Raw genomic sequence first — 270,645 nt, forward strand, 5'->3', positions numbered from 1 at the left:
CCCCCAACTGAGGTGGGTACCAGAACCAAGTCTTTGGCAGATATGTTTACTTTGGAAGAAGAATGCCAAGGGACACGATTCCTGCCCTCAGAAAACTTAGTCTAGTTTATACGCAAAGATCATGTCCTCAAATTGTCGACAAATGTGTGGTGTGCTCAGGGATTGTAATACATGTGCACATACACATCACTGTGTGTAGTAGATGTAATAGTCATGTAAATGCATGTGTATATGGAGAGCACTGTAGATTCTCTAGAAAAAAAGTCCTAGTAGTGCCACTCTACTTATTAATAATGTAATACCTCATAGAGCTGAGCTAAATGTACTTTCATCCTAGCTATGAGAAAAAAAATGTTTACTAAGTGTGAGCACAACCTAGACTTTAAGGATTATTGGTTAAACTATTAAGGAATCTTTCAAAGTAGGCTCAAGCACTTAGAAGTATCCATTTACATGCAAAACCAAGGCTCAGGTAATTGCAGATTCCTTAAGGAGCATGCTAGGTAACACGTGATTTAAGTTATATATATATGTAAATAAATAAATAAATATAAACACACACACACACAAATGATAATATAACATTCCTTCAAAAATACTGTATTTAAGATTATAAGCTAATTTAAACTGGAATTCCCTCTACTTCCTGAAATATTCCAAGCTAGTATGGCTTTATTACACTTGAAGAAATAAAGTAATGAAAATTCTAAGAGCTAAGCAAACCAGTTATGAAAAGGTGAGAGATCAGTGTAATGAAGAAAATTAGTTGTCACAGCTCAAATTCTAAGATCATATACTGCAATTTAAAATGGAAGTGAGGAAGTAATCCAAAATAAATAATAAAAACAAATATCCATTTTAATCAATGTCTTATTTTCTTCCATTAATTATTTCCATCCCGTTTTAGCTAGAAGGATTTCATGAGGGAGACAAAGTGAAGAAAAGGGAAACACTCTTTAAAAATTATAAATTTCCTAGGACCACAGTAGAAAATATAAAAATTGGATCTGTAGGGGTTCAGAACAAGCCTCCCCCAAATGGGCTACTTTTGCATGAGGCTCATTTTGAACTAAATGCAATCGAGACCCTGCGGGTCCAGGAGAAACTCACTGCCCCTCTCTTAACTACCTAGAAGAATTTAAATTGGGGATTTTTCCTAGAAAAGGTAATTACCAGAGATAAAATTTATCTTAGGGGCCCCATCTACATGGCAGAACAAACATCTAATTATCAGGCATCTGCTCTCCTTAATGTCCTGTGAATGACCCTCCTGTCCTTGGAAGACCCAGACCCCGGCCCCATTCCGTAGCTCATGATGGTGTATATACCTCATTTTACCTTTCTGTCTCTGAACCTCTTGTGTATGTGGGGCCTTTGACCCTCTTATGTGTGTGGATTCCCATACAAAGTTAAATTTGATTTTCTCCTGTTTATCTGTCTCATGTCGACTTAATACTTAGAGCAGCAAGAAGAACCTAGAAGGACAGAAGAGAGTTTTCCTCCTTCCTGACAAGGGCTCAGTCTTGAAGGGAGAGATCTCGTCTTAATCTCCCACAATAATGCAGATTCTCCATTTGGTTGGAGGACGGGATAAAAGAAATGAGAAGGTACATTTCTGTGATCTTTAAAGTTCCACACCCTCAAGTAACCATTCAAGGCACTGCCCATTAAGGAGGGGACTAAGACACTCCCCTCATACCTCACAAATCAAAAAGGGGGAAGGGGTCCAAGATTACACTAATGATTGCTCTTCTGCATTATAAAACCCAGTATGAAGTTTCAGTAAGGAGTGTTCTAGATTAGGAATTGGGCGTGTTCTCTGCTCACGCCCCTCACTGGCCTTGTGCCCCGTCTACTTGAAAGCTCAATGGATCTGAAATGTAAGGGACTCTGATGACTGTTATTATAAATGACACTGTTCCTACCAACACTAATTACCTTCAATGAACCAGGAACCCAAGAGTTCAACAAATGAGTGAAGAGGACACCAAAAAAACCCCAAAGTTTTGCCCGAAATAATCAGAAGCTGTCTCAAATCTAGTTTTCATCACATAACTCACATGTTTAAGGACTTAGAGGGGGAGATCCTTATCATTTATCTCATAAATACATCCTACAGGTGACTGTTTTCAAGCCTCTGGAAAATTTTCAGTCACATGCATACCCCATAACCATCATTTTTAATGGTGTCTTCAGGTCAGTTTCAGTCACACTCACCTTACTCAGTCCCATCCGAACACGCCCACACTGAAGCCTCCCACTGTTATCCCAAGAAGACCCCTCTCTTTTCTATGATTTAGCACATGTCATACACTGCGATGTTGGGATCCCCTTCCTCAAGCGAAGGTCTCTTACTTCCCCCTCACATCTGGCACGGGCGGGCCTCAATGTTGCAGAACAGTGAATAAGCATTGTGTCCCCACCTCTGAAACACTGATTCACGTCCATCACTCTTTTCGCAAACTTGGCGGCAGATTCACGTTGTCTCTGCAGCCTTCTCTGATGGAGGTGTTCTACACCAACCCTTCTGCTACTACCATCACCATCAAGCAGTCCTTCCTGCAACAGATACTCACTGAGCCTCTATCACAAGCCAGGCACTGCTCTCAGGCTGGAAATGAAGCAATGAACCAAACAGATAAAGCTCCCTGCCCGCCTGGAGCATACATTCTAATAGGGGAGAAGCGGGGTGCCCTGGAAATCTCACATTCAATTTGAACTTCATTATAATTTAGTTGTTTTGAGTCTATATCGAGTCAAGTGACTGTCTAGACTCCCGTCGGAGATATTCTGCAAAGATGGGTACCAACAACTCCTCCTAAACCTGCAGACATAGGACTACTCTTCCTGTCAAGAGGTAGACTCTTATTTCCTCTCTACCTGAACCTGAGCTGCCCTGTGACTTGACCAGCAGAACCATCAGAAGTGACTGCTGTGCCAGCTCTGGGCCTGGGCCCTAAGAGGCCTGACAGCTCCCGCTGCCTGGGAAACCAGGTACCATGTAAAGAAGCTCAGCCTATCCTGCCAGAGAGAAGGCCGTGCGGAGAGAAGGCCCCGAGGATGAGAACCGTGGCACTCCGGGTGACAGCCAGCATGAGGCCGCAGACACCTGAGTGAGGCCACCTCAGACCTTCCAGCCACCAAGTGAACGCAGCCCCGTGAGTGAGCCGAACAAACATCACTGGAGCAGAGATCACCACCCATGATAAATTCCTGAACTTCGCATCACGACCAATAAAATGGTGGTTGTTTTAAGCCACTAAATTTGGAGGGCCGGGAGGGGGAGTTGTTGTTAGGCAGCAACAACTTAGCCTTAACAAGACAGTGCTCTTAACCAGAGCCAGGGGTGGCATCTTCTGCGTGTTTCTAAGCCTTCATTATGTCCATTATGGTTAGGCAAAAAGGAAACATCCAGTCAAAATCTGACGAGGGAATATTTATAAAACTAAATGGGGGAGGGGATTCCGGGAAGATGCCGCAGTATGAAGCACCAGGAATCTATCTCCCACCTAGACAACAACTGCATTGGTAGAATCTGTCTCATCCAACCATTTTGGAACTTGGAAGGCTTGCAACTTCCACGGGAAGACTTAGATGGTAAATTGTGGTGAATGTCAGTCAATTTTGGCTCTTAGCACAGTAGGAGCTACCCATCCTCCATCCCCAACCCCTTGGCAGACAACTGTGCATGTTTTCCTGGAACCACTGCCCACAGCTTGTGGGAGCTAGGGTGGGCAAAAAGGACCCTGTCCTCCCAATATCGGCATCTCTGCTCTGAGTGCTGATGGCTGCTTCTGACCACAGAGCGCAGACAAGAAGGTGGGCGGCCACTGTCACTGTGCCTCCCTGACCCTATTGCAGCCCCTTCCCTCTGGCTGAAATGACTTCCAGGGGGATTAAAAGGCCACACCCCTTCTCCTCCCCTCCCTTCCACCCCCTGGTCGTTTTTCTTTTTTTCTTTTTTGGCCATGCCACGCAGCTTGTGGGATTTTAGTTCCCTGACCAGGGATTGAACCTGCAGCCTCAGCAGTGAAAGAGTGGAGTCGTAACCACTGGACTGATAGGGAATTCCCACCCCCTGGTCAGTTTTTACATTTCCCACTTTCTGGAGCCAGACATTAAGGACTGGGACATTCAAAAACAACTGCATGTATGGAGAAAATTAGAAAGTGACTGTGTGTGCTCAGGGAAAGGCTCAGAAAAGACTGGGAAGACCTTCAGTTTACACTTTGGCTGATCCTCAGCAAAGAGACTGCGTACCACAGTTAAAAACAAAAACAAACAATAAGGAAGACAAGCAAACCCTGAGAAAGGGGAAAATCTGGTTTCCAGAGTTATCACATTATTAAATTCAAAAGTCCAGTGTTCTTAAAAAAAAAAATCACAAGGCATACAAAGGAACAGCAAAGTATGGCCCACTCAAAGGAATAAAACAAATCAGTAGAAACTGTCCCTGAAAAAAACCTAATGTCTGATATACTAGACAAAGATTTCAAAGTAACTGTCTTAAAGATGCCCAAAAGACTAAAGGGAGATATGGAGAAAGTCAAGAAAACAATGTGTAAACAAAATGGAAATATCAATAAAGAGAAAACTTATAAAGAACCAAAAAGAAATTCTGGAGCTGGAAAGTATAATTGAAATGAAAAATTTATTAGAGAGATTCAAAGGAGATTTAAGCAGACAAAAGACTCAGTGAACTTGAAGATAGGACAATGGATAGACCCTGATTGCTTGGTTTGCAAAAGGGATTCACTGAGGTGAGTTGTCATGGACTGAACGTATTTCAAACAAGTTCTGGTGGTATATTAGTTTTCTATTGTGTGTAACAACATTACCACAAATGTAGTGGTTTAAAACAACACATATTTATTATCTTATTATTTCTGTGGTCAAGAATCCAAGAACAGCTTTTCTGAGCCATGTACTTAGAGTCTCAGAAGGCTGCAATCAAGGTGTGGGCCAGCTTCTCATCTGGAGGCTCGATAGGGGAAGGATCTGCTTCTCCACTTGCCTGGTTGTTAGTAGCAATCAGTTCCTTTTGGTTGTTTGACTGAGAGCCTCATTTTTTTGCTGGCTGTCAGCTGGAGCTCAGCCCTCAGTGACTAGATCACACTTGTAGCTCCTTGCCACATGGAGTTGTCCAATATGGCCACTTGCTTCCTCACAGCTAGAAAGGGAGAGACTCCAGCAAGATGAGCCTTACAGTCTTATGTAATGTAATTACATAATCACTTACATATAATCACATATCTCCCATCACCTACGCATATACTATTGGTTAGAAGCAAGTCACATGTCCCACCTACAAGTAAGAGAGGTGGAATACACAAAGGCGTGAACACCAGGAGATAGGAATCATGGAAGCCAGCTGTCAGTCGCCAATCTGTCTACTACAGGTGGCTACTTGTTACCATGGCTCTCCCATGGCTCAACCTTTTCCTAAGTTTATGGGTGTACAGCAACTGGAGTCTCTTACACTGCTGTTCGGAATGCAGTGGTAAACTTTGAGAAATGGTTTGGCAGCTTCTTGAAAAGTTAAAGACTTACCATATGACCCAGCCATTCCACTGCTAGATATTACTCAAGATAAATGTAAACAAACTCACATAAAGACTTGTATATGAATGTTCATAGCAGCTTTATTCATAAAACCCCCAAATGGAAACAACCCAAATGTTCATCAAAAGGTGAGTGGATTGACAAAATGAGATATAGCCATACAATGGACTATTTCTCAGCAATAAAAAAGGAACATACAAGTGATATACACAACTAAGTGAATGACTCTCAGAATGTTATGCTGAGAGAAAGAAGCCAGACCAAAAAATGTACTTCCTGTATGATTCCATTTATATAAAATTCTAGAAACCCAAATTAATCAATAGTGCTACAAAGCAGATCCGTTGTTGCCTGGAGTGAGGGATAGATGGTCTACAAAGGGGCACTTGGAAACTTGTGGGGGTGATGAAAATGTTCTGTATCTTAATAGTGGTGGTAATTCACAGGTGTACACATCCATCACACTCATCAAATTGTATGCTTTAAAAGAATGTAGTTATTGAACATAAATTATACCTCAATAAATTTGATTAAGAATAAGAATTAAATGAAAGAATCAGAGACATGAAACTAGACACTTGGAAGAGAAAGTAATGTTGATACTGAGTATAGGTGATTTTAAACATAATTCGCCAATTTACCATTGTCATCTCTCTCGTGCATTAGCTAAAAAAAAAAAAAAAATAGAGCTACATGAAACACTTCAGATACTAATTCTTTTCAAGGTGATAATCAGTTTGCTTTAAATACAACAAAGGGGTCATTTATCACTAAAAATTACTAGAGATGTAAAACATTTGTCATACCTGTTGACTATCTTATTTACTTTTTTAACTGCCTGTTTGTGAACTTTGCCAATTTTTCTGTTAGCTTGTTCTTCCCGGTTCTTCTGTTTGTTTACATGCCTCCTCAGCCTGGGAGCTCACTGGTGACAAGGACTGCATCTCTTCTGCATACCAATGCCAGCAGTGTTTGCTATTTCGTTCATGAAATGTTTGCTAACATTGAATTGATCTTAATTCATTCTCATACACTTTGGAGAATTTAACTTTATTACTTCTGTTTTACAGATGAGGAACACAAGATGCTGCAGAGGCTGAATAATTTGCAGTCACACAACTAAACGGCAGAATTGGGACTGTAATCCAGGCCTTCTGATGTTAAACCATGGGTTTATTGAAATTGTATTCCATCCCCTCCATTGATGTTTGCCTGGGCCCTGTCTTCTTCAGGATATCAACTGAGTATTTTAAATGAATTTAAAGTTAGCAAAGCTCACCCTCCGCTACGCGCATGCGTCCCTTCCTTTTCCCGTGGTAGGAAAAAAAAGACACCACCTCCTTTCGCTTTGCTCATCTTTTGGCCCCTGCGACTCGCCATCGCCCGTGGGGAGGCGTTCACTGGTTGAAGTGATGGCGACTGGGGCCCCGGATTCGCAAGCGCGATTCGGTCAGTCTGTGAAGGGGCTTCTCACGGAGAAGGTGAACACCTGTGGTACTGACGTGATCGCGCTCACCAAGCAGGTGCTGAAGGGCTCCCGGAGCTCCGAGGTGAGCTGGGAGTGGACTCTCCGGGGTTAATAGCGGGAGAGTCGACTTCCATAGCCGTGGGAAGAGGGTCGTGTTGCATCCTGGGAATTGTAGTCCGCGAACTAGTGGCGAAGGGAGAAGACCTCGTTCCAGAGGGTGCGTGTTGCATTCTGGGGTGTGTAGTCTCTGGGTAGGACTAGCGGTCCTGTGAGCCGCGGGGGAATGGAGGCGGTGGGGGAAGAAACAAAATGATGGGAATCGGTGCTTCAAAGCAGAGATCGCCGCAGACGACGGATTAGATAGTGGTCCTAAGGAGTTCCTTATTTGTTTCTCAGAGTTGTCTCTAGTGAAGATCTGTCTCTTTCGGCCCCTAAATTCTGCGTGGTTTTGCCCTCAACATTCCAGATTCCTTCCACACTTCTATGCATCGTCTGTCCGCAGATTTATTCTTTTCTGACTTGTCTTTCTGGCCACATTCTTGGTTTTCTGTTTCTTAGATTAGCTTTCTCCTTTGCCGTGATTTTCCCCTCATCATCCTCTGGCTGATTCCGTGTACGGGATTATTTGATAGCTTGTCACACCAGCAAGCTTTATATGTGTACACTGTCTCTCTCCAAAAAAGGACCTATCCATTGTATCCTGAGGTATTCACCCAAGTGAAATGAAAATATATGTCCACACAAAGATTTGAACATGTTCAGAGCACATTTATGCATAATAGTACCAAACTGGAGACAATCCAAATGCCCACGAGGCAGGTGATTGGACAAACAAAATGGGTCTAATGACCCAGGCTTTCAACTTCTAGGTTTTAACCAGGAGAAAAGAAAACATATACATCATTTTGTTACATAAGTCATCTATGCACATAATGTGTCATCTAAGATGTCCAGGTTTGGAGTCTTTAAAGTGGAAAACATCTTGAATACACTTGTAAAACAATCTGGGGACAGAGTCTTTAGATTTCTGTGACTTTCTCCTGTAGGCCATTGTCTTGCTCATAATTAACTCAGTAGCAGTGTATCTTAGCTACTTATTTTCAGGAAGTATTTTTGATTTTCAAGTTAGTTTTCATAACAGTAGCACCTCTTTTACTCCCGCTCTTTTTTTACTCATGTTTCATCACTTATTATTTCATTGTTAGGTAGTTGCATTAGCAAACATAATGTGTTTGCAAGCCTTCACATTTGTATATGAATGTTCAAAGCAGCTTTATTTATATTAGTTTAAGGTCCAGTAGAATTATCCTTACAAAATAAGCTTTCATGTTATGTCCTTAGCTTCTATTGATAGTGGCTGCAAGAAACAGCTGAATGAAAAAAGTGTTTGCGGGACTTCCCTGGTGGCGCAGTGGGTAAGAATCTGCCTGCCAATGCAGGGCACACGGGTTTGAGCCCTGGTCCGGGAAGATCCCACATGCCACGGAGCAACTAAGCCCATGTGCCACAACTACTGAGCCTGTGCTCTAGAGCCTGCGAGCCATAATTACTGGGCCCACGTGCCACAACTACTGAAGCCTGTGCGCCTAGAGCCCGTGCTCCGCAACAAGAGAAGCCACCACAATGAGAAGCCCACACACCACAACGAAGAGTAGCCCCCGCTCGCTGCAACTAGAGAAAGCCCGTGCGCAGCAACGAACACCCAACGCAGCCAAAAATAAATAAATTAATTTAAAAAAACCAAAAAGTGTTTGCGTTTACCATAATACTATTGTTGAAGTCACTGATCTGATGATCCCAGATATGCTTTGTATGAGGTCCACATGGTATACTCATTTTAGGATTCAGTAACAGAGGAAAGTTTATCTTTTTTGAAGAATTGTTGTGTTGCCTTTTACCAAATAAGAATTATGCAACTTACTGTGTTTCACTTTTTGCCTTGGTTGCACAGAAGTTGCTTTGTCAGTTTTAGTGGTAGACATATCTGCTTCCTTCTCCTTTTCATGATTTTTAGATTCTATTTCAGCTTTTCAAAAAAAAAATGTGTGTGTGTTTTATGTCGTTTAATTCATTAAGTCTTCACAATCACTAATAAAGGAGGTACTTCTCTTACAGAGAGGAATTTCGCTTGTCCAGGGTGCCACAGTAGCTAGGAAGGGGTAGAGCTAGGATTCAAACCTAGGCAGACAGGTTCTAAGCCCATACTCTTTGACGTCACTTCTCACGGCCGCTAGCTGGATTAAGTGGCCAAAAAGCCACAGTGCCACCATTGACTGCCCTGATATGGCTTGCTGCTTCCCGTTCCTGCTCCTCGTGTATTTTTCATGAGGGCTTCTTCTGTAGTAGATTTAGACAGGGTGCTCAGTAAGCGGTGTGGATTGAGTTAAGCTGAAGCCAGTCCAACTTTCTGGGACAGAGTTGACACATATCTCAAGTCTAAAATTTTTCTTTTTTACTGGATCTCTTACATGACACTTACCACATACCATATTGTATTTTTCTGTAGGTATGTATTTTTGCCATTTCCTTTACTAGGCTCTGAGGTTATGGGAGTGTCTTACTGATTTTCAATCCTTCTTAGCCCACAGAGCATTGCTTCCCTCTTCAGCAGTCTCCAGATAGCTATTTTGTTTGAGAAACTGACAATTTCCATGTGTAAAACACTCATTTCACAGCATCCACTTAACACATATTTACAGAGTGTCTGCTATGTGCCAGGAACTGTTCTAGGTACAAGGGAGACGTTGGTACACAAAACTAAGTCCCTGTACTTAGAAAACTTCCATTTTATTGAAGAGACAGACAAAAAAATGAAACACAAAAAAGGTGGTAGTAAATGCTATGAAGAAAAATAAAGCTGGGAATAGAGAGTGCTGAAAGGGTTTTCCCTAAATAGGGTGGTCAGGGAAGGGCTCTCTGAGGAGGTAGCATTCGAGCAGATGCTTGAATGAAGTGAGGGAGCAAACCATATGGACATCTGGAGGCAGAGAGTTCCACGTCGAGGACATGGCAAATGCAGAGGCCTTGAGATGGGAATGTACGTAAGGAATGCAGGGAGGCCGGTGTGACTGGAGCACAAAGTGAGGAAATCATACCAACTTATGTCCATGGCACAAAGAATGCTTGTGCCTAATACGCTCCTCTCGTGCACACCTGCGCTTCTGCTCCTCCAGGTGAATTGTGTGCTTGGTAAGGGTTCACTGTGGTTTTTTCCTAAGCCTGTGTAAGGCACTTGTGCTTGCTATTGCAACTACATTGTTTCATGGAATGATGTGGGAAATGATGAAATATGAGTGCAGAAAAAAAGAGGGTTGCTGTTGCTATGAAAACTAAGTTGAAAATTAGCAATACTTGTTGAAGAGAAGTACCAAGACAAACTGGTATTGAGTTAATTATGAGCAAGACAGTGGTCCAAGCCTGGGAGGAAGTTCACTGAAATCTAAAAAGATTCTGTACTCAGGTGGTTTTACAGGTGTATTTAAGATGTTCCACTTTAAGGAAACTGAAACTGGAAATCTTAGGTGATAATGTTACGTGTGTGGTTGGTTTATGTAAGAAAATGATGCACAATGTCAATGACTACATCTGTCATCACAGAAAAGGCCTTGGCCCTACATTCCAACAGCCCCTGCATTCCAGGCCATCACAAGTCCCATCAAGCCTATCTTCTAAATACCTCTCAAGCCCCCCGTGCCCCCTTTTTTAACTGCCACTTCTGTGGTTCAGGTCACTCTCATTGCTCGCCTGGAATACTACAGTGTTCTCCTAACCTGTCTCTCTGCCTTTAGTCCCCTGTCTAGTCCGTCCTGTTTACCACATTCTAAAACAGTAAATCTGATCATGCCACTTTTTTGTAACATTATATTACTTCGGAATTCTAAACAGCAGCCGTTAGGTCTCAGAAGTCACTTCTTTTAGGGAGCCTTCCCTGAGCACCTAGCCAGTAATGGGTTAATCACTCCTGCCCCCCGAACTCCCAGGGCATTCAGTGCTTCCCCCTCAGCACTTACCACAGGGTATTGTAGTACCTTTGTCTTCTTTGTCATCCCAGCCTGTGAGCCCTGTAAGGATGGGGGCTATGTCTCTTACTGGCTCATAAGCACTTAGTAACTATTTGTTGACTGAATGAGGAAGATTCTGTTAGAACTCTTTCTTTTCTGCCATCGGTTTGTCAGTCACCATACATAGGAGTTTGGAGTTTGTCACTTAAAAGTGGCCACAAGGAGGGAACAGGAACTCTCATACCTGGTGGGTGGGAATGCAAAATGGTATAACCTTAATGGGGGGTGGGTGGCAATATGTAGCAAAATTAAAACCCTCTGATCCAGCAGTCACAATCAAGATTCTGAGTCTATCCAAAGACATGATGGCAAAAAGATACAAAGAACTATGAGGTATTTTTTGTAGCACTACTTACAATAGCAAAAGACTGGAAACAGCCCCAAAGTCTATAGCGGAGGACTGGTTGAATAACCTTATGAGACATCTATTCAGTGGAGTGCTCAGCAGCCCTGAAAGAACAAGGTGGAGATTCAGTATATACTGCTGCAGATCCATCTCAGTAGATATTATCAGGTGAAAAGAGCAGGGTGCAGAAGAGCGCATATGGTAGGTTACATTTTATGTAAAGGGGGCAGAATATATACATATGTCCATTGTTTGTAAAGGAACAATGGAAAGATAAACCAAAAACTAATTTAAAAAATATTTATGCATAGGGGAGAGATACCGGGGAGGGGAAGAGGCTGGATAGGTCTTATTTTATTGTTTTGCCTTTAGAAGCATGTAAAGTTTTATTTTGTACATTTATTTATTTTTGGCTGCGTTGGGTCTTTGTTGCCGTGCGCGGGCTTTCTCTACTTGTGGCGAGCGGGGGCTACTCTTGGTTGCGGTGTGCGTGCTTCTCTTTGTGGTGGCTACTCTTGTTGCAGAGCACGGGCTCTAGGCACGTGGGCTTCCGTAGTTGTGGCATGAGGGCTCAGTAGTTGTGGTGCACGGGCTTAGTTGCTCCACAGCATGTGGGATCTTCCCAGACCAGGGCTCGAACCCATGTCCCCTCCATTGTCAGGTGGATTCTTGCTTTTGTTTTTTGTTTTTGGTTTTGCGGTACGCGGGCCTCTTACTGTTGTGGCCTCTCCCGTTGCGGAGCACAGGCTCAGCGGCCATGGTTCACGGGCCCGGCCGCTCCACGGCATGTGGGATCTTCCCGGACCGGGGCACGAACCCGTGTCCCCTGCATCGGCAGGCGGACTCTCAACCACTGCGCCACTAGGGAAGCCCTGTCAGGTGGATTCTTAACCACTGCGCCACCAGGGAAGTCCCAAGTTGTGTTAATTTTTAAAGTTAAAAAGAAAAATAAATAAAAGTTGCTGTGAGGGAAGGAATCTGGAGGCTGGAACAGTGCTGGTGTCCTGGTTAATTTGAAGTCATCTGTCCCCCTTTCACCAGAATCTCTCTGACCCAAGGGAACAGGGAGGGTTGGTAGGACACACATAACAGTAGCTCCCTTTACATGGTTGGACTGCATGTCTGCCAGGAACAGGGTGCCACAGGAGGCCAGAAACCCTGTTGATCTCTTCTTGCCTCTCTGTGAGGAGGCAGATCTGCTGAGCGCAGGCCACCCAGCTGAAACAGAGCTCACTCAGCCTTTCTCTCTTGGCCTCAGGGCCCAGCTATCAGGGAACTCATCAAAGTCTGCTGCCGCACTTCTTTCTTTCTCTTCCCCAGCTCCATCTGGCCATCCTTTACACAGTGGTTTCCCACTTGAAAGCCCAAGCTTCTCCCCAGGCCTTTTTACCCCCTCTGTGTCTCTCATTCCATTTCTCAACAGCTGCCTTCCTTCTGTCCTTTAAAGCCCTATCCTAACTCCTGCCCTCTCACTCCTCTCAAACCACCCCAAATCTCAAGTTTGCCTTTAAAGAATCAGAAGTTAGGTTCTCACCGGGCTTGTGGAGCCAGAGTTTGTTTTCGCAGACTTTGCCTCTCAGCACTTGATTAATAAACTCAGCAGTTATGGAGGACTTGATTTCTCAGGCTGTGGCCTTCAGAACAGATGTCGAGCCCATGCCAGAACTGCCGTAGTGACAATGAAATGGATTTTCAACATGACCAAATGGGAGATTATCCTCCTTTACATTTGGAGGGTTTATATTTGTATGGGGTGGGGGGGTGGGCACGGAGAAAGGGTGGTGGTATAACAGCTGCAGAGAGATTACAGGAAGTTTGGAAGTTTTGATTATTACCATTTTATTTTTGTCTTCCAGCTGCTAGGTCAGGCCGCTCGAAACATGGTACTACAGGAAGATGCCATCTTACACTCAGAAGATGTAAGAAACAATTTCTGTTATGATTTGGGTTTTATATGCACAGTTTGGCTTCAGGGAAGTGGAATGTTCTATTTCTCTGTTTTTCTTTTTTTTTTAATGCAGAGTTTAAGAAAAATGGCAATAATCACAACACATCTTCAATACCAGTGAGTATTCCCTCTCCAGTACCTACTGTACTTATTAAGCAATCGTTTTCTGCAGGCTGTTTCTTGTGGCCTTTGTGTTTCAGCACATTTTCCTGTGGAGGCAGGAGCTGGGAGTAAAGGAGGGGTTATTCAAGGATGTGTTCCCTCTGGAAGAGATGCTTGAGACTGCAGAAGAATTTGGGGTATGGAGTGTGATCAGAGTGGGCACCACCTTTGTGAACCTCTCTGATAATTTGAGGGCTTCTCAGAAGGAGAGACTGCAAACCCCATAAGGGCAGGGCCCATCCAGGACCACACACATGCACAGCGCTTGGCACCCAGTAGGCACTTAACCAGTATCTGTCCACTGTCTGTGCCTGAGGTCTTTCCTGGAGCATCTGCACCTTCCCTGGAGAATCAAGTATAACTATGTTCTTTATCTTACATTCCCATATATAACCCAACCCTAACTACATATAAATCATCCAGGAGATTTTGAAATATAGAGACCCCTTTTGGACAAAATTATAATTTAATTAACTTTTCATCTTATTTCATTTTGCTTTTTATTTTATGTAGTTGACATTATACTTATGTATCTATTAGAAATATCTGACTGGGAATTTAACTCTTGATATCTAAATAGCTAAATACTCATTTTTTGGGGTGTGTACATATCAGGTATGTGACCGTTTGGCTCCACATACCCAGACTGAATTTGAGCCATACTTGTAGTTTGTTAGACCACGTCCCTCACTCTGATAGAATATTATTACATCTTTAGGTTTAGAATCATCTTTTCAGCAACTCTGCACTCAGATGTTGAACCTCTGTTCAATAGCACAATCTTAGGATAGGATGGACAGAAATATAAAATGTGACAAGCTGGAAATTTGTTCTGCCTATATATACATATCTGACCAAAAATAACTTTTACTAGTTCGCTGCATTTTCTTATGTTTATTTTCCTCTTTCCTTTTCTGATTTAGGCAAGAAGCTATTCAGAAGAAGTAAGTAACCCCAAAGGTAGAGGAGTGGGGGGCCAACTAACTGTAGCAGGCTGGGGGGAATTATGCTGCTGGGCCTAGGATCAGTACAAAACTCTGGTTCACAGAGGCCTTTAAGTTGCCATGTGTTCTAGGATAGCTCATTGGGAATATAAAGAATATTTCAAAGGCATGCAGTAAGTCAATTCACTGCTAGCAAAGGCTTTCTAAAAGTTATAGTGTAGAGACCAACTTTGAGGGTAGGAAACCTTTTACATTGGTAATATTCATTAAGTAAAGTAAATGTGCTAAAGTCATTGAACAGCCTTGTTTTTGTTTTAAGTGGATTAAATCTGTCCCTTGCAATGTTGTTTACACTACTAGTTGGCTTTACAGATCTTTTCTTCATAGTTTAAACATGTCTGGGACCCTAGTGGACCAATAGAAATTTTGATTTAGTGCAACAGAACTATGCATATAATATACTTTGTGCAAATTATTTGCACAATGAGATGTCTTTTTTTTTTTTAACATTGATCGCATTTTTTTATTTTTTCAGTATGTAGTCCTCCATTTTTTCTAGGGAGAACATATGAAATTGGACTTGCAGGGACAGGAAACCATTGCATACAAAGAATGTAGAGGAATACCCCTATCTCTGCATCCAACCATGGATCTGACCCCATCAATAGCCCCCACATTTAAAGCCAAAAGAAAGTACTATTGCACAGAGAGGGTTGCTATGACAATGAGATGCTCATTCTAGATAAACCTTTTTCTATTCTAATTTGTAGTGTTGAGCAGTCATCAAATCTACAGGACCAGTTAAATCATCTGTTGAAGTAGAACGTGTTATGAGAGGGCAAAAGCACTTTGCCTGACACTGAGGAGGAAATATCTTACATAACCACTGTGCTATGGGTTTGATTTTCCATTTTCTTCTCCAAAAGTTAAGTTAGAATAAGATCCGTGATGATGAACAGTTTCTCCTGAAAGGAAGTTAAGTGATTAAATTTTTTTTTTGCGGTACGCGGGCCTCTCACTGTTGTGGCCTCTCCTGTTGCGGAGCACAGGCTCCAGTTGCGCAGGCTCAGCGGCCATGGCTCACGGGCCTAGCTGCTCCGCGGCATGTGGGATCTTCCTGGTCCGGGGCACGAACCCGTGTCCCCTGAATCGGCAGGCGGACTCTCAACCACTGCGCCACCAGGGAAGCCCCTAAGTGATTGAATTTTGAAAGCACTTATTGAATCAAACCAACCCATGCTCTTATTGAATTTTTAAGTTGCTCTGTTAATTTGATATTAAAGCAAAATTAAAAGATGTCTTAGTTTTTCTCATAGAACTTTAATATGTCAAAAGCCATATTGTCTAAATGTGTTTCTTAAGCAAATACTGAGTAGTGTTTTAAATTCAGACTTGAGAGCTTCTATTGTGAATGTATAAGAATGATTAATATTGTTTTTAAAGACTTTTTTCTTTTAATCATACATTCAGGAAATATTTTAATTTCATGGTCACAGAATGGTGATTAGGTAATACCTGTTGTTTTCTTTCCTTTTCTAGTAACTAAGAGGAGATAGTTATTTTATTTGTTGTAGCAAATTCCTACATGAAAATTAGGCAAATGGTATCATATCTGGCCAGCTGCAACCTCCTGCCTTGACCTTCATTCCTAGGGTTTCTTTGTTGTTGTGACTCTTGATTAACTGGCCTTGGGTTCATTTTGTAATTTTGCTAGTCATCAGCAAATTCACTTGTATGACATTATTGTCAAGTGAGAATGCAGTTGAGTTACTGTGATTCCGGTATAGGGTTGTGCCATGTAGAAAACCTTACGTTTATTGACATTTACCTATGTTCATTGAATTTATCTCATTAAATGTCATTACCGTTGTCTGTTGTCAAGTCTGAATGTGTATGCTTTATTTGAATTTAAAATGGGACTTCCAACCTGTTTTAGCTCAGTTCTTAATTCACTAAGGTATTGGGAGAAAGCTGACATAAGAAAATGGTGTTTTTACCGAAAGAAAAAAAGCAGATATGAGTCCAATTTAATTCATATTCTATATCATCAAGTTGACTAATCATATCAGATTACACTTGTTCCTCATTTTATATATATATACATTAACTTAAAGTAAAAAAACAGTATGAAGGAATTCACTTATACATTCATTCTATAAATGTTTATTACAATTATTAAATATAAACAGGCTCAATTTACCTTAAAAAGAAGGCTTGCAAACTTACAGCAATTGTCATATTAGTAGTAAAACATTTGATGTTACTATCACAGATTCTATTCAACATTTTGCTGGAAGCCACACCTGGTGCAGAAATTAAAATTAAATGTAACTATTAGCAAGGAAGAGACAAAATTGTTATCATACAGTAGGATTATCTACTTAGAAAATCCAAGGACTGATTTTTTTAAAAAGTCACCAGTTTAGAAAACAAAACAAAGTTTAACCATCCAAGTATACACAAAGCAAAGAAATATTTAAGATGAAAAACAATTAAACTATGGTCTATGTTTTCTTCCTCATGCTGGAACAAATATTAAAGAAGCAGTGACTGCTTATGTTATATCTGATAAAATAAATTTCACAATCAAAATTTGAATGGTAAATAAAGATGAAATTTACATTAAATAATGAAAACCTAGTAGTACTGATTTAGTCATTTTAAAGAACATAATGCCAAAATACATGAAAGAAAAGTAGACAGAAATGTGAGAGCAGGCAGAAATGTATACATACTTTGATAGTTTGTTTCTTATAGAAATAGGTTAATATGGAGACAAAAGATACTTCTCTAAAATAACATCTGTGTTGTAGAGGATATGTTGGAGGATAATTTCAAAATAATGAAAATTCAAATCTATGCAAGCAAATTTATGTGATGATACCCAAGCAGTACTATAAAGAAAAAAATCATGCTTTAAATATCTGTATTAGGGATAAGGCGTAAGTAAATGTTTTCTTTTTTTTTTTTTAAGGAGTTTGTGGTTAGAATTTAGAAAAAGAACAAAAGAAATCAAAGTGGAATAAGAAAACCAAGCATGAATGACAAAAATTAGAAAAATATATGAAACCATTAATTGGTTCTTACAGATTAAATTCGTAAAATGTCAGCTCAATCGTAAAAGTACAAATTAGTACATTTATAATTGAATAGGAGATATATAAAATAAATCAATTAGATTTGAAAAGAGAGATCTGTCAGCTTGATGCTAAAAATTTAATTACTAGTATCAAAATATCTGGCTCCTTATAATGATATAATATGATGAAACTGACATTTAAAAGAGAATATGTCCAGACTGGTTATGAGAAATAATCCATAAATTGTCAGAAATAACCAATTAAAATGTCATCTGCTTGTGATGGCTGTCCTGAGACTTTTCCAAAGTATCAAATAACAAATCATTTCCATATACTCCCAAAGTATAGAAAATGATAGCAAGATACCCAGTTCCTTTGCTGAAGTAAATGTAATTTTCATTAAAAAAAATAAAAAGCAAGATAATATAAAGACATTTAGGAGATTCTTATTTATGAACATAGATGCAAAAATCCTAATAAAATCTCAGAAAATTGAATAGAGAAATATTTGGAAGAACTGCTAAAATAATTCTAGAGTTACAAAGTTCATATAACAGATGCAGAACACATTACATTAATAAAAAACAATAAAATCATACATCACTGTAATATACACCAAAAAAGCATCTGAAAAAGTTCAATGTCTATTTCTAATTAAACTTAAAAAAAAAATCTCTCTAAAAGTATGTTTTAGAAGAAAGAATAATAGAACCCCAGAATATTAGAGCTGTATGGGGCCTCACAAGTGATTAAATTCTAGCCTCATGTTTTATAGATGAAAAACATAGCCAGGGAGATTAAATGACTTACCCAAGGTCACTGAACTTGATGGTAGGTCTTCTGACTACTAGTCTAGCTTGCTATTATCTGTTACTTTTCTTATAAATAGAAACAAGGGTGCTTCCTGTCATTTCTAGTATTTAGCATCATAAAAAAGAAAAGGAAGTAATTGAATCCAATCCATTTACCCCTGCTGCTTCATCTCCGGTAAGTAACCAGTTGGTCATCTAGCTTCTGCTTGAATACTTCTAATGTTTGGAGAATCCTTTACTTAGTGGTGGTGGCCATTTTGGAAAGCTCTACTTGAAAGATGGTTTTGTGTACTGAACCAAAAATCTGCCTTTCTGGACCATCCTGGAATTGTCAGACCAGTAGCTTCCAAGGTGGGATGTGTGGAGGTATGCACAAGGCCATCCTTTGAGGTAAGGGAAGAAAATATCTGTGTATATTTATTTTTTATCTTAAAAAGAGAAAATTAGCTTTTTGCTAATATTTAAAATATGGCTTGATATGAGATATCTGACTTGGCCTACATAGCATACCTATCATTTAGCAGGGGTGATATTAAAAACAAAAAATTCTGTGGCTGAAGCACTGACCAATCAGAATGAATGATGGTCACAAGCAGTCTGGTCCAAAATCAGCCCTGCACACTAGATACTTGAGGGAAAACTGGGAATAACTAAATGTAAGTTGATGGTGGTTTGTTTTATTGCAGTTTATCTGTGTGTGGTTAAGTGGATTTAAGGCTTATCAAATGATTCTTGTGAATAACCACAAATTGAAGATAATACAATAAAACAAGCACAAGTGAACAAGTGGAAAATGATAGAGCCCTTTCCTTAACCTCCCACTAATCTGTCCTTTCAAGATAAAGTTACCATTTTAACAATGAGTGAGAAAGTGACAACTTTTCTAAAGGAACTAATTTTATGGAGAGAGTGTTTTGAAAACTAATATCTTGGAGTGTTTTCACCATTAAACAATTGCCAAAAACCAGATATCTATAAAAACTTATTTTTACACACTTAATAGAGATATTCTAACCTATAAAATATTCCAGAAAGGATCATTTCCATGGGTTTAATTTGTTAAAAATATAACACCTTCCTCTTAACATTTAACAACAACTAATTGACATCTGGGAAGATTATTATCGTCAGATGAGTCTGAAAAATGAGTATACTTTAGTAAATCTTCCATTCAGATATCCTTTCAGTTGGAACCCCATATCGCCTTACTATCCTAATGAATAGAAATTCTTGTTATAACCACAAAAGGAAATAAGGTATACCAGTGTAGGAGTGTAGAAATTAATTAAATTAAAATTTTTTTTCTGCAAGATGAAATGACAATACTTAGAAAACAAGTGAATTGACCAAAAAAATACTAGAGGTTAAAAATGAACTTAGCAAAGTTGCTTTCCTAAATACAATCCAAAATAGACTGAGATTGATTGATATGGAATCATTGATATGATTCCATCACTATGACATTCTGGGAAAGGAGGGAGAACAGATCTATGGTTGTTTAGAAGCTGGGGTGGGGAGATTTACTATGCAAAGGGGCAGGAAGAAACATTTTGGGTGAGAGTCTTGATTGCGGTGATGTATATACCTTGTTAGAATTCATAGAACTGTACACTTTATAAAGAAAGGTGAATTTTACTGAATGTAAATTCTCTCTCAATACACTTGACTTTAAAAAGTAGACTGAGAAAAGGTGATTTCATTCCCAAAGGGGGCAAAAATCAGTATATACGTGGGTGTTCATACGAGCATTATAAAATGAAAAAGCACAGTGGAGCAATAAAGGAAGATCCTTAATAGTAAGAGCCTCTTCCTGGTTGGAAAGACCAAAGACAGCCAAGCTGACTTTGGGCACACTAGGGCCGGAGCGCGAGGGAGGACTCCTGGTCGGACTGCGCAGGTGGGTTCCTGCCCGGGGGCGGGGCCTCGGGAGCGCTGGGCCTCCGGAGCGCTGGGCCTCGAGAGGCGGCTGCTGGGGACCCAAGTTCCAAAGTCCGGAGGCCGAGGAGACAGTGAGTGTGGGCCCTCGCCTCCCCGCCCGCCCCCAGGGCAGGCTCTCTGCCCCTAACCCTGCTCCCCCCACCGCCCACCATCACCACCCCCTGCGCTCCCGCCTGCCGCCCGCCCCTAGACCACCCTTCAGTCCCGGGGCTCCCTTCCCCCATGCGGGCTCAGCGCCCTCGCCTTTAAGCTGCCTTTTCTCCCTCTTGGCAGTGGCCACCACCCGCGACGCTGAGATCCGGAAGGACGTGCAGGTGTTCGCAGTAGGGCCTATGGCTGCGGTGGAGCCTCAGCTGAGTGGGAACTTTAGGCCTTTGGAAGCCCGACCTGGCCCGCCAGGATCCCTGGGGTGGGGCAGGGCCAAGTCCGGGCTTAGAGCTTTGTAGCGAGCAAAGGCTGGCCAGGCCTGAGGGGGCTGGAGGGGGGTTGGTGGGGCGTATGGGCGCCTCCACCCTGAGGACACCAGCTCCAACTCTTCTTTTCTCACCCCTCACCCCACCCTTGGCCCCTGGGTCAGACCTACTACGGGCAGGTGCTGAAGAAATCAGCAGACCTCCAGACCAATGCGTGTGTCACTGCGGCCAGGCCAGTCCCTAAGCATATCCGGGAAGCCCTGCAGAATGTAAATGAGGAAGTATCCTTGAGGTAAAGTGCCCTGTGCTGCCTCCACGCAGACCCCAGACAGCATCTTTCTCAAAATATAGTGATGCCAGGTCGCTAGGGAATTAACCCATCTCCTCCAATCCATGGGGCTTGCCTTATCTATTATAAAACTGGTAAAGCACAGCACTGATCGATCGTCTTACTGCTCTGTTGAAGAACTTCCAGTGACCCACACATATGCCCCTTTACTCACAGGATACATTCACACTCCTTGGACCTGACATTCAAGCCTGTCCAGGTTGGCCCTCCCTTCCTAACCAACCTTGGCTCCCTCTGATGCACTATACTACTGTAGCCAGACCTTTCCCTTCCTCCTGCCATCAACACTGCCAAGATGATTTCTGCCTGCCCGGCATGAAGTTATCAATCTGGAATGCCTTCCCCCTGCTTTCTTTCTTCCTTTTTTAAAAAATAATTTATTTACTTATTTTTGACTGCATTGGGTCTTCATCCCTACGCGAGGGCTTTCTCTAGTTGTGGCCAGCGGGGGCTACTCTTCGTTGCGGTGCGAGGGTTTCTCACTGCGGTGGCTTCTCTTGTTGCGGAGCATGGGCTCTAGGTGTGCGAGCTTCAGTAGTTGTGGCACGCGGGCTCAGTTGCTCCGCGGCATGTGGGATCTTCCCAGACCAGGGCTTGAACCCATGTCCCCTGCATTGGCAGGTGGATTCTTAACCACTGTGCCACTAGGGAAGCCCCCCCCGCCCTTTCTACCTTCCAAATCCTACCTATCCAACGCTTCACTGATGTCCTACCTACTTTGTGAAGCCTTCTTTAATCCTTGGGCACCACTTTCCCAAACCACTATAACACTTACTTCCTGTGCCACTCAGTTTGTAAATAAATCATGGAAAATGTTTTCTGTGTTTGCGTTTTATCTCCCTCGTTAAATACACTTAAGGGACAGAATTTTTGTCTTACCTTTCTTCTTCAATAACTAGGAAGTCCTGGACCTGCATAAGATACTCAGTTAACGCCTAACAAATATTTTAGTTGGTTTATTTGTCTTAGTACCTGGTACAGTGCCCATCAATTCAATGGTAAACAAAGCAGATAGAGTCCCAGCCTTCATGGAGCTTCCGGTGTAGTGAGGGAGACTAAACATCTAAAGAGAAATTGAATGGATGATGGAAGGAAGGAAAGGAGGGAGGGAAGGAGGAAGGATTTATAAGATTTAATGGTTCCACATCTTATGGTCTCTAGAGGGAAAAAATGTGTATATATTTTCTATTTCCCAGATATTATGGCTGTGGTCTGGTCATCCCTGAGTGTCTGGAAAACTGCTGGATTTTGGACCTGGGGAGTGGAAGTGGCCGAGACTGCTATGCACTTAGTCAGCTGGTTGGTGAGAAGGGACATGTCACCGGAATAGACATGACAGAAGGTCAGGTGAGGCAATTATTTCAAGGACAAGGAGGAAAAAATTCTGAAAAGCATTCTTTTAGAGATAAAGTTGTTTCCTTGTGACTCTTCAAGGATAATTTAAGAAGGGTGCTAAATGCAGTGCTCGCTTGTGCCATTACTGCTTCCTGACCTGGAAACCGAGAACCTTGACAGTTAGGGGCTTTTCTGGGAGAACAGAGTCAAAGGTTTGATCTGATTTATGAATATCATGATGACTGAATGGAGTTTGATCTTCTCCTTCTTTCTGCCATCTATCCTGAAAGATTTTCTTATTGCGTGAAGAGTTTATTCAAATAAAACCCATGTATCAAACAGGGGGTTTATGCCCCATTGAGTTGTCCCACTCTGTAGTATATCCTGCATGCCCAGATGAACCTCGTTTATGTACCTAAAACATTCTGGGGGCAGTACATTCCATTAGTAATAGGAAACTTTAGGAAAAAATTAGTGCATTAAAAAATGTTGATTATCAAATCTATTTTTTTTTCTTCCTTTAGGTAGAAGTGGCTAACAAGTACATTGAATATCACATGGAAAAATATGGCTTCCAGGCACCCAATGTGACTTTTATTCATGGCTACATAGAGAAGTTAGGAGAGGCTGGAATCAAGAATGAGAGTTATGATATTGTTATGTAGGTCTGTGTCCTTACTGTTGTGAAGATAGCCCATTTCCTATTGAACACACAAATGTCACCACTTTTTGCTGAATGGATTCTTATTTGGGGGGTTAAACTAAACTTAGCATAACTTAATAAAGGGATGGAGATGGTCTGGGGCCCTTGTAGTCCACCAGCCACAGAACACACTAGCCTGAGAGAGAACGTATTTTAATTTTTTTTTTTTTGGGGGTGCATTGGGTGTTCGTCGCTGTGCACGGGCTTTCTATAGTTGTGTCGAGCAGAGGCTACTCTTCATTGTGGTGCGTTGGCTTCTCACTGCGGTGGCTTCGGTTGTTGCAGAGCATGGGCTCTAGGGGCTCGGGCTTCAGTAGTTGTGGCATATAGGCTCTAGAGCACAGGCTCAGTATTTGTGGCACACAGTTGCTCCATGGCATGTGGGATCTTCCCAGACCAGGGATCGAACCTGTGTCCCCTGCATTGGCAGGCGGATTCTTAACCACTGCACCACCAGGGAAGTCCCGAGAATGTATTTTAAACTTAACCGTGGTTTACGAATGAGACCAAAAGACCAGCAAGACCAATGAGTCTGCTTATACAATATGTTATCTTCAGTATTATTTTCATGGCAAATTATAGGATTCTGTTTTGCTGTTTTTCCTCTGAGTTGTCAAATCATGCCTTAATAAAGCTGCCTTTGAGGAACTTAGCCTATTTACATGTGGCATAAGAAATGCCTTGTGCAGTAGGCATCAGGTCCCAGGTCATTGTGTTGCACAGTCAACATCAGGGCAGAAACAAATAAGAAGCATGCCTCAAAATTTTTTCTGCACACTCAAACTTGCTAACAGTTTATTGAGATTTCAAACACTCTGTCCATCTCCCTTATCTTGGGACAAAGTTGAGTGTGGGGAAGAGAGGAGGGAGGTGGGAAGAATAGTGTAGCTTTGAGAAAATGGTGGGAACCACCTTTAGGTAATCTCCAAAGGATTTGAAGGTGTCTAAGTAGTCTGCAGATGTGCTTGACATTCTGTCTCTTCTTTTTTAGATCCAATTGTGTCATTAACCTTGTACCTGATAAACAGCAAGTGCTGCAGGAGGTATATCGAGTGTTAAAGGTGAGGGGAAGAGGGAGACCAGTGGTCTTTGAACATCAGTGAGAGCACATGGGATATGTCCTGTTCTTGTCCCCTTGAGCTGAGAGCTCAAACTCTCAATTTCTCCATTACATTAGAAAGAGTGGCAAAATGTGGGAGTGACAGGAATACCCTAGATATGAATTTGTTTTCCTCTAGGTTGCAAAAGGTGATAAATCTGAGAGTCACGATTGTGATTGAATATGTTAAAATTTGCTTTCTTGGCTGTTTTTCCTCCCGCTTGCTGCTGTACATAATCCTAGAATAGCATCTGCAGAGCTGTGGGGACCTTTGGACTGACTACTAAGGTTATTTTGAATATACTTTCCTAGCATGGACAGTGTTTCTCAGGGATCCTTATTTTGTATCCATCAGGGCTCCAGATCTTTGGGAAGTTAAGGAAGATGGATCTTTTCCATTAACTAGTCTCTTAAAGGAAAACTTGCAGGAGCTCCACACCCTCTATATGTATCATGAGATGTATCTCTTCATGACAGAAGATAGAAGATTATGAGATTCTTGGTTTATAGGGCTGTTTTAGAGATCAAATAAGAATATCTATGTAGAAACGATTTAACAATGTCTCAATGAGTAGGCCATTGTATAGACCAGCTCACTGTTTTCACCAGGGTGTATGTGTAGAAGGTAGAGACATTACTATAGAATCTAGATGTCCGTGCTCTTGAAATTAGTTGAATAAAATCTTAAAATCTGATCACTCATATGCCTGAGATTTTAAGGACAATGTTTTAAAAAGATAATGTGTTATTATAAAAATAAATAACATTACAAAAGTTATATAATTTTTAAGGGAGAAGAGTTTATGAATACCGTTTACTTCTGTTAGTTCTGTAACAACCTGAGGTTACTTTCGCTTCAGATTGGTTAAGCTTGGAAAGTTATTTTATTACCTGTTGAGTGAGGCACTGAAAACAGATCTTGGCAGTTGGCTATGAGCATAACTAGGGAGGCAGCTAGTAGTTATTTGTCCAAGAAGGGTCACAGCTCAGGAACTTCGGTGGTTTTTTTAAAACTTGATTTTAGCCCCTCATTCCTTTGCTATCTGGGACTAATGTAATCTTTAACCTTGTTTGGATTAATTCTGCTGTTTCAGCACGGTGGGGAGCTATATTTCAGTGACGTCTATGCTAGCCTTGAATTGCCAGAAGAAGTCAGGACACACAAAGTTTTAAGGGGTAGGTTTTTGTTTTTTATTTTGTTTTGAGGCAGATACTCGTCCAAGTACAGAGTTCCATCCTGCTAATATCCAGGATGAGGCTTTGTGATGTGGGAACATGGGATTAGTTCAGGAGGCTTAGGTTCTGTTCCTCCTCTGACACTCAAATCTGGTATGACCTTGGACAATTTAATTAATCTCTTTGAGCCGTGTGTTCTGTACTGTAAAATGTAGGTAATAATTCAATCTGCCTTAGAGGGCTGTTATGAAGATTAAATGGGATAATGAATGTGAAAACTTCTTAAAAGCTCTAGTGTGGAAATGACGGCAACTGCTCCAGAGTTGATGCCTCCTTAATTCCCCGTGTTCTCATCATTATTGTGTTGTCGATTCCTTTACTGTCATTTTCATGGAGTCTCTGGACGTTGAGGAGGTAAATGCATGTGTTTGGTCAGTCTGGTTATGAAATCAAAAGTTCTTAACTTTTAAAATAAATTATGTTAACTTTTTTCTTATTATACAAGAAGAAATGGATATTGTTAAAAAGTTGGAAAATAGGGAATTCCCTGGTGTCCAGTGGTTAGGACTCCGCAGGGGGCCCAGGTTCAATTTCTGGTCGGGGAACTAAGATCCCGACAGCCGTGTGGCGCAGCCAAAAAAGAAAAAAAAAAAGTTGGAAAATACAAAAAAAAAAGTTACTACTAAGCACATAACCCAGTAATAACCTCTTTTAATAGCTTAGTATACACACTTTTAGGGTTTTTTTTTTCCTGTGGGTGTGTATAATAATATTGGGAGCATGCTGCATATAGAATTTAGTATTCTAATTTTATTTAGCATATTTCCTAAGCCTAAAACTTTAAAAAAAGTTTTTAAATGTTTGTATTATACAACTGTATTGTACAGCTGCACCATAATTTATTTGACCATTTCTCTATTGGTGATGATTTAGATTATTTCTAATTTGTTGATGTAATAAATTTAAAAACTGTAAAATGCCTTATGAACATTAATAGTAATTACTGTTCTAGTAGCAGATCATTATGAGATTAATCTGGAACTAAGAGGCAGTTTTGGAATTTTTCTTGTATGTTTTTTTACATAGAGTGCTTTTCAGAATGTGACCTAATACATACATGAATATTATGATTGATAGAACCAATATATTAGTGACTGTCCTGAACAATGGTTCCCAGAGACCATTAGCTAGCATATCTGGTTTCAACCATGACTTTCTATACCTTGGGGGACACTCAGGTCCTTCTTCTATTTTTCTAGAACCTATGCTTTAAGTAATACCATAGCCTAATCAATTATACAGTAGAATAATTCCCTTAATACCTAGTTGTATTGGTTGATCTGTGATTTTTCTTGTTTTTAGGTGAGTGCCTGGGTGGTGCTTTGTACTGGAAGGACCTTGCTATCCTTGCCCAAAAAATTGGGTTCTGCCCTCCACGTTTGGTCACTGCCAATTTTATTACAGTTCAAAACAAGGAACTAGAAAACATGATCGGTAAGAAACAGCAGTAGGGACTGTTATAACTGCACCCTGAATGGTTCAAATTTGGTGATTATCAAGTGTCTCCTGAGTGAGTCTCATTGAAGGAGACTTTTGTCGTCTGGAAATCTCCATCTTGTCTCCTGTTTAATGGCAATCTCCCAAAGTTTGGCATTTAATAAAGCACTTTGAAGTTACTCAGTAAATAGAGTGATGGGCCCATAAAGATAATTGATGGCACGCAAAGAAGAAATCGTCTTTATAATATTAAGCCTTCATCTGCTGAGCAAACCAATAGCCGTTGGAGTGCTGGAGATGAACCATGAGTATATTCTGTTTTTAGGTGACTGCCGTTTTGTTTCTGCTACATTTCGCCTTTTCAAACTCCCTAAGACAGGACCAACCAAAAGATGCCAAGTTATTTACAATGGAGGAATCACAGGACACGAAAAAGAACTAATATTTGATGCAAATTTCACATTTAAGGTAAATAAAGATTTCCGTGACTTGCAGCATTCTTCCTATTCTTCCCTTTGCTCCAGGAACCTTTTCTTAACCTTCCATTGCTTCTCACTTTTCTGGTCTTGGTGTATGTGCGTTTGTCTATATATATACACACACATATACATATACGTATATACATATTTGCTGAACCATTGAAAAGTAAGTTGCAGATATCATGACATTTTACCTTTAAAGAGTTCAGCATGCATCTCCTAAGAGTAAAATATTCTCCTACATAACCAAATACCATTGTGACATCTAAAAAACTTTTCTATGAGAAACGTCATTCAGACATCAGATTAATGGAATTATAGGGAAAGGATGGAAAAATAGGAGAGGACTGCATAACAGTATTTCAGTTGTTTAATTGTATTGTGGAATTAAGGATTGTTAGTGTTTAATGATGACATTGACATTTCCACTACTCTTTTTAGAGTAGGTTTTGTTTTCTCAAAACAGAGACGTACAGGCTTTGGAATTAGATACCTGGTTTCAAATTCTGGCTCTGTTATTTATTTATTACTCAGGTAAACTTGAATGTGCCACCAAAATTGTTTGAGATACAATTTGCTCCACTGTAAAAGTAGGGATAATAACACCTACATGGCAGAATTTCTATAAAGATTAGCAATAATATAGCAAAACATTGGTACTGGGAACTCAGTAAATAGAAGATGCAGTCATTATTTGCTCCAAAGGTGGAAGAACTTTACTGTTTCCTTCATCTGATTTTTTTGTCTAGATAGCATTTTCAAATTTCTAAAATACGCCCTGGTACAGCAGAGCCATTAATGCTTTTTCACTGATACACTGCCACTTGCCTGCTTCATTAGGTTCACAGGATCAGAGTGGGAAGGGCCTTTGAAATCGTTACTCTGGTCTACTGGGTTTCAAAACATTTCTAATAGCAGAATTATTTTTTATTGAGATATAATTGACATGTGACATTATATTAGTTTCAGGTATACAACATAATGATTTAATACTTGTATGTATTGTAAAATGATCACCACAGTAAGTCTAGTTAATGTCCATTACCATACATATTTACAAATTTTTTCTTGTGATGAGAACTTTTAAGGTTTACTTTCTCAGCAACTTTCAAATATATAATACACTATTATTAACTAAAGTCACTATGCTGTACATTATATCCTCATGCGTTATTTATTTTATAACTGAGAGTTTGTATCTTTTGATCCACTTTAGCCATTTCGCCCACTCTCTAACCCCCCCAGAATTATTTCTTTCAGCACAATTTTAGTTAAAAGACCAATACTTACTATGTGTCCTTCATTGCTTTATATAACCCCAGTATCTGAAGGGATACAAGCAGAGTTTATCTGATAGGAGCAGGGATTGGACAGCTCAGAATCTCCTGTGTTCGCTCCTGGTTCCCAAGGCGTAGACCCTTTACACCCCTCCCAGGCACCCTGGGACTCAAGGAAATACACTTTAAAAGCCACTAGTCCAAAGCCCTCATTTTAGCAATGAATAAGGTGAAACTCAGAGAGCAGTGGTTTTCTACATTTGCCTCTGAGCAGAGACTAGACACCGGAGCCACGAGTGCCCTTTTCTTTGCACTGTCACCAAAGGAAAACTGATAACGACACTGGTCAGTTCCATGTGGAAATAAGCATGAAGCTAGCAGCAGGGTCTGAACATGAGAAAATACTTATGTCAAAAGGTGTAGTCTCTTTATCTTGAGATATTGCTCATTAGTAGAACTTCAGGGTGTTTTTCTTCTATTGAGACAAAAGAGGCATCTCTAAGAATGTGTTTTTCATGCTACCCTTCAGAAAGATGAAACTGTTGAAGTGGACGAAGAAACAGCAGCTATCCTGAAGAATTCACGATTTGCCCAAGATTTTCTGATCAGGCCAATTGGAGAGAAGTTGCCGACATGTGGAGGCTATACTGCTCTTGAAGCAAAGGTTTGCTCGGCTTTCAATTCCCTAACCTCAAACAGAGAACCATTTAAAAAATCGTTATGGTCACCACAGACTGCTAAAGCAAAAAACAAAGCATTGTTCTTTTAGTTGGCCACCATAACTTATTTCTAGCATTTTTGTACCTATAAAATGATTTACCTTCATAACTTCATTTTCCTGGACTTCCCTGGTGGCACAGTGGTTAAGAATACGCCTGCCAATGCAGGGGACACGGGTTCGAGCCCTGGTCCGGGGAGATCCCACATGCTGCCGAGCAGCTAAGCCTGTGCGCCACAACTACTGAGCCTGTGCTCTAGAGCCCGCGAGCCACAACTACTGAAGCCCGTGCGCCTAGAGCCCATGCTCCGCAGCAAGAGAAGCCACCGCAATGAAAAGCCTGAGCACCGCAAAGAAGAGTAGCCCCCGCTCACTTTTTTTTCTTTTAATAAATTAAAAGAAAAGAAAGGAGAAATAAACCATAAAGGAAACGACTACATAGAAATTAAAAACATCTATTCAGGAAAAAAAAGCAAATGAAAAGATAAATGAGAGAAAATATTTGCAAGATATAATAGTCTCCTATAGAGCGATCAAAAATGAATATCACTCTAATAGAAAATGGTTAAAGGAATTATTATAGGACGTTCACAATGCTCTATGTGAACATTATAAATTTACTTATGTTTTCTTTTAGTACTTTTTAAAAATGAGATAAAATTCATGCAACATAAAATTCATTATTTTAACCATTTTAACATTTAGCAGCTTTTAGTATATTTATAAGGTTGTGCAACTATTACCACTATCTAGTGCCAGAAAACTTTCATCACCTGCAAAAGAAATCCCATGCCCATTAAGCCGTAATTCCCCAATCTCCCCCTCTCCCACCCCTGGCAATAACTAATCTGCTTTCTGTCTTTGGATTTGCTTATTCTGGACATTTCATGTAAGTGGAATCATACACTACGTGGCCTTTTTTGTCTGGCTTCTTTTACTTAATATAATGTTTTAAAGGTTTATCCATATAGCGGTATTTCATTCCTTTTTATGGCTGAACAGCAGTCCCTTGTATTAGGGACTAAAAATGAGGATAGACCTCATTTTTTTTTTTTTATCCATTCATCAGTTGATAGACATTTAGGTTGTTTCCACTTTTTGGCTATTGTGAGTAGTGTTGCTGTGAACATGCCTGTGTATGTGTTTCATGTACTTGTTTGAGTAGTTATTTTCAATTCTTTTGGGTCTATATCTAGGAGTGGAATTGTTGGGTCATATGGTAATTCTCCATTTAACTTTTTGGAAAGCCACCAAACAGTGTTCTACAGTGGCTGCACCATTTTACATTCCTACCAGCAGTGTACAAGGGTTCCAGTTTCTCTACATCCTTGCCAACACTTGTTATTTTCTGTTCTGATTGTAGCCATCTTAGTGTGAAGTGGTACCTCACTGTGGTTTTGATTTGCATTTCCCTAATGACAAATGATGTTAAGTATCTTCTCATGTGCTTGTTGACTGTATAATTTCTTGACCATTTGTATATTTTCTCTGAAGAACTGTCTTGTCCTTTGCCTGTTTTTAAATTGGGTAGTTTGTCTTTTTATTGCAGAGTTGTAAGAGTTCTTTATATATTCTGGATACTAGACCCTTATCACGTACATGATTTGCAAAAACGTCTCCCATTCTGTGTGTTATCTTTTTATTCTCTTGATAGTGTCTTTTGATACATAAAAGGTTTTATTTCGATGAAGTCCAGTTAGTTTTTCTTTGCTCGTGCTTTGGGTATCATCGCTAAGAATCTATTACTTAATCCAAGGTCATGAAGATTCTTTTAGTACTTCCATGGTTTGTTTTTCACATTTAAATTTTTACTCCATCTGGAATTTATTTTTTTTTAATGCTAAATTCCTCTTTTCCTTTCCTTTTTTTAAATTAATTTATTCATTTACTTTTTATTTTTGGCTGTCTCAGGTCTTAGTTGCAGCATGCAGGATATTCCTTGCAGCACCTGGGCTCCTCGTTATGGCGTGCTGGCTCCTCTGTAGTTGTGGCGTTTGGGTTTTTTCTCTCTAGTTGTGACGTGTGGGTTTTCTCTCTCTTGTTGTGGCGCACAGGCTCGAGAGCACATGGGCTCTGTAGTTTGCAGCACGCAGGCTCTCTAGTTGAGGTACGTGGGCTTAGTTGCCCCACGGCATGTGGAATCTTAGTTCCCTGACCAGGGATCGAACCTGTATCCCCTGCATTGGAAGGTGGATTCTTTACCACTGGACCACCAGGGAAGTCCTTGGAATTTATTTTAACATAAATATTCAGGTAGAGTGTCGCTATTTTTCTGAATATTAGCTAGTCAATTTTTCCTATTTATTAATTCATTTCTCTGCTGTTTTGGAATGATAATTTCTATCATATCTAATTTCTTAAATGTATATTTGAGCCAGTATTCCAGCATATTCAAAAATGAATATTTTCTAAAATGTCTTAGATTCCTATTTAGAATTATTCTAGTAACTGAAATACTGGTGTAGCAATTTTTTTTGTTTTGGCGGTACGCGGGCCTCTCACTGTTGTGGCCTCTCCTGTTGCGGAGCACAGGCTCCGGACGCGCAGGCTCAGTGGCCATGGCTCACGGGCCTAGCCGCTCCGCGGCATGTGGGATCTTCCCAGACTGGGGCACGAACCCATGTCCCCTGCATTGGCAGGCGGACTCTCAACCACTGCGCCACCAGGGAAGCCCTGGTGTAGCATTTTTTAAAGCATTTTATCACAATTTATCTCAGGTCATCTCTCACAACTTCCCTGTGAGGAAGGCAGATAGGTAGTTTTAACAGATATTAGCATCTCTCTTCCTCTTATTTATTTTTACCTTTTCCCCATTCATGCTATCATAATTATTTTATTAATCCGTTCATTATTTTATAGTATTTTATTATTTAGAACGGGCTTAGTGATGGATTTCAAGTCTCTTTTGTCTGATAGAACTTCCTTTTTTAAAAAATTTTTTTTATTTATTTTTGGTTCTGTTGGGTCTTCGTTGCTGCACCCGTGCTTTCTCTAGTTGCGGTGAGTGGGGGCTACTCTTCATTGCGGTGCGCGGGCTTCTCATTGCGGTGGCTTCTCTTGTTGCGGAGTGTGGGCTCTAGGCACGTGGGCTTCAGTAGTTGTGGCTTGCAGGCTCTAGAGCGCAGGCTCAGTAGTTGTGGCACACGGGCTTAGTTGCTCCGTGGCATGTGGGGTCTTCCTGGACCAGGGCTTGAATCCGTGTCCCCTGCATTGGCAAGTGGATTCTTAACCACTGCACCACCAGGGAAGCTCCTCTGACAGAACTTCTAACATTCACCAAAGTCATTACAGTGATGCACCTCAAGGCACTGGATGTTGGAAGCCCAGGGAAATAAGTTACTGATCTTGCTGGGGCAGGGTGGTGGCACAGCATGGGGTTTAAGTACACAGGTCTTGGAGTCAGATAGACTAGGTTCAGATCTTGGCTCTGCCAATTATGTGTGATCTCGGATACCTTACCTAACCTCCCTAAACCCTCAGTTTCCTCATGTGTAATGGGGAGGTAATAATCCCTTTTTTCCTCAGGTTGTGAGAATCAAATGGAATGATACATGTAAATGTTGGCCAATGCCTGGCAAATAATACATACTTAAGAAATAGAGGTGGTTATGGTTATGGACTTGTATTTGTTAATATTCTCGGTCTCTTGGAACCGTGTTCTACGTATTTGAGTTCTGACCATCTTTGCAGGATGCTTTTATCATTCTCTCATAAACCCTTTCTCCTGAGCTCAGAATTTCTGTAATCTTTTCTCCATGAATTTTACTTTCTGTTGTTTATATTTCATAGAAATTTTGGATACATGGGGCACACATTGATACACAAGTAACTCTTGTGCCTTTTCCTCCCTCCCCTTTTGTTACCTCACAAGCAGTCTTTTTTTTTTTTTTTTTGGCCACACTGGGCAGCTTGTGGGATCTTAAGTTCCCCAACCAGGGACTGAAGCCGGGGCCCTGGCAGTGAAAGTGCCGAGTCCTAACCAGTGGACCTCCAGGGAATTCCCAAGTAGTCTTTTTTTTTTTTTTTTAACATCTTTATTGGAGTATAATTGCTTTACAATGGTGTGTTAGTTTCTGCTTTATAACAAAGTGAATCAGTTATACATATACATATATCCCCACATCTCTTCCCTCTTGCGTCTCCCTCCCTCCCACCCCCCCATCCCACCCCTCTAGGTGGTCACAAAGCACGGAGCTGATCTCCCTGTGCTATGCGGCTGCTTCCCACTAGCTATCTGTTTTACGTTTGGTAGTGTGAATATGTCCATGCCACTCTCTCACTTTAAGAGTAAAGCTTATTGGGAATTCCCTAGAGGCCTAGTGGTTAGGATTCCAGGCTTTCACTGCCATGGCCCACGTTCAATCCCTGGTTGGGGAACTGAGATCCTGCAAGCCAGATCACTCTCCAAAATGGTAAATTTGTGGTTGAGGAAGTTCAGTTGGAGACAAGAATCCTGGGGCCAAAAAAACCTGGTATGTTCTTGTTTGGCCACTATTACCAGCATGAATCAAGTCTAAGCTAAGTGTAGAAGCCACCTCTAGAGGTAAAGAGTGATTTTCTTTCTTTGCTTTATTCAGTTCTTGAGCACTCTGCTATTGTCAACTCTTCTGTGTTTCTAAGGAGGTAACTTTTGGGGGGAAAGTAGAAAAAACTTGAATTCTGACTTTTCAGTCCATTACATTTCATGAATGTGTTATTGGTCTTTTGAAATTCTTGGTATTTCACTGATAACAAAATCTTGCTGGTCAGGATCAATGTTTATCTTGAAATATTTTCATCATTCTAATTCTCCTGTACCTGGTTTCCTGAATCCTGGCTCTGAAAGCTGTCAGAAAATTAGTTACACGTAAAGGGAGTCTTTTCCCCAGCCAAAGCACTTCCACTGCACTCCGGCTGGGAAACTGCAGTTAAATGAGTTTGCGTCTGCGGGAGATGATTTTCTACTAGCATAGCTCTCCTAGCTAGCAGCACCTCACGTGCAGGAGGGTTCTTGACCTCAGGCTGGAATGCAACATTCTACGTGTTTGAACTGGTTTATCATAACAATCTCCCATCTGTCCTAGCTTATTTCTTTCAGCCTATGGTTGTGCCATTGTCTTGCCATCAGCTCCACGTTTCTGAAATGGGAATAATTGACACTGAAGGAAGATTTAGAGAATGAAACAACTGTGTGTCCTAGAAATATAACCTTGTGCTCTCGGGGGAGGACATTCTTATCTTTTTTATGGAGGACCTTAATGATAGATTCCTGAGTACCGTAAGCAGGCGGCATGTAGGGAATTGCTTGTATTTCTGTTTTACTATCAGTTACTGCAATAGAGGAATGAAAGTACTGCTTTTTACTGAGGGTTGACTCGATAATGACTGTTTTTGAGAGCCCTTCTTTTTTTCTTCTCCTCCTCCTCCTTTTTTAATCCTGAGAAGGAAAATGTATTTTGCTATTTAAAAGAATTATGTTATTAAAACACTGCAGCATCTGAAATGATGCAAATAGGAGGTGTGCTATGTACTGTCTTGCTCCAGTTAACAGTCGTGGTAGTAATCACATGACAACAGTAGTAATAGTTTAGAGGACCTAGCCTTTATCGAACAGTTAATATGTTGAAGGCACCACATCATTTACTCTTCACAATACCCCTTATCTTCATTTTACAGATGAAGAAACAGGCTCAGAGAGATTAATTTGCTAATCCAAGGTCACGCAGCTAGAAAGCAGTGAATCTGAACCCACATCTGATTCTAGAGCTGACATTCTTAACCAGTATGCTGCACTACCTCTCCGTATCTATACTGTTCATAGAAGCACAAGATGTTGGTGCTGGAAAGGACTGCTTGTCAAGGTGTCCCACCTTTTATTTCTTTCAGGTCTTGAGAGCTTTTGGGGCTGAAAGCATGCATTTGGAAGTGATATTGATATCACTTGTACACCCTTCTATTTGCAGTGACCACCAATAAATAATGAGTGTAAATTCATGTTTAATGAATTCACCTTCATTATTTAAGGTGGCTTGTTCATATTCTTGACTTCCAACCTTTTTGCCTGGTTTTTCTCTGACCCCCTTGGCACTGCTGGTGGAGGTATCTCATTTGAAGATGAAAGGAGGAAAAATAAAGAGTGCCGTCTTATCTTTTGAAAATTCCACTTACTCTGCCCTGAAATCTTGCTGGTTTTGGTTGGCAATCTCAACATCTGAACATCAGCAACTGCTAATGAGGGTCCTGGTATCTGGGTCTTACCTCCTTCTCTTGCACACATTTCTAGAGATTAGAGTAAGAGAAGGGGAGAAGTTTCAGCATTTCAGTAGCTCAGTTCCAAAAAGGTAAAAGGCACAAACAAATGGGAATCCCACAAAACGAAACAAAGCAGAATCAACTCTCTTGGCCCCAAAGGGAACACCTTTCCAAAGCTGTAAATGAAGTTTACCTTGAAAGTAGTGATAACTTGATTAGAAACTTCAGGAAAAGACAGCTACCTTTATAAGTTAGTGACTGATGCTACTCCCAGGACCTCACAGAATTGTAAAATTTTATCCTCCTTCTAGGTAAATCAACCTAAGTCCAACTGAAATGTTCGTGTTTGGGTCTGTTGAAACACCTTTAACTTGTCGTTTCATTTTGGTTTGTCTTTTGACAGGATATAATCAAAGATCCATTCAAGCTTGCAGAAGGCTCTGACAGTGCGAAGTCCAGAAGTCCCCCTGAAGCTGCCAGTGGCTGCTGAGCCACAGAGAAGTGCTGCTAAAACAACAGCTGACCAGAAGGCAGTGGGCAGGAGGTGCAAGAATGAGTTACACGTCTTAACCTGCTCTTCCCCACAGCCCATACCACAAGAAAGAATAAAAGGCAAAAGTCCACCGTATTTTAGATAAAAATTAATGAATTATTTTTACAAATTATTAATTAAAGGTTCACAGCAAAATCATCTAAAGACTAGTTAAGCAGTTTTTCCTCTTAACTGAGTCTGGTGCCACCTAGTGGCAAGAAATGGAACTGAGAAGCAGTCTGAAAGCTTGGCTGATGGGCAAGAAAGGCTTCAGAAATAACAGTTGGCCAAGGGCCTCAGGGAGAACATCTTCCTTCTGACCTGCATAGCACCTTTTGGACTTTTCACCATGTTTTTTCATTAAACAGGGCTCCTACTGAACTCATGCTAATCATGCCAAAAGATTGCCAAATCAAATTTGGTAGGAGTGCTCTTGAGGTAATTGGTCTTTTAAATCAAACAATTTTTTTTCTTCTTTTTAATGTGCAGTTGAATGAAGAAAACAAACAGGTAATCATTTTTTGACCTCAGTTTACCCTAATGTGTGACAAAATAATGACCATCTGCAGTAAATCTTAACCGGATCAGGAAAAGAGTTTGATAATTTTTTTTTTTTTGCAGTACGCGGGCCTCTCACCTTTGTGGCCTCTCCCGCCGCAGAGCACAGGCTCCGGACGCGCAGGCTCAGCGGCCATGGCTCACGGGCCTAGCCGCTCCGCGGCACGTGGGATCTTCCCGGACCAGGGCACGAACCCGCGTCCCCTGCATCGGCAGGCGGACTCTCAACCACTGCGCCACCAGGGAAGCCCAAGTTTGATAATTTTTAAAAGACAAGCTAGGAGATGTAAAAATGGTAGGTTTTCTTTTCCTTTATAAGCTGCCCTGGTTAAACTTTTAGGAAAGTATTAAATTTAGTTCTAGTTTCCATAGTTAAAGAAGAAGATTGAGGAATATTTCAAGGATGGTTATATCATTAGAAATTAAGAGCATTAAGGGAAGGTTCAAGAGTGAGTAAATATATTGAAGACCAGTTGTACCTGAAGACTTTGTCAGGGGCACAGAAAGTGTAAGTCATATATAAGCCATGGTCCTTGTCATCGGGAGCTGATAGTTCAGTTTTTAAATAACAGCCTTTAAGCAATGAAGAATTTTAATAAGAAAATCTCAACTAGTCGCTCAGAGCTCAGTGCAAAAAGAATAAGAGGGGAGGGACTTCCCTGGCGGTCCAGTGGTTAAGACTCCGCTCTTCCAATGCAGGGGGCGTGGGTTCCACCCCTGGTTGGGGAACTAAGATCCCACGTGCCACATGGCACAGCCAAAAAAAAAAAAAAAAAAAAAAAGGGGGGAAATTGGCATGACCCAAGAAATTTTTTCATTAGAGGTATGGGAATACAAGAGGTCTTGTAAAACATTGGAATGAATTTTACAGGACAGACCCCTCTTTTAACAAAGCTGTTCAAAATGGAGAAATTCTCAGATTTCTGAGTGGGTTCAGCTATAGACCCTAACTTATTACTACAAAGTGAGGAAAGGGCAGATGGTATCTTTTAAGCCCGATTCATCTGTGTGACCTTGATTCTAAACAGTGCTTTCTTGGTTCTAGAGTTCAATATCTACCCAATCATAACCTACTTCAGTGACAGCATTAGTTAGAATGGTACAGCTGGGATTAGGCATACTTTACTATTCATGAATGCTCGATGGTCCTGCGAGGGGAAAAGATGAAAAGAAAGAGTGTTCTGGTTATTTGGTTTATTAGGCTTTTCAAAATTTATGAGGAAGAGGTATTTGCCTTAGCTTGTCATTCTCAACTTCTCAGTTCCCCCAAAAGATGTTGAGTGATGATATTGGTCTAGAAATTCACATTGTTCTTTTCCTAAGAATAACATACTTTAGGGCTTCCCTGGTGGCTCAGTGGTTAAGAATCCGCCTGCCAATGCAGGGGACACGGGTTCGAGCCCTGGTCCGGGAAGATCCCACATGCCGCGGAGCAACTAAGCCCATGCGCCATAACCACTGAGCCTGGGCTCTACAGCCCACAAGCCACAACTACTGAGCCCGCGTGCCACAACTACTGAAGCAGGTGTACCTAGAGCCCGTGCTGCACAACAAGAGAAGCCACCACAATGAGAAGCCCGTGCAGCACAATGAAGAGTAGCCCCCACTCACCACAGCTAGAGAAAGCCTGCGCCCAGCAATGAAGACCCAATGCAGTCAAAAATAAATAAATAAAATAAATAAAAATTAAAAAAAAGAATAACATACTTTATACATTATTTTCATTTATTAAAAATGTACATTTTGGGCTTCCCTGGTGGCGCAGTGGTTGAGAGTCCGCCTGCCGATGCAGGGGACACGGGTTCGTGCCCCGGTCCAGGAAGATCCCACATGCTGCGGAGCGGCTGGGCCCGTGAGCCATGGCCGCTGAGCCTGCGCGTCCGGAGCCTGTGCTCCGCAATGGGAGAGGCCACAACAGTGAGAGGCCCGTGTACCGCAAAAAAACAAAAAACAAACAACAACAACAAAATATATATATACATTTTAAGAATTGTATTTGATCTGGAATCTAGAAAAGATATATATTAGACAATATAAAATTAAAGTAGATATGTTTTACCCAGAGAAATGCCATAAACAGTTACTTAAATATTCAAAAATAGGTGAAATAGACAACTAGGAATATTTGATCCTTGTGAGAGTGAGAGGCAGTATGGAATGACGATTAAGAGCAAAAAGCTGATGCCAAACATTTTAGTTTTTTCCCTCTTAACTCTGCCATTTAGCATTTTGGCCTTGAGAAAATAATTTAACATCTCTGTGCCTTCGTTTCATCTGTATGAAGTTCTCTGAAAGAGCGCGTGGCACATGGTTTAGATTATTATTAGTTTAGATCTACTGATACATGGTTGCTGCGAGCATGTGATGTCAGGACCAGCTAAAGACCAATGCTTCTTTTTCTGCCAGGACGTGGTTTATGAAGCTGCCTGTAGGTCTTTTGACAGCGGGCAGCTTTACCTCCAACATTTTATTAGAACCATTTTCAAATATACAGAAAAGTTTAAAGAATTATAGTGATGACCCATTTACCCACCACCTAGATTATATACTTGTCAACCTTCTGCAATCATTTAATACGTTTTAACATATTTACTAACAGCAGTGCCATAGAAACAGGGGCCTAATTCTTCCCTCGCCACAAACCTTTTTCAAAAGATATTGGACTTAAAGAGTTAAAGGAGCAGATTTTCTCTTAATTGATTATTGTATCAAATACAGTATTTTCAGTGCTTCATTATCGCAGGGGGAGGATTTATTAAAAATCACGGAAGCCTTCAGAGGCTTTTCAGCTTTTACCTGCTGGGGGAGGCACAGCAGTAGCCTAAACAGGACCCCTACCCCCACACCCCTTAAGGCACACATGGCTTTAAAGGTCATGCCAAGACAGCAGCAGAACCCTCTCCTCTTAACTGATTCTTGGCCTTTCTTCTGATGGCTCCCAACCTTATTAGGTTGGAAGACCTATTACATGAGTTCAGCAAGAAATATGAGCCTATCTATCTGTTTCTTTGTGAAACAAAGAATGTTGCTCGCTGTCAGGCTCTGCAAAGATTAAGTCTTTAGCTACTGCTGCCACTGAGGGCAGTACACCCTGAAAGGAATTCAGGACGAAGAACAGGATGAAGCACTCTGTGCTTTGGAAAAACAGGTCCCTTAGATGGTTAGATATATCTCAAGAAAAATTTTTATGAACCCAGATTCTTACATCTTTACATACATAGAAAAGCACTAAAATGATTAACTGAGATACCTGTTCCTCGTGACTAGCAGTAACCTTTCACTGAGATGTATGCTTGATTACACATATTCCCCAGAGAAAATCATCTTTACACTGGATTCTCCCCCTAGCTCTTTAGAGCAGTCCCCCCAGAGCTACCAAGAGGCTGATTCCCAGGCTAGAGTCCTCAGTAAGACCCTGAATAAAACTCAACTCACAACTCTTACATTGTGTATTTCTCTTTCAGTCGACATTTTCATTAAGTCACTAAATATTAACTATGTATCTACTGTGTACCAGGCACCATCCTAGGCCTGGATTGCTAACAATGGAATATTATGCACCCCAGGGGCCAACAGGATAAAAACAGCCAGGCATATTTTCTGAACTTTGTTGGTACCTGTCCTCACTTCTGTGCTTTGCCAAGTTTCTTCAGTTGTACACATGCCACAATTTGGATCTAAACAGGGTTTCTTTTGTAGACCCTGCCCTAAGAGTCAGCAGAGGGAGGTCTCACTAGACAGTCAGAATGAACTCTTTTGTAAATATGAAGCTGGAAGTAGACAATCCTAATAATAACCCATGACTTGAGCTTTACTGCTTCATTCCAGTCTCTGTTCAACTGCTGATCCTGCAGTTCCCGTAAGCACAGCTCCCACTGAGGTTAATGGGAGTGTTCTGCGAATGTAAGTTTTGTACTTCATCTTCTGCCGAGTGAGCCTTGCTTGTCTTGGACGGTTGACCGTCGTCCCGATCCCCTTCCCCAACAGGCCACACTAGTCCCTCCTTTCATGTAGCAGAGCCGTACAGCAGTGACAGGCTCCAGGTGAAGGGAAAATCAATTGAGGACAGAAGTGTTCTGTCCGTTGCCTCATATAATAGCAGAGTGCCTCCTATATACTGTCCAGAAGCCAGAGAGAGTAAAAAAGTAGAATGGTGAATTGATGATGTTCTGGGTGCTCTGTAAGCCAGACTTGTGTCCTCTCACTTTGCAAACTAGGCTGAAAGCCGTTAACCTTCTTCTCATTCATGGAAGGAAAAGTGATGCAGGAGACAGAAAGCAGGTGTTCTTTCTAGATCTGACTCTACTGCTGAATTAGCTACTTGCCCCTCGGAAAATCATTTGTCCACTTTGGGGTTCGCTTTCTCCAGCTGTAAAATGAGGTTTTGAACTTGGCATACTCTAAGTTCCCTTCCAACTCAGAAACAGACTTATAGGTCTAGATTCTGGAGAGGTTACAGAATTTTAAAAAATTGTTTGAACTAGTTGCCCACATTTATAAATCAGAAGGTTTTCCATAACATGAATTTCTGGCTTCTCTTGAAAAATTGGCAACATGAGCCCTGCATTTTGCACAGCTGCCATGGCCCCAGTGAGTATTGGCTCCCCTGTTACACAGGGCGTGTCCCTTTAGACACCGTCCCTACCCAGTCAATGTTGCCGACCCCTGTAGGCTTTTTGAGTTTGTGGCCCCATTTTAGGACTAGAATTAGCACAGTGTCATCAAAATTAAAAGTGAGGGTATTTTCCCCATTATAGTTCAAATGATGGCAGGCCTATGGCTTAATCTATGACTCTGACTTACATGTTTAATTCATTACAAGCAGAAGCCAAGAAGGGCACGTGGAGCTTGGCAGGGATGCTCACAGGAGGGAACCAAAGAGCACTGGAGCTGCTTATGGTAATTTGACATATAACTCAGAGCCTGTTTGTGTTAGGTGAGGCGTCCTGGACGGTTTATTCTCTGTTCTGAGTTAACAAGCTTCCGTCACATCACTTTCTTTGTGAATAGGAGATGAGCATCCTCAGGAAAGCAGAGCCTCAAAATGTCAAGTTGCTCGGGAGGAAAGGTTTGCACAGCAAGCGCAGAAGGATTGGTGTGGCTTCTAGGCTTAGTAGTTAATCTTGTATTAACTGTCCTTATTTTCTTTTTCGTATTAACCTTATTCCTTTCAAGGGACCTAACTAGGGAAATGTTGTGAAGGAGGTGTTTTTATTTTTGCTTTTCAATCATGGAACAGGAGCCCATGAGGCAACCCTTTACAAATGGTGATTTCTCATGGTAAAGAGGAAAATTCATTGCTTCGTGTGCTATTTATAAACCATGCCAAATATCCCCAGTTGTTTCTTTTCTGAAAAGAGCTCCCCTATGCCTCCCTCATAATGCTGATTTTTCTAATTTTTGAGAGGAGAACACTGAGGCTGATTTTAAATGACTTGCACGGTGGGAGTACAGTCTAAGACGGGTTAGAACCAAGACTACACCTAGCTCTTCTGACTCCTGGCGTACCCCTGCATCAGAGGGTTTGTCCTTGCTCTCCTTTCGGGGATTCCCAAAATTTAAAATACAGAATTAAAAAGGGAAATAATTACTATAAAAGTAAAGATAATGGTTACATCTAGGGTAGAGAACATGTGTGTGATCTGGAAGGGCTATATAGGGGTTTTCTCAACTAGGGGGTGGCTCCCGTTACCATTATAAACAATTACAAAGTGAACATAAGGGGCTTCCCTGGTGGCACAGTGGTTGGGAATCCACCTACCAATGCAGGGGACACAGGTTCGAGCCCTGGTCCGGGAAGATCCCACATGCTGTGGAGCAACTAAGCCCATGCACCACAACTACTGAGCCTGAGCTCTAGAGCCCACGAGCCACAACTACTGAGCCTACGTGCCACAACTACTGAAGCCTGCGCACCTAGGGCCTGTGCTCCGCAACAAGAGAAGCCACTGCAGTGAGAATCCCACGCACTGCAACAAAGAGTAGCCCCCGCTCGCTGCAACTAGAGGAAGCCAGTGCACAGCAGCGAAGACCCAATGCAGCCAAAAATAAATAAATTAAAAAACAACAACAACAAAGTGAACATAATCTTTGCCTGGGACTGTCCTAGTTAGCTTCAAACTAGGTTAATTGTTGATAGTACCTTTTTTTCCACTCTCAAACAGGTTCTGTTTTAAATGATAAATTATGTGGTCAGCTACTATACATTTATGCTTTATGAACCTTTATATATGTTTATTATATGTCAAAAACTTTTTTAAAGTTAAAAAATATATATCCAGAAATCTGACCTATGTTCAGGAGGCCAAGGCCCACCTGGGAAACCTTGTGTTTGCTCTCAGAGGCATGATCACTGCACAGACCACCGTGGCCACAGCTGTGATTCAGGTGTGGACTTCCAGAGTTGGGGGTTGTGGTGTTCCATCTTGGTTTTCTGGGGGCTTCTGTGGCATGAGATAGTTGTCTCTGTTTGTTTGTCCTATATGTTGCTGGAGAAGTGGTGTATCCCTTAGTCATAGTTGTGAAAGTCAGTCAAGATAATATGTGAGAAAGTGCTTTGTAAACTGCGAAGATTTTTTTCTACATGGAGTGGTAGGAGTTCCCTAAATCCAATTGGCAGGCAGGGCCTCAGCATCGCTGCACTGGCACCTGTCAGTTAATCTTCTTGTAATACAGCTCTTCTACTTAGAACATTCTATAGCTCCTGAAGAATGAAATCTAAACTCCTAAACTTGGCATTCAACCCACCCCAACCAACTTTCCAACATTATTCTTGCTGTTCCTCTTCAAGGGCCATAGAACCAAATTCAAGCATATGGTGTTCTAAAAATGCTGCTCCCTTTCCAACCTCATCTCACACTTTTCTCTCCAGTAGAATGCCTTTTTCCTCTTTCTTCTCTCTCAATCCCTTTTTCTTGGACTGAATATTTGTCCCTCCTCCTTGCATTCATATATTGAAGCCCTAACCCCCAGAGTGCTTGTATTTGGAGATGAAGCCTCTAAGGAAGTAATTAAGGTTACATGAGGCCGTAAGGATGGGGCCCTGATCCAACAGGATTAGTGTCCTTATAAGAGATACCAGTGAGCTCTTGCTCTCTCTCCATGTATGCACTCAGAGGAAAGGCCGCTTGAGGACAAAGGGGTCATCTGCAAGTCAGGAAGAGAGCTCTCACCAACAACCGACCTCACAGGACCTTGATCTGGGACTTCAGCCTCCAGAACTGTGAGAAAATAAATTTCTGTTGTTTAAGCCACCCAGTCTATGGTATTTTGTTAGGATAGAGCAGACTAAAACACCGGTTCTTTGAATAGCTTTTTCATCTGCATATCTAAAAACGTCTCTATTCTAACCTATTTTTAGTTCCTCTGGGATACCTATTTGTTTATTTTAAATATCTCAAAGACCAACTCAAAGACCATGGAGCTTCCCTCGATTCCCGCATTTTATTTTGTATTTCTTTTTAAGACATTCGATGTTCTATCCAGCACTATGTAGTTATTTAGTACATGTTTGCTGACCTCCTTACTAGTAAGTTTTTGGGGTAACCTCTGATTCAATATTATAGCTCCACAATGCCTAGTACAGCGCCTGGAGCTTATTAGATACACAATCTATATAAGTTGAATGAGGGAACAAATGAATGAAAAAGAAAAAAAGAAATGGGGTGAGAAATAAGTCACAAACTTAAAGTTTAAAGAGGAAGCAGAGGGACTTCCCTGGTGGTCCAATGGTTAAGAATCTGCCTTCCAATGCAGGGGACTTGGGTTCGATCCCTGATCAGGGAACTAAGATCCCACATGTCGCGGGGCAACTAAGCCCACGTGCCGCAACTACTGAGCCCACACGCTGCAACTCCTGAGCCCACGCACCTCAACTAGAAAGCCCGCATGCAGCAAACTACAGAGCCCACGTGCTCTGGAGCCAGCGTGCCACAACTAAGACCCGATGCAGCCAAATAAATAAATAAAATAAATATTAAAAAAAAATAAAGAGGAAGCAGAGAATTGAGATGTGGTATTAATAAGTGGGAAGCAATAAGTTAAATCTTCAGTGTAGTGGTGTTTCAAATAAAACAAATAGGTATCTCAGAGGTACTAAAAATAGGAGAAGAATTCTTTCCCACTGAGGTCTGGCATGTTATTTGTCTATACATGGAGATCTGACTAATTATTATAGTAGAATTTTTGCTCCAGCTCCAAACGATTTGGAAAAAAGACCATAGGAATGAATTCAGCTGATATGGGAAAACTGGCATTTTATGACTAGAGCCATAATCACAAATTAGAGCTCTGGTATCAGACCCAGGGCTCAGAATTGGACATTTAGGATCTGTTCTTTTCCCTGCAGTCTCATCCCTAGTTACTATCCTCCTGTCAGAGTCTGCCTTATCTCCCACCTCTTCCTCACTCCCCAAATGTAGTTTTTAAACTTAGATTGTTGGATGGGCAATATTCACATGGATCAACATTTTAAAACCTAAAATCGCAACCTGGGTTGAGTGTTTTAGTCGCAATGATAAGGATAATGGAGCTCAGAACATTTCTTTGTCCAAGACTGAGCTGGAGACTGCAACTGGGGTGGCACAGCAGTCAGAAAGAACACCCTAAAAGATCCTAGAAAGTCCCGCAGTCGCAGGGCCTGGCAGTCAGGAGGATAGGGGGCCTGGAGCAGGGCAAACAGTGGACTTGGAGCAGCAGAAGGATACTTCTTGGGGCTGCCCCATGGAGGTTTAGGAGGGGCCGGCTCCCTGGGAGAAGGATAGTGGGTGTGGGGTGCAGTCCAGTGCACCGTGAAGGGAGGGGGGAGGGACCAGGATGGAGGGCGGAGAGGGAGGGAAGAGTTGGCAGAATGGGAAGTGGCAGGGGGCCACCCACCATCGGCAGGGATTCGCTGTCAAGGAGCTTGCACCCTTCTCAAAGGAGGAAGCTTTTGTCACAACTCTGTAAAAAAGCCATGTTTTTCCCTTCTCTTTCTCCACGGTGACTATGTCCAGAAAATATCTAGCAAAGGAGGGAAATAGGAAAGCCCAAAACAAAAAGCCTGAAAAAGAGAAGGCAAACTGCATTGCTGACTGTATTTTGTTTTGTTTGCCCTCTGTTGTGAAAAGTTCTCATTTGAGCTAAAAGAGTTCTATGTCTTTAAACAAGTGGACAGTGTTGTTTCAGGGGGAGCAGGTTTGGTTGGAGGGAAAGTTTGGGCAACTGGAGCATCACCCAGTTCCTGTTTTTCCTCAAAAGATCCGGTGCTTTGGTGAGATTAAAATGTCACTGTTGAAGCAATAACTTTGAATATTTTTCTACAACTCGGCATTTTTTTTCCGGGGGGAAAAGCTTTCTGTATAAAATTAGAGCTTTATGTTGAGAAACCAGATGCGTAGAGAGCCATTGGTTGTTACTTGCTATCTTTAAAGTCAAACTCTAAAAGTCTTTTAGGTCTGGATGCAGCGCCTTCCCAAATCTCTGAACCTGCAGACATGGGAGCATATTCCATGCAGATGAGAAAACTGAACAGGTACCCTTCCCCTTGAGGATCCAGTAAAGGATTCTAGCAAGAGAGGGTTGGTTAGGGAAGGTATTTGCTAGGAGGTTCTGCTTTACCTAAATGATGTGCTGAAGGTCAAGGTCAGAACCTACCTAGGATTAGACATCCACAGCAACCAGTTAGCAGTCTTGAGGTTTTTGTAGCCCTTTCTGGAGGTGAAACCTCCTAATCACTGGACGCCCAGGAAATTCCCTACATGGAGACTATGATTCCCCCCTTCCTACCACCACTGCCACTCAGGATGAACGTCAAATTCACACAGGGGACTGCTGAGCTTGTGTGTGAATGTGAACTTGGCTGGCTTGATATTGTAAATTGTCTTGATGGGTGTTTTCTGACATTTTGCTATGAACTTCTAACTTGCTTCTAAATTGCTGAATGCCACACTTTCCTGACTGTTCTAGCTTTTTCTGAAATGCACAGGAAATGTCTGTAGGTTTGGCAAGCTTCTCCCCACCCCCATCTCCACACTCTTATTCCGAAAGTGTACATTCAGCATTTAAGAGCCTTTAATCATCTTCCCTCTTAGCTCCCTTACACACACTTGTACTCACACTTTTTATGAAGTTAAAACAGTTTTATTTTCAATCAGTTGACTTAGAAAAGGACTGTATCTATCCTTTGTCACATACCCCTAAAAAGCTCAACTTTTCTTCCAAACTTTGATAATGTTATTTTTATAAATGCATGCCGAGTGTGTGAATCAGGGTTTTTAAAATATAAACTTGTTTCTCAGATACAGCAGTATGAGAATTGTGGGTGGGAGAAGCAGCATCAGAAGCTGAAGGGCTGGAAACTAGATTGCGGGCATTATTTGAAATAATCAGAATAAAAATTCTTTCACTTCTTTAACATTCTACAAGTACTGTTTCGAGCATCTACCATTGTTCTAGGCCCTGATGATACAGCAGTGAACAAAACAGACAAAATCCTTGCCCTCAGGAAGCTTAAGTTCTAGTAGAAGGAGACAGATGTAAACTAAATTAAGGAAAATACAGTAGAGATGGAGTATAGGGAGTGCTTGTTCACAAGTTTATAAAGGTGGCCTTTGGGACTTCCCTGGTGGTCCTGTGGGTAAGACGCTGTGCTCCCAGTGCAGGGGGCCCAGGTTCGATCCCTGGTAGGGAAGCTAGGTCCCACATGCATGCTGCAACTAAGAACTCTGCGTGCTACAACTAAGAGTCTGCATGCCACAAATAAGAATCCACATGCCGCAACTAAACATGCCGCAATGAAGATCCTGCATGCTGCAACTAAGACCCAGCACAGCCAAAATAAATAGGTAAATGAATGAATAAATAGATAAATATTAAAGGTGGCCTTTGAACAATCTTGAAGGAGGTGGACTAACATTCTATGCTGACATCTGGGGGAAGAGAGTCACAGGCACAGGAAACAGCTGCAAGCGCACAGGCTCCCTGAAGGAGCATCCCTGGAGAGAAGGAACAACAGCCAGAAGAAATCTGGCTGGAGCAGCAGGTGATGAGGTTATAGACGAAAGTGGGTGGGCAGAGCCTTGTCAGATATTGTAGCTACCAGTGGCTTTTACTGTGATGAGTTGGGAAGCCAGAGTAGGGTTTCAAACAAGGAAGGGACAGCGTCTTATTTAACAAGACCACTCTGGCTGCTGGGTTGAGAAGGGAAGGGGGCAGGTGTAGAAGAGCAGAGACCAGTGAGGAGGCCACTGCAATCATCTCTACTAGAAATTAATAAAAAATGTTTGATTGGTTTACATAAAGGGAAGAAAATGTGCTTGCAGAATACAAAAAAAAAAAAAAAAAGGAAACAATTCTTTTTCAGATGTTTAAGTTGCAAGAAAAAAAACCACTTTGGCAACAACTTTGCTACTGCATCTCCTCCAGATACAGAATGGGCTTGGGAGTCCTAGGTCTTCAGGGTGTTTTTCTCCTGAGTGACCGATGAACCTAGCTGGGTTTGGTCAGTGTGTTTAAGGATGAGCCTTTATGGATCTGCTTAGTATGTCTGCTCCTTCCCATTTCCCAAATTTGCCCGAGTCCCAGTTAGAAATACAGATTCCTGGGTCCTACCCATTCAGTAAATATGGAATGGGGCCAGGGACTTTCAGTAAGAAAATGAAGGGATTCTTAGGACTTGGAAGATGGGGTACTACTTTAATTTCCGCACCTCCCGCTCACCGTATGGGGCTTGCGACGGACCTGGAAAGCGTTGCAGGGCGCCCGTGATACCGGCAGATGGCGCCACCTGACCATGAGCTGCAGAGGGCGCTTGTCTCTTAGGGATAGGCGAGAGGCTCCAGCAGAGCGGGTCTGTGCCGTGCTGGGGCCCACCGGCCACCGCTTATCCCGAGTGGAGAGGCGCGCACGAATAAATAAGGGGGGCGCGACCTGTGGCTCGGCCTCATTTTAGGCTACTGTGCATCTTAAGCCTCCCTAGTCGGCTTCTCGGGCTCCTGGGGCAGGAAGGCGCAGCCTCGCGGCACGGGCATTGAGCACGCGGAAGCCGACAGCGTGGCGCAGCGAGAACCAGCTGCCTCGGGCCGCCTCGGGACTTTAGTCCAGCGGGGCAACCCCAGGGCCGGGATGTACTACCGAGGTCCCTCCGGGCTGTCGCACTCGCGAATGGCCCCTTTTCATTGGCAGCCGGAAGTAGGGCCCCGCCCCCTCTCGTACAGCTCTCATCTGTGACTGGCCCTCGGGCACCGGCTGGCCACACCTCCTCCCCTCGCACATACACAAGAGTCACGCGCCTTTCAGCTGGAAACTTGGCGTGCTGAGGAGGACGGTGGCCCTCGTCTCCCCACCCATTTATCTTGCCATTGGTTCGCGGCGCCGCTCACGGCCACGCCCCCATTCCAGCCCCCTGGCTGGGAGGGCGGACGCCCGCTCGTGATTAGCTAGTTGGTCTGCCTGCCTCTCGCAGGAGCGGCTGGCATTTCTCCCCCCTCTCCCCCCTCCCGCCAGCCTCGAGGTTCCTGAGCTGGCCCAGGCCGAGTCAGTGTCAGTCAGGGAGGCGGACTGCTGAGCAGTGGGTGCGAACACTGCGTTGCAGTCTCGCCCAGGGGCCGGTGCCTGCGCTCGCGCCGCCGGGTGGGAAGGATGAAGCTGCAGCTGGAGCAGCCACCTTATGATTGGCTGGGGCACTTGTGAACCCGAAGTAAAGATGGCGGGCGGGCAGGCAGCCGCCGCACTGCCCACTTGGAAGATGGCGGCGCGCCGCAGTCTCAGCTCTCGCGGCCGGGGGGTCCTGCAGGCGGCGGCTGGACGGCTGTTGCCGCTGCTTCTGCTGAGCTGCTGCTGCGGCGCGGGCGGCTGCGCAGCGGCGGGCGAGAACGAGGAGACTGTGATCATCGGGTTGCGGCTGGAGGACACGAACGACGTGTCGTTCATGGAAGGGGGGGCGCTGCGGGTGAGCGAGCGGACCCGGGTCAAGCTGCGGGTGTACGGGCAGAACATCAACAACGAGACATGGTCCCGCATTGCTTTCACAGAGCATGAGCGGCGGCGCCACAGCCCGGGTGAGCGCGGGCTGGGGGGCCCTGCGCCGCCGGAGCCGGACAGCGGCCCCCAGCGCTGCGGCATCCGCACATCAGATATCATCATCTTGCCCCATATCATTCTCAATCGCCGTACATCAGGCATCATTGAGATCGAGATCAAACCGCTGCGCAAGATGGAGAAGAGTAAGTCCTATTACCTGTGCACGTCGCTCTCCACGCCAGCCATGGGCGCCGGCGGCCCGGGGTCTGCGGGTGGCGCCGTCGGGGGCAAGGGCGGCTCCGGGGTGGCCGGGCTCCCGCCGCCCCCGTGGGCCGAGACCACCTGGATTTATCACGACGGCGAGGACACCAAGATGATCGTGGGGGAGGAGAAGAAGTTCCTGCTGCCTTTCTGGCTGCAGGTGATCTTCATTTCGCTGCTTCTGTGCCTATCGGGCATGTTCAGCGGCCTCAACCTGGGACTCATGGCCCTGGACCCGATGGAGCTGCGCATCGTGCAGAACTGCGGCACGGAGAAGGAGAAGAATTACGCCAAGCGCATCGAGCCCGTGCGCAGGCAGGGCAACTACCTGCTGTGCTCGCTGCTGCTGGGCAACGTGCTGGTCAACACCACGCTCACCATCCTGCTCGACGACATAGCTGGCTCAGGCCTCGTGGCGGTGGTGGTCTCCACCATCGGCATCGTCATCTTCGGGGAGATCGTGCCCCAGGCCATCTGCTCCCGGCACGGCCTGGCTGTGGGGGCCAACACCATCTTCCTCACCAAGTTTTTCATGATGATGACCTTCCCCGCCTCTTACCCCGTAAGCAAGCTGCTGGACTGCGTCCTGGGCCAGGAGATAGGCACCGTCTATAACCGGGAAAAACTGCTGGAGATGCTCCGGGTCACAGACCCCTACAACGACCTCGTAAAGGAGGAGCTGAACATCATCCAAGGGGCGCTGGAGCTCCGCACGAAGACCGTGGAGGACGTGATGACTCCCCTCCGGGACTGTTTCATGATCACCGGCGAAGCCATTCTGGACTTCAACACCATGTCGGAGATCATGGAGAGCGGCTACACTCGGATTCCAGTATTTGAGGGGGAGCGCTCCAACATCGTGGACCTCCTCTTTGTCAAAGACTTGGCCTTCGTGGATCCAGATGACTGTACTCCCCTGAAAACCATCACTAAATTTTATAACCACCCCTTACACTTTGTTTTCAATGACACCAAGTTGGACGCTATGCTGGAAGAATTTAAGAAAGGTGGGAAATTTTGCTGTCTTTCATTGGCTTGCTCTTTCTCTCTCCATCCTCCTCCCTACTTGAGTCTTCTACCCTCAGAACAACCCCCCAAGGCGAATTGACCGGAATTTCTCTTCTCTTTTAATTGCAAAGTTGAAAGGATGGCATGGATTTGGGGATGGATTGAACTAGTAAGCGCTTCTAGGTTCTTTAAAAGCACAAGACTGCCATCACTTGCTTTTTCCCATATCAAAAAGCAGGGTTCCTATTTTCTGTGCATGGTACTCTTCCCCCCTGCAGTCTGGTCTTGAGAGGTCTGCTGCATTCATTGCCCGGATTCTGAGTGGGTAGATGAAAGTAGGGACCCGCTCATGCCGTGCTATGCCATTTGGTTGACCTGTACTAATTGCAGGCATTTGGAAAACGTTTAAACAGCTTTTCTAAACCCTATACAATCACTGACGTTTCAGAGATTGGAAGTGCATTTTCAGTAGTTTCTGTTCTTGGTTGTCTGGTGACCTGTGGGAGAGATTAGGGTCCGCTTTGGAGAATATGGTATGGGATAAGCCAGGTATCACCAAAAAAATTCACTCATTTGGATGACTTGCCTTAGCTAGAAAAGAGGGTTTTTTTTAAAACTAAAGCTATTCGTTAATATATAACTTGGAAAGACTAGAGGTAAGTTAACCTTTTATGAGGCTCTGTCTTACCTAGCTTTCTTCACTATTTGTTTATGTTTATCTGACAACAAATAAAATTTCCCAAACCAAGTGTGGTTTTGGCAGAAAGCTTGGACCTTTAACAATGGGATGAATTCCTCTATTATGGTTTATTTATTTCTTGAGACTTTCTGGTTTAAAAGCGTTCTTTTTAACCTTGATCACCTGGTACATTAAATTGAAGCATGTCTCCAAGTCACTGTTCACTGTTCCAGGGAGTTTTGCCAGGGAAGAGAAGTGCAGAGTGTGGTGTGCTCACCTTTCTTGCATCGTGGTATTTTTGGTTTGTTTTACCATGTAATGAACAGGTAAATAGCAACTCATACTATTATCACTGAAATTCTAGCTTTAAAAACGTTTCCAGTAAATAGCTAGTTTTGTTATTTGAAAGCCAAGGGATACTGAGTTTTTAAATTGTTATGATGCTGGTGCATGTTCATATATTATGTTAGAATGTGTGTGTGACCTTTAATGAACTGATAGTCCTCACAGCTAACTCTTCCTTCTTCAAATAGGATTTTGATCACTGACAGTGGTCTCTCCACTGAAAAAGGTCATGTGTAAGTGGTGACAGCTCACTGGATGTGATGATTTGAACATAGAGTGTGTAGTTGTCCTAATTCCATTTTCTTGCCTGAATGGTGTCCTCTCTGGAACAGAATCACATTGCGGTAATTTTCAGATAAAGGAATAGAGCAGAATGTGCTTCAGAGATTGGTAATTTGCATTTAAAAGCAGAAGGAGATCCTTCTGGATTCTTAAACAGTAAAAAGGAAATGTCCATTATCTCTAGGTGACAAAGCTTCTTTTGGGACGTCATTATTCTTTCACTACTAAATTGTTAATTAGAGCATCTAACCAGTCTCTTCTTTCATTTTGCTGCAGTATCTGTAATATAGAAAAATATCTTGAAATGCTTGAAAATGGCTTTGAAATACTTTATTTTCTTTCTGTTGCTAAATTTCCCAATATTGATACAGATAATATAGTCTATGTTTTTTTTATTATTATTCAGAATTTTTGCATATCTACTGATGGATTGGTAGCACTGGTGTGTACTCCCTGCTGAAGTCTTTTCTTCACTTCTGTATCTTTTTTCACTTTGAGAATTTAGTTCTGCACCTTGCAACTCATTAATCCTTCCCCTAACTCAAAATTTCAAAATTTGCATTATTTTGAAATTTGTTTTTGATTGTCCTTGAACAGTTTTCCTATGACTGATTTATTTTTACTAGGAACTTTTTCCTCTCCCCAAATTACTTCTCACAGTATTTTCTTTGAAATGGATCCTTTAAAGATTGAATTGCTAATATTTTCCCATGAATTTACAAAAAAATTATTTTATTTTTGGCTGCGTTGCATCTTCGTTGCTGCACGCGGGCTTTCTCTAGTTGCGGCGAGTGTGGGCTACTCTTTGTTGTGGTGCGCAAGGCTTCTCATTGCAGTGGCTTCTCTCTGTTGTGGAGCATGGGCTCTAGGTGCACAGGCTTTAGTAGTTGTGGCACACGGGCTCAGTAGTTGTGGCTTGCGGGCTCTAGAGCACAGGCTCAGTAGTTGAGGCACACGGGCTCAGTTGCTCCGTGGCATGTGGGATCTCCCCAGACCAGGGCTCAAACCTGTGTCCCCTGTATTGGGAGGCGGACTCTTAACCACTGCACCACCAGGGAAGCCCTCCCCTGAATTATACTAAAAAAAAAAATGCACAAGATGTTATTTTTGTCTGTAACCAGAATGATGTATTCAGTTAAGAAGACAGTACAGATTAAAGGTACATTCAAGCTAGTAGCATATTAGGGAGAGTGGGCAAAGAAAGTTGGTTGCAAATGGGAAATTTAAGCCATGATCTTAAAAGGATAGAGTGGGTGCTTGTTACTGAAACTGTAGGAATAACTAATTTTTCACCTTCCCTTCATTGATCTTTTTTTGATGAGTTTGGTCACTTTCACCTTACTAATAACTGTGTTATTTCTTTCTTTTGTGTTAGTTAAAATATTTCACCTGATTTTTTTTCTTTTTCATTTTCTAATTCAATTATGAAGTTATGTGAACAGTCAACCTGCTATTGTTTTTCTCTGTTGAGTAATGGTGTGTGGGATGGTTTGAAGGCTTTTTCTTCTTTTTCGTCTTTCTTCTAACAACACCAACTGTAACTCTACCAAACTGGTTAGATCCTTAATCCAGATCTCATTGAAAATTATCCTTTCTAATTAAAATGTCTGCATTGAAGCCTTTCCTGGATAGAGCTCTACATCATTAGTCTGAATTATTCTTTACTAAGGAGGGGGAAATTTTCTGTAGTGTGGAAAGAAATGAAAAGCTACCTTTATGTAGTGTATGTAAATGTTTTCTTTCTAATGATTAGAATTTTTTCCTGGCTGCCAGGAAACTTATAGCTTTACTTGAGGTTGGAAGACAGTAATTATGCTAATTTTTACAGTTAGCTTACTATTATTATTACCTATTTATTTATTCTCTACCAGGTACAGGGCTTAGTGCTTTACATGAATCACCTTGTTTAAATCTGATAGCTGAGCAAAGCATCATCTCCATCTTACAAATGAGGAAATTGAGGCATAGGTGAAATGATGTGTTCAAGGTCATTCAGTAGTTTGTTGATTTGGGATTTTAACTTGGTCTGTGTCACAGCCAAACCTGCCCTCTTAACCATTCTATTATGCTGATCCCCTTGATCCTGATTTTACATTTCTGTTTTAATTGAATGTGAGGTTTGGTCAAAGCATTGCCTCAGGGCTTGTTGAGAGCAACAAACACAGAAATGTATTTAGACATATATATGGCCTTAAACCCAGTGCTTCTGTGATGTTGTACCTAACGGCTGGTGTCCCCACTTTCACTGTTAAATCAATTTTTGGCCTGTATGACCCTAAATCTAAACAATTCCATTTCCACTATTTGCAGGTCAAGCATCACGATTCACTTTGACAGTGTTTTATGCTAACACTGTGGTGTTTGACTAAGAGCTAAAGTATGTAGTCATGTTTCACGCTTGGCCTCATACCTGTTTGTGTTGCAAGGCTGACCCAAACGCAGTTTTGTGTTTCAATCTTGATTTTATTTACATCTTTTGTAGCCACTTATGTGACAAACGGTTGCCCCGTGAGCATCCTGTACAGCCCTGCCCCCCTGTGGTCCATGCCATCAGTCTTTTTCTTTTGTGAGTTTTATAGTTATTTATAAATCTAAAACAGAGAGTAAAAGTAAATCCCACTAGTGGATTATGAGAATTTTGGAAAAACCGTCTAAAGCAACGTAGTGTAGAGGAAGGAAGAGTTAAATAAGGTTGCTACCTTTGTGTGCAGAAAGTGCCCTGGACGCTCTCCCTATACCTGACAAAACCTTCCTAACAAAAGGTAGTGGGCTCTGAGCCACCCAGTTGTTTGTTTGTTTGTTTGTTTTGCTTTGTTTTGTTTCTTTTAGCTTTGTAACAATTGCATTCCAGTATTGCAGAGCTTGCTGTTTCATAGCTGCTAGAGACAGGCTGTTTTTTAGCTTTTTTTAAAACTAGGAACAGGTAAGCTCATCAGATAATGTTCTTTAAGAGAAGAATGCAATGTGTAGTTTTCACTTAAAACATTTGGTGTACAATTCTCTCTTCCTATAACACAAGTCTTTCCATATTAATGTGCTGAGAGTTTAATATTTAAAACTTTTTTCCTCACCAAATAAAGTGTTCCACTTGCCTAGAATCTAGGAGGATGTCTTTATTGATGTTTAAAAGTATGAATGGTGTTGAGGGTGAAGGGATGGATGTATTTGTTTCTTTGATCTTGTATGTTTATTAACTTTTTGCAATAACACATGTGATACTATTATAATTTTGCATATTTTTAGAACATCATTTTGAAACATCCAGATAGTATAGAATCAGAGCTGGAAGGCAGGCAGCTCATGGCTCATCCAGTCCAGTGTTTGTGAAGGTTACCAGATGATAAAACTTACTTGGATCACTTATTAAGAACTAGTTCCTAAGCCTCACTCAGAGACGTCCTCAACCAGAATCTCTTAGGGAAGGGGGTTTGGAATCCATACTGTTAACAGTTACCCTGAGGTAATTCTTGTGATTAGGTGAGTTTAGGAAACATTGGTCTAGTCAACCTCTTAACTAAGGAAAGTAAACCCTGAGGAGAGAAAGCTAAGTGACTTGCTTAGGGCTACCCACCTAGCTAGTAGCATCAACAGGACTAGAACCTATGTCCCTGACTCTAGCATGGAGTTCTAGCATGGAGTTCTCTCCATTCCAACAAGCAGGACTTCTGGTTCCAAGTTCAAGGTACCTTTAAACTCTTGTTAAAGGCAGCCGCATACTGAAAAAGCAAATATATAGGTTTGCCGTTGGTTTTATTTGCCTTGTGATTTTGATGTCAATATTTTTGATATCCAGCATTCAAACCATCTTTGACAGGCATTTTGTTACATGGAAAATAAGTCTGAATGTGTGACCTCATTTTATTTTAGTTTACTTTGAGTTTTTTTACTCTGCTAAGGTTAGACTACGAGTGTGTTTTAAGAAATGGGTATTGATATCTAGATTGAAGCCTCAGGTAGTTCAGTGTAAGCTATTTCTTCTTATTTTGAGTTAACTTGTTTTAGATATCCTCGAATGATTTTGTTGTTGTTATTTCTTCTGTGAGAGTAATGAAGATTGGATTTGGGACTATGGGGTGAAACTTCTTTGGCGCTTTTAATTTTTGTTCAAGGTACAGGTCTGTGACGTTTCCATTGAAATAGTCATCAAAGCATTTGAAGCATGTGTTCCATTCATACATCTATGGGCCCCTTTTTTCAGGTTTTTTATAATGTAAGCTAAATTCTTTCAGATGATGCAGTCTGACTTGGGGGTTATTTGTGTTAGAATCACCGAAGCCTTTTAGGTCAGTAGACACCACAGTTGAATATCAGCTCTGACTTAGTATGATCTGGACAAAACAGGAAAGGATCTTGTTTTGCTTCTTCTCTTGGTTTTTATGGGGATTACGTAGCACCTGCCCCTTCCGCTCAAAAGGGCCTCAGAATTATTTAAATTCTGAAACATTCCAAACTACTGTGACGTACCCGTGAATTTTAATTATTAGCAAAACCTAAACAAGTTTAAAATATTTTTAACCAGGAAAATGCACAAAATACACTGAGCCAACATAATATTTTATGGTTTTATTTGCTTTTGAACTACTTAAACTTTTAAGAACAAACCTCTGGACTCGAATTAGATGTTTACAAAACTTTAGTTACATATAAAGTAGTATGTTTCTTTCTAAAGGGCCCTTTTCTCTAAATGCATGTATTTTAATTGGTAGTCAGCATCAATTCCAGTAAGATTTGCTTGGCGTATGAAGAACATTTATTAAACTAAAGACATGGAAATGGATGACTGGGATTGAATACAATTTTAGTATTGTCTTTTCATCATCTTTTTCTCAGAACACAAATGCGAAACCCCAAATCCTACCAACACTGCAAAGGAGAGACAATAAGAAGCATTCTTTCTTTCAGATCACATCACTGGCACCTCCAGAATGTCTACATAGAGAGATGTTAGGGGTGGCAGGCTGTGGAAGGGGAAGAAAGGGGACTAAGAACAAGCGTCTTCTGTAGATGATGTTTATTAGACTGGCTTAGGGCTTGATGAAGGTAATGGGGGTGCTGACCCTCCCCCACGTTTACATCTGTGCAACCGTTGATCATAAATACTGCTGTAATGATGGTGAGATCCTCATGTCTTCATACTTAACCCCCTCTTGCTGTCAGACCTAGGTGGGATTTTTTTTTTTTTTTTTAAATTCACGTCCTGTGGGGAGGATACCACCTGCTAGCATAAAGGTTAAGAAAAATGTGCTCTTCCTGGATCTACTTTGGACAAGTAACTTAACCTCTTTAAGCCTCAGTTTTTTCCATAGTAAAATGGGATATTTTGTAACTCATAAGGTGCTTAGTAAGGATTCATGTGATAATGAATATGAAAATGCTTCTAGTAGTACTTGGCACTTAGTGTTCAGTTCACCATTATCTTTTTTTTTTTTTTATTTTTTGCGGAACGCGGGCCTCTCACTGTTGCGGCCTCTCCCGTTGCGGAGCACAGGCTCCGGACGCGCAGGCTCAGCGGCCATGGCTCACGGGCCCAGCCACTCAGCGGCATGTGGGATCCTCCTGGACCAGGGCACGAACCCGTGTCCCCTGCATCGGCAGGTGGGCTCTCAACCACTGCACCACCAGGGAAGCCCCACCATTATCTTTATGTAATGGCTCTGTAGACGCTTCCACGTTGTTCTTGGTCTTTCTCTAGACTAAAGATTGCAAGTCAAGAGAGATGCCTTGGGCCATGTGTGCTGACCGTTGTTATGAATGTTGAAATCTTTTTTTTTTGGCCGCTGCGGTTGGCGGGATATTAGTTCCCCAACCAGGGATTGAACACGGGCCACGGCAGTGAAAGCGCCGAGTCCTAACCGCTGGACCGCCAGGGAGTTACCCTGGATGTTGAAATCTTGAAAGTGGCTAATTGTTAGGTTTTTCTTTTTTTTGTGATTGAATTCTAGGCTTTTTTTAGCGGTTGCTGTTACTTATGAGATGGCCACATGTGTATATATTTTTAAGGAAAACAAGGCAATTGATTACGTGTTCTACCCTCCTTAGAGTAAGAATGCTGAATTTAAAAAAATTCTTCGTTCTCCTTAACTGTAAGTGACTGAAAAAAACAACAAAGTTTAAAAGAAATAGAACAAGTGCTCATGGATTTTGGAAACCTTTGAAGAACTAGAGTTTGAAGACTAAAGGAAGATCTCAGATTACTCAGATAAAATCTTTTAACATTGATTACATCAAAAGCATAAAAAATGGCAATGTCTAATATAGCAAGTTTTTGTTGCTTATAGCAATGTAACTTTTTAATACTTTTAGAAGGCAACCAGGAGTCATAAAAATGTCCTACAAAGAGTTTAGTAATTTCCCCTGGAAATCTTAATTCAGTGATATAATTCAGGAGAAGAAAAGAGTTACGTTGGCTTTTCATGTTGTATGTATATTGCAAAAAATATCTAGAAATAGTGAAAAATTCGAGATAAATGTATCTAACACTTCAAGATGGACATGGAGGGGAAGGAGTTAAGAAAATTGTAGGTGTCAACTAATCACAACCATTTAATGATCATTTTGAAAGCCATGTAGCAGTACGGGAAAATTTTTGCTGATTATTTTGCATAGATTATCGATATGTAAAAATATACATGTATACAGACTGAAAGGAAACATGGAAGAAGTGTTAATAGTTGATGTGTTAGGATAGGGTAATCATAGCCAGTCTTTGCAAAAATCCCTTTGTTAACTTTGTAGAATAACATACCTGGAAAATATTCAAATCTGCTGAGAACATTATGAGTCCTGGTCTTAGGGAAAACTAACCTTTACTAACAGAGAACTCATTCCATTTCTCCTTAGGAACATTTTACTGCTGAAACAAATGGTTACTTTAAAATTTTAAAAAATTGAAATCTAATTCACATACCACAAAATTCACCCTTTTAAAGTGTACAACTTGGCGGCTTTTAGTGTATTCACAAGGTGTACAGCCATCACTACTGTCTACTTCCAGAACATTTTCTACTCCAGAAAGAAACCCATCAGTAGTCACTCTCCATTCTCCTCTCCCCACAGTCCCTGGAAACTGTTAATCCGCTTTCTGTCTCTATGGATTTGCCTGTTCTGGACATTTCATATAAATGAAAGCATACACACTGTGGCCTTTTCTGTCTGGCTTCTTTTACTTCGTGTAGCGTTTTCAGGGTTCATCCATGTACATCCATATGGCATGTATTAGTACATCCAAGTACATACATGTAGCATGTATCATTATTTCATTCATTCATTTTTTATGGTCAAATAATATTCTATTTTATGGATATACCACTTTTTGTTTATCCACCTATCAGTAGATGGACATTTAGGCTGTTTCAGCCTAGTTTTTGGTCATTATAAATAATGCTGCTGTGACTACTGGTATACGTGTTTTTGTGTGGACATAAGTTTTCAATTCTCTTGTGGGATAACTAGAAGTAGGATGGCTGGGTCATATGGTAACTCTATTTTTAACTCTTTGAGAAGCTGCCAAACTGTTTTCCAAAGTGGCTGCACCACTTTACATTCCCCCCAATAAGGTATGAGAGTTCCAATTTCTCCATATCCTTGCCAACTCTTGTTATTGTGATTTGTTTGTTTGTTTGTTTAATTATAGCCATCCTAGTAAGTGTGAAGTGGTATCTTACTGTTTTTTTTTTTTTTTTTTCTGGCTGGGCTGGGTCTTAGTTGCGGCACATGGGATCTTTAGTTGTGGCATGCATGTGGGATCTAGTTCCCTGACCAGGGATTGAACCCAGGCCCCCTGCATTGGGAGCGCAGAGTCTTTAGCCACTTGACCACCAGGGAAGTCCCATCTCATTGTGGTTTTGATTTGTATTTGCCTAATGGCTAATGATGTTGAGCATCACTTCACGTGCTTATTGGCCATTTGTTTATCTTCTTTGGAGAAAAGTCTCTTCAGATATTTTGCCCATTTTTAATTGTGTCTTTTTATTATTGAATTGTAATGGTTCTTTATGTATTCTACATACTAGTTTCTTACCAGGTATATAATTTGCAAATATTTTCTCATATTCTGTGGGTTGTCTTTTCACTTTCTTGGTAGTAACCTTTGAAGCAGAAAAGTTTTAATTTTGATGAAGTCCAACTTCTTTTTTTTTTTCTTTTGTTGCTTTGTTTTTATTGTCATATCTAAGAAACCATTGTCCAGTCCCAGGCCACAAAGGTTTATGCCTGTGTTATCTTCTAAGACTTTCATAGGTTATCTTTTACATTTAGGCCTTTAATCCATTTTGAGTTAAGTTTTGTATGTGCTGTGAAATAGGGGTCTAACTTCATCCTTTTGCATGTGAATATCATGTTGTTCCAGCACCATCTGTTGAAAAAACTACTCTTTCCCCATTGAATTATCTTGGCATCCTTGTCACAAGTCAATTGACCGTAAATGTGAGGGTTTATTTCTGAACTCTAAATTCTTTTCCACTGATCTATGTCTTCATATGTCTTCATATGACAGTACCACACTCTTTTGGTTCTTGTAGCTTTGTACTAAGTTTTTTTTTTTTTTTTTAAGTATTTTTTTTTTTAATAAATAAATTCATTTATTTTTTAATTTTATTTTTTAAATAATTTTTTTAATGTATTTACTTATTTATTTTTGGCTGTATTGGGTCTTCGTTGCTGCGCACGGGCTTTCTCTAGTTGTTGCGAGCAGGGGCCGCTCTTCCTGCAGTGCACTGAGCTCTCATTGCAGTGGTCTCTCCTGTTGTGGAGCATGGGCTCCAGGTGTGTGGGCCTCAGCAGTTGCAGCATGCGGGCTCAGTAGTTGTGGCGCATGGGCTCAGTTGCTCCGTGGCATGTGGGATCCTCCTGGACCAAGGATCGAACCCATGTTCCCGGCATTGGCAGGCAGATTCTCAACCACTGCGCCACCAGGGAAGTCCCTTGTACTAAGTTTTGAAATCGGAAGTATGAATTCTCCAACTTTGTTCTTCTTTTTCATGATGATTTTGATTGTCAGGATTGCTTGCATTTCTGTATGAATTTTTCATGGATCTTCTTGTCCATTTCTGCAAAGGCAGTTGGAATTTTGATAGAGATTGCATTGAATCTGTAGATCAATTTGGGGAGTATTGCAGTGTTAACAATATTAAATCTTTCATCCATGAATATGGGATATCTTTCCATTTATTTAGGTCTTCTTTAATTTCCTTCAACAATGTTTTGTATTTTTCAGTGTATTTGCAATCTTTTTGTTAAATAAAATACTTGGAATAAAATTTTTTTTGATGCTATTGTAAATGGAATTGTTTTATTACTTTTATTTTTAGATTGTTCATAGGTAGTATATAGAAATATAATCTATCTTTGTATATTGATCTTGTAGCCTGCAACCTTGCTGAACTCATTTATTAGGTAACACATGGTTCTTAAAATAGGAAAGTGCTTTTCAAAAATATGTGAATTTTGGGGGGGTTACCTTATGTTTCATCTGATTGTAGTGGACTTTATTTTTTCCTTAAAAAAAGTTAGGCATTTTAACTTAACACTTTCATATGTATAGAGTGAAGCTCTATTGACGACTGACATTGTCATTCTTTGGGAAATTTGTTAGGAAAGAGTAACATTTCTATTTCAGATTCAGATTAGATATACAAAAAAAGAAATAGGCTATATGAAATGTGTCAAAGAGACCAAAAATATAGCTGGCTGGAGCTTGGGAGTTTAAAAGTTAATTTGTTTCTGTCTAATGTTTAGAGTGGTTTTGTATCAGACTTGGGATTTGGGCTAGAAGATGAGCACAGAAAAGGCTGCATTTGCTTAGTATCTAAGTGGTTCTGTAGTGCCTTTCTTCTCCAGGCCCCATTTTACCAAGGGTTTTTCTTTGGGTCGTTTTTACAGAGACTAGGAAAAACCCTGACTTTTAGTCACTCTGCATTTCATACTGTCATTGTCAGTATGATTCTTGAGGTTTTGGGGTACCAGGTAACCAGAAGAGACAAAATGAAACTATGCTCTTTTTTTTTTTTTTTTTTTTTTTTTTTTGTGCGGGGAGTGCGGTGGTGGTGGTGGGGCTGGTAATCTGAGAGAGAGAATGTTTTCCCATGCTAGCAAAGACAGACTGAGGGCATCATCTGATCTTTATGGGAGTGTGCAAAGCCTCAGTTTTTCCATTTGCCCATCTGCAATCATAAAAACAATGTGCTGACTCAACTTGGAGCCTCTGCAGAATGGCATTCGGAGCTTAGGCAGTACTGAGAAACATGCAAGAGATGGAAATATTTGAGCAGGTTTTTAGAGGTAACATTAAAAACAGCTAGAATGAGACAACATGCTCTCTCATCTCTTTCAAGATTTGTTTCCTTTAGTCACTAGTGTACCACCTTGATTTAAGGCATGGCAGGAATAATTTGGTTTCTATAGAGTTGATTACCAAGCAGAGAGATTTTTCGTGCTCCAGTGGTTATACTTTAGGGTCATGAGATTGTTTGGGGTGGGGGTGAGATTCTGCTGCAAGCAAATCAATTGGGTAAAATACTATTACCATCATATCGTGTGGGCCATCTGCTAACTTTTTTCTTTGAAATTTTTACTTCCTTGTTCCTACTTCCTTGTTCCTGTGTACATACGTTTACCTGCAAAGGCTAGAAGAACATTTACTAAAATATTAATTGAAAATGACTACCTCTTGATGGTGGGTTTTAGGGGAGGAAGTATGTTTTTCTATGTTGCTTCAAGTTTTTTTAAAAAAATTTTTTATTGGAGTGTAGTTGATTTACAATATTGTGTAAGTTTCGGGTGTACAGCCCAGTGATTCAGTTATATTCTTTTTCAGATTCTTTTCCCTTATAGGTTATTAGTTCCCTGTGCTATATAGTAGGTCCTTGTTAATTCTTTTTTTTTTTTATAATTTTATTTAATTTTGGCTGCACTGGGTCTTAGTTGCTGCGCGTGGGCTTTCTCTAGTTGTGGTGAGTGGGAGCTACTCTTCATTGCGGTGTGTGGGCTTCTCATTGATGACTTCTTTTGTTGTGGAGCATGGGCTCTAGGCGTGCGGGCTCAGTAGTTGCAGCACACAGGCTCAGTAGTTGCGGCACATGGGTTCTAGAGCGCGGGCTCAGTAGTTGTGGCACACGGGCTCAGTTGCTCCACGGCATGTGGGATCCTCGCGGACCAGGGATTGAACCTGTGTCCCCTGCATTGGCAGGCAGATTCTTAACCACTGTGCCAGCAGGGAAGTTCTGATTATCTATTTTATACATATGTTAATCCCATCAAGTTGTTTTTTTAAGCACGTGTTTTGTAATGTTTGGGGAAAAATGAAATCCATTAAAATTTTATTAAAAGTGTAAATTTTGGGGCTTCCCTGGTGGCACAGTGGTTGAGAGTCCGCCTGCCTATGCAGGGGACGTGGGTTCGTGCCCCGGTCCAGGAAGATCCCACATGCCGTGGAGCGGCTGGGCCCGTGAGCCATGGCCGCTGAGCCTGCGCGTGCGGAGCCTGTGCTCCGCAACGGGAGAGGCCACAACAGTGAGAGGCCTGCGTACCGCAAAAAAAAAAAAAAAAAAAAAAGTGTAAATTTTGTAACTTGAACTACTGATTTAGGTATTTAAGTGAAATTCAGTGTACTTAGGTGAAACTTATCCTTTTTTTCCCTAGGAAATATGGGATATTTTGTCATAGTGCAACCATGCTGTCATTTGTGCCATTTTATCCTCCTCACTGGAATCCTTCGTGTTTGGAATGAAAAACGAATAGCATTTTAAAACCCATAAGGTGTGTGTGTTTATGCGTACATGTGTGTGAGTGCACGTGTGCATGTACAACAGCTTAGCAAAATTAATATTGTATTTGAAAAAAAGGAATTTAGGTTTTTGTGTTGCATTTGTGTTCAAAACATGTTAGCATTTGACAAAATCCATTTTAGATTTGTATCTGGACTGCCTGGAATGAAGCTGTTTGATACTTACTTGATTGCCCTTATTAAATAAAAGATTGGTGAAGTAGCTGAGTTTCACCTACATTTGTACTTTTAGCATAAAGTAATCCCGAGATACCTCTCACTTGGGGACATTGAGTTTCTGGAAACTGATGTTTCCTTTTATCTATAGAAATCATCCTATAAAGGACAGGGAATCCTGCTCAGTGCTCTGTGGTGACCTAAGTGGGAAGGAAATCCAAAAAGGAGGGGATATATGTATACATATAGCTGATTCACTTTGCTGTACAGCAGAAACTAACACAACATTGTAAACCAACTATACCCCAGTTAAAAAAAAAAAAAGAAATAATCACTGTAAAACCAGTAATAATTATTAAAAGGGGACAAAAGAGTAAAAGGAATGTACTGGAACCACACATGCTTGAAGCTCAGTAGTTTCCAGACTACCTTATACATTTGCTACAATAAAAAGACTTTTTAACTTTGATGAGATCAGGTATTTCTTTGATTATATTCCTATGAAATTACGTACTTGTTATACATCATTTATCTCAGATAGATAAAAATATGTGACTTTCTTTCTTTTTCTGAATGTATACAGAAACTTTATATTTATTTGTAGGATAAGTTAGCTGTCATTTAGGCATCTTTCCTAAAGTGTGTTTTCAAATGAGATAAAATAATGACAGTGAATTTTGCCGCTATTCCTTTTATCTAACTTCCCAAGAAAATGAAGCATTTTAGGAAGTGAAATTGATGTTTGCTTTCTTACAAACAGTAGTGTTCTTAAATAGTCCCATGCATATTAGGCAGTCAAATAAATTTATTATTACTCAGTTCCTTGATATTTAAAAATATACAGAAGTTTTGGCATGGTTACTCTACAGTGAAGCTCATCAATTGACACAGAACCTTTGCCAGCATTTAAGCATAACCCTCTCAAATATGAATGGACAGCCAAACATCTACGGGTGTTTGAGGAGAGCCTCTAACAGTCTCATAGTGAGACTAAACAAACAGAAAAAAGAATGTTAATTGACGTAAGCTGGTTGAGCACACGTTAGCTAAAATCCAACAAACCAAGTTCTCACTACAGGTATTACTTTCTCTGACCTCTTAAGGCCACTTACCAAACCAGCTGTTAGTAGCAACTGTGAAGACTTGCTGCCTCTTCATACATGGTACAGATAGAATCCTTCCTGTATTCATTCAACCTGCCTGGTTGTCTGAGGCTCCCAACTAGGGCGAATGTTGTAAATACTTCCTTAAAGCTTCCTTAGCCTCACTGCATGTGCAGAGGCCAATGTAGGCATTTCTGGCAGAGTTATGCGTGTTCAGGAATCGTTACCTGTCTAGTTTTCCTTTATCCTTTTACTACAAGATTTCCTAAGGAACAGGTAGTTACTTCCTTTTCCTTGCCCCTGGCTTCATCTTTAATCCTCTGCAGTCTGGCTTCAAACTGTCATGACCAGTGACTCCTTTTATTCTCAAATCCACATCTTGGTTGTCATCCTTCCTCACTTCCTTGACTCCTTTGCTGCTTTTCACATTCAGGTTAGCTCTTCAGCACAGTCTTGTTTCTCTTCCTGTTTCTCTGACTCCTTCCTTTTCCTTTTTAGATTCCTGATTTCTTCCTTCCATTTCTAATTGAGCATTCCCCAAGATTTTGTCTTTATCTTCCATGGTCTTTTTCCATCTTTAGAATGTTTTCTTTGACTCACTTTTAATCCTTAAGCATTTATTCAGTGTCATAATTTAAAAAAACTGTGTGGGACGCAAAGATGACTTAGATATTTTTCCTGTTCTCAAGTAACTTTTAATACATAGGAACTTTATACTCTCTTTGCCCCCTGTATCTTGTTACCAAATTTAATTGACATTTTTTGAAAATACCTCTTACACTTTTTGTTTTCTTTCCATTCCAGCTTCTACTACTGCAGCCCTTAGTCGCTTTTATTTGTGCCTCATTCAGTGCGTACTCTGTCTTAGGTGCTCCATAAATGCATTTTCAATGAATGAATGAATCAATCTCTTCATCTTGATTATTGTAAAACTTCCAAGATTGCTTCCCTTATTTTGTCTGTTTCATCAAGTATGCCTCTACTAAGTTGATCTTCCTTAAACATAATTTTCATCTTACTAGTTTATTAGAAACCTCCTGTAATCAAAATAGTACGATATCATCTTCCGTGGACTGAACTGTCACCCCCACACCCCCAATCATATGTTGAAGTCCCCGGTATGATGGTATTTGGAGATGGAGCCTTTGGGAGGTAATTAGGGTTAGATGAGGTCATGAGGGTAGGGCCCTCATGATGGGGTTAGAGGAAGAAGGAGACAGAGATTACCCTCTCTCTGCCATGTGAAGACACAGGAAGAGGGCTCTCACCAGGAACTGCTGGCTCTCTGCCAGCACCTTGATCGTGGACATCCCAGCCTCCGGAAGTGTGAGAAATAAATGTCGGTTGTTTTTGCCATTCTCTATGGTATTTTGTTATAGTAGCTCAAGCAGACTAATACATTGTCTTTTTACCTATCAAAATAGCCAGGATAGAAAAAAATGATAAAAGTAAGATGAATGAGTTCCAGATGTCTGCTATACAACATTGTATCCATAGTTAACAATACTGTATTGTACACTTAAAATTTTAAGAGGGTAGATCTCATATTAAGCATTCTTACCATAATGAATATCTGTTCAAGTCCCTGCTTTCAGTTCTTTTGAGTATATACCCAGAAGTAGAATTGCTGGATCATATGGTTATTCTATTTTCAATACTTTGAGGAGCTAAATTTTTTTTTTTTTTTTTGCGGTACGCGGGCCTCTCACTGTTGTGGCCTCTCCTGTTGCAGAGCACAGGCTCCGGACGTGCAGGCTCAGCGGCCATGGCTCACGGACCCAGCCGCTCCGCGGCATGTGGGATCTTCCCGGACCGGGGCACGAACCCGTGTCCCCTGCATCGGCAGGCGGACTCTCAACCACTGCGCCACCAGGGAAGCCCTAAATATTTTTTTTAAATAGAAAAAATGTATAAACAATCTAAAAATCTAGTATTTAGGAATGGTGAAGCAAATCTGGATATGTACATTTGATGCAACCATTTAGAGTAATGTAAGGTTTTTAATAACATAGGGAAATGATTATTTTAAGTAAAAAAAAGCAACATGGGCTCAGCTATGATTCTAAAACTACATAAAAAGATGGTAGGGGGACTTCCCTGGTGGTGCAGTGGTTGGGAATCCGCCTGTCAATGCAGGGGACACGGGTTCCATCCCTGGTCTGGGAAGATCCCACATGCCGTGGAGCAACTAAGCGCGTGCACCACAACTACTGAGCCTGCGCCCTAGAGCCCGTGAGCCACAACTACTGAGCCACGTGCCACAACTACTGAAGCCCGTGCACCTGGAGCCCGTGCTCCGCAACAAGAGAAGCCACCGCTTACTGCAACTAGAGAAAGCCTGCATGCAACAACGAAGACCCAATGCAGCCAAAAAAAAAAAAAAGATGGTAGGAAATACACTAAAATATTACTAATAAAGATAGGATGATTTTTATATTTATTGTATTACTTTTCTATATTTTCTAAATTAAGCAGGCATTACTTTTTCTATATATAGTCATCTTTATTATCATTTATGAATACATTAGAAACTGACATGGATCTCTTTAATAAGACACCTATGTTCTCATGGGCATCTGCTTTCAATTCATTGTTATGTAGTTAGAAAATCCACTTGAGAGTGGTAAAAAAGGCCAAGTAGTATGTTAGTGTCATTATGACAGGTTTTCACCTCATAGGCACACTGAAAGGGCCTCTGGGCCTCCCAGGTCAAAAGACTATACTGTCTTCACAGACCTGCCCACACACAAGTGTCTTTTGGAATCTCTTATAAATTTCAGTGGGCACCTGGCCAAAAGAACATCCTATTACTGTACTGGTTTTTAAGGTGCAGTTCCAGGGTTAAACATTGTGTCCAAACTTAACATTTTCAAACTGTCCAGGCTTATCTTCCAAAAATAGTGTATTACTCACTTTACCAACTCTCCCTGCCAAATAAAGACCCCAAAGCCTTAAGTGTTAACTGCAGAGAAGTTAGGTGAGGCTCGTTTTCTCTCCCCAGGTCATTTGGAATCCCAAGTGAATGCAAGCACCACAAACACAGGGCAATAGTCTTCCCCCAAAGCAAGCAGGCATTACTTTATTATTCTTTTTTAATTAAAAAAATTTTATTAATTTAATTTAATTTAATTTATTTTTGGCTACTTTGGGTCTTTGTTGCTGCATGTGGGCTTTTCTCTAGTTGCAGAGAGCGGGGGCTACTCTTTGTTGCGGTGCTCAGGCTTCTCATTGCGGTGGCTTCTCTTGTTGCAGAGCATGAGCTGTAGGAGCAAGGGCTTCAGTAGCTGTGGCACGCGGGCTCAGTAGTTGTGGCTCAGGGACTCTCGAGCACAGGCTCAGTAGTTGCAGCGCATGGTCTTAGTTGCTCCACAGAATGTGGGATCTTCCCAGACCAGGGCTCGAACTCGTGTCCCCTGCATTGGCAGGTAGATTCTTAACCAGTGTGCCACCAGGGAAGCCCTTTATTATTTAGGGGGAAAATACAAGAAAACTTCCAAGAGTTCCCTTTATCTCCTGTATGGAATCCAGACCCTTCCAGAGTTTGCAGAGCTCTTCATATTCTGGCTCTAACCCATATTTGTACCTTTTGTCCAAAAGGGCAGTCTCATAACTTCATATATGTAATATGTGTATGTCTGTATGTCTATATTTACATGTGTATAAGTGTTTCTATATAAACATACTGTGGCTGGCACCCTTCTGCTCATGTTCCTTTTCCTAAAAGACACTTAGTTCTGCCCACCGAAGACTCTGCTGTGCCTTTAATACCTTGTTAGAATGCCATTTTTTTCTTGAAATCTCTGCTGATTTCTAACTCTTACACCACTTATAATTATATCCTATATATTTAACACCTCTATTTCTTAATTCTTTTTGGTCTTTAAATTACTACTTTTGTATCTCTTATACTGCCTCTTTCAAGATTGACCTTGTTCTTTTCTGCCTAATTTTCACTCATCCTCCCCTCATGCAACTTTTTATTTTGAAAAAAATTCCAACACAGAAAAGTTAAAATAATGGTGTAATGAATTCCTGTATACCTCTCATCTAGATTTAATTGTTAATATCTTGCCACTTTTGTCTCTCTTTCCATATATACATATGTACATATATGTGTGTTTCTTTTTCCCTGAACCATTGATCATTTGAAAGTAGGTTGCAGATATCATGATACTTCACTTCTAAATACTTCAGCGTGGATCTCTTAAATATAAGGATGTTCTCCCAAATAATCGCAGTAACATTATCACACTCAAGAAATTTGATATCAATACAAATATATTGTCTAATATTCAACCATATTCATTTAATTGTCTGATCTCTTTGGTGTCCTTTTAAAAATTTTTTTGATATATATATATTTTATTATTTTTTTTACACAATTTTTAAAGGTTACTTTCCATTTACAGTTATTACAAAATATTGGCTATATTCCCTGTGTTGTACAATACATCCTTGAGACTATCTTACACCCAGTAGTTTGTACCTCTCACTACCCCACCCCTATATTGCCCCTTCCCCCCCACCACTGGCAACCACTAGTTCGTTCTCAATATCTGTGAGTCTGCTTCTTTTTTGTTATATTCATTAGTTTGTTGTATTTTTTAGATTCCACGTATAAGTGATATCATACAGTATTTGTCTTTCTCTGTCTAGATTATTTCATTTAGCATAATGCCCTCCAAATCCATTCGTGTTGCTGCAAACGGCAAAATTTTGTTCTTTTTTATGGCTGACTAGTATTCCATTGTGTGTGTGTGTGTGTGTGTGTGTGTGTGTGTGTGTGTGTGTGTGTATACACATACATATACTACATCTTCTTTATCCACTCATCTGTTGATAGACGCTTAGGTCATTTCTGTGTCTTGGCAATTGTAAATAATGCCTCTGTGAGCATTGGGGTGCATTCATCTTTTCTAATTAGTGTTTTTGTTTTGAATATATTCCCAGCAGTGGAACTGCTGGGTCATTTGGTAGTTCTATTTTTACTTTTTTGAGAAACCTCCATACTGTTTTCCATGGGGGCTGCACCAATTTACATCCCCACCAACAGTGCACAGGGTTCCCTTTTCTCCACATCCTTGCCAACATTTGTTATTTGTGTTCTTTTTGATGATGGCCATTCTGACAGGTGTGAGGTGATACCTCATTGTGGTTTTGATTTGCATTTCCCTGATGATTAGTAATGTTGAGCATCTTTTCACGTGTGATGTCCTTTAATCTGGCATAGTTCCCTTTCCTTTTTTTCTTTCATGACATTGACATTTTTGGAGTCCAGGCTAGTTGTTTTGTAGAGTGTTCCACAATCTGGATTTGTCTGACTTTTTTTCCCTCATAGTTAGAATCAGTTAATTTATTATTTTTTTTTTCTGGCAAGAATACTACATTGAAAAGTACCTTCCTCCCTTGATAATTAATGAGTAAGCTGTGGGGTGATATTTTGAGATTGTGTTTTCCCTGAACCCCTCCCACACTTTCATCCAATGGTTTTGTCATCTTACTCCTTTTAAAAAGTTTCATTCTGCAAAGTCTCTCTTGTCCATCTTTGTCGATATTAAACCGTTCCTTCTTCCATTCTAGCGTGAAAATAGATGTTTGAGATAGGAAGACATAGTAGTGAATCTGTTTCAAACATCTTATTTTCTAGATGAGCACTAAGTGTTTTCCCAAGAGCAGGTGTGTAGTTAGTGGCAAAGTTAGGACCATAACCTGGATTTCCTGGTTCTTAATCCAGTGCTACTTCCAACTGCCTCCTATTGACCCTTAACCAATAATACAAGACACAAAGCAAGTATGTATTACCTCAAATAGAGTATATATATTTTTGCAAGTAGAAAGCACATATTAGTTTTCCTTTTGCATGCATTCCTTTATTCACTTATTCAAAAGAGGCACATCAGGCTCTTCTCCTACCTGCCCCTCCCATATCCTTCAAGCTGCAGCCGTGCTCAAGTCGAGCTCCCTGCTCTCCACCTCTCTGTCTTCCTAGGTGCTGTTGCTTTGGCTTGTTACATTTGTCTTTCCTTTCTCTTTTTTAATTGATTTTTATTTTATTTTTAAAATGAAAAATTTTAATTATTTTTTGATGAATAAAAATTGTGTATATTTAAGGTGTTATCTTTTGACTTTTTGATAATAGCCATTCCAACAGGTGTAAGGTGATATTGTGGTTTTTATTTGCATTTCCCTGATGATTAGTGGTGTTGAGCATCTTTTCCTATACCTATTGGCCATTTGTATGTCTTCTTGGAAAAATGTCTATTCAGGTCCTTTGTCTATTTTTAAAGTCCAGTTATTTGGGTTTTGTTTTTTGTGTTTTTTGCTATTGAGTTATATTAGTTTCTTATATATTTTAGATATTAACCCCTCATTAGATATATGGTTTGCAAATTTTTTTTCCTATTCCATAGGTTGCCTTTTCATTCTGTTGATTGTTTGCTGTGCAGAAACTTTTTAGTTTGCTGTAGTCCTATTTGTTTATTTTTTCTTTTGATGCCTGTGTCAATGCCAGAAAATCATTGCCAAGACCAATGTCAGGGAACCTTTCACCTACTTCCCTTCTCTTTTTAACTATTATATGAGCTGAGTTGAGTTCTGCAGAGGAGGCCTTTAACTACCCACCTTGCAGCTGAATTAGGTGCCCTCTTCTGTTATTATAGGACCTTGTTCATACCTCATATATCACTGTGTGGATTTTTTTTTTCCTTTTGGTAATTGTTGTTTACAATTCTCTTCTCCTTTATTGGACTGTGAGCTCCTTGAGGTCAGGAATTTTTGTTTAGTTCATCTCTGGGCTTGCCACTTAGAGTGCTCAATCAATGTGTACTTTAGCAGTGAAGCCATTTCAACTCTGCGGTCATTGATTGCTTTACCATAAAGACATGGTTGAGACTCAGAATTCCAAGTCCCTCCAGTTCTGATAACTTCCATAAATATTTGATCTAGAATGTATGAGGCAGTATGGAAAATGGAAAGCTATTTTATATGTTATGTAAGTCCTCAAGGAACATGGTGGGGAAAGTCCTGACTGTAGTTATAAAAAAGACAGAATGAGTTAATTGGTGCTATAGGGAGTGTCCTGCGGTGCTCTAGCACTGAGAAGATAGAGGCGTACTTAGGGCAGTCTCGAAGAAGGCCAAAAGCTGAGGGGAGGGTCAGAGCATTTCAGTTGGAGGGAACAAGTTGGGAAAGGCATAGGATCAGAAAAGTTGTGTTTGGGAGAATTTGAGCAGTTGATTTGACTGGTTTTTAGGATTCTTTGCCTTATAAATAGTGTACATGTAAATGGTTCCTTGTACATATTGATTGCTATCCTGAGTCTTTTCCATTTTGCTTTTAGGGAAAAGTAGGGTATATTTACTGGTACTAACTGAACACCTGTATTGCCAGAAAAATCTCTTTGTTGGGGTAATTTCTACCTTGGAGGACTTTTTAAAGCAAGGGCTTGAGGTAGCCCATTCTTCCAACCCAAGTATTTTTTAAAGGTCTTTTCTCCACTTCTTGTGCAACACCTAAAAGCCCAAATTCTTCACTCCTGGGTTAGATACGTGAAGCGTCAGGGGAAGTTCGTTAGTGATTGACAACCTATGAGCCATTACTGCTTCAATTCTGAACTTGTTTTCTGTAGCCTGAAAGCTTTACTTAATTATTTTGATATACATCCAGAATAGGACTTTAAGCACATTGAGAAAGGGCTGGGGACTTCACTGTGGTACTTAATTTTCTAGCTGTTTACTTTTCAAATGAGGAGAAGACCTTGAAACATACTAATATCAGGTACCAACTTGGAGAACACAGTATTTGTTTTCTGAGAAAGTACTAAACACGTGCCTTTTTAATACATTCGTGTCCGGTTTTTTCTCTCTAAAATATACTTCTGCTTATATTTTGAATAACTCTTCACCAAATGCCAGAATTTTTTGCTCACAGTAAATGTTGGTAAGATGGAAAGTGTGAACCACGAAAGAACTGATTTTTTTTTTTCTTATAAGTACTGGCTTACTCTGAGCAAGTTTTTAGTTACTAACCTCATTGTCATAAATTCCCCAGTCATGTGTTTTTAATCTCTTCTCTGGCATACATTTTAATTGTTTTCTTACTGCTTCATAGGTGCTATAATCCTTTTATAGTTTCCTGGGTTTTGAAATAAACCTATGAAAGGTTCAGGTTTATATTTAATAGCCATGTTTCACAGTGTTCTGAAGCTGTGAATAAGTTCAAGAAGGCAAAAGCTTTTGATGTGGAATGCCTTCGTTTCTATGTTTTAAAAAAATGTATTAGTCCTCCAGTGTTTCACATCGTGATGATTTTAGATATTGGCTGGGATTTTTAAAATGCTTAGAAATACTTATAAAGAAGAAATGTAGAAAAACACTGAAAATCCACAGGTTAAAAACACTGGTCTCGTAATTTTGTGTTACCGAGTTTCGAAAGATCATTTCGTTTTTGAAACATACTGTGTTTCTGTTGATGAGTAAGACTGTCACTGTCCTCTTGGAGCTTGCAGTTAAGTGCGGGAGATAGACATGGATCAGATAATTGCACAAATAGACTTGCCATCGTGGGTCGTGCTGGGGAGGAAAAGTGCTTGGTGCCATGAGAGAATGTCAGCAGGTGGGAAGTGAGGGAAGGAAGTGACTTTTGAGTGACTTGAGATCTGACAGTTAAGTCAGAGTCAACTAGGGGAAATTTGGGTGTGAAAAGAGAACATTACAGGGAGATAAGGTGAGGAGGTGGGACGGTAACATTGTGTATTCAAGGAACTGAAAGAAGATTAGTATGGTTATTAGTGTGGTTATTTAAGTCTAAACTTTTTAGATACTGATTTTAGTACTCTTTTAAAAAAGTGTTAAATAAGTACTGTTTCAAATATAGGCCTGTTGGGATTTATTAGCGGGGTACTGGGGAACAATATTTCAAAACCCAGTATTAGGGCAGCACTGGTCGAAGCCCATGGGACATGTTCTATATGTCTCTGAAATATATCAATGCAGCTGTAACTGCAAAGTAGTTCTCCCTCAATACTTGAACAGAAGGCCTTGATGGTTCTGTGCTGGAAACATATAGGATGTGCTAGTGGGGTTAGTTGGTGATAATCATTGTAGGATCAGTGGGTATATTACAGGGGAACTTGGAATTATTTTCTACTGTTGAGTGTACAGGAGAAGAAAATATGACTTTGGTATGTGTTGAATTAACAATTGAGTCACTTTACACAGCTTTAATAAGTCAGTATCCCACCAGTTATATAGTATGGAACTTTATGGACAGTGATTTGTGATTTCTCAGGGAAGACTTATGCGAAATAAAGTTCTAAAAAGTAAAAATTGCTGGCTTCAGGTTTTATTTAGATTGCTACTTAAAACTTGCCTAGCAAAAAGGAAGAGTTTTCATGTAATAGTGACCGTAGCTCCATTTACTGAGTATTTACTATAGGCCAGGTACCGTGCTATTTAATTTTACCTGCCAACAGCCCAATGAAATAGATATTATTATTCCTAACTTACAAGTCAGGAAACTGAAGCTCAGAAAGGCCAAGGAACTGTTTAAGCTTTCTCCGGGAGAAAGTGGCCGAGCGAGGGTGAATCTCAAACTGCTCAGAAACACTTAACCACTGTGCTATTCTGTATGTAAAATTGTTTTGTTTTTTAACAGTTTAGTTTTTGTAAGTTCATAAATCAATTAATAAATACTTATAAGACAGTGAGGGCCCTGGTATAGATCAACCTTTAACATCTCCTCTTACATCTGTTAAGAAGTATTTATTGACCTGACTGTGTGCAGGGCACAAAGCTGCTAGGCTAATGCAGACAACCCAGAGATGAGGAAGTCTTAGCCCCCCATTTGGTTCAGGGCTTTGCAGCAGTGTCTCAGCAGAGGAGAAAGACGTTGCCGGGAGTTACTGGATAAGCCGGTGCTTTGAGACAGATGTTGTCTAAGAGCCACTTGGGGGAGGGGCAGACTTCAAGGAGAAGTGGGCTTTTGAAGAAGACCTTGAAAGATGAGTAGGATTTCCACTGGTAGAGACAGGGAATGGAGAGGCTATTTCCTCTTGAGGATGAGTGTTAAAGGAAGGCAAGGAAGAGAGAGTAGTGGGGGATTGGGCTGGAAAGGAAAACTGCCCTAGAAGGGAAAGTGTGTGAGTGCCAGGTTGAGTGACTTGAACTTTTTGCACTAGGTAATTATATGTTCATTAGCATTTATCAAGCATCTCTTATGCTCAGTCGCTGTTTTTATATTAGGAAATCAATAAACTATTGTTTTTAGGGTTGTATAGCTTTTCTTCTCACTAAGGAAGGCTCTTCAATAGCCTTTATTTAGGTCAGGACTTCTTTCATTTCTAAGGTCTTGACTTTTGTCCTTGGAATTAAACACTAATGGAAGAAAACCATCTTTTAAAGACAGGGACTAATTTCTGTGTTTAATTTTGATACAGTTTCAGGTGCCATATAGTAATTAATCTGGCATTTTGAGCTATATTAGCCTGGAGAACTGCTCACTTGGATATTACTTTTTGCTTCTCTAATAAATCCCTACACCTACCACAATCTAGAATACTACAATACTAAACAGCAATTGCTCTGGGAGAGAAAATTGAATTGTGTGATATTTTGGAAGGTCCACTTTTCATTTTTTCTTACTGTGTTGAATAATTTGAGACTCTTCTATATACTTAGTCTCAAAAAGTAATATTGTATGGAAAACAAAGGAATTAAAGTGAATATAATTTGAAATTGGATAGTTTTTGGCATGGCCTCATCTTAAAGCTATTCCCTTTTCCTATATAGACTGTTGAGTCTGAATTGACTTGTTCTAGATCCCAGCAGCTTGTGTTTGTTTTTTACAACTTGGTCTTTGTGCTTTGGCTTGTGATGGCTATTTCAGACTGGTGCTTTTAAAAACCCCTTTTAGACGATAGCCAGAATTCAGTGTGCGCTTTCAGAGGCAGAGATGGTAATCCTGGTTTTGGAAGTTTTGAGTGAGATCATTTTATTGTTACACATTTGCCAGTAATAACTACACGTGAAAAAATGAATCAAATATGTTACTTCTGTTCAGGAGGGATTCTCAAGCTTTCTGTGGAAGAGTAAATGGAGTTGTGATTGTAACCCAGAAAGCTACAATCTGTATCTGGAATGTACATCTGGAATGTTGGATGTAGCTTACGCACTCGGTGTGGTTATTAACGAAGAAATGCCAGTGTCTCATTCTCAATAAAAGCATGAGCTTTGGCATTAAACATCTGACTTTGAACCCTGGCTTCTCCACTTCATAGCTGTATGACACTGGGCCAGTTACTTCAGCTTATCTGTAAGCCTCAGCATCCTCATCTTTAAAATGAGAATAGTGATAATATCATCTAGATTTGTGAGAGGGTTGAATGAGCTAATCCATGTGAAAGCTCAGCACAGTGCCTGACACGTTAGGTTCTCAGGAAAAGTCGTTTTTAGAAATCACTGTGATCTTTTACTTGCATTTCATTTAAAACTTGGTGGATACTTTGTATACTGAGAGTTGCGGTACCACTTTCCTGTCTTAATGGTCATATTGTGTACAGGTATGTATACACTCTGCAGATCATGACTGAAGGGTTATTGGAGGGACAGTTACTAAAGAATTACAGAATCTTTTGTTGTTGTTACAAGAATGCATAATATTATTGCAATAAAACAACCAATATTTAACTATTGAAAGCAATGTCAGTTGTTTTTCTTCATCATTTTGACATCTTTTTTCTTCCCAGTGCATATTTATCTTTATTTTTAACATAATTATAGTGAGATTATGTGCTACGATTCTAACATAATTATAGGGGTTATAGTGTTGTATCTTCCCATTTAATGTTATGTCTTAAACGCAACACAATTTTGAATGGCTACACAGAAACATCCCACCAGATGGAGCAGACCATTCTTACCTCCCTATTGTTCTTTCTCCATCAAATAATGTAAGAAGAGGCAACGCCAGGCTCTTGAAATAGATTACTGAGTAATTTGATTCTGCTGTTTCAATTGATTTTTTTTTTTTTTTGGCGGTACACGGGCCTCTCACTGCTGTGGCTTCTCCCGCTACGGAGCACAGGCTCCGGACGCGCAGGCTCAGCGGCCGTGGCTCACGGGCCCAGCCGCTCCGCGGCATGTGGGATCCTCCCTCACCGGAGCATGAACCCGTGTCCCCTGCATCGGCAGGCGGACTCCCAACCACTGCGCCACCAGGGAAGCCCCTTAATTGATATTTAAATGTTCTTGATGAGCCAAGAAATCTCTCTCATTTATAAGAAGCTGAAACTATGAAAAGAAAGAACATTTACTTAGACCCAAGGATTAATGATATTTTTTTGCAATGCTGAGGCTATTTCTCTAGTAACTCATTTTGAGCGTGTCTTATAAAAAAGAAATATTTACACTTTAACAAAAGAAACATTAATGAAATGTTTTTCTTCCTGTAAAATGGGGAATTTTATATTGTTTTTAGCTCCTGGATTTAATGCAGTATAACTACCTTAGCATTTTAATTGTAAAATTTTAAAATTAAGTTAACTTAGATGATATGAAATTCTGTTTTAAAGATATTACTTTTTTTTTTTTTTTTTGCAGTGGTTTATCTGTCTTAAGAATAGCCAGATCTGTTGTGGTATAGAATAAAGGCTTTTAGAACCAGTTGCAATTTTACAAAGTTTTAAAGAAGCCTGTGTAATCATGCTAATGAAAAACAGACTTCTGACTTAAAGTAAGCCACTTAAATTTTAAAAAGTGAAGATAATTTCCACCTTGGTAATAAAAGAAACTTAAAGCAGCAAGATACCGGTTTTTGCCTAATTAGCAAAAAAAAAAAATCTTTAATGGTAAAATTCAGTGTTGACCTGGGTATGAGGAGATGGGCACTCTCACTGCTGGTGAGAACTGACACACCCTTTCTGGTGAACATTTTTGTTTGGGATTCCTGTGATTATTCTTCTAGTCATCTTTCCTGAGGACATGGTCTAACTCAGACATAGAAGTGTGCACAGAGATGTTTATCAAAGTATTATTCAACCAGAAAAATATTGGAAACAATTCAAATGACCAACAAGATATATCCAAATGATGAAATATTATGTAGCTATTAAAATGATGTACTTAAGCATAATTAATAACATGGGAGAATTGTCACAGTGTGATGTACATTATATATTACAGTATTATACCAATTTTGTGATAGTCAATTTATTTGCACAGAAAAAAATTTATAGACTTTACAGAAACAAAATAAAATGTTAAAATGTCCTCAGTTTTTTTCATGAGCTTTTTATTCTATAAGCAGAAAGAAGTGAATAAACATTAGTATAAAATAATGATTTTGAACAAATGGCCCTAAGTGGGTTCACTTTAGATGGCCAGAGTTTTACTATATAGATCACAATACATTATCCTTAATGGAAGAACTATTTGGTAGCATTTAATAATTAATGTTTACCTTTATCTAGAAGCCATTCTTTAAAAAAATGAAAGATTTCACATTTAGATGGCCCAAACAAAGTCCTGAGAGCTTGCATCAGCAATCAAGTGGCAAATCAGTGTAAGTGAACCCTAAACTTTGATGAGAACTTTGGCAAAATTTCATCAGTTCTATGAAAATACTTCTGCATTGCTGAGTAAATGATATGAGGAAGTAAAATGGGAAGAGGACTAAGTAAGTAGCTCCAAAAGGGGAAAACTTTTTAAAATAGAAAAAAAAAAAAAGTCCCTGTCTTTAATTTTTTTCCCCCGTTACAACCACCCCCTTTCCTTGGCCTAGCTGGAATGCACAGTAACATTAAGGGATCCCTTTCCCTTGGACCAGCTCTCTTGGTTAAAGTTCAGATAGCCATCTAGTGGAAAGAAGACTCTTGAAGAATGACTTTCCTCTAGACATCCAATATCATGTTTGTTCAGTTGGCTTGTCCAAACAATTTTTCTGTGTTTTCACCAGAGAAGGATCAACTTAGCATGAAGATTAAAGCTGTTCTCCATCTGCTTTATCTGCCGTTCTTAATTAGAACCTGATGACAGAAATCGACTTGGATTCAAGGCTGATTGTTCCCGAAGAATCTCATTATTATTGTAGAAATCTTTTTTATTTTTTATTAACCACATTGATTCTGAGCATCTGTATGACAGAAGTGTCGGGGAGAAAAGAGAAATAATTTTCTTCATTTAAACATTCAGCATCTTCTATTCGAGATGCTGTGGGGCATATTAAAGTTGCTTACAGTGTGGTAGAGAAGGTAAAGCAGGCACGGAAATAATCTTAATCCACAAAGAAGATAGTAAGTGTTTAAAGAGACAAACACAAAGTGTGTGGAAACTCAAAGAAGGCAGTTATTTCTGGTCACAGAATCATATTTTTTAAGTTTTCTTTTGGAAATTAAGCAAATAAACCATTGTTTATTGCTTTCCTTTACTTTAGGATAAATGAAGGAAAGATGCAAATGTTTGGATGCCAGTCTTTTAGGTAAGGAAGCTCAGAGAGGCTTAATGGATTTTTAAAAATATTCTACAAATATTTATTGAGTCACTTCTCAAGGAATTTGTAGTCTACCAACAGTAATGAAATGTAATTTTATGCATAAAGTAATACTGAAAGTTACTTATAGAAAATGTTCACTTAATTGGCTAATTAGATGTTCTTAATGGAGAAATCAAGAGAGTAGTATTGGTGTCAGGTGTCCTGTAATTAATTAACTGGCAGTGAGAGCTAGTTAACCGCACAAACTGTTCAGCTTAGGGAGGTGGTGTGAGATGGTAGGAAAGACAGAAACTTCGGCTCTGCTACTTACCAGCTTTGGGCCTTGTTAAATTTTACTTTGCCTTTCTGTTCCTCAGTCTTCCCCTCTTTAAAACACCTCATAGGAGTCTGGTTAGGATTACATGAGATATTATATGTAAAACACCTGACACATAGTGAGTTCTCAATAATTGTGGTTCCTCCCCACCCTGTCTGGGCTTGTTTGGAGCATCAGCCATTAAAGGATGAAAAGTTAAAAATGCTTTCAATATTTTTCCCCCTTACTCCCATATTGGGATGGCTTATGTTTATTTAATAAAATCACAGATAGTACTAGAGGGTTTACACTTATTACAATCACAGATGTTTAAAATAGGTGTCTGATTATTAGCAGGTCTGAGTGAAAAGGCAAGTGGCACTAGCTACTGTAGCTACTTTTTCACTAGCTGTAGTTGTGTGCCTCTTTCCCAGTGGTGTGTAATCACTTCAGACTATCTTCACAGTTAATATTTGCTGTTTGACTGGAGATTGAACATCTTAAAATCTCAGATTTCTTTCTTGAAGATCACCAGTAGATGGTTTTTAGTCCCTCATAGCGTCTGCTTCACTGTTTTAAAGCTTGTTTTTCTAAAATCTTGAGTCAGCTTTTTTATCCTTATCAGTGTTTGGCCTTTATGTACTCTATCTCAGTGCATCATTTTTGGGAGAGTTAAATTCCATCTGACGCAAGTTGTGACTTTAAAAAGAAATTGCCTTGTCTTACCTTCTTTGAAAATAAGAGCAAATAATTTTCAGAAGTCACTTATATATGAAGTTAAATAACCAAAGGCCAGCGTTTGAGAAGTCGTAGAGTTGCTAGAACATTTCTAAACTTCAAGGTCTCTGTGTTGTCTGTTTCAGGCAACAGTGACCAGTGAAACCGAGTCCCCCTAAAACCGAGTTCCCCTGCCGAGTTTATGATTAACCTCTCTGTTCAAAACTTTATTCTCTTTCTTTTCCCTCCCCCTATTCTCCTCAGGATTGAAGAGTATCAAAGAAAAGGGGGGATTGAAACAAAGCAGGACCCTGCAGGGCCCTCCTGGGTACAGAAGCCCCTCTGGGTCCCCATTTCTTGTTTGTAGAAAAAGACTTTGCTCTCTTAGGCCTTCCCTGAGTTCCAAAGAGCAGACTTAAGCAGTTACTAATTAGGGAAGTGAGGGATGCAAAAACAAAGGAAAAGCAGTGGAGAAACAGTAGTAGTGCAGTGATAAAACAGAGTCCTAACTCTCTCCTCAAGGGATGTGCATAGCAATCTGACACTTATCTTTGAGTTGTTCTGCTGGAACTAAGACCTCCCCAGCCCCACCCAGGTGAAGGATGGTAACTACATGCTGAGCACAAGCACATAGACCCCAGACTGGTTGAAACCAGTTTAGGTCGATTCCTAAAACACCACGTGTTACCTCTAACCAGTCAGAAGAAAGTCATGCGCCCTGCGGCTCTCACCCCGACGTTGCCTTTAAAAACCCTTCCCTGAAAGCCGTCAGGGAGTTCGAGTCTTTTGAACATGAGCTGACAGTTCTCTTTGCTGGACCCTGCAATAAACATTGTACTTCCTTCACCACAACCCGATGTCAGTAAATTGGCTTTGCTGCGAGGCAGACGAGCGGACCCAAGTTCGGTTTGTAACACCAGTACTAACACTTCTTAAGATAAAAGGTAGCCTCTGTCACAGCTGAGGATCTTCGTTTCAACCAGGATTTTGCCAGAAAGGCTTCTAAAGATGATATTTTTTCTAGTTTGGGAATTTTATATGGGTTGAAATTTGTATTTGGTTGAGGTATATGGAGCCATATTTCCTTGTGTCTCATTAAGTTTTCACTGACTTGCAGATTTCATGCCTGGCTGTCAAGTTTGTTTGTGCTCAGCATTGAAATGTGATTCGTGATTCCTGTATTTGCTTGATTAAAATGGAAAAGTCTGGAATGAGCCTGCTAGAAATGTTTTCTGAACGATTGGAAGGGATATAGATAATGGTTTGTTGGAGGAGGGTGGGGGAGGTAGAGTATGAGTGAGTTTTAAAGGTTTAGATTTTTGCCACTTTTCATGCTAACGTACAGGAGGGTTTTGTTTAGCACCTAATCCCATAGATTTTGTGACTCAATATTACAAATATTCATTGAGTGCCTGCTCTGTGTAGGGTGTAATGAAGAATAGATAGATGAATGACACACAGTTCTTTCCTCAAGGAATTTATCACAGAATAAGAGGTTAGGACTAAAGGTGACTAAGATAAAAGGTCTGAGCACAAAGTGCTGGGAAGATTCAAAGAAGCAGCCACCTCCTTGCGAGTGAAGTGGGGGTGGGTTAGAGTTTCCCGGAGGACTCGGTTAAGGAGGCCTTCCAGCTCCCAGAGCAAAGGCACAGAATCAGGGAAGTGCCTGGGACATGCTGAGAGCTGTGAGCCACCTGGTGGGTCCACTGGGCTATCTTCGGTCTCTCTCCCCCATTTATTATTCTACTTACTTACTTTTTCTTATTTTTGCGGTACGCGGGCCTCTCACTGTTGTGGACTCTCCCGTTGCGGAGCACAGGCTCCAGACGCGCAGGCTCAGCGGCCATGGCTCACGGGCCTAGCTGCTCCGCGGCATGTGGGCTCTTCCCAGACCGGGGCACGAACCCGTGTCCCCTGCATCGGCAGGCGGACTCTCAACCACTGCGCCACCAGGGAAGCCCTATTTATTTATTTTTTAGGTGCAAAAGTCACATTGACTCTATAGAAGTGAATTTGTAGAGCTGTGCGGCCATCATCCCAATCTAGCTTTGGAACATTTGCTTTCTTCAAAACCCCGAAGTTCCTTCCTGCTGGTTTACACTTAATCTCTGCTTTTGCCTCCACAAGGCAATCACTGATCTGCTTTCTGTCTGGATAGATTTGCCTTTTCTAGAAATTTCATATAAGTGGGAGTCATATAATGTGATACTGTGATGTATAGTAAGAAATAAATAGTTGGTCTTCATCCCCCGTTTCTGGCTTAGAGCTCCTAAAACTCTTGGAATTTCCCAAGTGATAAGAGTGTTAAAGATGTCTGGATATTCATAACTGATCCCTCTCAAACACACCTGCGTTTATGTTAATGAGGTGACTTCTGGAAAGCACTTAAGGATGGGGGCTGGTTGCCGGGGGACCAACCTTGTGATTGGAGGGTTGAAACTTTCAGTTCCACCCCCCTCCCCGTACCTCCCTCTAGAGGTTGAATTGAATTGGCTGGAGATGGAATTCAATCGCCAGCTGCCAATGATTTAATCAATCATGAAGCCTCCATAAAAACCCAAAAGGATTGCGTTTGGAGAGTTCTCGGGTTGGTGAACCAGGACGCGCGCAACCTTATGCTGGGCCCTGAACGCCTCCGGTACAGAAGCTCCTTTGTGTCTTTTATGTATCTCTTTATCAAGCTGTTGTTGATTTGTGTCTTTTAATATCCTTTGTAATAAACTGGTAATCTAGTGAGTAAACTACTTTCCAGAGTTCTCTGAGCCACTCTAGCAAATTAATCGAACCCACGGAGGGGGTGATGGGAACCTCTGATTTATAGCCAGTTGGTCAGAAGCACAGGTAACAATCTGGACTTGTGATTGGCATCTGAAGTGGGGCACAGTGGAACTGAGCCCTAAACCTGTGGAATCTGCTACTCTCTCTGGGTAGTGTCAGAATTGAGTTGAATTGTAGGACACCCAGCTGGTGTCAAAGAATAGCTGGGTGTAGGGGTAAAAAACTGACATGTTGGAATTGGGTACTGAATACTATATATTACATAGTCTTTTATGTCTGGCTTCTTTCACTTAGCATAATGTTTTGTTCAGCCATGTTGTTGCACGTGTCGGTAGCTTGTTCCTTTATATTGATTAATTGTATTATACTGTGTGGGTAAACTCCATTTATTATTTGCTAGTTGATTGCAATTGTATAGCTTCTAGGTTTGGGGCTATCATGAGAATAACACTCCTATGGACATTTGCATGAGTGTCTTTGTGTGGACGTATGTTTTCGTTTCTCTTGAGTAGATGCTTAGGAGTGAAGTTGCTGGATCATATAGTAAGTATATATTTAACTTTCTAAGAAACCACCAAGCTGTTCTCCAAAGTGGCTGTACTATTTTACAAACCAGCAATATTTGAGGGTTCTGGTTTTTCCACATCTTCAACATTTGGTATTGCTAGTCTTTTGTATTATAATCGTTCTAATGGAAGAGTAATGATACCTTATTGGGGCTTTAATTTGCATTTCTCTAGTGACTAGGAATCGCTTTTAATATAAATTCTGTCAGCCATTTGAGAGGAAGCTCCTTTTATAATAGTGGTAATTGGTACTGTGGTTCACTATATGTATTTAAAGCTCTTGAAAAAAATTTTCTATGTAAAAAATCCAGACAGTATTTTACTAGAGACTTGTTTGCTTGTTTTTACTCTTTTTGAGATTTGTAAAATTACTTTCTAATGCAAACTACTGCCTGTGGCCTACCACCTGCTTTTGTATGTCTGCAGAGTAATGATTTTTTTTTCACTTTTAAATGGTTGAAAATCAAAAGAATAGTATTTCATGACATATGAAAACTATGAAACTAAGATTTCAGTGTCACATTCTGATGGGAACATAACCAAGCCTATTGAGTTAGGTATGATCTCTGATTGCTTTGGTACTATAATGGCAAGAGTTAAGTTGTGATGACAGAAACTATGGCCTGTAAAGCCTAAGATATTTACTCTCTGGTCCTTACAGAAGATGTTTGCCAACTTCTCGCTCACCTGTTCCATCTCTTGCTTGGTCTCAGAAAAGAGTTTACTACTGACTGTCCTTCTTGTTCAGTTCTTGTGTTGGTTCTGCAGTTTGTTACTGAAAAACCCAAGTCCATTTGCAGACTGTTGCCCTGGAAGGGAAAAGAGACTGAAATATTGAAAGACTCATTTGTTAATGAGCTCTTTCCTGGCAGGTGGCTCTAGTTAGAAGGGTTAAGTTAGAAAAAGCACCCAGAAAACAAAGGGGGAAGGGAACTTTTGTAGATGAAGGTATCGTCTTAACTGTTTGTATTAAGTTTGGAAAGTGATGATGTGCAGCTGATACTTTTTCATTAATTGGAAAATTTTAAAAAATTGCTTATTGTAAAAATTGAAACAATAGAGAAGTACAATATATAAAGCAAGAGTTAAGTCTATCACCCACCCCCTCACCTTACTCTTTCTTATTGGTCATTACTGTTAAGAATTAGGTCTGTTTACTTTTAGACCTTTTTCTGTATGGATATAAACATACCCAGTTGGATTTTGTGGTTTTTACAAAAATGAAATTGTAGTATACATATTTTAACTTCAAAGGTTTTTTTTTAACTTGGCACAGTCTATGGTGGCCATTTTTTCCACATGCATACAGGTTTGCCTAATTTAGCAACTGCAGAGCTTTGTATGATTCTATAATTAACCATTGATGAATTTTTGATTCTTCTATAGATAATGCCCATATGCTTCAGGTAGCCTTACCAAGCACTGGCTGTTATTATCTTTTAAAATTTTTGCCTATTTGATAAGTGAAAAATAGCTCATTGTTACAATTTGCACTTCTTTAGTGAAACTGACCGTCTTTTCTTGTATTTATTAGCCATTTGTACTTCGAATTGCCTATTGCTTTGCTTATTTTTCTTCTGGGTTTTTTCTAATTAATAGGTCTTTATATATTTTGGCATTAACTCAATCTGCAAGTATTTTCTCACAACTTATTTTTCTTTATGGTGGGTTTTTTTTTTTAATCTTTATTTTTGGCTGCACTGGGTCTTCGTTACTGTGTGTGGGCTTTCTCTAGTTGTGGCAGGTGGGGCTACTCTTCCTCGGGGTGCACTGCTTCTCATTGCAGTGGCTTCTCTTTGTTGTGGAGCACGGGCTCTAGGTGCATAGGCTTCAGTAGTTGTGGCACACAGGCTCAGTAGTTGTGGCTTGTGGGCTCTAGAGCGCAGGCTCAGTGGTTGTGACGCGCAAGCTTAGTTGCTATGGTGGAGTTTTTCCTTACAGAAGTTTTATATTTTTATGTTGTCAAATTTGCCAACCATTTATCACTTTTAGGTTTGGAGTTAAGCTTAGAAAGAGTTTACATGCTTGAATATTTTAAGTGTATCTTTTAATTTAGTGGTTCCTAAACAGAGCAGCAGCAGAATAACTTAAGGGAGTTTTTCCAGTACACATGCTGTGATTTCCTACTAAGATACTCTTACTTGGTAGATCAGGTGTGGGGTACAATTCTGTGTTATGTTTTGAAGGGAGAGGAAGAAGCTGCCTCATGATTGATGTCAAACCCTGGTTAAAAATCACAGTACGTAAAGCAGACGTCTTTTCTTAGAATGAAGGGAGTGATGCTGGTTGGTTACTTTCACCTAAATCCGTTGAATTCCTGTGACATCTGGAGATTTAGTAAGGAGAGACTTTATGTGCTTGTTAAAAAGAAAAACTGCTGTATATTATATCCTGAAAATAAGCAAGTTTCTTGATCTCGAGCCAATTGTGTTAAATCCAAAACTGTAGGCTGTATTTCATTGTAAATGTCCATTTTTTTTCAGATTTTAACATCTATGAAATTGGGAGGATAGCATGTCATAGTTTACTTGGCAACATTTTTTTAGTTGCACGTAAAGTAATGGTGCATTTTAAAATCATCTTAGATTAAATGAAATATGGATAATTTTCTATTTTCACTTTTGGATCTATCGTACATCAATACAATTTTTTTGTCTGTTGGTCTTCATGTTCCCGAGTGGTTTGTTCTCTAGTATTTCTTTCCCTCTAGTAGGTTCTATACACTGCTTTCAGATCAATCTGCTCAAACTGTGATTCTGATGAAGCCACTACTTTATGCAGTAACTTTCAATGGCAAACAACTCTAGCAAAGTCTGGCCTTCGTAGTGTGGCGTTTCAGACCTTTTGAATGAAATATTCTTTTACTGTTCCTCTGTGTACTCCAGTTTTTAGTCACTAAGCGAACAGTATCTTTCATATGTACTAGTTTTCGTCCTCTCTGTACTTACTTATTGAATCCTTATGTGGAATTGCTCCCTACAGCCTTCCAAAATTGCTGCGTTTTAAAATTCTACCCATCCTTTACAGCTCAGCTTCTCTGTCACCCATGTCCTTCTTGCAGTTGTTGCTGATACATTATTGGGGGTGAAAGATAACTATTGAAAAAGAATGAGGAAACTTTAAAAAAAATTTATTTTCAAAAATTTTATTAATTTTTTTGGCCACATCACTATGTGGTTTGCAGGATCTCAGTTCCCTGACTAGGGATTGAACCTGGGCCATGGCTGTGAAAGCCCGGGATCCTAACCACTAGGCCACCAGGGAACTCCTGGGGAAACTTTTTAGGAGCCTTGCAGTTAGAAAGACATTGAAGGGACCAGGTAATACCATTTCCTCGCCTTTTCCTCTTGCTGATTGCGGTTTTGAAGAAGAGCTGAATTCCAGGTGAAAATGTTTGAAATGATTTGTTTTTGGCTTGAAATGGAGGGGTTGGAAGGGATGTTTAGGTTAGTATGTGTGAGCCTGAAGCTAGGTCATCTGATCAGTCCTTTACTTTGAATGGAAAGGGAGAGAGAAAAGCACAAAAAACAGATCTAAGATCTAGAGGAAATGTACATGTCCAAAGCGGAATTGTCATGTTTTTGTCAAAATAAGTTGATGGAGTGGTTAAAATCAGATGAAACTTAACTTTTTGGCCCATAAAGCCAATTGTATAAGTAAGCACAGGAGGGGGCTTCCCTGGTGGTGCAGTGGTTAAGAATCTGCCTGCCAATGCAGAGGACACGGGTTTGAGCCCTGGTCCGGGAAGATCCCACATGCTGGAGAAAAACTGAGCCCGTGTGCCACAACTACTGAGCCCACGTGCCACAACTACTGAAGCCTGCACACCTAGAGCCCATGCTCTGCAACAAGAGAAGCCGCCTAATTGAGAAGCCTGTGCACCACAAGGAAGGGTAGCCCCCGCTCGCCGTAACTAGAGAAAGCCCACGTGCAGCAACGAAGACTCAATGCAGTCAAAAATAAATTTATTTTTAAAAAAAAGTAAGCACAGGAAGATGTTGAGGGATGCGTGGATGATAGTAGCACTTTGGGGCATCGGTCAACAGCTGAGTGCTAGTCAGTAGTAAGGTGTGGCAACAAAAAAGTCAACCTCAGGTGCATTATTAAAAAAGGAATATCTAGAATTGGGGGAGATAATTGTATTTTATTCTGTACTAGAGTGGATACAACTATTGAGTCCAGGTCCATTTTGGAATACAGATTCTGGACTGTGTTCAGAGGTGATAGACAAGATGGCGAAGGGACTGCAAGCCACATACAGAAGAATGATTGAAAGAATATTTGGTTCGGAGATGAGAGAACTTGGGGCATGGGGGAGGCCACAATCAAACATTTGTAAAGGAAGAGGGTTTGTACCTTGTGCTTCCAGGGGATAGAACTAAGGCCAATGGATGGAAGCTACGGGAAGAAAGACATAGCTCAATTTAAGGAATAATCAGTGAAAGCTGTCTAACGATTGAGTGGAAGATAAATTTCTGTTGCTAGAGGTGTGAGGGCGTTGGTTGACCAAACACTTGGCAGCCATGTTTTAGGAGCATTTAAGTCAAATTGCTAACAGCTGCTCACTCTTAAAATTGAAAAGACAATAAACATCCAAAGTTTATCATACTCAGATTTTAATAGGCTATCATGACATAAGGTTATCAAGTTCACTGATTATTTTGCAACTGCTGGCAACGCCTTTAGAGAGCATGAGCCAGCAGATGCACTTCAGTTTTCTTTGCCGCTCTGCTCAGTTCAGTGTCAATGAGTGAATGGATAGCAGGTTTACCTAAGTGGATTGTGTGGGCTGGAATCTTTACAAAGGCCCTCCACAGAGTTACAGCCTTTTCTCATCACTGACACAATTATAAGAACCTGCAAGTATATGTGCATTGAGGAGGCAGGAGGAGCTTTATGCCAAGGTCTTCATAAAACTGAATGAGTGAATTCTTCACATTAAAATTTGAGTGTCTGTGTCCGCAGGGCCTGTGAAGCACTCCTCTGGAACAATCTGCAAACTACGGCAATAACTGATCTCTAAGGACTCCTTCCAGTTGTAAAATTCTTTGGTAAATGATCTTGTAATGTTAGGCAGTAGTTTAGGGTTACAGAGTAATAGAAGCATAGCCAGTTAAAATTGAGGAAAATGTAGGTGGGTTGTAATTGGCTCCTCTGGAGTTTGGCGACAGCTCTGGGAATCACAGTTACAATGAAGTCAGCAGTTTGAAACATGGCCTCACCATAGGGGAGAAGGGGATCTCCTTGCGGTAAACGCCTCTCTTGGTTCTGTGAGCCACTTCCAGCCTGAAGTGAAATTCTGCTCCCTTCTTGGGAAAGAACCTTACTGGGTATTTTCAGCTGAGAAACCTCGACGTTCTTAAGAGAAGGGGAGAGAAATTTGGATGATTAATGAAAATAACATTTGGTGAATATGAGCTCATTGGGCAGATCGAAGGGTTTAGAAGCTGAAAGATCTTGAAGCAGTCTCAGCCCCAAATAGACTAAAACATACCTCCTTATGCTAATTTTCTTTCAAGTTCACAAACTCTTTGGAGGGATAGTGGATTTAAAAGGAGAAAAAGCACAGTGCGTGGAATCTTATGACTAGTGAAAGAAGAATGTAGTAAAGAGTGACGCAGAATTGCTGCCCTCAGCAAATTCCTGCTCATCCTTCCTGTTTTAGCCTTCTCCTAGCCTTCGAGTCTGGGTTAGGTGCTCACCTGATACTTTACTTAGCCTGTTATAACATGTCTTACACTACTTTGTAATTGGCTGGTGGTTTTCAAACCCCCTAGACTGAAAGCTTCAAGAAGACAGGGACCACGCTTGTGTCTTTGGACTCTAAGGGTTGGTTGGGTGTATGGGAAGCTTTGATAAATGTTTGTTGACCGAATAAATAGGAGCCCGTTTACCTTTTCTTTCACTGTGCTTACTTACTTGTCTTGGCACTTCACTGAGATGTCGCTGGTATCCTCATCATGCAACTTGGCCGTTAAAACTTAACCTTTGCAGGCCAATACTTGGCCAGGTGGAGTGTTGGGTACAGGGGGGCTCATTGTATTATTCTCTCCCTAATAAGATTTTAAAAAGACATTGACCCCTGTGAAAGTAATTTTCTGAAGAGCTATTCTCATCTGACTACAGGGTGGAAAGCATCTGATAGCTAAATTATAAGAAGTTCTTATTAATTACTCTCTCATGGCTATTATTTTCAACTGGGAATAGTTTGTTTCTCAAGCTAGAGTTCTCTGATGGTTTGGGAACTTACTCTCAGGATCCTTGTCATCTAAAAAAAAAAAAAAGTGTTAATTTCAAGAATCTTTCAAAATTAACATAAATGTAATGTGGATCTTCTGGACGATCACATTATCATTGAGCCCTGGCACTTCATTTTGGGTCTGTACCAGATTATGCTGCCATTATTATTGTGTGTTAATGAGAAAAGGTCGTAATGGAATGCTGTCTTCCTGCCTAATGGCTGTAAAGACACACTGTACAAATGAGGATTTTACAATGGTTTGACTAGAGGAAAGTGGCAGGACTCTGTGCTGTGTAAGCTGGTACCATATTCACATTGTGAATGGTGGTTTAGTTTTAGGAGGACATTCCTTATCTCACTAAGTTTATATCATTAATTTGGATATTTTTATTTTTTATATTTGTAAAGAGTTTTTTTTATATCTAGTTTATATTGAACACTTGGAATCATCTTTCCTTGTTTAAAAAAAAAATTCATATTTGAGAAATCTCTCCTTGAATTCACAGGCATCAATCTCTTAGTGATCTTTGAGGCCTAAGTTAACAGGCAGATCAGTGAGGGAGGTCGTTTGGACCAGGAGGCTTAGGTCCTTTTCCAGTTTTACTGTGTAGGTACAGAGAGATAGGAACCAAGGCCAAGTCCAATCTGACTTCAGATGTTGGTTTTTTCTATTTTTTTATTGAAGTATAATTGACTTATTAGTTTCAGGTGTACAACATAGTGATTTGATATATTTTTTTGATATTTTTATACATTACAAAATAATCACCAGAATAAGTCTAGTTATTGTCTGTCACCAGTTACTACACTATTACTGACTATATTCCCTATGCTGTATATTACATTCCCATGACTTATTTTACCCCAGATATTTTTTTATTGGAGTATAATTGCTTTACAGTGTTGTTAGTTTCTGCTGTACAACAAAGTGAATCAGCTGCATGTATATACATATCGCCTCCCTCTTGGACCTCCCAGATGTTGTTTAAAGTGGTTCTAGGGCCAAGATAATCACGGAAAGTCAGAAGTATCATGGCTTATAAAGGGTAAAGGGTCAGGAAAAGAAAGGATCAAATAAGAGACCCTGAACTCAGATCTGTGCTGTCCAAATAGTAACCAGTAGCCATGTATGCCTATTTAAATTTAATTAACATTACATAAAACTAAAAATTCAGTTACTCAGTCACAATAGACACATGGCAAGTGCTCAGTAGCCACATGGGCCTTGGGGCTACTGTATTAGTCAGCCCAGGTGTAGAGTATTTCTTTTCATCCTCACTTAAACTTCTGTTGGACAGTGCTGCCCTAGAGGGAGCCGACTGAGTGGAAGCAAGGTCAGAGGCAGTGTGACGGTAAGAAGGAAGAAGTGAGAAAATAGGTGATGGGAGGAATGAAGCTAATAGGCAGAATCCCCAGTCCTCAGTGTCTCACATTTTCCTTGGTTTTGAGGATCTTGACAGTTTTAAGGACCAGTTTTACTGGTCAGGTATTTTGTAGAAGGGTTTGTCGGGAGTTGAGGGTTTGGGGAGGAAGCCACAAAGTGTCATTCTCATCACCTCGTATCATCACTTCATATCAAGGGTACATACCGTCAACATGACTTATACTGAGTGTTGATGTTAACCTTGATCACTTGGCCGAGGTAGGCAGTCCCTTGGTTTTAAAACTATGTGCTTGGCTAACAACTCCCAAATTTATTTTCCAGCCCAGATTTTCTTGATCTCTAGATTTATACATTTATACATCCAATTACAGGTTTAACAGCTCTACTTGGACCCTTCACAAAAATAAGATGCTCACAAATAGACACCCCCTCCCCCCGCCATGCTCTTCAGATCTATACTTTCTGTAGTCTTCTCCACTTCGGTTAAGACACTTCTATTTTCCAGTTGTCAAGGTAAAAAAAATCTTAGTGTTGTCCTTGCTGCTTTCACTGTTCTGTAGAGTCTGTCAGGAAATCACGTTGACTTAAGCTTCAGAGTATTCCAGGATGTGGCCACTCGACACCATCTCTACCTCTCCCACCTGAGCCACTATCATGTTATACTGGAGCACTACCCTAGCTTCCTAACTGCTCTCCCTGTTATTTCTTCTTTGCCTCCTTAGAATCCATTTTCCACACAGCAGTCGGATTCATCTTTTAAAAAGAACTTTACTGACATTTATATACACACAGAAAAGTGCACACGTTATGGGTTTGCAGTGAGTTTTCACAAGCTGATCACACCTCTAAGTCCAGCACCCAGAGCAAGAAGCAGCACATGACCAGCAGCTCCTCACATTCCCTTGCAGTCAGTGATCCCCCAAGGATGACCCCTGTCTTGACTACTAAGAGCATAGGTTAGTCTTATCTGTTGTTTATGTAAATGACATCATACGATGTACAATTTTTGAGTCTGGCTTCTTTTATGCAACATTATGTGTGTGAGAGTCATCCACGATGGTGCATGAAATTTGGTTTCTTCATTGCTGTGAACTATTCCGTTGTGTTAATATACCTCAATTTATCCATTCTACTGTTGATGGGCATTCAGGTAGTTCCCAGTGTTTGGCTATTATGAATCACGCTGCTATGAATGTTCTAGTATGTGGCTTTGGGGAAATATATGTATATATTTATGTTGGGTGTATACCCTGGAGTGGGATTTCTGGTTCAATATGTACTAGCCTCGGCCTTAGTATATGTCGCCAGTTTTTTTGCTAGTGATTGTACATCAGCAAGTGATCTTTTTTTTTTTTTAATTTATTTATTTTATTTTTGGCTGCATTGGGTCTTCGTTGCTGCGCCTGGGCTTTTCTGTAGTTGCGGTGAGTGGGGGCTAGTCTTCATTGCAGTGCGCAGGCTTGTCATTGCAGTGGCTTCTCTTGTTGCCGAGCACGGGCTCTAGGCACGCGTGCTTCAGTAGTTGTGATGCACAGGCTTAGTTGCTCCGCGGCATGTGAGATCTTCCCGGACCAGGGCTCGAACCCGTGCCCCTTGCATTGGCAGGCAGATTCTCAACCACTGCGCCATCAGGGAAGCCCAGCAAGTGATCTTTTAAAAAACAAAAGTTAACTCCTATTACTTCTCATTTGAAAACCCACCAATGGTTTATTAGCTCACTCAGGATAATAGCTAACGTACTTACAATGGCACATAAGGCCCTATATAGCTGGTTTACCAACTTGTCCTTGAACATGCTGAGGACAGTTACATCTTAGGGCCATTGCATTAGCTACTATCTCCACCTCCTTTGTCCTTCTGACACATCTGCATGGCCTGCTCCCTTATTAACTTCAGATGTCTGCTTAAATAGCACCAACGTATATAAATAACCCTTCCTACCCATTTGTTTACGTTGCATTACTTTTCCTCTTACCACTTCCTGGCCTATCTATATTTATATATTTTTTGATGTGGACCATTTTTAAAGTCTTTATTGAATTTGTTACAGTATTGCTTCTGTTTTATGTTTTTTGGATTTTTTGGCCACGAGGCATGTGGGATCTTAGCTCCCCAACTGGGAATTGAACCCACAACACCTGCATTGGAAGGCAAATTCTTAACCACTGGACCACCAGGGAAGTCCCTATCTATATGTTTAATATATCTAAAATATTATGTGTGTCCCCACTAGAGACTTAGTTTTTTTGTTAATTGCTTATCAAAAACAGTGGATATTAGTAGCTGTCCAATAAATAGTTGAATGAATAAACGAATTCAGGAAATAATTCTAGTTGTAATAGACATAAGGTGTCTAGAAATAGAAATTTGGGGAGAATGGAAGTAAGGCAAATGAGGTTAAAAATTGATTAAAAATTTAATTTTTATTAATATAAGAGCTTTAAAAGACACTGGGCTTATGATTAAAAATAGCAGCCCTCTGTCTCCTCCCAGTTCCCACTCCCCAAAGTTGACTACTTTCAACTTTTTTTTTTAAATAAAATTTTTTTAAATCATTGTGTTCTGAACTCACAGCATTTAAAAAAAATTAGTTTTTATCTTATTTATTTTTGGCTGTGTTGGGTCTTCGTTGCTGCACGTGGGCTTTCTCTAGTTGTGGCGAGTGGGGGCTACTCTTCCTTGCAGTGCACGGGCTTCTCATTTTGGTGGCTTCTCTTGTTGCGGAGCACGGACTCCAGAGCACAGGCTCAGTAGTTGTGGTGCATGGGGTTAGTTGCTCCGCAGCGTGTGGGATCTTCCCAGACCAGGGCTCGAACCCGTATCCCCTGCATTGGCAGGCGGATTCTTAACCACTGCGCCACCAGGGAAGTCCCAAAAGTTGAGTACTTTCAATGCTTAGCTGTTTCTTATGCTATTAAATTTGATATTTTAAAATTTTGTTGTTAAATTGCTTTTTTTTTTTTAAATTTCAGTTTTAGATCTTATTTAAGGGCTTCCTACACTGGAAGATAAGGATCTGCTTTTCCTAAACTTCCTTCCTCCTTCTAATACACAAACATCTTTCTCGCTATCCTCCTAGTATAATTATCCAAAATTTAAAGATATGCTTTCAGTTGGCTTCAGATGCCACTTTCTCAGGGAAAAATTCCCTAACTTCTCATATCAAACTAATGTTTAGTGTGTACATTATTATGAACATGTGAAAATTGTTCACTGTGAGCCAGATAATGTATTATCACATCTTATAGTTTTTTCCCTGGAATTTTCCATAATTCTTATTTTTTTGTTTGCTTACTCTTCTTCACATCACTAACTTATTAGCCCATGCTCGTTGCCAGAATTCTAAAACACATGGGGTTATGTATCAGTTCTTTAGGTTGTTCTGGAGGCATCTGTCCTAGAATTGCCAACAGGAACTATAGAACTGTACAGCCTGTTGCTCTGAATCTTACCTTCACAAACTAACCTAAAAATTATCTTTTTTCCTATGCTTAAATCCTTCACTTCTGGATCCCAACTCAGAGTCTTTCTTAGTAGGAAGAGTAATTTTTTAAGATCTTGTATATCAGTTATCTATTGGCATAGTAATGCTGCCTAGCAGATAACTGAGAAGGCTTAGTTGCTCACAATAAGTATTCTTCACATTTCTGGGGTGCTCTGCTGACTTTGGGAGTTGTCTGGCTTTCAGCTGGTCTTCGGTGGTCTTGGCTGGGATGACTGGGGTGACCGAGCTCTGTTTCAGGTATCTCATCCTCCTTGGGGACCGCCAGTCTAGCTAAGGTGTGATCTTCACATGGTGATGGCAGAGGGCAAACAGAAATGCTTACGTGCTTTTCTTGTATTTTAAATATACCTGCTGACCGTTTTTTTTTTTTTTCTGATTTACCAACATATACTTTATTATAGTTTTAAAATGTAAACAACTATTTGAAGAAACAAGGAAACAGTATACATTGAAAGCAAAACCTGAAATTACAACACTAGGGAAATTTAAAGGTCATCTGTCAGTAGCTGTCTTTCTGGTTGCAACTGCAGAGACCTCTCCTTGCCCTGAGAAATCACTGATATGTGGGGCTTTTGCTAGGAGTATGACAATTTCACTTTATCCCTTGTCTGCCTTGATTGTCCCAGGAATGAGGCAGAAGCCAAGAGGAGTTATTAAGAAGGAGAGTTTTACAAGCAGTGGTGTGCTGGTGAATGGGTTTTCCAAAAAGAAAAGCCCTGATTTGTAGCATTTGCCAGTTCCCATGGTATAAATAGTCCCACCATGGCCAATTTCAAGGGTGACTGTATTTAATAAACAAATTGTGCAATTTGTGAAAATTTAACAATCAGTTCTTAGGAGCTAGTACTGGCCCACTCCAGCACACTGCTGCTTAGTTCTAAAATGAGGTGTTTTTAAATATGCAACTTATTTGACCAAAAACAAATATCTGTGCAAATGTGCAGAGAAAAAAATTAAGATGAGCAACTTCCTTCAGCTGTCTGATTAAATGTCACTTTCTCTGGGGGGGGGGGTGTTTTTTCCCTTTCTGTATTATGTAAGATTCTCCTCTAAGTCTTTTAACATTGTTATTGTTCTTTCACAGTATTTATCACACTGATTATTTGTTTCATATTGGTCTATCCCACTAGACGTTAACCTTCAGGGAAGATGGGGACCATATCTATCATAGGGTTAGCCTGGATCCTGCAATAGTGAAGTGTATAGTAAATGTCAGATAAATGAATGATTAAATCTCAGGAATATGAAATATTTTTTAGGGTTCTTTTTATTGAATTGTATGTGAAGTGTGTTCCTCCTTCAAGGATTTGGCAGAAAAGAGAGGAAAAACATTACTAATTTGCGGGAGAGATAAGCTGGCTTCCCTTTGGGCTTTTTGCTGGCCTCACCACATTCCCCTGTGTAATCAAGGTTGTAAAGCTTTGATTAGTAGTATGTTGTTTGTGGCTTTAGGGCCTTCGGATACTAGTAATTGTTTTCATCAGTGTATTAGTTATGACTCTGGGACTTGTAAGCAGCTGGAAACAAGAGTGTTCCTACTGGTAAATATGAATGTTTATTGTTCTGAATTAGATGACAGTACTTTCACTGTTATTTCAGACGCGTGTTTGAAGAACATGTTTTTAAACTTGGTGACTGAGTTGCAGTACAGTTTTGTGATGGGTATTGCATTCAGTAAACTTCTGCAGCATGAAGTTTTGAAAGAATGAAAAATTAACATTAATTAAACTAACCTAAGTTATAGAAAGCCTTCTATAAATGAACTATAAAAAACTGTTTCTAAACATGAGCTTATGTAGGTTTAAATTGCCGATCTATAATGTTCTATTCATTTCAGCCTTTTCATAATTTGGAAAGAGATTCACATATTTGTGACCCATTGTTTGGTCATTACAGGCATTGACTTTGTTTGGACAGGAACTTGTGATAGAGCTAGAAATTTGCTCCCCAGATTGAAGCAGACCTTGCTTGTGTGTGGTCTAAAAAAAATATTTATTGGCTGTGCTGGGTCTTGGTTGCGGCATGCGGGATCTTTTTAGTTGCGGCATGCAAACTCTTAGTTGTGGCATGTGGGATCTAGTTCCCTGACCAGGGATTGAACCCGGACCCCCTGCATTGGGAGTGCAGAGTCTTAGCCACTGGACCACTAGGGAAGTCCCTGTCTTCTGCTTTTTTGATCCAATTAAGTGGTAAATATAGGTGATCTTTTATATCATGAAATTTTAGGTCTCAAAGGGACAATAACATCTTAGTCTAGCCTTTTCATTTTATATAGCACTTAGATTGTAAGTTTTATGAGACTGCCGTTGGCTGGCAGTAGTTGTCAGTAAATATTTGTTGAATGAGTGAATAAATGACTGTACCTTGTGGATAAAGAATGAAGACCAGAGAGATTAGAAAACTTTCATGCATATACCATTAGTGGAATAGCCAAGGCTATTTAATGGCCATTTTAAGAAAGCTGAAGAGTAGGATGACTATAGAAGGTGTTATAAATGAATAGATTTCAGAGAAACAGTAATAAAAATAATTTCTACTATCATAGTTCCCAGTAACTATTAAGGGAATTCCAATATTTTAAGCTACAGCAATGGCTCCAAGTCTCTCTGTGTACGAGGTTGTTGCAGGAAAAAAATTTTGATGCGATTAGTGATTTTAAAGAAGTATGTGTAAAAAGCTTAGGAAATATTCTCTCTAGAACAAGATATTTCATTGACAGTCCAAGCTCAGAATATAACTTAAATATAATTGTGTGATTACATTTTAGTCGCTGTTAAGGACTGAAAGACTGAATTTTACTACTATTTTCTAACATGTAAGAAATATGAAAGAGAAAGATCTTTCTTTTATGCAGCAAGTGGACAAAATTCTTGCTTTGTGCAGGAAACCTTGGCAGACCTTGAGAATTCTAAATTGCCGTTTTGTCTTGTTTTCCTCAGAAGAATTTGAATAGTTTTTTTTTCTTCTATCTGAAACATGTTTTTCTTCTCCTCACCCTCATGTTTAACTTAATTAGGACTCCTCTTCTGTATCTACATATTTTGTCTGATACAGCCAAGTCTTTTTAAAACATCATTGAGAGCTCTCAAAGCTTTTTTAAAAAATTTTATTTATTTAATTAATTTATTTTTGGCTGTGTTGGGTCTCCGTTGCTGCGTGCGGGCTTTCTCTAGTTGCGGTGAGCAGGGGCTACTCTTTGTTGCGGTGCGCGGGCTTCTCATTGCAGTGGCTTCTCTCGTTGCAGAGCATGGGCTCTAGGCACACAGGCTTCAGTAGTTGTGGCACACGGGCTCAGTAGTTGTGGCTCGCAGGCTCTAGCGCGCAGACTCAGTAGTTGTGGTGCGTGGGCTTAGTTGCTCTGCGGCATGTGGGATCTTTCTGGACCAGGGCTCAAACCCTTGTCCCCTGCATTGGCAGGCTGATTCTTAACCACTGCACCACCAGGGAAGCCTTAGAGCTCTCAAAGCTTCTTTTACTACCAAGTTCCTCATCCTCAGAGCTAGATATGGGAAGTCTTTCTGGTGCCTTGCTTCCAAGTGAATGGCCCTAAACAGACCAGAAGGCCACAGTCTCATTTGTGTTCTCTTTGGTATTCTGTAGGTATATTCCTGGCAGACGTGTCACCCTGCACTATTTCGGATTCTTCCTTGGGTTCTTACTGTCAGCTCTTAGTCATATTCCTTCTAGCCATCAACTCGTCCAACATCATGACCATGAGCACCCAGAAACTCCTCGTGTTTAAGTAAGCCCTTGATGGCTTATTCTACAACAGAGAGTATGTTTTTGTTTTACTTTTAAATCGCTAGATCAGGTTGATGGAAAAGCTTTCTTTCTTTTTTTAATATCTTTATTGGACTGTAGATGGAATAGCTTTTTAAGCTAGCGTGTATTCAGTTCACAACATGTCATCAAGGGACCATCGTAAAAGTAGGATTGGGAGCATGGAGGACTTGCCTAGTTCCCTAAACAGAGAATGAACATGCCCCATCAACTGAAGAGAGACCTCAGACTTGGTATCATCCATAGTTTCTTATACTATGTCTTAGTCCTGGACATTGTGCTTGCCCTGATTTACCTGTAGTATTCATTGCCTGTTTTGGTTTATAGGGTGCAAATTAGCTTTGATATTCACCTGCCCTATTTTACTTGGAGAAGGTCGTTATGTCTTGCCACTGAAACTCAAAGATTACAAAGATAGTGCATTTGATTTAGATTTGAGTGTGGGTAGTGAGACCTCAGAAGCCAAAACTAGAACCAATATGGAAATTACAGGGAAGTCAGTTTCAGCTTAATATTAGTAGAATTTCTAATAAGTAGAGCTGTTAGAAAATGCTCTGTATTGTTCCTAGATGTGTAGTTACTTTACTAGGGGTGATTCAGCAGAAGCTAGATAAACAGTTGGAGGGTTTTGTGTGGGCACTGACAGTGTGGGTGGGGTGGGCTAGATGATACACCAGTGGTGAGATTTTTGACTCCGATGTAAATTTTCAGTGGTTATAGACTAATGCAGAGAGAGAACAAGCTGAGAAGACTTCTGGCAGTGGTTAGTCACTGAGCAAGATGAAATTGCCAAGGGAGGATGTACTTGGAAGAGCAGAAGGCCATACCTCAAAGCCCATATTTAAAAGGTGGAAGCAGGAAGTGGAACTACTGAAGGAAAACACTGAGAGGAAGAAAACTGGAATAGTTTAGAGTACAGAGGCCAAGGGGAGAGAGATGGAAGGAGGAAGGAGGAGTTCGAGAATAACATAGAAACTGGTTTACTCTAAGGCAGTCGTCCCCAAGGTAAGTTGCATGCACAGCCAACCACTAGGATGTAGTAGGACTCGCGTGTCTATTCAAACATAAGTAGCTCGCAAAAAAACCCACAAAAACATAAATAGCTTTATAGAAACACATTTATACTGATTATTCTTGAATTTATTTTTGAAGGTATTTCATGATGTACATAATGTATTAATATAGTAATATTTGTGTATAACTTATAAAGAGATACAGTATATTGGAGGAGGTGTGGCCAACATTTAACTAATAGAATACACAGTCAAAAAATGATTTGGGTCCTCTGCCCAAGAAAGAAAATGCTCTAGGTCTCTTCTATGCTTATAGGTATCCCATTTAGGTTTTTTAAAAAAATTTTTATTGTGTTAAAACACATAAAATTTACCATCTTAACTATCTTTAAGTGCACAGTTCAGTGGTATTAGATATATTCACATTGTTGTGTAACCATGACCTTCTTCTATCTCCATAATTCTTTTCATCTTATAAAACTGCAACTCTATACCCATTAAACAGTAACTCCCATTTCCCCCTACCCACAGCCCCTGGCAGCCACCATTCTACCTTCTTTCTTCATGATTTTTTTGACTACCCTAAGTACCTCATATAAGTGGAATCAGACAGTTTTTGCCTTTTTGTGGTTGGCTTAATTAGCATAACGTCCTCAAGATTTATCCATGTTGCAGCATATTACAGAATTTCCTTCCCTTTTAAGACTTAATATTCCATTATGTGTATATACCACATTTTGTTTATTTTTCAGTCCATGGACACATGGGTTGCCTCTATGTTTTAGCTATTGTGAATGATGCCGCTATAAACATGGGAGTACAGATAGTTCCCCCACACCTCCTTTCAGCTTTTCTTTTTAGAATAGACCCAGAAGTAGAATTGCTGGATCATATGGTGATTCTATTTTTAATTTTTGGAGGAACTACCATACTGTTTTCTACAGTGGCTGTACCATTTTACATTTCCACCAACAGTTCACAAGGGTTCCACATCCTCGTCAACACTTATCATTTTCTGTTTTTTTGATAGCAGCCATCCTAATGGGTATGAGGTGGTATCTCATGGTAGTTTTGATTTGCTTTTACCTAATGACTAGTGATGTTGTGCATCTTTTCGTGTACTTCATGGCCATTTGTATATCTTCTTTGGAGAAATATCCATTTAAGTTCTTTGCCCATTTTTAAATGGGTTGTTTTATTGTTTGAGTTTTGGGAGTTATATGCTGGATACTATTCCTTTATTAGATAAACTACTTGTAAATATTTTCTCCCATACTGTGGGTTGCCTTTTTACTCTGTTGATTATTATCTTCTGATGTACATCAGTTTTAGTTTTCTTGAAGTCCTATTTGTCTTTTTTCTCGTTTCCTATGCCTCTGGTGTCATATCTAAGAAATTATTGCCAAATCTAATGTTGTGAAGCTTTTGTCCTATATTTTCTTCTACGAGTTTTATACTTGTAGGGCTTATATTTAGGTTCTAGATCCATTTTTTGAGTTAATTTTTGTATGTGGTGTTAGATAAGGATCCAACTTCATTCTCTTGCATGTGGATATCCAGTTTTCCCAGGACTGTTTGTTGAAAATAATATCCTTTCCCCATTGAAGGTTTGGCACCCTTGTAAAAAATCATTTGTCCATATTGCAAGGGTTCATTTCTGGGCTCTCTAGTGGATTGCATTTGTGTATATGTCTGTCCACTAATACCACACTGGTTTTATTACTGTAGCTTTGTGGTAAGTTTTGAACTCAGGAAGTATATCCTCAAGTTTTGTTCTTTTTAAAGATTGCTTTGGCTACTTGGGGACGTTTTGAGATTCCATATGAATTTTAGGATTTTTTTTTTCTATATCTGCCAAAAACATGATTGGGATTTTGGTGGGAATTGCATTGAATCTGTAGTAGCTTTGGGTGGTATGGACATCTTAACAGTATTAAGATTTCCAATTAATGAACATGGGATGTTTCTATTTATGTCCTTAATTTCTCTTGTCAGTGTTTGTAATTGTACGATCTTTTTCCTTCGTGGTTAAATTAATTCCTTATTCTTTTTGATACTATTGTGAATAGAATTGTTTTTGTGAACAGAATTGTTTTTGTAGTTTCCTTTTCAAATTGTTCATTGTTTGTATATAGAAATGCAACTGATTTTTATGCATTGGCTTTATATTTTGCTACTTTACTGAATTTGTTTTAAGTTTTTTTGGTGTGTGGAATCTCTAGGGTTTTCTTACATATAAGATCATATCATCTGCAAATAGAGAATTTTACTTCTTCCTTTCCAATTTGGTTGCCTTTCTTTTTCTATCCTAATTGCTCTGGGTAGAACTTCCAGTACTGTATTGAGTAGAAATGCTGAAAGTGGGTATCCTTGCCTTGGTCCTGATCTTAGAGGAAATGCTCTTTCAGTCTTGGACCATTGGGTATGATGTTTCTTGTGAGTTTTTCACATATGGCTTTTATTATGTTGAGGTAGTTTCCTTCTATTCCTAGTTTGAGTGTTCTTATCATAAAAGGGTGTTATTCTATCAGATTCTTTTTCTACATCTATTGAGGGATCGTGTGGAATTTTTTCCTTCATTCTGTTGATAATGGCATATTACTTTTTTTTTTTTTGTTAAGTCTGTTGAACCATGCTTGCATTTCCCACTTGGTTATGGTATTTAATCCTTTTAATATGCTGCTGACTTCTGTTTGCTGCATTTTGTTGAAGGTTTTGGCATCACTGTTCACAAGGGATATTGGTCTGTAGTTTTCTTGTTGTGTCTCTGACCAGATTTGGTATCGAGGTAATGCTGGCCTCACAGAATGAGTTTGGAAGTATCCCCTCCTCTTCAGTCTTCTGGAAAAATTAGAGAAGAATTGGTGTTAGTTCTTTAAATGTTTGGTAGAATTCATCAGTCAAGCCATCAGGTCCAGGGCTTTTCTTTGTTGGAAGACTTTTGATTACTGATTCAATCTCCTTATTAATTATAGGAATAGTCAGATTTTCTAGTTCTTCATGATTTAATCTCGGTAGATTTTGTGACTCTAGGAATTTGTCCATTTCATCTAGTTATGATTTGTTGGCATCCAATTGTTCACAGTACTCCTTTTTTTTTTTTTTTTTTTTCCGGTACGCTGGCCTCTCACTGCTGTGGCGCACAGGCTCCGGACGCGCAGGCCCAGCGGCCACGGCTCACGGGCCCAGCCGCTCCACGGCATGTGGGATCCTCCCGGACCGGGGCACAAAATCGTGCCCCCTGCATCGGCAGGCGGACTCTCAACCGCTGCGCCACCAGGGAAGCCCTACTCCTATCCTTTTTATATCTGTAGAACCAGTGCTAATGTCCCCACTTTCATTTCTGATTTCAGTAATGTGAGTCTTTACAGCTTTGTTCCCCACCCCTTTTGGTTGGTGATGTCAGATAATTAACATCTTTATACATAGTACACTCAAAAACAAAGTTATGATTCTTTAAAATTATAAATTCAAAGTTATGATTCTTTCTCAAATTATGTAGAAAACAAGATTTGGAGTGAGAAACCTAAGTTACAGTAATACTAGCTTTTACACTGATAGTTTATTTTTTCTTTAAATGTATTAGTCTCTTAAGTCATGGAGAAAAAGTGTAGTTACAAACCACTGTTACAATAATACTAGCTTCTGCAATTGCCAATGTACTCACCTTTACTGAGACCTGTATTTCTCTATAGGCTTCAAAATACTGTCTAGTGTCCTTTCATTTCACCCTGCAGGACCCCCTTGAGCATTTTTTTCTAGGGCAGGTCCAGTGGTCACATACTCCCTCAACTTTTATCTGGGAAAGTCTTGATTTCTCCCTCACTCTTAACAGTTTTGCCAGATATAGGATTCTCGTTTGACAGTTTTTTCTTCTAGCATTTGACTATATCGACCTATTGTCTTATGACCTCTGAAGTTGCTGACAAGAAGTCTGATAATCTTACTGAGGATCCCTTGTATGTGATGAGTCACTTCTGTTGTGCTTTCAAGATTCTCTTTGTCTTTGGAAAGTTTGATTATAATGTGTATTGGTGTGGGTCTCTGAGTTCTTACTTGGAGTTTACTGAGCTCCTTGGATGTTTATATTCATGTATTTCATTAAATTTGGGACATTTTCAGCCATTATTTCTTCAAATATTCTCTCTGCCCTTTTCTCTCTTTTCCTTCTGTGACTCCCACTATGCTTATGTTGGTCTTCTAAATCATGTCCCATGGGTCCCTTAGTCTCTATTGGCTTTTCTTCCATTCTTTTTTTCTTCAGGCTCAGTAATTTCCATTGTCCTATCTTCAAGTTCACTGAGTCTTCTGTCTGCTGAAATCCGCCTTTGAATCCTTCTAATGAATTTTTCATTTCAGCTATGTATCAATACTCTTCAGCTTCAGAATTTCCTTTTGGTTCTTTCTAAGTTTTCTATCTCTTTATTGATATTTCCATTTTGTTCACACATTGTTTTCTTGACGTTTTCCATATGTCCCTTTAGTCTGTTGGGCGTCTTTAGGACAGTTACTTTGAAGTCTTTGTCTAGTGTATCAGCCGTTATGTGTTTTTCAGAGACAGCATCTGTTGATTTTTTTCTTTTATTTGGCTGTGTGGGACCTTTCCTTGTGGCGTGTGGGACCTTTCGTTGCGGCGCGTGGGACCTTTCGTTGTGGTGCGTGGGCTTCTCTCTAATTGTGACATGTAGGTTTTCTCTAATCTAGTTGTGGCACGTGGGCTCCAGAGCACGTGGGCTCTGTAGTTTGTGGCACATGGGCTCTAGTTGAGGCCTGTGAGCTCAGTAGTTGTGGTGCGCGGGCATAGTTGCCCCGCAGCATGTGGGATCTTAGTTCCCCGGCCAGGGATTGCACCTGTGTCCCCTGCGTTGAAAGGCGGATTCTTTACCACTGGACCACCAGGGAAGTTCTGATATTTTTCTTTATCTTTGAGTGAGCCATACTTTGCTGTTCCTTTGTATGCCTTGTGATTTATTTTATTTTACTGGACTTTTGAACTTAGTAATGTGGTAACTCTGGAAATCAGATTTCCCCCTTCCCTAAGGTTTGCTTGTTTTTCTTATTGTTTGTTTTTTGGTTTTGATTGTTGTAGACGGTCTCTTTGCTGAGGATCACTCTGAGATGTAAGCTGAGGGTCTTCCCAGGTCTTTTCTGAGCCTTTCCCTGGGCGTACACAGTCACTTTCTAATTTTCTCCACATATGCAGTTGTTTTTAAATGTCCTAGTCTTTAAAGTCTGGCTCCAAAAGGGGAAAAAGTGAAAAATGAAGGGGGAGAAGGGGTCTGGCCTTTTAATCCCCCTGGAAGTCATTTCAGCCAGAGGGAAGGGGCTGCAATAGGGTCAGGGAGGCACAGTGACAGTGGCCGCCCACCTTCTTGTCTGCGCTCTGTGGTCAGAAGCAGCCATCAGCACTCAGAGCAGAGATGCCGATATTGGGAGGACAGGGTCCTTTTTGCCCACCCTAGCTCCCACAAGCTGTGGGCAGTGGTTCCAGGAAAACATGCACAGTTGTCTGCCAAGGGGTTGGGGATGGAGGATGGGTAGCTCCTACTGTGCTAAGAGCCAAAATTGACTGACATTCACCACAATTTACCATCTAAGTCTTCCCGTGGAAGTTGCAAGCCTTCCAAGTTCCAAAATGGTTGGATGAGACAGATTCTACCAATGCAGTTGTTGTCTAGGTGGGAGATAGATTCCTGGTGCTTCATACTGCGGCATCTTCCCGGAATCCCCTCCCCCATTTAGTTTTATAAATATTCCCTCGTCAGATTTTGACTGGATGTTTCCTTTTTGCCTAACCATAATGGACATAATGAAGGCTTAGAAACACGCAGAAGATGCCACCCCTGGCTCTGGTTAAGAGCACTGTCTTGTTAAGGCTAAGTTGTTGCTGCCTAACAACAACTCCCCCTCCCGGCCCTCCAAATTTAGCGGCTTAAAACAACCACCATTTTATTGGTCGTGATGCGAAGTTCAGGAATTTATCATGGGTGGTGATCTCTGCTCCAGTGATGTTTGTTCGGCTCACTCACGGGGCTGCGTTCACTTGGTGGCTGGAAGGTCTGAGGTGGCCTCACTCAGGTGTCTGCGGCCTCATGCTGGCTGTCACCCGGAGTGCCACGGTTCTCATCCTCGGGGCCTTCTCTCCGCACGGCCTTCTCTCTGGCAGGATAGGCTGAGCTTCTTTACATGGTACCTGGTTTCCCAGGCAGCGGGAGCTGTCAGGCCTCTTAGGGCCCAGGCCCAGAGCTGGCACAGCAGTCACTTCTGATGGTTCTGCTGGTCAAGTCACAGGGCAGCTCAGGTTCAGGTAGAGAGGAAATAAGAGTCTACCTCTTGACAGGAAGAGTAGTCCTATGTCTGCAGGTTTAGGAGGAGTTGTTGGTACCCATCCTTGCAGAATATCTCCGACGGGAGTCTAGACAGTCACTTGACTCGATATAGACTCAAAACAACTAAATTATAATGAAGTTCAAATTGAATGTGAGCTTTCCAGGGCACCCCGCTTCTCCCCTATTAGAATGTATGCTCCAGGCGGGCAGGGAGTTTTATCTGTTTGGTTCATTGCTTCATTTCCAGCCTGAGAGCAGTGCCTGGCTTGTGATAGAGGCTCAGTGAGTATCTGTTGCAGGAAGGACTGCTTGATGGTGATGGTAGTAGCAGAAGGGTTGGTGTAGAACACCTCCATCAGAGAAGGCTGCAGAGACAACGTGAATCTGCCGCCAAGTTTGCGAAAAGCGTGATGGACGTGAATCAGTGTCTCAGAGGTGGGGAGACAATGCTTATTCACTGTTCTGCAACATTGAGGCCCGCCCGTGCCAGATGTGAGGGGGAAGTAAGAGACCTTCGCTTGAGGAAGGGGATCCCAACATCGCAGTGTATGACATGTGCTTAAATCATAGAAAAGAGAGGGGTCTTCTTGGGATGACTGTGGAAGGCTTCAGCATGGGTGTGCTCGGATAGGAGTGAGTAAGGTGAGTGTGACTGAAACTGAGCTGAAGACACGACTAAAAAATGACGGTTATGGGGTGTGCATGTGACTGAAAAATTTCCAGAGGCTTGAAAATAGTCACCTTCAGGATATATTTATACATCCTGAAATGGTAAGGGTCTCCTCCTCTAAGTCCTTAAACATGTGTTATTTGCTGAAAACTAGATTAGAGAGTTTCTGAATTTGGTGTAAAATTTTTTAATATCAGTGATAAGGAGGGACTTCCCTGGCGGTCCAGTGGTTAAGACTCCGTGCTTCCACTGCAGGGGGAATGGGTTCCATCCCTGGTCTGGGAACTAAGATCCCACATGCCATGCAGCATGGCATAAAACAAAAACAAAAAACAGTGATAAGGAGAGTGTCAAGGGAGACCATTCATTATTAGGATTGGTGAGTTAATTGATGGTGATTATTCACCTTACTGTAGTTTTATAATGCTTTTAGAAGTTTGCAGAGATCACTGCCAAATACATGTGCCACAGTGAAAAGCAAAACTATAAAATTATTAGTATGTAGTAGTATCTTCCCTCCCTCCTTCTGCCGGGGAAGTGATCTCAGCCCTTGTTTGTGGTGAGTGAACCAGGAGAGGAGATGGATAAAGGAATGAGATGAGCATTCTGAACATTGAGTTCCATTAGGTAAACAGGAGTATTTTTAAAGTCCTCTCCCCTGAATCACTTCTGTCCATACAAACAAGCAAACCACTGTCGCTGAACCTGTGGCAGCATGTCTGAATGAGCGGGGGAACCTTTTGTTATCTTTTCGATCATCTTGAACAGCTCCTGAAGAAAGTTACTCTTGCTTTAGTGAGTAACTTTTCCCTTATCTATAAACTTAGTTGTGGTCTTCTATTTTCTTGCCTTTTTCTCCTGAGGCTACTTCAGCAAATAAAATTTTTAAAAATTGAGGCTTGCCTGATGTGCTAGGGGAGAAAAAATACTTATTTTGTGTGAGCTTTTAGTTGAAGTGAGTCATGTCTAACTACACTAAGAAAATGAATCACTTAAAGGTACTTTGGTGTTTTTTTTTTGCTGTACGCGGGCCTCTCACTGATGTGGCCTCCCCCGTAGTGGAGCACAGTCTCCGGATGCGCAGGCTCAGCGGCCATGGCTCACGGGCCCAGCCGCTCCACGGCATGTGGGATCCTCCTGGACCGGGGCACGAACCCGTGTCCCCTGCATCGGCAGGTGGGCTCTCAACCACTGCGCCACCAGGGAAGCCCCTTTGGTTTTTTTTTTAAATGTTCTCTTCACTCATTGAACTCTAGGGCTTCTGACTCCTTGAAGGTTATTAGTATGGTAGGAATAGTGTCATTTATATATTTATTTAATTTTTTGGCTGCACTGTGCAGCACGTGGGATCCTAGTGCTCCAACCAGGAACCGAACCCCTGTCCCCTTCAGTGGAAGCATGGAGTCTCAACACCTGGACCACCAGGGAAGTCCCCCGTGTCATTTATAATAGCAGTCATCACAGCCCCTTACATTTCATGTTCATTGGGCTTTCAGGTGGACAGGGCACAAGGCCAGTGAGGGGTTTAAGAAGAGAACAAGCCCAATTCCTAATCTAGAACACTCCTCACCGAAACTTTTTTGTGTAAATTTTTTTTTAGTTTATTAGCTCGTGTCCTTTGTTAATCAGTGTACAGTTACTTGTCTTCCGGTTTCTTGAAACAATAGATCACATTTGCCACAATAGCGTCTGTCACAGTGGCTGGCCGTGGAAACTCCAGCACCGCCTTCATCTGAAGGGCACTCCCTGCGAAGGTGGTTGATTTTACCATTCTTATCCACCTTACGGTGTTTCAGGACAGCCAGCTTAGCCTTCTTTCTCTTATGCTTGCTCTTCTTGGGAGCAGTGTAAGACTTCTTCCTTTTCTTAGCACCACCACGAAATCTCCACACAGATGAAGAGTGGACTCCTTTGAATGTTGTAGGCAAAGTCCATCTTGCAGTTGCTGGCCAGCAAAGGAGTCTTTGATGATCAGGAGGAATTCCTTTCTTTCTTTCAATTTTTTTTTTTTTTTTTTTTTTTTTTTTGCGGTACGTGGGCCTCTCACCGCTGTGGCCTCTCCCGTTGCGGAGCACAGGCTCCGGACGCGCAGGCTCAGCGGCCATGGCTCACGGGCCCAGCCGCTCCGCGGCATGTGGGATCCTCCCAGACTGGTGCACGAACCCGTGGACTCTCAACCACTGCGCCACCAGGGAAGCCCAGGAATTCCTTTCTTATCCTGGATCTTGACCTTTACATTTTCTGTTGTATCCCAGGGTTCAACCTCCAGAGTGATGGTCATCACAGTAATCTGCCTCTTGGCTGCAGTTCCTCTGTGGATGGCAGATTCGAAAGCCTCTTTAGTGTAATCTTGGTCCTCTTTCTAACCCTTCCCGCTTTTTGATTTGTGAGGTGTGAGGGAATGTCTTTGTCCCTTCCTTAATGTGCATGCCTTGAAGGGTTGTTTGAGGATGTGGAACTTCAAAGATCTTTGCAGAAATGTACCTTCTTGTTTCTTTTACCCCATCCTCCAACTAGATGGAGAATTTGCATTATTGTTGGAGAGTAAGACAAGATCTCTGTCTCTTCAAGACTGAGACCCGTCAGGAAGGAAGAAAACTCTCCTCTACCCTTCTAGGTTCTTCTGGCTGGTCTAAGAATTAAATTGACATGAGTCAGGTCAACAGGAGAAAATCAAATTTAATTTTGGGTTGCCGGATGGGATGGGGATGTGGGGAGGGGAGAAATAGGTAAGGGATATTAACAGGTACAAACTTCCAGTTGCAAAATAAATGAGTCACGGGTTTGAAATGTACAGTGTGGGAATATATGTAAATCTTTGTACGGTGACAGATCATAACGATTTATTGTGGTAATCCTTTTGAAATGTCTAGAATTATCAAATCACTATTGTGTAATATTAAACTGTTAGTTCCTAGGTCAACTGTATTTCAGAAACAAATTCATAGAAAAAGAGATCAGATTTGTGGTTAGCAGAGGCGGGAGGGAGAGGGAAGAGGAGTTGGATGAGGGCAATCAAAAGGTAGAAACTTCCAGTTATCAGAAAAATAAGTACTAGGGATGTAATGTACAACATGATAAATATAATTAACATTGCTGTGTGTTACATATGAAACTTGTTAGGATTTACTATCAAGAATTCTCATCACAAGAAACTTCTTCTGTTTCTTTAATTTGTATCTATATGAGATGGTGGATGCTCACTAGTCTTGTGATAATCATTTCATGCTGTCAGATCATTATGCTGTACATCTTAAACTTACACAGTGCTGTATGTATGTCAAGTATATGTCATTAAAACTGGAAGAAAAACATTTGTTATGTATGGGAACTGCATATACATGAGAGCTTGAGAGACAGAAAGGTAAAATGAAGCATACATGCCATCCTGAACTAAGGAATGGGATAAGGGTCTGGGGCCTCCAAGAACAGGAGGGTCATTTACTAGACAAGAAGAGCAGACATTTGGTGATTAGATGTTTGTTCTCCATGTGGATGGGGCCACTTAGATAAAATTTCTCAGATAATAACCTTTTCTAAAAAAAATCTCCAATATAAATTCTTCTAGGTAGTTAAGGGAGGGATAGAGGTTTCTCCTGAACCTGCAGGATCTTGATTGCCTTTAGCTCAATTGCCTCATGCAAAAATGGCACATTTTTGGGAGGCTTGTTCTGAACCCCTTTAGACCCAACTTTTTATATTTTCCATTGTGGTCCTAGGAAATTTGTAATTTTGAAAGAGTGTGCCCCCTTTGTTTACTCTTCTCCCTCATGAAATCCTTTCTAGCTAAAATGGGATAGAAGTAATTGAAAATAAAATATTGATTAAAATGGATATTTTTATTCTTTGGGGTTACTTCGTTTTAAAATTGTGGTATATGGTCTCAGGATTTGAACTATGACACCTAACTTTTTCCATTATGCTGTTATACCACCTTCTCCTAATTGGTTTGCTTAGCTCTTAGAATTTTCATTACTTTATTTCTTAAATTCCATCATATGTAGTAAAGCCATACTAACTTGAGGGAGTGGAGGGAAGGCCAGTCTAAACTAGCTTAAAATCTTAAACACAGTAGTTTTCAAGGAATGTTATATTGTCATTTGTGTGTATATGTACATGTACATAAAATGTAAATCACATGTTACCTAGCATGATCCTTAAGGAATTTGCAATTACCTGAGCCTTGGTTTTGCATGTAAATGGATACTTCTAAGTGCTTGAGGCTACTTTGAAAGAGTTCTTAATAGTTTAACCAGTAACCCTTAAAGTCTTGGTTATACTCATAGTAAACTTAAAAAAAAAATTCTCATAGCTAGGGTGAGAGTCCATTTAGCTCAGCTGTGAAGTATTACGTTATTAAGTAGAATGGCGCTACTAGGATTTTTTTTTTAGAGAAAATCTATACTGTTCTCCATATACACGTGCAGTTACATGACTGTTATATCTACTATATACACACTGATGTGTATGTGCACATGTGTTACAATCCCTGAGCACACCACATATTTGTGGACAATTTGAGGACATGATCTTTGGGTATAAACTAGACTAAGCTTTCTGAAGGCAGAAATTGTGTCCCTTGGCATTCTTCTTCCAAAATAAACATACCTGCCAAAGACTGTGCTCTGGTACCCACCTCAGTTGGGGGCATCCTTTATGAGGAGCAGCTCCAATTCCTTTCTGCCTTTCTGTTTGGGTGCTAATGAATGGGAGGGAGGAGTATGTGTCGGGGGAAGGCTGGGAGGTTGAGCTGTGCACTGTCTACATACTTGTGAGTGGGAGTGTGATTCCTTGCCCGACCCTGATTCTCTTGCCTGCCACGTCATAATCACAGTAGTTAATAGCACAGGCCCTGGATTTGAACCTTGGCACTCTCATTTTCCAGCCGTGGAATCTATCTAGAGCAGATCTAGTTGATCTCTCCAACCTTCAGTTCCCTGATCTAGAAAATGGGGATCATAATTACACCCTCCCAGGTATAAGTACCCCAGGTTGGATTTTCGATAGTGGCAGATGGGTAATCCATGTGTTCCCCATCCGTGTATGCAACAAATTGGTGGGTATAAAGTATTCAAAAAATTTCCAGAAATTTCCAAGAAACAAAACTTATTTTTGCTGCTTGCTAGCAACTATTTACATTGCATTTATATTGTATTTACATCTGTTTACATAGCATTTACATGTATTAGGTATTAGAAATAATCTAGAGATGATACAGAGTATCAGGGAGGATGTGCTTAGGTTATATGCAAATACTGTGCCATTTTGTATGAGGGAGTTGAGCATTCCTGGATTTTGGTACGGAGGGTGGTGTGCTGGAACCGACCCCACCCCCATACCAAAAGACGACTATATAACACACGTTTCTGTATCTCCTTTCTAGGTAGTCATTTCTTCTAGGACATTGTCCTTGGCTTATTTGTAACTGACTTATAGAACTTGATATTCAGAAACTGTTAATTGAATGAATGCATACCCCCCTTTGAGCTTACCATACTATTTGGATTTTTGATAATTATATTTACTACTTGTGTGCATTAAAAAACATATAGTAGAAACACACCATATAGGATGGTGTGTTTCATACATTTCCAATGGCCAGAGTAGATTATTGGCCTGGTTTGGCTAGACATTTGTTAATTCAGTCATTCCTTGGTATCCTCAGGGGATTGGTTCCAAGACCGCGACGGATACCAAAATCCTAGGATGCTCAAGTCCCTTATATAAAATGGTGTAGTATTTGCATATAACCTATGCCATTCTCCCTTATATTTTATATCATCTCTAGATTATTTATAATACTTAATACAATATAAATGTTATATAAGTAGTTTAAATATAATGCAAATACTGTGTAAATAGTTGCCTGTGTGAAGGAAATTGAAGTTTTGTTATTTTTTTGCTTTTCTTTTCCTGAAATCTTTTTTTTTTTAACATCATTATTGGAGTATAACTGCTTTACAATGGTGTGTTAGTTTCTGCTTTATAACAGAGTGAATCATTTATACATATACATATGTTCCCATATCTCTTCCCTCTTGCGTCTCCCTCCCTCCCACCCTCCCTATCCCACCCCTCTAGGTGGTCACAGAGCACCGAGCTGATCTCCCTGTGCTATGCGGCTGCTTCTCACTAGCTATCTATTTTTAAGTTTGGTAGTGTATATATGTCCATGCCACTCACTCACTTTGTTCCAACTTACCCTACCCCTCCCCATATCCTCAAGTCCATTCTCTAGTAGGTCTGTGTCTTTATTCCTGTCTTGCTCCTAGGTTCTTCATGACCATTTTTTTTCTTTTTTTTTTTAGATTCCATATATATGTGTTAGCATACAGTATTTGTTTTTCTCTTTCTGACTTACTGCACTCTGTATGACAGACTCTAGGTCCATCCATCTCACTACAAATAACTCAATTTCGTTTCTTTTTATGGCTGAGTAATATTCCACTGTATATATGTGCCATATCTTTATCCATTCATCTGTTGATGGACACTTAGGTGGCTACCATATCCTGGCTATTGTAAATAGAGCTGCAATGAACATTTTGGTACATGACTCTTTTTGAATTATGGTTTTCTCTGAGTATATGCCCAGTAGTGGGATTGCTGGGTCGTATGGTAGTTCTATTTTTAGTCTTTTAAGGAACCTCCATACTGTTCTCCATAGTGGCTGTGTCAATTTACATTCTCACCAACAGTGCAAGAGGTTTCCCTTTTCTCCACACCCTCTCCAGCATTTATTGTTTCTAGATTTTTTGATGAAAGCCATTCTGACCAGTGTGAGATGATATCTCATTGTAGTTTTGATTTGCATTTCTCTAATGATTAATGATGTTGAGCATTCTTTCATGTGTTTGTTGGCAATCTGTATATCTTCTTTGGAGAAATGTCTATTTAGGTCTTCTGCCTATTTTTTTTCTTTTTTCGGGGATCGATTTTATTTGGGCTTCTCACAGTGGTTAGAGCTACTCCGTCTTCAGAACAATCACAGCACAGGAAATGCGTCACCGAGACTGCCCAGAAAAGTCTGACCAGCTGAATCTTATTGCTTAAAATACACATATTCACAATAACTGACAAAAGGTGATGTGCCTCACACGGGAATGTGTTAGCATTTGCAAATCTTCCGACTGTAGCACCAAACCCTCGACCAACCCCTTTCTTCTCGTTCACCTGGAACACCAGACTCCCTCAAATCTCCCTGGCCCCCTCCTGAGTCCTTCAGCTCCCTACTTCCGCCTTTCGTCACACAGGGTAGCCTCATGTAGCAGGGGCCAGACTGTGACGCTGGACTCAAGCCCAGCTCCACCCATTGCGTTTTCTTCTTCTCGTGCCTTTTGGGTTGGATGCTGCAGTGAACCCAGCAGTAAATACGTGGACCAGTTCCCCACTCTGACTGGAGAAGGAATCCTGAGAGGGCCAGAATCCATCACTTCGACCAGTTAACTCAAGCAGGGTTCATTTTGGCAAAACTTGATCTCCTTTGAGACACTTCAGTGAGTTGTTTGAGACAAAAACCAAAACCAAAAAGCAAAAGGTGTTCTGCCCATTTTTGGATTGGGTTGTTTGTTTTTTTGATATTGAGCTGCTTGTAAATTTTGGAGATTAATCCTTTGTCAGTTGCTTCATTTGCAAGTATTTTCTCCCATTCTGAGGGTTGTGTTTTCGTCTTGTTTATGGTTTCCTTTGCTGTGCAAAAGCTTTTAAGTTTCATTAGGTCCCATTTGTTTATTTTTGTTTTTATTTCCATTTCTCTAGGAGGTGGGTCAAAAAGGATCTTGCTGTGATTTATGTCATAGAGTGTCCTGCCTATGTTTTCCTCTAAGAGTTTTATAGTGTCTGGCCTTACATTTAGTTCTTTAATCCATTTTGAGTTTATTTTTGTGTATGGTGTTAGGGAGTGTTCTAATTTCATTCTTTTACATGTAGCTGTCCAGTTTTCACAGCACCACTTATTGAAGAGGCTGTCTTTTCTCCACTGTATATTCTTTCCTCCTTTATCAAAGATAAGGTGACCATATGTGCGTGGGTTTATCTCTGGGCTTTCTATCCTGTTCCATTGATCTATATTTCTGTTTTTGTGCCAGTACCATCTTGTCTTGATTACTATAGCTTTGTAGTATAGTCTGACGTCTGGGAGCCTGATTCCTCCAGCTCCGTTTTTCTTTCTCAAGATTGCTTTAGCTATTCGGGGTCCTTTGTGTTTCCATACAAATTGTGAAATCTTTTGTTCTAGTTCTGTGAAGAATGACATTGGTAGTTTGATAGGGATTGCATTGAATCTGTAGATTGCTTTGGGTAGTATAGTTATTTTCACAATGTTGGTTCTTCCAATCCAAGAACATGGTATATCTCTCCATCTATTTGTATCATCTTTAATTTCTTTCATCAGTGTCTTATAATTTTCTGCATACGGGTCTTTCGTCTCCTTAGGTAGGCTTATTCCTAGATATTGTATTCTTTTTGTTGCAGTGATAAATGGGAGTGTTTTCCTAATTTAACTTTCAGATTTTTCATCATTAGTGTATAGGAATGCAAAAGATTTCTGTGCATTAACTTTGTATCCTGCTACTTTACCCAATTCATTGATTAGCTATAGTAGTTTTCTGGTAGCATCTTTAGGATTCTCTATGTATAGTATTGTGTCATCTGCAAACAGTGACAGCTTTACTTCTTCTTTTCCGATTTGGATTCCTTTTATTTCTTCTCTGATTGCTGTGGCTAAAACTTCCAAAACTATGTTGAATAATAGTGGTGAGAGTGGGCAACCTTGTCTTGTTCCTGATATTAGTGGAAATGGTTTCAGTTTTTCACCATTGAGGACGATGTTGGCTGTGGGTTTGTCATATATGGCCTTTATTATGTTGAGGAAAGTTTCCTCTATGCCTACTTTCTGGAGGGTTTTTATCATAAATGGGTGTTGAATTTTGTCGAAAGCTTTCCCTGCATCTATTGAGATCATATGGTTTTTCTCCTTCAATTTGTTAATATGGTGTATCACATTGATTGATTTGCATATATTGAAGAATCCTTGCATTCCTGAGATAAACCCCACTTGATCATGGTGTATGATCCTTTTAATGTGCTGTTGGATTCTGTTTGCTAGTATATTGTTAAGGATTTTTGCATCTATGTTCATCAGTGATACTGGCCTGTAGTTTTCTTTCTTTGTGACATCTTTGTCTGGTTTTGGTATCAGGGTGATGGTGGCCTTGTAGAATGAGTTTGGGAGTGTTCCTCCCTCTGGTATATTTTGGAAGAGTTTGAGAAGGATAGGTGTTAGCTCTTCTCTAAATGTTTGATAGAATTCTCCTGAAATCTTTGATCCACAGTTAGTTGAATTCAGATGTGGAACTCACCGATAAAGAAGGCTGACTGTATTATGTTGAGGAATTTTGCATATAAGTTTATAAGGAAGGGATACTGGTCTGTAGTTTTACTTTAGTGTTTTGGTCTGGCTTTGGAATCAGGTTGATGCTGGTCTCATAAGATGGGAAGGGTACCTACCCCTTATATTTTCTGTAGAGATTATATATATTTAGTGTTACTTCTTTTTTAAATGTTTGGTAGAATTCACCAGTGAAATCATAGGGGCCTGGAGATTTTCTCCAAAATGTTGTTGGTTTTTTTTTTTTAACTGAAGTATAGTTGCTATATAATATTTTATAAGTTACAGGTGTATGATATAGTGATTCACAATTTTTAAAGGTTATACTCCATTTATAATGTAAAATATTGGCTACATTCCCCATGTTGTACAGTATATTTTTGTAGCTTATTTTATTTATTTAAATTTTATTTTATTTATTTTTGGGTGCATTGGGTCTTTGTTGCTGAGCGCGGGCTTTCTCTAGTTGCGGCGAATGGGGGCTACTCTTCGTTGCAGTGTGTGGGCTTCTCATTGTGGTGGCTTCTTGTTGCAGAGCATGGGTTCTAGGCACATGGGCTTCAGTAGTTGTGGTTCACAGGCTCAGTAGTTGTGGCGCACGGGCTTAGTTGCTCCGCGGCATGTGGGATATTCCCAGACCAGGGCTCGAACCCGTGTCCCCTGTGTTGGCAGGCGGATTCTTAACCACTGCGCCACCAGGGAAGCTCTGTAGCTTATTTTTTACCTAATAGTTTGTACCTCTTAATTCCCTACCCCTATATTGCCCCTTCCCCACTACCCTCTCCCCACTGGTAACCACTATTTCTCTATATCTGGATAAAGAGATAAAAACAGAAGGTTTTTATCTACAATTAAATTTTGTTAAATGTTAGGGTTATTTATTTCATCTTGGATGAGTTTTGCTAGTTTGAAGTTTAAGGAATTGGCCCCTTTCACCTAAATTGTTGAATTTATGTGTTGTAGCATTGTTTGTAGTATTCTCTTCTTTTAAGGTCTTATTAACTTTTTAATGTCTGTAATGAAATTCCCTCTTTTCATTCCTGATAAAATTTGTGTTGTTTTTCTCTTTGTTACTCTTGCTGGAGATTTAGCAATTTTCTTGACCTTTTCAAAAAACTAAAGTTTGGTTTTATCAGTTATTTTTTTCTGTTTTCAATAGTTAGAACAGTAGTGCCTCTACCTTTTTTTCATCTTCCCTCTTATATTCCAATTTGTGACGTCTTTTTACTTTTTGTTATTAAAAGTAAAGGACTTTTATCAATATATTATCAAAGCTGGTGAGATTTTGATTTCATTCTGTAAGGTAACTACGGTTGTCTTAGATTCAACCTATATACAAATCAATAAATCACTTACATTATTATGACTGTATAAATACTGTTCACTTCTCATCCTAGTACTGTACCTTGATTACATTTCCTTTCTTGTATAGTGTCTTAATTTTTATTTATTTATTTTTGGCTGCGTTGGGTCTTCGATGCTGTGTGCGGGCTTTCTCTAGTTGTGGCGAGTGGGGGATACTATTTGTTGTGGTGTGTGGGCTTCTCATTGCGGTGGCTTCTCTTGTTGCAGAGCATGGGCTCTAGGTGTGCGGGCTCAGTAGTTGTGGCTCGTGGGCTCTAGAGCTCAGGCTCAGCAGTTGTAGTGCATGGGCTTAGTTGGCTCTGCAGCATGTGGGATCTTCCCGGACCAGGGCTCAAACCTGTGTCCCCTGCATTGGCAGGCGGATCCTTAACCACTGCAGCCACCAGGGAAGCCCTGTATAGTGTCTTTTTTTCTGCTTTTCTTGTTCTTTGAGGTGCTTGCCTTTATTATATTGTCAATTATTTTCAACCTCTCCATTTTATTATATAATCTACTGAGTTCTAGTCTCCCTTCCTCCCTGAAACCTCCCTGGAGCCCATTGTTGCTCCAGACTAGACTGATTACTCTTTAGGCATTTACTTCTAGTTATCACCCTGTGAATTCCTATTATTGCTTTCCTAGCTTGTTTCCTGAATCCCGTATTTCCTCCTTTCTTGACATACTCCCTGATAATGATGGAACATATCCTTAAGGACCATCTTATTGAAAGATGTGAAGAAAGTACACTTTGAGTCCTTTTATTCAGCCTGTACATGTAATAGCTAGTTGGGTGTGGAATTCTAGGTTGAAAAAATATTCCCTGAGACTTTTGATGGATTGCTTTATTGTCTGCTAGCATCCAGTCTTTTTTTAAATTTAATTTACTTTTGTCTGTGTTGGGTCTTTGTTGCTGTGCGCGGGCTTTCTCTAGTTGCAGAGAGCGGGGGCTACTCTTCGTTATGGTGCTCAGGCTTCTCATTGTGGTGGCTTCTCGTTGCAGAGCATGGGCTCTGGGTGCATGGGCTCAGTAGTTGTGGCGCACGGCTTAGTTGCTCCACGGCGTTTGGGATCTTCCCGGACCAGGGCTCAAACCCATGTCCCCTTCATTGGCAGGTGGATTCTTAACCACTGCACCACCAGGGAAGCCCTGCTAGTATCCAGTCTTAATGGTGAGGAGGCCAGTCTTATCCTAATTCTTGTTCCAATGTAGAGGACTGATTTTTTTTTTTTTTTTTTTTTGGCGGTACGTGCGCCTCTCACTGTTGTGGCCTCTCCCGTTGCGGAGCACAGGCTCCGGATGCGCAGGCTCAGCGGCCATGGCTCACGGGCCCAGCCGCTCCGCGGCATGTGGGATCTTCCCAGACCGGGGCACGAACCCATGTCCCCTGCACTGGCAGGAGGACTCTCAACCACTTCGCCACCAGGGAAGCCCTAGAGGACTAATTTTATACTTGATCTTTGAAAGACTGCAATATGTCTTGACATAAATCTTTTAAATTTGTTGTATTGGCCATTGGTAGGCCATTTTAATTTGAAGATGCATGTTCTTTCTAAACACTACTTTGCTAGTTTTCTTCTCTTTTCTCTATTTTCTTTCTGGAATTCATTAACTGGGAACTCTATTACAGTTATTGATTGCTGTGTAACAAAGTACCCTCAAATGTTAGTGGTTTAAAAAATAATCATTTTATCATACCCACAGATTCTGTGGATTTCAGACACGGCATAACAGGGATGGCTTGCTCTGTGCTCCAAAGTCTAGGGTTTTAGCTGAGAAGACCTGAAAGGCAGAGTCAAACAGCTGGAGGCCAGAATCATCTGGAGACTTCTTTACTCACGTGTCTAGTGTCCAGGCTGGGATGACTTGAAGGCGCTGCTCAGCTGAAACTGCTGACTGGAGCACTTATACACGGCCTCTCTATGTAACTTGAATCTGTACGCCTGCTGGCTGTGTTCTGAGAGGGAGAATCTGCGCCGGGAACTTTTGGAGATGGCCTGTCTAGAGATCAAACATCCCTAGAGAGCCAGAAGAAACTGCTAGGGTTCTTCTGACCTAGTCTCAGAAATTGCATCAGTTCTGCTCATTCTTTTGGTTACTGGTAAGTCAGTAGGGTCAGCCTAGACACAAGGGGAAGGGAATTAGACCCCATATCACTCCATTGCAAAAGAGATAAACAGCACAGTGCTGGATTTCTAGTCTATTTGGAAAAATAACACCTTTGTATGAATATTGAAACATTAAAAATTTGATGATAGCTTCAGGTGAGTCCTTGTTCATGAGGGGTATTTTCTAGTTGTAGGGCCCACTCACGAAAACAGGTAGTAAAGTATAAAGAAACAGAATGGCCAAATGATCCATTTAGGATAAGCAGTAAAAGTAAGGTAGTGGGAAAAGAGAAAGTAAAAGTGAGGTTGAGCATTTGCTAAGGCATGCTGTAGGGAGGTGATTGGGAGGGCTGCAGTAGCCCTAGGTTCACAGGGCAAAGGGAGCAGATTGTACAAACAAGCCCTGTTAGGAGCTGTGTGCGCCTGGCCTGGAGAGCTGATGCTTCAGTTAAGGAACATTGTACCATATTCCCTCAGGAACCTGTTATTACAAGGCAAATCCAAGTTATTTAATGCCAGGGGAAAGGAATGACTAGATTTCAGGTTACGTTGATGTATGTTCGTTCTTCATTTTGAAGCCAAATATTTCTTAAAGAACAGAGATGAAAAGTGCTCTGAGCATCTGGAAATGTAGATGAGGTAAATAAATGTCTTCTTGAAAGTAAGAATGAGTGGGTTTTTTTGTTTGTTTTTCTTTTTAAATTTATTTTATCTTTATTTTTGGCTGTGTTGGGTCCTCATTGCTGTGTGCGGGCTTTCTTTAATTGCGGCGAGCGGGAGCTGCTCTTTGCTGAGGTGTGCGGGCTTCTCATTGTGGTGGCTTCTCTTGTCGCGGAGCACGGGCTCTAGGTGCGCAGGCTTCAGTAGTTGTAGCACACATGCTCAGTAGTTGTGGCTCATGGGCTTCAGAGCGCAGGCTCAGTAGTCGTGGTGCACGGGCTTAGTTGTTCTGCAGCATGTGGGATCTTCCTGGACCAGGACTCGAACCCATGTCCCCTGCATTGGCAGGTGAATTCTTAACCACTGCGCCACCAGGGAAGCCCAGAAAATGAGTGTTTTCATGATAGTAAGTAATTGTTTATCTGACCATATACAATGAATCCACTGACATTTAATGTACCCCCAAATAGAAGATAAAGATTTTTATGTTTGAATTTGAAATACCATTGAAGAAATATAGTACAGGCACTCTGAAATACAGGAAGCGCATGACTCATGAACATCTTGCATGAACATTACCACCGTGTGCTTATGCACATTCTTCAGTTTTGTTATTGCCGTGTGGTCATAGCCACGGCAAAAGGGGTAAAGAAGAAAAGTTGTGTTCCTAAAGTTTCAACTTACTTTGCTCTTTCCCCGTGAAGGAAATAATATTATTTATATGTTTTTTCCAATTAACTGCTATTGTGTTAGTTTACTTCTTTCTATGTTTTTTCTTAGCATTGACATTATAGACATTGAGGACCTCATCAAATCAATTTAAAAATGAGTGTGAACTACCAAATGTAAAACCGATAGCTGGTAGGAAGCAGCTGCATAGCACAGGGAGATCAGCTTGGTGCTTTGTCACCACCTAGAGGGGTGGAATAGGGAGGGTGGGAGGGAGGGAGACGCAAGAGGGAAGAGATATGGGGATGTGTGTATATGTATAGCTGATTCACTTTGTTATACAGCAGAAATTAACACACCATTGTAGAGCAATTATACTACAATAAAGGTGTTAAAAATAAATAACTAAATAAATAAAGCTGACCTGTAAGCTCATCAGCTTGAGATTATCTCAGCACTTGCTGTATAACCTATTATTCTTCCAAAGTATCCATGAATTTATTTGTATTTCTTCTCAAAGCATTAAAAGACTATAATTAGATTGGAAAGAAAATGAGTGTGAAGGGGGAACAAAAGTCAAATTATTTTTAAAAGATCTTAAAAAATAATGCCTTTGCTAAGTATTAAAAATAACGTTCCATTTTATCACAATTAATGCTTAGGTTACTAAGCCCACAGAAGTTTATTGACTCAATATTATTGCTGAGTCCGATACTGTATTTTACATAGTAGATTTTAGCAACTCTAATAAACAGGTTTTTATGAAAAATCTTATCACAATTTATGACATTATTCCTCTGGGAAATTTTACTTCTGACTTAGAAACATAGGAATACAACCTGCTTATAATTTAGATACTGAGTGTATGTAAAAGTTTGTTTCAAATTCCAATGAACAATTTAAATATAATGGAAAAACAGATGTGAACTCCAGTGTTTTGGTTTTAATATTTACACGTGCAGCATCTAAAATGTAAATTTCACATGCTATAGACCAGCTGTATTTAAATTGTTTAAATATTTGTAAAGCATAATTTCTATGAAAAAGCAGTTCAGGAAAAAGACCCATATAGTATAGATGAAAGGTACCATTGTGTGATCCTGTATGAAGTTTCTAATCAATGTAATGTATTTCATCCAGAGATAAAGCTACAATATTAAGCAAGAAGGATATGCTTACTTTCCTTGGCAGTTCCATTAGATTTCTTGTTTTTAAAAAAATTTATTTTTGGCTGCATTGGGTGTTCGTTGCTGCGTGCAGGCTTTCTCTAGTTGCGGTGAGTGGGGGCTACTCTTCATTGCAGTGTGCAGGCTTCTCATTGCGGTGGCTTCTCTTTGTTGCGGAGCACGGGCTCTAGGCACGCAGGCTTCAGTAGTTGTGGCACACGGGCTCAGTAGTTGTGGCTCGTGGGCTCTAGAGCACAGGCTCAGTAGTTGTGGCTCGTGGGCTTAGTTGCTCTGTGGCACGTGGGATCTTCCCGGACCAGGGCTCGAACCCTTGTCCCCTGCATTGGCAGGCGGATTCTTAACCACTGCACCACCAGGGAAGCCCCTGGCAGTCCCATTAGATTTCTAACATGATTTTATAGTTCATTTCCTCTCCCTTAAAAAAAAAATGACTGAGTATATCATAATATGTAGCAACTAAAAGAATAAAACACTGAAAGAATAAAAGAATAGTGACATTACCCCTAGACTACATGAAGGTTTAGAACAGATATCTCCTTGAGCATAAAACATGATATATTTAACGTGGCTTGTACTACACAGGACATATACCACCTTTATAGGCTTAGGTCAGCATTCAAGTTTTATTTTTTCCCCCTGCTTCTGGATATCTCTAAGTTATAGAGAGTTTGTAAAATCTATTTTGATGCCCCATAAAATTGTACTCACCTAGTTGGCTTTTAGAAAAACATTTTCATGAGTGCTTATGTAAAAGCAAGATTATTTCCTTATACTGAAGCCCCATTTGTGGCTTTCTTACTCATAATGCACATGTGACTTCAGGCAGTGGGATGGGAGCTCAGTGAATGCATACTTACATTTGCAGAGTAGTTTTACCAGCATCTAGAGCAAGGAAGCCCATCAGGGCTTTATTTAGTGTAGTAGCAAAGGAAATTAGAATGACCTGGCTAACTGCATCAATATGCATAATTGACAAGCTACTCAATACTCCTAAAGATAAGTACTTTCCACTCTTTTCTTTCGCTATCAAATGTAACCCCATGTGAGTATTATATTATTCCTAGGCTACTATTTTGTTCTAGAAATTAACATGTATCCTTAATGTGTGTATGCTAATTCAGAGTGAACAACTTCAAGGAACTTGAAAAATACTGTGTTGCCTCTAGGCAGGATGGTCTTTAAGACAGCTTATTCATCACACATTACCATCACATTAATATCTTTTTTTTTTTATCTTTTTTAAAAAATAAATTTTATTTATTTTTGGCTGCTTTGGGTCTTCCTTGCCGCGCGCCGGCTTTCTCTAGTTGCAATGAGCGGGGGCTTCTCTTCGTTGCAGTGCACGGGCTTCTCATTGCGGTGGCTTCTCGATGCAGAGCATGGGCTTTATGGTGAGCGGGCTTCAGTAGTTGTGGCACGTGGGCTCAGTAGTTGTGGCTCGTGGGCTCTAGAGTGCAGGCTCAGTAGTTGTGGCGCACGGACTTAGTTGCTCCGCGGCATGTGGGATCTTCCCGGGCCAGGGCTCGAACCCATGTCTCCTGCATTGGCAGGCGGATTCTTAACCACTGCGCCACCAGTGAAGCCCTCTTTTTTTAAAAAATTATTTGCCAAAAAAAGAAAAAATCAATGTGTGATGAATAATCTATAGCCCCTTGGGCTTCCCTGGTGGCGCAGTGGTTGAGAGTCCACCTGCCGATGCAAGGGACGTGGGTTCGTGCCCCGGTCCGGGAAGATCCCACATGCCGCGGTGCGGCTAGGCCTGTGAGCCATGGCCGCTGAGCCTGTGCGTCCGGAGCCTGTGCTCCACAACGGGAGAGGCCACGACGGTGAGAGGCCCGTGTACCGCAAAAAAAAAAAAAAAAGAATAGAGGAATAATCTGTAGCCCCTAAAGAAGGATAAGGTAGGTACCCAGATTGGAAAGGAGGAAGTAACACTATGTTTGCAGATGACACGATCTTGTATGTAGAAAATCCTAAGGAATCCACTACAGAACTATTAGAATTAATAAATGAATTTGGCGGGATGGCAGGGAGGATACAAGAGCAACAGTATAGGAAAGTCACTTGTATTTCTATGCATTCACAATGAACAATCAACAATGAAATTAAGAAAATTTTATTGACAATAGAATACTTAGGAGTATATTATATTTAACAAAAGAATTATAAAACTTGTACTCAGTAAACTACAAAAAATTGTTGAATGTCCAGCATAGGCAAATCTGTAGGGACAGAAAGTGAATTAATGCTTGCCTAATAGTGGGGGTCAGGGGTTGGGAGACATGAGAGTGACTGCTGATTGGTATGGGTTTCTTTTGGGGGTGATGAAAAAGTTCTGCAGTTTTAGATAGTGGTGATGGTCATACAACTCTATACTAAAAACCATTGAATTGTATACTTTGGGTGAAATGTATGGCCTGTGAATTATGTCTCATAGCTGTTTAAAAAAAAAAGAGGGGAGAGGATAAGGTAGATTTTAAAATATTGACATGAAAAGATATCTGTAGCTTAACAATATAAAAGTAACATATTTCTGGTTAAAATTTTTTCTAACACCACAGAGCTCAACTTGAGGCATTGAAATTTTGTTTGTATTTTCTCTACTAAGCTAGCTGGGTTCCTCTTTAGGAACTTTTTGAAAACTAGAAAACATTATGGTGATTCATAGAATAAATTTTGTTTCAGTTTGCCTTGTATGTAGGTGCCATAAATTAGATTTTAGAAGTAAAATGTTTTTATTCAGTTATAGTAAGAATTAGTTTTTGAACGGTTTCCCAGTGTCACTGAAACCTTTGGGAGGTCACCACTAGGGATGATCTCCCAATCTTCCTCCACAAAAATTTGTAAAATAACTTATTAAATTAGTGTCCTTAGTGGTAGAAAGTAAGAAATGAGAAGCTCAGAAGAGTAAACAAAAGAAAACCATTATAAATCTTATCTCCCAGAGATAACTATTTAGATTTTAGTGTATTTCCTTCCAGAACTTAAAAAAAAAAAAAATAGATTCATTGAGAGAAAATTCATTTTCTATATAGTTGACCCATTTAACCTTCTGGTACTTCTTAATGAAAGTTTTAATAAGTATAACATATATACAGAAAGTACACAAAATGCAAGTATATATACAGCTTGATGGATTTTCCCACCCATGTAAAACTATGCATATCAAGAAATAGTAACTGAGAGGGAATAATGGTCCCATGTCACCTAAAGGTCATAACCACTGCCCTGACTTCAGCATTGATAGTTTTTCCTTTTTTTGTATTTCATGTAAATTAAAACATACCAGGTGTATTCTTTTGGTCTGCTTCTTTTATGCAGCATTGTATTTGTGAGTTGTAGTTACGAGTGTTCCTTCTCATTGCTGAATAGTACTCTGTTTTGTGATTATCCCACGACTTATTCTTTCCATTGTTCAGCATTGGGACAGTTTTTGGTTTTGGCTATTAATAGTGTTATTATAAATACTCTTGTACATGTCTCTTGGTGGACATCTGTATGCATTTCTGATGGGCATATGTATACCAGTGAGTGAAATTGATGGATCCTAGGGCAGTGCTTCTCAAGCTGTCCTGTGCACATCAATCACCTGGGGGTCTTGTTAAAATGCACATTCTGCTTCAGTAGATTTGGGATGCAGCCTGCATTTTTAACAAGCTTAAGGGAATTCCAGCTGTACTGGTTCTGGACCACACTTTGAGTAGCAAGGTCATAGGATATACTTACATTCAGTTTTAGTAAATAATGCCAAACAGTTTTCAAAGTAATTGTGTCAGTTTACATTCCTACCAGCATTTTATAAGATTCCTTTGTCTATGTTTGTTTGTTCTGTTCCATTGATCAGTTTCTCTCTCTGTGCCAGTACCATACTCCTAATTACTTCAGTTTTGTATGAGGCTTGATACTTGCTAATATGCTAATATAAGTCCTTGAACTTTGTATTTCTTCCTCAACATTGTCTCAGCTTTTCGTGGACCTTTGCATATTCATCTAAATTTTATAATTAGTATCAGTTTCCATATACGTGAACCTGCTGGAAGTTTCATTGGGATTGTATTGACTCCAGAGATCAGTTTGAGGAAGAACTGATGTCTTTACAACATTCAAATCTCTGAACATGGTATATCACCCTCTGTTATTGATGTAGTCTTTAATTTCTTTCAATAACACTTGTAGTTTTCTGTGTAGAGGTTTTATTTTGCTAGTTTATTCTTAAATATTTCATTTGTAAATGCTGTTGTAAATGTTTCTGTTTTTAGAATTGTTGGTGGTTGATATGTAGAATAAATTGACTTTTGTATATTGACCTTTAATCAAACATTGGTAAAGTCACTTAATTTTCATTGTTTATAGATTCTTGTGGATTTTTTTGTGTGCGAACTCAATCATGTCATGCAGATAATGTCTTATTTCTTTCCTTTCCAAACTGTATACTGTTTGTTTTTTCGCCTAAATGTACTGCTTAGCATCTCCAGTATAGTGTTGAATAAAGAAATAGTGGGTATCCTTGTCTTATTTTCCATTTTGGGGGAAAGCTTTTACTATTTCACCATTAAGGATGATGTTTGCTGTAGATTTTGTGTAGATATCCTTCATCAGATTAGAAAAGATTCCTTTTTTTTTAAAATGGTACAGTCACTTTTTAATTTTATTTATTTACTTTTGGCTGTGTTGGGTCTTCGTTTCTGTGCGAGGGCTTTCTCTAGTTGTGGCAAGTGGGGGCCACTCTTCATCGCGGTGCGCGGGCCTCTCACTATCGCGGCCTCTCTTGTTGCGGAGCACAGGCTCCAGACGCGCAGGCTCAGTAGTTGTGGCTCACGGACCTAGTTGCTCCGCGGCATGTGGGATCTTCCCAGACCAGGGCTTGAACCCGTGTCCCCTGCATTGGCAGGCAGATTCTCAACCACTGCGCCACCAGGGAAGCCCAAGATTCCTTTTAATCCTAACTTTGCTAAGAGTTTTTTTGTTTCTGAAATCCTGGCTAGATGGTGAATTTTGTCAAATACTATTTCTCCCTTCATTGAGGTGATTATATGTGACTTTTCTCCTCTATTCTGTTAATGTAATGAATTACATTGATTTTTTAAATGTCAAAGCAACCTTCTATTCTTGGAATTTGGGATGTATTGATCCTTTTATATATATCTTTGGATTGATTGGCTGATACTTAGTTAAGAATTATTATATTATGTTAATGAGGGAGATTAGCATATGATTTGCCTTGTTATATGTATGTCATATTTTATGCTGACCTCATAAAATGAATTGGGAAGTATTCCACTTTTTCGTTGCTGCCCGCGGGCTTTCTCTTGTTGCAGTGAGCGGGGGGCTGCTCTTTATTGTGGTACGCGGGCTTCTCATTGCGGTGGCTTCTCTTGTTGAGGAGCACGGGCTCTAGGCATGTGGGCTTCAGTAGTTGTGGCGCACGGGCTCAGTAGTTGTGGCTTGCAGGCTCTAGAGCGCAGGCTCAGTAGTTGTGGCACACGGGCTTAGTTGCTCTGCGGCATGTGGGATCTTCCCGGACCAGGGCTTGAACCCGTGTCCCCTACACTGGCAGGCGGATTCTTAACCACTGTGCCACCAGGGAAGCCCCATACATCATTTTATACTTGTGTAAGTTTACCTGTAGGATGAATTCCTAGAAATAGAATTGATAAATCAAGGAATGTCTGTAGTTTTGGTAGATTTGGCCAAATTGACCTCCAGTGAAGTTAAAGGACTTAAAACTTATACCAGCAATGTCTGAGAGATTTTATATGTTATAGTTGCCTAGGTATCATTGATAATGTTTAAGAATCTTTTATGTGCCTACATTAGTGATCAAGCTCTTGACATTGTGGACAAGGATAAAGTATATACTTTTTGTCAGAGGAATATGAGCTAAGACTTATTATAAACCATGTTCTAAAAACTGGTTCAGTACAGTTTGGATGAAGTGCTGGGCATTGTTAAGAAATATGAAACCTAACAGAGGCACCATCCTGGTCATATATTAAAATGAAGTATCGGTTTATTTATTACATCTGAAGTATCGGTTTCAGTTTTGGATAGAATAATACAGGAAAAACATGATTGAGTTGGAAAAGGATAACTAACATAGTTAAGAGGATGACTTGGGCTACAAAGTATTCTTGTTTAGAAAAACAAATGACAACTAGTGAGGGTGGAATAGATCTAAACTTTTTAAAGTCATGAAAAATATGAATGTGAGACACTTTTTGATCAACTTAGAATTTTAGAATTTAGGAGTATATACAACACTCAAAAGAAGGAGGTGGCCACCTCTTGGGCCAGAACAAATTGCAGGTGGATCAACTGCAGGAGAATACATTGTTTTTACACTTTTGATTGGAAGGCCTTTCTAAGATTACACAAAACCCAGAATTCATGAAGGAAAAGATTAATAGTTTTTGGGTTGTAGCCAAATCTGTTAAAAGACAACCACAGGTTGGGATAAATATTTGCAAAACAAATGATAGCACAAAATACTTAATTTACAAAGAGCTTTTAAATAAAACTTTAAAAGGATAAATATGCCAGTAGAAAAATAGAGGATATGAAAAAAAGAATACCAGTAGTCAAAAACATGAAACTATGTTAAGTCTAACCTAGTAATCAACAAGACATCATATTTTACACATTTCATTAAATGAAATGCAAAGATTGACTATCCATTGTTAAGGGTATAGAAAAGTAGGCTTTCATTCTTCCTGGAAAGCAGTTGCATGCAATATATATCAAACTAAAATAAACCTTTCTTGTCTATTTTAAACATTGTCTAATAGAATTGTAGTCAGTTTATACTATTAATATACAATAAACTATTTGCTTAGTAAAGTAAATTTTATATCAGTCCTTAATTAGGGAGATGTTAATTTATGTGATTAGGACATTATTTGGGCTCAATTTTGTGAACACCTTTAAGCTGCAGAATTGAGGATACTTTTGCACTTTTTGTGTAAGATTAGATTGCAACATACAGCTGTAGGTTTCAGGTCAGGAGTATTTAATAATACAATTTTCTAGTTGGAATGTTAAATTATTGAGCTCAATGAAAGTTTGATAATTAGTAAATACTGCATGAGTGCTCCTTGAATTCCCATTTTAAATTCTAAGCTCATTTGAAAAAACAAATACTTAAAACAAAACAAACAAAAAAACCCAACAAACCTTGCTAGAGATACCGTTATTAGGAAATAACCTGGTATAACTGATTTTTTAAGAGTTAAATTGAACATTGAACACTAGGTTGAATTTTAAAAATACTTTCTGTCAGTAAGAATTACAGAATGAGAGCTTCTAAAAACGAGTGCAAGTTCATCAATCAAAACTGGGCTGTTGCACAATAGCGTATATTTGGGTTTTGAGAGAAAAGACTGGTGACTTGACACATGTATTAAAAATAAAATCTTGGGGCTTCCCTGGTGGCGCAGTGGTTGAGAGTCCGCCTGCCGATGCAGGGGACACGGGTTCATGCCCCGGTCCGGGAAGATCCCACATGCTGCAGAGCGGCTGGGCCTGTGAGCCATGGCCGCTGAGCCTGCACATCCGGAGCCTGTGCTCTGCAACGGGAGAGGCCACAACAGTGAGAGGCCCCGCGTACCGCCAAAAAAAAAAATCTTAAGTTGAATTGCAAAAAATGGTTGAATTTATTTACCTGGAAGTAAAGCAATTTACTGAAGTTCTAAAGACATTGAAGAATGTTCTAGAAAGGGTTCAGTACTTAATGATTTCACTGTGATCCTAGTCAGTTTGGTATAATCTGTTTTATTTTTATTTTATTTTTTTAAGTTTACATTTTATTTCTATTGGACAGCACCAGTACAGCTAATGTAGATGCTTTTCTCCCTTGCATCTGTCTTTCCCCCATACGTGGCTTTGTCACCTTTGATTTGCTCTCTGCCTTTATCCAATCCCCCTTCTATCTCTCAGCCGGAAAACCACCTCCTCCCTCCAGGAAACAGCATTTCTTTCTTCAAGGGGAGTATTTTCCCTCTTGGCTCCTTTCCATGTTCTGGAGTACCTAGGAGTCTACCCAAATGAGCACAGATATTCTTCTCTGTTCAGTATCACAGGTTGGAAGGATGGGCTGTAGTCATGCAAATTGGAGTTTTAGAGTCTTTGGGGTCTTGTTCATGTTCCTCATCAGAAAGGGCCTCAGGCTGGCACCGAGTCCAAGCTCGCTCTGCTCGCCCCATGACAGGCCAATGAATCAGAGACAAGGTGTAGAGATAAGGAATACAAGCGGCAGACCAAGAAGATGACAGACTAGTGTCTCTGATAAACCATCTTATCTGGGTCTGGATGCCAGTTTCTTTTATCTAATCTGCTGTTTTAAATAAGAGCTTAAGACCCTTCGGAGACAGAAGTTGCCATAGCCTTTCCTTCCTTCTTTTTCCTTCTTTTACAATACAAAATAGAACCTTTTCAGGCAGATTTTTCATTCCTTAGCTGAGAGTGGAAGGAAGTTCTATGAAAGGCCTTATTAAGTTGTATAGATAGCGTAGCAAAATAATTAACAAGATGGATTTTGGAATCAATTAGAATTCATGTCTGTGTACTTCTTAGCTATAAAACCTTTGACCTTCCATTTCTTATAAAATGAAGACTGTAGTTCAGCAGGCCCTATTGTGTGTGAGGAAACGTTTTGAGTAATCTACTTAGAGTCCTTTGAAGGGAGGACAGAAACCCAGGGAATGTTAGCCTTTTTAAGTCTCAGTTTTGTGATTTATAAAATGGAATTAATATCTTCTTCATGGGGTTCTTGGATAATTAAATGAGATATACAAACACAGTGCCTAACATACACAGGCCCTCAATAATGGCGAATTATTACTATTACTACAGTCATGTGATGTCTGTTGATGGAATTATAACCTCTTTGGCCTTAATCAGTACTCTAAGGAAAGGTAAATCTGCTAACTTGGCGGGTTAGATGAAGCATGTTGCTTTGAAAGGTCATTTGTAGAAGGTACAAGGTGTACGCAATGAAGTGTGACTATGGGACGCCAAGAAAAATTGGGGTTTGAAGTAACAGCCCCCTTTATCCAAGCAGAAAACAGAGTCTGACGCAAGCAGTGCTTTCTAAATGGCTATGAATGGAACAACCTACCAGGAAAATTTTCCATCTAGAGTACTGGTAATTAACCCAAATGAGACTAAACTGCTGGAAAATCCAAGAGCAATGGAAAGTCAAAAGGGTGTCCTGAATTGAATGGGTTAAGGCTGTATTGTACTTTAATTCAGAAACAAGTTTTGGTGGTTGGAAAAAGTTAAAGTAATTTAATTCTACAGTGAACTGTTACATTAAATTTATTGTGGGGGAGAATCTCATTCTTTAGTGAATCTAGTGTAATTCTAGACTGAGGGTCCAGATTTTTTTTTTTTTTTTTTTGTGGTACGCAGTCCTCTCAGTGCTGTGGCCTATCCCGTTGCGGAGCACAGGCTCCGGACACACAGGCTCAGCGGCCATGGCTCACGGGCCCAGCCGCCCCCCGGCACGCGGGATCCTCCCGGACCAGGGCACGAACCCGCGTCCCCTGCATCGGCAGGCGGACTCTCAACCACTGTGCTACCAGGGAAGTGAGGGTCTAGATTTTGATCCACTATTACTATCTGATCCCAATCAAACTCCCTTAGTACAAGGTAGACCTTGAGAAACCCAGAATAAATTTTTAAAATACCCAAGAAACAATATTTTTTGATGGTATAAAACTTGGGGTCTTGTTTTTATTGGCCCTTTTATCTTTGCTCCTGCCATTTATCATGGTGGTTCCCTTAATGTGTTAAAGCTTGCAACCTACAACCTAATAGCTAGAAGTTTAGAATTACTCAGTTAAATTCAGGCAATATTTATTGAGTACCTGTTGGGTACCAGGAAGTGTGCTAAATGCTGGAAATATACAGACAAATAAGACATTGTTCTTGGCCTCAAGGTATGCGTAGCCTTGTCAGGTTTTATCAATAATGATGATGATAATTATAGCTAACATTTGTAGAGCACTTACAATTTTCTCTAACTGTTTAAGTGCTTTATATGTGTTAACTCACTTAATCCTCACAAGGACTTTGGTGCAGGTGCTATTATTATTATTTTGTTTTTACAAATGAAGACCATGAGGCACAAAAATTCAAGTACCTTTTGCCTGAAGTGGGATAGAGGGCAGGAATTTGAATGTAGGCTCTCTGGTTCTACTATCCCAGGCAGCCCCTGAGTAACTTATGCTTTGGTCAGAGTTTAGCTTACTAAAATTATGATTTTTAAAAGCCTATTTTCTTTAAACCTTTAAAACACAACAAAAAGATAATAAATCCAGTAAAATAAAACAAGGTATTCCAGTCCCATCCTGATGTATCCCCCCGCTACCCACCTCCCACCCCCAAGGTTAGAGTCAGATATTCTCTGCGGAGCCAGTAGCTTTTGTGGGAGAATAGTGTTAGATACTATTAGATATGTTAGAAATTTGATTACATATGAAATTGTTCTGTTGGATTACTGATACTGCTCTTTAGTGACAAAGATCTAAAAGATCTATTTTTAATGGGTCATGGAGTTTCCAGTTTAACTCTAACTTTATTAAATCCTTAAAGTATTCTTCTAATTAAAAAGATTTTCCATCTCTCTTCCACTTATGCTTTGAGCCACCAGCTTGTTTCCCCTCTGTCATACACAGCAGCATTCACTTAGCAACTTCGATATATGCTTCTGTGTCAAACTGTGATGACATCAATGTTGTCTAAACTTTCTGTGGTGTGTACCTCATTAGATCCTGATCCCTCAGCCAGGCTTGATTTGTAATCCTTCTGTAATCACATGTTCAGTAGGGAAGATAGATTACCAGCACCTAGTTCCTAACTTGCCTTGCTCCTCCTCCTGGTATCGCCATGAATACCCCACCAGGCCTCTGCTTCCTTTTGCCCACTTCCCTAGTATTTCTTCTCCCCTTTCTTTTGTTTTCTCTGTTCAAAACCCACCAATCTCACTGCATTATGGAGCCTCGTTCCCCACCCCCCCTTCTTTTTAAGTACTTACAGTACTTTGTCAAATAGTTTTATTTTCATTTTTTAAAAAAGCAGATGAGAAAAATAGGTGAATCAAAAAATACTTTTCTCTCCTTTATTTTTCTTCAAATCCAATATTAACCTGCCTCAGTGGAGTGGGTGGGTATTCCTGGGGTTCAACTGTATTTATAATGTTTTATTCCTTAAAGTAGATAATAGGTACATGGATGTTTGTTTTCTTTTATACCATTTACGTCTGAAATATTTTGTAATAACACATTTTTTCTACATTGTTCTTGTCTGAATCTCTTGATTTTTTTGTAGGGGGGGAAAAGATGCATCATTAACCCTTAACAGACAAACACATGAAGATGTGTGGCTGAGGATGTGCAGTCAGTATTACTCAAAGATTTGGTACCCTTCATGTGCCAGACGATGTTCCAGGCACGGAGGACCAGGGTCACGAGGATAATGTCCCTGCCTTCGTGCATTCTATAGCTAAGTGGGGAGCAGACTAAGCAACTAAATATGAAATATAATATCAGATACTGATAAGTGCTACATATAGCATAGAAAGAGGACCTTTGACTGGGGCAGGGGGGAGCTGTTTTTAGATGGGATGGTGAGGGAAGGCCGCATAAGGGGTGACATTTGAGCAGAGACCTGAATGAATTGGGGGACTAAGAAACACGAAAATCGAGAGAAGAGTGGTCCACAAGTGGGAGCAGAGAGAGCAAAGATCCTTAGGCAGGGGTATGTTTGGCATAGTCAAGGAACAGCAAGAAGCATCTAGAGAAAGGGAAGCCAGGAGTGGTGGGGCATGAAGTTACAAAGGTCCGCAGGGGTCAGCAAGGCCTTGCAGGACATGGTGGGAGGTTTTTACTCTAAGTGCGACGGGGAGTTTTTGAGCAGGGGAGTGACAGAATCTTAGTGAACTTGAAAAGATTACTTTGGGTATTCTGCAAACAATATATCGTAGAGAGTGAGAGTAAGGCAGAGAGACCAGTTAGTAAGCTGTTGCAGTTCAGGTGAGAGATAATAGTGGCTGGGACCAAGGGGGTCAGTGTGGGTGGTGAGAGAAGATCAAATTCTAGATATTTTTCAGAGGATTAGAAGTGAGGAAAAAGTTAAGGATGAAGACTAGGTTTTTGGCTTGAGCAACTAATTTTGGTGAATGTTGGTACATCCCTTCCCCCACTAAAGGAGGAACAGATTGAGAGAAAGAAGGTTTCATATTCTTGGTAGACAGCCTGGTGGAGATGTCAGGTAGGCAGTCGGATATATAAATCTGGCATTCAAAGGAGTGATCTGGATGGAGATGCAGGTAGGGATGTTGGATGTATAAATGATATTTAAAACTTTGACACTAAACGAGATAATTACTCAAGTGAGTAAGTGTCCATAGAGAACAGAAGAGATCCAAGAATGAAGAGCAAGGGTACTCTGTCTTCTAGAGGTCGGGGGAATGAGAGGAACTAGCAAGGGAGCTTGAGATGGAGTGGCCGTTAAGGAGAGAAACCAGGGAAGTGTGGTGTAAGCCAAGTGAAGAGACTGTTTCAGGAAAGGAGTAATCGAAAATTGAGTGAGATGAGGGCTAAGAATTGATCTTGGAATTTATCCAAATAAGAGGTCATTGGGGATCTTCATAAAAGTAGTTTCATTGGATACGACTAGTTTGGAACATATTGAATAGAACAGGAAAGATGAGGAAATAGAGACAGTGAATGGAGACAGTTCCGTTAAGGGTTTTGCTATAAAGAACAGTAGAGAAATGGAATGATAACAGGGAAGAGAGAGGGAATCTGGAGAGCTTTTTCGGTTTTAAAGATGGGAAATGTTTGGCGCTTTGAATGTGATGATGAGAATTATCCAGTTGAGAAGGAGAGCCAAGTGATGGAGGGGGCAGTCTTATTACATAAAACTGTGGGCCTTCCCTAAATCCTGTGGAGGTCAGGGAAGGGTAGTTTTCCCAGGAGGAAGCATCAAACATTATATGAAAGATGAAAGATTGGAAACAACTGTGAAATGTCTAACCCAGAGGAAATGAAATACACTGGATATCTAACAATTATGGTGATATAAAATAGAACTATAATTTACCCACTAAAAGTCGTTATAAGGTTCCACGTTGATTGATATGCAAAGATTTTCAGACTTAAGTGCAAAAAAAGGTATTTTTTGTGGAAAATATGTAATAAACATTTCAGTAGAGAAAAATGTCTGAAAGATGGGATTTTATTGGTGATTTTTAATTTCTTCATTAGATTCTAATTGTTTTCCAAATTACTTCATCATGTTTTCTGTACAGTGAGCATATATTACCTGCATCTTTTAAAAAGTTATTCTGTGAATGTCAGTGAGCTAAACCCATTTATATCGATCATAAAATATTTCTGTATTTTGACTTTTTAAGCTATTTTATTTCATGTTTTCTGTTTGCTTATTTTTGCTGTCTTCTTCCTACCATCTATTGGCTAAATCTAATAGTCCTTCTGTTTGAAAGTTATACATTCTAGTTTTATTGTTTTGGTAGTTGTCCTTAACTCTTATTTTGATAATATATATACTGGTGTTTGTTCCTATTGAAAATCTTTCCCTATTTTAAACCTTTAAATGTATGTATTCCCCACACACACTTCAAAAAAATACTAGTATCTTAGAAGTTTTCATCTTCCTCTCTATACCCTTCAGTCCCTACACTGCCCCTACCGGGCCCCCTCCAAAGTGCTTTGATTTTTAAAGAATTATAGTTCTGGAATTGCTATGGATTTACTTTTTGTTTTGTACCTTATTTAGACAGTAATAAACTTGATAAGTTATTTACTTACCTTTCCCATTTTTATAGTGTATTCCAGAATATGTATTTCTTATTTTTAAGTTTGAATTTTTTTTCCTCATCCCTTTGAACCTATCACTCCGTTGACTTCTTAGAACCAGTGTTGCTTTTGAGAATTCTGGAGTCAACGTGATTCTTGTTTTTCCTTTATAAGTGATTTACTTCTCTGCTAAACTTTAGTATTTTTTTTTTTTTTTTTGGCGGTACGCGGGCCTCTCACTGTTGTGGCCTCTCCTGTTGCGGAGCGCAGGCTCCAGACGCGCAGGCTCAGTGGCCATGGCTCACGGGCCCAGCCACTCCGCGGCATGTGGGATCTTCCCGGACCGGGGCGCTAACCCGTGTCCCCTGCATCGGCAGGCGGACTCTCAACCACTGCGCCACCAGGGAAGCTCAACTTTAGTAATTTTTTTCTTTTGTTGTTCTTTCATTTCATTATACTGTGACTAGTTTTAAATTTTTCCCCCTCTTCTTTTCCCTTTTTATGGGTTTTTTTCAGTCCGAGGTCTTACATCTTTTTCTAAATTTGGGAGCCCTCAGTTTTTTCATGTTCAAATATTTTCTCCTTCTGATTTTTCCTCCTCCCTTTCCTCTGGGCCTCATGACATAGGTATATTGATGCTTCCACTTCTGTCCTCTACCTCTTGATGTTTCTTTTTTCCATCCTTTTTTCCCCCTCCCTAATATATTCTAGGAGAGTTTCTTAACCTGATCTTTGGCTCTTCAGCCCAGCTATTGGGTTCTTTATTATCTTGGCTCTTAATTTTTCATACCATTAACTCTAGTTCTTATTTTAAAACTTCCTGTTCTTACTGCATGTTTCCAGTTATGGTCCCTCTTTGAAGATATTTACTAATTTATTTTCCATACTGATCCATTAGCTTGATTTTGGCTGATATAGGTGCTTTAATTTTGTTTTTCTCTATAGCAGTTGTGCCCCTAAGATGAGCTCATCTGTCTTCTCTATGAATCCATTTTTTCTGGCTCTTTAACCATGTCATCTGTTGATGGATCCCTGGACTCTCAAGCAAAAACAGAGGCACTGGCTCGTGCTTCTGAGGGCTTTCTCTGACGATAGTCCTCATCTTACTCCAGCTGGGAAGGAGGGTAGGAAGAGGAAGATACACTTAGGGCTTTGCAGTTGCTTGTACGTATGTTTAACTGTTCCCTAGCCCAGCCCACTTGAGCATGCCACCCTAATACTGCTGGTAGAGCCAACTGGGCAGGAGAGTGCTATGAGCAGTGGGGGCCAAGAAAGCAGGAGCAACATAGAGAAAGAAACACAGGTAAAGAAACCTCTCTCTTCCTGGTCTCCTCCATGCTACCTGCTCAGAGCCTAGCATGGGCCTCTCCTCCCAGCTGAAACCCGGCTGCTCTCTGTTGCCTGAGGTTTTTCTCACAGCTTTTATATTAGTGTGACAGTTTTATTAACCTGTCTCTGGGATCTCCAGGATTCTGTTGGGAGCCCACTCTAGTTTGACATCTTGTCAGAACCATGTATATAACATTACAAAAAAATCATTAAAGAGAGGTTGTAAAAAAAAAAAAAATAGGGCCGGAAGTATATACACATTATCTGCTTTTTTTTAATGATGTCTCTTACAGCAAGAAGCAGTTTGATATTCTAGAAACAATGATACATTTCACTTTTAGTGTTTTCATTTGAATACTTATGTTGAGCATTGGATTTTATTATTTAAACCAGTCAAGAAATAATTGAGTATCATCCATTTATTGGGGACTGTTTTCAGCTTTGGGAATACAGCAGTAAACGAAGAAAATGAGAATCCTTGCCTTCATAGAGCTGTCCTTCTAGTGGAATAGAAGACAATAAATAAGTTAAAACATAAAATACGTACTATTTCTTAGATAATGAGTTGGATTTAACCCGGGTTGTTGTTTAGCCAAGCAAATAAGATGGAGAGGGGCCAGGGAGTTGAGGGTCTAATTAAAATGATTGACAATGGAATGAAGTAGAGCTAGATTAGGAGGGGAAAGAGGACAAGTAAGGGTGGTGGAAACAACGGATTGAAAGTAAGGCAAAAGGTTGTTGGAACTGGGGTACTAGCAGGAGTGTCCTAAAAAAAAAAAAAAATAGGAGATGGTGGTTGGAGAGTAGACGTTCGGAATTGAGATAATGAGGGATTGCAGTAATTGTGAATGACAAGGTCAAGGGAGTGACCGTGGAAGAAAGTGACTAAGTTAGGATGGAAAATAAACATTAAATGGAAAAGAGACTTCCATTTGTGCCTGTGTGGAGTAACAGGGACCAGATTTACCCTCCTTCCTTAAACAAGCAGAAAGCTGTACAAAGTATATTGAAATAGTGGTTTTCAGACATTGGACAGCAGGCAGTGCAGGAAAATGATCCTTGAGATAAGGTGAGCCCTTATGATTGCCCCAGCTTTCTACCTGGATGGAGGTCGCGGTACAAGGAGGGGCAACCTAAACAGAACCTGGCAGTCTCCCTGAGTTGAGGAGGTGGAGTTGAGAATTCAGGGAGGTGAAAGAGACTGGAATTCAGAGAATATCGAAGAAGAGAGAGCTCCACAGATCTCCTGAGCCTTCAGCAGAGTGCTATTGAATGCATGCGTGAGAGGAAACCACTTGAGGCTGGCAAAAAATAAGGGATGGCCTTGGAGTCCTGGGCTTCTTGTGAGCGGCGTAAAGGGCATGATGAAATTAGTCGATGATCCCAAGACAGACATTGGTGGAGAGGCTGCAGGTATTGAAGGGGAGACCGGGGAGTGGTTTTGCCAGAAACAGAGTTCTGGGGCTCCCACTTGACCTTGATGATGGAGGAGGCCTTCAAGGGGATTATTTTACTCCTAGGATTGCAATTCCGTCTTGACTTCTGCTACTTCACTTGACTCCTGCCCATGGAGGCATGGAGTCCTACAGAGAGTTGGACTCACCACTGCTAATCATCTAAGAATCATGTTTACGTGCTCCTTTTTCTATGGCCTTTTCCCCCTAGAAGAATACACCTCTAATTTATGGTTTCAAGACAGGATTCATGTAACAATGTATTTTCCATCAAATTTATGAGAAAATATTGGTTCCTTTAAGTAAGAATTGTTTCTACCGTTCATATATATAAGTAGTAATTTTGGCCTAAAGATAGTTGCCCAAGATTAGATAAATTCCTAGTAAAGGAAACTCTGCAAAGCCAAGTTAGAACTCCTTAGAGTTGGAGAGAGAGTTCTATTCATGTGTGTTCCCAGACCCAAAGACATAGAAGGCGCTCAGTAAATATTTGTTGAATGAATGTATTTTGGAGTGAAATGTGGCATTCTGAGTTATTGAAGATTTCATGTGAATCTTATCGTGGGTACTGAGGCAGCCAAGATTCTAACTTTTCCACATATAAATAGACCTGTTAAACTGCAGTTTCTACCATGTCAGCTGGGCATGATGATTTGGAACTTTTCTTATTGGTTGTGGTTGTTGATTTTTAAATTCTTACATTAGGAATGATGGGGATGAATGCATAACTGCGTGCATGCCAGGCTAGGGACTTAAGGTGAGAGAAGAGCTCTTTCAAGAGACCCATGTCCTAAAATTTATCGATTTCAATTTCATTTATATTTTGAATAAGTGATACATTCACATTTTTCAAAATTGAAAAGGCTCAAAGCAATAAAGTAGCTTCCTCCCATTCCTGACTACAAGTTGCCCAGCCATTCAGTTCTCCCTAGAAGCAACCACCATATGACATCTTAAAAAGATGAGATGACCTTTTAGATTACGCATCAGGTTAGAAAATAATAGTATAATAATTGTAGGAGGTGCTTACTAAGTTAGTGATTACTGTATACCAAGCATCACGCTGAGTATTTGTATATAATTTAATACGTTGTCTTCTGTGTTCACACCTCTGTCTCCTCCCCCGCCTTGCCCCTTGTGGGCTGATGACCTTGCTGCTTTGTTTTCTGTAAACCATCTTCTCCCTCTCTCCTGTTACGGCTGCTATCCTTCTGTTATGATCTGGATTCAGTGGTGTTGGAACTGGGCTCTTACTGGCTGGAAAGACCAATTGTGCTCATCTCTTCCCAACTCTTTGTTCAGTGACATCATGTTAGTAATTTGGAATCAGTTGTGGTAGGAATATTCATACCCTGGAAACTAGCGAATGCTACATGCCAGGGCTGTTTTCCCCAGAGAGCTGGTTGTTATACATGTATGTATCAGCACCCCACGTGTGGATCCTCTCCCCTCTTACCTTTTAGTTGGTTCACTAAATAACAAAGTTAACTGAAATATGGAATTTAAAAAATTATATACATATCTTAAATACATTATTTTGAAAAAAGCATTTGCAACCCTTTGACAAACTTAAAACTTGATTATGAAAATGTTCAAAAATACAGAGAAGTTAAAAACTGGTATAATGAATATTCATATACGTATCTCCTAGATTTGATAGTTCTTAATGTTTTTTTTTAACCATTTCAAAGTAAATTGCCGACATCATGACAGTTGACCCTGAAATGTTCAGCATTACTTCTCGTACATCATCCTCATTCCATTATCACTAAGAAATTCATTGTTCCCCCAAATCATTTACTACCCAGTCTATATTTGGATTTTCTAATTGTTATTTTCCCCAAATGTCATTTAGAATTGTTTTTTTCTAACATGGATTCAGTCAAGGTTTGTGCATTGCATTTGGTTGTTATGTCTCTTTTAAGCTAGAATAATCCCCCCCTCAGTTTTTTCATGATGTTGAGTGTTTTCTACTCTTTATGTTTCGAACGTATATACAGAAGTAGTAAAAATAGGCAATTAACCCCAATATAGTCATTGGTTCAATAATTATCAACATTTTGCCATATTTGCTTCACTTTTTTCTTTGCTTCTATTTTAAAAACAAATTCAGACATGTCATTTTACCCCTTTCAACTCTTAAAAAAAAAAAAAAGACATGTTCTTACGTAACCAAACTGGTGTCATAATGATACCAAACAGAATTAATAATGGTATTGACTTCTTATTTTTTTGCGGTACGCGGGTCTCTCACTGTTGTGGCCTCTCCCGTTGCGGAGCACAGGCTCCGGACGCGCAGGCTCAGCGGCCATGGCTCACGGGCCCAGCCGCTCCGCGGCATGTGGGATCTTCCCGGACCGGGGCACGAACCTGTGTCCCCTGCATCGGCAGGCGGACTTTCAACCACTGTGCCACCAGGGAAGCCCCAATAATGGTATTGACTTTTTAAAGAAACCAAGCTAGTTCTTTGGTAGAGTATTCTACATTCTGGGTTTCTATGATTGTTTTCTCATTACTATCATTTAATTTCTCTGATCTCCTGTATTACCTATACACTGGAAATTAGATCCAAATTCTTAATTAAACACTTTTGGCAAGAATATAGAGGGTGAATGTACTTCACAGCACATCACTTCAGGTGGCACACAGTCTGGTTGTTCACTGTTAATAATGTTGAATCACTTGATTAAAGTGGCAACTATCAATCGTCTCCACTGTAAAGATGTTTCCCCCCTTCCACGGATCATCACGGTAATTCATGGAGTGATACTTTGGTACCACATGAAAATTATTTTCTCCATCAACCTTTCCGTTAATGTTGAGCAGCCATTTATGTTCTTTGCCTGAATCAGTTTTCAACAGGCACTGGAAAATAGTATTGCTTTTTCTTTGAATGTGGGCTGATTTGTGTTCCCTGTAATGGTTGAAGGAGACCATCTAACATCTATATTATATCTTCTCTCAATTCTCTAAATTTGAGTTTTCTTTTTAAGTGGAATAAACCATACAAAGGATTTTTGAACAAACAATACAAAGTGCAGAATCATTAAAGATTTTTTTTCCTCACTTTTCGTGATTCCCTTGCCCACTCCTAATTCAGTGTAAGTTTTTGAGGTGTTTTTTTGGTTTGTTTTTTAATTGGAGTATAGTTGCTTTACACTGCTGTGTCAGTTTCTGCTGTACAGCAAAGTGAGTCAGCCATATGTATACATCTATCCCCTCTTTTTTGGATTTCCTTCCCATTTAGGTCACCACAGAGCACCGAGTTCCCTGTGCTATACAGTAGGTTCTCATTTGTTATCTGTTTTATACATAGTACCATATATATGTCAATCCCAATCTCCCAATTCATCCTGTCCCCCCCTCTTTCCCCCTTGGTATCCATACGTTTGTTTGGAGGGTTTTTTGTTTTTTAAAGCAACTTGGCTTTTACTGATTCTTTCCAGAGGATTCATCATAGTTTCCATAGAAACAGGAATTTCTTTTTATTGTCATGAGTTTCTATAATATTTAAATTGCAGCATCAAGTGCAGATGTCATAAATAGGTTTGGGAACGAAAATAACCAATTCTTAGCAAACATTCTGTTTACTCTATGCGAGTACAGTGTGCAGAGTAGTAGTTTTACTAGCCAGAAGCTTTCAGTGTGCTGCGGGCCTCAGTTGGTGTGTTTCACAGGGAGATTGAGTGTGTCAGTTAACCAGCAAGTTGCCACATGGAGGTCCCTTGAGAGAGTCTACGATGTTATAATTTTACTTGTCTTTCACACTAGGCTCCTAGTTCCTTGACAGTGAAGACTAGTCTTATTTGTATGTGTTTTAATCCCTCATGCCTAGGACAGTGCCTAGCATGTAGTGAGTGCTCAATAAAAATATTTATTGAATGAATCCATGACCAGCACCAGAGGAGACCATATTGACCTCAAGTCAATTCTGACCTTAAACATAGTAATCGTCACAGTGTTTTTGCAAACGTCGGGGTTGGCATGGCTGTTGTATATAATTTATTCTTTCACTGGCTTTTCCTCTTCACGTTCCCTCAGTCTTTGAGTCTTTCTCTGCTCTGTGCCAGCTTCCTTCAATTTATGGTGTATGGCAGGCTACCTGTGTTCATTTTTATCATTTCCAGTTTCCTGATCAAGATGCAAAAATGTGTAACAGTTCTGCTGCAATGGCGCTATGCACAAAGAGAGATGAGATTTCTAGGAGAATACAAAGTAGTTCCTTAGTTCTCTATTCTAGAGCTTAACCAATCCCAGGAACTGAAGTCTTCTGTTTCTTCACAGAGGAAATATGACAAAGGCAGTGGCTGTACAAGCTTCCTTCATGGGCCGCCCTCCCCACTGCCTCATCCAGTAAGCGGGAGCAACTACTTCTAGAGGTGAGAGGGGAGGGAGGACAATCTCCATAACCCATTTGAATCCACCCAGCTGCGAAGTTTTGGTTTTGAGAAACAGAGTGAACAATTTGTGGGGTTGCTATGCTGAAGAACTTTAAAACAAGCCTGCATAGGATGGAATGCTCAGGTGATGTAAATTACCCTTTTCATAGAAGCCCATAGCCTCTATTTTAAAACAAGCAGCTTGTAGCTGAATATTCCCAGTGATCCCGAGTTCCTATTTCTATAGATATTAATAGTATTATACATCTTCATTTGAGATGATCATTAGCTTCCGGAACCAGGAGAAAACTCATCAAAAATATAATCATTATCGTTTATTGCATACTTGCTATGAGCCAGGTACTGTGTTAAATTCTAAACTTTTTCATTCAATTTTCATGGAAACTTGGGATTTTTATCTCTATTTCACAAATGATTAAAGTGAGAGGCCAAGAGAGGGTAATTGACTTGTCTTTGGTTACACAGCTAGTGTGTAGCAGAACCAAAGGATCCAAACCCGGATCTGTCTAATTTTAGTTTAAGCCCTTAGTCACTGACATGATTCTCTGGGGTCCCAGCACACATATTTGAGCTCTGAAACTGACTTTTTAGGTGAGGGATTAGTGACCAAGGATGACCTAGGTTTTTCTGAATGTTGTCAGGAACCAAGGTGATGTTCTTATCAGGCAGTTGTACCTACTCCCAGAAAGCTTAAGACATGTTGTCATTTTGACCGAGGGGCAGATACCTCAAAAGGTGTTTGAAGAATCTTTGTGTAAGCAAATGAACGTTGACTTCTTTTGAACATTCATTCATTTACTAAGCTAAGTTCATTTCTTTCTCTCTCTCTCTCTCTTTTTTTTTTTAACTTGACAAACCATCATATTTCAATATTTGAGTCTCGGTTTCCAGGCTGAATTCATGTTGTGTATTTAAGAAGACAATGAAAATTCTTTGAAGATATTCTCAAGCCCAACAGGAAGGAGCACAGGGTTTGATTTGTACTTGTTTTTCAAGCTGGCTTCATCTGGGGACAAACTCTATTGTAACTTTTCTAGAATTTGGTGCCAATAGGAGCTGAAATAATAAAATCAGTAAAATTAAATTAAATAGGAAATGAGAGTCTTTTATGTACCAGGCCTTAGATTAGGTAAGAACAATTGGTCACTCTTCTGGGAAACTGTTGCTAAAAATTACAATCAACTGGCAGTCACTGATTGGCCTCATTTACTGCATTGTGTCCCAGGAAGAAAAACAATCTCCTCTTATGACAAGAGCTTGCAGAGATAATACTGTTTTTTTTCCCCTAATCTTCATCCCCCTTCTCATTTTCTTGTGATTAATTTGAGCTATTTATTCAGCATTTATTGACAGAATTATATACCTGGCACCGTGCTAGCTTATGAGGCTTTAGGTATAAAGGAGAACTCTTGCCTTCAAGAATCTCACAATATAGTACAGGAGAGAGAATATTACAATACACGATAATAAATCCTCTGGTGGAGCTAATGAAGGCTCTATGGAAGTGCTGAGACAGGACATCAAACCCAATTGACATAGGTGAGGTTAGGAAGACTTCAAGGATGAGTCGACAGTTGAATTGTGTCCTTGAAGGAGAATCAGAGTAAAGGAGCCAAGGGGAGGAAGGTGTTCTTGGCAGAGGGAACCGTAAAATGGCACAGGAGAGTGACAGAAAGTGTTCTCTGACGTTGAATGACCAAAGATGTAGGAGATGAGGCTAGAGAAAGAGCTAGAGGTCATGTCATGATAGCTTTGTAGGCCATACTGAAGTGTTTCAACTATCCCAAATGCAATGGGAAGCCATTAAAGAATTTTAAGCAGTAGAATAACACGTTCAGATTTGCCTTTAAGAAAGATTACTGTGGCATCAGGGAGGTGGCTTTGGGAGATTACATTAAAGTTAGAAAGAGAAGTTAGAAGGTTATTGCAGTTCAGAAGAGAAATATATATATATATTTTTGTATAAATTTATTTACTTATATTTTTTATTTTTGGCCGTGTTGGGTCTTCGTTGCTGCGCGTGGGCTTTCTCCAGTTGCGGTGAGCAGGGGCTGCTCTTTATTGTGGTGCGCGTGCTTCTCATTGCGGTGGCTTCTCTTGTTGCGGAGCACGGGCTCTAGGCGCAAGGGCTTCAGTAGTTGTGGCACATGGGCTCTAGTTGTGGCTCGCGGGCTCTAGAGCTCAGGCTCAGTAGTTGTGGTGCATGGGCTTAGTTGCTCCACGGCATGTGGGATCTTCCCGGACCAGGGCTGGAACCCGTGTCCCCTGCATTGGCATGCTGATTCTCAACCACTGCGCTACCAGGGAAGTCCAGAAGAGAAATATTGAGGGCCTGTAACTAAGGTGAGCTGGTGTTGGGGATGCCTCGGAATATGGGAGCGATCCAATAGATATTTAGGAGGTGGTCTTAAATTTACAACTCAACAGCTTAACACAGTGTATAACCAGTTTGCCATAGCAGGGTGAAACTAGAGAAAAAGGAGGAATCTAAGATGACTCCCACAGTTTCACACTTGATATATTCTGGTACCATTAGTCAGAAAGAGGAATAGAAGTGAAGGAACAAGTTTGGTAAAGAAGATGATAGATTTAGTTTGCGGCGTGTTGAACTTGAGATGCTCATAGGACAAGTGAAGAGGATCAAGTAGGCAATTGGAATATTTTTATCTCTGAAGTTTAGGAGAGAAGATTAGACTGGGGATGGTGGTAGTATATAGATTTGATCCTTTTCAGTCTTTGTGTTCTGTCTACTTTTGTTACATTTACTTGATTAATATGTAGTGAAAAGCAGATTTACCATAAAGCTAATTAACCTTAAACTTAAATGCTTCTCACATGCATGGGCCCTAGCCAGATGTGTTTATTTACATGGTCATGTGTTTTTGTAAAATTTGCAAAATCCAGATATTTTAACTACAATTGATCAAAATTTCTCTCTGGGCATTTTTAATTACCCTCGTTCACTCTTTGTCTCTAATGTTGGAATGGTCCCAGGTGTTTTTTGGAATCTAGCTGTGGGGAAGTTGAGCTGGGGATACATTTAGTTTGGGTTTGCAGTCACTTCAATGTATAGTTATTGCTAGCCATCCCAGTGTAGGAATGACCTCGAGAAATACTCCTGCATGGTGCCAGCTTACCTGGTATTGTGACACAAAGGTACAAAACCAGCATTGTATCAAGATACCAGTGCCAGAGGTGTTAAGACACATTGGTATCATGGAAGCAGAAGAGGATGAAATGTACAAAGCCAGAAACTGGTCAGTAGAAAAACTTCTGATGGCGTCTTAGCCTGAACATTGGCCTGATACAAAGGCTTGCGTGCTGGGACGTTTATTTGGAATAGGATCCCAGGGAGCAGGAGTTCAGGACAAGGGAAGTGAAATGGGAAGGAAGGGAAGAAAGTTCAAGGATGTGATAGTGTGTTAACTTCGGCTACAGGCAACAGGTGTTCTTTCCTACCTAGGACTTCTATTTTTGAAAATATTTATGTATTTATTTGGCTGCGCCGGGTCTTAGTTGTTGCACTCGGGATCTTTTAGTTGTGGCATGCAGGATCTTTAGTTGCAGCACACGGGATCTTTAGTTGTGGCATGTGAACTCTTACTTGCGGCATGTGGGGTCTGGTTCCCTGACCTGGGATCAAACCCTGGCCCCCTGCATTGGGAGTATGGAGTCTTGGCCACTGGACCACCAGGGAAGTCCCCTGCCTAGGACTTTTAAAGGAGCCTTGTGAGATGCTCTCAGAATGGTGCTTGAATACAGAGGGGGACGTATTTTCCCATGGGCATTATTTCCTTCTCCGTTTAGGAGAAGTCCCAAGGCAGAAGTGAGAGATGCAGTGAGCTGGGCCGTGAGCTGTATATGAGATGATGTCTGTTTGCACTGGTCACACGGGCATGAAGCCGATCTGAGCCTGTGTGGAACTGGTCGCTGTGGCCGTGGAAGGGGTGAAAGGGGGTGAGCAAAGGGACCGAGAGGATTTTGAAGTGGTGCTTAGGAGGCATCTAATGTTGACAGAGGATTCTGTTCTCATTCATTCCTAGTTAAACATTCTCTCGTTAGAATTATGTACAATAATGTAGTGCATGTGGTTATAAATCTCCATTCTTTTTTACTTTTTGATGACACACAAAATAGACTTTATCAGAATTATTGTTTGTAGGACACAAACTTTTGATGGTTACAAATTTCAGTCAACATGCTACTGTTAACTGTTTCCCCTGTAGAACGTTTGGTCCTGTCCAAAACGTCCTGAGCATATTTGGTCCATGCCAAATGGTTTTGGACAAGACTGAATATCAAGGATATCTTACGGACATTTTGGATGGGACCAAACACCTGCTAACCAACTATTGCTTGCCAGAATTTTCCTATACATATACAATTTATACAAATAGGATCATACTATGTAAAATATTCCAGTTTTTTTTTTTCCTTAATCTATTCTGGGTAACTTTTCATAACAATTTAGGGAGATCTACTTTGATCCTGTTTTAATGGCTGCATAGTATTCCATTGTGTGGATTTACGAGAACATATTTAACCAGACTTCTCTACTGATGGATGTTTTTCCTTATAGAAATGCAAAAACCTGGGACTTCCCTGGTGGTCCAGTGGTTAAGACTCTGTGCTCCCAATGCAGGGGGCCCAGGTTTGATCCCTGGTCAGGGAACTAGATCCCATATGCTGCAACTAAGAGTTAGCATGCTGCAACTAAAGATCCCTCATGCCGCAACTAAAGATTCCACATGCCACAATGAAGATCGAAGATCACGCAAGCTGTGACTAAGACCAGGCACAGCCAAATTAATTAATTAAAAAAAAGAAATACAAAAACTTCTTTCTTTTGTCTCTGACACATTTTTAAGAGATACTGGGAGGAAAGATAGATAATGGGAGTGGTGAGAAGGAATTGTGAAGGAATTCTAAACAGAAAATGTTTGGCTTTTAAAGTCATCTGATGTATCTTTTTTTTTTTTTTGGCGGTACGCGGGCCTCTCACCGTTGTGGACTCTCCCGTTGTGGAGCACAGGCTCCGGACGCATAGGCTTAGTGGCCATGGCTCATGGGCCCAGCCACTCCGCAGCATGTGGGATCTTCCCGGACTGGGACACGAACCCGTGTCCCCTGCATCGGCAGGTGGACTCTCAACCACTGCACCACCAGGGAAGCCCTGATGTATCATTTTTTCTCTTCTGTGGTGACGAAGTGCTTGAGGTTTCTAGGGACAGGAAAAAGAAGAGTAAAATGCTAGGACTTCTATTATCTCAGGTCAGCAAGAAAAATATTCATTATTTTTGCTCCCTTTATATTTTTTCAAGTTTATTATTTGCTTAAAATTTGCAGATGGGATTAATGCACTGGATGAGAATTTGAACTAGATGACTTTTCATTTTTCCCTGCAACTCCAGGACTCAGTGATATTTTGATCATTTTGATAGCCCTTTCCCCTCATATCATGTGATTATTAACTATATGATAATACATAACTATTAACTTACATTAGCTGTATAATAATTTAAAATAGCGATTCCATTTCCTCATTACAACTCGAGGTCATCAGGAAGGACTTCTGAAAAGAGGAGACTTTAGTAAGAAAACGGGATAAGGTTTTCCTTAATAAAACCAGCCTTTAGTTTTCCCTTTAAGCAGGTTTTAAAAGAAGAGATGACCTCACCTCTCTCCTTAAAATGCCTGCTCCTAAAGCAAATGTTGTAAGGGGTGGTTTTGTCTGTAGTGTTTTTTGGCACGTCATCTGGACTTAGGTAATTTTTTTTTTGGAAAAGTTAAAAATTCCTTAATTTTTTATTCCTGGTACCACTACCACAATTTACAGGGCAATATACCTGATGTAATGAAAAGAAAAAAAAAGACAAAGCTACAACAGATAAAAGACCTCAGGAATGTACATCTAATTGACACTACATTGCATTAATCGACAGCTGCACTTTTTGCAAACTGTGGCTATGACAGTCCTGAACAAGAAGGGTTTCCTGTTTAAGCTGCAGTAACTTTTCTGACTATGGATCATCGTTCCTTCTGTGGCAGATTTTTACAGTTCCTCTAATGCATTTGGGACGACTGTCTCAAAGTAACCTGCAGCTTTCCTGACAACTCCTCGCTGTCTCTCCTGCTAAGAACTGTAGCCCTTTTCTTCTGAGTTTTTAGAACTTTCTGCTACGATATCCGTGGACTTAGGTAATTTTTATTCACTATATCACAAGAGAACCATGTTTTCATGTCTGCTTTGTCTAATTACCGATCTTGCCTCCTTGTGTTGTAGAAATCATCCAAGAAATTAGTTCAGTTGATGTTAAGAGTTTTGGACTGCAAAACAAAGTTCTAAATGTTACTGATCCAAAGACTAAGACCCAAGGAAGGAACAGAAGAGCAAATCATAAAATTAAAACACTGACAGTTGGCCTTACCTTAGCAGTGGAAGTATATTTCCCTTTTTTGAATCTCCTGTTACTGGGTTTGTTGGGCAATTACTAATATTTTGGGCTGTTACCTCACTAAGATGGTCAGTCCTTATTTATCATCCTTACGAAAGCTACAAGTCTAAAGGAAAGACAGAAATAGACTCATTGGTTCTAAAATAAGCCCCACAGTTTTATAGAACTACTTATCTCTTGGGAAAGATGGGAAGGTTCCCATCATCTCAGCCTGAAAGCCATCCTTTGTCTTAGCCACGTTTTCCATTGCTGATCATTTACTAGGAAAACATTCCAGTGAGTGTACAGTGAGTGGTACAGACCACGAAAAAAGATGAAGTGGAGATGCCCGGCATGCCTCACTATTTATAAGAAAATATTTCCCCAAAAGATGGGAAAATCCAAGTCTTTAAATACTCTGGGAGAGGAGAATAATGGAAAAAACTCTTCAGTTTCTATCCTGTTGGTTCATAAGATTTTTCTCACAAATCATTTGGACAGGCCATTAAGCAAGTCACATAGTGACTGGAATCTTCTATTAATTGCCTCACTTTGGGTTTCTGGCTAACGTATCTGGCAGCAAGACTGAAGAACAAGCAAAAGAGAATGAACAGCTGGTGGTGGTGTGGGAATGTGAGGCCATCTATTATTTGTGGCCTGGAATCCTGAGTTAGGTGGGAGGACCACAGGGCTGTCCTTAATAGGATAATCCACGTGGATGGTTTAATAAGTAAATGATTTGGCTTCTTGTCTTTAAATACAATTGCAGTTTAGTCTAGGTTAATTTTTTCTCTGAAAATTTAGTTTCCTTGCTATTTCTACCAGGAAGTTCATTCAGCAGGTCTCTCTGGAATTTAGTGCATATATTACTACATAATATTAGTTTGTCTTCCTAGACAATCAGTCACCCACCGTCTTGGGTTTGGGAAATATTACTTAGTCTAATCCTAGTCTAATCCTGGTTTTTCTTTTTGGCCACGCCATGTGGCTTGAGGGACTTAGTTCCCCAACCAGAGATTGAATCTGCGCCCTCGGCAGTGAAAGTGTAGAGTCCCAACCACTGGACTGCCAGGGAATTCCCTAATCCTAGTTTTCCTTTGGTATCTGCCTTCTAAATCCCTTTGTGGTGTGGATCCTGAGTAGGTCAGTCATGGTTCAACAAGCAGAACCAGTAGAAGACAGATAACCGCATTCATTAAGGAATTTTCTTAAAAGGGGCAAACTTATGTAATTGCAGAGGCTGTCTAAGAGAAAGTACAGGGTTGGTAGGGCAGGCCATGAGGGAGGGAAGGTCATGAGCAGGTGGAAACCCCACGGGTGTGGTCTGCAGCAGCTTTCGACAGGTGGAAGGTCTTCTCTCTCTCTGAAAGCCTTCACCCTGCTTTTAAGGCCTTCAGTAGATTGAGCCCGTCCCACCCAGGATAGCTACCCTTAAAGTCGACCCATTAGGGACTTTAACTACATCTGCAAAATCCCATCCCAGCAGCACCTAGATTCACGTTTAATTGAATTACTGAGGGCTGTTACCTATCCAAGCTGACACATCAAAAATCCATCACATTCAGAGAAGCCAGAGGAGCTGCCTGGAAAATACTGCCACAGAGGTGCTTCTGCAGACATTTGTTAAATCAGGGCTGGTATCTCTGCTGCTTTTTATAAGCAGTCCCATCTGAGCACTCACAGTTGTAGAACTGCCTGCTGTGTGCCTCAACCAGGGGAGCCTGGTTAGTTAATCTTGTGAGGACTGAAGCCCACTCTTGAGTTTTCAGAAGTTGCATGTAAAACAGGTTTTTGTTGACTGAAAAATGTTTTCCTACTGATCACCATTTTGTGAGTTTTAAAATATTTGTTTACACTTAAAAGCTAAAGGTTAAGAGCCACTGTCAGTGGAAAACTAAGCACTTACTTTACCAGAGAAGCTATTAACATGGTTTGTTCTGGGGGTTGGAAAGGGAAGGGAGTGTGGCTGTAAAAGGGCAACGGGAGGGGAGTCCTTGTGGTGATGGAAATGTTCTGTACGTTACTGTGTTGATGTCAGTATACTGGTTAAGGTGTGCTGTCACACAATCTGGTTTTGCAACATGCTCCCAAAAGTATGTGGGATCTTGGGTGAACACACATGAGACCTTTCTGTTATTTCTTGCAATGGCATAAGAATGCAGTTATTTCAAAATAAAATTCTATTAAAAATGATCCATTTTATAAGGCAGTCCTTTTATAATATGATTAATCTTTTTCTAATCTGTCTTTTAAAAATAGTCATGTTTTCTTAAGGAGGTAGACATGTATATGTCTTAGCCCTATGCTCGAATAAACTACATACTCAATATATATTTGAGTGGATGAAAGTATGCCTGATGGGGAAATTGTAGGTGATAGATGATTTTTTACAAAACATTTTTATATTAAACACAACATAGAAGCTTAAATTCTTAGATGAAACATTGAGCATACTGTAAAAAGATGGAGTCTTCACTCTGTAATAATGATGACTGAGAAAAGATGTGATTTACTACCTCAAAAAATAAGGCCAGACGTAACCTAAAACTTAAGTCTAGAGGAAACCTCTAGAAATGCGCAGGAGGTAGTTAGCTGTAGGACAAATACTATTTTAGCCTGGAAAGTTGTATAGATTGAAGGTAAAACTACTTTTGAAGGATTCAGATAGGTGTGTGGATTCGCTCCTTGAGTGAATATTTGCATGCCTCTGAGGTGCCGGGCAGCTATCTGTAGTTTTCATGTATTTCAGGAACTTTTCCAGATGTAAATGCTGATGTCCTTGAAGGCAGCAACACCTTCCCCAAATCTCCATGGATACAGCTGTCAAAGTCTGAGAACCACGTGGACTGGATTTTCTCAGTGTATGTTTCTAATCTTACTGCATCAGAGATCCAGTCAAAAATAACAGTAACATTCTAAAGATATCTACAAACATAATTCTTTTAAACGTTGATTGTCTTAAAAGATATGTTCAACCTAATGTTTTTCTCTTTCAGGTATTTCTTTTTTTTTTTTTTTTTAATATTTATTTATTTATTTGGCTGCGCCAGGTCTTAGTTGCGGCACGCGGGATCTTCGTTGCTTCGTGCGGGATCTTTTTTTTTTTTCTTTAGTTGCGGCATTCGGGATCTGGTTCCCTGACCAGGGATCGAACCCGGGCCCCCTGCATTGGGAGCACGGCGTCTTAGCCACTGGACCACCAAGGAAGTCCCTCAGGTATTTCTATTTTAGGGATACAGAATAAGAAACTACAGTTAAGAATGGGCAGGTGGGACCAAACTTAGTTTAAATGTTAAGAAACAGGTCTTTATAGCAAATAGAAGGAAGCCTGGGACAATCAGAGAGGTAACCTCCAGGGAGCAGCATTGAGGCTGGGCCCTGGTAAACTCAACCTAGGTGCTCTGACTCCTGGGGGCTCCCTGCTCTGTGCCCAGGTCTCTGCAGTCAACCTTCAGGGAAGGCATAGGCTTTGCTTCTGTTTTTTTTTAAGTCCCTTAGAGGCTGAGCGCCTCCGTGAATGATTGCCCTTCTTACTTTCAGAGCTTGGTCAACGAATTTCCGTGAAAGCGGTTATAATCTAAATTAGTAGATAAATTCGGGTTCTACCCAGGAAACGGCCCTATTAAGAAATACTGTCTGCATCAAAAACTCCTACCCTCACCCCCCAAAATTAGATTATTTTTTAGGAAACCATGATTCCATATTCCACCCTAGTAAGCCTCCTGGCAGATGTGACCTAACTGGGAGTGTCGATGGCTGAGGAACCCCACATACCTGGAGCTGAGAAGCTGTCCTGCTAGGGAGATCTTGGTCAGCCACTTAGCTGGTGGCCACTGGAATTTTTAGAAGTAGTAAAACTTCTGATAAAAGAGGGCTTTTGTCTCCTGGAATAGCAACAGTTATCATCACTTAAAACCCGTGTATTTCTATATACAGCAAGTGCTTCTATAGATATACTCCTGGATTATTTATACAGGACTATTTTAAGATCTGTGTCACATTTTTCTGGTGTATTTTATGGTGGGAAAATTCAGTTGGAAAAAATGCACTTAGCTGTGGCTGGGATGGTGAGGTAAAATAAGTACTTAAAAAACATGAAGGTTGTGGGTTTGTTTTTTTTTTTTAGCTTTAAACAGGACAGAAATAGCAAGGTGATAGCTCCCTGAATGAAATCGTGTTGCTTCTCCTTAAGCAAACTTTACCATTGTACTCATGTCATAATACTAGATCTATCACCGTATGAGTCAGTAGAAGATCTGCAAGACATGTGTAAGAATTCATCCATGTATTCATTACAGAAATCTGTGAGAAGATAGCTGCTTTTGTGTACTATAGCTTGTTATTCAGGGTTTCTTTTTCTTTTGATTTTGCACCTGTTGAACTGAGAGGGTGATGGATAGGGTAAGGACCTATCTACTGTTAAGAGTAATGTGGGTATAGAGACCCAGGCACTCCCCGGGCCCAGGTGTAGCTGAGGCGGGGCTGTGTTAGGGCTGTGTGTGCAGGAGTCGGGCTCCTGTGATCGCTGATCACTTCCCCTGAGGAGAGGCTCCTTCTTACCTCTTCTGTGGGGATGAGGAAAACCATGGAGGTTATGATTGGACAAAATCAAGTCATTTGATTGGCCGGGACAATGAGAGCGTAAGAGGAGTATGATGGCCTTTGAACCCCACTCGAAGACGTTTTCTTTTACATTCAGCCGTGGATGGGAAACGAGCACTTTTTGAGCAATAGGATGATATGATTGTGTTGCGGTTTAGTAAGTATTACCTTTGTGTACGTAGGAGTGTTAGGTTATTATGCTAGGCTTGGTGGGGCAGGCGGATGAAGAGTAAGACAAAGATGAATAACACAGAGGTCCCTGTGGTCAAGGAGTTTATGATCTAAGCAGGGAAACAACTAACCTGGTGGTAAATGAGGTTCGAGTACACGGGCAGCGTTGTCAGCTGAGGAGGGGCCACAAGAACCAAATGGTTACTTCCGTTTCAGAGATTTGACGGCTGCCGTCCTGCCTCATCCCTGCCCAGGTTTCTCGTCTAGCTCAATGTCTCTGGCCTTCATTTCCTCCTCATGTGCCACTGCGTATACATCTTATGAGATCTTGGTAGCTCTCGCCTCAGTTTGCCTCTTACAAAATGCAAGACCCAGACCTGAACACACTATTCCACATATGGCTAAATGTAGTAGGAGCATTGCTTCCCCTTTTCTGAGGTTGTATTGCCACTGAGTCATCATGAGATAATATGCTGCTGGACCGCCAGGTCATCTATTTTATGGGGACCTGCTATTAACACAGAAGGGGTTGCCGACAGGTCCTACCTGGGAGGCCACAGGCAGGCCTATATTCCCCTCGGAACCTGCTTACGTCTGCTTATCCGACTTAGCTGCTTCTCCTATCGTGCCCTGGCACCTTCCTGCCCCTGCCTCCCATACCCCTGAAGTCCCCTCTAGTCCCTCCTGGGTGGTAGTTCTGTAACTACTCCTTGAACTATGCATTTTCTTTCTTTTTTTTTTTTTTTGATGTGGACCAATTTTTTTAAAAGTCTTCATTGAATTTGTTACAATTTGGCTTCTGTTTTATGTTTTGGTTTTTTGGCCGAAAGGCATGTGGGATCTTAGCTCCCTGACCAGGGATCAAACCCACACCCCCTGCATTGGAAGCGTGGAGTCTTAACCGCTGGACCACCAGGGAGGTCCCTGAACCGTGCATTTTATACACATTATTGCATGTAGGTATCCATCCATTCATTCACTCTTCATTAAAAAGGGGAAAAAAAAAAGGTGGGGAGAAATGGAGAGAAGAGGCAAAGGTGATTTAGAGTTTTAAGCCTGGGTGATTGGAGATCTAATGGCGTCATTTCCAGAAGTGGGTATTCAAAAGAGGTGTTATTTGGGGGAGGACAAACCAGACTCTGTCTAAAGACACAGGCCTTTTTCTCTCTGGTGAAGGCTCCCTGGCAGAAGCAGGCCAGTGTGTGCCCCTGTTAGAAGTAGGAAGGGCTGTTCTGGAAATCACAGTGGATGGCACTGAGATGATAATCTTTGGATTCTTCATCTATGACCTTTCTTATCTTGAGCATCTTTTGTCACCAAAATCATTTTTCACAACCTTTTGACCACATATACTTTTGACTCTTTTCTGCTGCTTGAAGTGGTTTTTAAAAAGTTTGGCTTCCAAAACACTGTTCTCTCTATTCTCTGCTCACTCCACCGGCCCCTCCTTCTCAATCTCCTTTTTGGCTGTATCTCCACTTCCTGCCCTATGAGACATTGGCCTGCCCCAGGCTCAGTGCTGGGATCTTTTCTCTGCCCACACACTCTCTCTCGGTCATCTCCTCCAGTGTCTGGCTTCACTAGCCTCTCTTCTCGGGGGGTTCTCGCTCTTCATCTGTAACCCACATGTCTCGCTCGCTCTCTCTTTCTCGAGTTCTGACGTAGGTATGTAACTGCCTGTTTGACATTTCCACTAGGATGTCTAGTAGGCATCTTGAACTTAACCTGTCTAAAACTGAATTGATTTTTTCCTTCCAGACGTGTACCTTCCACAGTCCTTCTTGGCAACTCTATCCTTTCCACGGCTCAGGCCCCAAAACCTTAGAGTCAGCCTTGGCTTGTCTCCTTCTCTCCCGCCTACATTCAGTCCATCAACAAAACCTGTTGGCTCCTTCTAAAATATATACCTGGAATTTAAGTACTTCTCATCCCCTCCACTGTTAACATCTGGTTCCGGTCACTATCTCCTCTCACTGGGATTGCTGAAATAACTTTCCTCCCTCCCTCCCTCCCTCCCTCCCTCCCTCCCGTATAATTGCTTTACAATGGTGTGTTAGTTTCTGCTTTATAACAAAGTGAATCAGTTATAATTCAAAAAGAGTCATGTACCAAAATGTTCATTGCAGCTCTATTTACAATAGCCAGGACATGGAAGCAACCTAAGTGCCCATGATCGGATGAATGGATAAAGAAGATGTGGCACATATATACAATGGAATATTACTCAGCCATAAAAAGAAACGAAATTGAGCTATTTGTAATGAGGTGGATAGACCTAGAGTCTGTCATACAGAGTGAAGTCAGAAAGAGAGAGACAAATACCGTATGCTAACACATATATATGGAATTTAAGAAAAAAAAAAAAGTCATGAAATAACTTCTTGATTGGGTTTCCTTTTTCCCGGCTCTGCCTTTCCCTCTGCATCTTTCTCCCACCAGCTGCCAAGCCTTTTCTCACTACGGCAGCCAGTGATCCTTTCAAAACAATACAGATCAAGTCACTCTTCAGCTCAGAACCCTCCAGGGACTTCCCATCTCCGAGTAAAAGCTAAAGTCTTTGTGATGGTGACATGATCTGCCCACTGCCCACCACCCCTGCTGCCCGCCCCCACCCCCATCTTTGATTCTTCCTCTCCTGCTCACTCTGTTGCAGCCACACCGGCGTCCTTGCTTTTCCTCAAGCACGCCAGGCCTCCCCTCTTCAGTGCTCCATTGTTCCCTCCACTTGAAACATCTTCCCCAGCCCCTTACTTACTTCATTTGGCTGTTTAATGACCTTCAGCGTTGCTCAAATGTCTCCTTTCCCTTGGCCAGCCTAAATTAAATAATTCGGCCCCTGCTTTTTTGTTCTCCACAGCACATTTTATACAATCTGACATGCTTTCATACTATCTCTTTCCCTTAGTGTCTGTCTCCCCTGCTAGAATGTTCCTTGAAAGCCAGAGCTTTGTTTTGTTCCCTGAGGTATGAGCCTGGCACATAGTAGGCATTCAGTAAATGTTTACTGAGTGAATGAATGGATTTGTGTGACTATAGTTCATTGATACATACATAGCGTTGTATTTTCTGGATTATAAATTATGTTCATAAACATTAGCTCATTGATCAGTTTGTTCACTTTTTGTAAGTCAGACTAAATCTAACTCTAATGCTATTTAAAGTGTATTGACTTCCTTGGTGACTAATATGCAAACTGGTTTCCTTGGGAGATCTTAAGTATGGCCATTCAAATCTATCCTCCATCCCGTTTTGTTTTAGTGATGGGGGCCCTGAATTCTGACTTACAGAGCATTTCTTTCTTTTATCACTAGTTCCATAGAACAGCGGTCCCCAACCTTTTTGGCATCAGGAACCGGTTCCGTGGAAGACAGTTTTTCCACGGACGGGGGTGCGGGATGGGGGGATGGTTCAGGCGGTAATGCGAGCGATGGGGAGCGGCAGATGAAGTTTTGTTCGCTCTCCACTCACCTCCTGCCGTGCGGCCCGGTACCTGTCCTCGGCCCAGGGGTTGGGGACCCGTCATAGAACTCACTCTAAGGAACTTTATTAATTCTTTTCTTTTTTTTTTTTTTTTTGCGGTACGCGGGCCTCTCACTGTTGTGGCCTCTCCCGTTGCGGAGCGCAGGCTCAGCGGCCATGGCTCACGGGCCCAGCCGCTCCGCGGCATGTGGGATCTTCCCGGACCGGGACACGAACCCGTGTCCCCTGCATCGGCAGGCGGACTCTCAACCACTGCGCCACCAGGGAAGCCCCTATTAATTCTTACTTATTGAGTTACTATAATTCTTATGTTAGATAAACTAGGAAATGTTTAAAAACAAAGGCATATCAAACGCTTCATTTGCCCTACCCTTCTTTAAGTGAGGGGCCACGACACTGCACAACCTCAGGGGAACCATTAGGCCTTACATTCTGTGCCCCTACAGTGGTGTGGCACGGCAGCCATGGCAGATATAAGACGTTTGGCTTTAGTTTCTCATGGCTGAATCTTCTGTTTGTTTTCCTCCTGCTGTTCGAGTGGCATTTATGACTCTGTCTGCCTTGCGCTTGCATTGTTAGGTCTCTTGGACTACCGCCTGTCACTTGTTATTAGTGCAGCTGTGTCGAGTTGTTCCTAATTCCATTCTACTTCATCTACCCTCTTGGCTTTCTTCCTTAGCTATTTCAGTTACTCTGTCTACTGTTCCATTTCACTTGATTGACATCAAACTTGTACGATAGCCAACGAGTCCATATTTTCATCAGGCAGTTAAGGTACCCTTTGCCAGCCTAATCACTATCTAGTTAATTATTTCTATCAAAATACAAATGGTATCTGTCATTCAGAATTCGAGCCTAGCGTCGTGGTAAGGTTAAAAAATGGGAGTGTGGCAACCTGCTACCATTCTGGGCTGATTCTCCAGAGAGCATAGGCAATATGATTTAGGGAGCAGTGAAAGCAGGCAGAGGCAGAAATTCGATCCCAGTTTTACTGTGTGTAGATGATTTTACTTAGCATACCTCACAATGAAGACATGTTCTTGTAATTTCATCTGTGCAAGTGCCCTGTTTTGAGCACGTAGCAGTTAAAATCTAGGTGATTATTTCATAATAACTTGCTTATGATACTGAATTTGAATAGAAATATATTGATAGAGCCCTGTACTCTGAAAAGAGTCCTGCATAGATTCTCTTAGGTCTGACTTAGTGATCCCTTAGCGGCCTAGGACCAGACTACGTGAAGAGAGGCTGTGGGTATAAAGTTCAGGGCAGTTGGAAATGACATGAATACTGCAGGACCTCTTATAGCTAGCAAAAAAGGGCTGTCTCCAAGCCCTAATGTCTTGCTTTATTCTGTATACAGTTAATCAAGTTTATTTAATCCATGTATGTTTGAAAGTTTTAGTGCTACTTAATGCCTATAATTACATATTGTGCTGGTTGCTGTGTTTTCATTCTTTAGAGGTTAAGAATCCAAAAAAAATTCTAGTTTTTGGTTTATAAATGCCTTTTACTAGTTTCCCCAAAATTGCTTTGCTGCTTTCAATCCTGGCTTAATGCCTCCAGCACTCAGGTTCAAAAGGATGCTATTTGAGCTCAGTTTTTAAAATTTCTGTATTGACAGGTTTACATTTTCTTTTTGATTGCTCCATGGATGAGGCCAAAGACTGAACTCCCTGCAGCGAATGGTTAAGTGGGGGAAGAGGTACCTTGTATCGTTGTCCTCCAAAAGCATGATTAGGGAAGAGGGGTATCATTTTTTTTTTGTACTGCTTAGTGGGAAGAAGGTTCAAAAAACAAGACTTCTCACCAGGAATTCCAAAGCTAAAAATATGTGGCTCTGGGGCAGATGAAGAAGTTTCAACATTGGAGGTGGGGGTGTGAAAGGGAACAAGTGAGCTTGGAAGAAAACTCAATAATTTTCAATCTCAGAAGCCTACCTTACATGAATAATTTCTCCGAGAGTAAGGCTCTTTCCAGTCAGATCTGTTGGTGCTGCTGAGCTGGTATTTCAAGTATGTCCATCTGCATTTAAACGAATTGCTCCAAGACAATCTGATTATGCGGTAGTTACTTTGGTGAGAATAGCGCCTCAGTGGAATGGAAACTTCATTTTGAGTCTAATATTAGACCTTGCTTTGGAAAATTCCTTTTAAATGATCACAAGCTGGGAATAGCAAAAGAATTTAACTTTCGACAGACAGCATTCACCAAGAATTTTTAACTGCTTATGTTTGGGTCCTTGGGAAAGCAGATGTGAGAAACTGACCGGACCAAATTGACTAGACTAGAATCGACTTGAGCTGATGCAGTGTTTATATCTATTGCTGATAAGTTTCCCTCCTCGTCTCATTTGCTCAAAATATTTTCATTCTTTGAGCGTGAGCATGCTAAGGATGCAAATTGTCAGGAGGCCTAATTGTCTAACGATCTAAACTTCTAGGCCTCCAGACATTGTTGCGTGTAAAGGGGTCTGAGGCAGAGCGGAAAAGGGCGGACAAGCTCTACAGAACCAAAGCCAGTTTCTGAGTAAGTGCTGGGAACTTGATCAGACCTGGCCTTCAGGATATTTTTAGTTTGTCTGGCTGATTGTGTCTGAGCAAACTCACCCAGTTTGAAGTTTTAAGTAAACTTTATTTAAAGGACACCCCCTCACTCCACCCCCACCCCCTGCAAAAACCCAAAAACCTCACCCTGACATTAAAAAAAATAATATACGTGTTAACTGATCATGAAATTTCCAGATATCATGTCTCCTTGGCTTAACCTAAGGATAAGTTTCAGATGCCTTGCGTGCCTTGGGTTGGGAAAACCAATATTGGTGTTTGAGATAAATTTAATATTTTAAAAGATCTTTCTGAAATTGAAATGCATCTTTTAACCACAGTGTACATTTAGTGTAGTAGGGGTTTTTTTTCTCTTACTAAGCTGGCAATAAGTTGATGGTGCCTTAGAATTGAGGAGGAATATTAATAAATTAATAGGAGCTACCATTTATTGATCACCCAGTGGATCCCAGGCACTGTCTTTGCTAGGTACCAACATTATCTCTGACACTCACGGTAATCCTGTGTGGCAGTGACTATCATGAATGAGCCTGGGTTTAGAGGAGACTGAGGCTCAGAAAAGTTAGGTAGCTTGCTCACGATCACACTGCTGGTGATGGCTAAAGTGGCAGTGCTGGAGTTCACGTCCAGGACTGGTCAGCTTCACAGCATGTGTTCTTCCTTGTAGGTTATATCTTTTTGATGTTTACTATATTTGAAATTAAACCTGAGAAATTTTCAACATTTACTTATTCGTTTTTGAGGGACAGTCATAAATCCATTACATGTTAACATAAACAACATTTTTATTAAAAATAACTTTTTTCCAAAACATAGTGTCATTACTTACCTTTATGTGTATCTCTTTATTATCTAGCTAAATGGAGGGCAGCTGGATTCTCTTCTGCATTCAGTGTGTGCTGTATACTGTTTTAATTGAAGTATGTGAAGAAAATCTGGCCTCACACAAATATGTATTTGGAAAAGGGAGGGGTATTTTAATAGGCTTTTTGAATAATTGTGTATGTTCTTCCTTGATAATATACCAAAACTCCCCAAGTGATAGTTTCTTAAAGGTTAGTTGCAATATAGAATCTGAAACTATGCCAGTGGACTTTTGGTGCACTGTTACATTAAAATCTTTTGGTCTGGAATCTTCCTTACAGAAGAATTCTGAATAATGTATGTAGCTACCCTCTGACTCCAGGAAGTAGAGCTTAATTCCTACCACTCACACCTCCCTGGGGGTGGGCTAGACCTAGTGACTTGCTTCCAAAAAGTAGAATGAGGGAAAGGGAAAAATTAGTAACTTTGTAGTGGAGAAGAAACCTAGGAAACTCTACCTTAACCAAGTGGTGAAGGTGAACATCTCCTGTGATGTCATGTGGCTGCCGTGTAAGCCCTGATGTGATGTAACTAGAAAACTCAAAATCCCAGTCTAATCGTGAGAAAGACATATCCAGATAAGAGGTCATTCTGCAGAGTACCTGACCAGTGCTACTTGATGGTCAAGCTCATGAAAAACGAGGGGGGACTGGGAATCTGTCACAGAACAGAGGAACCTGGGAAGACATGACAGCTAAATGCAGTATGGTACTCTGGATTGGATACTTGAACAGAAAGAGAGCATTAATGGAAAAACTGGTGAAATCCAAATAAAATCTGGAATTTACTGAATATTACCATATCAATGTCAGTTTCTAGTTTTGATGACTATATCATGGTAAAGTAAGATGTTATCAGTGGGGGAGAAATTGAGTAAAGGGTATACAGGGACTCTACTGTCTTTGCAACTTTTCTGTAAATCTAAAATTACTGCAAAATAAAAAGTTTTTAAAAATCCACTGTTATGTATTGCATTCTGAATAAATCACTTACCCATGCGTGATTTGGTAACACCATGGCCATGGTCATTTGGAAAATACTTGTTCACACAGTTATGCAGATCTTTGAAATGTTGACACATTTTATTGTTCAGTGCTTTCAAAATCTCATTTGTTAATAGCACCACCTGTCTCATCAGAAAAGTCTTTACTGAGAAGCTCTCAAGCTCATGGCGGTGGATACAAGTTTCCCAAAATTCTAATTTTCCCTTGAAAGCTCAGATGTTATCTTTGGTAGCAGACACTGCTGTTGTTTTCCTTAATGTAACAGGCTCATCTTGTTGACTTTCAAGAAAATGTCTGCCAAATATCCAAGTCTAAATAATCATAGTTTGTTTGGTAGTCATTCTTTCAAATAAAAAAGATGTTCAGTGGAAAAAAGTGGCTGATCCAACTTGCAACTCAAACAATTTGCGTTGAGTCATTTTCCTTAAAACAATTTGAGTCCTTTTCCTCAGAACAACTATCGTACTTGAGAAAGCAACAGAAGTGTTTTACCGTACTTCGCAATTTGTCACATACAATATTGAAAGACAGGTCCCGGGAATCAAGATTTAATGAAGCTTATAACTTTCACTGCTTCATCAAGGATATTCTTTTTGTTGTTCTGAAAAGAATTATTTTTAAATTTTTATTGAAATATAGTTGATTTACAATGTTGTGTTTAAGGTGTACAGCAAAGTGATTCAGTTACATATATATGTATATATATATACACACATATATATATATTTATATACTTTTAAAAATTCTCTTCCATTATAGGTTGTTACAAGATATTGAGTATAGTTCCCTGTGCTATACAGTAGGTCCTTGTTGGCTATCTATTTTATATATGGTAGTGTGTATATTTTAATCCCAAACTCCTAATTTAAGGGATATTCTTAAGAGGAACTAATTTTTTCCCCTCTCTCTCTGTGTGTGTGTGTGTGTGTGTGTGTGTGTGTGTGTGTGTGGAGGAGAAGACAGTGACCACTAGCATGGTGACCACCACTACCGCTGCCTTGATTTGTGCTCAGGCACTTTACACCATTGGTGCAAATACACCATTGGTGCAAAACAGTGGAAAATTCCAGGAACATTTTAGTGTTCTAAATGAAAATAGTTTGACCTTTCTGACTCTCCTAAAAGGGTCTTGGGCACCCCTAGGGGTCCACAGACCACACTTTGAGAGCTCTCCTAAAGTAGCAGTTGCTAAAAGGTCACAAAGGAAGAGCTGACATAACCGAAGACCAAATCCATCAGGAAGCAAGTGGTAACATGGTGGTACCATGTGCGTAGACGATGATGCTCTTCTGGATTAACTGGTCTTACTTTTTATGGCCCATGAAGCTTTTCCATTTGTTTGTGGTATTTCCAAACCATTTTTAAATGCTGAAAGATAGACTTTGATAATCTTGTATCTGTGTTCGCTGCTATTTTTACCATCATCATTTATAAGACTTCATTCAGGAAATTCTGAAAATTACCTCTTTGTTTTCTTTTCTTTAAAGGTAAATCTCACCTGGCTATTGTGCAGCGAGTAAACAATGAGGGAGAGGGGGATCCCTTTTATGAAGTTCTGGGAATTGTCACATTAGAGGATGTGATTGAAGAAATCATCAAATCTGAGATTCTAGATGAAACAGATTTATACAGTGAGTACCATCGCCTGAGTGTAATTTTCCAAAACCTTTGCTTTTATTTGTCATGTTGTTTGTGAGTCATCTGACATCTCTCCAGCTGTTGTCTGCCTGTTTCTCATTATGCACTGTGTGTGTAGGCTGGGTACCACCTACCAGTATATTCCAGTCGCTTCATCAGAGAGGAAGAAGAGGCAGGTCCTGTAGTGTCAACTGGCCATGTTTTTTTTGAAAAGCCAACTGCTTCTAACTATTGATCTGGGCATTGCTTGCCCTGAACAGAAAACTCCATTCCTGGTTTTCACATTTATTTTACATCTGGAGGGAGACTTGTTCTTTACTAAATTTTCATTTTACACAGTTAGGCAAATTGTTTTCAGATAAATTTCTGTCTGTACCTATGGTCATAATTCAAATACTTAAAAAGTGAGGGGGGATTGTTAAATCAATGGATAGCAACTGTTGAAATGTCTCTATTCCAGGACCCATGGGCCAGGGTAGAGGTGAGGTTTGCAGGCATAGTTTTGCTGGGGCAGTGGTGGTGCAGCAGCGTATATATATAGAGAAAGCAGGACGGGTTAGGGTACACAGTAAAAAATGTGTTTTTCTTGTTCTGTGCTTCTCTGCCTTTTGAGAGGTGGTCTTGGATCGGGTCAGGGGAAGGGAAGTATCCACACCTGTTTGCCCAGGAGTCGGCTTGATTCTGGGCTGAGTGTTGGACATGAATCTTGTCTCATTAAAGTCCACAACTGTTGGACTGTGGAGCTTAAACCCTCTTCCTCAGCCTTACTCTTAGCAAAGTAGGACTCTTTCAAGAGTTTCTTAATGCCAGAGGTGGCCCAAGGCCTGAGATGTTCGGGGCTCTCAAAGGTGGTATAGAGAAAGAGGATCTGGGCTCTTTTTGTCCTGTTTGGCTTTTAAAGCGTGACTTGGAGGGGGAAATGGACTGTTCAAATGGCCTGGAGCACCCAGGACAAAGCCAGCCTTGCTCAAAGCGGAATGATTTGTTTTCAGTCCCGTTAGAAGGGAATGTCCCTCATTTAAAAATTTAAAAAGTCTTCCATGCACCCTTAAAAAAATACATTTTATGTTTAGCTCTTGACCTCCTTCTGAAAATGTATCTTATTTTTTCCTCACATCTGTATAGTGTTCTTTACAAAAAACACCAGTTCCTATGTGTTTTATCCTTTTGACTCTTGGAGAATAATCAGAGATTTCATAATAGAGAATATTGTTAGTATTGCGTTTACATTCTTTTCATCCTTCCTCATAGTGACTGTTTAATACCAAGTGTGTCTCTGCATATTTACGTGTTTCCCCAGGGGTAATCCTCATTGTAAGAAAGATAATCTAGACATTTATGAGCTTTTATGTTTACACTTTAGTTCACTTCTTTTAAACCTTGATGAGACTGATTTCATACATGGCTTCCTGAGATGAGATGCTGAACTTGTGGTTCAGGTATATTCTTGATTCAGATCAGGGATGATGACTACCTTTGTCATTAGAAAATTATTTAGGATGCTTGCATTGATTTATGCTGCCTGATTCTAAAGAGAATTTGAGACAGGAAAATTACAGGTTGTGTTCACCGTCTCCCCAGGACAAGCCTAGTTAGTAATCACTCTGTTTTGCCCTCGGCATGAAATGGTAATGTAAAGACTCATGATTCTTGGGGGAAAAAAAGGAAGCAATTAGGATCTTGTCTCTAACCTAGTTTTTTCTTGATCATTACTTTGTCCAGAAAAATACTTGAAGAAAGGTTTTGCATGAGACACCTTCTAGATCAAGGATTGGCAAACTACAGCCCTCAAGAGCATGCCACCTGTTTTTATATGACCCAGAAGCTAAAATTTTTTTTTTACATTTTTCAGTTGAAAAAAATCAGAATAATAATTTTATTTTGTGACATGCAAAAATGATAAGTTAAAATTTCATATCCGTAATAAAGTTTTACTGTAACACAGCCCTGCTAATTCATTTACATATGGCTGCTTTTTGCTACACAGCAGGGTTGAGTAGTTGCAACAGAGCATACATGGCCTGCGAGCCTGAAGTATTTGCAGTCTAGCCCTTTACAGAGGAAGTGTGCTGACCTCTATTCTGAAGCACTTCCTTTGTATTTGGTTGACCTTGAGGATCTCATGGTCTGGGGTAGAAATGCAGCTAACAGTTATTATTATTAAAATACTGTTCCATGAAAGTGTTCTTGTTTGTTTCTTGAGAAGTGTGTGTGTGTGTGTGTGTGTGTGTGTGTTCTCTTTCAGCAGAGGCTGGGAGCCTCTTAAAGGCAGGGACGTGCTTCCCTGTGTCTTCTGTAATGATTGTTCTTCACTGTGGTGTGGCGACCTCAGTAGCAGGAGCGTGTGTGCACTCCGGGCTACAGGCTCTGTTGCTATGTGGTTGTATAGGCTCCACGAGGGGAGGATTCTTGTCCCCAGCTGCCCAATAATGTACTTAAAAGGGCTCTGAAGATCCTCACGAAGTGTGTCGATAGTTGCTCCTCATCAGGTTGCCTGTGATTTCTTACTCTGGATTGTGTCACAGTCATGACTGTGCTGCACTGATTTAATGAGGATTCTCTCTCCCTTCCCCTTTCCATGTGGTGCTTGTATGTAGCGTGCCCACCATCTGGAGAGAGAGCCTAGCCTTTTCCATATATTATGTCATTTTCATTCGAAAAGAGCCCCAGTCTAACGGAATGTATTTCCATTTCTCCCTCAGCTGATAACAGAACGAAAAAGAAAGTGGCCCATCGAGAAAGAAAGCAAGATTTTTCTGCCTTTAAGCAGACAGACAGCGAGATGAAGGTTAAAATATCACCACAGCTTCTCCTGGCCATGCACCGTTTCCTAGCAACAGGCAAGTGCAGCTTATCACAGTTTGAAATCTCTGCCAACCCTGGAGCGAGTTTCTCACCCACCGCTGACTGGGGTGGGCTGGGGGTGGAGACTGGGAAATGGGGTGATAAGTAATGCCACTTTTGTGTTTTGTTTTTTGTTTTTTTGTTTTGTTTGTTTTGTTTTGTTTTTTTCTTTTTAAATTCTCTCCTCTCCTATGTTCAGTGTCGGCATGAACCCTCTGAGACATTTACCAGGGGTGGACCAGTAACTTAAAATTGGTCTGAAAGGTAAGGATGAATGTTAGTGCCACACTGCATGTGAACAGTAGGCCAGGTCATCCGCTTCAGCTAAGTCCAGGGGAGAGCCAGCTGGCGGAGCAGGCGGACAGTGCAAACCAGACACTACCTCGTTGTGTGTCGGACAGTTGAGTAGTTCTCTCTTCAGCTTGCCTCAGAAGAACAGTTGGACATCGGTGGTGACACAGGTGCTATGATTTGCAAAGAAGAACAATAAATTTTCAAAATAAAATCTTTACCCTTTATGGTTTTAATGAAATCAGAAATTCTAAGAACTCTGACATGGATTTCTTGATGGCCTCTTCAAATCAGATTGTTAACTTGGGCCCATTCCAGGAGGCAAGTGTTCACATTATTAAAACCACCAACCCAGCCAGCACTGACTGCTCCAGAGAGGTCAAGGTCGAACGGACTTGAGAGACCGACTGACCCTGCTCACATCCCCAGATGGCTCTCTAGGCGAAGGGTGAGCTCTGTTGGCCAGGGGAAGTGTGAGAAAATCAGAGTACCCAGTGGCCTGTAGAAGACGTCTGTGTCCAAGATGGGCAGCCAGTGCCTTTCAACTGAATGCAGTACACTTAAGATATTTTGAAAAGAATGCTAACGGCAGCCGTGTGATGGAATGTTATGTACTCTTTAAGATCATGTTTTCAGATACCTGGACATGCTCACCATATAATATTTATGACATGGGAAAATACTCATAATTTAATGTAAGGTGAGAAGAAACAGTATAAAACCGTGTGTACACAAGATTATCCTTGTGTTCTTGTGTGTACACACACACGTACACGGCACACATGCCTAGGTGAGGTATTAGAAAGAAATGCTCACCAATTGCTCAGAATGGTTACGAGTGGTTGGTTTATAGGTGATTTTATTTTCTTCTTTATTTTTTTCTGTGTTTTCCAAAATTTCCACAACGTACTGTCTAATTTTGTTATTACAAAAAAGTCACAGAAGCTAGTGCCGAATTTATATCGCACATATAAAATTTAAAAAATTTTAAAACATAAACAATGTCTTTAACTTGCTTATTATTTTCTATTTCTGATAATATTGTTCATCATTTAAGAACCACAATTTAAAACTAAATGTTGTCCTACTCTGCCTCTGAGGCACCATAAAGTCCACTTTCAGGACAGCACCCTCAAGTCAGTAATTTTGGGTTTTGTTATTTTAATAAAATCAATATCTTTGTAAACTCAGATCAACATTACTTTTTTTTTTTTTAACTAGCAAGTTGGAGTGCATGTTGATGTGTGCACGTGCCTTGCTTTTATTCTGAATCTCTGCCTTCCTTTGTTCCCAGACTTTCTCAGGGTAGTTGAATGGGAGAATGAGATGTGGAGCACTGCCTCTGTGCACCTGGTACTAACCCACACCTAGATGCTTCCTGACCTTTGCTTCTTCCTTTGGCTGTTGTTGGACAGTCAGTCTTTTGTGGCCTGTTGCAGGGCGTCCTGGCAGTCATGGAGCCTGCTTCTGGTTGCTTTTCCTTTGTGTCAGTCAGAAAATGAGGGTATTTTTATGAGAACTGAAACCAATGACAGGTTGAAAATGAAAAGTTTTAAAGCAACAAACGTGAGAATTCAGCATTTTCTAATTTCTCCCAGGTAATCTGCCCCCAGCGGATCACCAAACGGAAGGAAGTCTCGTTAATCCATACTGTTACCGCTTCAATTCCAAGTATTCTTTTCTCTAAACACCTTAATCACTAGTATCATTTTTTTCCATCCATTTGAAGTGTAATATCAAGTTGTGTTTATATCTATAGAAGTAGAAGCATTTAGCCCATCCCAGATGTCAGAGAAGATCCTTCTAAGGCTGCTAAAGCACCCCAATGTCATCCAGGAGCTGAAGTATGATGAGAAGAACAAGAAAGCCCCAGAATACTACCTCTACCAGCGAAACAAACCCGTAGACTACTTCGTTCTCATTTTGCAGGTCAGAAGAATTAATCAACAGTTGTTTGATCTTATTGAGTACCCACCCTTCCAGTTTGGAGGAGACTTGGTATAGGTGAATGGGTGTCAAGGATATAACATACTTAATAACTTCTGGGGTGGCCTTACAGTGGGAGAATTTCATCTCCCTGTTTTCGTATCTGCAAACAATTTCAATATAAAGCAATGTTAGTAATTTAATTTCCAATACAGACGGGCACTTAGTGATTGCTGAGGCACTGAGGCATTCATTTGAAGAAGGGTGAATTTAGGTGTTTGTATTTTTTTTTTTTTGAAGAGTTTGGGGAATTACCTGTGCATGTCTAAATCTTGGCTGGGCATTTGAAGTTTAAGTGTTGTGAGTTCCTTGAGTCTTCTTTTTATCATCTTTTATTTCTTCCGCCCTTCGTTACGACTTGGTCTTGCACAACTTCCTAGAGATGCCTTATGATCGCTTCCCTTAACGCCATGAAAATAATCCATTTATTATTGTTTTTATTCCTGATTACTGCCAGCTTCTGTTTTAATGAGAACTGATGGGATAATCACAGCCTCTCATGGCAATGGTAACTTACCTCCTTCTCACTGTAACATAATCCACTATATAAGGTGAGGAGGTCCATCCATTTGAACCCTCCTAAGGGCCCTAGAGGGGCTTTTGTGCTTGGATTGACAGGAGGCCCTTATTATCTCACAGTTTCGCTTGGTAGAGCGCAGTTCTTGGCCTGGAGACCAAGATGAATAGTACAATGAATAGCATGCTAGTTTTATTGATTTCTTGTGTCTCTTTATTGAAGAATTACTTTTACAGGAATTCTGAGTGTATTTCAATATAAGAATACTAGCCCCTTAAGCATTCTCCTGTTTCTTGGTTACTTCCTAGGTAAGAATTGAAGGGATCTTTATAAGAGTATAATTAGCACTTGGTAGACCCATCTACAATTTACGTTGAGTCCAGCAAGTCCCAATTATCTAAATGAATCAAGATGTTTCTTTTTATCTGAAAATAACTCTTATCAGATGTCTAGATGTTAGAAACTCTGGGAAGTGTTGTGTTCATGCCCCGTGTTTGGACTGTATAGTGAATTCTGGAAGCAGAAGTGAGGAACTGTAGAAAAGTCTATGGATTAACCAGGTATATGCTGCTTTCATATAGTGTTTCTTGGAAACTTCTGTTTGCAGGTTTTCTAAGTCAGTACCTTGATTATTCTACTAACCTTAGTCTCATTCAATCCTGAATTGTTTTTCTTTTTCTCAGGGGATAGACAAGCTTGAAACTCTGAGGGGGTTGGGAATTTATTTGATTTACTACAGTGAAGGAGTAAGGCATTCATGTTTCTCATAAAATCTAGATGTGAATATTCCTTAAACCTAGAGAAACTGAATGACATTTAAGACAGTTTATTTAGAACTTTGAGGATTGACATTGTGAATTTCAGTAATATTAGAAACTCTGTGGCTTTCAATCGTCGATTTTGATATAGTTAGCGTTTATGAATTCTGATTCAGTAATGCTCTATTGGTATGTAAAAAAGCCATTTCCTGGCTGGTGGATCTAAAAATAGATTTTATGGAAGAGGGACTTCATAATTCTTGTCCCTTTATAAGTAAATCTTTAAAGATATTTTTGATAAGGTTTTTATGTCCATGTACCTATATTTGAATACCTATGTCAGGTTAAATATTTTTACACATGTGACAAGTTCTTGGAACTGACGATGTCATGGGAGTTTTTTTTAATTTTTATTTTACTTATTTATTTTTGGCTGTGTTGGGTCTCAGTTACTGCGTGCGGGCTTTCTCTAGTTGCAGCGAGCGGGGACTACTCTTCGATGTGGTGTGCGAGCTTCTCATTGCGGTGGCTTCTCTTGTTGCGGAGCATGGGCTCTAGGCGCGCGGGCTCGGTGGTTGTGGCTCACGGGCTCTAGAGCGCAGGCTCAGTAGTTGTGGCACACGGGCTTAGTTGCTCCGCGGCATGTGGGGTCTTCCCGGACCAGGGCTCGAACCCGTGTCCCCTGCATTGGCAGGCGGATTCTTAACCACTGCGCCACCAGGGAAACCCCATCGTGGGAGTTTCATAAAGATTTCAAGGGTTTATGGAGGTATTCAAACTGTAGAGTTTGGTGAAAATCATGTTCTTGAAGGCCAGGCAGTTACCTGAGGTACCCAAGAGTATGACAATGAAATATCACAATACCCTGTCAGTCTAGCATAGCCATCACCATTTACAGAGTATATTCCACCCTAAAATATCACTAATCCATCATTGGAAATTCATTCCAGGTTATTGAGCATGTTCTACTGCATTTCAAGAGCATTAAACCAGAGGAAAGCAGCTGTAGCTGCCTTCCCTTCCTGGCCCCAGTGCCAGCGAACTGCCGTCTTCAGACACTAGAAAAAACTCTTTTATTAAGTAATTGATGTTTGGAATACAATTATAACTAGAAACAATCACTTTGAGTTTAAACCCTAGATGAAATAAAGTCTAATTTATTCGAAGCAAACCATTTAAGTAAGCTTACTTAAAAGAATATCCTATAGGTTATGGGACACATACTGCATATGAATAAAAAGGCACTTTCAAGTTTTATCTGAGAAAGTAGATTTTTAAACTAAAATGTATTGTGATAAAAGCACAATAAATAGTGAAAGAAAACTTTATTGGCTCTACATGTCTTTAATAACTTAACAGAATACACATATAAAAGTAGGAATGGGTAGGAACATAATCTTGGTGGGAAATTTTTTCCACCATCATAAAAGAGCAAGAAAAAAATGTTAGAGTTTTAAATTGTGTAAATAAAATTAACCAAGTTGAAGAAAATTAAATATAAAGCCAGGGGAATACACTTTAAAAAAAAAGTTTTATGTTACTTCTTCATAAAAATTGGTCATTTGTGCTGTCACATGTAAATTCTAATAAATTCAGAAAGATAGAAATTTCATAAAACTACCTGCATAGATCATAATGAAATAAAATTAGACATAAAAATGCATAAGCGAAAAGTACTAAGCTATTTTAAAACTAATCAATTCTCTTACAAAGGTTTATACATAAGGTATAGAATAAAAGACTATTAAATAATATAAATACCGTATCCACAGTATGTCAAAGTTTAAAATTTTATTCCTCTAGGTATTTACATAAGAAAAAAAATCTCTGATTTTCTATAATAGAAAAAGAGCAAAGCAACAAACTAAAAAGAACAAATTAAATAATAGTGTCATGAAAATAACTTTTAAAATGAAAAAGTTTTACATCCCATAAATAAAATAAAGATTGGTTCTTCTAAAAGATTTAAAAAATCATTATTCTATTTGCATAATTAATGTGATAAGAGAAAAAAGAAAACTAGAAGTTCTCCCTTCCCCCCCAAAAAGCAGCTAGAATCAAAGGAATTGCTTGGAAAAAAAAAAAAAATTGAGACTCTAAAGAACTCGATTTCTGTATTGTACAAATAGAACAAGATGATTTGATAGTTAAATGCATTCTTTACGACAGTATGGCCTAATCTGAAGTCTGATAATGTTCTGGACCAGTCTCACTTGTCCACATTGATGGAGAATTCCTAAATAAAAAGGTAGCAGTTAGAGACCAATAACAGACCGAAAGAGCTATTCACTGTGACTGTGACTGAATTAGGATTATTTTAGGTATTCAGGGCTAGTTTCATAGAAGGACAACAAAACGAAAATATGCCGTGTTAATTAGGGAAGCAGTGAAGGAAAAAATCCCTATGCTTAAATCAATAGATATCAGGACAAAATTAAGCATCCATTCTTGATTTCTAAAACAAACCAAAAACAAAAAATCTTTGTAAAAATCCATGATGAACAGTGAATAAAAAAGAAAAAAATGCTGTAAACCAATCACATGCTTAAACTGGCAGCTTCCTTTTGGGAATGAATATATAAAACCCCTCATATACATGCATTTCAAGAAATCATTTTTTATAAAGCTTTTTATGCAAATAGATTTATAGCAAATAAATCTATCAATTATAATTAAAGTAGTAGAAATTGTCCATATGTCTAAGCTAATCAAATTTCAGTGTGGATAATATGAGAGATCATTATGTGGTCATAAAAGAAGTAGAAAGCATGTACAAAAATATGTCAAAAAAGATAGTGTGCCTGTAATTATAACTGTTATAAACCATTTTTCTAATATATATAGTTGATATTTTACAGTGAAGTATTTGTTGGTCCTTTGGGGAGTAAAATGTCTAAGCAGATAAAAAAAATCATTGTTCTTACACAACATGTAATTAGGTTATGATTTTAGTAAATATAACGAATAATAGGAAAACAAGAGGAATAGCTTTTTCCTTTGCCAATTATGTAATCAATGGAAAGGGATGCTTTTTTTTCTGGGGTTAATTTTTGTTGATTTCATGCCCCAGACGTTTTGTTGTTCAATTGCCCCATCCACTCTTTTCCTTTAGGGCTTCTGACATAGATTCGAAAGGGTTTTTCCCTACGGAGTGAAATCTGTTCTTTTGTGGAGGTGGCAGGTAGCATCTTAGAACTAAACAGCCTTTGACAATATTTAATATCATTTCACTTGTTATTGGGAGAGAATTGAAGCCTTCAATACCAAACCTTCTCAAGGAGTTTTGAGTTGCAGGGTCTCCGTGTCCCAGTGAATAATGTTTCCTCACTCTGGAGTTGTGTACAGATAACACAGCCATGTTACAGAAAAAAATTATTTAGATACCTAGTGTTGACTCTATTTTTTAAAAATTAAATACGTATAAATATAAAACTAGCATGAGCTCCTTTTGAACCCTTTGAGCTGAGAACTCTTACATAGAACAATAAAGAAAACAAGTTTGTAATTAGTATTTTAAATGTGTAAATGACACTGTTTGGCTGATAGGAAAGTGCCACTGGTCGCAGGACGGTAGCAGGGAGCTCTGGCGCTGGCTCTTGCATTCAGCACACTTAGGTCCCTGTGTGCCTGGCAAGGATGGCACCCTCCAGCCCTGTGCTCAGTTTGAGCTACTCTGTACGTTTGTGCAGTATGTTGTATTGTTATTTGGCCTCCACTGGGTGTGACCGGATTATTTGTATGTTTAGTCCTCCCCTGTTCCTTTCTCTTTGGCTCAGTGCTTCTCACACTTCAGTGTGCTTGGGAATCCCTTGGGGATTCAGTACGTCTAGGGTGGAGTCTGAAATGCTTCATTTCTAACAAGCTCCCAGTTGGTTGAGTAGCAAGCCTTAGCCACGATGATTCACGTAGTAAGAACAACTTAGCAGATTTGAGCACGGAGGCAGATGCTGCCACTGACATCTGGTGGCAGCACCAGATAGCCTGAAATATATGTCAATTAATTTTTGACCGTCAAAAAAAAATTTTTTTTAATTTAAGTGTTTATGAAGCAAACTTGCTGAGTGCTAGGACTACATCTGTGGACTGCAGATTGAAAAATGTTGCTAGAGGATGTCTGGGTGGTGCATCCCCTCTTACTGGGCAGTGCTGGTGAACACAACCTAGCACTTGTGCCCCTGGCATTTCATTACCTCCTTTTAGGTGTCAAACCCTATTTTGTGATGGTGATTTAAAAAACAAACAAAATTTAAAAAGAACTCAATTCCAGGGCGAGCAGGAGACCAAGTAGATGCTCAGCGTGTGGGATCTGAGGGTCTTCAGCCTTGAGTCCATGGCTTCCACTGAGCGCTTGATCTAGTTTGTGCCAACGAGGATAGCTTAGGCTTCTGCCTTGAGGCCAGGTACAGCACGTGACTGCTGGGTACTTTGTGGATGCTTAGAAACTTTGAAAAGAGTTGTCTAATACCTTTTTCCAAAGGAAGGTAGGATTCTGTAGTAGTAACTTCACTCGGGGAGCCAGCTTTGCAGTGAGGCTGTCTTCCAGTTTTGTCAGTTTACCAACATGAAGCCCTAGCTTCCTTTGGGAGTCTGTCCTGTCTCGATTTTTTTTTTTTTTTTTGTGATATACTAGACTAAAGCAAATTCGTGAATGTTTCAAAAGTAAAATTGATACGGAGCTCCTTCCCTATATGGAAGAAATTTATTTTCTGAGAAGACACCTGATTGAACTTGGGCCAGGCAAGCCGTTTCCTTATGGGGTAGCCCTGCTTTGTGTACTGGTAGGTTTACTCGAAAACGGTCACTTCTTTGAGACACTGACACACATAGATGAGTAAAAAAAAATGTGTTCACTGGATGTTTCTAAAACTTGCCTACCAGGAAAGCTTCAGTCCTCTAGAGGAGGAGATAGGGCTGGGCAGTTTTTTAAACTTTTGGAATTGTAGAATCACAGGATGTTAGAACTGAGAGAACCACAGGTCTCCTCTCCTTTACTGCAGTTTTATAACTGCAGCAAAATTAGTCTAGTGCAGTGGTTCCTAAATGCTGATACTTGGCAAAGTTTTCACCAGTTTGAGGCAAAATGAGAAAAATAAAAACAGTTGCAGTGAGTTCTTCATAAAGCTGTGTGTATTCAGCTTAAAGACCTGTTATTCTGAAATTATATATTTTCTATATTTTGGGGGTTAAAATGTCTGGGCTTTTGTGGAATGATGGTCGCAGTAGATAGCTGTGTTTTAAAAATATCTTTATTTTATGAAATAAAAATGCGGCAACCCTCTCTCTGTTTCTGAAAGGAAGATGGATTTTCCTAGTTCTTGGAATCCAAGCAGCTGGGAACCACTGACCTAGTACGCCTGCCTGTAATCTGATGGATCTAGACTCCAGAAGAAAGATAGCGGATCCTCTCCACCACCTGCCGGCCTGTCTTGGGGGGCAGGGAGAGATCAGCTGAGGGGCTGCAGATCTTCGAGCAGCTGTCCTAATTTAATTTGCAGACTCACAGCTGCTGGGGGAGTCTCTTGAGAGGCCAGGGTGCACAGAGGTTCCAGAGCTGGCACCCATTCGCAGGGACACGGAACACAGAAGGCCCTGTAGCTTGTTTAAAAAAAAAAAAAAAAAAAAAAAAAAATTAAAGGATCCAGATCAACAGGAGATCCATAGAAACGATATGAGGCTCTACGGCATTTGATCCTTCCTCCTGACTTTCTGCATAGAAATGCAGGTTACATGATGGTCCTACAGACACTTTCGAGCTTACAGTCACTGAGGCAGACATTTTCAGTTAGCGTATACGTACATCTTAGCTCTCTGATACAAAATCAGGGATTAGTCCATGAAGAAATGGATAAGTAACTGAAGGTATACACAGCGGGCACCTCCATTTCTGCTGCTCATCGTCTCTGAATATTGTGTCCCTGCCCCCCTCTCTTAGGGACCCTACATCCCATTCTTTCCCACCAGCTTTTGGCTTTTGCTCCCTGAGTTCCCACCTTCTCTCTCTCCACTAACTTTCCGCCCTTTCTGCCCCAATTTGCCTAATCCTAAACAGGCCTCATTTGACCCCAAGGCTGCTGCCAGCTCCCCTGCGGCCCTGCTGCCTGTGCTTTGTCCCTCTTGCCCTCCCTTCCCTTCCACAGTCTGATTTCTTCAGGAAAAGACTCCCTGAGGCCACAATGGCTCCCTCCTCAGTGACCCTCTGACCATCCTTTTACTCTGAGGTTCTTCCCTCTCCCAGCTTCTGTGGTGACAACGGTTGTCCGGTTCTACTCATATCCGTTTTCCCTTTGGTCCCATATTTGTTTCTTTTTCTCCTCCTACTCCCAGTCAAGGGCTGTAATTCCTCATTTTCTCTTCTCCTCTCTCAGACCCCCATCTCCAGTTCTGACCTTTTCCCTGACCTTCGTCCTTCCATTTCAGCCTTTTTGATGAACTCTTCAAAAGGCCTTGTTTTCTTAGAGGGAATTCGTCCCCTCTTCCCGGCCCCCATCACTGATGCATCCCCTTCCCAACATTTCCATCTCCACTCATGGGGTCCCCGTTCTTCAAGTCGCTCAGAGCAAACTTCTCTTGTGATTATTGACGCCCCCTCTCTCTCCTTGCGCTTCTTTCTCCCTTACGGTTTCACCAAATTATGTTGATTCCTTATCCGTAGCTCCTCTCATAGTGATCTTGCTCCGGTCCTGTGGTTACTGCTCTCGTGTACGTCTAGACTTGATCCTCCTGAAACCGTATTCCTCTGCTCAAGAACCTGACCTCATTAGCCCATCCTTCAAGGGGCTCCGCAGTCTGACCTGCTCACCAAACTGTTTTTCCAAACCCATCTCCCCTTCTTTCCTGGCAAACCCACTGAGCCTGAAAGTCTGCTGTCACCCACCTCTGACCTTTTCAACACTGTTCCCTTCCCTTGACTCAAATCCTACTCCTCAGATTTTCCTTCCTGTATAAAATTTATCTTTATACAAGAACAGGAAGAATTTTTGTTTACTGCCTTGCATCGTTGAGTTTCATGTGCTCTCCCCTTTTCTGGACTGTGTGCTCTCCCCTTTTCTGCATTGTATGCTCTTGGAGGAGCAAGGGCTGTCTTCTCACAAGGCTGCACAGCCTCTCCGGAGGACCCTACATGGTCAGGGTTTTTAGTGCTTGTTGGTTTGCAGGTTGATTTGATATTATAGCAAGAGAATTGTTTGGAGAGTGATAAAACTAATATTTTCCATTGAATGAAGAAAAACCCAAAAGAGAGACAACAGATCGTTTTCTGAAGAAGGGTTTTGAGAAAGGGCTTCCATAACTGGGAATTTGGTATAGAATAATAGGGAGTGATCACAATGATGGAGTTTGCGTTCATAGGTGGCACAGTGTAGCCACCTGGTGAAGAGTTTGTTCTTCGGTTACTTCATCTTTCTGAGCCCTGCTCTCCTGATTTATAAGAGGGTGGTAATTGTGTCTGCTTCCTAGACTTGTGAGCGTTAAAATGGATTCATAAGCACCGTGAATTGTCAGCACAGTTTCTCTTCAATAAATGGTAGCTTAATTTTTGTTTACCCATAGTAAAGGATGCACCATAAACGTACCCTCCTACTAGAGAGGCAATAATTATAGGTAAGGTGAGCCAGTGCTGTTCTGATCCTTGACTTGGAAATCTAGAATGCAACTTGCTTATGAGGGTTTTCCAATAGCCCAGAAAAGGATTATGGTGAACCGTAAGGCTAGAGGGATGAATAAGGCACAGTGTGTCCCAGAGGATATGATGGGAGGGAAGAAGTTGTAGTCAAGTTAGAGGAAGGAAAGAAAAGGGAGAACCTTAGAAGAGGTTTTGTCCTGATGGAACGAGATGACTTAAGGTGCTTTGCTGAGAAGTACCATGGTGTCCCAGTGCCTCTGGAGTGTCTGGATGACCAGGGATTGGCCTGCGACGTGTCTGCTCATTGGTCAGGACCCATGCTAGGGAGATAAGAGGGAGTTCCGCCGCTGGGAGCCGGTTTAGTCCTCCCTGTTTCATGGTGAGAAACCATGTTGGCCCTTGACCCTGACTCTGCTCTGACTCAGGCTCCCGTGGAACTGCTTGGATGACCGTCACTGAGCACCTTCTCAGCGTTTGTCCCATGGGTGGAAAAAGAGCCCCATCTTTCACTTACTGGGAGGGCTCTCAACCCACGGACTGGGATGCTGGGAAATATTGAGTGGACTTGTGGAAATTAAACATCACACTACTTTCACCTCTGCATCTCCAGCTAAATCCAATTTTTCATATTTAAGATGAATTAACCCTCTCCTCCATCTAAGTGGGAAAGATTATCTGAGGCTTTTTTTTTTTACTTCCTTGGGATTGTTGGGAAAGGAGTTTAGACAAAAATCTGAGGGAGGACTAAATCTTGCATAGAGTTTGCAAAGAAATTCATGTAATTGGACTGAACGTGCTCCCTTTTTTCTTTTCACAGGGGAAAGTGGAAGTAGAAGCTGGGAAAGAAGGTATGAAGTTTGAAGCCAGTGCTTTTTCATACTATGGTGTAATGGCCCTTACAGCCTCCCCAGGTGAGTTTCCTTCTCAGCCTCAGGGCAAGGCTAGGTTTTAGGAAGTAATGCCCTTGTATTGTCATCTTTCTGTACCCGCCGGCTAACCCTATTTATTTACTTTTGAACTTTTTATTGAAGTGTATCATGTATACAAAAAATCCTGCTCACATCATACATATATACCTCCATGAATTTTCACAAACTGAACTCTCTTGTGTAAACCAGCTCCCAGATCAAGAGACAGCACATCACCAACCCCCAGAGAACCCTCCCCCCACCCTCCCCTTTAGTCACTGTCTCCCCCAAGGAACCACTGTCTTGACTTGTAAGCATTGACTAGTTTTGCCTCTTTTTGAACTTCAGGTAAATGGAATTATACAGGACATATTGCATTGAGTCTGGTGGCTTTTACCCAGTGTTGTCCTGGTCACACTCATCTGTCCTGCTGTGTGAGCTTGTACTGTTTCTTCTCATTGCTGTACAGTGTTCCATGGTATGAATATACAGCAATGCATTTATTCTTTTCACTGCAGATGGACACTGGGGTAGTTTCCTGTTTGGGGGCTACTCCGAATTGTGTGTCTGTGACACTGTCCGCGTCCTTGGGTGAAGACATTTCTGTTGGGTGTACGTGTAGGAGCGGAATGGCGGGGTCGGCGTTAATAGCTGCAGCCCCGCAGTTTCCCAGGGTGGCTGAGGCAGTCACACTCCTGCCCGTGCTGACCAGGGTTCCAGTGGCTCCATATCCATCACTTGATAACTGTTGACTCTTTTAGATGTTAACGATTCTGGACTTTTTTTGTGTTTTTTTGGACTTCTTTTAATTTGCATTTTTCTGAGGGTAGTTGAGGTTTTAATATATATCCATTGCCTATAGCCGGCTCTTCTCAACTAGAGAGCTGGCCAGTTAAGTCAGCCAACTAAGGGTGGGTGTGCCACGGGGTATCGACCTAGTGCTCTGAGCACAAGATGCCAGAAAGCGGTGTCTGTTCTAGTAGGAACATGGACGCGGATACTTGGCTCACCTCTGGGATGGGACTTGAATGGTTCTTCTTTGCACCACTTGCTTTGCTACCTTATCCCCGCTGGAACAGGGCAGGCAGGTAAACAGGGGCTGCAGTACCACCTTGTGGCCAAAATACCAAATGACATGCTGTGCTAGGAAATAACCTTTTATAAACCTCAAACTTTAAAATAGCCGATCCTAAAAGAATGCTGTCACTTCTGAAAACCAGTCTCAAAAAGGGGAGGGGGCACCTGCAGACAAGTCTGTGTTGTGACGTTGGTCCTCATCTACTGCTCCACACAATGTCTCAGGTGCCCAGAGATGTTACAGTTAGAAAGCCAGGGAAATGTCAAGAATTCTCTGACATTTCTAAACCTCCCCTGTCCCCGATGCATCTGCTCACTATCCTGGTGCAGGTTTTTGAGTCACATGGGCCAGTGTCCCCATTGTCTAGCACCCAGTGTGAACAAAAGCCTGTCTAACCCCACTTAATTAGTAGGTGTCTGCTGTCAACTTCAAGGTGATCTTCTGTTTTCACTACTACTGAGAGGACGGGGAGATTCTTAACTAGGCCAAGAAGACCTCGGAGACAGCCTGAGTTCCACTTATGGGTTATCTGACTGAGAAAGGCCCTTGGCTTCCTCGTTATGAAAAGGGTATAAGGTTACCTCCTGTGGCTGTTAGAAGAATAGAATGTGATGCTACTCACATGAGTACTTTGTCACCTTTAAAGCACAAGAGGAAATGTTTGTATAACACAAGTAGGTGTTGAGGTTGTGACTATTGCTTGGCAACCACCCTCCAACTTGCCCCAGGTTGGCAGAATCAGGTATGTAAGGTGGCTTTGAAAGGACAGCTAGAGGAGTAACTTGTACATTTTTATGCATCACTAGTTCTTGAATCCTAAATATTAGCCCAGTTCATGTTAAACCATGGATTTATATAGGGTAAATCACATTCAGGAAAGGAACTGAAGAGCAGGCCTTCCATATAGGAAGTGTGTGGGGCTGCAATTTCCTACCTAATGTGGTAGGAAATGCTCAGAAGGGAGAGAATTTCATTAACGGCATCTTATTTACTTCAAAGCCCAGCGTTTTACTTGACTTTACATTGAGGATTCAGGATTTTGTATATTCATTGAGATGCAGTAATAAGTACAATAATCCCAAGGTAATGTTTCTATTTATTAATGTTGATTTGCCTAGAAAGACCCTACAGTAGTCAGTTATCAAGACCCGCCCAGTTATTTGTCAATTATACCTCAAGTTAAAAAAAAAAAAAAAAAAGCAAAAAACAAAAACCTGCCCAGAAAATATGACCCCTGCCTGGTAGGGCATATTGATTGACTTTGGTCTGCCATTCCCAAGAAATCTGTTTATGATATTCTTTATTTACCTTCCTCTAATACTTTGAATTGCTATGGAATACTGTGAAATTTCAAAGCATCTGGTCAAAGTTACAATCAGACCAATTAAGAATGTAAATGAATTGAATAATTTTTTGCCACAGATAGGGACGCTGTAGGCTGTGCTGTGAACAGGTATCGAGGTGCTGGCACAGGCAGCTCGGGTCATGCTCTCGGGGCAGTTGATGAATCAAGCTCCCCTTTCGCGTGGCTAGCTGTGACTGAAGTCCTTGAGAGCACGTTTTGAGCTATAAACTGCAATGGGGTATTACTGGCTTAAGAGATTCCTAGGTTAGTAAAGAAGCATGTGAGTAGAATTTCTCCCGATTCCAGCCTCCCTGTGTTCCTCTTCCTGGAAAGCAGTGTGTGTTCAGTTGATTTATATAATATCACATAGGCTTCTGCATTTCCGGAACTGAACGCTCCTATGGGTAGAACAGGTATCCACTCCTGTCCCCTGATTACAGAGAGCTCCTTTTTTGCCTTTTGATATGGTCTCACCCTGTTTTTCTCCATTTTTCAGTTCCTTTGTCCCTGTCTCGTACCTTTGTTGTCAGCAGAACAGAGTTGTTAGCAGCAGGTTCTCCAGGTAATTCTGCATGTTTCCTTTTCATAATTCTGATTGCCTCCGTTGACCCCACCAAAGCCCAGCTGGCCGGGTCTGCCCCCTTTATTTGGTCAAGGCCATTTTCAGTTCTTCTTTGAGCTCTAAAACTCCATGGTTCTGTGACTAATAGTGAGCTATCCAGGACAGCATAAGCCCACAACAGATGCGCAAAGGGTTTGGGAGATGGGAAGGGAATCTTGAAACTGGGAAGGGGAGAGTGGGTCTGACATGAGTTCCCTGCGTGACCCATCCACACTGCTGACCTTGGATTTTTGAGGCTGCCCTTTCGTCTTTTGGTGACCTCAGCAAAGTCACGGTGCATGGAATTTGCAGAGGCCCCAAACCTGAGGATTCTTCTGCAGAACACATTCAGCCAAGAGGCTGAAGGACTATGAACTTTTCTTGGTGAGGCCCCCAAATCTCTGTTTCTTTGGTCCTTTTTGTGGCATCCATGTGAACGAGGCGCATGTATTTCCACCCTTCCTCTGGCAGGTGGCCCCGCTTCTCCCGTCTCGCTGTCTTTGTTCTGAAGTTAGTACTGTGCACATTCCTAACGAGCTGCTGACTATTGCCCCGCGGGAGAGTATGCTCATGCCTGGCTAATATGTCCAGCTGCTAAAAGAGAAAGGCAGAGGTTTAATCTCTCTTTAATTAAAATTGCTGGGCTTTCCTATTTGGTAGTACAACTTTTCTGTATTTATTTTGTTCCATACAGCTTATACTTTAAAATCTGACTGATGAGATTTGCATTTCATAATCCAGCTTCTGCAGAACTCTTAAAATGCGGATGTTCGGCAAAGGAGGCAATACTTGTCTTAGAAAGAAGCTAATATTCCCTCAGGTCTTTGCTCTTTAAAAAAATTGTGGGTGTTTGGGCATAAGATATTACTCATGGGGCTATTTGAATCAAATCCGCTGACAGAATATACCCGTATACACATATATGTATACATAAATATGTATTTATGTGTATGTTTGTATTGTTTCCTCCCCATTTTATTTGCTGGCATCTGCTACCAATTTAAAATGTCACAGATGCTGAAGTAAAGCGACTTTTGGCCGAAGCTCAGGGAAATGTCATTTGTGTCTTACTTTTTCCGTAGAACTTAGAGATTTCTTAGTTCTGCCCATTCCATCTGATCTAGTAATGAGAAAATCCACTTTGCGGGTCCAGGCCTTCGAGGTGCTGGCATTACAGTAATATGATACCTGATGAATGGGGGTTGAGCTACACCACTGATTTCCAGCCAGTTCCACACGGTGCCTGGTGGCTCTCAGGGAGGAGGCTGGGAATGTTTCTTTATTGTGTCTTTCTAGCTTACTAGCAAATGAAAGCATCCCTAGGTAGGATGAATGAAATAAGCCAAGACCAAAAAAACAAAGAAAACAATTCTGAAAAGGCATAAGAGGAATTAAAATGGAAAGTCTTTTTCATAATTATTGTCATAAAACCTTGGCACACAAATTTGGCAACAAAACATGACCTGCACTGGGAGGTGGCCACTTAAAGTCTTTGTCCTCCTTGGTATGAAGACCTGCACATCTCCCCACACGCCGATGAAAGGTGACTGTGCTGCTTCCTGTCGAGTTGCAGAAGAGGTCCTGGAAAACGGTCTGCTGCTCCAGACTGTGGCTGTGATGCCAGGCAGCGGGTTCCTGGCAAAGGAGAGGGTTCATCGCTCAGAAAACAGAGGGCAGTGGGTTGAGAGGAAGCTGACTGGGAGTCTAGATACTTTGGGAGACCAGAGAAATTGCCCTGTAATCCTCCTCAGGAGAAAATAACAGGAGATTGAGAAGCACTGCCTAAGGCCTCAGACGGCGATCTGGCCATGCACAGGGTCTGATCAGTAAGAAAATTGCCCTTTAAACGTTTTGTTTTTATAACCTTAAATCGTAACCCACCGAAGGGAACACCATTTCAGAAGTATCTGTAGATTTGGGGCTAAAGCCCAGGGATACAGTGGGATCCCTTGTTTCACAGACTATTCCATCCATCAGCCTGTGGGAAGTTATCACAAGTACAGAGTAGCTTGATCCTGAGGGTAGGCGCGTGGTGGAGAGGTCTGGGATGACACTTATGGGAAAGAATATAATAATGTTAACAAGCCTCCTTTATCAGGCACTTACTGGGTGTCAGACGCCATGCTAGGCACTTCATATACCTTATCTCATTTTGAATCTCCATAAGACCTTACGAGGTGGGTGCTATTACTGTTCGCCTTTTACAGATAGGGACTCTGAGGCTTAGCAAAGTTGGGTCATCTGATCAAAGTTGGGTCATCTAAATAGAAAACATCTGATAAATTAATTTGCCTTGTTCTCGTAGATAAGTGAAAGCAACAAGAGGAACTGCTGTTGAGTATAATTTTGACTAACAATGGAAAATTGGTTCATGACATGAAAATTGTAGGGAAAGTGGTTACATGAAAATTTTAGGAGAAAGGGGACTCGCCATATGAGGTTCCTTGAGTGCTTGCCATGTTTTGTTCTGCATGTTATGTTTTAAGAGGGACTTCGCTGGGACTTCCTTGGAGGTCCAGTGGTTAAGACACTGCACTCCCAATGCAAGAGGCACGGGTTTGATCCCTGGTTGGGGAACTAAGATCCCGCATGCCGCACGGCGTGGCCTAAAAAAAAAAAAAGAAAAGAGGGACGTTTGCTGAATGGACTCTCAGACAATGGTCAGGATGGGGTAAGTGGGGGGGAAAAAACATGTGAGGTGAACAGGTGAATCATTTCGCCCGGAGAGGAAGAGACTTAGCTATCTTCAGACTTTTAAGGGCTACTCCAAGTAGCAGAGGAATGGAAAGCACTCGGGAGAGTCCACAGAGTGGAGGAGAGTGAAGTTGGGGAAGCAGATTTTATGGGTGTGATGACAGACTTTCCGATAGCTGAAGGGTGGGGCCAGCTGACAGCCAGTCAGGGATACATTGCAAAGAGGAGCCAACCATCAGGTGGGAGAATTGGTCCCCTTCAATCCCGTGACGTTGTGCAATTCAGCGTGGGCACCCAGTTGATATTTGTGCGATAGGTTTGACTAGAGAAGCAAAAATGGAAGAAGCCCTGGTGAGGGTGTGGGTTTTATTTTTAATGAAATTTATTAGAAGCTATGGTGAACATGCCTCTAAAAGCAGCAACACTTAGACTCACCTGGATTTCCTTTCACTTTGTTTTAATGAAAGAGTACTGTCGATCTCATTGAAGACTCCCACAGCATCCAAGGTGACTAATCAAACCGTCTCAGGGTTTGGTGTCTTCCAGGGTTCTTAACAATCCTGAGATGTCCTCGGGCTGCCTGACAGGGATTTTACTGGGGTCAGAGGCAAAGTTAACAGGTTTGGCTGCCAGGTATGGTATAAGCAGACAGAAGTGTTTTGATCCCTTTAAAAACATGTACTCATTTATGAACGTTCAAGAGTCCTTTGTTTTTGCTTCTGGCAAAATAATGCAGCGCTGCCTTCCTACAGCCCATGTTTCGTATCAAGTAGCTTCTGTGTCTCGGACCTCGCCCCCCCGGCCTGTGCTCCTGACACAGTGTGCAGCCACGGGGTCTTTGCTCTTGGAAACTCGGAGGATTGGGTCTGTTGGCGTGGACGAGGGCCGGGAACGTGCTGCAGGAGACCCTGCAGCTGAGCTGCATGGCCGAGGCGTCTGGCATAAGTTGATTGAGCTTGTCTATTCATTATTCTTGGGAAAATAAAGAGCTTTGAGTTGCATCTACCTCACTTAAAAGGCAGTTTGGGTTTCTTCTCCTTTTCCAGGTGAAAACAAGTCACCTCCTCGCCCATGCGGCTTGAATCACTCGGACTCTCTCAGTCGCAGTGACCGGATCGATGCGATAACGCCGACGTTGGGGAGCAGCAACAATCAGCTCAGCTCTTCATTCCTCCAAGTCTACATCCCGGACTACTCGGTGCGAGCCCTCTCCGATCTCCAGTTTGTTAAGGTAAGAGGAGACAACGGCTTGGCAGGGCCCGGCAGGTAGCGGTCGGCTTCCACCAGAGCGTTTGGCTCCGTGGCCTCTGCGCCGAGCCTGCCTCGGTCATTTTGCGGGCGCCCTGCCCCCAGCTCCTGTGCCCTGACTCTGGCTGGGGAAGAACATCGGTCTCCTTGGCTCTGTCCAGTGAGCTGCCAAGTCACATGTGGCTTTTTCAGGGAACGAGAGCTGGAGGGGGTAAGAAAATGAGTAAACGTTTCCAGCCGGTCTTCACGAGAGACGGAGCTCTTTTCTTAGGCTGAAATAAAGATAGCTTTGGGGGGGATTAGCTGATGGAAGCCATTTTCTAGTCTCTGTGAAATGTCGAGACAGAACTTGGAGATGGCTTATTATATATCAGCAAAAAGTGAATTGTTCACTAGAATCAACTTGAACTTTAAAAAGTGGCTCAGTTTATACTCAAGGATGGTTTTCTTCTAGAGCAACTGCTAGGGGCCCTTCGGGGGACGTAAGGTGTAATAAATACCATATGGAGACAAGAGAGCCTAAAAATAAACATTATCTCGGTTTGTTTTCTGTACCATCTCCTGGCCTCAGATCTCAAGACAGCAATACCAAAATGCCTTGATGGCATCCCGGATGGACAAAACTCCTCAGTCTTCAGACAGTGAAAACACTAAAATTGAATTGACTCTTACGGAGCTGCACGACGGGTTGCCAGACGAGACGGCCAACCTGCTCAATGAACAGAACTGTGTGACGCACAGCAAGGCCAACCACAGCCTGCACAGCGAGGGCGCCATCTAGAGCACCGGCCTCGGCCTCCGCGCCTGACCGTGAATCCCATTAGCGTGCGCTTGTGTGCCATGCTGCATCCTGCACCGTCCTGAGACCAAAGACTCTGTCCCCTTCCTGGAAGCAGCAGAGGAGGCCGGGGAGGGCAGGAATGGAAACTGGAGACGTGAAATCGACAGCCAGGGCGTGGCATTCGAGATTATGGAGATGAATTTCTTCCGCCCAAATAGAATCATGTTTATTTTTTCAGCTGTACCTTTTATCATTATCCACTCTCCTCCTCCCTCGATTTGCATGAAGTTGAAAATTGTTGCGATTTATTTTTTTCCGAGAGATCATGTTTTTAAAAAGTGTCTTTTGCAGAGTTTTAAATTGTTCTGTCTGAACTCTGCTGTGACCCCATGATGTAACCATAGAAGGATGGACTTGTCCCCTCCAGTGGCCTTCCTTGGCCCCCGCCCCAGGGAGGGGCACCCTTCCTCTGTGCCCCAGCGGGTGTCGCTGTCGAACTTCAAGGATGAATGACACAGACCTGCCCAGGCTGTTGGCCCTGAAGGGTGGAGCCTGCACAGGGACCTGCAGCCTCTCTGAGCTCAGTGTTGTTTTATGTTGATGTTTAACGGTGTCCCTTTCCCTCAGAAAGGTTTAACGTTTGCTTGGAATGTGATTTTGCTCCCACTCTAAGGAATTTTTATCACCAAAATGAATGTTAATGGATTTTAAACCTATGGTTTATCTTTGCAAGAGGCGAGGTGGCTTCACCCCAACATTCCCACAGCCTGGGGCCTCCAGCTCAGCCAGGCCTCTTCCGCCCCAGCTTACAGAGCGCCGTCACCCACCGCCCCGTCCTTGCTCTTGTTAACCCACGATGCTGCTACACAGATGCCAAATGGAAATCTTCCACAGGGCCCTCGAGTAAACTCGTGGTGTGGAGTCCACGCTCCTGCCCTTCCCACTGGGATGTATGTCATTGTCAGAAAAGGAGTCGGACCTTCCAGCTGTGCTCTGTGCACCCTGCTGAGAAGGCACGTCTAGGCCCATGTGTCTAAAGGAGGGAACACTGGGGACTGCCGGCACCTGCCCCCTTCCCCTGTCCCTGGGCCCGCGGGGCCCAGCAGTGGCTGTGTCCCTGCCTGAGGACCTCTGTGTCTCCCGCCTCAGACGTGGTCCACGCCAGAGAGGCTGCCCATACAGCCAGGGTCAGTTTGGCCCCAAACAGGGATTCAGAAACCAAATGTGTGTTGTGGCCATTTCATGTGTGTCTCTGTCTTACTTTACTATCAAATTCATCACGTGTAGTGAAATTAATGTCAGGAGGTGTTTCTTGAGTGACTGAATTCCTAACTCTTCTGTGTTTTAAGTGTTAACCCAAGGGATATGTGCATTTTGTCGGCAACATTCGTACACTGAAATGACTTCCTACTGACCACAGTTTTCACATAGACCTGTCAGTCCTCGCTGCGTCCAGTCACTAGGTGAGAAGATAGCATCTTCTCCACTGGGTCTCACTGCACGAAGGGAAGCCCTGGGGCTAAGCGGCAGTTTCTTCTCCTTCCTCCAGGTAGGACTGTGCACCCCAGGCTGCGCGCTGGCTGGCGGGTGGGAGCTGCGGTTGGGAAAGAACCAGCAACACGCTGGGCTTGCCTCCCGGTGAGCAGCTCGGTGGCTCCAGTGTCATGTGTGTACCTGGCGCAGTGTTTCCCCTGGGGTGTTGGTCCTGGAGCATCTTCCTCAGAAGGTGCCGTGCCCCTTAGTGAGGGAAGTACTGGTCTCACCTGGTAGAAGTCACCAGGTGCCCCCTCAAGGGGCTGAGTGGCCTGCTGCTGGCACCCAAATCAGAGCACCGTGGGATGGTGCTCCCACCGCAGAGCTTGACGTTAGTGGGACCCTGTACTGTATTTGCTTTTATAAACAAACCCATCCAAGTGTAAAGGTCTCTCTTAAGATGCGTCTAGCTGAGCACAGCGTCAGTATGACGTGACACGGGAACTGGGATTATCTGTAGGGGGTGCAGAAATGAGAGAGAGTTCCCTGTAACAGAGTGAAACCCGGGCCTTGCTAGGGGAGGAGGCTTCTGCCCCAGCCAGCACGCCACGCTCTGGGCCGGGACAGCAGTGCCATCCCTGTGGTCTGGCGCAGCCGGGCTGCCAAGCCGTGGTTCCTCTGGCCTCCTGGATCTTCTCCTGTCAGCTTCCCCTGGCCTATCTGCTTTGATCTGCCTCTCCACACGCAGTCCGTCTCCGGGCGCCTTGCTACTGGAAGGAGCCTCTGGAATCACAGTTACTGTGCTGGATCTTTTCTGGAGCCCCACTGCTGCTCTGTGGATCCTAAAGCCCTTTTGAGAGGATTCCAGCTGCTGGCTCCTTGACTTCAGGGAGAAACGGTTAACGTTTCCATACTGTCTTACCTGCTCAGTGTGTGGCTTTTTGAAAAGTCCTCTCTATAAAGGAGCTGGCACAGGGGGGCTTTGCAGTAGGGCTCCTGGAGGAGGAAATTTTAGCCTCCCAAGTTCATATTTATTTTCTATAAACTACTCTTTACCTTTGATTTTTCACACTGTTTTATAACAACAGGGAGTCCCAAATAAGTCCTGTCTGGTCCCTGAAGGAATGAAGGCTAACATTTGGCTACAGTTATATCTGCTTTGGGCAAGGCCCAAGACCCTTCAGATGGTAACACTCAGTATCTGAGCGACAGATTCCTCTTTCAGGCCCCCCACTTTCCTTCTGGAAACTAACTTCAGGCTGTTGAAGGAGAAATGCTGGCTCATGGCTTCTGTGGGGCAGCAGGAGAATGATTTGGGTAAGGTCTATGCGGTTCATGTCTACAAAGTAAATGAGAGCAAGGCAGAGAAAGACCATCAAATAGTTGAGATCTTGATGTGCAGCGGCCCGTCCTCGGCACTACTGGTGGGTCGTCCTCTCCTAGGGCTGCTGGCTTCGTAAGCGTGGGGAGCGGGCTGTGGAGCAGACACAGGGCCCGGGGTCCTGAATTCTGTGGGAGCTCCGTTGTCAGGCCAGGGCCTCGCACTCCTTTTCGGTGGCCCCTGCTGCAAGCCCTGGCTCTGGGGGACCAGACAGGGCCTCCCCCTCTCCTAAGCAGCCACTCTGGCATCCCGAAGCTTCCTCCTGGAACTGGATTCCTAGTATCCAAGTGTTCCTGGGACAATCTGCTTTCTCTTCATAAATGAGGGAGACTTTCTTCCTACTGCTTTAGAGTTTCCCTCCCTTTAATTCTCTGTTTCACATGCATCGGGCAAGTTCTAAAATCATTATGTTTAAACTCTTAGGAAAACAGAACCTTAAGATTTGTGCATGGAAACTGAGATGTTAATCAACTAGCTTAAGCCTTGGTTCTTACATAATTTGAATGTGAAAGGGCACCCCATGTAACTCTTTTTTCCCCTCCTTCCTCACCTCACTTCTGGAAGAGAGCTCAGTGCCCGTGCTGACAGTGTTGTCTTCCCCAAGTGGGAGGAGTAGGGCATCTTGCCATTTTCTAATATTTCAAGGAGCTTTTGTGCAAATGTTGAATGCAAAACTTCACACTAATATGGAACATTAACTGTGAATATATTTACTTGTGCTATCCCCAGTACCACACAACTAAAGGTCCAGCTTTTCCAACTCTAGGAAAACAGTGCTAGATACAAGTAGAACTGCATTTCCCTTAGGAAATGAAGCCACAGGAATTTGGGCTTAGCAGGGACCATGAACTTCTGTCCTCAAATTACCTCAGGTTGAGGAGCAGACCGAAGTAGGCCCTGGCCAATTGAACCTGTGTCCTGGCTGGTCAAAAACGAAAACAAAACCCAACCCTGTCATCTTCTGAAAAACCAGCCAGGGATCTGACCATCTTTGCCTTGCCTGGGCCAGGAGAGCAGGACTCCTCCAGTGTTCCCCAGGGCCCGGCCTCACCTGGGCTGGCACGGGAAGGTGCTCACCTTGTTCCCTGGGATTCTAAGCAGGGGGCCACCAGGGAGGGTTGGCTTGTGCATGTCACATGACACAAGCTCCTTGCTCGCAGGAGAGCAGGAACTGTTCCCCTCTCAGCTTTGATCCCGGAGACGGTTTTCTTGGCGGAGCGTTGAAGACCGCGAGGCTGAGCTGGCAGTTCAGGGAGCGGAGGCTTCTGAGGCTCTTGTCCTGGGTCGGGTGTGGTTCTATTCCAGCCGCTGGACTAGTGGTGCTTCTGTCCAGCAAGGGCATCTTGGTGGGTTGCAGGTTAGCCCAGAATTAGGAGGGATTTAGAGAGTTCAATATGGAAGTGATCTGGGGATTCAGAAACTTTTCCCATGTAAATGGATCAGTGAGCAACCTACTCAGTGGATTTTTATACCTCAGGGCCATTTGCAAATCTTTATCTTTCCACGTTTCTTTTGTATTTGCGTGGGCTGATAGGAGAGATGAGTTCGGAGGGTTCTAGGATGATGTTTGTTCATTTGCCTCGGTTTGCGGATGTGCGGGGCACCTGCACCAACCTTGCTCAAGGCTGTGGCAGTGGGCCTTCCTCCTCCGGCACGTGCGGGCACCCTTCCTGCAGGGAGTGCTTACATGCTGCTTTTCCTTCTGCCCTGCCTGAAGATGCCAGAGCCCCTGGTCAGCCCTAAGAACAGGAGGAAGATGGCAGTTCACAGCAGCTGCAGAGCTTGGAGCAGCTTTCCTCCCACTGTCTTGGGCTGGGGACCTTCTTTGCTCTTCAGACCTTTGCCAAGGTTGTCTCGGCTCAAGTAAGCTTTCTCACTGTATAGGTTAGAGCCACTGAGGTCATCTCAGAAGAATTGTTTTAAGTATCAGGCTGTACTTGAAGCAACATGGAAACAAAGGTTCTAAATGGCAAGAGAGTAAAGTTCTAGGAGTTTGTGTGCCGAGGTTTATATGTGCACAGACCCAACACATGCTATAAGACTTCAGTGAGTACACATTTTCAAGTTCCCATACCCACTGGGCATTAAACGTAAACGAATTGGAAGAATGACTGGGAGTATTGTTTTGCCTCACTTGGCAGGGTATCTTCCAGCATTTGCCCACATCTGACCAACATGGATTCACTCGAGAAGTGATTTCTTTTGGGGCCAGCTTCCTCTTCAGACTCACCCTGGAGAGAACTATCAAATGGACCTGGTGGGCCTTGAGTGCCTGCCCTTTTTGTTGGAGGCCCAGGCCCCTTGGATATAAACAGCTGGTTTCAGGCTCCCAGAGCAGAAGGGAGAGGGAGAAAAGTAAGGCCTCAGGACTCTTGTTCCCCAGAGAGCCCCAGCCTTGCTCCTGATTCATTACTCCCCGTGTCTAAAGTCTACTGTGAAGGTGGAGTGTGTCAGTCCGTTGACTTTTCTTGTTTCTGGAGTCCTTTTAAGTCCACAAATGTATATGCTTTATTTTATATTATTATTTATTATGTACATATGCCTCTACTGTTAGTACATCGTCTGTGACTAAGATGAGATCTGTTCTGGAGCCCCTCATCCATGGAGCCTAGGGTTCTGTTGTCTTTTAAAGTGGGTGAGAAGGAGCGGTTTTGCTTTTGTCTTAAACAGGTTGCTGCTCTTACGTTGGTCCTAGTGTCCCGGCCCCTGTTATTCGGCCCACCTCTATTCCTGATGGCAGGTGTTTGAGATGAGGATGGAGGCAGGTCTTTACTTCATGGCAGGGCCTCTCAAGTACCTCCGTGAAATACTTTAGAGGTGGTTTCCTGGTGACTGGGTCTATTCTCTGGGTAATGGTACAGCGTGGCTGTGAGGCCACAGCCTCCTTCCTCACTCCCACACTCCCAAGCCAGGTTGGTGGCCTGGTCCCACAACAGTGATGGTCTCTAATTCCCACCTTGGATTGCAGAATCCATCTCTCTGGACCATGGAAGCTGCCTGCCCACCTGGGCTTCTAATATGCCTTTTCTTGGTTTTGAGGCCCAATGCCAACACTGCCTTGGCGCCTCAAATAAGACCCTGCTTTGAGTCTGATTTCCATCCTCCTTAGCCTTTACTCACTGTATCATAGTGTACATTTCATGCTTTGTAGCAGTGAAGTTTTTGAACACAGTATCCAGAGCTGTGTATATAAACCTAAATAAGCACAAATGACATGTATAGGTTTCGTGAGCTGATTGTCATAATGAATGCATTTTATAATTCAAATGATGTTGTAGATTTACAATCTCTCCTATTTATTTTGTATCAATTTATTTGTAAATTTTGTGATTGTTTTAAAAGGTTTTTGTTCATTTCTATTATTCTGTTTAGATAAATGATTTCTGTTCACCCTTCTAGCGAATGTGTGTTCCCTCTTTCCCCTGTCACCTGTGCAACACTGACCTCGGTCCCCTGCCTGGTGGGAAAGCTGGGATTGGTGGTCGGCATGGCAACACAGCAGAGCGTTCCCTTTGGACGTACACCACCAAGTCTTATGTTAAAAGGGAAGCGGGTGCTAGAACTGAGCCTCCGACTTCCAGCCTGGTACAGCCAGTGCCAGGGGTGTGTTCTCTTTTTCGAGGATTGTAATCTGTCCCCCATCAGTTCATTTTAGATAAAGATACTGGGGCTATCCACTCAAACTGCCCCAGACATTTGCCACTCAGTCACTAATAACACACACTTCAGCTGGCAAATCTCTAAGCTGTTTTTTCCTAGGCAAGACCAGAGGCCTCACTCAAGCCTCTCAATTGGCTCTTAAAGATGAAAATGGCTCTGCAGATCCTTCTCTGCGATGGGAAGCCTAGGAGAATGGTTGCAGCAGGCACAGATGGTCCACCCTCAAGTTAAAAACACTGGGCACTGAGTGTGGTGAGTCATGGTCAGATGCTCTTCAGGATTCAGTGGGCCTCCCGCGTTCCCTAATAAGCCACATCCTCTTCCATTGTCCCTTCTATTCCTTCTACCCTCCTCACTCATGTGACCAGACTCTGAAGATCTTCCGGTCGAGGTTCATGGCCCATCTGTGATCTATTCCTAGACCACATTCTTTTGGAGTCCTTCTTCCCTCCACTCTTAGTCTCTGTTTTACATTCTTCTGAGAATTGAGCCTCTTGATGACTGGTCCCTTGTTTTTCCTACCATACTGTTTTAACCATGATGTTCTCGGTCTGTTTTACTTACACTAGTCCTGTGGATGGAGACATTTCAGTGAAGAACTGCTGACAAGACGGGCCGAGACACTTCCTGACCTAACCAGTGCTCCCACCTCCCCAATCATCACCCCCAATTTCTCGAAAGTGGAACAAGGTAGATTACATTCCAGTGAAGTATTATCTTCTTGGGAGCCTGTTAGAAGCAGAGCAGAAAGCAGCAAGCAGTGCCGGGAAAGGAATTCTCTCTCTAGCATGTCTCCTCCCAGTTGGCTGCTGTGCTTATTAGTTTTTCCTGCTTTACTCACTTTGTCTAGATGAGTCCTGAGCTCAAATCAGGAAACTCTCCAAGGGAAATAAAGGTGGTTTTTCCTATTGTGAAGATGGGATTTGCCTAAGAATTCCCTCTGCATCCATGGGGTTGCCCACATGTCAGTTCACTTCTCAGCTGTATCATGATAAAGGCTCTGGGGTTTCTATTGCGTCTAACAGATTATGCTCCCCAGCACCTCTTCTCGACTCAGCACTTCTGAGGACACAGATAATGATCAGATGGTCTTGTAGAGAAAATGACTGGTACAAACTGAACGACCTTTTTGTAGCCTGGAGCTGATTTCTGAAAGCACACTTTTTGAAGGTAATTCAGTTTAATAGAGAGATGATTTCTTATTAAAGCCAAAAGGCTGAATTACATGAGATGGCTAATGAACGTTTGGCTTCTTTGTATGATTGTTTGATCTTTTTCCCTGAGGTCCTCATATCTCTGCTCTTTCAAAAAGCCCCAGAACAAAGCAATGGTTATAGTGCCTCTCTGTGACATTCTGGTGGCATGCCATCTCCCCTGGCAGATGATTGTGAGGCCTAAGGACGCAAGGGGGAATCGGTTACAGGAATTCTTTGTCAGAGTGCTTTTCCTGCTAGGGTAGGAGTGATTGTGAAGCACTCAAACAGTAGGCCAACACACGGCAGGAATTTTAGATGAAGCCAGCTTCCTTGCCACAATTCTGCTACATCATTGACTTGAGGGCAGTGGGTCCAAAAATGAAGTTACTTGCTTCAAAATATGTATACCGACAAGTTAAAGATTACCTTTGGTACAAACCCTCTCTCAAAGACTGGACATTTAATAAACATTTTTCAGTGGTGGGAAGGTTTGCGTGACAAGTCCTCTTGCCAAGTATCTCAGGAACTTGTGAGACTTGGAAGGACTATTGCTGTCTTTCATGTGAAGACTGTGCGTGCACTCAGCTGCTTGCGCTCCAGTGTGTATGATGAGGTTTATCTTGGCCTAGACTCTCCAGGCCTCATCTATAGCCCTGGCCAGACATGGCTTTGGGAAGAGCACAATGGGAGAGGCAGCGCATTTGGGTGAATATTTGTACCTAATTTGATTCATGAACCAATCTGTCTAACCCATTTCTTTTCTAGTAATAAAATGGAGCAAAGGTATCTTATAGGAAGGAACATAAAGGGACCAGACCAAAAACTTCTGTCATTTTAAATTAGAAAATAGCTTACTTACACTTGCAGTAAGAGTCGACAAGCTTGAGATGAGGTGTTGCGTGTTCAATCGGGAGTACTTTTTCCTGTTAAAGCTCTTTAGAGAGACTTAAACTATTGTTTATATTTTATTGCATACCTTTGTGGGAACAAGTCAGATAGTTGTGGACTTGGGATGAAGACATCGTGTCTGAGGCCAGGGGAGAAATGGTTGAGATTGTCAGGTTAAACAGAAAAGCTGCCTTGTTCATTCTGTAAACCAATGCATTCTCTCCGTAGATGACTTGCTTTCTGCTATTCCTACATGCTCAGCTGTGAGAACAGCGTGCAGTGCCCCATCTCCGTTCGTGGAGGTGTGAGATGGGACGACGTGGATTCCTGGAAGTCACCGGCTCTGCGTCCCGGCTGCTGTGCACGTGCACGTGCACGTCCTCCCTGCTCTCTGGTGGCTGTGCACCGGTCCTTTTTTTCAAAGCTGTTCAGGTAGCTCCATGGTCTAGATTTCATTCTCAGGGCCTCCCAAAGCTGTGTATCATTTGAAATTGTTCCATTTGAGGAAAAACTTTAAGAATAGCTCTATGCTCTAGTCACCAAGAAAGAATGTCATGAGAAACCTAAGTATTGAGACGTAAACTGCTGAACTGAGGATCTGGGATTAAGTGTATGGCAATAGCTAGATCATAGTTACCATTTTTCCCACCATCAAAGAAAGGTTAAATAGTTTCCATAACATGGAATGTGGACAAGGCTCCTACTCTTAATGCAGACTTAGATATGCAGTTGTTTGTCTCAGGCTATTTGTGGTGAATAAGCAGAGTATTTTTAAATGCTCTGGCAGCCTTGGAAAAACTGCAGGGCTTTAAAGTTGCTGACAAAATATTTCTTAAATAAATAAATCTGATTTAGGAATATCTAAACATGGACAAAGTACTTTTAAATCTGACATGTCACTGCAAGTGGCTTTTTAAAGTGGTTGCTTAAAAACAATACTAACATGTCTAAAGGATTTGCAGCTCTAAGTTTTTCTGTTAAGACCCATTTTTCCTAAAAGCATCTTAGAAGGGGTATGTTGAAGGGCTTGTTTTCTTATTTTAGGTCTCAGCAGAGCTTACGGTAGGAAATTTAAGGCTTTCAGTAACTTTTCTAAAATACACCATCTGAGCTTTACCTGACCATCTCTGTAGAGAGGAAGCACAGGACAAGGCCTCTTGCAGACGCTGGTCTGTGGTCTGCTGTGCCTCTGACCGCTGCTGGATATACTAGGGTGCCAGGGGGCCTCACAAAGTCTGAAACTAAGTGGTGTTTTCCAAATACCCAGGAAGGAAGTTCTGAAAAGAGTTGGGAGAGCTTCCTCTCAGTCTAAACACCTTAGGGTTTTTTTTTACACGGAAAATTATAACTTTATGTTTCGCTTCCTTAATTATTAGCAACAGAGAGAAACTCATATTCATGTTTTAACAAGTCCAGTTACAGCTGCTCTGAGTCCCTGCCCAAGGACCACTTACTTCCCAGCACTCTTCTAACAGGAGTAATATGCAGAGAAGCAAAGGCTCTGCTCTGGGCCTTAGACTCCTATGGAATCTTAGCTCTTTAAAGTATATTTTGGTGGTCCTAAAGAAAGCTGTAACCAGTAGTGGAATTCTTATTCCAGGTGTGTGCTTTTCATTTCTCAATCTTTGGACCCACTACCAGAGACTCGTCTAGTTGAAAAGAAACTCTTAGATAAGATCTTATGTGAATAAAACAAAACAAAAGGGGTGGTAAATTAAAGCAACGTGATCATGTTGGGCCTTGCTCTAACAGGGGAGATATTTAAAGGTACTATTAAATTATCCATGTAGTTGTAATAAGTCACTCAGATATTATTTGGCTTTGGGAACACTGAAGACAGTGTCAAACTGGGCAGCATCTCCATCTTGAATGAGAATAATAGCTGGGGTGATCACAAACATATTTGCTAAAATTTAAAACAGGAGCAATATCTAATTGCTGTAACAATTTCTTTTTTTTTCTTTTCTATTTATATACTTTGCCCATTTTATTTATTTATTCATTTTGGCTGCGTTGGGTCTTTGTTGCTGCACGCGGGCCTTCTCTAGTTGTGTCGAGTAGGGGCAACTCTTCATCGCGGTGTGCAGGCTTCTCATTGCAGTGGCTTCTCTTGTTGCAGAGCACGGGCTCTAGGCAAGCGCAGGCTCAGTAGTTGTGGCGCATGAGCTTAGTTGCTCCGTGCCATGTGGGATCTTCCCGGACCAGGGATCAAACCCATGACCCGTGCACTGGCAGGCAGGTTCTTAACCACTGCACCACCAGGGAAGTCCCTGCAATAGCATTTCTAACCTAATACTTTAAAAGTAGCATAAATTCCTAACAGATACCAGAATGTACATGTCTTGATGTGACAGTGTAAAGCCCTACACATTCAAAGTGGTGATGTAATATGGCCTTGGCTAAGTTACTGAGCCGTGTTCCCTACCTATAAAATGATTTTTAAAAAAAGGGAAGGAAAAAAAAAAAAAAGGGAAAAAAAAGCCTCACCTCGTAGTCCTGTACCAAAAAACTTTCCATGAAAAAACTGAGGCCTATTTAAGTGCTATAAATTTAGCCATTAATCATGCTAGACTATATTTCCTTTAAGAGAAAGTCAAATTGATATCACTAAGTCAAACCTAAACCCACGGACTTCCCTGGTGGCGCAGAGGTTAAGAATCTGTCTGCCACTGCAGGTGTCACGGGTTCGAGCCCTGGTCCAGGAAGATCCCACATGCCACGGAGCAACTAAGCCTGTGCGCCACAACTACTGAGACTGCGCTCTAGAGTCTGCGAGCCACAACTACTGAGCCCGTGTGCCACAACTACTGAGCCTGTGCTCCATAACAAGAGAAGCCACCTCAGTGAGAGGCCTGCTCACCGCAACTATAGAAAGCCCGTGTGCAGCAACAAAGACCCAACACAGCCAAAAACAATTAATTAAAAGAAAACAACAAAAAAACCCCCTAAACCCACTTGAAGACTAGCAGTTACTATAGTTGTGCTACAGGAAGGGGTCAAAGTCAGTATTAGAAATATACTTTATTGACTTCTAGAGCAGCTAATCTACCCTCCCGTGTTGACAAATGACAGTAAGAATGGAAGAAACATATGAAGGTTAAAGTAAGAGTCTACACCACTGTGAAAAATGTTGTAACAACTTTCACTGTTCCGGTGAGGCAGTTATAATACCTTAAAGTATACAGTGATGATCCATTCTTGTTCTGAACAACAAGAAGTGATTTCATTTGGGATTCTGAAGTGAATTTATCCACGTTGATTGTGCCCTGTTTTTGTAAAGGTTCTGGCTTACAGAGCCCTCTTCCCACCCTCTTATGCTTGAATTTGAAATACAGCAAGAGGATACAGAAGGCTGGAATGGGGTGGCATGAGCCACACTATATGGCCCACACTAATGAATTTTACTCCGTTATGGTGTAATATAAGAAGGAGGTTCTCTTCTTTTTGGGTGGCTTGATCCTTTGTCCTCTTTCAGCTGAATTCTTTCTATAGATTTATCCCAGATGAGAAAAAGACTGTTTTTGGATAATAAACAGTTTTGCTATCAATCAAAAACATGTAGAAGTGGATGAAGACTTCTGCCTCAAAATGAAATTGCTGCAGTCCATTCCAGACCAGCCCTACCTACAGCAAGTAGAGAACACATCTGCTACGCCACTGACAGCAGCCTTACTGGAGTCACTGAGGACACTTACAAAAGCTTGTAAAGGAACCTTGACCTTAACAGAAGACTACATTTGATAATGGAAATAATATATTTCTCCACTGATATATAATACTTATGCAATGCACTGAAAAAGATGGATTTTGGAATAAGAGCACAATTTGTACCATAACATTTTTGGATCACCTCTTCCCATTGTCTTCCTTGCTCCACTCTGAGACCCTTCACCACCCTTAGTGTACCTGGATACACTATGACATACTGATGATGAAACAAGACAAGGCAACAGTGTCACAAGCCACGATGGAGCCAGCTGCATGCAGTTCAGCCCAGCTTTACCCTTACTTTCCTCCAGTACAGACTCCATTACAATTCTGAACCATCTGCAAAGAGTGCAGACACACAAAACTAAAACAAGTATCCCCTACGATTAGAGTATTTTAAAGTCTTCAGAAACTTTCCGGATGTACCTTTGATGGAGCCCCCCCACCCCCCACAGGGACATCCTTTACTCCTGGGAGTCCTGCCAGAACTTGTTTAATGGGTGCTCAGAGTTTTGCTTTTCCTCCTCATTCTTCCTCTTCCTCCTCTTCCTCTTCATCATCATCTTCATCATGGCAGTGTGTAATTTCCTGGGGGGCCAGTGGGAAGAGGTTGGGGGGCTTAATCTCACTAATCGACCGTGTCAACTGGTGACGTTTGTAGTCGGTATCTTTGAAATCCACTGATGTACGGTTCCGGGTTGCAAGAGGGGACTCCATCTCATTGATATCTACATGTGTGTGTTCCACTGTTGACTCATGAGGCATCTACAACAAAGTCAGAGGTTCAGAAAGCAGGCAGAACAAAACAGCTGTCTCCCAGATCCTAATCCCTCTGCCTTTGTTAGATGGCTGTACAGAAGCACCTATAATGGACCAGAGGCCAAGCCAATTCAGCTACTGAAGTATCTTCCTAGAACTTCCTAAAGCTGCCTATCCTCTCTTCTCTCCCACTCAAAACTGTGCCCACACTGTATACTATAGCCTGAAACTGGATAAGATGGGAGAGAAGAGATTATTATTTCCTATTTATTTCACAGCAAAAAAGTCTTGAAATATAGATCAGTATTGGAATATAGGAATTTAAAACTACACTTCTCTCATTTAGCACTAATAATAGAGGAACGTCTTTACCATTCAAACAACTTTTAAACCAAGTAGTTTTCAAAGTAAAGTTAAGCTCTGTAACATTCTATCTTGCTCATACCTTCCCATAACTCCTTTTTGGTGCAACCATGTAACCTGGCTCTGGGCTTTGCACGTTGGAAAGAAATGATCTGAACTTTCCTGTACCATGCCAGATAGCTAGTGGCAGCTCTTGGCCTTAACAGCGTTATCTTAACTGCAAAGAGTAGCCTTAGGCTATATAACTCACCAAGACGTGGGCAGCTCTGAAGAGGTAGCTGAACGGGTAATACAGCAGATTAATGAAAGATGCTGCATAGAGATCAGCATAGCGCATCACCTGACTGGCAAAGAGGGTCTGCCGGGAGCCACTGCGAAACAGGCTTCCCATCATCCCGTAGCACATGTCCATGTCATGAGTTACTTTCTAAATCAAAGAACAAGATTAAGGCTCAGCTCATTCGATAAATGTTTACTGAACACTGGCTATGTGCCACTCCCTGTATAATATCAGAAATCACTTAAAGTTTATTTTCGAAGTTTTCTCCCAAATCCCATTTGGATACCTTAATACGTCTCTGGATGGAGCTAATGTCGGGGCGCTCATTGCTGCTGCTGTCAAGGTGCCTGGAGACAAGAAAAATCCAGTGAAAATCTCCAGAAAGGACGTCTCTTACCTCTAAGTGACTCCTGAAGAGGTAGATGGTTTTTAGGGAAGAAATTTTTAGGGTTAGGAAACTTACTTGTAGAGTTCAGCCAAGAAAATATCCAGGCTCTGAAGCTCTTCGAAAAGTGCTAAAGTTTGGAAGAAAAAGGAAAATGTTTTAAGTAAAACAAAAATCATCTAGTTTTTAACTATTGCTAAAACTAAAGTAAAAGGCTGCAGATATGACTGAAAAGTAAAGCTATAGGTGAGTGTGTAAAATGACTTCCTTCCCCCACCTTCGGGAAAACCCACTGACACTGCTTGGAATCTGGCAGATGACGCCAGCATTTCCTCCTACTTAAAACCACCCACTACATACAACTTTCCTAACTGGATGCTGATTCTGAGCTTATAAAGTGCCAATTCATACCCCATCTCAGGTGTGTCAGCAAAGCAAGTGTTAACGGTTCCATCTTTAGATAAAAGCATAAGTCACAAGTCCAGAAAACAGAACCAAATCAACTAGATTTCTAAAATTCTATAGGTAGAAAGCTGAAAATGTAGATGAGAGGCTAGCCAGAAAATCCCACCAAGAAGTACAAACAATAGCAACAGCCACTATACGTTGCATGCTTTCTGTGTGTTCTAGCCTTTCTCAACCTGGGTTCCCCAACGAGAATCAAGCCATGATGTATCCACTGTATATAACAAATCTTCTTTATCTACCATCTTTGGGAGAACCGAGAGTCATTCAAATCATTTTGTCTGTTCTGTGGTTCAGATGAGGAGCCTCGGCTGAGAAAGGTTCTTACTTCCATCTCCTTTATGCAGGCAGCTTTATGAGAGTAGGTGTTACCCTCATTTTCACATACGAGGATACTAAGGCACAGGGTGTTTCAGTAACCTGCCTGAGGGCTGAAGATAGTAAGTGGGGGAGCCAGGGTCACTACCTGAGGCAGGCTGAGTTTCCAGAGGCAGGACCTTCCACCACGCTGTGAGTGATGCTAGCTAGGACTGGCTGGAGAACTTATGTGTGTCAAACATCTTTACATAACTAGGGTCAAAGCTCAATTCAGTGCAGAGTATAGCTCAGTTCAGAGAGTGCCTCATTCTCTACTTCTCAGAAGAGCAAATAAATACCGGGTGATCAGCACTCAGAGCCATCAATGCCCCAGAATCACAGATATGAGCTGGTGGCAGAGAGACTGGAACTAGCAGGCATGACTGAACAAATAAGGGACTACAGAGGTAAGCAGAGTTCACTTTCAGCTGCTACTGTAACATAACTCAGACCAGTAATATTCTAAACTTTAAAGGGATTCAAGAAGAAGGCTGAACAAGATAACCTCAAAATTCTGGGCTTCTGTGAAATATCTGGCTCTATGAGAAGGAGGTATCCAAATATAAGGGCCCATCTTTTGACCACCTCTGCCTGACCCCCTGCATACAAAGTAATGGTTCATCAAAGAGGACTGATTCATAGCTGGCCATTCAGATATAAACTAGCTACGTCAAAGATTTATAAAGTAAGAATAATGGCTCCTTACAACTCTTATCAGTCCAGACATGCAGCTCCTGTGCAAGTTCAGGAATCACCAAAAAAGTTCGCCACCCTTGCCGTTTCTTTGATTTTAAAATGTCCCCAAAAATGTGATCTCCAATATATAAAATGTCTTTGCCCTTGGCTCCCAACAGATCACAGATTGTATCAGATGAACCTGAAACAATGGAACGAACAATGAGAAAATAAATGTCTCCGTATTAAAAACCAGTGTTCCAAGTACCATAACCATTAAATACAATTAATTTTATTCTTTTAACTATGTGAGGAACACACCAAAAGGGTGCACCTTTCTTAAAGACTCACCATTGTCTTTTTTCATCAACCTTTTCAGTGCCCCTAAGACAAGGCCTTTAGCTCCACTGTGCTCACCAGAGCTCTTGATCACCAAACGCGAGCAACAAAACTACACGTCTCAGCTTTAGGGGACGTAACCCTTCAAAGTACCACTGCCATTTCTCATCACAGATCTGCCATTAGGTTGGCTTTGTTCCACTGCTTCTCATTCCAACAAAATACACATCTGTGTCCACAGGGGCTCCTAAAAACCCCTAGAGGACCCCTTGGGAACCACCCGACATGATTCCAGACACTGAGAAAATGCCTCAAATAGGCAAAAGGAGGATTGGAAAAAACTGATCCTTTTAGTGAAAATCAAAGGTTCACTAGGACATACTGACCACTTCTCAAAACCTTTCTCCCTGACTCCTATTGTATTAGTAGGTGATTGAAGTGTTTACCATCAGGAGACGATATCTTTAGAATTCTAAAGAGTATATGTGGCACTGTGCCAGGAGGACACCAAAGCTTTCAGGTCTGAGCAAAGGTCTGAGCAAAGACTTACACTAAATAAAGGGAAGTCTGTGACTCACCCCCAGAGTAGACAATGCCATGCTGCAAGGGGCCCGTGTAGGTACCAATCTTCAGCTTGCCAGTTTTCTGTGAGAAAAGAATAGGAACTTCGTAATGCTTTATCCTTCTATCACAATCTCCACCCAAAATGCTACTTGGCTAGGCAGCCAAATGAATGTCACTTTTGAATTATATTCATTTGAATTATTCTGCTATCTCGATTAAGACCAAAAAACTTCAAAAGAGAGATATGGCTAATAAGTTAAAAATACCTGTTTCCGTAGGGAGAGTAGGAGTGGGGAAAGGAGGAACATTAAGGGTAATTGCTCACAGATACACCTTCCTGTCAACTTACAGTATCCACCTGACGCAGTACTGTGCCTTCTCCAAAAAAGAGTGGTTTCCGTGCGTCCACCAAGATGAGGTCAAAGTAGGACTGCCATGGTCGGTGGGAGCTCCCAGGCTGATAAGGGAGAAACAGCAAAAGCCAAAACATCACTCCTAACCTTAAAGCACTCATGTTTCATCTCAATCAGATGAAAGGAATGTAGAAATACTAAGTATAACCAGAAAATCCCACTAGTTTATTAAAAACATATTGTGGCTTATTATAAGCCACATCCTTTTGGAAGCAGGCAAAGTAAAAATATAAATAATGACTCTAACCACTATATTTTAAATCGTTTCACCTACTTATCAATTTATTTCAAGCAATATAATGTATGAAAGAAAGTGTGCTCACACTCTAAAAATGGGCTATAAGAGGCTCAAAGGGGCTAAAGAGAGTTGCAAAACAAATATGTAAGAGACAGATTAAGAAAGAGGCAGATTAGCATCTGAACTGAAGTATACAACTGACGTGGAACTATTATTAGCAGATTTCATCAGTTATGTTCTCAGAATGATGGTTCCAGGTACACACTGGTCTTTGGCTTATATGGCAGGCTAATCAGCACTAATGTAGAAGGGATGCCCGTTAACGTTACTTCCATCCTGAACTGGAACCACGGCATTAACCTTTTAAGGTCAAGACAAAGAGCACTGCATTACTCTGCTTTTAGGTGATCTCAAAACAGTTATTTATGACATTTATTCAGAGAAGCCTAGTGACTAAATCGCAATGAGTATTCCTTAAATCTAAATATGGCCATACTACAGGAATGAAGACTTCTCTGCTAAATATCAAGGTTAGCTGTTCTTTTGGCACAGAACTCAGCAATAACTAACAGCAGAATCTAGACGTTGGCAAGAATATATACATTTTCTCTGTTTCTTTTAATTACATTATCTTCTTCAACCTGAAAATTCCTTTATTTGCCACACAAATGTAACAACTCTGTATAGAATTTCTTGGGCATAAAATTATTCTGGGGCTTCCCTGGTGGCGCAGTGGTTGAGAATCTGCCTGCCAATGCAGGGGACACGGATTCGAGCCCTGGTCCGGGAGATCCCACATGCCGTGGAGCAACTAGGCCCGTGAGCCACAATTACTGAGCCTGCGCATCTGGAGCCTGTGCTCTGCAACGAGAGGCCGCGATAGTGAGAGGCCCGCACACCACGATGAAGAGTGGCCCCCACTTGCCGCAACTAGAGAAAGCCCTCGCACAGAAATGAAGACCCAACACAGCCATAAATAAATAAATAAAAATTAAAAAAATTATTCTGATCTCATCCTACTAAATACCACATGAATCTCTCTTATTTCTGTCTACTAAGTTTTCAAACTGCTAGCAACTTTAAATTACACTAACTCCTGGCATTACTATTATTATTTTAATATTTATTTATTTATTTTTGGCTGCACTGGGTCTTCGGTGCTGTGCCCAGGCTTTCTCTAGTTGCGGGAAGAGGGGGCTACTCTTCGCTGTGGTGCACGGGCTTCTCATTGCCGTGGCTTCTCTTGTTGCGGAGCATGGGCTCTAGAGCGCAGGCTCAGTAGTTGTGGCGCATAGGCTTAGCTGCTCCTCGGCATGTGGGATCTTCCCGGACCAGGGCTCAAACCTGTGTCCCCTGCATTGGCAGGCAGATTCTTAACCACTGTGCCACCAGGGAAGCCCATTACTTCTAATATTAATGAAGATTTCTGGATGGCTCCTGACCAATTCCTTACCCTCAACATTCCAGGATATTAAATGCATTCATTGTTACTAAAGCAACAGTCTGTTAAGTTACATAGAGTACCTTGGGGCCATGTGGAAAATCAAACAGGTAAGTCATAATTTTCTGGAAAAAAAAAATCCAACATAAGGTCCATATACTACTTCTGCAAGAGATATATGACACCTAAATAAATCACACACAAGCTTTTTATAAGACATGTCTTTTTCAATACAAGATTCATCACATTCTTGTTTCCTCTAAAGTTTATGAAATCATGGCAGTGGAAGAAGCCAGAAATGAAGGCTTCATCATAGCAAACAAACGCAAGCTTCTGACATTCTCAGTAGAACACAGACTTCTAGATTTTTTTGTACAGATTCACATCCATATATTCCTATCCAGTTCTCCTAGTGGACTGGAACACATATTTGGAGGTAAAGGGTATCTGAGATAAGGGTGTAGAGATAACTAATGACTCACATGGAAATAATATACCTTGGCCCTCTTACTACTGTTCCTAGACCAACCAAGCCAACTTACTTGCTTACTCCAAATCACCAAATTTCTAAATCAACATTTTACATAAAGAGAATTGGGGAGTGCTGAGCTTCCTGCTAGTACTGGGAACCTGTAACATGATAAGGAGTTAAATCATCTTTTCTATATGCTTTAATCATGGCAAAAAATTTTTTTAAGTTAAGAGGTAGTAAATTTTGATGGCTAAGAGTCAAAACACCTTAGCACCATCTATTTCTGTCTGGCTCCCAACAGCAGGGAGGGCACATATGTACACATGTGCAATAATAAAGGGTGTAACTTCTCAAGTGTTAGAAATGAAGCACAAAGAGACAACGAAGACATTTTAATCAGCCCAAATGTTTTAAATAACCCCTAAGAGAAAACCTTCAAGTAGCCAATTGTAATGAGGGAAAATAGTCAAAAGAAATATTTAGAAAAATTTGAGAACCGCTCTGATGTATGCTATATACTTTTGCTTTTTTCATTCTGCTTTCAAAATGAAATGGCAATAAAATACCCTCACTTAATAAACTATCTTCCTCATTATAGTCACAGTTCTTTAGTCCAAAATAATTCCTTTGTATAAATAAACAAATATGAATATTAAGCACTTACATCTGTGTATTTATAGTCACTGTTGGTGGCAAGAAATACTTTCCCTACTTCCTTCATCCGGCTTAGAAGCAAAGGCAGTTTTCCCTGAAATATAATTACGATGATGAGCGAAACACTAAAACACACAGATATTCCTCCACTTATGTTGGGGTTATGTCCCGATAATACACCAAACATGACAGCTAGCCAAGCCTACCTTAAACGTGCTGAGAACATACACTGGCCTACAGCTGGGGAAAATCATCAAACACAAAGCCTATTTTATAATAAAGTGGTTGAATATCTCATGTAATTTATTGAATACTGTACTGAAAGTGAAAAGTAGAACGGATGTTACCAGTTGTCTACCCCCGTGATCGCATGGCTGACTGGGAGCTGTAGCTCACTGCTGCTGCCCAGCATCGCGAGAGTATTGTAGGGCATATCACTAGCCTGGGAAAAGATCAAAATTCAAAATTCCACATACAGTTTCTACTGAATGTGTATTGCTTTCACACCATCGTAAAGTCAAAAAATCTTAAGTTGGGGACCATCTGTATATATTCATTTACACTGTGGAGTAGTTAGACACTGGACTTTTGTCCACTGAAATAGGAATAGGGGATGCCCTTTAAGGGAGGGACGGTTGGTTGGTTGGTTGGTTGGTTTCAGAATTTTGCATTTAGAAGACCACATTGTCACTATGCATGAGTTAAGTATCATGTATGTAGTGTATACATGGTGTATACATAATAGATTTATATATAAAATATATAAATGATTACATGCCTATTAAAAACATCTAACTTCCTCATTATGTCTGCCTCAGGAAAGAGTTTAAATTACCTTGTAATCTCTAAAAGTAAGTGAATTAAGTGTGTGAGAGATGAGGAGAAGCTGATTTTTGAACATCATCAGCTAAATACTCTATGGAGAGTATTAGATACGGCTTCACTGTATATACTTTTATTTTATGAAATACCTTGCAGAAATGACATGATGTGTCATGATGCAACCTAGAAATGTCCAGACCCACCTGCAGATACATGAGGAAATTCTAACTCCTGATGTGACCAGAAAGAAAAACAGCCTTTCCTTCTCTCACAGTAAATAGCTTCCTTCACTTAAATCCTCCTGAACCCCTCAGTGTTCTTTCTTGAAACAACAATCATGGGAGTGGGAGTGGACGGGAAATAGGAGGTACAAAGAATGAAAACAATAAGAAATCTTTACCAAAGAACTTTGAGAAAATAATTGCATTCTACTTTTACTCTGTAAGAAAAGGAAGAAGTATCTCATCTCAGTGCTGTGTGTGTCTGTGTGTACTTTTTATTTTGAAATAATTTCAGACTTACAGAAAAGTTGTGAAAATAGTACAGAGGGTTTCTATATATTCTTTATCCAGCTTCTCTTAATATTAACATCTTAACCCCAGCATAATGATCAAAACGAAGAAATTAACACTGGCACAATGCTTTTAACTAAACTACAGATATTTAAAATTTTTATTAGGTTTTCCACTAATGTCACTTGAAGTATTTTAAAGCTTTCCTCATTATTCCCTGTTTATAGGTTAAAGACAATTTAAATAATAGTCACACATATAGTGTTTTTTTTGTTTTTTTGGGTTTTTTTTACGGTACACGGGCCTCTCACTGCTGTGGCCTCTCCCGTTGCGGAACACAGGCTCCGGACGCGCAGGCTCAGCGGCCATGGCTCACGGGCCCAGCCGCTCCGCGGCATGTGGGATCTTCCCGGACCGGGGCACGAACCCGCGTCCCCTGCATCCGCAGGCGGACTCTCAACCACTGCGCCACCAGGGAAGCCCCCATATGTACATTTTTTAGATGATCTAGCGCTGTGGTTATGATTCAGGATACATTTAGGTGTGACTTTGGCTTTACTACTTATTCACTGTATGAACTTAGGCAAGTTATTTAAGTCCCCAGTTTCTTCATCTATAAAGCAGAGGTAACAGTAACTAACTCACAGTTATATGGAAGATTAAATGGGATAATGAATGTAATCACTTAGCACAGTGATGTGCGCAAAGTAACCACTCTAGCTGCTGTTACTGTAATTAGAGCTAAAAGGACAAACGAAATACTGGGTCTTCTTGCCTAATAACAAACAAGAAAAACTAAAACCCATGCTCCGGCTGAAAACTCTTGGTGATTATACTCGGAGTGTGTTAAACTGCCACGACAGAGAAATATCTTCTCTTGTCCACTTCATTATAAATAAGCTTGTTATTAATTTCCCTAATAGGTAAAGGAAGCTATCATGCAGATCTATTTTTCCCTTTATTACTTACATCTTTGACTACATACTTCTCAAGATTTTCAACTGTCTTTTCCTTAAGGGAACCCTAGAGAAAGAAAAAAGGAAGCAAGAAGAGAACAAAATCAATTTTTAAGTTTATTATAAAAACTGTGACTACTGTCAGCCTAAATGCATTTCTTAAGTATTTCCAGAAAAGTAGATAAACAAGTCCAGGATAAAGTGGCAGATGTGATGTGCTGCAACTCCACCTCCAAAATGTATTTAAAATATAAAACTATTTTTATTTTAAACTAGAAATCAAAAGGCATTTCATATTTTATTCAGCATAATTTATAATAAATGTAAACATAATATTACTTAGTTAATGTTATTGGCCAAGTGGGAGGTATTTGGAAAAAACAAATGGACCATAATCATCCTGAAAGGATATGGTAAGTATAATCCTAATGCTAAAATCTCTTCCAGTAAGTTTGGGAAATGCAAACTGAAATAAGATCTAGAAGCCAAGCAACACCACTGAGGAAAGACCGGCATTACCTCTGTAAGCAGGACAGCCAAAGACAAGGACAGAAGTATTCTAGACAGCTATCACCAGCGGCAAATCCCACCCGCCCCCCTTTTTTTAAACAGATGAACAATTCTGCTCTATTTGCACTTGGAAAGTTAATGTCAGACCATAAAAAACACATGCCAGGCAGTGAGCAGGTGAAGAAGCAGCTCCTAGGTACCTTGTAATGAACCCAGTCAACCGCATCTCTTACATCCTGGAACATACTCCGGTAAGACATGAAGAGGTCCCCATCTTTAAATCCAGTTTCACAGCTACAGAAAGATAAAAAGAACATGACAGGGAATCCAAAAGAGGGTAAATAAAATGAATATCAAACATTGCCCAGGGGACCCAAAGGTTCCACTGTCACATAATAAAGGCCGTGTGGCTAATTTGGAAAATAATTACTCCCTAATGAAAACCCATTTTGACCACCAGAGATGACTACAGTGTTCAATGGAATACAATAACTGTGAACAGATACAAAGTGGTAGAAGAATATACTGAATGGAAGCTAAAAGGCCAGTTCCAAAAATATCAGGTCCTTTATCACTTTTAAGAAACAGGTTCCCATCAAAGAAACATTTAAAATTGGTAATTTAGGTTCTCTCCACCCTCACTTTTCTGACATTGTCTCTAGGTACTAAGGTATTGTCTATTTTCTGTTTATCTTAGTGACTTAGTGCTCCACCAAATTTAGTGCCTTGAAGTGGATAAGGCCTAAAGAGGATAAGAAGTTTGCAAACTCTGGCACATACGGCTGAACTTACAATTCTCCCTAGAAAGGAAAGGATAACTTTTTCAAGACTTAAGCAAAATTTTACTTCAGGGAGGATAAACAGTATTTACTACTCAATTAATCTTGCTGGGCCTGGGAATGAAACTAAATTACCATCCCTGAATGGCTCCTGGGTAGCTGCTGTGAAATGAGTTGGGGGGTTTTAGTGCAATTCTGCTTGGACAGATAATCATCACACAAACCTCCCACTCAGTTGTCACAATTAGCACCTCTGCTGGCCGTCTTCATTCCCAGGAGAAGCCAATCAGAAGTGGTCCCTTCCAAACATGGCTGCAGCACACTGGCAAGGAGAGGGCCGTGTGGGAGGTGAGAGCCTGCATGGAGCTGCTGGTGCTGTCCCATCTCTCAGGCTGGCAATGTGGCATCTTTCACTAGCACTAAATTCACTTCAGAAAAGCAGAAAAGACCTGCAGTGGCCAGTTCTCTAAAACCCTGTACATTAATTTTTTAAAAAATCAACTGGAAAAAGAAAATTATAGTATATACATACCTGGTATATCTGGGACAATTAGTAAAAAAATCTACTAGGCAGGCCAACAGGTAGGTCTCTGAAAAATGAAGAATAGATATTCATAAGCTAGAAGTGAGATAATGAAATTTGTTTCATTATGTCCTTGCGCAAAGACAAACGATCATGGAAAGAAGGGAAAGCATCAGTATATATAAGCATAGAATAAGCATAGAATATATAATATATAAGCATAGAATGAGTCTACCTGGTAGGTTGAATAGTGTGTTCAGAATGTAAAATCTTTCAGTGTCATCTCGTTGAATAAATTTATTTGGATACTGCTCTCTAGTTTCTGGTCTGAAAGAAAAAATTTTAAATTAACTGACATTCAAAAATAACATTATAACTCTGAGACATATTCATCATTCAAAAATTAATTCAGATATTTTGGTGGCTATGTGCAAGGCAGGGTTCCAAATGATACACATGGCAGGACTTTCCTGGTGGCGCAGTGGATAGGACTCCGTGCTCCCAATACAGGGTGCCTGGGTTCTATCCCTGGTCGGGGAACTAGATTCCACATGCATGCCGCAACTAAGTAAAGGTTCGCATGCCACAACTAAGGAGCTCTGGAGCTGCAAGTAAGGAGTCCCCGTGCTGCAACCAAGACCTGGCGCAACCAAATAAAAAAAAAAAATTAAAAAAACCCAAAAACCACATGGGTAGCTCTGAAAAGGAAGAAGCTTGGTTCCAGCCCCTAAAAAGTTCTCAGTCTGTTAAGGGAGGTAAGTCACATACACAGACAATTACAAAAAGGTAAAAAAATCACAACTACAAGCAAGGTGCGAAGAGCTATGAGAAAACTGAAGAAGGGGAGACCATTTCAACTTAAGGGGTAGAGAGAAGTGAATATGGGAATGTGGAGAGGAAAATCTTGGAAGAATTCATGAAAATGGTAGCATATGAGCTGGCCCTTGAAAGCTAGATAGACGAATCCAGAAACTAGTCTGAGAAAAGGGAACAGAGAAAAATAAAGCTAGAAAGACGAATTGAGGCAATTATGCTATTGTTTTTATACTTCATTCAGGGGCAACAGTGCCACTGACAGTTCTGGGTTTTTTTTGGCTGCATTGGGTCTTTGTTGCTGCCTGCGGGCTTTTCTCTAGTTGCCGCGAGCGGGGGCTACTCTTTGTTGCAGTGCGTGGGCTTCTCATTGCAGTGGCTTCTCTTGTTGCAGAGCACAGACTCCAGGCGCGTGGGCTTCAGTAGTTGTGGTACGCAGGGGCTACTCTTCATTGCAGTGCATGGGCTTCTCAGTGTGGTGGCTTCTCTTGTTGCAGAGCACGGACTCCAGGCGTGCGGGATTCAGTAGTTGTGGCACGCAGGCTCAGTAGTTGTGGCTCACGGGCTCTAGAGTGCAGGCTCAGTAGTTGTGGCGCATGGCGTAGCCGCTCCGCGGCATGTGGGATCTTCCTGGACCAGGGCTCAAACCAGTGTCCCCTGCATTGGCAGGCGATTCTTAACCACTGTGCCACCATGTAAGTCCCCACTGACAGCTTTTAAGCAGAAGGATAAAACCATCAGAGCTGAACTGTAAAAATATTAAATTAGTAGGAGTTTTAGGATAAAACGGAGGAAGAAATGTGATGTGTTGCAAAAATGGCTACAAATTCTTCCTATCATTTTGTAATGTGACTTTGCAGTTTTTCTGATTAAGAGGCTCAGTCTATTTCTCCATCCTTGAATACAGGCTTGAATGGCAGCAAATGGGATCCAAGCAGAGACTTGGAAAAAACACTTGTGTATTGGGGCTTGCCTACTCTTGCTGCACTTGGAACTCTGAGACTGCTGTGTGAATGAGAGTGAGATAACCTGCTGGAGGATAAAAGGTTACATGCAGAAATGAGGTGCCCCAGCCAACAGGCTGCCAACTGCCAGACATGTGAGTGAGGCCATTCTAGATCAGCTGAGCAATCCCAGAATTGCCCAGCTGACTCTCAGAATTTTGAGCTAAATCAAATGGCCATTGTTTTAAGCCACTAAGTTTTGAAGTACTTTATTATGCAGCAAAAACTAACTGACACAGAGACAGAGGCCTGGGAAATCAGTTAGGGGATTACTGTAGTAGTCCAGTTGAGAGCAGGAGGGGCATGTCCTAGAGTGGGCACAAAGGAAATTAAAGAGAAGAATTATTCAAGAGAGATTGCCAAGGTAAAATGAACAAGACGAGGCAACTTATCGGATGTGGTAGATGGGGAACATAAGAGCCAAAGATGATGATGCTCACACTAAGAGGGTGTCTCTGAGAGGGTGGTGGTACCATAAACAGAATCATGAAAACTAGATAAAAAGTAGATATAAGAGGAATTTTATTTTGGATATGTTAATCTAAAAGTAAACATTTTTACAGGCAATTAGAAACAAAGGTCAAGAACTTAAAATAGAGATTCAAACTTGAGAGATAGCTGGGATCATCTCTGCACAGGTAATAAATGAAGTCAGCAAGACTATTAGAGCAGAAGAGGCCACTTAAGAGTGCAGAGAAGGAAGAGCAGACTGAGACTAGATCCACAGAAGATATTCAGAGTTTAAAAGAAAAAGCCAGTGAAAAAAAACAGAAGTTAGAGATGCATGAGAACCTTAAAGAGTGAAATAAAACACTGCAAGAAGAGGAAGGGGATATAGTATTAATAAAAATATTACAGAGAGTATATATAGGGGTGGGATAGGGAGGGTGGGAGGGGGACGCAAGAGAGAGGAGATATGGGGATATATGTATACCTGATTCACTTTGTTATAAAGCAGAAAGTAACACACCATTGTAAAGCAATTATACTCCAATAAAGATGTTTAAAATATATATATATATAACAGAGAAACCAAAAGGGAGAAAAACTAAAATATAAAAATGCACAGTCCTCACAGTAAAATATGAAGATTAACTATTTTGAATAAAGGACACCAAATTTAAAGTTCATACTCAGAATAACTTGGGTAAATTCCTGCTTGTGCTTGTTAACTACAAATGGCATAAACTCTAGTTAGGGATATAAAATCACATTCGCTCCCTGTCTTAATCACCCTTCTGAAATAAGTGTTCCCAATAAAGAATAACTTTATGGAATAGCATATCTTCTAGCCTTCCAAGATTTTCTGTAATGAAAATTAAGGCAGAAGGGAATAGTAATGATATGCTTTCCTCAGTCAGGTTTAGTAAGATGACGTTTTCATCATTAAAGAATAATTCCTTTACCTAAATATAGTTATTTATTAGGCAATTAGAACCCAAACAGACTTATAAATACAGTTAGTGATTACATTTTGTTTACTATATTTGTTTTTTTGGGTTGTTTATGTTCTTTTTTAAATTTTATTTTTGGCTGTGTTGGGTCTTTGTTGCTGCAGATGGGCTTTCTCTAGTTGCGGCGAGTGGGGGCTACTCTTCGTTGCGGTGCACGGGCTTCTCACTGCAGTGGCTCCTCTTGTTGCAGAGCACGGGTTCTAGGCACGTGGGCTTCAATAGTTGTGGCACGCGGGCTCTAGAGCACAGGCTCAGTAGTTGTGGTGCATGGGCTTAGTTGCTCCGCGGCATGTGGGATCTTCCCGGACCATGGCTTGAACCCATGTCCCGTGCATTGGCAGGCGGATTCTTAACCACTGCGCCACTGGGGAAGCCCCTACTATATTTGTTTTACTTTTTTTTTTTTTTTAAACGTTTGGCCGTGCCTCACAGCTTGCGGGACCTTAGTTCCCCGACCAGGGACCGAACCTGCACCCTTGGCAGTGAAAGTACGGAGTCATAACCACTGGACCGCCAGGGAATTCCCTACATTTTGTTTAAATTAAGTGTCAAGTCATGCTAGTATACATTTAAAATAAAAATTAATTCATGGGGAGGTAATGTATCACAAAGGAAGGGATGCTAGACTTGGAGTTGGGAAGAAAACGGTTATAATACAGTACTGCTAACTATCTGTGACCCGCAGAATAAAGATCTGATCTCAATATTATCCTAGTCTAAAACTTTAAAAGCCTTTGCCATAATCTGAAAAGAGGCTCCAACTCAACTGGCAAGGCATATAAGGTGATGCGTGCTGGAGCCCTAATTTTCCTTCCAACCTTGTCCACCACTATACTTCAATAATTATATTCTTTTCCCTCCATCTTCATTCTGTCCTTCTCCATGGACTTTTTTTTTTTTAATTTAACTCTAAAGACTGTACAGTGCTAAGTACTGTTTGAATGAATTCTGCATTTACTCATAAATGACTTATTTCTGAAACAATATTAAATGTACTTCCAAAGGAGCTATTTGGAAACTTTATTGGCTTATTTGGGGGGGAAGAAAGGAGGTCTATGGATCTTGAGTTAGTAAATCTAATTGTAGTACTAATATATAGAATTTCTTCTCTTCCTTTTCTTCTCTGACTACACCCCTACCCAGTAACACAAAAGTCCATTTCAGACGTTCATAAGTAGAACCTTGGTTCATCATCATTGGGATTCTGAATTGTAGTGACAATATCTATACATAAAATAGCTTGGGTTTTTAGTTTTATCTGCAGTCACTTCACATTCTAAATCCTGCCTTTTGATATTCATGAACTTGAACAAACTCCTCACGAGAGGAACAGTGAAAGGAAGATAGATATAACCACTGGCAACACCAGGTGTGTCAAGGTAGGGTGTTCACTTCATACTGTTCTATGTACACTTGGAAATTGTTCAGCCTGTGTAATGCCAGCTGAAGAGTCTTGTAACATATGATTCAATTCCAAATAGGGCATTGCTGTGACCTCAGATTTAAAGGAAACTCTGGTACAGTTTCTGTTAGTTTGTGTCTCTTATCCCAAAATGTATTTACCAAAAAGACACTGTCTCTTTAACAACTTCATTGTAGACTGTGGTTTTTACTACTTTGCTATTGAAAATAAATAACAGACTGACACTTAACCCATTTTGATTTTAAGAGTTGCTGTGATCCTAATACAGTGTCAGTAGTAAATTAGGTAATATAACAGTAGAGAAAATATATACTGTAATTGTAAAGCCACAATTATAGAAACTGTCATGTTGTGGCACTGTGATTTTTAAAGAAAAAATTGAGATGTTTCACAAAAAAACACTAGATACTAAATTTTATCTGCTGTTTATTACTGGGGTGAAAAGTCCAAATTAGTAAGAACAGTAGAAATATTCTAATTATGAAAATAAAACGTATCCTTATTTGTTTTAAATCGTGTCACTCTATATTCATTTTTAACTCCATGTTTTTAAAAATTTTAACCACATGATCAAATACCTGAAGGTACTCATTGTAATATAAAAAATAATGTATTAGCTGTTAAAAATCTCAGTCATTTACATTGCTGTAGTTTTAAATTTTTCAAAGCACTTTACATACATACCTCTTCTGAGCAGCTACCTGAGAACTGTATTACAAAGGAGAAAATAAAAATCTTAGAATTTCAAATAAGTCAAAGCCACTACAGTTCTTTTGGGGCAAGTTTCAAGATTAGCTTTGTTGTATGCTATATAATTAGAAGGTGCTAATTTAAACAAAATGTAACTGCTAACTATATTTATAAGTCAGTTTGGGTCCTCACTGCCTAATAAATAATTTTTAAGTATCCTTATGTAAAGGAAATGATCTTTAATGATGAGGGAATAGGAAAGTATATTGTATTTGCGGAGACAATATCATCTTCATATTGTTTGACTATAAAAACACGAGAAAGAGGTTAAAGGTTCTTTGTACTCACCCCCTTATGAAGTTAAATCCATGTGCACAAACCAAGAGGTTTCCGTAGGCATCAACTTTCAAAAGATTTCCGTATAGTGTATCAAAGACAAGTCCCCTATGTAAAAATGAAGACATCACCAATCATGCAAAGTAATAAAGGCAATAATCTAATGGAGTATTTACTCCATCACCACAAACCAACCCTCACCTTATTCAGGTTTTATGGCAGCTCAAGTATATCCCCAAATATAACTCTAGAGGCTAAAGTGAGTGAATAAAATCTTAAAAACGAATCTCAGAACAACTAACAAATATTTACTCTGTCCAGATAAATAATCACAACTGTTTTATGTGAGAAATAAGAGCTTAATCAAACAAGGTGTAAACAATAGTTCCTCTTAATACAGCTGGTTCTGTCCTAAAACAGAGTCTCTCTTAATTTCCTTGGACAACTGAGCTGCCTTATATTTCCCTCTGTTACATGTTGTATATGGGACATATATGATGGCATCTCAAAATAAGCAGCATCTTTCTCTTTTTTTAAGAGTTTTTTGGTGTGGACCAATTTTAAAGTCTTCTATTGAATTTGTGACAATATTGCTTCTGTTTTATGTTTTGGTTTTTTGGCCACGAGGCATGTGGTATCTTAGCTCCCCAACCAGGGATCGAACCCACACCCCCTGCATTGGAAGGCAAAGTCCCAACCACTGGACCGCCAGGGAAGTCCCAGCATCATCTTTCTTAGTGTCAAATCTTTCTTATCAAATCCAGGAATGCAAACTGCCAAGAGGCCTCCTGATTACCAAGTTAAATACATTAGCAAAACATGTAACTGCTCTCCAATACCATAAGAGAAGGGCATCTGCGATTACTGTCCATCAATTTTAATAATCCCTCTTCTTTCTCATAAATGGATCTTCTTTAATAACAATAAACTAAGTTCAAAGTTCAAGTCAGGAACACAAAATATATGGTGTACATGAAAGGTTTCATGGTCATTTCAGAATCAACACTAACCAAAAACAAACAAAAAACCCCCAAAGAATCTTTTGATGTTTTGTTGGTTTTTTGTTTGTTTGGGGGAAGTTTTTTGGTTGAGGATGCATTTGGAATTATTAATTTTGGGGACAGAAGGAGGAGTCTTAATCCAAAAATAATCTTGAAATATTACCTGGTAGGGAATGTAGAATCATATGCAAAGCTGAGCAGCTCCTGAGGATAGCCAATAGAAACTAATCTCTCCACAGTAAGCTCAAAGCCAAGGGACTCATACTCCGGGGACTTGTACACTGCACAAAGAGGAGGTTCTCATTAAAAGAATAGCCACTTAAAATAGGAGGCAAATGAGCAAATTTCTACTTTCCCAATTCCTCTCTCCTCCTAAATCTGCCATTTTTCTTCGTTTCCTTCAAACTCCATGTTTTGTACCGCCCTGAGTAATCACAGAACTCAACTGTCAGTCTGTGGAAATAGGTCATATTATAGTAGGAGGAGCAGCAACAAAATGAATTATCAGGCATTTCAGAAGAGTTCCTTCATTCTTAGGAAACCTAATCTCAAAATTTTTTCCTCTTTATTCTTTCATGCCCACAATCTAAAGGCAGGTGGGATAATGTAATATGCACAGCTGTGATATTAACCATGAGAATTAATATAAAACTAGATAGATCTACGTATGTTGAAGTCCTCACTGTTGTGCATGATTGGTGTAGGAATCCTTCAAAATTAGCTGTTTTTTCTTTTCTTAAAGACCAGTCTATTTTTAGAATTCCTATCTGGCTTAGTAGTTACTTTAAATTCCTTCTCCAATCAGCATGATTCCATTTGTTAGGATTTACTTGTTTTCTTTATCAGCCCTGACAATGTCATAGCCATCAAAATTGCATTTTGCAAATTATCAGTGCTAAAACAACCATAAGAAGACATGTCTGAGATAGGAAAATCTGGATATGAATTGGGAATTAGACATTGAAGAATTATAACTCATTTTATTAGACCTGATTATGGAAGAATGAGTACGAGCAAGTATATATATATAAAATATATATACCTCCTATCTGCCAAAGAAGAATAATGAGTTTTTTACAGGTGAAATAAAATGGATTTTGGAATATGGGGGTTTCTCTCTAATATTATATGTCTGAAGTTTTCTATAATGAAAAATCTTTTCAGAATCATCATTGCAGTTTAGTATAAAGAAAATGCTCCTTTAAACACGCTTCTTCCAAATGAAAGATGTAGGTAGGCAACCATTCATCAGTCTCTAGGTTGGGTAAGCCATATTAAAAATAAAAATAAAAATACCTGCAATCTTGCTAATTGCCAAATGAGGATTAAAAAACACCCCCAAACATCCTATTCTTTTGTCTCATAATTAAACTGTTATTATTATTATAGTTCTACCTATAATTAACATATATAGCCTATGGCTCAAACTGATTCTTCACTGCAATTAGTCTGCCTATCCAAGTTAGTGCTAATGTTTTAATGAGTATGATTCAACTTTCCCTTTCCAAAAACAATCCTTTAGAATATTTCTGGAAATACATAAAAGAAAACAGCAATAGTGGTTTCCTCCACAGAAGGGAACTGAGTGACTAAGAGATAGGGGAAGGAAGAAGACTTTCAGGTACCTTCTTCTGTACCTTTAAAACTTGTAACATATTAATGTATTATCTACTCTTTTTAATTAAATTGAAATTAAAAAAAAACAAGGTGAGATTTTAAAATCCTTTAATAAACATTTGTCATATTTATAAGCCTCAAAATTTTAAGGTCCTTTAGGAGATGCTTAAGTCTCATCTCACCAGAACAATGCCAAAAGAAGCTGTCATTTCGTCTGTGGTCTCAGGGGTAATAATAATTTAAGGCTAGTGCTAACCCTGGCTAACATTTTCAAAACTGGCTATATTTTTCCCCTCCCGTCAATTCCAGCCCCACCCTCACCCATCCCTGCCCACAAAATTTTTTGAATCCTCAAGTGTGGAATTCTTAAATTTGAATGATGTACACTGTGGTAAAGGAAGTGCTATATATTCATACATGCTAACAGAATAAGAGCTGGTGTATTATCATAAAACCAGGAAAGCATGGTATCCACTGATGTCAATTTGAATTATTTTGAGAGTATAAAAGAATATCTCACCCCACCCCGTGCTTCCACCTCAACTGAAAGTGAATTTCATTTTAACAAAATTTTCATAAAACAAAAATTACTTCTCAGTCCTAACAAAGCCCCACTTATGTCAAACAATATTTAATGGAACAAAATTCCAGTATAGCTCAGTAATTTGGATAATCCATTGACATTCATTCTCATAGGATTTGGCCCATATAAAATGTTTTCAATTATTAATTTTTCAGAAAGATAATTTGCTGGATATGCCTTAAGAATGGGAGACAGAAACAAAACTTAAACACCCTCCACCCAGGCTCGCCCCTAAATGAATAATTTTCCCTAGTTAGGGAAGTGATGGAGTAATAGTGATTAAAATCTATTTCTATGAGGCAATTCAGATTGAAGCCCAAATCAATTTACTCAGAATTTTTGGTGAAAAAAAATGTGTGAGGGCAGAGATCTCAATTCCCCATTTTGCCACCATAAAGAATAGAATAACAGAAAATAAAACACTATACTCTTGTCACATTGTGTTTATTCCAAGGCAGAACTTCCAAGTGTTCAACTGAGATGACTTTCTAGAAATTCCACCTACAGAAATAAATACTTTAAATTTCCTTTCTCTCAATGAGTTTAGGGTGCTTCCAAAAAATACAGTGTATTTTCCCCATTTGCTAACTTGAAGTTACACAGCATGTAGAAACATCAGCTGAAGCCAGAATTTCGGTCTCCCTGAGTCTCATCCAAAGCTTTTTGTGGTGGCATATAGTGCCACTGTTAAAAATGAATTTCTAGATTAAGTAGGCCATCAACATTTAAGCTTGGGTGTTGAAACACACTACTCTCCCTCCGATTTCTTTCAACTAGTCCAAAAGAAACTGCTCTAATCACAGGTGGGAATGGATTTAGCAAAGAGAGTCCAAGTTCCACTCTGACAACACTATCTATTTCACTAAGCTCTGTATTAATCAGTAAGACCTACAAGGTATTGACATTTTCTCATAAGCTTCCTGGATAATCATTTCAGTAACACGAACTCCCAGGTCATTAAATCAGCCGCTAGAGAACTGTACAGTACAACCAGGGCTGGAGAAGCAGAATTGCAGCTGCACAGAGCATGAATCTAGATGTTTTGTTCTAAGTGTCCCTTGGGAAAAATCACAATTTGTTCCGACCTGGTGGTAAAAATGACAATTCCTGAACCCTACAAAGTACCATCATGCCTTCAATAAATAAACAGATAGATAGCAAAATTTCTTTTTTAATCAACCAGGCCCTTCAAAGCCAGCCTGGACATCTGTGGGGAACCATATATATCACCTCAGACTACAGCTCTATATGCCCTCCACAGCTGCAAAGGCTCTAATTTCAGTTTGTCTGGCAAAACTGGCAAGTAAATGATGCATAGCTTCAAACTCAGTTCTCACAACTGACTTTCCAAAACACTGCCAATAGCTTCAAGAGTAACACAGCCTCACACATTCACTGCTTATTTCTCTTTCAAGAAGGTCCTCAGGCCTATTCTAATTTACCCAATATCCAAAGACAAAGGAAGAGGTTATTTTAAGGGCCAGAGTCCAAAAAAGAGGACTGCTTCAGGCACCAGGGCAGCACACAGTGTTCTCAGGTTACGTAACCAGACTATAAAGAGAACAGCCAAAGCTTTGAAAGCTGAAGCTACTGAAAGCATTTAAAGATATTCTTTACTCCATAATCTGCGAGGGAAAAACAGTTCTTCAAAAGATATCAGCTGCATGTTGTGGGGGTGAAAAGTTGTGGGCTGTTTTGAGTAGAATTTGTTCATACAAGATAGAATCTGGATTAGAGGAGACAGTCCCTTTAGGTGAGCTGAAAACTTTCTGCAGGGAAGTCTGGAATTCTCATGCACTTTTTACCTTTGCCACCAAGACACACTGTGTAGTAGTTTATAGATTTTAGACAAAGGAAGGGCAAACCTCCACAGAGGTTCCAGCCTAGCAGAATGCTGCTGCCAAAATGAGAACTCACATGAGGCAGATGCAGATGCAGAGTGTGTCACTCCAGTCTTGAAGGAGTTACACTGGCACTCCTGTTAAAAAACAAAACAAAGCAACAAAACAAAACAAAAACAAAAACTGGTTTTAAAACTGTTGTGATGGGCTGGAACAGAGAGATACCATTTGGAAATTGGTATTAATAGGAGTTACTGCCTCCTATTTAGAAGCCTCTGACCATCACTTAAATTCATCTAATTAGCCATAACAAAACAAGGGTATTGAAGATAAGCTTAAGTATTATACATTATTTAACTTTTCCAGTACCCTGAGCCTGGATTACAAGCCAAGTCTGATCCTGAATGTTAAGTCAAAAGACAAACAGAAAAATAAATTTCTTTTGTCTTAGTTTATTTTTTCTAGCACATTTCAGGTTTATATGATAGAAACTGAATGCAACTGGTAAACAGCGTTTAAAATTGAACTATAGTAAGTGAAACAGACTAATAAAGGATACAAGAATATACCAGAGCAGTCTCATCTTACTTTTAAGTACCCATTTAAACTAAGTCTACCTGTACCTATCTACCTACTTTTCTACCCTTCTAACACCTAATTTTGTAATCTTGATAAAGATAAAAACCAACGTCACCCTACTAAAAATCTAACCAGATGTCTAAATATGAAATAGAGGGTAAAAATTTATTTTGATTCTGTGAGTGTATATTTGCCCTCAGTAAATGGAGTCACACTACTCTACTTTCATAAAGTTAAAGAAACTACCTAGTCTAGTAAGATAACTGACTTGAAGATACATAAATCCTTTCAAGATACTGATATTTTTTTTTTTTTTTTTTTTTGCAGTACCCGGGCCTCTCACTGTGTGGCCTCTCCTGTTGCGGAGCACAGGCTCCGGACGCGCAGGCTCAGTGGCCATGGCTCACGGGCCCAGCCGCTCCGTGGCATGTGGGATCCTCCCGGACCGGGGCACAAACCCGTGTCCCCTGCATTGGCAGGCGGACTCTCCACCACTGCGCCACCAGGGAAGCCCAAGATATTGATATTTTTAAGATATGAATTGTGTTTTAACTTTATAGGGAGTCATTTTTCCTCGAGACATTTAGGTTTTTGAAAACATATGGTTAGATTTCTCCAACTTCTGGATTTTTTGTGAAAGGGAGATGGTACAAAATGGAAGAGCAAAAATGACTAAATACAATGTTGAAAATTTCTAAAAACATTACAACTAGGAGAAACCAGTACTACCAATCACACTTTGAAAAGCAAAAATCCAACCCAACCACTCAAGAATAGTTATTTGCTTTTATGCTATGAATGTGATCAACATCAATGTTCTCTATTTATTTAGGCTAAGTGATCTTAGCTCTCTGAGACTGTAACTAGCAAAGATAATAATTCACATTTTCATTATGGAAACTTTAAATTAAATCTTTCCATTCCCATATAAACAGACACCAGAGGACTTTTTCTACTTTTCACAACTATTTGAAAACCCCAACACAATATCACAGACATAGTCAAAAATTTTCTCTCTAACCTAAGAGATCATAAATGATCTAAAAAGAGATATTGAAAAATTCTAAAAACTACCTCAATTTTAATTTACCTAAAATACAAAAGCTAGATACCATTCAACACTTTCAGTAATATAAAATAAAACCAACTTCCACATGGCTAGATATGTAAATAAGTAAACAAGTAGAGTCTGAAAGACTGCCAGTCTCAATTTATTGCAAAAGTAAAATTAAATGGTAATTAAAAGATTTGTTTTAAAAATTACCAAGAGTATTAAAAGAATGTTTATTTTAAAATAAAATGAAAAAAATTACCTAACTCAAAATTTTCCCTCTGAGAACCTGTATGCTGACTAGGAATGTGTATTTAGGCTATTGTTTTCAACTTAAAATGCGGAAAACTGAAAATTATTGAAATAACTTTAAAAATCCTCTTTAACCAAAGAAGCTGCTTGTAATTAAAAAAAAGAGAAATAGCTAGTATATAATTTTTCCACCAAATAAGAACAGATCATCACACTCAAACGCCTGTACTAAAGTTAGAATAATATAACAGACATTTGGATGCCTACTGTGTACAGGTACTAGATGCTAAGAACAGAAAACAAAATAACTCATGGTCTTTGGCCTGAAGGAGCTCGTAGTGCGCTACAGGGATATACAATTAGATATTTATAATAAATTTTAGAAGATCCACAATACAATGTGACTAAGGAGGTACAGAGGGACAGAAACGGGGCCAATTAACCCAGCCCAGGAAGTCTTCTTAAAAAATATGTATGGGACTTACCCGGTGGCGCAATGGCTAAGAATCCGCCTGCCAATGGAGGGGACATGGCTTCAAGCCCCGTTCCGAGAAGATCCCACATGCTGTGGAACAACTGAGCCCATGTGCCACAACTACTGAGCCTGCGCTCTAGAGCCCGCAAGCCACAACTACTGAGCCTGAGTGCCACAACTACTGAAGCCTACGCGCCTAGAGCCCGTGCTCTGCAACAAGAAGCCAAGGCAATGAGAAGCCCGCACACTGCGATGAAGAGTAGCCCCTGCTCGCTGCAACTAGAGAAAGCCCTTGTGCAGCAACAAAGACCCAACACAGCCAAAACCAAAATAAATAAATAAATCTATTTTTAAAAATATATATATATATGTATCATTTACTCAGGCTTATACGGATAATCCACTTTTATAACCAGCATCTCAAGGTACTATAAGGTTTACCAAACTTTCTGAAACTCAGATTCAGGTAATATGTTCCAAACACCTCTATCAGGGTCAGGCAAGTTAATTAATGTGAGAAATGGTCTAAGTGTTGGTACATGTCTTGGCCTAAAGGGGGAAGTAGCTGTCAGATGTAGCTGACTCCCCGGTGGGAATGAGAGCCGATTGTTGCCATTTATGTGATAACAACCAGCCCAGATTTTTATACTTGGACTCCCCCAATTTTTAACTACTGACTCAATTTAAAAAACCAACAAACTCTATTTGAGCCAAACTATGGGTCTGTGGTCTGAGGTGTGCCCATGGGCCACTGGTGTGCAACCTCTAGTGTATACTTTAGATTAGATACTTCCACATAAGTTCTCCATCTAACTGAAATGGTTTGACTGTCCTCTTCAAAGAGCCTTTTTTTTTTTTTTCCTGTGCCGCACAGCTTGTGGGATCTTACTGATACTTCCCTGACCAAGGATTGAACCCAAGCCCTCAGCAGTAAGAGCATGGAGTCCTAACCACTGGACTGCCAGGGAATTCCCCTCCTCAAAAAGTCTTAAAGAAATAGAATTTAAGTACTTAATGAATTGGAAATCCAGGTGGAAAAATTCATTCTTCAACAACCACAGAGTATCCTAGATAATGTTGTTGTTCTATTCATCTCAAGGAAAAATTGAGGGGGTGGATAAAAAACATTTAGGAAATAAAGGAACCATTACGTAGTCACTTAATTTGGTCCCCTACCATAATGCTGTAACAATTATGCCATAACAATTATAATTATCTGAATCTGATTCTTTCATATGACTGTGAAAGCAAACAAATGTTCCCAGTGATTTAAAGAATCACAATCACCTCATGATCTGCCTAGGTAACCAACTATTAGAGTTCCCTGACCCAGGTTTTATCCATTACGTTTAACCTAAATCTTTCCTACACAGCTTAACTCTATTATCATTTGTCTTGTTCTCAGTGGCCATTATCCCCATGGTAAAGCGAACATTCAGAGAATGTGTAAGCAGAAAAGAAATAATGAATCAAAGATAGCTATTATGTTAGGACTATTTTGAAAACAAGTTTATCCATGTTGAAAATGGCATGGGATATTAAAACAAAAAAGATTCATTTTAGTAATTTTACTGATGCAACTAATATTACATGACATTTAATCACACAAAAAATCTGGCTTACATTTGAATGCTTTTATGCCTGGCAATGGAAAACAAAGACCATAAACACTGGTAATGAATTATTTCTATCACTCACTGTGTAATATGGAGGACATGGAATTGGGTTTTATTAAGAAATCATTTAAATTTCCTAGTGATCTAGGAACAAACCATATATTACTGCAATTCAGAGGATGAATCTAAAATCAGTGAAAACTCTACTGGGATACAGAAATGACATAAAAGAAATCAAAGCTTAGAAACTAAGTGTAGATAAATAAATAAATAGGCTGCCTAAAAGTAATGTATAAACCTAACACAGGTAATATATAATATAAATATATATCTAAAAATAACAGCCTTGAGAGTATTTATCTCAACTAATACAAAGAACTTTAATCCACAAGAAGATAATACACTGGAGTATTATTTCTTTTTTAATTCTTCCCTAACATACAGAGACCACTTCAAAAGTATGCTCGGCTGGGGAAATTGTATTTCATTTCTTGAGGGAGGTAGTGTAAGAAATTCTTAAGTTTAAGGAAAAGCAGTAAGAGGAGCTAAAATAAAGATTATATTCTCAAATGGAAATGAAAAGACTAAAAAAAGACCTTTAAATTTAAGCGCCCTTTTAAAAATAAAATAACTTTGTTGGTATTTGGTCAGTTTTCCCCATCTGATTTTTAAATTTAACTTTATTAAGGATATTTTTTAATCATACACAAAAGTAGATAGAATATTAAATGAGCTACTTTAAACCCATTAACAATTATCACTATTTTGGATTCTTGTTTCCTCTATCATCGCTAATTTATTCTTTCCCAATTGAGTAATTTTATCAGATGAAAAAGTTTTTAAACTGATCTATAACAGAATATTTAAATAGCACACAAGTATCATATATATGCACCTACAGAATTATTTCATTACCTAGATCAGGTGATCCTTTAATTAAACTGCTTAAAAATCCTTCCCATTTAGAGGCCAATGTAATGCCAGAACAGTCTTTTTATCAGCAATAAGTTATAATAAAAGCCTTCCAAATTAAGGATTGCTCAGAAATATTTTAACTATACTATGGCTATCAATTTTATAGTCTTGACGAGAAAACCAGTTCTACCAAAAGCACTGATCTTTTGGTATTATAGTACTGGCTTAGTATTACCATGCATTTTAAAACTCTTAGGAGGGACTTCCCTGGGGGCCCAGTGGTTAAGAATCTGCCTGCCAATGGAGGGGACATGGGTTTGATCCCTGATCTGGGAAGATCCCACATGCCGCAGAGCAACTAAGCCTGTGCGCCACAACTACTGAGCCTGCGCTCTAGAGCCCATGAGCCAAGACTACTGAGCCCGCTGCCACAACTACTGAAGCCCGTGCTCCTAGAGCCCATGCTCCGCAACAAGAGAAGCCACCGCAATGAGAAGCCCGTGCACCAAAACAAAGAGAAGCCTGGCTCACCGCAATCAGAGAAAGCCTGCGGCCCTCCCTGCAACCAAAAAAAAAAAAAAAAAAAACTCTTAGGAAATCAGAGTTAACACATAGGCTGATATGTTGGGCTAAAGAAAATAGAAGTGTAAACATGTGAGAAAATTTTTATATTAGGGATGCCATCAAAAATAGCTCAGTTAAAAAAAGGATAGCTTTGTTCAGTTAAAGAAACAAACTAATAAAGAAGTATTTCTACCTAAGGATCAATGAATCTATTCCTAAGTAAGTTCTCTCTAAAAGACAACTACCCCCAAACAACAGAAAAATAAACCCAAAACCTCCAAAACAAAACAATCCTGAAGTTAAAACAATCAAACTGTATTATGCCTTTTATTTTTTCCCCACCCTCTCCCCAAATAACACCTTTGAAAAGCAAATGTAATAAAATCTACCATCCAAGTGAGCCTTCTCCCATTCAAAATAATCACTCCCAAGGTAATATATATTGACACTTATTCCAGTAATGCAATCATTACTCAAAACATATCTGAAATTCTTCTTTCAAAATTACTTTCAGAGTCAAGAGCACATTGTTCTAAATATACATCCTCCCTGGTGGCACATTTTCATCAACAGGTGACGAATTTAATTTAAGGTGTAGGGGGCAGTTATTGAGAGCAACCAGCAACTAAGAGGGGAATTTGAGAAGGGTTAAAAAACAGGTGTGACTACTTGAAGTAATGAAGCAGGTTTTCTTGTGGGTTTATAAACTGGCTGTGGAAACAGTTCCAAAGGAATTCCTAAAATTCTAAGAAATGACAGAGGTATTGCAGTAAGTTTTCCCTAATAAGGTGACTTTATGAAGGATAATATCTATTTGGCAGCGTATTTTCTTATGGGCTTTCTTTTATAAAATTACTCTTTTGACCCATTTTATATGTGTTTAATTTTGCAAGGCACCTCAAATCTCTTCTGAGGATTTACATAAAAGTAAACTTTATTGCTTTATAGGCAGCAAACCTTCCAGCTATGTAAACCCATTCAACCATAGGCCTGTGAAGTTCAGCTTATTCTAACTGGATCCTTGATACAAATCACTGATTGGACTCTAATACTAATTATCACTTTTCATCTTCACAATTCTCTTTTATGGGTTGAGTCCTCATAATATATTCTAATTAGATTTTTATTTTGCTTAGTTTTATGAGGCTGTTTTCCAATTTACTTTTATTGATAATTTTATCAACCACCATCCTTGTTTTTTTCTTTTATGGAAAGGGATTATCTCTTTTTGAAAAGGTTTCCCCCTCTTTTATCTGTTACCCTAGTTTCTCTGTTCACTCAGCTTATCCTCTTATTCTACTGTTTCAGAAAAACAAAAAACCCGTTCAAAAGTTCTTTTAAGAAAAAAGATCACTAAGGGGGGATAATGAATGCATTTCACTTACTGAACTACACCTATTTTTATATTCCTTTAATCTTCAACTGTGAACATTTAGATCCATTCACAAACTGATAAACCCCTCAAGAATACGTCAGAGGACACACAGGTTAATAACTTTCACTGACTTGAATGCGATCATTCACTAACACAAAAACCTCCTGCACATAGACAATCTGTTTGGAGGGCTGTGGAGTACGGTAATGTGCAAGTTCTACATTTTCCAAGTTATCAGAAGGATGCTCTGACTACTATCTCATGACCTAGGACAATGGGAATTTCTCTGGCCTTTTTTATTATCTTCCTTTTGGTTATTTTCCTTGGTTTGTACAAAAAACTTTTCAGGAAATGCATTCCTTTAAGAGACTCTGTTGTCACACTAAGAACTTCAAACATCCATCCAGTTTATACACTATCCACAGTAAGTTCAATTCAACTGATGTTCCATATTAATTTAATTAATCACTATTGCAAGGAGCTCATCTTTCTTTAAGGAGAGATGTTGAAGCAGAGACATAGAAGTTTACATTGTCATATGTTTCATTTTTTAAAAAAGTGTTCTTGGGACTTCCCTGGTGGCGCAGTGTTTGGGAATCCACCTGCCAATGCAGGAGACACGGGTTTGAGCCCTGGTCTGGGAAGATCCCACATGCCATGGAGCAACTAAGCCAGTGAGCCACAACTACTGAGCCTGCGCTCTACAGCCCGTGAGCCACAACTACTGAGCCCTCGTGCCACAACTACTGAGCCCTCGTGCCACAACTACTGAAGCCCGCGCGCCTAGAGCCCGTGCTCCGCAACAAGAGAAGCAGCCACCTCAGTGAGAAGCCCACGTACCACAACGAAGAGTAGCCCCCGCTCACCGCAACTAGAAAAAGCCCATGTGCAGCAATGAAGACCCAACACAGCCAAAATTAAATAAATAAATAAAAATTTAAAAATAATAAAGAAATAAAAAAAAAAGTGTTCTCTCTGCATATATGCTCAAATGATTTTTGACAAGAATGTCTAGTCTATTCAGCAAGGAAAGAGCAACCTTTTCAATGGTGTTGAGCAAACTAGATGTCCACATGTGAAAGAATGAAGTTAGACCCTTACCTTATAACCACACACAAAAATTAACTCAAAATGGATCAAAGATCTAAATATTATGAGCTAAAAACATAAAACACTTAGAACATTTTCATTATATTGGATTTACCAATATAATGAAATATTTCATTACATTTCAATGTATTTCATTATATTTCATTACGTTGGATTTGGCAATGACCTCTTAGATGTGAAATCAGCAAAAGCACAGGCAACAGAAGAAAAAATAGACAAATTAGACTTCATCAAAATTAAAAACTTTTCTGCTTCAAAAGACACTATCAAGAGAGTGAAAAAACAACACACAGAATGAGAGACAATATTTGTAAATCATATACCTGAAAATGGATTAACATCTATAATATTTAAAGAGCTCCTGCAACTCAACAACTACAACAAAACAAACAACCCATTTAAAAACTGGAAAAAGGACTTTAAATAGGTATTTCTCCAAATAAGATATACAAATGGCTAATAAGCACATGAAAGATGCTCAACATCACTGCCGATAGGGAAATATAAATCAAAAACCACAATGAGATACCACTTCACACCCATTAGAAAGACTATTATCAAAACAAAAACAACAACAAAAACCTGAAAATAATAAGTGCTGGCCAGGATGTGGAGAAATTGGAACCCTCCTGCATGGCTGATGGGACTGTAAAATGGTACAGCCACTGTGGAAAACAGTGTGGCAGTCCCTCAAAAAGTTAAACATAGAATTACCATGTGATCCAGCAATTCCATTCCAGGGTATAGACCTAGAAAAACTGAAAGCAAGGACTTAAGCAGACACTTGTACACCAATGTATATAGCAGCATTAGTCACAGTGGCCAAAAGGTGGAAGCATCCACTGACAGATGATGGATAAACAAAATGTGGTACATAAATATAATGGAATATTATTCAGCCTTAGAAAGGAATGAAATTCTGAGATATGCTACAACATGGATGAAATTTGAAAACACTATGACAAGAGATATAAGCCAGACATAAAAAGACAAATATTCTATGACTCTACTATTTATATGAAATATACATAATAGGTAAATTCACAGAGACAGAAAGTATACTAGAGGTTATGAAGGGAAGAGGAAATGGGGAGTTATTGCTTAATGGGTACAGAGTTTCTGTTTGGGATGATGAAAAAGTTCTGGAAATGGATAGTGGTGAAGGTTGCACAACACTGCGGATGTATGTCATGTCACTCAATTATACGCTTAAAAATGAAGAAATAGTAAATTTTACGTTATGAATATTTTACCACAAAAAAAAAAGGGAAGAAAAAAGTGCTCTACCTCATTTGAGATGTCTTCAGTGACAGTACACCAATACTATATAATACTTGTTACTTTAATTGTTTTTCCTCACCCCTTTAAATGCCTCTAATGCCAATAAGTTTGGTAGGAATATACAATTGCTGACAGAAACATGATCTGAGTGCTCTGGACTTTAGTCCAAGTAAATACACCATGCAAAAAAATGTTCATTTAAATGTCAAGTGAATTGAGTCAATTCCAGTTAACAACAAAACAAGATCAGAGTGCATCTACTATGCCTGAGAGGATAGGATGAGAGATCAAAAGTCCTGAGATGCTTCTGCTAGTAGCAGATTTACCAAAACCAAGGACTAGTTTCTCTTAATTTCTTCCTTGATACTCCTAATAATTTATTCTATCTTCTCTCCCCACTTTAGGCTTGTTAATGCGAAGTGCTTAGCTTTGGCATAATTAAATTTTATCCCCAGCGGCTAATGACATGGCCTAGAAAGGAGAGGAGGACAGAAAAATTCAAAAAGAGTCTAAAATATATTTTCAATCCCTCCCAAGATTTTTTAATTGAAAAAAAGCATAATTTTATAATTCTAAAAATACAGTATTTATACAGTACTCTTAAGGCTTAAGATTGCTTCTAAAAATTAAAGAAAGAAAAATTGTGTAAAACTATAGTAGTCCCCCTTTATCTTTGGTGAATTCGTTCCAAGAGCCCCGGTGGATACCTGAAACCGTAAACAGTACCAAACCTTACATATACTATGTTTTTTCCTATACGTACATACCTCTGATAAAGCTTAATTTGTAAATTAGGCACAGTAAGAGATGAACAATAATAACTAATAATAAAATAGAACAATTATAACAATATACTGTAATAAAAGTTATGCACACTCTCTCTCAAAATATCTTATTGTACATATTTAATGCCTTTTCCATCTTAACTAAGTACTCATCACACAAATGGTGGCCAAGCTTTTGTAGTTTGAGGCGACAGCATAACGAGTTTCTATTTCCTTCTTCACAATTTCGCGAATATTCATTCTTACTGTAGATCTTAGTAACCTCAGCATGATTGTTTTCTTTCCTTATGAAGTTGAGAACTTTCACTTTTTCACTCAAAGGAAGCATTTAAAGGCTTCTCTTCAGCAAATATGAATTGCCAGCATCACTACTCTTGCTCTTTGGGGCCATTATTAAAAAAAAAAAAAAAAATGAAGTTCACTTGAACACAAGCACTGTGATATCACGACAGTTGATCTAATAACTGAGAGGGCTATTAGATGACTAACAGGGAGGATACACGGGACAAAGGAATGATTCACATTCTGGGTGGGATGGAGCAGGAAGGTACGAGATTCCATCGTGCTACTCAGAACAGCGTGCAGTTTAAAACTTATGAATTGCTTATTTCTGGAATATTCCATTAAAAAAAAATTTTCTGACCACAGTTGACTGTGGGTCAATGAAACCATGGAAAGTGAAACTGTAGGTAAGAGGCGACTACTGTATCTGCAGTCTAAGAATGAGGATTACATTTAAATAGATGGCAAGAGCAAGATGGATTTTGCCCTAGGGAGAATTCCTATTTTGGGAACAAAATGAAGGATGATCTTTTATGCTTATGAGTTTTTTCTCTTATTAAGTTCTTATCTAGAGGTAAGTAAATAATTTCTATAGCTGGGAGCAGCATGAGAAATGGAAACTGACCTGGGTTTAAATTTTAGCTATGAGTCTTAAGCCAATGTACAAGCTACATACAGGTCATTTTACCTGTTGACTTGGTGGCCTTATTTGTAAAACTGAGCTAATAATCCCTACTTCAGAGGGTTGATATGAGGATTAAAAGGTATGCTGTATATAAAGTACATTTTCTAGCTCATAATAATACATGCTTAAAAAATGTTTATTCTCTTCCTCCTGACAATTTTTCAGAAAAGATGGGGGAGACTAGACACTGCCCATGGCATCCGCTATTTCTGAAATGGTAACAGAAATAAGGAACTTATTGCTGGACTTAAATGGCTCAGAACCTGAAGGTGTTGAAGCTGGTAAAATATTGGAATGTGTCTCTTTGGGATCTTTGAGCCCAAGAGGGAAACAAACAAACAAACAAACAAACAAACAAAAAAACACCAGACTTCTTAATTGAAAAAAGAAAAATCAAGATGATTTTCTAAATGAACCAAGTTAGAAATAGTAATACATTTTCATAATCCTAAACCAAGAGTCACTCTGTATTTGTGAAGGGCATTAAGTAAATATTAACAAATCTGCCCCCCACCCAAAAATGCTGTACTACTCTCCCTTGGGGTAAAAACTTCCGAAAACTTAACAATTCTACATATATAATTTTGATGTTAATTCCATGGAACTTACTGCATGTTTAAGTCTTTCATGCAACTGCAAAGGTCAACTTGTTCTTTCCACTTAAAAGAGTTTTATTGTTTCAAAAAAGCAAATAACTCCCCTTGCATTTATTAGAAGCATATCAGTGATATCTTTGTCATAAGTAAAAAAATTTTTTTTTTTTTTTTTTGCAGTACGCGGGCCTCTCACTGTTGTGGCCTCTCCCGTTGCGGAGCACAGGCTCCGGACGCGCAGGCTCAGCGGCCACGGCTCACAGGCCCAGCCGCTCCGTGGCATGGGGTATCTTCCCGGACCAGGACACGAACCCGTGTCCCCTGCATAGGCAGGCAGACTCTCAACCACTGCGCCACCAGGGAAGCCCCAAGTAAAAAATTTTAACTTAAGTAAGGATCCTTTCTCAGAAATCTATTCCTTCAGCATGATCCTGCTAAGAAATAACCCTTCACTGAAAACACTGCTTAATTTCTACGGAAACATAATCTGATGCCAAATACCTTGTCATTAAAAATTTACTCAGAAAAGAACTTTAACTTTCTGTTAAGTTTGTGATCATTTGCAATACTTAAGAAGAAGATTCAAAAGAATGATTAAATATTCCACTGCCATCTGTTTAGCACTCCAGGTTTTCCCACAAGATATAGGAGTACAAAACAAATGAGTTTAATATTGACACTTTTCTCCTTAGAGTTTCCCTTACGCTCAAGTTCAGTATATTAATAATTTGGTATCACCAGTCAGAGCAAGAAAACTACTTTCATTGCATTTATCATTTTATATACATTATTCCATTCAAAATTTATACCAATAGTTTATCCCTGTACTCACTCCTTCCTTCATTTTGGATTAAATGAAGGAACTGAGATTCAGGCAGGCTAAGTAACATGCTGGTGGCCAAGAGCTAGTAAAAGGTAGAGCTGGGATCCAAACCCAAGTCTATCACACTCTGAGGTTTCTTCTTCTTCTCCAACCACATAGCCTCTAAGGTAAAGATGAAGAACAAGACTGGGCCTAAACTCGGAGTGTTATGGGACTTATCCCTCAAAACAGAAAGAGGGTTATTCTGGCTTTTTTTTTTTAATCACTTTTTTATACCCAGATTACTCTCACTTAACAGCTATTGACTAGCATTTTGCTTGTTATAGAAACCACATTTTGTAGATTAGCAGTCTGTCAGAAAGTGATGATCTGTAACTGTGAGGAGGTGATGTAAGTACATTATGTCACTCATTTCATCACAAAAGATTTTCTCATTTGAAACCTCAGCAATAAATTTCTGGGTATAATATTATGAAACTAAGTAACAGAATACTAAGAGTAATGGAAACCACAGGTCTTTTTATGCCTATATGCCACTTGAAAAATGAACAAGCACTAAACCTTAAAAACTCCAATCCTCCTTTTGTTTTCTATTTTCACTCTTCTGTCCACTCTTAGTAACAACAAATTCAGCAACATAACATTTTTAGGAGTCCTCTATGCAAACAAAATCAAAGAAACAAAATTCACAAATAGTATAGATTGGTCCCTTCATTCTGTGGAGAGGGAGTAACTGGGTTAAAAACAACTTTCTTGCTCTCTGACAAGTCCAAAGACCTAATCTTAGGTTGACTATCAAGATCTTTTTTGGCTTGATTTGTCCTGGAGAATGCACTTACAAGTCTGATCCATCTGTCTGTCCCACTTAAGCACAAAAAGGCTAAAGATCACTCTCAGAAAAAGACCACAAACAAATTCTGAGGTCTAGAAAGACCTACACTAGGGCAACTTAATAAAGGGAAACCAGAGCACTCAACAGGTCTAATTAAGGGGAAGAGAAGCCAAGGGAAAAGAAAAACACTTATCTGTAGAGGAAGCCAAAAATGCAAAGGACCAGTTTCTGATATACATCATGTGGAAAGAATGTTGATAAAGTAATTGGGGTGAGAGAGGAATTATAAATAGGCCTAATAGGTACTTTTTATATAAAACATAGTCCACCATTAGTCAGTGGCAAAGCTAATATACAAGACTAAGTATGACCTAGATTCTAAACATTGACTTTCATATATAAACTAATCTGTACTTAGTAGAAAAACTGGTTAGACCATAATTAACGTACATAATCCCATTAGAGAAATAAAGTGTTAATCTACAGTATTACAGACATGGAGCTAAATAAATACCAATACTGGCATTAATTCTCTAGGCAGATTTCAGGATTAAAACTGATTTAGGTCCAAAAGCTTTTTGTTTGGGAGTTTTAATTTTTATTTTATATAAAAATGTCAATCTTACATAGATATCCTGCAAATAAACTAATAAAAACAAAAATGTATAGCTTGCTTTAATTATAGGGATAGCTGATGATAAAGGGATCGTCTCTAAAAAACTGTTTGGGCTATGAGGCTGACATTCAGATCAGATGAAGATAATGAGGTTCCCGTCAGAATGGATTTGATACTGAACACTGTGATTCATTTCATTTAGGGGAATAAGTGTACCAAACTGTAAGCAATATCATAAAATTTTAAAAAATTAAGGCCATCAATTTCTCTTTTAATAAACTAAACAAACAAACAATCACCACAACTTAACTTCATTCTACCAAAGGTCCATATAATTTACTTTTGGAAAATTACAAGTCTGGAATAATTATATACATACAGCTTAACATTCTTATAGAGTCCATGTATGTATTCCTGCCTCAATTATCTTCTTCCTTATTTATTAGTGACAAATCAAAGTTTTAAATGATTATTCATCACTAATTCTATCAACCCCAACATCTGACATGAATAACATGAGGATTATTCAAAGCCAATTTTCTTACCTATCAATATGAATTAAAGGCGAAAAATCAGAGCTAACCCAAACCATGACACCCCTCCTCCCAAAGGAGGTCTCCTGTGGCCATTTTCTAGACCAAAAACAGAACTGTTTCCTTATGAAAATAGCTTAAGTCTCCACAATTAGACCCCATCCCCAAACACTTTCCATGAAAAAGACATGTATATTTCAAACATTTGTAAACAGGGGAAAAGAAACTTTGAGAAAACCTATGTAACTGTTTTCTGAGAAGAAATTTAGGCAAAGTTTACAGCATGATAAGGTAGGCCCTGAGCCAATAACCACCCTCTCACTGAATGTACCATTCCAAAACATGACTGCCATTTGAGATGTGATGTCCTATCCAGACACTTCAGAAGCATCAATCCTAGCCTTACTATCAATTTCACTACATTCTAACTCTGAAAACTAGTAATCCATCTATGCTGTAAATGATAACTCTGTATCACTCAAAATATCGTTCACCAGAATAGCCAATTCATAGATTATGCTAATAGCAATTTTATAGCATATCTAATAATTTCATTTCATATAAAATGAACATTTATTGGCTTGTTCCTTCCCCCAATAAAGAAAAGCAAATGGTTATTGAACGTCTTCTCTAGTTAGGAATAGTATACACGAGGGTAGCTATTTATTGTAACTGCTACTATTTATTAAGCCCTTAATATACACTGAAATTATACTGAAAAAAAGGCTAAAACAACCAATTCCCTAATCCCCCGAACTCTAAAGTCAAAATATACAGGGGGAAAAAAATTGAAAGAAAGTGCATTGTGCCACATTTCATTCTGCACAAAGAATCAACATTTTCCAGTAACACCTGAAGCAAGAAAGCAGGCCAACAACATAAAAAATGTTAATGGTGCTAAGAGTTAGAATACAGAAGCAAGGGCTTCCCTGGTGGCGCAGTGGTTGGGAGTCCGTCTACCGATGCAGGGGACATGGGTTCGTGCCCCGGTCCAGGAAGATCCCCCATGCCGCGGAGCGGCTAGGCCCGTGAGCCATGGCCGCTGAGCCTGCGCGTCTGGAGCCTGTGCCCCGCAAAGGGAGAGGCCACAACAGTGAGAGTCCCGCGTACCGCAAAAAAAAAAGAATACAGAAGCAAAACAATCAAACTTAAAAATTATCATCAGAAATAAAAATGGTTAATGCCTAGGTCCTAACAAAAAATATACTTGCCCTATATCTATGTTTAAAAGTTGAATGTATAATTTGAAACCTTCCCACAAAAAGATAAGTCCAGGCCTACACGGTTTCACTCCTATCAAATATTTAAGGAAAAAATAATACCAATCCTACCCAAGCTTTCCAAAAATAAGAAAATGAAATGGGGGAATTCCCTGGCAGACCAGTGGTTAGGACTCTGTGCTCTTACTGAGGAGGGCCCAGGTTCAATCCCTGGTTGGAGAACTAAAATCCCACAAGCTGCGAGGCACCGCCAAAATACAAACAAACAAACAAAAAAAAAAAAAAAAGAAAAGAAAAAGGGAAAGCGAAACTCAGTATATGAGGTCAGCATTACCCTAAAGTCAAAATTAGACAGACATTACAAGAAAACTATCAACTAATACCTCTCATGAACAGAATGCAAAAATCCTCAACAAAATATTGGCAAATCAAATTTGCCAATAAAAAAATAAATAAAAGGTACATGACCAAGAGGGATTTATTCCAGGAATGCAAAATTGGTTTAACATTCAGAAATCAATCAATGCCATTCACCCTTTTAACAGACTAAAGAAGAAAAACCGTATGATCATCTCAATTGAGGCAGAAAAATATTTGATGAAATTTAGCACCCAATTCATGTAAAAAAAAAAAAAAAAACTCTCGGACAACTAAGAATAAAGGGGAACTTCCTCAATCTAACAAAAATCATCTACAAAAAACCTGCAACCAACATCATACTTAATAGTGAAAACTAAACATTCTCTCTTTAAGATCAAGAACACCCAAGGAGGTCAATTCTCAACACCTCTATTCAACATGGTACTATGGTTTTAGTCAGTGCAATGAAGCCAAAAATTTTTTAATAAGATATATATAGATACGAAAGGAAAAAGTAAATTATTTGCAGACCATATGATCATATATGTAGATAATTCTAAGGAATCTACAAAAGAGCTCCTAGAACTATTGAATAATAAGCAAATCAAGCAAGTCACAGGACACAAAAATAAGCTGCATTTCCAAATGCAAGTGACAAAAAAACAGAAAATGAAATTTAAAACACCATTTACAACTACATAAAAATATGAAATACTTAACAAATGAATGTGACAAAATATGTATAAGACCTTGTGACCAAAAATCACAAAAAAATTGCTAAAAGGTAAGAAAGAAGATTAGGTAAATGGAATGATGTATTAATGTTCATGGACTGGAAGATTCTATGTAGTTAAGATGTCAATTTTCCACAAATGGAACAAGGGATCAAGACAATCCTAATCAAGATCCCACCAGGCTTTTTTGAAAAAGTGATAAGCTTATTCTAAAATTTATACAGTAATGTGAAGGACCTAGAATATCAAAACCATTCGAGAAAAGAATAAAGTTAGAGGACTTAACACTACCTGACTTCAAGACTAACTATAGGGCTTCCCTGGTGGCGCAGTGGTTGAGAGTCTGCCTGCCGATGCAGGGGACATGGGTTCGTGCCCCGGTCCGGGAAGATCCCACATGCCGCAGAGCAGCTGGGCCTGTGAGCCATGGCCACTGAGCCTGCGCGTCCGGAGCCTGTGCTCCTCAACAGGAGAGGCCACAACAGTGAGAGGCCCGCGTACAGCACAAAAAAAAAAAAAAAAAGACTAACTATAAAACCTACAATAATCAATCAAGATCATGTGATAGGCACTTAAGACCAATGGAATAGAATGTCAATAGACATACCAACATATATTGGTCAATATATTCAGAAGGTATATATCTGACAAAGGACCAGTATTCAGAACATATAAAGAACTTCTATAGCTTGAAAATAAAAAGACAACCCAATTAAACCATGCGCATTTGAATAGGCACTTCACAAAAGAAATACAAATAGCCAATAAGTACATGAAGATTTTCAACATCACTAGTTAACAGAGAAATACGAAGTAAAATCACAATGAAATAATACTACATATTCACTATAATGGCTAAATTCAAAGGACTGACAATGTCAAGTGTAAACAAGGAGTGAAGCAACTAGAAATCGCATGTTTGCTGAGTAGAAATTTAAAACGGTATCACTACTTTGAAAAACCATTTGTCAGTTCCCTAGAAGGTAAACATAATCTGGCAATTACACTCCTAAGTATTTTCCCAGGAAAAAAATAAAAATATACATCCACAAAAAAGACTTGTACACCACCAATATTCTTAACAGTTTTACTCACAACAGCCCTAAACTGGAAACAACCCAAATGCTCATCAACAGATAAATAGATAAACAAATTGCAGTATAAAAACAAAGGACTACTACTTGGCCTCCCCTCCAAAAAAAAAAAAGTAAAGTTTAAAGAGAAAGGAGAATTTCATAATTTTGACTGGTTAACATCACTAGTAGTAAGACCTATCAACATTATGTACCCCTGGTATCATGCTCTAAGAAGGGCACATCACTTCTGTGGTATTCTTCCCAAATATGCATAATACTTCAATCTATTCATGAAGAAACATCAGACAAACCCGAATTGTGAAATATTCTACAAAAATACCTAACCAGTACTCTTTGAAGTGTCAAAGCAATGAAAGACGTAGGAAGTGTCACAGAAGAGACAAAGGATATATGACAACTAAATGCAATGTGAGATTCTGGTTTGGATCTTGGATTGGAATAAAGGACTTTAGTGTAAAAACTGAATAAAGTCTGTAGTTCAATTAACAGTACTGTACTAATGTTAATTTCTTAGTTTTTATAATTGTACTACAGTCAACCATGGTCAAGTAAGATGTTACCATTAGGAGAGACTAAAGGCAAACTCTTATTTTTGCAGCTCTTCCATAGGTCTAAAAATATTTGAAAATAAAAAGTTTAAAAAGTTAGGGGTAAAAAAAGAATGAACTGCCTACTGACAGACACACATAAATAAATCACAAAAAAAATTATGCTAAGCAAAAGAAGCCAGAAACAAGAGTACATTAGAATATGATTCCATTTACATGAAATTCTGGAAAGGTAAAATTAATCTGTAGTGACAAAAAGCCCTGAGGCAAAGAGTGGGGCCGGCGAGAGAAGTAACTTCAAAAAGGCAATGAGGGAACTTTCTGGAGTGATGGAAAAATTCTATATCTTGATTGTGGCAGTGGTTACACAGGTGAATACATTTTATCAAACTCAATCTATATACTTAAAATGCATGTATTTTATTGTATGTAACTTATTCCTCAATATAGTTTATTAAAATTTTAAAAATAAGTTCATATTTGAAAGTATTTAACTTGACTTATTAGTGTACATTTTATACTGGGTAAACTAAAATACTATGATTGATTCTTAAACTGATATATTAAAACTTATGCACCCAAATTGTTCATTCAATAAATATTTACTGGGCAACTACTATATGTCAGGCTTTAGGCAACACAAAGGATATAAATGTGAAAAAGAAAGCCCTTACCCTTGAGGAATTCACAGGCCAAAGGGGAGGCATGCAAGTGAACAAAAGCTGCAAGTGACATACAAATTGCTCTGGGGAATGATATAGCAAGGTGTCAGCACTGCACAGAGAAGGCAATGTCTCAGAAAAGTCTTCAGAAAGAATACAGGCCCTTTCCATGAATTCACCCTGTGAGGCTATTACACTTATTTCAGGGATATTTATCGAAGCTTTCAAAAAACACTTCTTTTAGTCTTGTCTCTCTACTTCATGGCACATTTTTCTGATGAAAAGTCCTTAGCACTTCAAGGGTGCAGTTTGTTTGTTAAAATTACCAAAAGTTATTCACAGACAAATTTAATGAATACCATTCTGGAAAACAGGTGACAGGTATGAAGTCAATAAACTTGTTTTCCTACATGCTTTATGAAGTGAAGGCAATACCACAGGGTAGTACCAATGTTTTTCATCCAACATAGAACTGTTGGAAGAATATATAGTCTCTCAAGGGGGCTACTTTAAAGAGCTTTGCCCTTTTGAGTGCTTAAGTCTCGGTTTGTTTGGGGGGGGGGTGCTTATTACTTTGAAATTATACCTCACTATAAACTGTCAATATTCAAAATAATAATTTAAATTTATTATATACATATATATCATATACGTAAACACAATGCTTAATTAAGTTTGAATCGTAGTTCAGCTATATCACAGCTAAATGTTTTTAGACAAAGTCCTTAAAAAATCAGCGTCTGCTGTAAAATGAAGACAATAGTAGTATCTGCCTCGTAGGATTTTGTAAATATTAAATAAGTGATGTGAATGAGATAATCTACGTAGTAAATGAAATAACCTATGTAAAACACTTAGGACAGGGCTTGGCATATGATAAGCACTTAATAAATGTTAATAATTATTGTTACATATAAGCAAAGTATATTAGTGTCTAGACTAAGAGTAAGCATTAAAATATAAAGTGGGATTACAAAAAAAAAAAGCATATAAAAAGAAGAAACCGTAAGGTAGCTTTAAAGTTTAGAAACTAAGATTCAGTGACTTTTTTGTTAAACAAGAGAATTCTTTTTTAAATTATTCTATGGGAATATACATTTATCTTAATGTTCAGTAACAAAATGTGCCAGGCACATTACAGGTTTCCAATAAATACTTATTGAATTGAACTACTTCAATACAGTGAGACTGTCTTAATAACCAAGAAAAAAAGTTTGTCACGTTTCAGCCCCATTAACTTCTACTTCTGCTTTAGTTAATATCCCTTTCAGCTGCCAAGCTACCTTGCCATTCTTTTCCCTGGAAAGTAGAATTCTAGAAAGGAGAAAGAATGCAAGATTTTCTCCCAATTTGGACAGCAAGATCTACATTGAGAAAGTATAGCGCTTCGAACTGCTTTCTGACAAGTATACCTAAAAGTGTCTGTGTCCAATTAGGAAAATATAAAAGAATCTAACTGCTGCAAAAACAGCTTTAAGGCAATAGAATACCAAATAAATAACAAAGAATACAGAGGGAAGAAAGAGAAATTCAAATCAAGTCAGTGTATATTTTCAATATAGAACTTGTTTGGTAAAATATCATACCCACATATATGTGGCAAGTACCTATAAACTACATGTGTTCATTTTTGTACATTTATATTATTCACTTATATTTATAGCCTAAACTGAACATCAAATTGAGATTTGTTTAATTTGAGATGATATAAACCTTCTAATAATGTTATATAAAGTTTCTGAACATAAGTGAATTAATACATCTTAATGTTTTTGTGTACTTAAAGACAGTATTTTTTAGAGAAAATTTCTGAAAGATTCTTTTCTGAGTGTCACAGTTGTATACATGTGCGTGTACATACATATATGCACATGTGCTCAACTCAGTTCTTCATCCCTACTTTTCTTTTTAGTTTTTTTTTTTTTAACTGAAGTACAGTTAGTTGATTTACAATGTTGTGTTAGTTTCAGGTGTACAGCAAAGTGATTCAGTTATATATATATATATATATATATATATTCTTTTTCAGATTCTTTTCCATTATAGGTTACTACAAGATATTGAATATAGAATATAGTTCCCTGTGCTATATAGTTGATCCTTGTTCATCCCTACTCCTTAAATTAAATGGCATTTTTGTCAGACTGCAAATATTTTAATAAAAACTTCATAAGTTCTGAACAGATGCTGCAACTATTGGCTAATACACTGAGTATTTCAAATATATCTCAGAGATATGAAGGGAAAAACAGCAGAGTGCTGGTGTTTAAGGTCTATTTGATAATGAACAAAGTAATAGCTCTAGTTTTTAAAAAGTCTTTACATAGTATATGTGCAATCACTTCAATAGAAAATCAACACATTTTTCATTTGTCTTAAGAAAATATTAAAAATTTTAACTGATAAACGTTTACCGGTGGTAGAGAGATACAAAATTCCATCCTTGAAGAACAGCTTAATAGAGTAAAAGCCAAAAGTGCCCAAATACACACAGTAATGTATAATTTCATCATATCATTTCTTACCAGGGTCTCTAAAATAATTTAGCACTTGTTCTACCTATCTCTACAATCTAGATCTCAAGGACATCTGGTAATTTCAATATTCACAAATCTCAGTGAAAGAGATTGAGCTAAATATATGACTGGCAGCTAAATATATGACTACATCAACAAGTGTTTATTGAATGGCCTACTGTGTTATATCCAAAGTAGTAGTTCTTAAGCAATCAGAAAGTGCTACTTACCAGCAAGTGTATAATCCATATCAAAACCAAAACACTTTATTTTTTCCATGGCTAAACTTCGGTTCACAAACACCCTAAAGAAAGGAGTAAAAAATGATATCTCAATTAACACTTAAACAACAAAAATTAAGTTCAATGGAATTATTTGGCTATCTTTCTAGAATGCATTTAAATACCAATATTAAGATTCATAATATAAATTATTCAAGTCCTCCTTATACCATAAGTGACATCAGATATTATACAAAAATACGTAAATTTCCTTATTGTGTCTTGATTTTAATGATGCCATGTACTCAAGTTTTCAGAGAATCAGCTCTCCTTTTCTAAGTCAGACCCCATAAAATAAGCTTATTTCTGAGATTTTATAATTCATTCACTCATTCAATTTATTTAATAAACAGAGGTTCATTTAAAGCCTACCATATGCCAGACACTAAAGACACAAATATAAACAGATTCATGTGACAAATACTTACTGAATGCCTACTATATGCCAGATACTGTGATATGGTAGAGAACAAAAGAGTACCTGCCCTCATGGAACTTATATTTTAACTTACAATCTCTCTCCTTGAGGAATTCAGCATAGCAGGAGAAAGACTTATAAGCAAATAATTATAGCAATTCAATAAATGCTATAAAATAACATGAGGAGAGAAAACAAGTTGTTTAGAGACCAGATGAGATGTCTGAGCTGATTTTAACAATTAGTAGAAGTTTTCCAGTAGGACAAAGCAAGAAGGGCATTCCAGACAGAATGACAAAGGAAAGACAGGGTTTGTAATGAACCAAAAAACATTTACTGAGGCTGGAGCTGGGTTTTCTTTGGTTTTACTTTTGTTTGTTTTTGCAAACGGAAGTTTTTCAGAGGAGAAGGGAAGGAGGCAACAAAGGTTATGAAGGTAAAAAAAGGACAGCAAGGGTCAAATTAATGAAGACTTTGTATGTCACATTAGAGAGTTTGGACTTTATCCTTCAGGCAAGAACAAATTAGCAGATTTTGATGAAATGAAATAATCAGATTCAAATTTCAGAAAGATCGCTATGAAGACACAGAGAAAACTAAACATATAATAGTATGGTGGATCATCACCATGATGGTGCTTTGTGGCAAGTTTTAATCATCTCTGAAAATAAGGATACCCCCTCCATCTGATCCCAAAGTATGGTGGGCAAAATTACTGAATGGTTTATCCCCTTATTACCAAACCTCTTCTTTGCCTTCATTTCATAAGTAGCTGTGAGAAATGAGAATGCTACAAGTCACCCAGGAAACTTGGTAGAAATAAAGATACCTGGGCTGGGCTTCCTGCATTAACAATATAGGTCAGTAGTCTCCAAAGAGGAGTGACTGCACCTGGGGATACAGAAGACTCCACTGGGATACAGAAGAAAATATTACAGCTTCTACTCAAATTTATCTCATCATTTTAAAATGTCTAATTTGTGTATGTTTTCTACTACATACAAGTAAGAATAGTAGTATAGGTAATTTATAAATAAGCACACACAGGGATGAATGCTCCATATTTTAACTGTGAAATAAGAGTTTGGAAACCACTAATCTAGATAATGACTTTTTAAAAAAACTTCACCAACTCAAATATTACTGTTTTAAACTTTATTAGAAAACTTTTCCTCTCATCTCAGAATGTATGTACCAATTTTATTTTATTATTTTTTTAACTTTTTATTTTATATTCGAGTATAGGCAATTGACGATGTTGTGATAGTTTCAGATGCACAGCAAAGGGACTCAGCCATATATATGCATGTATCCATTCTCCCCCATACTGCCCTCCCATCCAGGCTGCCACATAACACTGAGCAGAGTTCCCTGATATGCACTAATTTTAAATGCAGACAAATAATCAAATATTTGCTTAAAATATTTTAATAGGGCTTCCCTGGTGGCGCAGTGGTTGAGAATCTGCCTGCTAATGCAGGGGACACGGGTTCGAGCCCTGGTCTGGAAGGATCCCACATGCCGCGGAGCTACTAGGCCCGTGAGCCACAACTACTGAGCCTGCGCACCTGGAGCCTGTGCTCCACAACAAGAGAGGCCGTGATAGTGAGAGGCCCGCGCACCGCGATGAAGAGTAGCCCCCGCTTGCCGCAACTAGAGAAAGCCCTCACACAGAAATGAAGACCCAACACAGCATAAATAAATAAACTCCTACCCCCAACAACAACAACAAAAAATTTATTTGAATAGGGAACTTAAAAATCAATAGGTCCTTGAATTCAGAAATGTTATCTTCTAAAAAATATGAAAATAGTTACTTATAGTGCGCTACGCACACTAGATTAGCTTTATAAAGCTCTTGGTTCCTGAGAGAGCTGTTATATAAAACATCTACACTTTCTTTCCCTAAGAAAACCTGGTATTCTGTAAAATCAACATTTACTTTGATTAGGTTAATAATGGGTGGGAGAGGAAGAGTAGGGAATAGCTGAAAGATACAGGGAACTAGAGGATAAATGACACCTACCCAAATCTTTAAAAAAAAAAAAAAACAAAACCCAAACTCCAACTATATCACCATGACCCTTCTACCACTTCATCAAACTTCACTCTATTTCTACTGATTGGAGCATCTACTTTATTATCACCTTTTTCCAGTTATATAAATCCTTATGAAGGCACAAGAGAGGGAAAAGACACCGAGTAATAGTTTTAACTCTGGAAACACACTGAAGCTCAGGCTTTTCAAACACACTCTCAATTCAGGCTAGGGGGCCAACTGGATCAAATCCTTGATCAGAGCCCAAACAGCTGACATGCCTAAAATATTCTATGGGAATTCAGGCAGGAACAGACTGGGAAGATTTTTCTTTCCAGGAGAGATATATGTGGAGCCACATAATAAAAGAAACAGTTTTGATTCTGATAGAAGAATGATGCAAGCTGGTTTTAGGCACAGCTAAAATCACAGAAAAAAAAGATACTTTGCTAGTATCGCTCAATCACTGATAAAGGTAGAAAGAAACTATCAACAGACCCAGCTAGATAGTTTACCTGTTTCTTTCTCGTCCAGAAGAGAGGTTAAGCCTGTATTCCTTTTCATATTTTTTAAGGATACAGAGATCATAATGTACCTTAGGTATTATCCAGAGAAACTCTGGGAATGATATATATCAGGAATAAGAAAATCTGTTTTTTCTGTGAAAATAATCGTTGCTAAATATCCATCAAATTACACTCTTTCCTTGTTGACTAACTGGTCACTTGATTCAATCAACACATTTGTTGAATGCTTATTACAAAGCAAGTACCATTTTATGACATATATCCTAGAAGCTGTCCTTTAGGGAGTGGCTAAAACTATCAAAGACTTTCTAGATGTCTAAAATTAGAAAATAACACATTTTTCTATGAAACCAAATATCCTTTATCTTTTCATTTTCATTTAAAATAAGTACCCTCACGCACAGAAGCAACTCCTGAATTTAAAAAAGAAACAATCACTCCTGTCTCCCCATCTAATTTATTCCTATTATGAAACAGAAAGAAAAACCTCACATATATTCTCATCTCTCCTTTTCTTTCCCTAATTTATGCTACAACATGGGAGATGGGGCCAATAGGGAATTAACTCTAATTCGTACATGAATATCTAAAGTGCATAAGCAAAGCTATGAGGACAAAATGGAACAGCTGCATTATAGAGAACTGTAGTAATATATATGCTATGATTTACAAAGATAATAAACACGCAAATGCTGAAAGTATGCACTGACTTCAGCAGAGAGGCAGCCTTGAGCCAGAAATACCACGTCTCCAGAACATACTCTTAAAGAGAAACTGATCTCTTGGCCTCAAACTAATAACTATTCTTTACTATTACAATAAAAGAAAGTGTTAGGTACTATATCAATTAAAAGACTGGCTCACTGTTCCACCACACATTTAAAATGAAAATATCCTATCTGCTTGGGGAATCCAAAACTTTCTATTGGTCCCAGGACCCTGACTGTATCTTTGTCAATGCCAGTCAACTTGTGTCACTTTTCTAAATTATTAACCAGTGGAACATACTCCACCTCTATCTTCAAGAGCCTGAATATATTTGTGAAACTTTCCGAAGCTTGCTTTAAATAAAGCACAAAGTTGCCACCCTAGAAAGCATGACTGAACTAAGCATCCAATCTTAAAATGCAATTATCAGCCAGAAATTCCTACATACTAAGTCATTTGCAAGATATAGATTTGAGCATTAAAACAAGAGACACAATCTTTAGGAGACAGACCCAGAAACACTATAAAATCAGGCACAGACTTCAACACAAAGACAAATGTAACAGTTTTTACTATCATATAACACTGCAGTAAGGCATAAAACTTGAAGAAATGCTATCCAAATAAATATAGATATTAATCAAAAGAAATAGGACTATCAATATAATGTGCTTTAAGAACAGGGATCTAGTATTCTTACACTTAAGGAACATGAACATGCAATTTACTAAATTTGGAATTTTGTAAATAGCAAACTCTTAATGGTTTTGAGATTTAACTCATAATTCAAAGCAGTATTACCTCATCTGTCACTGGCTGCCGTTCTGCAAAGTGTGCAACTATCAGAGTCAACTAGTTCTTGAAGTCACATAACAGAATTCTTCTTCAAGACCCTAGTATAATTTTTTGTGTGTGACTTTAACCTTACTTCAAAAAGACTGTTTTAGTCTGAACCAGGCCCCCTCAACAGCATGTATCTTCTGAGACAGTGTTGGAGAAAACACCTCTGTGTCTAATTTAACTTGTCATTGGATATCACTGTTGCTCCACACAAATCCATTTGGAATAGAATTTCTTTGGCACTGGTGAACTTTATCCCTAGCTCCTCCCCCTGCCTAAGAGTCACAAGTTCCTGGCTAAAGGCCCAATAACAGTTACTGCAATAATAAATGAGAATAAGGATACAAGTAAAAAATCTTCCTAGGCATGTTTTGGTTATGGGTTTGTGTAATTATATTACTCAAAGTTTGTTACAATCAAAGAAAAGAAAAAGTTACAATGCTTTTTGGAGACTGCCAAATTTAGATTACCAACCAAATGGTGTGTGTGTGTGTGTGTGTGTGTCTGTGTGTATGTGTGTGTGTGTGAATTAACAGAAAAATGCTATAATGTGAATTTTCGTTTAGTATCTTTTCTCCCCAACTAATTTCTATTTCTGCTATGGCACTCTCATCTTCCTCTCAAGCCTAAAATCTAGTTAACATCTTTTGATTCTTTCCTCTCCCTCAAATCCATATCATCTCACTTGCCTTCATTTAAATTTCCAAATGTCGCTAATCCAGATCTTCCATTCAACTTCAACTGCTAACAATTTGTCCAGGTCCTCATTAACTCTCCAGCAATCATCTCCCAATTGCTGTGCCTGCACACTAATGCCAAATTAATTGCTTTGAAGTAGTGCTACTCAAAGTGTGGTCCACAGACTAATGCTGGTTTGTGAAGTGCTGTTAGTAATTCAAGAAATTGCAAGTATTTAGAAACTTTAATAGCAATTCGACAAAAAACTTTGGTTTGTTGAACACAGTAACAAAAAATGTACACTTACATTTTATGTTTTCATTTTTCTAGTAATTCATTTTTATTATAAGTGTATCAATTTGAAACAGAATAAATTAAAAAATAAAAACTGGTCCTCTAACATACATGAGAAGCACTGTCCTAATGCCCAGCTCTATAATCACCTACTTAATAACCTTTAGACATTCCTCACTACCTACCACCAGACTAATATATTACAAATTTTTGTATCTTCAAGGAGTTCAAAGCCTTGGAAAGATGGAGATCTTTCCAAAATCAGTTTTATCTCATGTTGCTCCACATCACGCACCATTTGCTCTAATAATCAAAATGAACTACTTGTTATTTCCTAAAAGTGCCCTGAGGTTTTGTTTATACTGTTCCCCATACCTGAAATGACCTTCTCAGTTATCTCTATCTTATTTTTCAAGACCCAGCAATTTCAGGTGATTTCTTTAAGAAATTATTCTGGCCATGCCAGAGAACTATGTAACAGTGATGCCTCTGGGTCTCAGATTACTTTTTTAGTTAATGAAAGAGATTTCACCAACAACTAAAATTCTATAAAGTTGTGATCCGTGTGAGCAGTATGAATACTCAAAATCATTTATTTCTATATTTTATCATATACATAAAGTATGTGTTTAATCCTCTTATTCTTTACTGGATTATAAACTTTGAGGCCAGGATTTATTGCCTTCCCAAAAACTAGCATAGGGCCTGGTAAAGACCGGACACAGTATTTAATAGAACCAAAAATTAAATTTAAGCTAAACCCTTAATAGCGATTAGTGGTTGCCAGAGGCTGTGGGGGAGAGGGAATGGGGAGTTTCCCTTGGGGGATAATAAAAATGTTCTAAAATGAGAGAGTGCTGTTGGCTGCACAACTCTTGTGAATATACTAAAACCATTGAATTGTACTCTTTAAAGGGTGAACTGAATGGTATGTGAACTATATCTCAATAAAGCTGTTCTTTAAAAAAACATAATGGCAAGACCTCATTCTGCCTTTATGTCTCCATTCTTCAGTAAAAGAATGGCAGTGATTAAAAAAAAAAAAGAAAAAGAAAAAGGGGGCTTCCCTGGTGGCGCAGTGCTTGAGAATCTGCCTGCCAATGCAGGGGATATGGGTTCGAGCCCTGGTCTGGGAGGATCCCACATGCTGCGGAGCAACTAGGCCCGTGAGCCACAACTACTGAGCCTGCGCGTCTGGAGCTTGTGGTCCGCAACAAGAGAGGCTGCGACAGTGAGAGGCCCGCACACCGCGATGAAGAGTGGCCCCCTGCTCGCCGCAACTAGAGAAAGCCCACGCACAGAAACGAAGACCCAACACAGCCAAAAATAAATAAATAAATAAATAAATTTAAAAAGAAAGATAAAAACTTTCTAATTTATGAAATGGATTCTTAAAAATTCAAAGTTTAAATACCATGGATATACAGACACAACAAGAAATTTTAGACTACATTATAAAAACAAAAGTCATTTAAGCATAAGTTTTTGTCTTCATAAATTTGCAGCCAATAACTTCTTACTAATTTGTCTGAATATTTTCTCTGAGGATCATCCTCAGGGGGAATACATTTTGTTTATCAGATTATATCATGAGAATAGTACCCTGTACTTTCAAAGTCTGAACAAGCATATTATCATTTCTAAAATAATACGTGAATTATAATATTTTTTCTCAAATACTCAATATAAATAAGTTCCAGTGAAAAGAAGAGAATGTGGAGGCATGCACAGAACAAAATTAAAGATGATTAAAATTTAAGATGCCATCAATTGTAAAACTCACCCATATTATATGTCACTAGCAAAGGGCAAGGGGGGTGGATGGGAGGGATGCCCAAGAAAAGTCAGCCTCATAAAGCTAGGATTATCAAAGGGCAATACCCATAATACAAGGAAAAAGGAGAAATAAATCTGCAACAAAGATAAAGCATATAAGGACATTTGTACATCTCAGCCTTGACAGTGAGTCCAAGGAAGGGGAAAATCCTCCCCCTGAGAATTTGAACAATTAAGTCAGGTAGGTTTGTGGTCTGAATTTACACTACTAGGGTGGTTAACATTGCCCCTAAGTGACTGAGAGAAATAAAATCTTTTCCAGAAGAAATCAACTTAATTCTAGGTGGTATATTGCTAGATGTAGCCCAAATTCAGAGATGTCTAAATGTGAAAAAAAAAATGTGTATCTTAAAAGCGATAAAAGACTAAGAGTAGTGATCATGCTATCTTTCCCCCAAAGACTTCAAAGCATACTTTAAGGAGATTCTCTTTAAGAAATAGACATTAAAATTCCCTTCACCTTCAATCTCAAATGAAGAAACTGCAGTAATGAGAGCAGAATGGTGGGGAATAAAAAAGAGGACTAACAAATGAAGAATACATAAATTAAGGGAGAAACCAGAAACAATGTCAGTACTTCTGAAAATAAATTTGCTGTTCTAAAATCTCAGTTGAATTAAAAACAGGTTTTTCCAATCTTTTTTTCCTATTTCCCCCTAAATTCCTTTTTGCTTTTTCTCCCCAATTTTTAAAAATAAAAACCAGTGTATAGAAGATAATTTATAAAATGCAGCAAAATATTAAGGTTGAATTCTGTGGGATAAAAATTAGAGAAGAAAATATGTTTATCCATGTTATCATTAGGCCAAATTAACAAGTGTACTGACTGTACCTATAATGGAAAAGAGAGGTCAAAATCTAGAATTTAAAATAAAAGCAAATGCCAAAACTGATTCTGGCCTCTCATTTAAAGGACAATAACTCTAGTAATAAAAGGCTTTCTAACAGCTTTAGAAGACTAGAGTTCGATCATGACACTGAAAGGAGAATGCATTTTTCCTTGCATTACACATCCTAGAGCACCTGTATCTTCCCAAATATATTCCCCTGAATATACATAAACAATAACTGTTTTATTTACAGAATTTTAAATAAACAAGTTGAGGTATATACTTTATTGAGGTATAATTTACTTAAAGTGAAATTCACCCATCTTAAGTGCGAAGTTTGGTGAGTTTTGGCAATTGTATACACTCATGTAACAACTACCCCAATCAACCCAAAATATTCCCTCATGTCCTTCTGCAATACCCGCCCCAACCCATGGCCCCAGACTACCGCTGATCTATGCTTTCTGTCACTAGAGCTTTCAGATAAATGGAATCAAACACCATGTAGTCTGTGTCTGGTCATTTTTCTTAGCACAATACTTCTGAGGCTCATTCATGTTGTTAGATGTATCAAAAATTAGCTCTGACTTCCCTGGTGGCACAGTGGTTGGGAGTCCACCTGCCAATGCAGGGGACACGGGTTCGAGCCCTGGTCCAGGGGGATCCCGCATGCCACAGAGCAGCTCGGCCCATGCGCACCACAGCTGCTGAGCCTGCGCTCTGGAGCCCACGGGCTACAACTGTTGAGACCGTGAGCCATGAATGCTGCGGCCCGCGTGCCTGGAGCCCGTGCTCTACAACAAGAGAAGCCACTACAATGAGAGGCTCACACACTGCAGCAAAAAGTGGCCCCCGCTCTCCCCAACTGCAGAGAGCCCGTGCGCAGCAGCAAAGACAGACAGACAGAAATAAATAAATTTGTTTTTAAAAAAATTTGTTCTTTTATTCCTGAGTAGTATTCCATTGCATGGATATACCACAATTTGTTTACCCATTCAGTTAATGCATATTTAGAGTTGTTCCCAGTTTTTGGCTATTGTAAATAATGATGCTACGAACACTCATGTACAAATCTGTGTGGGTATACGCTTTCATTTCTCTTGGAGTAAATACCTAGAAGTGGACTCATTAGTTCATTAGTAAGTATATGTTTAACTTTAAAAGACATTGCCAAAATGTCTTTTTATTTTGCATTCTCATGCAAAATGTGTGAGAATTCCAGTTGCTCCACATGTCAGTGTTTTTAATTTTAGTCATTCTAGTGGGTCTGCAGTGATATATCACTGTAGTTTTAATCTGTATTTCCCTAATGACTAATAATGTAGAGCATCTTTTCAAGTGCTTATTGGCCATGTCTTTTTGTGTGAAGAACCATTTATAAACTGGCTTGTCTCATTATCGTGTTATAAGAATTCTTCATATATTTTGGATAAAGTAAGTCCTCTATCAGATACATATGTATTGAGAATATTTTCTCCCAGTCTATGGCTTGCCCTTTCATTTTCCTAACGTTGTCTTTCAAAATGCAGAGGGTTTTAAAAAAATTTTGATGAAGCTCAATTTATCAATTTTGTCTTCCACGTTTTAATTTTTTTATGTATTTTTTCTGAGAAGTCTTTACCTAATTCACAAACATTTTCACCTACACTTTACTTTTAACTTTTATATTTAGGTCTATGATCCTTTTTGTGGTATTTTTTATATACGGTTGAGGCAAAGGTTGAGGTTCATTTTTTTCTATATGAATGCTTAGTTGTTTCAGCACATCTGTTACAAAGACTAACCTTTTGCCATTGAATTACCATAGCCTCATTACCAAAAATCAATTGACTATATATGTGTGGGTCTACAAATTCCCTGTTAGGTTTCATGATCTATATATGTCTATCCTTACACTAATACCACACTATCTTGATTACCATAGGTTTACATAAGGCTCAAGTATAATTTTTGATGATTTAACTCTACTAACAATCGTTTCCCATTACTATTAGGGAAATATTTTATAGATATCAAAATATCACACATACCAAAGTTCTGAATATACGAATTCTTTTCATCCCAAAGTAGAAGATTTATCCATTTATTTCTAAAGGTAGCAAAGGAAAATAAAAGCTAACTCATTTCATATATATGATCCATGCATTTCAAATGCACTTGTTCATTACCTATTCAGGCAGTACAAGAACTGCTCCATGGGCCCCTAGAAATAAATCTAAAAGAATATCTCAGGCCTTATGGTGTCCTCTGACTTATACAGAGCCCTTTCTAAATAACCAATTCTAGCATATGTTTTACCATAGGGGAGAAAGTAGTACTAATTTTGACTGCATCTAGAAATATAGTTCTTCTTAAATCTATAAACCAGCTTTATAAACAACCACTTGTACAAGCCTGACAAATATTACCAGCATCCATGATAATACTTATCATAAAAATTGTTTAACAAAAACTGCAAATTTGTAGCCAGTGCTGGAAGGAAAGAAAACATACAAACCTGAAGAGGCAGTCCTCTCATAATTTTCACATTTAAAGAAACCTTAAAATTCTAGTGATGTCATGAGAGGTCTAAAAATAATACAGAATTATTTATACCCATGGCTGTTCTCTTTACCCAATAATGAGGTTTTAAAATAGCAGTAAAATGGGCCAATTTTATTCTGCTCATAATCAATACATGATTAGATTAAAATAAATTCTAAACACGAGGCTATGAAACTATTTCAAAATTTCTATTAGAAAAAAATTAAGAGCTTCAAGAAAATAAAAATTTAAATTGCACTGTATTCTTAAAGACTTATTTTTGAGGGAATCTATGTCCTATGTGATCAAAGGGAATGTCTCTCTAAAATTAACCAGGTCTAGTTATGCTTGAAGGCTAGAAATGAGAGAATTAACAGTATGCAGCTATTAACTGACATGTCACCTATTATAGTGGTCACAAAAAGAATATCAATAATAATTCAGACTCTGAAACATAAGAGAAAATAATATAAAGACAATAAAAAAACCTAACACAGAACTATTTTATATTGCAAAATAAAGAGGAATAGGGGATTCCACTTGAAATTATTTTTTGTCTACACTGCCCAGAAAGAAAACAAAATCACTGGCTGCTTTTCAATCTTTCACACCACTTTCTAAAGGTACAAATTATTTTAAAATGCATTTGAATTTTTAAACTTCACTCATTTCTATGTAAAATTCTTTGGTAAGATACTACTGCTTGCTTCCAATCTTCAAAAACACTTTCTACTGAAAAACAAAATGAGTTTACCACAGGGTAAACAGGGTGCTTATATCTCACTAAATTTCTATTAAGATCATCCATCCTCAATGCAGTCTTTCAAAATAGCAACAGTAACTTTACAGCAGATTACATGTGAAACACTAACAATGTAAACTTTCAGCTGAATTTCTTTCAATCTCTCACCCCCCCATCTCCACTCTCAGACTGGTAGCACTGCTTATTAATCTCCCAATTCACTCAGATGACTAGAACATCTCTTCACTGAGAAAAATGAGGAGAAAAGAATAATAAACTCACTTACCCTTCCTTAGACATTCTCAAAGATCTACTTCCTCTGGAAGAGAATACAGGATCAACAAACAAGCTTCACTGATCTCTAGAGAACTGTAGCTCATTTGTTAAAGCACAGAGAACTCAGGCCCTGAGAGGCCCAACAAATTTGGGCATGATGCCGAACCCTAACCAGGCAATATCTCAGAGACCAATATCCTCAGCTTTAAATACTTGAAAACCAAAGAATAATAGGAAAAAATTGGAGAGCAGGAAAAATAACTAATGGTCTAAACTGTGTAAGACTGGCCAGTTTAGGAAGGAGACAATCCAAATGGTAAGTTCCCGTAAGAGACAGGAATCGTTACTGGCAAACACACAGAAAAAGCAAATTTACCCCCTAATGAGGCCCGCCAACAGTACGCAAACAATGTGAGTCTCACAGAACGGAGCAGCCCTAGCCAGTCCAAATCATTTAGTTTACTCTGGGAGAAAAAAACAAACAAACAAAAAACCAACATAATACTATGTTTTAATTATCAGTTTAGTTATTTCCTCCCCTTAGAAAATGAACAATGTGAACTACAAGAGAAGGAAGTATTTATGTGCCGATCATATTACAGGAGGAACCTAAAGTATTTCCACACTGTGGTCTCTTTTCTGATCATTAACTGCTTTTAAGGAAAACATCTGTGTTCACATGTATTTTACCCAAACGTCTGAAAATTTCAGCCCATGTGAAAAGAAATTTACAGATCTTTGGCATGTGGGGGATATACCCAGAACATTCTAAAAGTTAATTCCAAATCTTAGAGCAAGCTGAAGCTCAAAAGAAAAACATCTGCAACATTCCTGCCTCCTGACCAATATAATGCATAGGGATTATGCAACATGGGAAGAAATAAACAAGTGTGTGCTAACGTCTAAGAACACTGATATGGCAAATAAATCCATCTATTGATGATTCAAATTAAAAATAAAATATATATACCTTAAAGAAATACTAGTTGAATTTAAATTTTAACTTTAAAAAACTTTATCTTTAAAAAGTATCTAAATATCTTACCATAAAGGTTTCTATTAGTTACTAAAATGTTTAAATAGTCATCAAGTAACTAAAAGCACTACTAAATACTATAAATTCAAACTAAAATTATTTTCAGCGTATTTAGAAAAACAGTATGGTATAATGGAAACAGAACGAGCACCAGAGCAACTAGGTTTGAATTCAGCTTTCTGGCTGAATAAGTTAATTAACCTAAGCCTGAGATTTTTCATCTATAGAAGACAGATAACATCTGGTAGTGTTGTTGTCTGTCATTGGTAAGCACTCAAAGAACTACTGTAACTTGGGGGGTTGGGGTACAGGGAAAGCAATTCGACTGTCAAGCATTATCTCACCAAAATATCCCTTGAGAAATACATTTTAAAAATCCAATTCTCAAATTATACATGAATAAGAACTTTCACTATCCTCAAACCAAATTCCACAAATACAAGAATACAAACTGAATATGGAAAAATGATCTAATCCCTGAGAGTGCCAACTTCCCATGGCTTCCCTGTATTTCCAGCTTGTGGCATCACAGCTCAGTGTGGTGGAAATAAATGTAATTACTATTTTAAGACTTTACTACTTGTAAAGAGAAAGGAAAACAAAAATCTCACTTGAACGGAGGGTATGCACACTTATATGAGCTTCCTGTGCAAAAGAGACTGCACTGTCTAGCTATTTCAAACTCATATATTTAAGAAATATTTACTAAATATCTACGTGCCAGTGCCTGGTACCAGTAATACAGAAACAAACATGACAGTCCTTGATTTTAAGGAGTTCCAAGTCTAATGGAGGAGACCCACTCAAAATCTGTGAAAAAGTCGTGTGTAATTGTAGTATTAGAGATATGCACAACAGAGAGGTGCATCTATATTCTCCTCAGTCTCAACTGAAAGACAGGATGCCCAACTTGTTGTTGTTAAACTGACACTGTGCTAAGCACTTTATATATTTATTATCTCATTTAATCTTCAAATAACTCTATGAGGTAGAAATTATTCCAATTTCATAGATGACAAAACAAAGTTTACAGCAGTTAAATACTGTGATTCTAAAGAAATTAAACAAAATAATCCAAAATGTTAACCCAAGGCCCAGGTTCCTAACCAACACACTAAAAAGATTAGCAGGTGTTAATCAGACTAAGAGGAAAAGGGGGTGGAGAACATTCCAACAGAAGAGAAACTATGAATGAAAAGCAGAGTGACACAGACATTATGATGTGTGGAAAAAACCTAGATTCAATTCAGAGTTGATGGAATACAGAGTTTGAGGAAGGGAGCTGCTCAAGATGAAAGTGCAAAGGAAAGGATCAGTCCTCACAGGGCCTTCAATGCTATATTAATGGGCTTAGAATTTATCCCATAGCATGCTGGATGTGATGCCACTAAAGGTCTTAAGCAGAGTGATAAACAGGATTAACAAAACAGATCTGAAGAGGACAAGGCTAAAGGCAGGGAGACCTAACGGGGGTTACTTTTGTAAACCACAACAGTGATGACCAGAGCCTGTACTAGCACGATCAGGAATGAAAAGAACAGGCCAGAATCTAGAAAGATTAGGAGGCTGTATTAAAGTGCACACGTGTGCATGTGTGTTTAAATGTATTGAAAGGGGACTAGTAGAATGATCTCCAAACTACTGACAGTGTTCATCTATGACAAAGAGGACTGGGGGGTGAAAGGGTAAATGAAGGGGAATGTTCATATTTTACTCTACATATTTCTGTATTTCTGGATATTGCACAATAAGAATTTGTGTATTACCTAAATAATTTCAAACACTTTAAAAAAATAAATAAGAGATTAAAATTTGGGATTGATGATTGTATTACTCTCCATTTCTTGGATCTATGGTAGTTACATTCAGAGATGGTTTGTCTTCCTAATGGGAAGAGTAACAATTACAATTCTCTTTTAAAAAGCTTTGAAAAGGAAGTGGTTGGAAATAGAGCCAGGAAACTTCAGGTGTTTTTGATTCTTAAAACAAGTTATTAAGACTTAAATGTTTAATATATAACTGGAAATACAAAAAGTAACAGGTCATATCTGAAAAAAGATTCCAAAATGAAATTCTGAAGAAACTAAAAAATAATAAAAACTAAAATTAAAAATGTGATGAATACAAAAAATCTACAAACAATAAATGCTGGAGAGGGTGTGGAGAAAAGGGAACCCTCTTGCACTGTTGGTGGGAATGTAAATTGATACAGCCACTATGGAGAACAGTATGGAGGTTCCTTAAAAAATTAAAAATAGAATTACCATATGACCCAGCAACCCCACTACTGGGCATATACCCCGAGAAAACCATAATTCAAAAAGAGTCAGGTAGGGCTTCCCTGGCGGCGCAGTGGTTGAGAGTCCGCCTGCCGATGCAGAGGACACGGGTTCGTGCCCCGGTCTGGGAAGATCCCACATGCCGCGGAGCGGCTGGGCCCGTGAGCCATGGCTGCTGAGCCTGCGCGTCCGGAGCCTGTGCTCCGCAACGGGAGAGGCCACAACAGTGAGAGAACCGCGTACCGCAAAAAAAAAAGAAAAGAATCTGCTTGCCAATACAGGGGACATGGGTTCGAGCCCTGGTCCGGGAAGATCCCACATGCTGCGGAGCAACTAAGCCCATGCACCACAACTACTGAGCCTGTGCACCTAGAGCCTGTGCTCCCAACAAGACAAGCCACCACACTGCAACAAAGAGTAACCCCCACTTGCGGCAACCAGAGAAAGCCCGCGCACAGCAACGAAGACCCAATGCAGCCAAAAATAAAAATAAATTAAATTAATTTTAAAAATAAAAATTAAAAAAAAATAAAATAAAACAGGTAGCTAGTGGGAAGCAGCTGCATAGCACAGAGAGATCAGCTCGGTGCGTTGTGACCACCTAGAGGGGTGGGATAGGGAGGGAGGGAGGGAGACGCAAGAGGGAGGGGATATGGGGATACATGTATACGTATAGCTGATTCACTTTGTTATACAGCAGAAACTAACACAACAATGTAAAGCAATTATACTCCAATAAAGATGTTAAAAAAAACTGTGATGAACAGATTCAGGTCAGACCCAACCAAAAAGAATTAGTGAACTGGAAGGTAGGTCAGGAAAAACCTTCCAGAATGTAACATGGAGAGAAAACAGGATGGAAAATACGAAAGAAAGGATATGAGAAGAGAGGAACACAGTGCCAAAGTCTAACATATGCTTATTAGAGTTCAGTAGGAGAGGAGAAAGAGAATAGAGCAAGGACAAAACATGAAAAGATAATGGCTGAGAATTTATAAACCACTTAAACACAAGCATGGAATCAAAAACTCCAATGACTCCCAAGCATGATAAATAAAAAGAAATCCAAAGTTTATTACCTACCAATTTTGGGAGGAATATTAGTGAGAGTGACATTTCTGATAGGCCTTTTGCATACTTCTGACTTTTGAGAGCATGTTACTATTATATATAATAATATAGTTGACCCTTGAAAAAGGAGGGTGTTGGGGCACCAAACCCCACAGAGTCGAAAATCCACATGTAACTCTGCAGTCAGCCCTCTATTTCCTTGGTTCTGCAAACTAGGAATAGAGAGGGACCTCAAATGAGGGATAGAAAAGAACTTCCTCACATGGAAACAACCTAAATGCCCATCAACAGCTGAATGGATAAAGAAGATGTAGTATGTATATACAATGGAATATTACTCAGCTATAAAAAGGTATGAAATTGGGTCATTTGTAGAGATGAGGATGGACCTAGAGACTGTCATACACTGTGAAGTAAGTCAGAAAGAGAAAAATATCATATATTAATGCATATATGTGGAATCTGAAAAAATTGGTATAGACGATCTTATTTACAAAGCAGAAACAGAGAACAAACATATGGATACCAAGGGGGGAGAGGGGGTGGGATGAACTGGGAGATTGGGGTTGACATATATACCCTATTGATACTATGTATAAAATAGATAACTAATGAGAACCTACTGTATAGCACAGGGAACTCTACTCAGCACTCTGGTGACCTAAATGGGAAGGAAATCCAAAAAAGGGGGGATATATGTATATGTATAGCTGACTCACTTTGCTGTACAGTAGAAACTAACACAACATTGTAAAGCAACTATACTCCAATAAAAATTTTAAAAAGTAAAGAAAAGAACTTCCTCAACCTGATAAAGGGCAGCTATGAAAACCCTGCAGCTACCATCAAACTTAATCATTAAAGACTGCAACCTTGGGACTTCCCTGGTGGCACAGTGGTTAAGAATCCACCTGCCAATGCAGGGGACACAGGTTCAATCCCTGGTTCGGGAAGATCCCACACGCCGCGGAGCAACTAAGCCCATGCACCTCAACTACTGAGCCTGTGCTCTAGAGCCCGTGAGCCACAACTACTGAGCCCACGTGCCAGAACTACTGAGCCTGTGCTCTAGAGCCCGTGAGCCACAACTACTGAGCCTGCGTGTTGCAACTAATGAAGCCCGCGTGCCTACAGCCCGTGCTCCACAACAAGAGAAGGCACCACAACGAGAAGCCCGTGCACTGCAACGAAGAGTAGCCCCCGCTCGCTGCAATTAGACAAAGGCCACGCGCAGCAACAAAGACACAACGCAGCCAAAAAAAAAAAAAAAAAGACTGCAACCTTTCTTCCTAAGATGAGGCAAAAGAAAAGGATGTCCACTCTCATGAGTTTTATTTAGCACGGTACTGGACATTCTAGTCAAGGCAATCAGGCAAGAAAAGGGGTTTCCAAACTGGAGAAGAAGTAAAACTATCCTTATTTGCAGATGACATGATCTTATATATAGAAATCCCTAAAGAATACACACACACACACACACACACACACACACACACACACACAATTAGAGCTAATAAATCTGGCAAAGTTGCAGGATATAAGATCAATATGCAAAAACCAGTTGTATTTCCATAAACTAGCAATGTACAATCCAAAAATAAAATTAAGAAAACAATTCCATTTACTATAGCACCAAAAATCATAGACTAATTAGAAATGAACTGAACAAAAGTAGTGTTAAGACTTATATACTGATAACTACAAAAACTGTTGAAAGTGATTAAAGAAGGTCTAAACAAATGTAAAGACATCCCTTGTACATCAATCGGAACACTTGATATTGTTGAGATGATGATACTCCTCAAACTGATATATAGAGTCAATGCACTCCCTATCGAAATCCCAGTTGGGCTTTTTCACAGAAATTGACAAGCTGATCCTAAAATTCTTATGTATATAGAAGGTCCCCAGAATAGTCAAAACAATTTTGAAAAGGAAGGAAAAACTAACTGTAGGACTCACATCACAATTTCAAAACTTAATACAAAACTGTAGCAATTAAGACTGTGTAGTACTGACATGAGGACAAATAGACCAATGGAATACAATGGGGAGGCCAGAAAGAAACATATACCTATGGCTAACTGATTTCTGACAAGAGTACCAGATAATTTAATGTGGAAACAATACTCTTTCAGCAGAGTTAAGACAACTGGATATTCACGTGCAAAAGAATGAATTTAAACCCCTATCTTGCACCATATACAAAAATTAACTCAAAATGTATCCAAAACCTAAATATAAAACATAAAACTATAAAACTCTTAAAGGAAAATATAGGTGTAAATCTCTGTGACCGTAGGTTAAGCAATGATTTCTTAAACATGATGACAAAAGCACAAGCAACAAAAACCATAGATAAATTGGACTTCATCAGTATTAAAAAACATTTGTCCTTCAAATGACATAACCAAGAAGGTGAAAAGACAACCCACAGAATGGGAGAAAATGTCTGAAAATCATATACCAGACAAAGGTTTAGTATCTAGAAAACATGAAGAACTTATACAACTCAAAAATAAAAAAAAAACTCAATTAAGAAATGGGCAAAGGATCTGAAGAGATATTTCTCGAAAGAAGATATACAAATGGCCAATAAGAGCATAAAAAGATGCTCAACATCATTAATCATAAGAGAAATGCACATCAAAATCACAATGAGATACCACCACACACACACTAGGATGGCTATAGTAATTTTTAAAACCAACTAACAATAACAAGTGTTATTTTGAAGGGTGTAGAGAAATTGGAAGCCACAAACATTGCTGAAGGGAATGAAAAAGATGCATTTGCACTGGAAAACAGTTTGATAATGCTTCAGTAAGTTAAAGTTACCATATGACCCAGCAAATTCTACTGCTAGATATATAATCCCCAACACTGAAAACATATCCACACAAAATGTATACACAAATGTTTGAAGGAGCATTACTCATACCAGTCAAAATGTGGAAACAATCCAAATATTAAGCAACAGATGAACAGATAAACAAAATGTGGTATATTCAGACAATGTAATATTATTCAGCCATTAAAGGAATTAAGTATTGGCTCATGATACAATATGGATGAACCCTGAAAACATTAAGTGAAAGAGATAGAAAGAAAAAAAGCCACATATTTTATGATTCAATTTATATGAAATGTCCAGAATAGGCAATTCCATAGAGACAGAAAGTAGATCAGTGGCTGTCAGGGACTGAGGAGAGAAGGGAATGGGGAGTAACTAATAATGAGTGTGGGGTTTCTTTTTGGAGTGAAGAAAATGTTCTGGAATTAGATAGTGGTGATGGTTACATAACTCTCGATATACTAAACCCCACTGAATTGTATATTCAATAGTGTTCCTTTTTCCGAGTTATATTTCATTGTGTGGATGTACTGCATTTTATTTATGCATTCATCCACTAAAGGATATTTGGGTTGTCCCTTGTTTGAGGCAATTATAGGCTGATATACTATAAACATTATTCATGTACAGTTTTCTGTGTGAGCATAAAGTTTTCCTTTACCTAGGGCAAGTATCTAGGAGTAAGATCTCTGGGTCATTGGCTAAGGGTCTCTAACTTTACAAGAAATTACCAAACTGTTTGGCAGAGTAGCTGCAGCAATGTATCAGAGCTCCAATTGCTCCACATCCTTGACAGCACTTGCTATCTCCAGTATTTTTTATTTCAGCCACTGTAATAGGCATATACAATGTGGTTTTAATTTGTATTCCCTAATGGCTAGTGATGTTACAAATATGCGTGTATGCCATCCATATATCCTCTGTAAGTGACATGTCAGTCTTTTGCCCATTTCTTCATTGGGTTGTTTTCATATTATTGAATTTTAAAAGTTCTTCATTTATTCTGAATACAAGTTATCAGATATGTGATTTACAAATATTTTCTCAGTCTGTAGCTAAAAACTGAAAAAAGCCCAAAGGTCCATTAACAGAAAATGAATAAACAAACTGTGGTATAATGATACAATGGAATGCCAGATAGTAATAAAAAGAACAAATTACTGATATACACAAAAACATGGATGAACCTCTCAGGCATTACACTGAATAAAAGAAGCCATATCCAAAAGAATCCTTGAGGGAGTTCCCTGGTGGCCGAGCGGTTAGGATTAGGGGCTGTCACTGCCATGGCCCAGGTTCAATCCCTGGTCAGGGAACTGAGATCCCTCAGGCTGCGTGGCGCAGCAAAGCAAAGCAAAGCAACACACACACAAAGAATCCTTGAAGGTGAAATACACTATCTAAATATGATTAACATTTCCCCAGCCTGAGTTTCTTACTGCAGGATTTCATTAAATCAAAGATCTGCTATCATTTATTCTTTCTCTTCCTTGATGCCACCACCACCGCTCTTCCTGTTTTATTTTACTCTTAGGTATACTGCTTTGGGAAGAAGCATAGAGGGAACAGTGGCAGAGAAACAAATTGAGCATGTTTTAGGATCCAGCATCTTCTTTTGAACAATAAAGTTTAGAGAATTTGTATTCTATAAAGTAGTATCACTGATCATTATAAAGCGTACTTGTATCTAGAACAGACAATACCTATGATGTAAGAAAAGGTATGTCACTGAGAGAATTTTTTAAATTCAACTTTTTATGTTGAGATAATTGTAGATTCACATGCAGTAGTAAGAAATAATACAGAGAGATTCCCTACACTCTTCACCCAGTTTCCCCCCAGCGGGAACATCTTGCATAAACATAGTACAATATCACAATATCACAACCAGGAAACTGACCTTGACACAATCCACCAACCAGATTTCACCAGTTTTACATGCACTCATTTGTGTGTGTGTAGACTCATGTAATCACCACTCGAGTCAAGATACAAAACAGTTCCATCACAAGGATTCCTTGTACAATTTTTTATAGCTACACCCACCTCCCACCACCCAAGCCAATCCCTAACCCCTGGCAACCACTACTCTTTTCCCAATCTCCATAATTTTGTCATTTCAGGAATGTTATAGACATGGAATCATACAGTAAGTAACCTTTTGAGATTTGCCTTATTAACTCAGCATAGTTTACCTGACCTGTATTAAAGTTGTGTGTATCAATAGTTAATTCGTTTTTATTGCTGAAGAGTATTCCATCGATCAAATGTTTTGGGTCAAAATAAATAAAAATTTTAAATCTTACCAATTCCTGAATCCCCATTTGTCATTCCTTAGGAATATGAAACTCTAACCAAAGCATTAGAATGATACACTAACAAAAAAATTTAGTACAGTTCTGATACTCTAGCTCACTTTTTTTTTTAAACATTCTTTTTTTAAAAAATTATTTTATTTATTTATTTTTGGCTGCGTTTGGTCTTCATTGCTGCACACGGGCTTTCTCTAGTTGTGGCGAGTGGGGGCTACTCTTCGCTGCAGTGTGTGGGCTTCTCATTACCGTGGCTCCTCTTGTTGCGGAGCACGGGCTCTTGGCACGTGGGCTTCAGTAGTCGTGGCACGCAGACTCTAGAGCCCAGGCTCAGCAGCTGTGGCACATGGGCTTAGCTGCTCCGCAGCCTGTGGGATCTTCCCGGACCAAGGCTTGAACCCGTGTCCCCTGCATTGGCAGGCGGATTCTTAACCACTGCACCACCAGGGAAGCCCCTCACTCTTCTTATTCTGACAAGATGTATGTACATTATTTAAGGATGGCTCCTTGGCATTCCTGAGGACCTGTATTTCCATGTGATTTTCAATTTATAATATGGCTACTGAAATGTTAACAATTTATCCATTTGAATATTTGAAACCATACTGAAATGGCAGGTTAATTCGGCTTGATTGATGACACAACGAAAAAACTGAATGACATTCATGTGATATCCATAAGTGGTTGACAAAAAAATTAAAATTTATCAACCTGTAATCTTTGCATAAAACCTGATACTACTTTTAATTTGAGGTTAAAAAAAAAAACATTTCTACTTCTACTAATGTGCCACGCTATAGGTACTAAAAAATAATTTTATATAGGCATGCAAATTCCTTTTTATTACTTAAACATATATAATAAACTTATTTTGATTGGAGAATTATTATTCAACAGATTTAAATAAATACTGGTATGAAGGCCAAAATTTCAATTAAAAAAATAATTTCAGATAAATATATAAAGAACTTTAAAGACAAAGTAACTGCAGTGTCTTTCAAAATAAGGCAAGGGAGGGTGGGATGAATTGGGAGATTGGGATTGACATATATACACTACTATGTATAAAATAGATAACTAATGAGAACCTACTGTATAGCACAGGGAACTCTGTGGTGACCTAAATGGGAAGGAAATCCGAAAAAGAGGCGATATACGTATACATATAGCTGATTCACTTTGTTGCTGTACAGCAGAAACTAACACAACATTGTAAAGCAACTATACTCCAATAAAAATTAATTTAAAAAAATTAAAATAAAAAAAATAAGGCAAAAGACTGGATAACCAAAAATTCACAAGCCCAATTACTTACCAAATTTCAGTTCAACATGATAAAAACCACTGATAAATTCATAAGCTGTGTTCATAAAGAAAGAGCAAATTCACTTACAAAAATTCTTTCGTACTGTAATCATCGAAACTTTAAAAGGATAAAACCAAATACCTGACTTCAGCATCCTGGACACTGTCAACAGGGAGAGCAAACGAAAATTCTAATTGTTCCATTCCTGGATATGGTAGATACAAACTGTGATCTGTACTCATCACTATCAGATTTTAAACAGGATACTATTCAAGAGGGAAGTGTCTAACCTGCCTCCTTCAAGCGACGGTAACATATGAGCAGCTCAGCCTGTCTCTGACCATACACCAAAATATATTCCAAAGAAGGGTTTGGCCTGATGATTAGCTCCAGCCTAGAAGACTCAACAACCATAATAAGGAAATGGAAGAAGAACAAGTCATACATTCTGAAGGCCAGTTTCTTAATAGTGACACATGACCATTATTTCCATATTGAAACTTGGAAGACCAATATTAAGCAAGAAAAAAAGCTAGAAGTTAGATATTTATTTACTTAATTAAAAATATTTAGCTTCTTCTGAAAGGGAATTCTAAAGCATCACATACAATGTACAGTTATGATAAATGATAATCACAGCCTGCCTAATTTAACCAATGATAAATTACCAACCCCAATAAATGTCTTTAATAAAAAGCCCTGAAATAGAACATTCTACAAACTGACTTAACTAGAAAACTAAAACAAATTTCTTTTAAATGCTTTCTATTTAAAAATTTTAATTAACAAAAGCAAACACTTGCAAGAGTTCAAGAACCTAATTTTTAAGAACCTAATTTTTTATATTAAAAGGAAATTCTGCAATATGCTACAGCATGGATGAACCTTGAAGACATCATGCTAAGTGAAACAAGCCAGTCACAAGAAGACCAATACTGTATGATTCCATTTATATGAGGTACTTAGGGTGGCCAAAATCATCAAGACAGAAAGATAATGGTGATTAGTTGCCAGGGACTGGGGTGAGAGGAGAATGGAAAGTTATTGCTCAGTAGGTGTAAGGTTTCAATTTTACAAAATGAAAAGAGTTGTGGGGATGGACAGTGGTGATAACTACATAACAATGTGAGTGTATTTAATACCACTGAACTGTATACTTAAAAACAGTTAAGATGGCAAATTTTATGGTATGTGTACTTTATTAAAATTCTATTTTAGTAAAAAAAAAAGGGGAAAATAGGGGAATAGAAAAAAAGGGGGGGAAGTTTTAAATGACTTAAGAATTCAAACCCTTCAAGATGCTTTTTCTATTCTTTCTATTGTTTCAGATTCCACTCTACTATATGAAGAATGTAGGGTACAGAGCCTGTCCAAAATCTTCCAGGAAGTATCATTCTAAATGAGTCAGAAGTGCTCTCAGGCTGTGAAATATTAAATACAATTAGGACACTTGATGTTTCCTAGATGATCTCTCTTCATTGCATAATTCTAGCCCTTGTTTCCACTGATAAATACATTACATCACAACCAAATGTATACTTCATGAATATAAAGACTGAGCAAATAATTGAACAGAAAGTATAAAACACCTCTATATTTTATCTCTTCCAAATGCATGTGTTATGTGTTTTATTTATACATACACATAAACACTCTGTTTTATATTTTAATTCCCATGCACATCTAGCAACACGTCTCACACACTGCAGGGGATCATTGGTACCCACTGATTGATTCTGCGTCTTCATATCTTAATGGGAACCTGAAATGTTTTTACTCTTTCAGGGTTTAAGAAAAAACAGCAGCCTAACATCTAGAAATGCTACATAGCCAGCAGATGTTTCTGCTTAATAGGGTTAAATCAATTTGTTATGGAATACTTTGTTTCCTTCATATAAACACATTCACCAGAGAACTGCCAAGAAGGTGAAATCACAACCTGCTGGGCCAGTGACTGGGAGTTTATTCAGTAAATGCTCAGCTTGTTTTCACTTGTGGATCAGTTGATTAAAGACTCTTAATATGCAGTGTGTAACATAAACTCCCAAGTAAGCAATTATTAATTAGCAATTATTAAGTTCAAAGCAACAAACATTTATTGAGCATAGAATTTTTAAAGCTAGAAGAAGCCTTAAAGATCTTCCTCTTTAATCTCATCATCTTATAGCTAAAGAAACCACCACCCAGGGAGGCTAACTGGTCTCCCCAGGATCACAACAAAACCTGAACCCAGCTCTTCCAACTCTGACTCCAACTGTTTACTTCTTTTCCATTGCTTAGAACAAATTTCGGAGACAGCATTATAAGCTTATATTTTGTCATCTTCACTATGTTCCTAGGTCCAATGTATCATAAATATACAATGTATCTGATTCCTAGACATTTACATTTTTAAAGTAGATCACTTGTGTACATTTCTTTTTGATCTTGATTATTAAAATTATGTACAAATATTCAATATAAATGTTTTGGTTCCTTGAAGTATGCTACTAATATAAATATGGCTTATTTTTCTTTCTGGTAGATTTGTACCACTAAGTGATCAAAATAGAAAACTTATGGGGGCCTAAAACAAGGTAAATGGGTACTGCCTACAGTGGGATGGACTGGAGATTCCACCTTGCCAAGACAGAGATTTCCTGTCAGCTCCTGTGCTTAATTTAGGTCATACTGAGCTAAGGACTATGTAAAATATAAATATGCATTAAATGAAACTGACAAGAAAGGACAGTTTATATTGCATGAAGCTGTTGTTCAACAAATACTGGATGGTAAGAGAACATAAAACCCCTCTGACCAAACCGAACCAAGAATGTAGAAGAAATGGGTGTTCCCAATGAACATAACAAGCAAACAGAAAAAGCAGAATACAAGACTTGGAATTTTGAAAAGGCAGTACCCATGTTTTAAACTCAGAGTACAAAAATCAGCACATTTTGTGAGATTCAGGATTCATCCTTTGCATCCTTCTAAGAATGTGACACCAGCTGGCAGGCAGGTGTGTTTTTCACGTAAAAGTGATAAAAGTTTGTGTATATCATAAATTAAATGATTTGAATACAAACCTTTTTGCTTTTGGAAGTCAGTTTCTAATTTTTCATCTTGAACTCTCTCTTGATATGTTTCCAAAATTTTATTCTTTAGTACAAGTAGTATTTACAACGTTTGTTTTTACATTAACTTTTTTCTTAATGTAAACATTAATGAATTGGAAAAAATGCTACCTAGTGACCTACCATCAGGGAAATATCACCAACCTAGTTTAAAAACCAACTATTGATGTAATAATTAACTTTCAAAATATTCAATATCAAGTAACTATTTTCTTCAAAATATTAATGCTTACTGAAGCACTAAAATGTTCCCTAATTCTGACCTAGCTTTCCTACACAGAGAAGAATGGAATCGGAATTATTTTTTTGTCTGCGTACAAGAACTTATCTGTATAAACTAGTTTAACCATCCCAGAACAGATGAGTAATGATGAGTTGTTGTAGACTTCCTGGAGTTCCTATGCAACGTTTTTGCACTACCAGTACACCAGCATTTCCACTTTTCCTGGCTTTCCCAGGACAGAGGCAGAGACAGTTCTACTAGGGCCCAGATCTTTCTATCCTACAGGTATAAACTTCTGATTTCTGTCTGAAACCAAATGATTCCTAACTGCACTATCTACTTCCAAGTATCTCAGCCATGTAAGATTCAGGTAGCCATTAAGATTTAGAAGCAGCCATTTAATTGAATCTATTAAAACGGGCAAATGAATTGAAAATACTTACTTTTTAAACTTTTAAAGGAAAAATGATTTAGAGAAAATATTAAAGCCTTAAATCAATATAAGAAAACACTGCTAAGACCCAGAATTATCCACGTTCAATCTAATACAGTAATCAGCAGGCACAATTCTAAAACTACTTAAAAACTATAATCAGCTCGTGGCAAATGGAAATTAAAAACTGCATTATTGAGAGGACAGACAGCAGAAGCAAGAAGAACTACGATCTTTCAGCCGGTGGAACAAACACCACGTTCACAGAAAGACAGACAAGATGAAAAGGCAGAGGGCTATGTACCAGATGAAGGAACAAGATAAAACCCCAGAAATACAACTAAATGAAGTGGAGATAGGCAACCTTCCAGAAAAAGAATTCAGAATAATGATAGTGAAGATGATCCAGGACCTTGGAAAAAGAATGGAAGCAAAGATGGAGAAGATGCAAGAAATGTTTAACAAAGACCTAGAAGAATTAAAGAACAAACAGAAATGAAAAATACAATAACTGAAATGAAAAATACACTAGAGGGAATCAATAGCAGAATAACTGAGGCAGAAGAACGGATAAGTGACCTACAAGACAGAATGGTGGAATTCACTGCTGCGGAACAGACTAAAGAAAAAAGAACGAAAAAAAATGAAGACAGCCTAAGAGACCCCGGGACAACATTAAATGCAACAACATTTGCATTATAGGGGTCCCAGAAGGAGAAGAGAGAGAGAAAGGACCGGAGAAAATAGTTGAAGAGATTATAGTTGAAAACTTCCCTAACACAAAAAAAGGAAATAGCCACCCAAGTCCAGGAAGTGCAGAGAGTCCCATACAGGATAAACCCAAGGAGAAACATGCCGAGACACAGAGTAAGCAAACTGGAAAAAATTAAAGACAAAGAAAAATTATTGAAAGCAGCAAGGGAAAACCACAAATAACATACAAGGGAACTCCCATAAGGTTAACAGCTGATTTCTCAGCAGAAACTCTACAAGCCAGAAGAGAGTGTCATGACATATTTAAAGTCATGAAAGGGAAGAAGCTACAACCAAGATTACTCTATCCTTGAAAGATCTCATTCAGATTCAATGGAGAA

General features: G+C 39.9%; 4 protein-coding genes across 9 annotated transcripts in view; 3 read left to right on the plus strand and 1 right to left on the minus strand.

Moving 5' to 3' along the window:
- BORCS7 (BLOC-1 related complex subunit 7) overlaps positions 1-16,456 on the plus strand; it is a 17,775-nt gene extending 1,319 nt beyond the window's left edge. The window contains exons 2-7 of the mRNA XM_029244618.1: positions 1,461-1,607; positions 6,633-7,112; positions 13,294-13,356; positions 13,459-13,502; positions 14,471-14,491; positions 15,262-16,456. Of these exons, the coding sequence (XP_029100451.1) occupies positions 6,816-7,112; positions 13,294-13,356; positions 13,459-13,502; positions 14,471-14,491; positions 15,262-15,313 (477 nt within the window). The 5' untranslated portion in view covers positions 1,461-1,607; positions 6,633-6,815 and the 3' untranslated portion in view covers positions 15,314-16,456. The remainder of the gene's footprint in view (positions 1-1,460; positions 1,608-6,632; positions 7,113-13,293; positions 13,357-13,458; positions 13,503-14,470; positions 14,492-15,261) is intronic.
- A 3,732-nt stretch (positions 16,457-20,188) lies between these two features.
- Positions 20,189-36,289, plus strand: AS3MT (arsenite methyltransferase). The gene is made up of 11 exons (XM_029201011.1): positions 20,189-20,392; positions 20,595-20,635; positions 20,899-21,026; positions 22,280-22,430; positions 22,943-23,079; positions 24,113-24,182; positions 25,315-25,396; positions 26,759-26,890; positions 27,219-27,361; positions 29,179-29,313; positions 36,002-36,289. Coding segments are annotated over exons 1-11 (1,107 nt in total). The 5' UTR covers positions 20,189-20,391; the 3' UTR covers positions 36,089-36,289.
- A 12,981-nt stretch (positions 36,290-49,270) lies between these two features.
- On the plus strand, positions 49,271-193,093 carry CNNM2 (cyclin and CBS domain divalent metal cation transport mediator 2). 4 transcript variants are annotated; one of them, XM_029245518.1, is made up of 8 exons: positions 49,271-50,955; positions 164,032-164,175; positions 166,885-167,022; positions 169,077-169,246; positions 179,017-179,110; positions 182,027-182,092; positions 185,872-186,056; positions 186,645-193,093. In XM_029245518.1, exons 1-8 carry the CDS (start codon positions 49,335-49,337, stop codon positions 186,852-186,854), a joined length of 2,628 nt encoding a protein of 875 aa, XP_029101351.1. In that variant the 5' UTR covers positions 49,271-49,334; the 3' UTR covers positions 186,855-193,093. The 4 variants fall into 4 exon arrangements, 2 of the variants coding, with proteins under 2 accessions (XP_029101351.1, XP_029101353.1); XM_029245520.1 differs by lacking the exon at positions 182,027-182,092; XR_003797055.1 differs by lacking the exons at positions 164,032-164,175; positions 166,885-167,022; positions 169,077-169,246; ... (2 more) ...; positions 185,872-186,056; positions 186,645-193,093 and adding exons at positions 143,307-143,401; positions 152,606-152,645.
- A 5,361-nt stretch (positions 193,094-198,454) lies between these two features.
- NT5C2 (5'-nucleotidase, cytosolic II) lies at positions 198,455-243,241 on the minus strand. Of its 3 annotated transcripts, XM_029245226.1 has the most exons (16): positions 243,164-243,241; positions 217,552-217,669; positions 216,400-216,495; positions 210,903-210,994; positions 210,677-210,734; positions 209,566-209,659; positions 208,869-208,922; positions 206,576-206,659; positions 205,523-205,564; positions 203,697-203,804; positions 203,362-203,428; positions 202,476-202,646; positions 201,026-201,077; positions 200,849-200,909; positions 200,533-200,709; positions 198,461-199,925 (listed from the first exon to the last, which is right to left on the minus strand). In XM_029245226.1, exons 1-16 carry the CDS (start codon positions 243,210-243,212, stop codon positions 199,686-199,688), a joined length of 1,563 nt encoding a protein of 520 aa, XP_029101059.1. In that variant the 5' UTR covers positions 243,213-243,241; the 3' UTR covers positions 198,461-199,685. The 3 variants fall into 3 exon arrangements, with proteins under 3 accessions (XP_029101060.1, XP_029101062.1, XP_029101059.1); XM_029245227.1 differs by lacking the exons at positions 216,400-216,495; positions 217,552-217,669; positions 243,164-243,241 and adding an exon at positions 210,369-210,572 and having other exon boundaries at positions 198,455-199,925; positions 210,903-211,850; XM_029245229.1 differs by lacking the exons at positions 210,677-210,734; positions 210,903-210,994; positions 216,400-216,495; positions 217,552-217,669; positions 243,164-243,241 and adding an exon at positions 210,369-210,653 and having other exon boundaries at positions 198,455-199,925.
- Between the last annotated feature and the right edge of the window lie 27,404 nt (positions 243,242-270,645).

The sequence above is a fragment of the Monodon monoceros genome, unplaced genomic scaffold (genome assembly GCF_005190385.1).
Source record: "Monodon monoceros isolate NGI ecotype Baffin Bay Population unplaced genomic scaffold, NGI_Narwhal_1 Super_Scaffold_4, whole genome shotgun sequence".
Taxonomy (NCBI): Eukaryota; Metazoa; Chordata; class Mammalia; order Artiodactyla; family Monodontidae; genus Monodon; species Monodon monoceros.

Coding starts and splice junctions, on each gene's coding strand:
- NT5C2 (XM_029245226.1), bottom strand. CDS start 243,212: ATGGAAAAAATAAAGTGTTTTGGTTTTGATATGGATTATACACTTGCT. Junction 208,923..209,565: donor TTGACTGGGTTCATTACAAG/GTACCTAGGAGC, acceptor TTCTTTCTCTAG/GGTTCCCTTAAGGAAAAGAC. Junction 203,429..203,696: donor TACTGCGTCAGGTGGATACT/GTAAGTTGACAG, acceptor CTTTTCTCACAG/AAAACTGGCAAGCTGAAGAT.
- CNNM2 (XM_029245518.1), top strand. CDS start 49,335: ATGATTGGCTGGGGCACTTGTGAACCCGAAGTAAAGATGGCGGGCGGG. Junction 167,023..169,076: donor GCACCGTTTCCTAGCAACAG/GCAAGTGCAGCT, acceptor TTATATCTATAG/AAGTAGAAGCATTTAGCCCA. Junction 182,093..185,871: donor GTTAGCAGCAGGTTCTCCAG/GTAATTCTGCAT, acceptor CTCCTTTTCCAG/GTGAAAACAAGTCACCTCCT.
- AS3MT (XM_029201011.1), top strand. Junction 24,183..25,314: donor AGGTATATCGAGTGTTAAAG/GTGAGGGGAAGA, acceptor CTGCTGTTTCAG/CACGGTGGGGAGCTATATTT. Junction 29,314..36,001: donor ATACTGCTCTTGAAGCAAAG/GTTTGCTCGGCT, acceptor GTCTTTTGACAG/GATATAATCAAAGATCCATT.